The sequence below is a fragment of the Drosophila suzukii genome, chromosome X (assembly GCF_043229965.1).
Source record: "Drosophila suzukii chromosome X, CBGP_Dsuzu_IsoJpt1.0, whole genome shotgun sequence".
Lineage (NCBI taxonomy): Eukaryota > Metazoa > Arthropoda > Insecta > Diptera > Drosophilidae > Drosophila > Drosophila suzukii.
The window spans coordinates 3,932,649-4,168,902 of NC_092084.1; the positions used below are offsets into that span (position 1 = coordinate 3,932,649).

At 40.1% G+C, this 236,254-nt stretch overlaps 8 protein-coding genes and 1 long non-coding RNA gene across 22 annotated transcripts; 6 read left to right on the forward strand and 3 right to left on the reverse strand.

The window, feature by feature from the left end:
* Nucleotides 1-10,356: 10,356 nt before the first annotated feature.
* mgl (low-density lipoprotein receptor-related protein megalin) lies at nt 10,357-166,973 on the forward strand. Of its 5 annotated transcripts, none has more exons than XM_065867704.2 (15): nt 10,357-10,588; nt 40,038-40,623; nt 138,610-138,762; nt 139,232-139,363; nt 148,388-148,663; nt 149,121-149,375; nt 149,629-151,953; nt 152,337-157,994; nt 158,080-158,291; nt 158,356-158,762; nt 158,825-160,329; nt 160,593-160,905; nt 160,970-163,156; nt 163,345-163,592; nt 165,147-166,973. In XM_065867704.2, the coding sequence occupies exons 2-15, from the start codon at nt 40,254-40,256 to the stop codon at nt 165,365-165,367; spliced, it is 14,262 nt and encodes a 4,753-aa protein (XP_065723776.2). In that variant the 5' UTR covers nt 10,357-10,588; nt 40,038-40,253; the 3' UTR covers nt 165,368-166,973. The 5 variants fall into 5 exon arrangements, with proteins under 5 accessions (XP_065723776.2, XP_036676828.2, XP_065723778.2 ...); XM_036820933.3 differs by having other exon boundaries at nt 10,357-10,561; nt 39,512-40,623; XM_065867706.2 differs by having other exon boundaries at nt 10,357-10,561; nt 40,035-40,623.
* Nucleotides 55,051-56,642, reverse strand: LOC118878349 (uncharacterized). 4 transcript variants are annotated; one of them, XR_010654761.2, is made up of 3 exons: nt 56,111-56,631; nt 55,456-55,955; nt 55,051-55,282 (listed from the first exon to the last, which is right to left on the reverse strand). It is a non-coding gene; the product is annotated as an uncharacterized lncRNA (long non-coding RNA). The 4 variants fall into 4 exon arrangements; XR_005014877.3 differs by having other exon boundaries at nt 55,051-55,562; nt 55,640-55,955; nt 56,111-56,630; XR_005014875.3 differs by having other exon boundaries at nt 55,051-55,585; nt 55,640-55,955; nt 56,111-56,628.
* LOC108014919 (uncharacterized) lies at nt 69,016-70,196 on the forward strand. The gene is made up of 2 exons (XM_070997233.1): nt 69,016-69,088; nt 69,569-70,196. The coding sequence occupies exons 1-2, from the start codon at nt 69,016-69,018 to the stop codon at nt 70,099-70,101; spliced, it is 606 nt and encodes a 201-aa protein (XP_070853334.1). The 3' UTR covers nt 70,102-70,196.
* On the reverse strand, nt 166,634-169,685 carry BCL7-like (chromatin remodeling complex subunit BCL7B-like protein). The gene is made up of 2 exons (XM_017081414.4): nt 169,041-169,685; nt 166,634-168,539 (listed from the first exon to the last, which is right to left on the reverse strand). The coding sequence occupies exons 1-2, from the start codon at nt 169,384-169,386 to the stop codon at nt 168,421-168,423; spliced, it is 465 nt and encodes a 154-aa protein (XP_016936903.2). The 5' UTR covers nt 169,387-169,685; the 3' UTR covers nt 166,634-168,420.
* A 571-nt stretch (nt 169,686-170,256) lies between these two features.
* On the forward strand, nt 170,257-208,067 carry Zdhhc8 (zinc finger DHHC-type containing 8). 7 transcript variants are annotated; one of them, XM_036820966.3, is made up of 11 exons: nt 170,257-170,746; nt 171,301-172,088; nt 192,230-192,348; nt 192,413-192,570; nt 192,638-192,810; nt 193,346-193,540; nt 194,501-194,819; nt 198,374-198,621; nt 199,449-199,706; nt 204,107-204,351; nt 204,416-208,067. In XM_036820966.3, exons 2-11 carry the CDS (start codon nt 171,997-171,999, stop codon nt 205,426-205,428), a joined length of 2,820 nt encoding a protein of 939 aa, XP_036676861.2. In that variant the 5' UTR covers nt 170,257-170,746; nt 171,301-171,996; the 3' UTR covers nt 205,429-208,067. The 7 variants fall into 7 exon arrangements, with proteins under 7 accessions (XP_036676861.2, XP_036676863.2, XP_036676862.2 ...); XM_036820968.3 differs by having other exon boundaries at nt 194,501-194,750; XM_036820967.3 differs by having other exon boundaries at nt 192,428-192,570.
* Nucleotides 201,473-203,886, forward strand: LOC108015264 (uncharacterized). The gene has a single exon (XM_017081620.4). It carries the CDS (start codon nt 202,350-202,352, stop codon nt 203,493-203,495), a length of 1,146 nt encoding a protein of 381 aa, XP_016937109.2. The 5' UTR covers nt 201,473-202,349; the 3' UTR covers nt 203,496-203,886.
* LOC139353340 (one cut domain family member 2-like) lies at nt 205,453-205,770 on the forward strand. The gene has a single exon (XM_070997248.1). The coding sequence runs from the start codon at nt 205,453-205,455 to the stop codon at nt 205,768-205,770; it is 318 nt and encodes a 105-aa protein (XP_070853349.1).
* Nucleotides 208,068-209,499: 1,432 nt separating the features above from the next.
* Nucleotides 209,500-218,209, reverse strand: c12.2 (von Willebrand factor A domain-containing protein c12.2). Its single transcript, XM_017081706.4, has 7 exons — nt 217,867-218,209; nt 215,490-215,917; nt 215,114-215,434; nt 214,474-215,045; nt 212,296-214,407; nt 209,814-210,248; nt 209,500-209,746 (listed from the first exon to the last, which is right to left on the reverse strand). Exons 1-7 carry the CDS (start codon nt 218,057-218,059, stop codon nt 209,647-209,649), a joined length of 4,161 nt encoding a protein of 1,386 aa, XP_016937195.2. The 5' UTR covers nt 218,060-218,209; the 3' UTR covers nt 209,500-209,646.
* Nucleotides 218,210-218,300: 91 nt separating this feature from the next.
* Nucleotides 218,301-219,357, forward strand: c12.1 (spliceosome-associated protein CWC15). The gene is made up of 2 exons (XM_017081269.4): nt 218,301-218,534; nt 218,599-219,357. Exons 1-2 carry the CDS (start codon nt 218,404-218,406, stop codon nt 219,239-219,241), a joined length of 774 nt encoding a protein of 257 aa, XP_016936758.2. The 5' UTR covers nt 218,301-218,403; the 3' UTR covers nt 219,242-219,357.
* Nucleotides 219,358-236,254: the final 16,897 nt, after the last annotated feature.

Below are 236,254 nucleotides of genomic sequence, written 5' to 3' on the forward strand. Positions count from 1 at the left end.
TGTTTTATTTTTAAGTCCTTTAAATAATTAACAAGCTATTATTTCAGGTATTTTTTCTTAATAAATTGAAATAAAATTTATATCATTTATTATTATTATTTAAAATGTTTGTCACTTATTTTATTTTTGCTACTTATTTTACTTTTCATTTTAAATAAGAAAACTAATAAAAAAAACCAAACATTTTATTGGCTTATGGATACAAGCAATTTTTTTTTTGCTATTGTTCAGTTGTATAGGTACAAATTTAAATTTAAAAATTAAAACGAGCTCCGGTGGCTTATTTATAAATTTACAGCGATTTTGTTCAAATGGAGAGTTGGTAAAAATGAAGCTTAAATCGCTTAAGCCACAATTTCTGCCCATGTTTTTATATAATTTATTTGAAAACCCCTTCGAAGGAGGGGGTCCGTCAATTGCAGGTGTTTGAAGTGCCCCAGAGTGAAACCCAAGTTCTGCCATATTTTCCAGTACATTTTTTTGTACTTCTTGCATTTTATTTTTGACATTTGTCAATGGGCTGTGTGCATTTTAAATACTCCCAGTGCCGGGCAGCTAAACATAAACATGAAAAACACGCAGCACAAACATGCATAATGAAAGGCAGCTCGGGCCCAAGGACGCGAAGAGGGTTGGGGGGGTGGTTGGGCGAAATGGGGGCCAAGGACGAGGCAAGGTTGCCGCAGCAAACAGCATCCCCCCCCCACCACCACCCCTGCGGCCAACGTGGCGTGTGAGTAATATTCTGCTGCAACAGCTGCATCAATGCCAATGACAATGCCAATGCCATGACCAAGGAGATGGCTCGTGTTTTTAATGGCTTGTCCACTGGCCAGTGGCCACCCCAATCCACCCCAATCCCACCCAGCTGGCCACGCCCACTTGCCCCCTCAATAAGGCTAATTTAATGTGGGCGTTGGCCGACGGGCGGTGGGCGGTGGGCGTGTCTCTTAATTGAAACGCGTGTTAGTTTGCATTCCATTTCCATTTCCGTTTCCGTTTTCACAGAATCCACTCGGCCGGCGCCCGGAAACTAATTATAGAAAATCAAAATGCAATTGGCAATGGCAACTGAACTGCGTTTAGCCCACGGCCGACTGCCGGCGGCCATTTGGTTGGCAAAAGTGGGCAAACATCAGTTTGTCCTCGCTAAGCACCATAATCATGTAGGGCAAAATTAATGGCCTGGAATTACCAAGTGTCCTTTTGAGCGGAGTGAGCACAGTTTCTGACAGATCAAGCGATTAATGGCTTCCAAGAGCTTGGATTCAGCAATTAAGTAACTTAATTCATAATATATGACTGTAACAAAATTGAAGTGAACTTAAAATATTAAGTTTGAATTTTTAAACGTACTCACTTTGAAAATGCTTAGAAGATTTTGATTTTGCTTATTTTATATCTCTCTAAGCTTTAACCAAAAGAAATAACACTTAAATATGACTGTAATAAGACTTTTAATTTTTATATTATCTATCTCCCCTAGCTTTTACCGAAAATAAATAGCAATATTAATAAATACCTTTCGCTCTTCCCCCAGGTTCCATCATCAATCGATTTTAAAGCAAAATACCACTCTATGTAATCACTTTATAAAAATAATACATGAAATTAAATCAATATATTGTATATTCAGGAATTGATAAATTAGTGAATAACTAGCGCAAAAACGAAGAAAAACGGAAAAGCGACTTAAAAATAACTATTTACTTAGGTCCTAGTTGCTCCTCATTTTTGGATGTCGTGTAGATTTGTGAACCAACCACCGCATGGAAGAAGAAACCACCAATGAAGACACTAAGATACAAAACCCACAGACTATTTATCTATAGAACAGAAGAATCCAACTCGATTAAAATGTGGAAATCCTCAGGTGCTTTCGATCTAGATTGTTTTGCATTTTTCATTTTCAATTTAACACTTACCATTTGCAAATTCCATCCCAGACGGATTCAATCAATCAGTGCAATCAAAATCCAAGAGAGTTGACAAATGTACCATGTACCTAAAGTAAAAAGTGAAACCCAACATTAAACTTTAAAGTGGAGAGCTAAATAAAAAATGAAAACAAAATCCCTAGGCTAAGAGTGAACGATTTATCGCCCATCAGCAATAAAACAAAGTGGAAAATCAACTATTTTTGAACTGGGCTTGCTGCTTGCCCAGCCCAGCAGGTCAGCCAGCCTTTAGTTCGAGTAGCCATCCCCGAAATCCGAAATCCGAAATCCGAAGCCCCAATTAAAATAATATACATGCGTAACTGCAAATTGTGAGAAATTGAGGATTTCATCAATTTTATTTCGGGTTTGTGGGGGTAACGGGGTATTTAGAGGACATATTTAGGGGATTTGAAATCACTGAAAGGGCGTCTTAATATTTTCAACATTATGTCATTCTTTTATTTACCAGTTAAATATTTCCCTCGATATATTTATTATTAATAATAATTTAATTTAATATTTTATCAATAAACATTTAATTTGTTAGTAATAAATCGGTATTTAATTAAAATTAATACAGAAGAAATCTACTTTTTAAGGAAAGCTCATAGGAAAAGAGTTTTGAGTTGCTTTAAACACGGAGTTAAATTATAACATTTTAAGACCATCTTTTTTAGTGACTTCAAAAGCCCTAGATAATCTTTGAAATATTGCCCTGCCTAAGTAAAAGTTACCCGAAACCAAGAATGGAAATTGAAATTGAAGAGATCAGCATGCTCTCGAGTCGACGGAGTTTTCTTTTATATAAGTCTCGATGTTGTTATTGCTTATAGAGTATACACATAAACATAGGCTATAACCTCGTCATCATAATAATATTTAGAATGTACATAACAAAATACTGGTACTATTTTATCTTCGTGTTCGAGATTGCGCCTTCTTAGCACTCCAAAAAAATGAATGAAAACTCCCAATATTACAGAAAACAGAAGAGAACATTGAAAAAAACACCTTAAAAGAAAAACCCCCTTCCTCTATTTGGACCTGAGAAAATGTCGCTGGACGACGAAGGAAAAATATAAGGAGACGTGTGTAAAACAAAACTAGACAATTTTTTTATTATTAAACATAGTCAAGGATAATCAACTCGAGACGATGGGAAATTGGGCCGCAGTTGGCGAAAATGATTATGAGAAACCAAGGATGTAAGAGATATATTTATAGAAATGAACTATATGTATACATACGGACAGATTGATTATATGATTATATAGTAACTTATTGTCACAACGCAAGAGCAATCAATGTTTAACTTTATTAAATGTTACAAAGAGTTTTAAATATTAAATATACCTAAAGAAATATATACAGATATACCTATATATTGCAGATTATATTCTATACATATAATTTGTAGGTGAAGCTAAGATGAATAAAATACTAGACGTACTCGTAGTTTGCCATTGTGTTTGCCAAAAAAATCGGAGATGCATATAAAAAGAAGTTGTGTCAGCCAATACAGAAATTTAAGGAAAATTATTTACCAACGAGTTCTGAAGAACCTCATTCAAATTCATCTGTAAATCTATTGTATCCGCGAATTAAATAATCCAGCAATAATTAAAATGTGCAATCCAGAAAAAACTAACAAAGGCCAATAAAAAGCATTTCCCGGGCTGGCACTCTTCATCAATTTTTTTTAATAGTATTCATTTGAAAATCGTTATTTTTGTGTCTTAGCAATAATAATATAAATACAAACAAAATGTGTGTGTCGCTCTGTCTCTGTCTTTATTGTGTTTGAGATAACTCGTATCTTATAATGAATATTATTACTAAAGCAAAAGAATAAAGAAAAGTAAGAAAGCAAAAGCGCAGGAAAGCGCAGAATGGAATCCACATAAGAAATTAAAATTACTAATTAAAACGATTACTTACAGTAGACCTAAGAATACAAAGATTAAATAAAGAAAACGATTTCCTTAAATTTAAATTTAACATGCGATTTAATTTAACATTTTTGTATCATTTTTAAAAAGCTTCACAGATTTAACAGAAGCTTTTAAAGGAGAAGTGTGCTTTTAGGGCGCGTAAAAGCTCTTTGGAAGCTCTATGCGAGTGTTGAACTAAAAAGCTATTTGAGGATTCGAGAATGAGCTTTTAAAGCTCACTTGAACTTAACCTAACTTGTGTTAAACTTTTGTTTTGAATATTAATTTATTGTCGTTAGTTTATGTTTATTGCTGATGCTGCTATTGAAATGAAGAGGGATAGATAGATGTATTATAATTTATTTTATATTATTTTGTAATTATGATTTTGTCTCTCTTTGGTAGAATTGGTAAAATGATCGATATCAATACTATCGAAGGTTTTTAAATTGGGGAAACATCGATGGTATCGTTCAGCAGAATAGTTAATTCTTTCGTACGATTTTTGGTATTTTTGTGCAAAAACAAACAAGCGGTAGTATCGATAGTAGTGGCAACTTCGACAAAACTATCGCCGGAGCCGGCTATCGATGTTTTACCAGCTCTAACTTCTAGCGTTCTGCTGTGCATTGCGACTTTGCCCGCCTCAAAGTACATGCTGTCTCCGCCTTGCAACTTGTGCTTCCCTTAAATGGAAAATATTATTTTAAGTAGTTGTCCCCAAGGAGAAAAAGGCCTCTTTGAGGTCAATTTTCCTATTTTAATATACCTTACAAGTGTCTCGGATTGGTTTGGGACACTTCCTCCGGAGAATTGCCAGAAGTCTTTGGGTCCGGTTCTGTCACTTTGAACCAGTTTAACTTGGCCACGACAGTTTGGGCCAAATATTTTCACTCTGTTTAAGTTTAAAAATTTAAATTTGTGGTGCAGTTGCGCTGTGACTGGCACTTCTCAGACTCCAATTTAACCAGGACCTGTTGATAGGAGAAGAAATCTTTACACAAGAGCTTTATTACTCTATTTCAGTTTGAGCAGGCCACGGAATATTTATTTGGAAATACCTTCGCCCTTAAATGCTTTTAGAGGCTGGATGGAAGAAATATTGTGTAGAAAGATAGCGGGCATTTTTTCCCGGCCTTTGTCCTGGTTCCGCTGGCTGGCTATATAATATTCCATTGGCCTCATTTTGATCTGATATCGGGCCTTGGAGGAGCGATCAGCCAGTTATCGGTTACATTTGCGTGAAGCATTTCTTCGATTCGCGTGCTCCTTCGTTTCTGACTAAAAAAGCAGAGCATTACTTTATACTAATTAATCACTCAATTTAACAATGTAATTAATAAAAAGTCTGCTAGCTGCTATGGGTTTAAGTATGCTTTCCAAATAGCTTCGAAAAAATGGGCTTTTGAGGATCATCACAGGGCTAACGGAAAAAAGCATACTATAACAAACTATAGTAAACTAACCATTTAAAAATAAATATAGCGTTTTTCACTTCAAACGTTTGAAAAATATGGGTTACTTTTGCGTGAAGCATTTCTTCGATTCGCGCGCTCCTTCGTTTCTGACTAAAAAAGCAGGGCATTACTTTATACTAATAAATCACGCAATTTAACAATGTAATTTATCAAAAGTCTGCTAGCAGCTATATGTTTATCAAGGATGCTTTCTGGATAGTTTCGAAAAAATTGGCTTTTGAGGAGCATCACAGGGCTATCGGAAAAAAGCATACTATAACAAACTATAGTAAACTAACCATCTAAAAATAAATATAGCGTTTTTCACTTCAAACGTTTGAAAAATGTGGGTTACTTTTGCGTGAAGCATTTCTTGGATTCGCGCGCTCCTTCTTTTCTGACTAAAAAAGCAGGGCATTACTTTATACTAATAAATCACGCAATTTGACAATGTAATTTATCAAAAGTCTGCTAGCTGCTATTGTCTAGAATGCTTTCCAAATAGTTTCGAAAAAATGGGCTTTTGAGGAGCATCACAGGGCTAACGGAAAAAAGCATACTATAACAAACTATAGTAAACTAACCATCTAAAAATAAATATAGCGTTTTTCACTTCAAACGTTTGAAAAATATGGGTTACTTTTGCGTGAAGCATTTCTTGGATTCGCGCGCTCCTTCTTTTCTGACTAAAAAAGCAGGGCATTACTTTATACTAATAAATCACGCAATTTAACAATGTAATTTATCAAAAGTCTGCTAGATGCTATGGGTTTAGGATGCTTTCCGGATAGCTTCGAAAAAATGGGCTTTTGAGGAGCATCACAGGGCTAACGGAAAAAAGCATACTATTAAACTATAGTAAACTAACCATCTAAAAATAAATATAGCGTTTTTCACTTCAAACGTTTGAAAAATATGGGAAAAAAATGATTTTTAAAATTTATAGCATATTTAAAACATTGTCCATCATATCTCAAATTGGTTCTGTTTCGCAAAAGGATTTCACAATGCTAGCGATGGAAGTCGCGCCAATTTATGTGTGAACTTTTGAGAAACATTTTTCGATATAAATAAATATTGACACTATCGATGCCACTACTGACCTTCATTTTTAATATTTCAACCGTCAAACTCAATAAAAACCAATTCCAAAACTGAGTACAAAAATAAATAAATATTTCTTTATAGTTAGTTTATATTTTTATCTATAATTATATATCTTTTTTTATTTATTAATAGTTTTTTTTCATGTTTTGAAATAGTTTCTAAAAGTTGATGTGGCACCTTGCATGCCCAAAAAATAGATCATCGGTTACAAGTATGTGCTGTGTTAACTTGTCAAAGCTTTCCAATTATTATCATGCACATGGTCCCTCCTAATAATCTACCTTATATCACATCCGTTGTATCCACTAACATTTCCGGAACAATAGTTAAACCAATTTAGAGATGAATAACATGATAAAGCTATGGAAAACCGATTAAAGGGAAGCAAATTTTGTGTATACTAAAGGTTCTTTTAATTTAATTAAGTTTGTAACGAATATTAAATAAGTTATATGAGAATTTTGTCTGATTATATAATACTAATCTTTGCTTTGTTTTTCTTTGTTCTTTGTTTTCAAAATATTTGTTTAAACTTACATGTTGGAAATAACTAAGAACTGTGCATGAAAAACGTATGATACATTTATTTTTGAGTATTATTAAGTGTGCATATAATTTGTGAAAGCCGTGAAATTTTCAGTCATTTATTAAGCAGACAAATCGAGCTAAATTGCGATCAAGTGTCCGACCTTGGCGCGCCGCCACTCGAGAACATGCTGAACGGCCGGTTCAACTTTGGATGGTTAATACATTTATTTTGATTATTTTCGGGCGGGTCACGCTTTCGCCGATGACCCTGGTCTTAAAACGCGCGAGAATCTCTCTGGATAAAATAAATGAGAACTGCACGCTTTGGGTTATGCATGATAATATGTTTGCTTTTCTTGGCCATAATATATATCTTTCGGGAAATGTTTGCAATTCGAAATGGGGATAGGGATTGTGGGGGAGAGGCTCTACCTTTTATTTCATTGAGACACTGGCGATAACGAAATTTCTGTATAACCCGTAACGTTCGGTGATGTCTCTGAACGCGATCTGGCCGGGACTGGAAATGCATTTGAATCGGTATGTATAGGTATGTTTAGGGTATATTTTTTCTACTGGCCACCTGATAGGCGAAACAGCTTTCCACCGTTAAGAGCCACAAATTGTCCGATTTGCTTTCCCAGAATGCGGAACGCCAGAAGGCAGGGAAAAGTTTTTAAGAGCCGAAACAGCTGTTCATTTGGTGACTGACTTGCCGGCAATTACTGCTATTTTTCGCGGAACGAGGCGGGTGCAACAAGGGTTCCTCAAAATAGTTTGGATACACTCAAAAAGTGAATAACAATCCACGACAAAAATGGATTTACTGTAAAGAAACTACTCTTATAGATGATTATATTTGCGATTTATCATTGAGGTAATAATTTAAGCATTGCATACATTTTATAATATAATTAATATGAGTTATATTTGTCTACACATTTTTCCACTAATTTTACCTATATTATCTGAACAGTCAATTTTTTTATTTAGTATTAACTACCACACATCATTTTCATTTAAAATTTAGTAACTAATTTAGAGAATGGAACACCTAGCTACTGTGGCCCCCGACTCCTTTGTTTTTATTAGATTTCTCCTTAATCCCCATTTCGATCAACAGATTACTTTATAAAAGAGGACTACGAACTTCCCAGAGGACACAGTCAACCTGTTGCAGTTGCAACTCGAGCCGCGTTCGCCGCAACGTCATACATGTTGCACGTTTACTCAATATTCATATTCCCGATGTGCCGCAGATTTCGCCTTTAGAAAGAAAAATAAACAGAAGTCCCCTCCTGAGAAGGTATAATTTATCAACAGACAGCCGACATATAAACACACATGTCTATGTATACACCCGAAAAAAATCGTCATCAAAACGCCCCTACTTACACCTAAATGAATTATTAAAAAATATCATATAGAATGGAAAACAACGCACGTCATTAAAATGACATAAACTTTGAAGGACAACAACTACAGGCTTATATCTATATTTTTATTATTTTTTATAAAACTTGTTCACTGTTCGTTTTTTGATGAAGAACCCCGTACCAACGAAGAACCAATCGAGACGCAATACAATCAAAATTGATATCGATTACGATTAATATCGTATCTCGAGCTTAAGCAAAAAATCCGATAAATTTTTGAGGAGATTATGTTGACTTCATTCCTACCATCTCATCGCAATGCACATTGAAAGTTTTTTTTTCAACACTCCACGGTCGTCTTGATGGAACCTACTTATGACCAGGGTTCAAAGGACGAGTACTTTCTGTATCGAAGTAACCACGGTTGGTATCAAAAAAACACTATTTAGATTCGATTCGATTATTAAGATTTTTCATATAAGTATGTAGTATGCTTTTGACCCTTACTTAGGATCAAATCGAATCCAAAAATTTGATCCTAAGTGTAGTTTCATTTTCACCCACACCTATTAAATTGACACTCGACGATTTTTTTTTTTGTGTACATATGTACGGTGTATGTACCCACCGACTCAGCAGCTTAAGTAGCTGCTCTAAATAATAAATTCAATTGTAATCAGAATCGTTTATGTAAATATTCAAATCGTCAATTTGCCCGGGGTGCCCGGGGAATTGTCCACCAATAATCCGCAAGGCGGGGGGTGGTGGGTGCGATGTGAAGATGGCGGGCAGATGCAGATAAGCACCCCATTAAGCCAACAATGAACTCAACAAGTTGTTCTGGAAAACTGTCAATTAGAACCACGCACTGTGGCAGCAACAATTTTCATTTTCCGAATAAAAACACAACATGCAACATGTTGCACTAGGGGTGGTTCACAGGTGTAGATGTAGAGGGGGCGGGAAACCGCTTTTGTTGAAATATTTTTGGGATTCAAGGTAAACCAAAATAAATGTATTAAGAAAAATGTTTCAGTGTAGCGAATTAGTTTAACCCTTATATAGTCAACCAATGTGTACAACAATTACGTTACTCTCAAATAACTGTCAACACTTATTTGCATAGGAACCGAAAAAACACAAGTATTCTCTCTTTCTAATCAGACTAGTTGTAATCTCTTAAAATATGATATACATACATATGCACATGCATAGCTATTCTATTTTTATCTCACAAAGAGGTGAGGTAAGTGAAACACTGAAACAAACCAGAAACAAAAACAACGGTTCTTGCTTAAGCGTATACATATATAGTTGAATAAAAGAGAGACCTATTATAAGCATTGCGTTCCGTTTCGTCTCCTCTTTCCTTTTTCCCGTAATTTTACGTTAGGGAGAGTCATTAATGAATAATATTTTTCTTATATCTGTGTACAAATCGAATATTTTGGGTTTTGTGTGTACAATGTAGACTGTACATATGTACACTGATAAAAAGGCTGGTCAATTGATCAATTTCGTGGCCAAATCATTTGATTTTTATCGAGTGCAGTTTTTATTCATTTTTAAACACGGTGATAACATTTTTTTTACATTTTTACATTGACTTAAATATTTTAAAATTAAATATGTTTAGTAAAGACTTTTATTTTATTTATTAACTTAAATTAATAATAAAGGCTAGTATATAATACTAAAATTAATATTTGAAAAGAAGGGTCGCTAGAGTCTTTTGGTCGATCGAATAATAATGAAGACTTTTTTTGTACACGAGATTCTTTATTTGGTAAGCATATTTTTAATTTTACTACCCCTTTTTTTATCAGTGCATGTTGTAAAACAATAAGATGAATGGAAATTGGTAACGAGAGAGTGTTACCACTGAGCAGCGACCCCCTTGCGAGCGAGTGCGAGAGCGAGCGGCGCTCCTGGTCCGAGTCGCGGTTGCAACGCAACATGTTCGAAGTTCGACGTTCGACGGCCGCACCACGTTCGCAGATCGCTGGCTGCCTCCGGTCAGTCGCTCGCGGAGCGTCGAACGGTCAGCAGCCAGCGCGGCTAATAACATAATAAAACAGGCAACTTAGTTGTTGTTGAGTGACAGTGCGATACTGACTTTGATCCGAACCCGAATCCGAATCCGAAGATCCCACAGATACGTCCAGAGCCGAGCAAAAAAAAAAAACGCTGCAAGCGGAGCTACTATTTAAACAAAAATTCCTGTGAGTGTTTCGAGTTATTTTTTTCAAGTGAGTGCGGTAAATATTTCGAGCTTTACTTATTTTTTTGCTGTGCCTTAGAAAAAACAAATATTTGAAAAATTAAAACCAATCAGTGAAAATCGAAATCGCCAAATATATCGAAATAGAAAATATGGAAAACAATTGGAATCGCTGCAAAAACGCAGGCCAACGCAAAAAACAAAGGGGGCAGACAGAAAGAAAGCGCTTTTATTATTTTTATTTAACGATTTTTCTTGCAATTTTGCCGTGGTTGCTGGTGTATTTGTATTTTGCACACTTTGTTGTTGGGTCAGTTGGCGGCTTTCGCCACTTTACGAGCAACTTCCTTTTTTGGCCAGAGGAAAACCAGTCTGGCCAAGAGACCTCTGGCCGAAAGACACTGCGAATGTAAACAAAACGTATTTGTTTATGACTTGACCAGGATAAAACCCAAAGCCCAGACCCTCAAAACTCAGAACCCATTCCCAGAAACTCAGAGATTCTTAAGTTCCTTTCACCGCCCTTCTTTCCCCCCGGTTAAAAACAAAAAAAAAAAAACAAAAACACCCGGTGAAAGTTTCCCAGTCACAACTTAGAACTCTCTTCATTTTCGGGTTTCTTTACTTTTTTGCTTGATAAATGAGTCGCTGGCATGGCCCCCGGGGCGGTAAATCATCTCTGCTTGTGGCACTGACAATTTCACAAATTTATATATTTGCCACAACACCGAAACACTAACACTCGCAGTCGAAAGTTTTCCACTTGGAGAGCCAAATTTGACTAGCTGGAAAAGTCTGCGCGACTAAAGTGGAAAATTGGCCAGAGTTGTTTTTGCAACGCAAGACAGAAAACCCATTGAGGATATCGGAAGTCCCACGGTGATATTTCAAGTTCGGATATTCGAAAATGCTTCGAAAGCCCATAAGACACAAGATATTGTGAGCAATTACCATTTCCGAAAACAAAGTATTATTCATTCAAATGGAAAGTCCTCTGTTTCATTAACGTTTCTGGTTGTATATAAAAAAAATGTACTTCAATTACTCATACCGCTGAAGCTATCTGTTGGTTCTTTAAAAATTATGAATAATATCGAATATTTTAATACTATACCTTAAAAGAATTAAGAAATATTTCAAATACTTCTGAAAATATTTGGGAGATTTTACAGAAAGAAGGTATAGCTGTTTTATTTTTTAGATAGATGGTATTTGAAACTCGCAAAAAGAGTTAAGAGTTAACAAATATTTTAAAGACTTTTTAAAATATTATGTGATTTCTCAAGATATTTAAACACTGAAGGTATTGTAGATCTAAGCTGGACATATTTCTAGCCATGCAAAACTGTCGTATAAATATACATAGATGGAGTTAGACTATACAAACTGGAAACTGGAGCCACCTCTGGCTCCTATTTTAACTGGTTCCCCCGCCCGAGAATTCTCCATGTCGGCTCTATATTTTTCCTCCGCTTTTCGCTGACTTCGCCACTCATATCGAATGGCAATCTGGAATATGCCAGGCAGATCCAATTGCATGCCACATATGCAGATGTAATGGGAGAGTCGGCCCACTAGGCCCACCCCTTGCCACACGTAAGCCCCTGAAAGCCCCCTAGAGCCCCCCTGAAAATGGGACCCCCTGGCCCCCGCCAACTGTACCGCTGATCTGCTTGCCTCATTGCCGGTTAGAAAGCCAATGGAACGAGTTTCGTTGAGTGTGCAACTAATTTTCTAAATTGTTGTCGCTGCTGATCGTTGAGCGTGGCAAAAAATACACACATTATTTATATGGCCAACGTCGCACAAAGAAAATACCTGTCACCAAAATTGGTCATCAATTTGGTGTCTAGAAAAACGCTTTTATCAATGACGTTTCAATCAGATCTCTTCTTACAAATGTGATAAATGTTATAAAAAACACGTTGTGGTCTTAGTTTAGGGTGATTTCATTTTTGTGGAACGTGTTTTAATCTTATATTAATTATTTGTATAGTATGCATGATTCATAAGCTATTTTGAAAAGTATTTAAAATATTTATGACATTAGTTGTACATTTGCAGGGTCCACATTTTTGTATTATGTATAATCGGCTGTTGAGCCCGTCCAACTTTTTAAGTTTTTGTATAATATTATAGAAGTACACAAATGTTTTTTAGTGTTTCTGATATATTAGAAAGTAATTAAAGACCATGGTTACTTCAGTTTATAAATCTCTGTAAGAAGAGAGCCTGCAGAGAGTGGGTGACATTGTCAAGATTTTAGATCCGATACCGCTCATTCATCATTGCGAAGATCGAACTGCCATTTATGCGATTGATTGATTGAATTTTAATAAAATCTTTGAATTCAGATTTTTTTTTTTGATCGGGTTTTTCTTGGGAGTGCGTCGTCATCATTTAATGGTGTAGTAAGAAGAAGAACCACCAGAACGAACCCATAGAAGAAGAACAAGAAGAAGCAGAAGACTGGGAGAGAGGGCTATGAAGAGAGAAAGAGAAAGAGAGAGAAGTTAATGGATTAGGAAGCGAGCACAAAAGGCAGGCAAGAAGAAGAATCGAATCTCGGCTTGCGACACTCGCCCTCTCCCTCCCACTCCCACCCGAAGAAGGTGGCCAGAAAGAGAGGGGGCGAGAAGAGGGTGAGAGCGAGAGCAAGAGCGGAATTTGATGGCCAAAGGAAAGGTGAAAAGAGGCAACTTGGCTTAGACGATGATGATGACGGTGGCTCTGAGTGTGTGTGTGTGTGTGGACAAACAGGTATTACACACACAGACTCACACCTGTGTGGAATAACTAAGCAGCGACCCGATTTTCAAGAGAGAGAGAGAGAAGAAACAGAGCCAAGAATCCATGCCATGCGCTTGAAAAGTATTACAAATCTATAACAAATCTACCACGATCTTCAAGCCACCAGAGATAATAATAAAGATGAAATTGGTATTGGTATTAACCAAATATTTCCAGTTCTCAAAAGTTGGGATATAAAAAGAAGTTGTTTGGGCCATTGTTTGATAGGAAATTAAGAAAATCTCAAAAAATCTTATTTCTATGACATCCCATTGAACTCTAAACATTTCCTTTTTTTTAAATAATATGTCATGTGACTCTTGTCTTTAAAAAATGTTTAAATGTCATTAAAAAACTCAAATTTTTTTCATTTATGCAAGAAGATATAATTTGAATTAACAAAGTTTGATCAATTTTAGTACATTTGTATGTTGATAAATAACAGCTTGAAACTCTTAAACATTTTAATAAATTATTCGAAAAACAATTAAATACTCTGACAGTATTTAGTTTTAAACTCTTTTTTTTATAAAAAAATATTTTCAAAGTGCTTATAAAAAGTTGCTGGCTCTCCTAATTAGCTATTCCAATTCCGATTGATGGAATTCTATTCTTAAAGAGTCTTAGCCCTGGATACATATACCTAAGCTATATAGGCCGAAAATCGGTATGCAAAAACAAGAACAAGTAGTCATCATATGTAAAACTGTTCTCATTAAGTTCCCGACAGATCATAATGATGTTTCGCCCCTTCTCTGTCTCTCACTCTCGCGCGCTCTGTCGCCTGTGTACTTGTATGAAGAAAAAAAACGATTTTTTTGTGATTTTGCCGGTTGCCACACCTGAAATTCAACTCTCTCTCTCTCGCTTGCGCCAACGCAGCAACAAGAACAAGAACGACCAAAACGAAAGACTTAAACGACATACGTGTCTCGCGCTGACGTCGCCGCTCTTCCTCTCTCTTTCACCCGGCCTCTCTTCCTCTCTTCCTCTCTCTCGCTCACCGATTCCAGTGTGTGTTTTTTTTTTGTTTTTCAGTTGGTTTCCAAAGGCGCGCCGTCGCAGTTCGAAAAACGCGGCTCCCGCCAGCAAAAATACAACCGCAATTAAATTTAAATAACTACAAAAAAAAATCTAATTCTAAAAAACGGAAGAAAACGTTCGTTAAATAAATCGAGATAATTAGAAACAAGAACGAATTTTTTTCAAGTGCTGCCAAAGTTTGTGTTTTTCATTATTTTCTGTTTTTGTGTTTGCCCTTTTGCCTGTTTCGTTTTTGGTTTCTGTTTTGGTTCTGTTTTCCCATATTTTCTCTATTTTACCTGTTGCTTTGGCCTGCAAGAAAAAACAGCAGCAAGAAAGCAACAACAAAAGGATCTATCAAAGAAAAATGAAAGAAAAGTGCTAGTACAAGGATTTTCGCTCTCTCTTGCGCTCTGCGGCTCTCTCGCTCGCTCTCTCTCTCTCTGGATTACGCTCTTCATTTTGCCAGTGACAGGTAAGCAAAAACAATAACAACCAGAAAATCAGAAAAAAAGAAAAACAATTTTCTTGTAATTTTAATTGGAAAACGTGTTACGTTGCTCACACAAAAATGTGAAAAACCAACTAAGAAAATCTTTTGGAAAATGTTAGGCAAACGAAGTCATGTGAACTAGAAGAAGTTGCCGGTCGAGCGGTAAATAAAGCTTTTGCCCCCCAAACACCCCCATCTGTGGAATTTTTCCGTACCATCTGTAACTCGGGCCCTATAGGTATTCAATCAGCGAGTTTTGGTATGCAATATGGTTTTTTCCTCCGCGATATAAAAACTCTATTTTCTTCAAAATAAATACTTGCCAACTCGAATTTCTCATTTATCATAATAAGCCTATACAGCACCTAAAGCGGTGCAGTTTCTTTTAACACATTTCTTGGAAATTATTTTGAAAAACATTTCGGTGTACATAGTTATCTGTCTAATTTTCTAGAATTTAAGAGGAAGCTAAAGAAGTATCTTCCAGTCGTTTTTCTAATTTGTGGCTGCCTGCTTGTTTATTTTTTGTTCTTCCCGCAACTTCAGTCGCATTCCCTTAACGCTCATCAACTCGTTTGTTGTTGGGCTGCATTTTCTGCGCTTTTCAGTTTGGCCCACCCCCTCTGGGTTTTCCGACCCCCCCCCAACGCCCCCAGGAACTTACTGATTTTCCCCTTTCGTTACGTCTCATTGCCTTTTTCTTGTTCGCCGTCCTTTTCCTAGGGCAATGCATTTGGAACTAGATCTTACAAGATTTTTTTTGAGGGGAAACCAGCATCTTTCTATCCCGCCTTTGATATCTTCCCTCTCGTTTGCACAGTGTGTGTGTGTGTGTGTGAAATGTTTTTGTTGTTTGTTGCCGCTGATTAAATTGTTTGAGAACTTTCGTTTATAACTTGATGTGCCACCCCGCTTTCGCCTTCTGCTTGGAAAACTCGCCGCCCACCCGGCGACTTTCGCCCGGAAAATTCCTACCACCGACCACCGCCCACCGCCCACCGTATTTAGTTTCATTTCTGTGTGCAATTAGGCAGCATTTATCTCGTTTAAATTTGCGGCTGTTTTCGAAGCTCAGCGGGTCCCGCTTATCAGAAAAACCCAAACAAAGCACAAAAGGTACGTGGGCGGGGTACAGGGGGAGAAAAAAGGCCAATATAGTCAAGTTTCATGACAATTAATAAGCAACTTCAGCATTTTCAAAAATTATTCAGACTTAAATTACACCTTTAAGCTAAATATTTACTCAGTAATTCAATTTAATATAATAATATAATATCACATATAATTTTTATTAAGCCTTTTCCATTGTATATAAGCATTAAAGTAAATTTCTAGATTCAACAAACTGTAGGTTGCGTGTATTTCGCCCAGTGCAGGCAGTCTAGAGCCTGATGAATGCCTGGCTAAATTAAACTTAGAACTTTTTAAAGTCTCTAGAAACTTCAGATCTGAAAAGGAGATGTATTTGAAGTGAAAAAGATTAAGAAAGATGAGGGAGAACCGAACGAATTTTAATCAAGAAACTCGTAGGCTTTAAGTGAAGATACATATCCCCAATTGTTGAGTATTAATTATCAGATGCATGCAATTAAATTTGCCTAAATTGATAATAACCCTTTTTGCCAAAGCCCTAGAATCCAATTGAATCATTGCTATGCTGACTAAGTCCTCAAAACCTGACAGCTCATCTGCCCCCCTTATAAAGAGATGGGTCTCCATAACAGACCTACTTACTCAATTGTTTCTCGCTCACTTCACATGGCAGCCACGCCCCCTTTTAGGGGCCGGGAGGCACCTCCGTCAACCTCCAACCTTCGAGGGAAGGCTGAGGCTCAGGCTGCTCGATTCTAATGCATTTCCAAACCCTGATGGCAATTGAAATGCTGCTGCTGCTGCTGCTGCTGCAGTGGAAGAAGCAGAAGGAGCTGCAGCATCACCAGAACCAGAAGCATCATCATCGTCTCCTCTTGTTGTTCCGTGTGGCATGTCATCATTAGGATGTCGTCTGTGCTCTATAGTCTCGGCTATTACCCAGTGCGAAGAGGGGTATATTCGGGTGGTCCTTAAAAATAAAATATAATTCACTTTTGCATATATCTTAAATGCATTTATTTTTAAGGGCATAATGTTTATAAATGCAATATTAAGTATACATTAAATAACACCAAGTAAGGGGTACCTTTTGGGCTGCAAAAGTCGCTTCACCACCTAGGTACTTGTAGTACTTGGTCCTACGAGCCGGATACCCTCAATACCCCCGATTCCGACCCCTGACCCCCGTTTTCTGGTGCTGCTCTTCTGTTTCTGCGGCGGCTCTAATGCATTTTTCATGCATACATTTAGCAAACGTTCGCCAATCAGACGATGCCGCTACTTGATGCCTGCCTGTCTCCTTTGGAACCCCCCCCACCAACCTACCAACCTACCAACCGATTTTCCCATGCCCACCTGTCTGTCCGTCCGTCCGGAACTCAACTCGACTGCAGTTTTTTGGTATTTGTCATGTTGACAAATTGCAATGCCAACCAACATATGTGGAACTATTCGAGGTAACGCAAGGATATCGGTGGTGGGGGTGCCGATTGAGGGGCTGCCGCTCTCGAAAGTCCCAAATCCATATGCAAATGCCATTGACAGGTGGGCAGGCGCAGGTAATCTGCATGACAATCTTTTTTTTCTCTTTTTTTGGTCCTGTTTGCATTGGCCTAATGCACCGGGAGAAATCCGGTCGTTAATTGGCCCTGGCTGCAAAGTGTTTGATTGCATTACTTAATTGATTAGATTTAATTAGAAATTGGCATTGATTGACACTGCGAAATTGCCTTGTTTTCAAACGGAGAGAGTTGTTAAACGCTTTTCGAGAGCAGCGATTTTTATTGTAATCTTTTAACTTGTATTTTCTTTTTGTTTTGGAATTATAAAAATGTTGTCTTAATTTTTTTTGCACTTCTCTTACAATTTTAAACAGTATTTCCTCATTTGTTCTCAATATGTGTTATTTTCAATTTAGTTATTTAACTAGTAAAGCTATAATTTTTACATTAATCTTTAGCCTTGTATTCTGGTATTTTGTATTGAAATATTAGTATTTTGACATGATTTATTTTGGTATTTTTCCAAACTCTTTTAGTATTTTTGCGATATGGGTTTTCAGGAGCTGTGATTTCCCTTATATTTTTAATAATTCCTTCAAGATAGGTTTCTTTAAATGTAATGATCTTTTTTTTACCGTGTAGTACGGAACAGAAACAAAATTAAACCTTCATTGGGAATAGAAATTTACCGATTCGAGCCCATTCAAACTCGATTGTGCTGGGGAACTCTACGTTTAGAGCATCGCTCCCCGTGTGCGGGTGTGTCAGATTTGCTCCTGAACAATTGCATTTTAATTGCAGTTACAATTGCAGCACTTTCGCCCCGATATCTGCGCAGATTCGGGCCCAAAATGCTAATCAAGTTTTTGGCCGCTTTCCGCTTCCGCAGTTGATTTCCATCGGTTAATCAACGGGGCACAACGCATCGCATCGCATCGCTGTAATTTCAGTTTACGAGAACGTGCTGATTTTCGTGTATTGCATTTATCGGCCGTATATGTTTCGTGTTTTATTCCATTTATTTATCTTGTGGTTTTCGCCCAGGCCTTGAAACTGGATGAGATCATAGCCCAGGCGTTCGGCCGTATCGAAATCAAACAATAACTCTGTTTGTTTTTTCAAGGAACAGGAGAAATCCCTCTGGCTCTTGGGGGAAAATAAATAAACAACAGAAATTTGAAATCAAATTGCCGAAACGTGAGAGACATTTTCAAACCGACACCGTAGATAATTTTTCAAGAAAGCCCTCGTTTGTTTTTGAGGAAGTACTTAAAAGATTGCCAAGATTGATTGAAAGGTACGAGAGATATTGTTTTTTATTTTGTGACCTCGAAATTGGTGGAAATATCATTTGCCCAGCAATGGTTTTTGCACATTTTGACCCTGAACTGCCAAAAATAAGATAATTAATCGGAATAGAACTACCAAAATATATTAAAAAAATATCATCGTTAATTTTATTACCTGACAATTAAGTTTATCCATACATATAAATATAATCTTTGTAATGTACATTTTAGGATTGCAAATGATCCGAAAATGATATTGAAAAATCAAAAACAAACAAACTTCTACTAAAACATGATATTTATGTACCACTAATTTATTAAATCTTTCAACACTTGGGACGGCGGTGATTTATTTTCTTCCCAAAGCCAGTTCCGTTTGAATAATATAATATAACTACTCCAGGGGCAGCAGATAATTAAGTTTTTATTAATTAGCAACTGCACTCGGGGTGATGATGTTTTAGATACTCACGTGAAGCATCCGTCAGATTGTTTTCCAGGAATACTCCATTCTATACAGATAATTTATTTGCTAATTATTTAAAGCCACAATTTGCAAATAATGTGTGGATACAATCGAACAGCATATACGTCGTATATAGTTATAGATGTTCGAGTAGAAATTCCCCCGAGCCCAGAATTATTCCAGTTTTTCCCCTCTTCGCCACCAATGGGGATTTCGCGGGGTGCCCAGGTTCCGCAAAACAGGTATCGAGGCTTCAAAGTAAAAAACGTATATATATATATCTAAGGTTGAGAGAAAAAATCCACTACAGCAAACTTAATTAGAAACAACACCAACGACTGCGGCGAGGCAAATAAAAATTAGAAATCTTGAAATGTTGCTAAAGTTGTTGAGCATCTGTAGTGGATACGTGGCTTTGGCGGTTGTTGTTATTCTTATTTCTGATTCTCTTGCAAAAAAAAAGGTTTATAAAGAAAAAAGCAGCTTCGAGTCGCCGGCCAAAGTCATGTGAATGGCTTATGCTAATTTTATTTCATTTCTCTGTGGCTTTAATTGTTGGCGGCCAGCGAAGATGGGCCGAATACTTCTAATGGCAATGATAATTTGGGTATAATTATTTTCACCCATCTCCCAAACGTTTTCTCGCTCTCAGAGATCGACAAATATAAAGAAATTTGTAGTCTTTGATGTGTCAAAGTCAAGATCTTCCCCAGAGATCAATAGATTGTATTGTTTTTGTCGAACAAAGTCAATAATGATATCATTATCAGAGGCTTTCAGTTTTCAAAAGATGACTAATGCGATCTGGTAGTTGAGGGATTTCAGTAGCATTTTTCAAGTCAGCTTATTTAATCAATAGACTTAAGATCAATTCTAATACCAATATGCTATCATTTGTTTTTCGATAACTCAATGGCATTGTTATTGGGTTAATGTAATCTGTCAATCAATTATTGGTTATGTTTAACTTGAACTCAATGGAAATCATGGGTCAATATGGGTAAAAACCATATATGGGACAGATATAGAAGGGGATATCATTTATAGTTATAGGTGAACAAATAGTTAATCGATAAGTAAAACACACACATTAATCGAAATCGATAATTATATTTGGGTGCAATAAATTTACCGCTAGTGACATAAATCGAAATAAATATTTAAGCCCACTGCCATCGGAAGTTGACGCAATCGACCTTGTTTAAATCGCGACCCCATAAGCGATGGCGACAGTTGCATTGTCACCTGTTATCGGATCTATCGATGCAACTCTAGAGCCCCCCCCCCAACTGATATTAATTAGAACCCCTGCCTTGTTAGCACATTTTCGATGTCACAAACTTTTCGAGCTGCAAAACCCAACCCTCTATCCCGCTTGTAATTGAATATATTTTTCGGTCGGACGGCACTACTATATGGACGTGTTTTCGGGGGAGAGAGACAGACACAACTGAACTATGGTGGCCTGCCATTTGGATTTGAATTACTGTCCGATGGAATAATGAAAACGAGCAGGGAAGACGAGACGAGACTCGCAAAACCTTTGCGCAAGTTAATGAATGAGCTGACATTTGGGTTCGTTTTGGTTCGCTTTCAGTGCTCAGAGCCATGGCAAAAGTTCAAATATTGGTTTGCATCGGTTTACACACAAATTAAAAGTACCGAAAAGCAGAAAGTAACATTCCAAAACAGACTGGGACAGAAATGTCGTACCGAAAAAGTTGGTTAACTAAAAAGTTTCACCGTTTGCAACGCTTTTGGGTCCCCTGACATAAAAAATAAAACGTAGGGTTCAATAATCGAATATTACTTACCTGGTACTTAGAGATTTTATATTAGGTCAAGTTCTCAGTTGCTTTGAGACACGTTTTCAGTTTTAAATATTGTGAACGTGAGCTTATTAAAATTGAAAGTATTGTATGTGAAATTGCAAACCGGCCATTATACATTTTTATACCCGTTACTCGTAGAGTAAAAGGGTATACTAGATTCGTCGGAAAGTATGTAACAGGCAGAAGGAAGCGTTTCCGACCCCATAAAGTATATATATTCTTGATCAGGATCACTAGCCGAGTCGATCTAGCCATGTCCGTCTGTCCGTCTGTCCGTCTGTCCGTCTGTCCGTCTGTCCGTCTGTCCGTCTGTCCGTCTGTCCGTCTGTCCGTCTGTCCGTATGAACGCTGAGATCTCGGAAACTATGAGAGTTACAATACTGGGATTAGGCACGCAGATTCCTGAGATTCCTGCGCAGCGCAAGTTTGTTTCAGTAGAGTGCCACGCCCACTCTAACGCCCACAAACCGCCCAAAACTGTGGCTCCTACAGTTTTGATGCTAGAATAAAAATTTTAACTGAAATGTAATGTTCTCATCAATACCTATCGATTGACCTAAAAAAAAGTTTGCCACGCCCACTTAAACGCCCACAAACCGCGAAAACCTGTGACGCCCACAATTTTTATGCTAGATAAAAAATTTTAACTGAAATGTATTCGTCTCGTCATTACCTATCGATTGACTCAAAAAAAAGTTTGCCACGCCCACTTTAACGCCCACAAACCGCAAAAACCTGTGACGCCCACAATTTTCATGCTAGATAAAAAATTGTAACTGAAATGTATTGGTCTCGTCGATACCTATCGATTGATCCAAAAAAAAATTTGCCACGCCCACTCTAACGCCCATAACGCTTAAATCTGTATACCGCCGGTAGGTGGCGCATTTTAATCTCGCTTTGCTGCTTGCATATCTCCATTTAGCTGAGTAACGGGTATCTGATAGTCGAGGTACTCGACTATAGCGTTCTTCCTTGTTTTAATATGTACTCTATATATAAGGTTCTAATATACTGTACTTGTAAACCCAATATAGTTTATCGAATTGCTTAATTATACAAAATTGAATGGGCATTTATGTTGGGACCGCCATTTCAAACACAATTATGTGTCATATAAAGAGGTCCTATTTAGCAAATGGGCACTACACTCATTAGCCACATTTGGTGACTGTTTGTGGCACAATACGCCCCCATTCTCTGCTGCTGATGGGTACTCAAAATAGTGCTGGCAAAACTTATAGACATAATCACAACTGTGGCTGATACCAGATACCAGATACCAGAGCGCAGCAACAATGGCAACAAATTTGTGTGTGCGACATCGAGGCGAAGCGAAGAGCCAACTAACCACAATGAACTTTGGCAAACTTGCCGGGGCGAAAGGCCCCGAAAACCCCCCGAAACATCCGAAATGCCCCGAAAACCCCGAAAACGCAACCAAAATGTCAAAAGCCAGAACGGCAAAAGAAGCTGAGATGGTGAGGCGAAATCTGGAGAGCTGGAAAACTGAAAACTGAAAACGAGGCGGTGACCTTGCCCCGAGTGCCAAATAAAAGTCGATCATAAATATTTGCCTAAACAAGAAGGCCGGGACCGGAGAATAAAGCAAACTTAAATTAGCCATCAGCTTCAGTTGGTCGTCGAGCTAAAAAATGTTGTGCCATAAAATGTAAATAACGGTGGCCCAGGACCTCGAGCAGCTGCAGGACCTCCAGATGTTCCCCTCCTCGAAGAAGGCCAACCAAAAAATAAAACGAAAGATATACAAAAACGAAGAAGGAAGTTAAATGAAGATATTTGTTACAGTCACTGCACCTTGAAATTGTTCTGCGGCAACCCCCCAAAATTCAGCCAAACAAACCCAAAGACGACCCCTTACTATATATATATATATATATATTTAATATATATACCTGATCGGGTGTGGCAGACAGTGGAGTCACCTGCGATAAGGTGAGCAGATTTATTGGCCCGACTTGCAATGGCGCAAAAAGCTGCTTTGAATTGAGTGCTGCAAGCAGCTTAACTTTGTTGTACTCCCACTTTTTTGCCAGTTATTTGTAGAGTGCTAGGTAGAGCTTATTTTTGCATATCTGGGGATCAATCAATTTGCAGGTTTTCAGTTCTCTTGAGCACTTTGCTGGGCCCCATTGAAGGTTTCCTCAGACTGAGTGCGATTAGTCTGTAATCTTAAAATGTCCTTGGGGTAGAAAAGGGAATCAATCAAAACTTAGGATAGCTAAGAAGTACGTTTTGTGTTAGAAAAAATCGAACCTGACTTTCCATTTCAACTTCGTTTCTGTTTTTATATACATTTTTTGTGGTACATTCTATTCAATTGAGGTTTTAAATCAATTTTAACCTGAAAAATTTTATTTTTTTTTTCCCCAGTTCACAAAAAGATATAATGGAGAAATTAAGAATAAATAATATTTGCTGTGGGTGATCATTTTAAAATAAATGAGATAGTATCCAATTTTTTATAACTAACATTATAAATACATTTTGTTTATATTGATATACCATTTTTTTAAATTAACATACCATTAAAGATGAAGTTGTTTCTAAAATCTTAATTCGTTTTAGGGCTCTTATGCAGTCGTAACGAATGGATAATCTTTTTCCCTTTGTAAGCGCATCTTGTGTATTATTCGAGCTTATTTTGCACGGTGCTCGGATATTTTTTATGGTCATATCCCGCTGCTTCTGTTTTTGTCTCTATTCTGGATCCGCTCCTGGAAATCCTGGGGGACGAGGAGATGGTCGCCGGAATGGAATGGAAACGAGTGGAGTGGAGTGTGGTGGAGTGCCAGAGACAGATTATCATCAGTGGGCAACTTTATTAGTGTCATTAGATGCAGTCAAAGCGCACGGCATGGAGCAGAAAATGCTGGCCATGCGATGCCAGAAAACTCTACTTTATGTTCTCTTTAGAACGAAACCCCAACCCCCAACCCCCAACCCCCAACCCCCAACCCCCCAACCCACCATCCACCCCCTGTCATTTTCTCTGCCGGTTTTCCTTCGTCTTCTGCTGGTTTTCCCAGCTCGCCGACTACTCCGTTTTGTGCTATTTTGTCTCTGTTGTTGTTGCGAAACGACTAACTGCAAATTAGTAGCTACTTCTAGCAATTTATCTGAGCATTGTGTGGCGAGCATAGGTGGTGTGCGGGGGGCTTCCACGGGGGCCAAAGAGGGTTTAACAACCGTCAGATTGGAGTCTCATTATGAATACGCGTTCGCAGTTTGGACACTGATGGACAGGGGCGGGGTTACGAGGGGGGTTCTGGGGGATGTAGGGGATGTAGGGGATCTAGGGGGCACTCCACCATCATCATCGCAGTCATCATCCTCATTCCGGGTCCCATCTTCCACTGCTGCATCTGCAATTGTATCTGGCCAAAACCGAAACTAGAAACGTTTCAAATGCCAGACCATGTGCAATGCCTCAAAGATGCACTCGGAGAAAGGGACATAATTAAGCTTTATCTGCTTGAGAAGAAAATGACTAGACTACTTAATAATAGGTACTGAATATAATAGTATGATAACAGAATTTCGTATCAAGGCAATCAATTTAGATTCTTTAAAAAAAAATCCTTTGGGAGCACATCATTTTTGTAATTAATAAAAAAACGTCATTGTCTCAGTGCTAATACTTTCTATAATCTTTTTATATTTTAAAAACATAAGTCTGAAAGCTTAATCTTTTATAAATAGCACTTAGTTACAATTAAATTGAAAACTAATCAGGCATAATGTTTTTCAAGAACATTTTAGGATCTTGTAAGCGAATATGGTTTAATGAACTTATTAAATCTTATGGCTAATGATGTTTTTTTTATTTCGAAATAAGTGCTGATTATTAAAAATATATTCAACTTACTTATGATTACTGGAAGTACCTTTGAACAACAAAACCATAACAAACCAGGTATTAGTATGCAAATGATACATAAGATGGTTTCGATAACTTAGATTTTATCTTTGATCCATGGGGGTACCTAGATATTTTTAGCAAAACCTTATGACAAAGGTATGTTTTTCCCCATTTCTCCCCATGTAGTCAACCAAACTCTCGCCATATCTGAATACATCTCCTTCACATCCACATGCATCTTTTCTCCGTGGTGTGCATGTGTTTCATAAATTTTGTATGCTCATTATTTTCGGCTATGCGAGAGATATGGCAAAAAAGGTGCGGGTCCCGTACTCGAACCCTGTACCTAACTACACCCACTGCTCCCCATTCTCAATCTCATCCTCATCTTCATCCTGCTGCCCCGATCTCCTATTATTGTTCAGCTCTCTCTCTCTCTCTGTTATTGTTCTTGTTGTTGTTGTCTGGCATCCAAAAATTTTCAAGTGACTCAAAGTTTGCCATGTGTGGGTATTTGAGTATCTGTGTGTGACTGAGGAGTATCTGTGAGTTTATGTGTGTGTTTGTGTCTGGTGGCAACCTAATTTTTTGGTTTACGTTCAGTTTTAATGGGCTTGGGAGCCCGTCAACGTTGCTCTCCCTTCGTTTTAGTGTTGTTCTTGTTGTTTTCTCGTTGTTTTGTTTTTATTACTATTGTTGTTGTTGTTGTTGTTGCTGCTGGCAGCATCCTCATCAACAACAAACGTAGGTAGCTAAATTATAGCAACAACAAAAAGCAAAGAAACGGAAAAAGATAGAGGAGTTAGCGGCAAACTAAAAGCACTGAGGGAAAATCAGACCAATAGTTGTTATTAAATTGGGGCAATAATAACCTATACAAGTTTTGTATATCTTCATAAGGATCCTACGAAAAATATATTATTTAAAAACATGAGTGATTAAGTTTTATTGAAAATTGTAACATTGGATTTCAAAAGTTTTAATTTTGATTTTGTTTTTAAGCTTTTATCTATTTTTTTATCTATTTTCTTTTTACCAAATTCCTTATTTTTTCTCGATGTGGTATACGAGTATTTCCCCCTTTTTTCAACTCTCCCTACATTTGCTAAAAACAATTGTTTCTTGTTTATGGCCTGAAGGCAAACATTTTAAATTTACCTCTCTTTTTGGTTGCCTGTTTTCGTTTCGGCTTTGCTATGGTTTCCATTTTATTACCGCTTTTTCTTTGTTTCTGCAAATGTTTTTTTTTTAGAAGCAATAAAGGTAACTAAAATAGTGCCTTCTTAAATGTATTTTCTTACTTAAACTTCATAATTGAATACAGTGAAAATAATATTTTTGAAAAACATGTCTCAAGTTTCTCTTTCTTGCAGCTTACTTACGCTATAACTGCAGGATTTCCTTGATTTTCCACTTGTTGGGCATAGTTTTATGATTTTATAAATTGGATTGCTCTTGCCGCTTTCATCTCAAGCTGTTGATGTTGCTCTTGTGCACATATGTTGCTGTTGTAGGTCGTGTTGCTGCCGTCGATGTTGCTGTTGCATTAGTTTTTGCTCTTGCTGTTGCCTGTTGCTGTTGTAAGTGTTGCTTTCGTTGTTACTGCTGCTAATTGCGTTTTTGCTGCTGCTGCTGCTGCTGCTGCTGTTGATGTTGTTTGCACTGATGTTGCTGCTGGAGTTGCTGTTGCTGCTTCTGCTGCTGCTTCTTTCTTCTTGCCACGGGGATCCATATGGAGTTGAAACTTTTTCGTGTTGCCGCCGGACCAAAAGCTGCTCCTTCTGTTGCTGCTGCTCGCATTAATAGTCAGTTAGTATGCACGGTAAACGCTCGCGGTCTCGCAAACTATAGAAAAAAAAATATTAAAAAATATATATATATAGATAGAATAAAGTGGCTGGCAAGCCCAACTTTTTTATGATGCTTCAAATAGTTTTCAAACTTATTTTTTATTCGCGTTCGGAGGGCAAAATCAAATGCAATTAATTAATGAACAACGAAAACAAAGCAAGTGGAAAATCAAACGGAAGATAAACTCTGGCCCGGCGGTCTTTTTTCTGGCTTTAGCCCAAAACTTTTCTCATAAAAATGGTTATGTACATATATGACTGGAATTTTTGAGACGTGAATTATGGAAAATGTTTGAATTTGCTCATGGCCTCTCTCTTTCTCTTTCTCTGTGTATTTCTCCTCTCTTCCTAACTCATTTGGCAGACAGAAACACAGACACTTACAAAACGATTTCCGTTTCCTGTGTTCATTAAACTGTCCGAAAAAAGAAAGCGACGACCGCACGGATACATGAGCGTCAGGCGGCAGATACCCAAAAACTCGGATACTAAGATACTCGGATACTTAGATGCGCTGGCCACAATTACAAATCCCAAAAAGAACCGGGCAAAAAAATATAGAAGTCGAATTAGAAGTCGAAGTAAAGAATAAAGGAGGAACAAAGCTATGGCTACAACAAATGGCTCTTGAAAAAGAATCTTATAATGATAATGTTTCCAATATAGTTACTGCTTAACGAAATTAAAGCAAACTGGTACACAATTTTATTGATTTTAATAACTTTTTAGCTCGGCTACTCAGACATGGTGATAAAAGTTATGAGTAAATCCACATTTCTATATCTAAATCTATCTATCTATGTATCAATATCTATAAAATATTATAGTATTTTTCTTCCGTAACGATTAAAATGCTGGATTATATTACTATTATTATAAAAGTACTTTTAAAACTGCTAATGGTTTGAATATTCAGTTTAAAATGATTTGGTTTGAGTGCTTAAGGGTTTATTATAATGATGTAGGGGTTAAAACATTGCATCCAACTCGGTCCAATTTTACGGTGATTTAAATAACGAAAAAAACCAATTACATGGACTTTTCCCCAAACAATCTCGAAGAGTATCTCCGACTTTGTAAGGCCATTTGAGCGTATCTGCATCTGAAGTGATTTGCTTGACGAGCTTTCATTACACAATTCGCTATTTCAGCCGGCCATCGAACATCTTTTCGCACATGTTTGGTTTTAAGAAAATTACAAAAAGAAATAGTGGCTATTATTTTGTTGTTTGGTTTGGTTTTGGTTTTGGTTTGGTTTCGGTTTTGGTTTGTCTCTGAGTTTTCAGAGCCAGAGTCGCTAATGTATTCAAAAGATAGCGCAGAAAACAAACGTGGTCGCAGATACAGATACTTGTCTCGGCCGCATTGTTGCTGTTTGTCTCGCCTGTTGCTTTGAAGCCAGGCCGATATCCGCTACTGTACCCCCTCAAAACCCCCCTAAAAACCCCCCTCCCACTACTGGGTACTCTGCCCACAACCCGTCCAAAGCCCCACCCCCTCTTTTTGGCCCGGCCTGAAAAAGGGGGGCCACGCACACCGCAATGTGAATGACCCTTTTGTCGTCTTCGCATTCGCCTTCATCGTCTCCTTCGCTGTTGGTTTTTCTCTTTGTGTATTTTTATTTTTTCTTTCTTTTTTTTTTTTGGTTGTGCGGTTATTCCGACAGAGATTTTCTAAGCCGTGTGTTTGGCCAGGGAAAATAAGGGAAATGGAAAATAGTTGAAAATTACGAAGTGCGCCAGCGTATGTAAACCGAAACCTCACATTAGCCCGCGAGGGCAAAAGAAAACTAAAAGCCCGGCTAACTGGGCAACAGGTAGGAAAACATAAAAACAGAGAGAGCGTTTGAGGGTGATCTATTAAAATAATTATCGATGCAGTTGGCCTGCAATCATTTTCTACGGCTTCCCATTTTGCATTTCGCAGAAAATCTTTATGCTTGCATGTGTGAGCCCAGCAAATGGGGGTTAAGAAGGGGTTAAGGGGGGATTAGAAGCCCCCGAGCGTTTTCGCATGAAATATATATATCTGTAATTCAAAGTTCATGGCGGTCATGGGTTTTACGATTGGCAATCATGACATGAGGGTAACATATTTGCTACCGTAGACGTACATTTTGGTATACACCAATATGTTTAGCTTATTAAGATAAAAGCAATGTTTCAGTCTTATTTATAGAAGAATAGCTAAATTAATATAAGCATAGGCAAAGTAATTTATGGTTTTTTGTGTTTTACTCTAAAATTGGAAATATATTGTAATTAATATGAATCTTTAAGAGTTCATAGGGGTCACTAACGTGTGAAAACCATAATATGAGGGTAAAATATTCAATCCCATTAACGTACATTTTGGTATACACCAATAAATTGATCTAATTAAGCTACCCACAAAGATTCAGCTTTATTTATAATGGTTTTTCTGAATAAAATGTTTTCATTCAGTCCACGTGATTCAAAAGTGTGAAAGCGTCTGGTGAAACCCACGTGATTTCCAAGTGGCTGGCAGATGCGCTTTGTTTTCGTTAAGAACCCGCCAAAATGGGTTAAGCTCGGGGGCTAATTATATCAATTCCCATCGGAAGCGAGCCAATCCCAATCCCTCCACCACCCTGCTCCTTACTTCCCAGATTTCCTTCTTTTTCGGGGCTATTGGAAGTCGCAAAATGTACAAAAGACAAAGCAAATAACCGAACGTGACTGGAAATTATAAAATTAACACGAATATTGTTCATGTTTATTTCGGTTCTTGGTCATTTGCCGATGAATTTTATTGGGGACCCGCCTTCATATACACAATTCGATACATAAATGGTAAATGCATTGAGATAAATAAGTGAGTAAATATGCAAAACCGACACTCGCAGGTAGAAACCAAAGACAATAACTTAAACCAAAATATAAAAAATACAAATGCAATCGTAAGCAAACAAAAATGATCTGCGATCATGTGACGATTTAATAAATTGCTTTTATTGCCTTCATTTCGTGTGTGCACTTGGTCAACGAAATGCTCTGCCATCCAGTTGGGGGTAACTTTATATACTGGGTATTTAAAGGAGATTATTTAAATTTAACATTACAGATACGAACTAATTACGGATTTAATTTTTTATAAAAATAAAGTCACACTGGTGACTCACCATGAATAAAGACATTTCCAGCACGTTTTGCGGAAATCTTCCTTTGCAATGTGATACGATTTTTGTGACTTACTCGAGAAATTGATATCAGACCGTATTATTTTTCGCCATAAGTGTAATCAAAGGTATTGGATGACCGAGAGGCGTACAGAGTATTCCGTTATCGGGGGAAATAACTTACGAGTGCCTGAACATTTGCCGAGTCGGACTCTGAACATCTGGATATATATTTCAATCGAAACATGTGGAGGGCAAATTGTTTCCAATGTCTCCTTTTTTTTTTTTGGTATTTTTATGTTTGTGCCGAGGAGCGCCAAGCCGTGATTAATTGTATGTGGATTTCACAGAACGAGGCATATATTTTTGGGGGCGTGGCCGAGCCCCGCGAAAATGTGCGGCCATCAAATCGCATTAGGTGGCCAGAAAATTGCAACAGCAACACAAAAAGCACAACAATCTAATTGCATTTGCACGCATTTTTCAAATCGTTTACATGGCATTCTAATGGATTTGATTTGATTTTCTAGATTCTGGTTTTCCCATTGGGAGGTGGAGTGACCATTGTCCACTTATTGTTTTGCCAACGAAAATTTTGATTGGATTTTGGTGTAAAAATATATGTGTGTTGTGTCTATCAATTCGATATTCGACGCAATACTGAGGCCAACCCATTCAAGTTCAATGTTGCCAAACAAAAACGGGCAAACAATTGGCAAACCAATCGCAGGAAAAAATAATGCCCCCCGACAAGTTTGTTTGTCGAATCGAAATGATTGTGTGACCCCGAGACTCTGGAAACCGTGGATAGAATCTTATTTTTCAATAACTAAAATTTCTTATCATCAAATTTGTGGTATGCTCCGAAGTTCTAGATATTTTCTTTTAAGTCATGCATCCATTTAAATTTATTAGAGATTTGTAAAGTGCGATGCTTTTGCTTAAGTGCCTCTTCAATTATGATTTATCGTCGACAATTCAATAAGGGGTTTCAGAACAAGATATGTTACACTTCTTACTAAAAGCACTCAACTTCATATGTTTCATTCAATAATTGATATCAAAGTATGATAATGCATAATGCATTGGTCCCAAAATTAAAGATAAAATTCCTTTATGAAATGGAAATGAATTTAAAATATTTTGTTAAGAAGTCTCAGAAGTGAGAACAGATATGCCTTATCTAACTGGTGATTTTATGTTCACTTATTAGGAACTGTATATGTTTCCTTATGTGCCTGATTTATGGAGAATTATAATTATAAAGAAAAATAATGATAGCCCAAAATAATATTAAAAAAATTTAATAATTTATACAAAAATATTTGTTAAACAAGTATTTTATGTAAATAATTTTTTTTTAAATATTTAATGAAAGGAAAATATATAAATGTGGGTATTTCTAAGCTTGTTTGCCCCACTATTTGGTTTGCCCAAAAAAAGTTTTCCCCTATCGCCGCATGACAACTATCAGATATAAACTGACATCTTCTTTGCCTCAGCTATTTTTGTTTATAGATTGACTTGACTTTGGATGCCATCCATGGTCAGCTGAGCAATAGATCGTCATCTCTCCTCCTTGATATTGTATATATATATCTATATATAGGGCCCCCTGGAGCCCTTTCCCCCGATTCAATCAGTTGGCTCCCCTTTGCCACCGTTTTTTCTGCAACATTTTTATTATTGAAAATTGTTATTTTGCTGGCAAAGTGGGGCGGTGGTGAAGTTGAAATTGAAATTGGGCGCAGCTGGCTGGAACTGTAACTGCTCCTCCTTTTAGTTAGGGTTTTCCTCTTCATTTTCTTTTTTTCTTTTTTTTTTTTGCTGTTGATTTTTTCCATTTTTTGCAGACTTCACTGTAGCATATTTCCGCCTTGGCTTCTGGCGGCTTCTGTCTATCTTCATTGGAATTTTCCGGGTGTGTCGGCTGTGTCGCACCTCGAGAAAAGCCAGCAGTGGCAAGAACAGCAACAACAACAACAAGGGCTGCGAAAATCAGGAAAATGCACAACAACATTCGACACTTCAGCTGGGCCGGCTGTCAAGTCAAGTCATCTCATCGCATCGCATCGCATCGCATCTCATCTCGCCCCGAAGTCGAGTCTCCAGTCGAGTCGAGTCAAGTCAAGTCCATTTCATTCCATCACTCTCGACTGCAGTGCGCCTATCTATTGGGTTTGGCCACTGCCACTGCCACGGCTACGGCTACGGCTACGACTATGGCTTTCACTTTGAGCGCAGATTTTTCCCATTTTCCGCTCACTAATTTTTCCGGATGCAGTTCGTCGCTGCCTTCCGCTGCCTCTCCCTCGATTTTCCATCAGTGTAGTCTCTGAAGGCCCGCATCATTGCAACTTCCTTTAAAAAAAAAGAAAAAAGCGGAGAGGTCGAAATTGACCTTTGTCTAGGGCTACACTGGCCACAAATGGTAGGGGTTTTAAAGTATTTATTACCTTTTAAGATTCTCAGACTAAGGTCTTCAAAATCTTTGGTCTTTCTATTTTAATAAGACTTATAGAAAGTTGTAGCATTAAATGTATTGTATTGTTGTAATATTAATGTATTTTAATTTTGAATTGGTTCTTAAAATATTCTTTAACATACATCCGTTATAAAAAACTAAAAGTCAATGACTTTTCGAAGTTGATAGAATTTGTACCCTACTTACTTTTTAGGACCTTCCACCTTATATAAGGATTTTTTAGGAGGCAATCTTAATTTTATAAAATATAAAAAGAGCATTTTATATTACTAAAACTTGGCAATAGTTGCTGAGAAATATATAAAAATTATTTATTTTTGTTTTATTACAAATTCTCAATCGTGCTTTTTCTTGCACTGTAATTAAGCACTCCTCTCCCAAAATCTCCCCCCAACAATCTTTTTGTCATTTTGCCATTCCATTTGGACATTAATTATGCTAGTTGGTGCGTAAATTTCCGCTTCAGTTTTTGAAAAGAAGACCAAACGGAAAATGGGAAAACTATGGGAAACCACCCACGCCCCATTCAGAAGTTCATGGTTTTCCTTTTTTTTTTGGATAAATAAATCTTTAAATGACAGTTGAGCTATTATTCCCATTATTATTATTATTGGCACTAATCTGCTTGCTGTTCGGCATGATTTGGCTCCTTTAACCGATTGCCGATTGTGATTAATGGCTTTGGGTTTTGGATTTTGGAGTGTGGTTTGTGGATTTCGAGCGACGGACTATGGACTTCGATGTGGTTCACTGCTTGGACTCTCTCTTTGGCCCTCGAGGGCTTCGGATCTATTATTCGTTGGGTATTTAATTTATGGCGAGACATCACATATGGGGGTTATGGTGTATATAGCGGCGATACCGATACCGATGCCGTGTGAAAACAAAAGCGAAACTCTATAGCTTAAGGCTGGAAAGCCATTTAATGCCAGGCACCAGCGATGTGCCGTCACTCACTCACTCACTCATTCAGTCATTCAAACAGTCAGTCAGTCAGTCAGTCAGTCAGTCAGTCAGTCAGTGGGCAAAAGTTCAAAGGGCATAAGCACCTCAACGGGTTCCCCACACCCCAGCGTTTTCACCAACAAATTGAGTGCACAGAAAAGGGATAATCGTGCCGAAAAGCCCCGAAAGGTTTTCCATCGTCTCACCAACTTATCCCCTTTACCCTCTCCCCACCAGAAAAAAATGGGGAAAAAATAAGAACAGAGGAAATCTTCGATTTCTGTTACGAATTTTTCGCTTTTCGTTCGCCAGGGCTCAAAGGAGAGTTAAATGCGGAGTCTATTCGAAGAATTTTGGTGTTTGTACGGCCAAAAGAAAGTAAAACACCCGGAAACAGACAGCTAAAATACGTAGGATAACATGGAGATTGATTTAAGACCACTAAAGTACCATTTAACAGTTGATATGGTATCATGAGAAAACCAAAATTTAAGAGGAAAACTGAGGAAAAAGGATCAATATGTTAAGATATAGTGTACATCGATTGATAAGAAATCCAAAACTATAATGTAATACCTATATTGGTTACAAATCGAAATTGAGCAAACTTAACATTTATATAAGATTTAGATATAGGATTATATATATCATATCATATATATGCTGTTATAGATATTATTCTAACATACATATATTATTATCACACCCTTTTCTTAAGAACACTTTTCAACAAAAAGTCCTGCATACCCTGCTGTTTATAGAGAAACATATAAATATCAGTTGGATATATAACTGCTTGTGTGTGGCAAGCGAAAAATGGCAATGTCCAAAAGTGGCAAAAGGGATTCCTGGCCGAAACCCCCCCAAACCCCCCTCGTCAGTCCTTTTAGCCAATCTGCCCTTGGGCCCGAAAATTGAAATCGAAGCCGAAAAGCAGCGGCAAAGGGATCGGGGATTCGGAATCGGGGTGCCTGGAAAAAGAGCTCAGCACAAACACCAAGGAAATACAATAAAAATATTTACCATTGTCGTCGCGCAGGTGAGGCTATGTGGTGTAAAAGGGTTAAGGGTGGAAAGGGGGCTAACAGGGGTTAAGCGAAGGTAGCGGTTAAGGCTGGGGGAACCCCCCTCCAGATGGCCAACGAAAAAACATCGTAATAAATAAATGAAAATGACGAGGGCAATTGATTTATGTTGCCGTTGCATAACTTTTATGCAGCACTGTGTAAATGGAGCCAAGGAATTAGATTTATTTTGGGTGCTTTCCCCTTTTTTCATTCAAGCTGAATTACCTTAATGTTATCGGGAAAATTCTGAACGGCAGGCAATTGTTTTTTTCTAAATATGAAGTCTTTTATTTAATATTCTATTTTAACTTCTGTTTTAATGTATAAATTTTCGCTATATGACTTGCCTATTTTTTTTTGTTTTAGTTCCAACTAATTCTTCCGCTCCTATTTTTTGCAACGTTGACCAAAAAACACGGTTGACCAAATGCAAACGCAGCTAGAAAATTGCGGGCCGCTTACACACATATGTATAGCTTTATGCAGATATATATAAACTTCACCCATTAACACAGTTTTCACTCCGATATTTAACCCAAATAACAGAAACCCAGAGAGACACGAGATATAAGACAGAAGACAGAAGGCATAAGACAGAAGACCGAAAACAGAAGACAGAAGAACGGGGAAAAGTCGAAGAATGAAACAGCAAAAGTCGTCACAACATCAAGAAAATCGAATGAGCAGAAGAAAGAAGAACTTCTTTGAGCTTGCAAAAAAGGGGGATAAAAAATATAGCTTAAAAGAAGAAAAAGCCAAGAAGATCCCAAAGGGGGCGAAAAAAGGGGCTGATTCAAGTCAAATGCGGCGCCGCAAAGTCACTTTACCTGTTTTCTTCTGGCCCATACACTGAGCAAAAAATTACAACATAATATTTGATATTATATATTTCTATTATCTACAAACATTAGAACTCGAATAAATAGTTCTTATAACTGGATTGTTCTTTTCAAATGTCTTTAAAATAATATTACTGTCAATAGAATTTTGTATGACAAATATTTATAAAAAATATAATAATTAATAAAATATCTTAAATAATAATATATATTTACCACATTTTCTGTTGACAGTTCCTTTAGACTCAATCATCTCATATCCTAAAAATGTGATTTTAACGTAATTCTGATATCTGGCTCGTTCTTTAACAAAGATCTTAAAATATTAAGACTTCGTTAAAATTATACCTCTATTAATAGTATTCTTGAAGAAAAATGTGAGCTCTAAAAATATGTATTAGAAATATATTACATATCAATAAAAAATCTTAAACAAAAATCTTAAATACCATATTTTCAAACGCCTTTTTCATAACTTGTCCAACTTTCTTGGGAATTTTTCTTCTGTATATCTCAAACATCACCTTCTCTGGCACCTTTTTATCTCCTGTCGGTGCATGCAAAAACGTTGGAAAGCCATTGAATTTTTAGCCCCGATTTGTCAAAAGCAGAACCAACACAAAAAGCCCCCCGCTCTTCATACAAAAGTCCCCTATTTTCCCCCAATCGCAAATCGCAAATCTCGCAATGAAAGCATATCAAAGCCAGAACACACGAAACAATGATGAATCAAGGTGAGAACCGGGAAAAAGTGAAGATGGGAAAATGGGGCGGTGGAAAATTGCTGACTAGTTGCTGCCCAACTGGAGGAAAACTCAAAGCTCGTCGGGCTTGGGGGGTGGTTGCGGTGGCTCTGTGACGCATCAACCTCCATCAACATTTAGTTGACAATGGCAGAAGGTCAAAGAGAAAACGAAAAATTCGGCATGGGAAATTGGTCGGATTTTTTTCCAATTGAATATTTCAATTTATGTGCGGCATACAAAAGAGGGAAAAGCTTTTGCCTTTGAGCGCAATTGAATTAAAGCCAAAGTTTTTAATAAAAATGGGCATTTTTTCGGCATTCTATCCAAGGATTAATTGATTATTTTAAAGGAAAATAATTTTATTTATTTTTTGTTGGTATTTTTTGTGTATTTCTATTTTCATGGGTATTTAAACATGCAATGTCTTGATTATTTTTTGAGTATCTCAAGGATTTTCCCATGACGCCCCCTCTCCATTTTATCTCAACCAATTCCCGGTACGAAATGGTTTTTCTTCTTCGCCCTGACCCGTCTTCAATTTGTCATTTATTTTTCGCTTTATTTCCTCGCCAGCACCCCCTCGTAAATGCTTTTCCATAATGTGAAACAAAATTTAAATATTTCAATTGGGGATTGCCTGTTATACGTATTTTTTACCCCCCAACGATGGTTGCTGGCGACTTTTTCCTACTTTGGAGTATATTTTATGGCATTATTTTTATTTATTATTGGCTTGTCGGCGGCCTTTCCTTTCGATTGTTGTGAATTTTTATTCATATACATTTATTTTGTTTTGTTTTTATCATATTTCATATTCCTGACATAATGCGCACCTGATGCCCGACGAGCCGCGTGTGGCCAATTGGCCAAAAACATTTTGCGGTGCCGTCTTTGGGATATCTTCTAGCCAACCCTCTTGATTTTTCTTTTTCCCTGGTTTTCCATTTTTTTTTTATTTTTCCTGAGAGCTTTTCAGCGCGAACATTAGCGGGATTCTGGTGTTCTGAGCGGGGAGAGTGCAATAAATCCAGATCCAAACTGATTTTCTGGGGGAGGCGAGCTTAGAGATGGTCGCGTGATTGGATCGTTAGGCAGGGGGAATTTAACCCCCCTGCCACCTCTTCCCATTTCAATTTCAAGTTATGACGATGTCCCGGTACTATCCACACCGAAAGAAATAAGACATAGAAAAGCGACTGTTGTTACATTAATTCTACTCTATTGAGTGTCGACTTGGGGTCTATAAGATGAGTATTAAAATTAAATACTTACCAAAGTAATAAATTTAAATTAATTTGTTTAAAAATAAAACCACAAATCCAGGTTCGAGACTTTTTAATATTGAAATGATATTGTACAGTATAGACTTCTTATTATTTAGTCTCAAATACAACCTGTATTGGATCTTAACTTTCTGTTTTTTTGGGTGCACCCATTTCCCCTACTTTTCGCATTTTTTCCCCCGTGTTTGTGGCCATTTTCGAAAATGGCTTTGGCAATTTCTTGGCTGCCGCGTAATGAAAACGGACAGGTGTGCTCGGCCTGGCCAAAAAAGCCCAACCACAAAACCCCCCTATCAATATGCCACCTTCTATCATCACACACCGATCCCTGCGGCTGCTGCTGATTCGCGTAACTTTTCATTTGCGCAGCGAAATGTCGCAGATGACGATGGGCCATGGGCTAAATACTGATGTTGATGTTGATGATAGCCCACCGCCCACGGGGCAATGGCGGATTTTCTCTGGCCGAAAATGTTCTGCATTTTCCATCGACTTGCCCGGCAGAAGGCGACGTGCAAGTGATTTTTCAACATAGCCTAAGGAAATTCGGAAAATCGGAATGTTCATGTTTGGCCTTCTAATTTCTGGGATTTTTTTTTTTTAAATATGAGGTTCTTTGGTCACTTTTGGTCAATAAAATTGGGTATATAATATTGCATTAAAATATAATTTTTAGAAAAGTTGTGATATTATATGGGCTTTTTCATTTATTTTTGGGGATTTTGTTATATTTGCTAGTACTTAGTTAATTACTAAGTATTATAAACCTGAGATACTTCATCTTTTACTTTTTAATACCAATAAATTAAAAAAAAAATGTTTTCTTATAAATGATATTTAAATTTATACAACAAAACTTGTGAACTTCTTGTCAATTTTTAAAATTGAGTTCCAAAGAGTTCAAAATACTACTTATCCTAACTCATAAAATTACAGCAACTCAAAATACTTGAGATACCTAACCAATTTTCCTGTATCTATATATTTTTCCACCTTATTAAAATTCCTTCAAGTGGTTGACAATTTATATAATGTTTTTCCGTCCTTTCCTTTTTTGCACTTTGAGTGCATTTCATCTTTGACCCCAACTTTTGCCCTGTGTCTTTGCATTGGTTTTTCCTCTTTTGTTTTCCATTTTCTATTTGCCATTTTCTCATTTCGTTTTTTTCTGTAATTTTTTCTTTTCTTTGCAATTTTTTTTGCAATTTTGTGCGCCTTAGCTTGGCGTGCGTGAGCTTTTGTGTGTGAAAACAGGTTTCACTGATTTTCAATTTCAATTGTCTAATACTGACTGTGTGTGTGTATTTTCTTGAGCCATTTTTATTTGCGCACATTAGCAATTTCTTTTGTTGACTCGTTGGCATCGTCGGGCCTACTCCTCAATCTGACCTAACCGCATGTGCACCCACTCACCGTTATTGTGTCCACCACACCGCCCCCCCCCAAACCACCCACTGGGTTTTCCTTTCGAAGACGATGTGCGTGATTTTCCACTTGTAGGTGGAGGCATCTCCCAACTCCCCAGCCCATATTATGATCTCCCATTGTATCTGACTGTTGCTCATATTTTAATACTTTACTTTTTATTTATTTCACATCCACGTTTTCCAGCCTGCTTTTTATTTTTTCTTCGCTTTCGCTTCGTCGAGCAATTCATTTGTGCTTTAATTTAATGTAATCTGCTCAATGTTCTATTTTCTTCCTCGTTTCCACGCCGCTTTCTTCTTTCGCTTTCGATGCGGTAATGCCACTTGATTCCAAGTCGGAGTCTTCAAATTGTATTAAAAGTAGCAGAAATATGGAAAAGAGTTGCATAACAGTTGGTTAGGTAAACAAATTAGAACTTGAAAAAAGATCTTTTTTTTCATTAAGTAAAAAAATACTTAGAGATTCCATTTTATAGGTTTTCTATACTGTCTTTCATTAATAATTATTAAAATTATAATTGCTTGAGTAAAGTAAATTAATACTAAAAAAAGACCTTAAAAAAATAGAAATCATTGGTACTACAAATAAAATCTACTACTTACAGATTTTATTTTATAGGATTAACTTTTCTATATTTTGATATTCTGTACCATCTTCCATCAAAGTATTCCCATATTACTTAGTAAATTCTCGTTCGAAAACTTTCCACAAACTAATCGCACTTCACTTAATAATTGGAAAATGCTCTGGATAAACATTTTGCCAACTTTTCTCACCACCACCATTTTTTTCCTTGCAGGATTGCAGTGGAAAACTCCAAGGGATATGCAATTTCCCTATCAAACGAAAGAGCCGGCAGCAGCAACAAACAAGATGCCATCTCCATCTCCCTCACACCATATTAATTTTTATTTTTCAAGTGTCTGAAATACAACAACCGACGAAAAAATATAAGAAGAAAATAAAAAATAAATACGCAAAAGAAAATCGCGGGGAGAAAGGAGAAAAGTTTAAAGACGCCGAAGGCAAAAGTTCACATAAAGCAGCCGAAAAAAGTTTTTCAATTATTGTAAAAAGTGTTAAAAAGATAGGGCCACGCGAGCGAGCGAGCGAGACGGCGAACAGAGTGCAAGCGAGACGGCGAGCAATTATCTTTCATAAGCAAAAAAGTTTAGCAGGCAAAAGAGCAAACGGAATAAGACGAACGACGGCCGACGGGGAAATTAAATTTAATTAATTGCGCTTTCAAGAGCCCCCCGGCCTCGCCCTCAATAATAATTAAAAATATTAAACGCGTTAATTTTCCGCTTATTTCATTAAAGCAGCCCACCAAAAAAACATATATATTTCGCACAAAAGGAATACAGAAAGAAAACGCCAAGTGAGGGAAATCTCAAGAAGAAAGACAGAAGAGCGGTGGGCAGAGAAGAGGTCACCAGAGGGTCACCAAAGAACCCGAATATCCCGAATATCAAAGCCTAGGATAGCCCAGCCCAAGGATAAGGAGCGAAGAAGCCAGGGAAGCGACCAACGAACCAAAAATGAATCCGACGCCCGTGGGCATTGGATTCGGATTTGGTCGCAAGCCGCCCAATAAGGCCAGAATGCGTTCTCGCTGGCGACCACCGGCGACAACCCTGCTGACCCCCGACCCCGCCGAGGGCGACAACCCTGCCGCCGACCCGCTGCAGGTCACCGAGGTCGCCCCGTCAGCAGCAACATCCTCGCCCATCGGCGACCGCCATCCGCAGCAGCAGCACAGCATCCTGCACCACCAGCCACAGCACCACCGCCAGCGCGGCCAGTTGACAACCCTGGCGCTGCTGCTACTGGCCCTCGTGGCCCTCAGCAACCTGGAAACCCTGCTCGCCGTGCGCACCGAGGGACCACGCAACCGCCATGGATCACCAGGTGAGTCCAGTTAACTCCAAGCATATAACATATATAATTGTGAACCCCTGTTTTCAACGCGATCAGTACCCAACGAATACTATTCACTATACAAATCTTAAATCAAAAACCGAAATTAGGAAATAACTCCAGGGTTCATACCAAGAAAGGATTATCCAATGTACAGCAAAGTACCTTAAAATAATTCAAAAATATATTCACGTTCAAATCCAATACTGAATCTTAAATATGCATTTGTAATTTGGATCTATTACCTATGCTTATTATCTATAAATCCTTAATGTCGTCAAGTGGCTTTAATTTAAAATTCCGAACATTTGCCTATCCCATCCTTTTGGGCCGCCCATCTCAAATGTCATTGATCCCCTTGCTTTGACTCGGCACACATTCCTTTCAAATTCCCCGACATGTTTGACTTATAAATTAGGGGGGGACTTTGTGACTTTTTCCACCCCCGCTCGGTGTGGAAATTGCATTTCCTTAATCTGCTGCCTCTGCCTCTGCCTCCATATATTGATTAGCACTTCACACCAGCAAATTAATGCACAAAGCGGACTGTTTGTGTGAGTGTGGCGTGGCGGTAACTGCTCGTGTCACTTGAAAATCTTGCCCGCAGCATGACCAACATTTCATCCCATCCCCAGTCCCCAGTCCAGTCCCTCGAAAATTATGAACGCCGCGAGGGGCGGGGAAGCCCCGGGAAGACAATCGAAAGAAAGCAGAGTCAGCCCGCAAAACCGAACCGTATATAAAAAAAGAGACACTGAGATTCAGAAAAACAAAAAATTATTAAAATTACAAAAATCGTTACAGACCAACAAAAAAAAAACAAAAAACAAAAGGCCAGACAAAAACAAAAAGGTGGAAAAAAAATGGGGGAAAAAAGCGAGTGGAGAGTGAGAGAAAAGCAAATACCTCACCACATTCCCCGCAAATTCTTCGCGGCAAGACGATGGCGCAAAAGTGCGCCAAGTCGGTGGCTTTTGCTCTCTGGCACGACTGGCTTGAAATACAGGGTATTTGATAAGGTGATTCCAGCCTAAAAGTTCCCTGGAATCGAGCTTTTAGTGAAGAATGTAATTCCTGAAGAATTCGCTCTAGCATACTAATTTGCCTAGGTCTTGCTAGCAATGTATATTTTTACTTGGCTTTGGAAATAATTTATTTCGGTGGCTTTTGCTCTCTGCCACGACTGGCTTGAAATACAGGGTATTTGATAAGGTGATTCCAGCCTAAAAGTTCCCTGGAATCGAGCTTTTAGTGAACAATGTAATTCCTGAAGAATTCTCTCTAGCATACTAATTTGCCTAGGTCTTGCTAGCAATGTATATTTTTACTTGGCTTTGGAAATAATTTAATTATCTTTTCATTAAAGTTTATACAACATCGTTTTTATTAATGAATTTGATTGATCTTAAAAGTCTCCTAGAAACGAGCATATAGTGCAGAATATAATTCCTGAAGAATTCGCGCTTATATACGTACTCGCTTGCAATGTATATTTTTACAAAACTTTCTGGATAGAGCTGGTTTAGGGTCGTAAACTTGCCCTTTGAAATAATGTGATAATCCTTTTATAGCTACAACTCTACACAATATCATTTGTATAACTCAATTTTACTGGGTTTCTTAGGTATCGTGTATGATTTCATCTTCATAGTTCCCTGGAAACTTATAGTGCATATATTTGCACAAAACTGGTTTAAGGTCATAAAATTGCTTTTAAGAATAATTTATTAACCTTTTTATACAGGCTTGTGTAATTTGTGTATAACCCTTTTTGCAGTTGCTTTGTTGTATCCTATAAATATTACAATGTTTCTGCAGCTGCCGCTGTAAATATCAAATTTATGGTTATTTTATGGTTTCTTTTTTTAATATTGAAATACTGGGTAAACCCCATTCGTAACCTCATAGACCTGCCACTTGTCTATAGTTGTTGTTGCCAGTGCTGCCAGAAATTATGAATCAGGAAGTCTTAATAAGCGCAATTTCAAGTCGTTAGTCACACAAAGTAGAAAAAATGCTGGAAGCTCTCGAGCCACGTCTTTGGCAGTGCTCTGAATTCTTATTTTTGTTGTATATTTCCTTCATTTTTTTTTTTTTTTTTTGATTTTCAACGCTCTCACACGAACTCACATCGGACTATTAGCGCCTGTATATATAGGTTTATACGTAGGGGACTACGGAATACCATACTTTATATATGGGGGCGGTCATTTTGCAGTCGTTTTTGTTGCTGTTCCTGTGTTGCCGTTGATTTTAATTAAGTGAAACGTTTTAATGTGCGCCACAGATTTTCAGATTTTCTGATTTTCTGCCCTTGATGCTGGCTGTGAAGAGGAGGAGAAAGGGGGTCCGAGACTTTCATGGGCAACTACGAGTACTTACTGTGTGTAGAGAAAGAAGAAATGTGTGTAAACAGTAAATGTCAAGACAAGCGATCAAATTGCTTATTAAAGCAAATGAAAAACGAGCAGGAGCTGTGAGACTAGGGGTGCTGTTGTTCTATAGGGTCAAGAATAAAGTTGATAAATGTCCAAGCTATATCTATTTAAGCCAAACTGAGTGGTGCACCTTTAAACTGCAATCCCATAAGCCCAGGGGAATTAAGCAAATGTCAGACAATTCACAATATAATCCCTTAAAAAGAAACGAAAACATTATTTTTTTTGGCGCTTTTAGCTGGCTGTCAGGCAGTTGTCAGTTTAGGCCTTATCGATTGTTGTGGAAAAATGTGGTAAAATATTAATTTTTCATAGCTATCAAATCAGCTTTAATTATTTTTAATAACTCTAGTGTATAAAAAAGACTCTATAATTTATACATCAGTTTCGATTTACTTATATGTATTCACTATACACACAAAAAAATTGTGAGTCAAAAAGAAATAGTTACTCTACCAACAATAAAACACACACAACTTACCATTTTATGGTAGTTTTTCTGGTAAATAGTAACAAAATCTTAATTTTTAATAATTCTTACCCATTTCTTACAGTTACGTAACCATCCGTATTGGTGAATTTTACCCATGAATTTGTTTGTGTGCATGATTGCCTTTTTCCAGATATTGCAGTTACCCTTTCTCGGCTCTTTCACTTTTCTCAAGTTGTCTCTTTCTCCGATAAAGCTGAGATTCCCCAGCTCGCTCAACATATATCCGATATATATGTATATATACTATATATGTACTTCAAAGATATATCAGCGAGAGGGGCAACAATTGCAATACAAAGTCATTTAATGCAATTTGCTGATTGCGCTTGGCTGATGTTGCTGCTGCTGCTGCTGATGTTGCTCGTGTTGCTCGTGTTGCTCGTGTCGTTCTTGTTGCTGATGTACCTTTTGACATTTGAGCAGTGCTGCTGCTGCTGACAATGCAACTCTCCCACAGTGTGACGCACACTTCCGTGTCCCCCGAGGCTCGAAAAACCCCCTGCAGTCACCATTCAAAGTGCAAAAGCCAAAGGCTGAAGAAATGGCTTTAATGGCATTTAATAAACATGGCACAAACAACATTTTCAGGCAGCAAGGGAGGGGGTGTAGGTCTTTATAGAGGGGGTGCATCATCACAGCAACCGGCAACCGGATTCAAATTCCAGTTTCAATATGCTGCTGCTGTCGATGACGAGCCAGCGAGAGAATGCCGCAGTTCGAAGGAGTCGCTTGCCTCATCACAATCATAACCATCATAATCAGCTCTATGATCATCGCCATCAGCATCATCATCATTATCATTATTATGCATTATCATTATCGCGAATGTGCTAGTTACAGAGTGACACCCATTTCAATGCAATGAATTGCAATGCAGTTGACGACGTTGTCGGTGGACAGCCAACTTGCAATACACTGCAACTTTATGGGTGCTAGGAACTTTTAAAAAAAATGTTCTTGGTCAGAAATGGAGTACCCAATAGATCACTTCAATGTGCTATGGTGCTTTAAATATTTATTTATTTATCAAACCTATGCTGCCACAGCAGGTCAATCAGGTCAATACAAAATAAAATAGTCACCACATTATTTTCTACATTTTTGGGTCAACAATAAATATCTATGGATTTTTATATATATTTTTGTAATATTTATTTACTTATTTTTATAGCTGTTGAAAAAATTAATCAAGTAACAAGTATAAAATAGTATGCCTATATCAACCCACATTTAGAAAGGCCCATTGTAATGTTAAATATTTTTTTTTAACAAAAATCACTCAAGAATCTTTGGCCAAGGGCATTTTCAATTCGGCTACCTCTTGATTTCGCAGCCACAGCTCGTTTTCAGCCGCTTGTTGCTGTTGTCATTTGGCCTTTAATCACAGACGACGGCAGCAACATCAGCTGCATCAAGCAGCAACACCAGCAACAGCAGCAACATCAGCTGCAGCAGCAGCAGCAGCAACAACCGCAGCATCAGCAGTCAAAGCCACTGGCGCCTCTTCTTCTTTCCACTCACTCACCAATACCAATACCCAAGGCACGCACACAAAGGCAGTTGGCCAGTGGGTGGCTGTTGACCGCAAAGTTAATTGCAGTGTGTGTTGCAGTTGCCTTTTGTTGCTGCTGCAACTGCTGCAGTTGCCGCTGCTGCTGCTGCCTGATGTTGCTGCTGTTGCGGTCGCTTGGCCCGTTGCGGGCAAATAACTTTGCTAATACTTTGACCAACCCAAAAGGCTCTCGGCAAACTTTGCCACCAAAGGCAGGCGAACACACAAGCCCACACTGCAAAAAATCAATCACAAATGAATAATCAATCACTAATGACCTTTACAAGAACATTAAAATATAGTATAGAAAAATATAAGTTAATTTTTATCTAAAACTTAAAATTAAAACAGTATCTGGTGACCTTAATAAATATTATCTTAAATTTAGAAACCAAAAATATAATTAAAAAAGAAACAATCTGCGTATGTAATTTCTTTTAACTATAAAAATAACCTTTCTGCCACAGGGTTTTCACATTCCCCACCCTATTTTTTTGACCGCTGCTGTCAGCTTTCGCCCAACCGTTTGGCAAATGTTCAATGCGCAACTGTCGCGGCCATTTAAATTGCATGCCAATGTCAATAAATATGCTCATTGGGGTATTCCGGTCTCCCTCGATCTCGGTCGCCAAGGCGATCTGAAAATCCCAGTCAATTTCTAGGCGAATCTAGCGGCTTTTCGCCTTTCCGCCGAGTTGACAAGCTCAGGTGAAAACCAGTTCAAACTGCAATCCCCGAACGCAGTTGCATTTGCAGTCGCTGCCCCATGCTTGACTGCCTTATTTTTTTAAGCATTTTTCTCCTCTGGCTAGCCGGCCGGCTCTAATTGTTGGAACCAGAGTTGCCAACGTGCTAAAAAAAGAGTTGAGTAAATTAACCCCATTTTAAGAGGTAATAAGATTGGTTCTTCTCTTGTAAAGGATTTTAATTATTAATGTTGTAAATAGTTTTTAACATTTTTCTCCTCTGACTAGCCGGCCGGCTCTAATTGTTGGAACCAGAGTTGTCAACGCGCTAAAAAAAAGAGTTGAGTAAATTAACCCCATTTTGAGAGGTAATAAGATTGGTTCTACTCTTGTAAAGGACTTTAATTATTAATATTGTTAATAGTTTTTAACATTTTTCTCTCTCTCTCGAGCCGACCGGCTCTAATTGTTGGAACCAGAGTTGTCAACGCGCTAAAAAAAAGAGTTGAGTAAACTAACCCAATTTTGAGAGGTAATAAGATTGGTTCTTCTCTTGTAAAGGATTATAATTATTAATGTTATTAATAGTTCTATTCTATTTAAAGACTAAGCAAAATATTTAAAAAAATAAAAAAAAATCTTTAAAAATTTAAAAATATGCATACTTTAATATATGTATCTCTAACATAAATAATATTTGTCTTCTTTAGAAAAAGTTGGTATACTACTAGTCTGCAACAAATAAACTCAAAAACATATATGAGGTAATCTCATATTTAATTTATATAAATTACTATAAAGTTCGCAGCTTAAATCCTTTGATTTGAAAATATATTTGGAATGTCTACACATTTAAGGACAGAAATTTAAATATTAATACAACTTTTTGCGTTATTAAGAGACCTACAATTAGAATAACATATTTTCTAAATTTTTTTTTAATTTTAAAATTTAAATTTAGTTTAAGCAAATGTTTTTTAAAAATTAAAACTGCAGTTTTATCTAAAAATCGGCCAAGCTATCATCTCCGATGTTTCACGTTTTTATCATTTGTTGTTGTTGCATTCTTCTCCTCTTTCGTCTCGCTTCGCAGAGTGAGTAAGTGATAGAAAGAGAGAGAGAGAGGGAGGGATGATCGCCGGTAATAACATCATAGGTCAGCCGGTCGTTTTTTGATTTTTGTTATTCTCGTTTTTATATTTATTTTATTCTGTCTCTTTCCCGCAAAGGTATTTTTCAGCTATAAACAGTTTTTTGTTTCTTTGTTGTTGTTGTTGCTCTTCACTCTCGTTGTCTTCGCAGTTGTTGCTATTGTTGATTTCTTTATTGCTCGCCGTTTTGTTGTTGTTGTTGCCTTCGCTGTGTATTTCTTTCTTCCATTTATTTATTTTCATTTTGCCTCTCTGTCTCGCCGCCTGTGTCGCCCCCTCTCTTTCCCACTGACGTGCAGCATTTGGTGCCAGGCACCGGCGATCACCGTTTCAAAAGCAACAACAACAAAAACAATGGGAACAACAATGACAGCAACAACAATTACAACAACAACAGACAGACAAACAAACAGACGGAAAGACACACAGACAGACACAATCGTTGCTCTCAGTGCATGTGCACTGTCTTCAGAGAGTGCAAGCGAGATGGCAGCTGCAAGAGAGATAGAGAGACTCTAGAGTGGACCAAAAAACAGAGAAACTGCACTGCTTGCATATTGAGAAGTGAAGTTTTAAAGAACTTATACCCCACTGCATAAAGTAAGCAGTAAAAGAAAGGGGTTTCTAAGCCGTTTAAAAACTCATTTAAAATAATCTAGATATTTTGGTATTTACTTTACTAAAATAAAACCAAAACAGTTTTTAAGTATTACTAAAATATTAGAGCTTTAAAAGCATGGGTTCTGTAGTTCATATAGAATAAAGGTATTTGTACAAGCAGTGGCAACACTGCGTATGATTGATTTTTTTTCGAGGTAACTAATTTGTGTTATTGGGCAAACTATTAAAGTTAAGCACTCAGACACAGGTCCACTCTGTTGGATATTCTACATGGAACTATTAGAAGAATGTGCAGATCGTATGTAGATAACCTGGAAAAAGACTCGTAGCTTTTGCGCAATTTTGTTACAAAATCAATTGGACGTGCTTGTTAAAAAATATTAACAATAAACAATTGATGGTTTTTACTATAAGGGATTTCAAATAAACCCAATTAACGGAATGTAACAGTCTAAAGAAAGATAAACAATAAACATTTATTAGAGAACTATCAAGTACCCATCAAGATTTTCAAAGATATCTCGTCAAGACTATCCCTTAATATAAAATATAGCCAGGTATTTGTTCGTTTCCATTTTAACTTCAAGTTTTTAATTGGCATTTCAAGCGTGTTTGGCCAGCAGCTCATTCCCCTCATTGCTTTTCGATTTATTTTCTCAGCATTTTCAACGATTCATTTGAGGCCTTAATTGCAAAGCATTCAAATCCCAACCAATTAAGCCCTAGTCAAAGTGAATAAAACGAAAATTCCGGGAAACCGACGGCGTAAAATGAAAACTCGTTTCGGATTCTCCTTTTCAATTTGGCCAGAGATTAAGTTACCTATTTATTAGTTTATTTGTTTTTACTCTTGGCCGAGTGGGATTTTTCCAAAATGTTGCACAAAGTTCACTTAATTTGTGTGTGGCTCATAAATTCTTTACGAAAAATATTTTTCGGTTTGCTTTGGCCTGGTGTTTTTCCACATTTACGAATGTGCGGCGCATCTAAATGGAAAATTTTGTTTTTAATTTTTTTGCGCAGCAGTTTGTTTATACCATTTTTTTTGTTATTATTCTGTCATTTCGGGGGAACACCTGCAAATGTTTTTGAATTTTGTAGTTTCACCGCATATAATTTAAATAAATACTGCACTCGGATCGATATGGTTTCAATTATGGCAGCAAAGGGGGAAAAAGAAGACAAAACCTCTGTGAGTATTAACGTTTTTGGCAAAAGCAGACATCAACCGCATGTCCATGCAATTTTTAGCACAAACGAGAAGTATTTCCCTGGATTTTCCGAATGTTTAAAAACACCTTTTCCCGTTCGTTGGCTGTAATTCCCTTCTAATTGACAGGCAAATCGGCCTTGACTCCAAGTCGATCCTCATAGGTACATTCGTGTATGCTTCGGGCGAACGAATTAATTTGCCAAGCGCTGTAATAATAAATAAATACTTGGAATCGCATTACAGTAGCCATCTCCGACCACAAAAGCGAAAGCCAGACGTACACAATAGCGAAATGTTTAATAAATAAATAAGTTGAATAATCAAACAGCGGAGAGGGCGAATTCAGAATGAAAGGCTTAAATGTTTCGCTTGAAATTAATTATTTTTGATTATTCTGCAATCTGGTTTGACTTGGGCCTTTGGAAACAATATGGATTGGTTCGCAGTTGATATAGTGCGGTTTTAAAAGAATATTTTGTTCTTGAAATGTGTATGTTACAGCTCAAATGTATTGTAGTAGCGTGAAATAAATTTACATGTTAAATAAGGTGTTCCCCTTAGGAATAAAATGAATTTACGTATACAAAAATGTATTCCCATTAGAAATAAAATATTGTTAGGCCACTTTTTGAAAAATGAATTTGATAAGAGTATTTTGTTCTTGAAATATTTATGTTACAACTCAAATTTATTAAAGCAGAACAAAATGATTTCACATATAAAGGAAGGCATTCCCCTCCTTGTACAGCTCAACCTTTTGTTTTTATTTAATTAATTATGTTTAATAGGTTTTATTATAGTTGCGAATGTGAACTATTTATTATTACACTCGTTAAACTGAATACTTTAAACATGACTGGCGTGCTTAGCTGCGAACTATTTTAATTGAAATTTAAACAAATTTTCGGGAGTTTTTCGGTAAACTTTCTCCAGCAGGGAAAGTGCGGGGAAATGGGGGAAAAGCGAGGGTTTATTTCAGCGAATAGACTCTCTCTATATGCAAACAATATGGCCACGTGCATACCTTTACTACCTCTACAAACACACGCCGCATATTTTATGCATTCTAACTGTGCTTTCTAATGCCTGTCCCCGATGTACGCTGTGTGTGTGCCGGCATGTGTGCGAGTTTATATGTGTAGGTGTGCCGGCTGGCAAAGTTAATTGTTTTTGAATAATTAATTACAGACTGCGCGGCAAGAACAGCAATGCGAATTTATGTAACCAACAATGTGATAGAAAAACGGGGGTTGGCCAAAGGGGATCCAAGGGGCTCTTTGTCCCCCCGACAACAAAAACAACCGGCTAACGATTGTAAGCCGCCATCAATGTCAATAATGAGGTTTTGATTGGAGTTTTGACGGACATTTTTCAATTGGAAAGTTTTCGTCGTAATCGATAAACGTGTTGAAAACTCAAAAATTAAGGGCATATGTCAATGGCGGGCTTTTAATGCAAAATAATGGAAATATTTTTGCGGCGCTTTGGTCAACATTATGTTTTACATCAATTAAAACAGTGATTTAAGCAAAGTTTGTTCTTTAAACCATCGATAAATAACAATTTATCGGGTCTAGCGATAAATATATGCATCAACTTGGCGCGCTAGGATATTTATAATAGTAAATAAATAAATGTACTACCAATGACTTTACTGAAAAGTAAATCTATAGAACTTACAGGGCTTCCAGGCAATTTAATAAAAAGAAATGTAATATTTAAGAGTATAGATTATATTTCCCACTTTATCTCACGAACGTTTAAAACCCCTTCCGATTTAATTGATAGCAACTCGATTAAGCCAGCACTCCGGCCTTTCGTCATTCGATATTCCGCCGTATTCCCAAACATTATTAAGTTTTAAAATATTCCCTTTCATGTACGGCATATATACGTATGTATAAACATTATTTTTTTGTGTTTATTTTCGATGGGCGTTGAGCAAATAGTTTGGCAAGCCTTTGGGGCAGGCAGGGGGATTAAATCGATTTTCAAGCCCCAGGTCTCTGTTGTTTATTATTATTTTTTAATCAACCATTAAATTGGGTCCTGCGCCAAAACGGAACGAATTTAATTTGCCAAAAAATACTAGTTTTTTTTAAATGCATTTTTTCCTTGGGAACCTCCACTTGCCTAATGAACAGAGTTTCCCACTATTAATTGGGTAGAAATGGAAAATTTATTAGCGACAGTCGGCTGTTCAAAACACCTGTAGATTTCCTTTTGTATATTTTTATTAAATATATACATATATTTGTGCTACCTTTATTTTATTTCACCATCAATTATTGTGAAGTTCGCCGGATCAACTACATTTGTTATTTTAAAGTAATGTGCGTATCAACAGTGTAAAAATAGTTAAGTTGAAAGTATAATTAAGTAAACCAAATATTTTTCGATATTCCTGATTCCTGATATGGGTGGAGAATTATATACATCAATAATACTTTCTGAAATATTCATTTTACTGTTGCGAAACGCACTGTATGCCAAACGGCAGCAAAATTAATTGAATGGCACAATTTTCTGGGTGAAAAGCGCAAAAAGCACTCCATACACCCCATAGGCATCAACACCCGTGTTCTTTTTGGTCGAGAGGAAAAACCATTTGGGCCGTGATTTTTTATGATTACTTTTTCGCAACTCCCGCTTGGCGGACAACCTTCCGGATTTTTTATTTGTTATTTTGTGGGCGTGTGTGTGTCTTGTTTTTTTTTTATCGAGTTGCATAAACGAATTTGCATCGCCGATGCGATGAAATAAATGCGAGAATTTATACATTTAACGTTATTTTTGCATCTCCTCCGGATCGGCCACGCCCCCTGCTCCTCTTAATGCTCTTAGCGGTCCCACCGCCCAAAAAAAGAATTAAATCGAATGAAAAATATAAAAAAAAGGTATCGAATAGCTGGACACAATTTAAATTTGCATACGAGTCGAATGGTGGCCACTTGAAAATGGTGGCCTTTGGGAATTTAAATATATTGAACTTGAGTCGAAGTATTATCTTTTGGGGCTCGGCATTCTTAGTGATGAAGAACAAATATAAAAGGAGGTAAAAAATATGTTTTAATGTGAACTAGTATTTTTTAGTATATTTTTTGTTCAAAGAAAATGTTGCATTGCATACTTTTAGGTAACTTAATTTTTTAACCACTTATATATTAAGAAAACCCTATCTCTTTTATATTATGTACCCTTGTTTGCCTCCTAAAGGCTTAAATTTGGCACCCTTCTTTTTTTGGCCTAAACATACTTTTGGTATTTCAAAGAACACCCATAATTCATATTTTTTCGCATACCCAAATGGTCCTAAAAGGTTTTCCAGAAAGTGCGTTTTAAAATGCCAAAAGGGGATTCGCAACTGCGCTATTGAATTAGAGCTGTACCTGCAATCGCTTGATTAGCTCCTGTAAAATACAGGTGGCACCCAGGGGCGTAGCGAAAGGGGGCAGGGGGCAGGGGGCATGGTGCCTGGGTGTTGTGGCATGCCTGCAATATTTGTGTGTCACAGTGACAGGAGGGGACAAGTCAATGACCATAAAAGTCAACACTCACTCGGCACACGCAACGCGAAAGAGACGGCATGCGTTGCCGCGAAAGAGAGGGCACGAGTCGAGTGGCGACATCTAGCGGCGGCATTTTCGCCTTCCGGCCAAACCTGAAAAAACACGAAAAAAATAGAAATAGTAAAAGAGGGAGCAACTTTGCAATGCAAATTTCAAGTAGCTCCAGTCGTTCCCTCTCTTTCTCGGCATGTGACACATTTAAACTGAATGCAGTTTAGTTAGTCGAGGTGTTTACACTGGCAGAAATTCCAGGAAATCCATAAAAAATACCCAAGAGTATAATTAAAAATACAAATTTATAAATTCGAATAAATTCCCTTAAGTAATGAAGATTTGTAAAAAGAAATATTTACAAATTATCGAATAAGTACGCCCAATAAAAGGAAATAAAATATTTGTTCTTTCAATCAGAACCCGTAGTTCTCCGTGTAGCCGACATTCAAATGGCTAAAAAACGTGCAAAGCCAAGAGATGATAATGATGATGGCAGAACCAGTTGCTCCGTTAAAGCCTGGCCATAACCATTAGCCAGCTTCATTCATGGATTCCAAAAGCACACACACACACACGATAGATGGCATCTTTGCTGAAAAATAGCAATATACCACATGCTATAGGCCAAAGCTCTTGACCAACTCCAAAATAACCTTACCCACGAAGGAGGCTGAGAACCCAGCCCCCAAAGTTGCTCAATCACAGATTCGACTGCCGAATGCAAAATGCAGAATGCAAAATGCCAATTGCAAATACCAAAGCCCCCTTGGGAAGTCTTCGAAAATTGCCAGCACTTTTGCATAAATGTTCTGGTGTTGAAATCTATTGGGGTGAATCTATAAAACCCCATTAAAATCACATTCAATGAAGCCCATTTTTCTAGGGTTTATTTGTGCTTTTTTTGCCCCTCTCCTAGACAAATTGCACAACTCTTTTGTACGTTTTTGTCGCTAGGGAAGTTTTTAATTACTTGCCAGACTTTGGATTGAAATCCCAAGCCCCCGCTTTCCGGCGAAGCCACTTCAATGATTGATTACACACTGATGGCCCAGTCAAGGTGACTTCGGGATATCATCTTGCACTTCATCTGCCACTTATTTAGCTCCTGTTCCTCCTCGATTGCAACTTCATCCTCTGGCTGGGATTTCAACTTGCCATCGGTCGGACTTCCTCTCTCTCCAGTATCTCCAGTATCTGCAGTCCCCTAAGTATCTTCAGTGTTTATAAATTTACTTGGCTTCACATTCCACCCGATGCAGGCAGCATCACCTTTGCCTTTGCCTTTACTTTACCTTAGTTTGCCCACTACTTTTACTTTACTTTTTGAGGAAACACGCGAAACCCGCCGTTAATCACCCAACGCCCACAGCCCCCTCCCCCAATGCCACGCCCCCTTTATGGCGGCCCAGTTACCTGTGGGCCATCCAGGAATAAAGAGGGTATTACGATTATGACAAGTAAAACAGCGACTGTGGCAGCCAATTAAATAAAATATTACATTTCACTTGGTTTAAATGGAGCTGGCATTTCCACGAGAAATATTTACACAAGGTGTTTTTTAAATCACCAAGGGAGCAAAAAAGCAGCTCATCTAAATTCCATTCCATTATTTTTAATAAATACTAAATTAAATATTATTGAAATTATATCTAGAAGCGATCTAAGAATAAAGTTTTCTTTATTAAAGCACATATATTTTACTTACATTTATAATTCTGTTTTCTTAAAAATGAACTAATTCATATTTTAATAATCTATTTAGATTTACTCAAGATAATATTTTAAACATTAAAAAAAATATATTTTTTTTTTATTTGCAGGTAAATACACATTGACATGTAGAAATATATTCAGGTAACCTCAAAGGTGCTCCGTTTAATGGAAAATGTAAGCATAGTATATATTATCTCTTAAAAGAAGCATATTTAAATCAAATATTTTACCATATAAATTATAGTGAAATACTTGGAGATTCCAGGGCAATGTAAATTCGAGACCGAACTTGTGTTTTTACCATTTTTTGTCCAACTCTGGCCGGGATTTGGGTTCGTTCTGGTGCCGCCGCACTTGCCATCTGCCGCCCACTCATTAAGATTCCAAGCTGGGTCCGAGTTTTCCACCTTATGCCGCCCACATTTTTTTTTGTAACCCATAGCACTTCCCTTTGACTTTGTTGCTGGAGTTGTTTTTCACAAAAATGTCCACTCAAATGGCGTTTAGCGTGCAATTATGAGCTTCTTTTCTTTCCGCCTTCTGTTTTCTTTTTCATTTTTATTTTTAGCTTAATTTTTTATGCTTAAGTACTGCCCAAATGAAGCAGGCGAAAACTGGTGGCAAGATTAATGAAATGATAATGCAGAGTAGCGAAAAGATCTCTTCGTGTTTTGCATAAATAGATTTGTGTATTTTTCATAGCAATATCACGCTACAGAATTTTCAGGAATTTTTATATTTGCTTCAGCGATGTTTCTAAAAAGCAATTCAGTTTCAAAAATAAATCTTTTTTATTTACAAGCAGCTTTAAAATGTATTTTACCCTAAAATAAAAATTGCACTTTTCAAAAAAACTTTAAGAGGTAATTATCTAGTCGAATATACATATATTCCCCTATTTAGCTTTTCCGCTTTTCCTGAGCTTTTTTTGGCAGCAGCCTCATCTGATTGTGTCTCATTTGCAATTGAGAATGTCCCCCATTCCGTGTTTTATTTTTATTTTTATTTTTTTGCTCCCATCTCAAAAAGAAGACTCCGGCTTTAATTGCTGTCACATTTTTCGTTTTTTATTTAATTTTTTTCACTGTTTCCAGTGCTGTTGTTGTTTGCCTTTGTTTTGATTCTATTCTGTGTGTGTGTGTGTGGGGGGGGGGGGGTGTAGGGGGTCGGAAAATAGGGGGCGGGGCCGGCATTGAGGCGGAACAAAGCTGACTTAATGACTCCGGCCGCCCGCAGATGGCAAAAAACGAAAATGAAAACGCCAGAACAGAAAGTATAAGTAGAAATTTAAATACAAAAATGAAAAAAAGATTCCGCCCAACAAAAGAAGAAACAAATTAAAAAATACTTAAAAAACGTCGGAATTTAAATCAAATTTAAGGCCAGTGCTTACATTTTTAATGGTGATTCCGCTTGGTCCTTAAGTGTTGATAAGGCAGCCCTCTTTGCTCCTTGACATTGACGGAGATATCTGACCTTTTCGGGGCTCTGTGAATGTGACTTTCAGTGACATTAGATGGGGACTGCTTATTAATTTACGTCAATTAGAAGCAACAGAAAATATTTATTCATTTTACCTTTTCATTTTCCCTTTGTCCGCCCGCTGATCTAATCAAAAGCTGGGGGTCCAAATGCCCCCCGACCCCGCCTTAACCCCCTTTCGCCGCCTAATTGATATTCATTGTCTTGTCTAGATTTTTTGTTTTGTTTTTTTTTTGCCTGGGGATCATAAATCTTTAATTTGATTGAGGCCCTCGATGCGATGAGGGTTTTGTTTAAGGCGGATTCAATTTATTTCTCTTACATTCAATTAAAATGTTTTCTATTTTTCCATTTGCCTGGTTAATAAATTATCAAAAGCACACGCTGACAGCTTCATTGGTGGAGATATTCCTACATGGGCAAACAATTTAGTTATACAAAGTAGCAAACAAGTTTTGAATATATTAGAATACAGTTCAAATGACTATTACAACTTTTAAATTATTAACTATAATTTATTTCTAAAATTGGAGAGATCAACTTTATCGTTAAGTTATGGTTTTTACCTGCTGCCAAACTATTTCGGAAACCTCTGCTAAATCGAGAGTAAAATCTGGGTTCCAAAAAAGTTGGAACAAACTTTTCGGCGGGGTAATGTTTCTTCTTTTTTTGGTTGGAAAACTTTTGGGATTTTTGGACAGTTTGTTAAAAACCATGTCGGCCACGTAGATTTCGCATATTGTTGGCAACACGCGCCTATTAATTAGCCAAAAGTCAGTCGAACTAAAACGGGCACAAACACACGCTAACGAACTAGTTGGGGGGTGTTTTTCGAAAATTATATAAGCCGTCTAATTAAGGGCGTGGCACTTGGCTGCATTTAAATGTTGGCAATTTTCGGCTATTTAAACAGCACACAATACAAAATTAAAGGGGGTTCCCAACCCCCTCCCCAACAAAATGAGAATTTTACAAATTTTTTGATTTGTGGCCAGTTTTTGGGTTGTTTTTGCCACAGTTGTTTAGTTGTTGTCCAGTGCCGGTCACCGACTGTAGCCGATTGTATCGCCAGCGTAGCCACCTCACTACTACCCAGACCCGCACTTTCCTACTACAGTGGATATGGCTTGGTCTATAACGACGTAGAAACTCTTAATAATATATATTGAAAAGTAGTTATTATACTTGGTGTTTATGGAAGTAAATGCAATAGATCATATATATTATTGCCCAATGCACGCGTTTTTTTACTACCGACAATTTTTAATGGAATGTACAAATAATAATTCATATCTTTCTGTTTTATTGAAGTAAAAATATACATTTTAACGTAATGAATGGTTTACTTTAAAACGAGCTATTGAAAACTGTTCATTCATATACTTGGTATTTATTAAAGTAAATGCAATAGATCATATATATTATGTCCTAAGTGACGCATTTTCATACTACCGACAATTTTCAATGGAATAAACAAGCAATTATTAATGTATTTCTGTTTTATTGAAGGAAAAATATATTTTTTAACGTAATGAATGGTTTACTTTAAAATATACTATTGGAAACTATTAAGGAGAGTACATATACCTAATATTGTCTACATACTATATTCTTTAAATATTATTTTTTTGTGCTCTGCTTGAACCAAAAAATGCATGCAGTCCATCCAATCTCCACTGTGGCTGTCATCCGTGCCTGTGGTCAAGAGGAAGTGGGTGGGGATGTGGGCTGTTCGACGCCATTGACCACGAAAATTGCTCATGCATGGCCGAAAAAGGCGGTGGGAAAATGGGGGCGGGGCTGTGGCGGTTGTGGATCGAGTGCGTGCGCTTTTCGTGTTAATAATAATTGACATTATCGTTGCTATTTGTTGCCTTCGTTGGCCATTGTCGTTGTTTTGCTCTATTTATGTTCCCCGGAATTTATGTTGTTCTTTTCTGTGTGTGTTTCGGCCTTTGTTTGGGTATTTGTCCACAAACATTCTAATCAAAGTTTATTAATTCACAAATTGCTACACTTAACTAGTGCGATGGCAGAAGTGAGAGCAAGAAGTGAAGGAATTGGTAATAGAGTCACTAAAATGGGGGTTCTTCATCGGGTTTGTTTGGGGAAATTATTTAATTAAATTGAATTGAAACAGTCTGTCATTACAATGCCTTAGGTTTAATATTATGAATTGGCTGTGTTTGTGAAAACGAAACATTGGGTAGTCGTGAGTCATAAAACTCCATAGCCCTGCCTTAAATTCAGCAAGCGAATCGAATTAATATCAATATTTTAATGGATATATGCACATTCTTATCTGAACTTTGCCACCGCTAAAATGGAAATATTTTTATTGTTTCGAAAGCCATTATAATCAATAGGCTGCAACTCGACAGCCCCCTTCGACCGCAAATAATAAGTGGGAATTGTTTTTTTCCAGCGCCAACCAGTGACATTCATTAATTTTTTTCCGCTGTCACTTAATTTTCTTGTTTTTGCAAATTTTTATTTTTTTTTTTGTGTTTGTGTCCATTTCTCTGTGCCATTTCCATGCCGATTTTGTTGATTTGACGACAATTTGCATGCAACAATTTATTGTTGACGGTCAATTGTCAGTCGAAGTTGAATGTCAATCAAAGTTGACAATGTTGCCATGGGCGGTGGGCGGTGGGCGGAGGGCGGAAGGGGGCGTGACCGGGGGCCCAGCCCGTCTGACGTAATCAAATTGTAAAATGGCACAAAATAAGGGAGCTCGAAAGAGCCGAATGATAAAATCGAAACTCAATTATTTGAGATGCGTCGTCACCTTGAATAATTGAATCAACATTTTCGACAAACTCCCCGTCTCTTTCTATCCCCCCAATCGGTGGAAATAGGGGGAGGGGGGGTTTGGGGTGGTTGGACAATTGGACAATTGAATTACGAATGTCGAGTATCGAAGTCGAATGTCAGTGGCGATTGAATCGGGGGCAAAATGGAAATGCAATTAAAATCAAAGATGTCCCAGTGCTAGACTGCAGAAAGAGATGGCTGCAAAAAGAGCGAAAGAGAGGGCCAAGTGGATGACACTCTATTAGCCTGGCTTTCTAATGGAAGTTTGATTGACTAATGATGGCAAGGATGTCGACGGAATTATGGCGAAAAAGGAAATACCTGAATTATTTGAAACTTAAATTAATTTAAATTATCTAGTCAAATAACTTAATTTAAAAAAAGCTACATTAATATGCAAATTTGCAAAACAAAAAAAGACAAATGATCTAAACCAATAGGTTAGCTTAAATACCATTAAAAAACCTCTCTTTCAACTTTAATTGGCCCGCTTGACCAAGTCCATTTATCACGCGGAAATCGCGCTGATTTAGTCATGTGAACTACTTACCCATTCGGAAACGAATTAATTTGCCATAACTAAACTTTTTCGCCGGCCATAAAACAATTTCGGGATTTTGTTCTCTTTTATAGCTTTGCCGATTTGGCCATGTTTATTGTTTTTAAAATAATGTAGTACTTAAATTAATTGCGCGCATTAAGAGTGTGGAAAAGTTTGTTCTTTGTGTGGCTGTACAGCACAAATACAATTAATATGCAAAATATGAAGAAACAGTCTGGAATTTTTGTGGGATAAGGTAAATATTAGCATTTTTGGATAAGATAAGATGGTAAAGCGCTGAATAAAGTTCATTGTTTTGTGATATTGCTATCTCTATCGCTTATACTCGCCCCCTCTCTTTCGTTTTTTTTTTTTTAACCAGAGTGTGGGCTTTGAGTGTGCAAATATTTGAGCGTCGCCTATTTGTCAATTTTCTCATGCTTTTCGTTTACGTATCAATGACCCAAGGCGACCACATGCATATGGCGAAAGAGACGGCTATACGGGGAGCGAAAGAGACGGGAAGTGCCCCATGGAGAGAGACGGGGCGATGGCAGCTGCTCTTCCATTGACTTTACGGTCTGCTATTTGCTTAGTTTCCGAATTGGGAAGTTTTCGGGGGTGGCAAAATTACCAGAGTGCAAAAAAGAGTACGAAAAGCATAAGCTTTTGTCGGCTGTAATTCCATTAAGTCCTTATAAGTTCTTCTGACTGAACACGAGTACTGGACCAAAAATTATTTAAGGTTCTTATGCTGTGCAAACATAATTGATAAATAAATATTATATAAAAGTTGACTTTAATTTACATTTTCAATTTTGCATATTTCATAAGCATTCTTTAAATTTTAAATGGCCTACTATTTCCGCTGTTAAAGCTGGAGAATACAGAGCTGAACAGGAAATGTAATTATTTACATACATGAATAGCTAATTGTTTCATAAACGTTAGGCTCTTTAAATTGTTCGATATGACTGTGGAGCAAATACTTTATTTACCAAGAAAGATACAAAATACTAAAAAATCTGAAAAAAATAACACAAAATAACTATAAAACAGAGATTAGTTAGAGGGATTTAAGAACCTAAATAAAATGGTATTTCACCTATGAAGATTCATTCTGATAAACGCTTTAACCCACCGTGCCGGAATATTTCATGCACAAAATGCCTTTCGGGCCTGGGCTTTTAATTGCAATTTCATGTAGCCCTTGTTTTTGTCTGTACACGCACAAATATTTGGCCCACTCAAAGGCCACCGGAGAGCAGCAAATAATAATTATAAAATTAACAACAATGGCAAATACTGTGAATTATTTTTAATAATAAATGCCAATAATCAACGCAATTAACAAATTCATCGAGCTCAATTGGACAAAGTCAACGACTTGCAAAGGCAGCCACAATGTGGGATAATAACAATAATAGTCTTCTTAAGTTCGCAAACGTATCTGCCGTCCCTTTCCCCTGACGGTCTTCCCGTCTCTCTCTCTCCCCCTTTGGAGGCTTAGAAAACTTTGACTTTGGAGAACGTTCAAAGAGCGTTAAATAAATTATGCGGAAATGATTAAATTATCCCTATTCCTGGCTCGTTTGGTCAGGGCATGGAAATATGTATATCAAATTAAAAAGAGAAGGGATAAAAGAGGGATTAGGCGAGTAAGACAAATCGGAAGTTAGGCTTTCAGAGATGACGGCGTGATAATCGAAAATATCGAAAGTTAAAAAAATTGGTTTTACCATTTTTCAATTTAACAAAAACAGTGATTTGCAGTAAAAAAAAAACTGGTAATATCAAGTATTATAAAAAATTCTTTTTAAATCGACAATAAAATTTATAAATAGCTTTTGATATAAAAATGGTTTGGTTTTAAATGTTTAAAAATTATATTTGACTCAGCAATTTGCAAATAATTTTCATGACCATTTCTTTTAGTAACTTTAATTATGACACCATATTTAAACAGTTCGATTTTCCTTTACAAAAAACTTGAACTAATCCAATTACAAAACGCAAAAGAAGAACTCTTCAGGCTGACCTACGTCGTCTACAGTTTCTGCTCCACTTCGAGTGCAGTTCAAGTGCAATAAATTCACCCCCCCCCCCACCTCGGGTGAAATGTGGAAAGTGGGCGTGGCGGGTGGAAAATGGCGGCAGGATGTTGGCAAAACCCAAGCGAAATGGAGGGAAAACGAAGGCCCAGTGCGGTTTGCAAGGCATTGGAACCAATTAACGAACAATCAACCCCGGCAACCGCAAAATCCAAATTGTTCAGTGTTACATGAAACAAAGGGGTTTGAGTTTGAGCTTGATAGTTCAGTTTCAGTTAATAATACACACATATATATGGTCGTATACATATGGTAAATCAACTGACCAGATTTACACCCGTGTGCACAGCAGCATGTAAAAACCAATTTTAAATGGCGACATTTTCAGGGGACGAGAAGCAAATGTAGTTGCACTTACTCGCATAGTAATCCAGTAAAACAAAAAAAAAAATATTTTAATATTTTTTAATACTATTTGGGAACTTTCTATTATTAGAAAATGCTATAATGTTTATCGAGAACTTCACTTTAAATATTTTATTTAAATATCAAGAAAATTAAATTAAAGTTTAAATAACAATTAAAAAAAAGAAAAGAATCCAATATTAATTAATGAGCAAATCCCGAGTCGCCACAACTTAAATTGCAACAAAACCGATTAAAATCTCAGCAGATAAAAATTGAACATGATTTCTGTATTAATTTTCCCCTCTGCTTACATTTTTTTCCTTCACATAATAATTTGCTGCAATTTTAGTGAAAACATGCAACAAATAAAAACAATAAACATTTTAATTAAACTACAATAATAATCAGCAGAAGGCAAACGAGAGACACTGGGTAAAATTAAAATATAAAAAGAGAAACACAATGCACACGCACGCACATTTAATAAATCATTTTCCATTTAACTGGCAAATCAAATTATATTTAAATATGCTCAAATTGAGCAAACACAGCCGGCGGGTAATTCACCGAACATTCCGCACAGAGATAGTAATATCCACCGAAAGTTGAAATAAACATAAACAAATCCGCAGACAAACAAAGCTAATCAACAGAAGTTTTCTGAGTCCTCTATGAAATCAATCAAATTAGCATGCAAATTGAAATGGCTGCAAGCCAAACGGGAACTAACGAAGTTAATTTCTTTAAACTGCATAGTTGAACATTTTAAAATAAGGTTTAATGCTTTGAAAATGAATAACATTATTTTGGGATATTAAAATAATTACTCGATATGTTACTTAATAATTAATACCTATTGTATTACTTAATATGGAAACATTTTGTGATAATTGAATTTGAAGTCCACACATTTGTAATTCAATATAGTGTGGTTGAATTAGTTGATTAAAATAAATAAGTTGATTTAATTACATGCGGTATAATGCAATAATTCCCACGTTGCAAGTACTTATTAAATGAATTAAAGTAATATTAATGCAGGGCTCTGCCTGTGTGGAAACATTTTTCTGGCCTTTGTTTACCCTTTAAAAATGTTTTCAAATATATTGCAAGTCATATTTAAATGCCTTTTCAGGCCCTTAAATTTGGGCAACTTGGTGTGACCGAAAAAATCAAGTCTGTAGTCAGAGCCGTGAAATTCAGGTCTTTAAATGTGTGGCCAAATAAAAAAAGGCGGCAGACGAAAACGAGCAAACAAACGTTAATACAAAAAAAATTACAAAAATGTGTATGAATGAACCAAAACAATGTGGGAAAGAGAGGGGGCTTGTGGTGGGAGGGAGACAGCGAGTTGGCAGCACTTGGCGGTCATTGTTCCAATTTCTAACCATTTTTCACCATTTTTTTACTTTATTTTATTTTGTATGTGAGAGAGTGTGTGCTGTGTGGATTTTATTTCTTCTGCTACGTTTTCCAAGTGTTGTTGTTAATTTGTTTGGCTGTGGCGCGCATTTTTCACACACTACTAAACAGGGGGAAAATGGAAAATCCCCTCCTGTCCTGTGACTCCGGTTTTGTGCATTAAAGCCTGAAGCTACCAAATACGCCACAATTTAAGCATTTGTATTCGTGCCTGTGGCTCACATGTCAGGTTGACCGCCCTGAACGAAAACAGCAGGAAAAACAGCAACGCAACAGCAACAAGAAAATGCAGATAGTGGAAAAACCGGAAAAACAAAAACTTAAGCATGCCAAAAGGACAACAAGTGGAGGTGGGCGAGTCAGGGAGTATCTTGAAAAAAGGACACGAATATTCAATCTTAGCACATTGAATTTTTCAAACATTTAAGGTGCCAAAATAAATATTAAAAAAATTATAAACAGCTGCTAAACAATTTTTCCATGAGCTAGAAAAATAAGTAAGAACAAGATATATGTTTTACTACTACTATTTCTAAGCGCTTGAGGCCAAATTGTGTGCCCAAAATGTACGGAAAACATGCGTGTGCAAATCTGACAGCTGAAACTCGCTGTTTTCCCGGCGAACACAGCTTTGAACTTAAAACCAAAATAACCGCCGACAGTTTTGAGTGATTTGACTGTTCAACTAGTCGTATGCGTGATATGTGACAGATCTAATTTGCAGCGCTGTTCAATGCAGATATAAATCATAATTAGACGGGGGAAACCGAAGTACTTACTCAAATCGGAACAATGGCCACATGATACTTACTTTTCGCTAATAGGGCTTTTTCCACAGGGCGTATACGTAACTTTTGAACTTTTGTTCGTATTTGTTCAGCAGTTTTCCCTTAATTAAAGAGAGTAAAATATCAGAAAAATATATACCGATAGCCTTGTGGGTTTTCCTCTTTTGATTTAACAAAAAAATATGAAAACCTGACATCAAATACTGTTCAAATCCAAACTAACTTACTTTATTAAAGCAGAAAAAAGGGGGTTTTTCATTTTTCAGTTTGGGAAAAGCGAAAGGGTTTGGGGATTCACAAAGGGAATTCGAACTAGACCATATGCGATGTTGGCTTGCTGCTGCTACTCCATTTTTTATTTCAGTTCCCGTCCAGCGATTAAAAGCACCTATACATCCCAAAAAAAAACACCAACACCCACGCATGCATGGTAAAATAGATAAAAGCAAACACGTACCCGTGCGGATAGAGAGAGACGGGCAGAGTGGGCGGGAAAGAGAGGGGCGACTGACAGCTGCCGTCGGCTTAAATGGCGCTTACAGCAAACGCAAAAATTCGCGCCAACAAAAACAAAAAGCGAGGGATAGGAACAACAAGCAAGGAAGCATCCACAAAATCTGCAAAACATAAAGCATAGGTCGACACAGGTACAGTCGGAATTCCATATATCGAATTAGTTTTGGGTTCCCATTCGGAAAGCCATGGGAAATACGGAAAAATGAAACATGGACATGGGTTAAAATTTTGACTCTCTCTAGAAAGGTAAATTTTAATGCAGAATATTAGAGAATTAAACCACGAATTCGTGGAGGTATCCCACATGAGAATCGGGATCCATTTACCCAAGTTATGGAATTTAGAAGTTCAGTTTTAGGTTGCAATTCCGAAAACCATTGGAAATACGGAAAAATCGAACATGAAAATGGGTTAAAATTTTGACCCTCTCTAGAAAGGTAAATTTTAATGCAGAATATTAGAGAATTAAACCACGAATTCGTGGAGGTATCCCACATGAGAATCGGGATCCATTTACCCAAGTTATGGAATTTAGAAGTTCAGTTTTGGATTCCTTTTCTGAATACCATTGGATATTCGAAAAAATCGAACATGAAAATGGGTTAAAATTTTGAACCTCTCTAAAAAGGTAAATTTTAGTGTATATCATTAGAGAATTAAACCACGAATTCGTAGAGGTATCCCACATGAGAATCGGGACCCATTTACCCAAGTTATGGAATTTAGAAGTTCAGTTTTAGGTTGCAATTCCGAAAACCATTGGAAATACGGAAAAATCAAACATGAAAATGGGTTAAAATTTTGACCCTCTCTAGAAAGGTAAATTTTAATGCAGAATATTAGAGAATTAAACCACGAATTCGTGGAGGTATCCCACATGAGAATCGGGATCCATTTACCCAAGTTATGGAATTTAGAAGTTCAGTTTTGGATTCCTTTTCTGAATACCATTGGATATTCGAAAAAATCGAACATGAAAATGGGTTAAAATTTTGAACCTCTCTAAAAAGGTAAATTTTAGTGTATATCATTAGAGAATTAAACCACGAATTCGTAGAGGTATCCCACATGAGAATCGGGACCCATTTACCCAAGTTATGGAATTTAGAAGTTCAGTTTTAGGTTGCAATTCCGAAAACCATTGGAAATACGAAAAAATCGAACATGAAAACGGGTTAAAATTTTGACCCTCTCTAAAACGGTAAATTTTAATGCAGAATATTAGAGAATTAAACCACGAATTCGTGGAGGTATCCCACATGAGAATCGGGATCCATTTACCCAAGTTATGGAATTTAGAAGTTGAGTTTTGGGTTCCTATTCCGAAAACCATTGGAAATACGGAAAAATCGAACATGAAAATGGGTTAAAATTGTGACCCTCTCTAAAAAGGTAAATTGTAATGCAGAATATTAGAGAATTAAACCACGAATTCGTAGAGGTATCTTACTTGAAAATCGGGATCAAATTACCCAAGTTATGGAATTTAGAAGTTCAGTTTTGGGTTCCTATTCCGAAAACCATTGGAAATACGGAAAAATCAAACATGAAAATGGGTTAAAATTTTGACCCTCTCTAAAGAGGTACATTTTAATGTATATCATTAGAGAATTCAACCACAAATTCATAGAGGTAACAATCTCCAAAATCGGGATCCAATTACCCAAGTTATGGAATTTAGAAGTTCATTTTTGGGTTCCTATTCCGGACACCATTGGAAATACGGAAAATTCGAACATGGAAATGGCTTAAAATTTTGACCCTCTCTAAAAAGGTAAATTTAAATGCAGAATATTAGAGAATTAAACCACGAATTTATAGAGGTATCCCACTTGAAAATCGGGATCCAATTACTCAAGTTATGGAATTTAGAAGTTGAGTTTTGGGTTCCTATTCCGAAAACCATTGGAAATACGGAAAAATCGAACATGAAAGGGGGTTGTAATTTCGACCCTCTTTTAAAAGAAAAATTTTAATGTAGATCATTAGAGAATTCAACCACAAACTCATAGAGGTATCAATCTCAAAAATCCGAATCCATTTACCCAAGTTATGGAATTTAGAAGTTCAGTTTTGGGTTCCTATTCCGGAAACCATTAAAAATACGGAAAAATCGAACATAAAAGGGGGGTAAAATTTTGACACTCTTTTAAAAGGTAAATTGTAATGTACAATAAAAGAGAACTTAACCACAAGCTCGTAGAGGTATCCCACATCTAAGTCGGGATCCAATTACCCAAGTTATTAGGATTATAATTACACTTTTTTTTTTTGGGCAGCGATATTTCAAAATACTTTTTTTTGATTCGTACTAGGATACCTATATTTTCTTTGCTCTTTAAACCGAATGCTTGCTGTAGCTTTGAAAAATGGAATTAACGTTCGCATAATTGAGCGCGAAAATTGTAACTAATAAAAGAGCAAAACAAAAAACGCGGCAAATTCAATTAAAGCCGCAGAGCGAAGAAGAAGCATGCCCAAAATCACTCCACACACACACTCACACACAAATCCAAGTACACACGCACAAAGTGAGTGTGAAAATTAAATTTGCCATGCTATTAGCATTTGTCTACGCAGCGAGTGGGAAAGAGACAGCAGGTTGCCAGGGGAAAGAGACGGGACGAGCCATGACTGATGCGAAGAGAATGGAATGATATATACATATATATACCCATATCCCATATATGGGGCTTTTTTCGGGTGGTTGGGGCACTTTTTGATGGATAGTTGAAGAAGATTCTCTTGTCAGACACGTGTTCGACTGCTTGCTAAGCAGTGTTAATGTGACATCTCGGCAGGGGAGAGGGTATTTGCTTTTTTCGGTGCTCTGCAACACTGGTTCTTCGGGTTTCCATCCGGTAAATTGCTAAATAATTCAGGGGCCCCGAAAGAACGAGTTGCGCTGTTGCGAATTGCCACCTCTTGCCATTCTTACGCTGCGTTTTTATCCGCTCGAGTGACTTTTGTGGCCCACTGTTTGTGCAGTCAAATGTTTTATGAACAATTGAACAGTTTAATTGACTTTAAATTGAGTTGCCTTACAACGAAATTCAAAGTCATGTTCACTACAAAGTCGCTTTAATTGCTAGTTGCTATTCCTAAATTTTAGTGCTCTAAAGTGATAACTTTTGGTTTTACAAATAATTGGCCTTGAGAGATCTTGGGTACTTTTTTGGGAAGAATGTGATTTTTGGGATTAGTAATGTTGTTTAGTATTTTTTTAAAATGATTTAATCTTAGTACAGTTTATTTGGGTACTTTTTAAAACACTCATTAGGATTAGTAAAACTGTTTTGTATTTATTGGTTATTTTTGAAAATATTTTGTAAGTCCCCACATTTTGTCTCTCTGTATCGGAAGTACATTACATATGTTATACTTAAAAAAATCATGTCGTATGCAAGCTTCTACAAATGCGGTGACCCATTTTAGGCACCCTTACTCTGCAAAATCATTCATCTCTGTCGACTCAATTCGAATTTATCAAAGTCTTGGCCAAATAATATGACCAATATTGCATATGGATGTGCATATATATTAAGATGTATGTACTACCGAAAGGAGTCAACGATCGGCGGTCACTGAACTCCATGCTTTTCACACTTGCCCGCTCTTTTTGTTGTCGGTCTTTCGATTTAAAGTGTCAATTTTGGGGTGCTCTTGCTTTTTGATTTGATTTTCGTACGCTAATTCAATTAGATTTATGTGCGCCATTTGACATGCCTCCCTCTCGCTCGCTCGCCGGTCATTCCGTCTCGCTCTCGACCCATGCTTTTTGTTTGAACTCAACTCGTATGTTTATTTATTCCTGGACACGTCGCTAAATGGGTTTTCTTGTTTGTTCAAAATCAGATCATGGCCAATAAATCAACACTCAATTCGATTTCCAGCGTGGGTGCTGTGTGTGCTGTGTGTGGTTGTCAAGCAAATTGATTTGTCCATTTCTTCGAGGGGTTAAGCAAATAGAAAGAGAAACAGACACAGACTCAGAAATAGAAACAGAGGACCCCACCGGCAACAGCAGGTTATGCAAATTTAACAGGAAGGGGCGGCCCGGTTTTCCCGTTCGCCAACTTAATAACCGAATCGCCTTAAAAGAAAAGCCAAAACCAAAACCGAAAAACCAGCCCAAGGAGTCACAGTCAAAGTCAAGAAAAACTTGTTTTCCCCAACCAAACAGCGGATATTGTTGGGTTATTATGGTTTTTTTTTTTGCTTGGCTTTTTAAAGCTAAACCAAGTCAAAAACTCATAATTGATACGCAGAAAGAAAGGGGGAAAATGGGGAAAATGGGGAAAATGCGAGAGATGAACGGATAGAGAGGTGTGTTCACTGCGAACCAGTTGGAAAAGTGATAATGAATTCGGGGGAAACTGTGTCACGGAAAATAGGAAAAATCAACAGGAAAACTGAGAAAATATGCAAGACTTTAATACAAATGTAGTGTATATTATTCATGTTCATTTATGAAATTGTGAATAGTTTTTTTTTCTTACACGCATTAAAAATTACTTAGTTATATTTAATTTTAATAATTCGAATATATATGAAAGCTATGGATCAAATGGCAATTTATTTTTTTGGCCATCAAATCAAGTATACGCCCTATTGCTTTTTATGAAACCAAATGTGAACTCTTCCACCGACCTCTTGCATATTATTATATTTCTGCACTTCTTATTACGATCCTCAGTCAATTGAATCTCGTTTTTGGAACAAAATTCAGCATTTGACACTTTGGCTTATTGAAATGTAATTGAATTTGGAACGATCGGATGTTCGATTTGGATCGCTCGATTGGTCGACCTCATATAGAGTCGATAGAGGTGGTGTGATGCTGATTTAATTAGGCACTCGCATCGAGACTTTTGCTCATTTTCAGCACGTACTCGAGCCAACGACCAACGACCAATGGCCAATGGAAAATGCAACTGGCTCGCATTGAGCCCGGTTATGACCGACCCACCGGGCACAGTGGTTCAAGGTCCATTGGAACCGGTCTCAATTTATTGACTAGATGACTGTCTGGGCTTGTTTACACACTTTTATATATAAAAAATTCCATCATTGCAACAATTTTATCCACCTTTTTGTATGCTTATACAAATTTTTGATAACTTGTCTGTGTAAGACAATATGTTTTTCAAGTTCTTAAAAAATTTTTTTTTGCTTATTCCTGACACATATTTATATGATTATAAGTTTAATGTATTTTAAGCTCCCACAGTGGCAAAGGATAATTTCTTCTATTAGTTTGAAAAGAAAGAAAAATTTTCTTAAGTTTTGAAAAAGAAAAAAATTTATTTTTTTATTTCATGGCACATTTTAATCATTATGAATTATATGCATTTTAGTACCGTTTATATTCATGATTTAATAATAGAAATAACTCGAATTATCTTCTAATTTTGCGAATCTTTTCTAGAAAACAGGGGTAGTATCTTAAAGATTTGAACCCACTTTGCTGGGACCCTGGAGTTTTCTGCAACTTGGCGCTTTCGTCTCCAGTCCGATTGTCAATAAGGCAGCTCTTGGGTCTCCAGTCTTCGGTCTTCGGTCTTTGGTCTCCGAGAGCTTCGAGTCTCTGGTCCCTGGTCCCTGGTCATTCACATTATCGTTGCATGTGCCGAGAGGTAACCCCGCATGGGTGTGTTCGTTCATCTTTATTTCTTGTGCGTGCAAAAATTCAACAATTGCAGAAATTGAAACTTTTGCCTCTTGCCGTTGTTGCCACACACAGAAACATTGAAAGAAAACTTTCAGACATGAAAAACGTAAAAAATGAAATAAAATATAATAAAATGTGCACACGTTTGCCTGTTTCTGTTTCGGTTTTCAGTTTTCAGTTTTTAGTTTTGCTGTTTTCTGTTTTCTGTTTGTGTTTGAGTTGGAGTTTATGCCCTGCAGACAGACGCTTAATATGCCAATGCACTTTTTCCGAGGACTGGAGCAGGGCTTTTCCCCCGGCCAGGCTTCTGTTTCTGTTCTGGCTCACATTTGTGTTTATTTAATCTTTCACCGGCAAAATTGATATGCCCAAGTAATAAACAAACATCGCTGAAAAATAGAAAGGGGAAATAACACAAATTGAAATTTATGTTTCAATATTTGCCTAATGTCTCAAGAAGCGGTTCTCTGTGTGGCAAGTGGCTGTTTGAGCTGCACAACTCAAATCGATTAAATTTTAAAGGGTGCTAAGTGCTTTCTCTTAGCAGATTTATTTTCCTGTCTTTAATAAAGGGAAATATGACTTGAAGTTATTTTATTTTGTGTGCAATGGCGGTTAGCTTGTGTTATTTTTATACCCGTTACTCGTAGAGTAAAAGGGTATACTAGATTCGTCGGAAAGTATGTAACAGGCAGAAGGAAGCGTTTCCGACCCCATAAAGTATATATATTCTTGATCAGGATCACTAGCCGAGTCGATCTAGCCATGTCCGTCTGTCCGTCTGTCCGTCTGTCCGTCTGTCCGTCTGTCCGTCTGTCCGTCTGTCCGTCTGTCTGTCCGTCCGGATGAACGCTGAGATCTCGGAAACTATGGGAGCTAGGCTATTGAGATTTGGCGTGCAGATTCCTGAGCTTCTTACGCAGCGCAAGTTTGTTTCAGCAATGTGCCACGCCCACTCTTACGCCCACAAACCGCCCAAAACTGTGGCTCCTACAGTTTTGATGCTAGAATAAAAATTTTAACATTAGTGTATTCTTCTCATCAATACCTATCGAGTGACCCGAAAAAAAAATTGCCACGCCCACTCTAACGCCCACAAACCGCCCAAACCTGTGACGGCCACAGTTTTCAAGCTAGATACAAAATTTTAACTGAAATGTATTGGTGTCGTCAATACCTATCGATTGATCCAAAAATAAATTGGCCACGCCCACTCTAACGCCCATAACGCTTAAATCTGTCTACCGCCGGTAGGTGGCGTATTTAAATCTCGATTTGCTGCTTGCATATCTCCATTTCCCTTTGGTCCCTTTAGCTGAGTAACGGGTATCTGATAGTCGAGGTACTCGACTATAGCGTTCTTCCTTGTTGAATTTATCTAGATTGGTATTCTGTTTTCACAACATTTTACATTTTGCATTAGTTTAATTAGCTTGGATTTCTCATTTGATTGAATTCGGTAATTTAATTATGGATTTTCTTTCTATTTTTGGATTACTCTAGATTGTTATTCTATTCTATTATTTTGAATTTTTCAATAAAGAAGTATAAAAGATTTATATTTTGCATTTTCCTACAACAATGCACAACAATTTGCTTTCTCTTAAATGCCATTCTCTTTCAGTTTCATCGGCTCGATAATTAATTATGGATTTTCTTTATAGCACTTGACTTTTGGAAAATTGTTTCCCTGCTTTCTGTTGAGCTCTCTTTTTCCATTAATTTCGTGCTTATTCTTGGCTATGCTTCCACACATCAAGCATACGCCATGTGGTGCATTATGCGAAATGTACTTCTTTTCGCTGACTCATTCCGAGCAGCTCTTTCACTGAACTTCTGCTGCCCTGCCGCATTTTTCATTTGGCTTTACTTGGTTGCCCTTTTGTTTACTTGTTTATTTATTCTTTATATTTTTGTGCTGCCCCACTCTGGCCATATTTTCTTTTTTGTTTACTTTTTTATGTAATTTGCGCACAATTTGCAGTTCATTGTTTTAAAGAGAGAGAAAGGCGGAGGGAAATGGGAAAGTAACCGAAGTGTGCCTCATCAGGACGTGGGTTAACCCACTCTATCAGCCATTTTTTGCAGGGAGAGGAGAGCACTTTAACCCATGTTGCCGAGGACCCTTTCCTCCTTTCTCCGCGCCTTTCTCTGGCCACGGTTTAATTCTTCGTCTCTTCATTTGTCTGTTGTTGATTTTTCCAGCCTCAAATGAGTCTGTTTTATATATTTTATAGATATATAGGTACCATATAAGGAGGTTTTGTGCGTGGGAACAAGGACAAGTTGCGGCTTCTGTGGCAATTTCTCTGCTACTTTCTCAAATAATCATTTCAATGCAATTTTTATATAACTTTTCCCTCCACTCTCTCGTCTTGCTAATCCACTGTTGACATGCAATTTGATTCAATTATCATGATTTTGTTTGAGTGTGTGCAGTCTCCTCCCCGAAAGTTTTCTTTTTTCATCTGTCGCCGTTTTTCTTATGCTGGTTTTTTGCTTCTTTCAAGAAGCGTGGGAAATTTAACAAGCTTTTGGTTGATTTTCCCATTTTTTTTTGCTCGTTGTGTGTGTAAACTCATGCAATTATTCAATTTGTGGCCAGCCATTAGGGCACACAAAAACGGCAAAAAAATAGAAAAAAATGTTAGGAAAATCTGTAATTTTCCCCGATGTCCACTAATTAGTTTCGATTACCCAAGAAATATATGTGCCTTTATTCCCCGCTGGATTTTGCTGTACCTAATGGATTAACAACTAAGCGATGCGTGAATACGAAATTAAAATCAAATTTTAATGCCTTTTTGTCGTAATTTTTTGAGCAATTAATCGTTTTGCTCTTAATGATTATGCTCCGCAGCTGTCTCGCTCATTATCTGTGCAGCCATCTCGCTCACGCACTCGCTTGTTTGTTTGTTTCATTAATTAATCATTGCTGACATCACGCATACGCAACGTGTGCTGCATTCGCAACTTTTGTGCGGGGGAAATTGCAAATTGCAAACACAAATATGAAAAAAATAATATAAAATAATCACATTAAATGCAACGGAAAGGAAAATTGAAAAATCCACGCAAACACAAGAAAATTCCGAAATTCTTTCATAATTATTAAAATACAACTATTTTGTATTAAATTTTATGGGAGAAATATTTTTCAAATATTTGTAAGTAATTAAAGTTTAATTTATAAAGGGAGACTTAAACATCTGTTGCGATTGCCCATTTTTGTTTTCCTTCACTTAATAGCTTTGCTTAATTTACGTAGAAAACACCGCATAAGACTGAAGGCCTTACCCATATTACCCTTCTCTTTCTTTCGTAATTTCCCCTCTCTCTCTCTCTGCCCAAAAATTGCTTTGGCGTCGCATAATCGCCGCAGTGTTGCAACAAGAATAACAACGAAAATCCCATTTCCCCAGTAAAAGTAATTTCTATGCAAGGCCAACGACAACAACAATAACACCAACAACCACAGCAAGTTAGAGCGAGACGGAGATGGAGGTGGAGGCGGGGAGAAAGCGAGATGGCGAGAGGCAGAGTGACAAAACGGCACTTTTGGGCGAGCATATTTATGATGTGTGCGAGTGAGTGAGGGAGAGGGCAGGAGCGGAGTGAGCGAGAGGCAAGAAAAACCTTCGCATGTGAATGAAATAATTTAAGGGGCAAAAAACGAAACAAACGACTAAGAATCTAAATAGAAATACGTAAAAAAAAGGATCAGGGGCCATTACAGTCATCAACATGATTTTAAGTAGTTTAGAAAAAAAATAATGTTGGAAGAGTAAAGTCTTTCAAATCAGTAAATTAATAGTGTTTTTTATAAATATAATTTGATTTATAATGGTTGACTAAATATTTTAATCAAAACACTTTATAAAAGCGACTTTAAGAACCATTTGATTTCATTTGAAAATACCACAACTGAGCCCTAAAATAGCTTTCACTACCTTTTGCCCCAGAATCGATTTTAAGACTCAAATAGCATAACTTTAACCTGCCAGGACACTCAAGATCGCTAGCAATGTTCGACAAAATCCCGCTATCACATTTCCTAGCGCTGGCCACGAAAAAAAAATAGAAAGGAAAATATATTCGACCATCAAATGACGCTGCACATTGCAGATTCGTTTTTCCGCAACACACACACAATCACCCACAAACACCCACATAAAATTTAGTATCGCATAAAAATGGCAGAGAAATATACACGGAAAACATGACAGGATGATCACGAAGGAAGTGCGAAAGGAGCGGATGAAAGGAGGACAACAAAGTGAACACTGAATGGACAACGCTCTTGACCACTTCCCGCACATGTGGGGGTTTCAAGGACCCGGCAGCAGACCCCAAAGCAGCTTAACAACTCAAACATCCTTGGGAACCGAACTCCGAACTCCGAACCCCGCCCTATATATATGAACACGACCCACCCACAAACCCAATAACTTTGGGCCAGTCAAAGTCGAGGCGTTTGTCGCCGAAACGAATTTGTGTGTCACTCAGCAAATAAGTCGCACACACACACAGGGTTGCAAAAGGGTAAAAAGTACAGGAGGTGTTGACATTGCCCAACACTAAGCGATGATGTCCAAACACACAGACTCCCGCATTTTCAATCGAAATTGGGGCTTGCACAACAAATGGCGTGGAAAAGTAAAGTGAAATGGAAAAGTAAAGGGCTAAACTTACCTGATTGTTACTTAGACTTTAAAAAATACATGATTTGAAATTTATTTAACTAGCGAATTAAATACGATAATAAGGTTATTTGCACCTGTTATGCTCTTTTCAGCCAAGAATTAAAATAAATATTTGCAAAAATGGTAAACGATATTTTGCTTGTGTGTTTGAAGCTCAATAAATTCAAGTATTGAATAATTAAGTCGATAAATTGGTGCATATCCTGCATACCCTCCGAGTTCATAGGTAAACAGGATAAATCATCCGATAACCCAGCTTTGCCAGCTTTTGGCCTCCTTTTGTGTTGTAGAACCTAAGCATTTGCAATTCTCCAGACATTTATGACCACAGAAAATGGCTTTGGCTTTCTTATATTTCCCCCACTCGCAGAGTCGAAAATTATGCGATTATTTGTTCGAAAGTAAACGAAAAAACCCAATCGATTTGAATAGTCAATGTCCCGGTGGAATTTGCCAGCTGAATATTTGCATCTGATATTAAGCATTTATATAGATTTCTGTGTGAATACGTTTTGTGTGAGCTGAGCGCTGTGTGCTGTGAATTCCTCCGAGATTGTCGTCGTCCTATTTCTATATGTTCTTTCATCTCTTTCTTTCGACTTTCGAGTATCCGAAGGATATGTCCGAAGTCAAAAACATTTAGTTGCAGAGCGCTGCAGACCGCAAATTAAATGGAAATAAAATGCATACCCATTCCCTCCAGGGGGAGGCAAGTAAATAAAAATGTATATAAATAGAGGTGCATTTATTTATATAGAGTGACAGCCAGGCGGAAAACCATTCCCATTCCCTATTTATTTTTTTTATTTTTCTTCTGCCGATGTGTGTGACACACATATACAGACGTACGCCAGTCGAGTGCTCAGAAGTTTTGAGCAATTCTTTTTAAGCGTTTTTCCTTGTTTGTGTATATTTACCTTTGGGATTTATGAGATTAGTTGCAGACGCACACAGATGCACACACAGACACGGTGACTGCAAATGAAAAGCAGTTCGCAATTGCTTTGAATGCGAGCAGCAAAATATTTAATACAGCTCACGGCACACCCACACACACAAACAAACACACACAGAGGCGGAAAGGATATGAAGACATTGCACAAAGGACACGCGCACACACACACACACTGACAGCCAGACGCACCGGCACACAGACAACTTCATTTCAAGTGCAGCGAAGCGCGCCTTTTTAGTCGCAGACAAATGTCCATGTGGGTACAGTGGGCCCTCTTGGTGGCTGAACAACCACAAGGAATAAATTCCAAGGCTAAATGTATAATATCCACCAAATGGTGACCCCGATGTGCACTTCGAAAGCCAATTACTTGGGTCAGAGGAGTCCCATCACAAAGATGCATACCTGTAAAAATTTATAATTGAATTCTCCTAAAGTCTGTATTTAAAATTTATTTTTTAAAGTTGTAATTTTTTCCTCCTTACTTTCAATTTAGGTGACCCCAGCTGAACTTTCAAAGTGCATAACTAAAGTCACGGGTGTTCTATTTTAAAGTGTAATACCTTCAAGAATTTGTAATAAAATTATAAAATTATCTTCATTTAAATTATTACAAATGTTTAAAAAAACCAAAAAGGTGACCCCAAACTGAACCTTCTAAGACAATAACTTATGTATTAAAACTCAGATCTCAACAAGGCATTCTTTTAATAATTGATTATAACATTTCTTTTAACATCTGCATTTATATTAAATGTTTTTAAGCTTTCAAATTTGTTCCAATAATTTTTAGGTAGGTTATTTATTTTAAGGCTTCTCTGTACGTTACCCAAAAGAAAGTAATGGCTGCTCTTGGGCAGACCTCTCTATGACCACATTTTGTGTACATTTCCCTGGCAATGACAGAGCAACAGTGAAACGTAAAAGTTGAACCATAAATTCTGTGACAATACTTGCAGTCGTTTCTCATTTCAATCCTTACTCTTCGATTTCCCATTGCTTTTTCACCATTTCCCACCGGTCATGTGGATTATTGGGCCTCTACAACTGAATATCGAAGATTACACTGGGATTCCCGTTGTTTGGGCTCTTTGTGGGAAAACTAATTAGGTTTCGTGCCAAGATGGGGGGTAAAATCGATTTTGCAAATTCCCTGCAGTCTAAAAATTCTTAGCAAATTACATATTACATATTACATATTATTACTTGCAAATGGAATTACTTGCAGGCGGCTTCCATTATCAATTACCATTTGCTTGAACGCACATAGAATGTAATTACTTTGATATTCCTGCATTAATTAAACCAAATATTCATACAAATTCATATCCTTTTCATTGCAGGTAAAAAAATCGAACTAACTATTTCCAATTAAGAACAGCAGTACATGTGTGTGTACGTGTGTGTGTGTTTATTTGCTTTGATGGGTAAGTTGAAATCATTTGCATATTTTTCCACTTTGAGCAAGACATTCGATATGGTTATCGAACGAATAAACCGAAACTCCTGCTAGTCACTGTAATCGAACACAATTAAGTGCACTTCCTTCTCCCTCTCTCTCTATTGCTGTAGCCCTCTCTTTCGAATTTTAATTAAGGCAAAAAAGACAGAGATTCAGTGAAAGACTATCCTTGCTTACTGCCATTGGTAAAAAAATATTTGCAAGACATGGGAAAAAATTTTCAAAATGCAGAAGTTGCTGAAAAATATTTTTGATTTATGAAAAGCAATATTTCCTACCGAAACTACCATTGCGGTTGATTCATTTTCTCATTTTTTTTCCATTTTTGCTGCACTTTTAAAGTACCGACTACTCCTTGGACCCCTTATTTTTTTCGAGTGCACAAGTTACTTGACTGCAAAATTTGCTTAGCACTAAAAGTGACGCCGTCGACTGAAAGTCAAAGAGGAGTCAACAAAAGCGGTTGACTTACTTTGACATTAGCACTTGGCGTTCTCAAAAGGGACCAAAAAGCAGGCTAGAAAGAGACGGCACTATTGTGCGCGAAAGAGTGGGCACTAGTGATTTCGATGGCTCGTCAAAGTCAATGGTGAAAAAAGAAAAAAAATAGGAAAACGGGCCAAGGCTGTGGGAAAATTCATTTCCCAATGAGGATGGCGGGCGTTCAGCTGTCCAAGATGAAACAAATAAATAAACTACAAATTGAATTGACCGAAAATTGAGCAAACAGAAAAACACAAGAGCTTTGTTGTTAGCAAAAAGAATAGATTACGAGAATGAAAGTGTTTACCCAGCGGAAATTGATCTGCCTCGAATTCGCAAAAAGGGTTTGGGTAATCGATCAAGTTGGGCGTATAAATTGAGCTTGAATAAATTTATTTGTGCTTTGGAAAGAATTCTATGACTGTTAGGAACGTTTTATTAGGACAACAGATTTTTATTCCAATTTATAGAATTAAATTTAAGGAATTGAGTAAGTAATTGGCTGTTGATAATGTGCAAAATATACCAACAGAGTGTTATTTAAATTTATAGAATTAAATTCAATGGGGAAATGAAATCATATTATTATATATCGTTTAACATTTTTCTTGCTCTCCCTTTGCTTAACTGAAATTTGATATTTTTCCTACAGGAAGAAAAGCATTCTCTTCCGGCATGATTTCAGTTTTTCCTTTGTCTCTCTGCCAATTTGCCGTAATTGCTCGAATTCATTGCATATTTATATTTACTTGCGCAAATGTGAGGGAATCACAACTAAAACTTTTACCGAAAACATTTTCCAACTATTTTGCTCAGTTCCTTCGACTTTCGTCCTGCTTTTGTCTGCTCCTGTCAGTTGCTTTGCCTTTGCTATTTGCCATTTGCTATTTGCTATTTGCCATTTATTTGGACTCGAATCAAAGTGCAATTTATACAGACCGGCCACGCCCCCTTTTCGAGGAGCTGCCTCCGAAGATTAAGGCCCGAATGTCCGACTTCCGGTGGCCCCCGTTTCATTTGTTGCATTAACACAATTGCCAATTAATAATGACCAGGACTAAGAGGATACCGAAAAGGATTTGTGTAGTGTGCGGTTGTATATGGAGGGGGCTCTCAAAATTATTGCCTACTTCGGGGCCATTCCACCGGTGTGACAGCCCCCAAAATCCAGAATCCATTTCGGTTATTATTACATTTGCCTTTTGCACCTGTCTGCCAACAGCTGCCTCTGTTGTTCTTGTCCGTCCCGACAAGTAAATTAAAATTCAAAACAATTTTGTCTATGGCAAATTCCATTTTATGACCATCAAAATTTATGCAATAAATATAAACCAAAATTTGTTGCCAGCAATGTGACAGAGATGGAGAGAGATGGCCAAATGCAAACAGAAAGAGAGGGAAGTTTGGTCTGAGGAGTGTGACAGAGTTAACTGCTGAAGTGAACAGCCAAAGTGCACTGATCCAAAAGCAGAGGCCAGGGGAAAAATGTTGAAATTACTTCTAATCCTTGAAAGCACTACACAAATTAATATTGTTTTCATTGAAAAATAACTGAAAAAATTATGCCAACATTTTAATTAAATATTTTAATATTTAATCTGAGCTCCGAAAGCTTCTGTATTACTTATTAAAATGTATACATTATTTTCAACAGCAATACAATTGCATAATCAATAAGGTGTAAAGTTGTAAATTGACTTTTCGATTGTCCCAAGAAAAAAAACATGGCTTGATTAAAATAAGCATTTATCATATTTTACCATAAAATTGCAGTTTGAAAAGATGGAATTAAGTTATTAAGCGGGGCTTCAATTGAAACGAACACTTAATTATATATATTTAATTAATGTGATGAAATTGGGTGAAAGTGCGAATGAGGCAACTTAATGTTAAAAAAATAGAGCCTTACAGAAATGATTGCATGTTTTATGGACAATTGATAACATTTTTTCCTGTGCAAACCGCACAAACAAAGCAGCAACAACATGTGCATAACCTGTGCTCCGTCTCTTTCTGTCAAGCCAACTCCTTCTCTTTCTGCCACCTATAGCACCCTCTCTTTCTGCCGCATTGAGAGGCGTGTGCAAGCAGATAACGTTGGCATTACGTCAGGATAACGTTGAAATTACATTTTTCACACAAGGACTGTCAGCTGTTCTGGCTTTTTCGTTGAGTGGGCGGCACTTGGGTGCATTGCGGGGTTGTACAGCTGACGACTGACCGTTACACATGCAAATTTACTTGCAGAAGCAGCAAAAACACATAACTGTTAAAGTTAAGCCACGTCCGACTGGCATCTCGTCTCGTTTTCACAGTGAGAGCGAAAGGGAACGCCGAACCGCCAGCACGTATGCAACGCGCGGACAGTGTGACCAGACCGGCGAAATGTGTGTGACCAAAGTGTCAAGTGAAGCATTCGGCTTCCTTAAAAACACATTTGGCCTTATTAGAAGCAACATATTTGCAATTTTGGTTTTGGTATGAAGTTTATTCAAAGTAGCGAAGGAACGATCACCATTATTTATTCCAAATGATAACATGTTCTGTTACTTATCTATTTAAAAAGAGATGATTAAAAATTTAAAAATTATATTTTACCATCTTTAAACTCATGTTTTAGTCCGGTTGACCGCAAGAAAAGATGGAAATGTGCCAGAAGCACCTCACAATATGCTGCCACACACACATCCTCTTTGGTCCTGCAACGCCCTTGGCTTTGGCTTTCGCCTCGTTTAGGAGTTTTACCCCTGCTTCCAAATGGAAATGGAGTCTAAAAGCGGGTGTTCTGGACTCCGTCGACCTGTGGCTCTCTGTGTGGCACATAAAGTGCATATTATTTCTATAATAATTTCGCCTTTTTTGCTCCATCTTTCCGTGTGTGAGGTTGTGTGCTTCAGGAGCAGAGATGCTTTCAAGGATTTGCAGTCAGGACTCGTTTGGGTTCTCGTTTCGCTTTCTTTTTTCTTACTTTTTCGCCTGTGCCAACTTTTGTTTTGCCACTGCTCTTCGGCGAAGACTCTTTTGCATGCCAAACCATAAATGTGCGAATTAAAATATAAAATGCAATTTACTTTCCATGTGGCTGTGCACCTGTATGGCTTTCCGTTCCGCCCAGGCTCACGGGGCGTATGTGGAATGCGAATGCCCGAGGCTTTGGCCAGACTTTGGTGAATAGTTCCGTGAAAACATTCTTGGGAAGTTTGTTGCACATTTCCCAAAAGTTTGCCCGAATTGGGTAGTCAAATTTGCATATCTTCTAATTTATCATATGCATTAAATGTGATGAAATATTTACTTTGGCTTAATTATGGGTACAGCTCTTTATGGTTAACAATATATTTTCTATGTTATTTTAAGTCATGTTACAATAGAATCATTTTAATTTTATTTAAACAATGCTACAAAAAAAATGTTTTCCTCTTCATTTATACTATTTAAGCACACAACTTTCTGTGAAATGATAAACTTTTGGTCAACTTTCTCTCATTCACTTTCTTCGTTTTAACTCAATTGAAGGAATAATTTTAATGGATTGATTGATGGCCACTTGAGTGCCTGAAAAGGTCAACAGGATGACTGGCCTGTCCTTGGGCTAACATTCCAAGAAATAATGGAAATCATTCAACTGCAATTTCAATTTCATAAGCTGTAGACTCCACAAAAGACTCATCTATTGAGGAAGAAATCTCTTCAGCCAAATGCAATTAATTCGATTAAAAGCTTACGCAAATACACAAAAAAAAAGGAATTTGATTCGAGTATTTGCCTAGAGACTTGCTGAGCCGAAGTAAAAAATATTCACCATACATCAGCAGAAAAGTGGACGGACTTGCTCGACCTTTTCGCTCATTTGCAGACGCGTCCTGCGGTCAAAGTTCACTGAGGCAAGTGCGTCCCACAAACAACATGGCAACAGCTGCTGCGTCAGCAGCAGAGAAAGAGACAGCCTGAGGCGGAGTGAAAGAGACGGGTGTATCAGCAGTGAGTGGGCGAGAGGGAGACGCAAACCGATTATCTACCACAAATATGGCCGCTTCCGTAAAAATTGGCATGAAAAGGATTTCCGCTTGTCTGAGCAGTGGGGCATTTTCTTTTTCCTCTAGCCGTCTTTTGTATACCTGAGGGGCACTACACTGGGGGAAATCTTTCATAAAAACCGCCTTTATAAAAATTTAGAGCGCATATAGACGTATTATCACTTTTATTAGGTATATTTATATACTGAACTTTATTTTTCATTTTTATATTGATAATATTAAAATTTGTTACAAAATAATTTAGAAAAAGCGGTAAAAAAATTAATATTTAAATTTCTTTAATGTTTTAAGGCACTTTTTAGATAGTTATACTTGATTAAAATTATAAATAAATAAAAATTAAATATATATACATTTTAAAAACTTTTTCAGAACACCTAAAAAAACACACCAAACACCTTTAGCTCAGAAAAATAACAAACAAGTAACTAAGTTTTTAAAAATTAGTTAAATCTCTTTACGTACGAACATATTTTTTCCTGCCGTAAATACATATATATCTTTTAATATAACAATACTGAAACCAATATAATTTTGTTTGTTTTCCCAAGAATCTTGCTTTAAAATGCAAAACAAAATCCCGCAAAGCTCTTATATAGATTTCGTTGAGTGCTCTTGCATTCTGATTTAGTTTTTTTCTTTCCAATTCAACTCGAAGCCAATCGCAATCGCAGCACAAACCAATTTGCTATGAAAATTTCTACTCTCTTCGAGTTCTGTTTATTAGCAAAACTGTCTGCTGCCCTGCTTTTCCCAATTTTCCTTCTTTTTTTGTTAGCCATCTATTCTTACTCCTTCCATGGGTTATCCTTATTTTTTGGATATTTTTTTGGACGGGGGGCGGTAAGAAAACTTCTGGGTTTGCTTTTCTCATTTGTTTGTCCATTGTTTGGCCCCGCTTTAAATTTGACTCTGCCAGCATATAGAATATATATACATATATATGGGGGATCCTTCCCTTGCCTCGATTTCCCCACCTATTCGTCTATTATCGATAACTTTAAATGGCTTTGTGGGAATTTCTTTGGCTAAATAGAAAATTGCTGCGGACGTCCAGCTCTCGCAAATGAAACTTTTGCTCGACTGGCCGGTGGAAAGAGATAGCTGCACGGCGGTTAGAAAGAGAGGGACAATGGACGACGGGCAATGGGCAATGGGCAATGGACATATGGGGCAGGTCTCGAACTCAACTTCAATTTCAACGTCATTTTGTATCAATTACCTTTTAACAAGTTTCCATGGGCAGAAGCCCGCTCCATTCGCATTTCAAGGGGTTTTCCCTGCACGCACATTTCAAATATTTTAGTGCATTTTTACTGGATTTCAGCATTCGTTTCTATGTATTTTTGAAGTTCTTTTTTCGTTTCGTTTTTTTTTTCGTTCGTTTTTGGCTGAAACGGAAACGGCAGCAGCAGCAAAACTTTTATCACGTATTGACGGTTGAGTGCCCCAAACGCTTTGACCCCGCCTGCCCCACGCCGTGACCTATGCCCCCATATCACCGTCTCATCCTCCATTTGGTTGGCACAGTGAAAGCTGACTAAGCAGGACTTGGTTGTATTTTTTGTATGGCTTTCAGGACCTTAGCTGGTATTCCATAACTGTTAAGAATTATTTAAAAATTGAGTTTACAGCTTAAGTTTATTGCATTTAAAAACATTTAATAAAATGTTCAGGCAACACAAGTTAACATTACTGAGTGATGACTGTGGATTAGAGTCCCTTCAGAGCTTAATGTTCCTTTGCCAACTCAGATTTTCTCGTTAGAAATTACAGTAAAATGTAATTAAATGAATAATAATCAATAAATGAAAAATAGTATTTTACCAAGATCAAAATTTAATAATTATTCAATTTAATAATATAAATATTACATAATCTGCAGTTATTAATTGAATGTTTTTAATAACTTATTTCAATTTCTAAATCATAATCCCTATTCAGCATCAGTACTGTTTAAATTGGATTTACCTTTAGCCTGCCTTTTCCCCCTGTTTGTTCTCTTTTTATTCACCTCAACGAGTGCTCACTGTGCATAGGTGCACGGCACTTTTCAAGTGCATAAACGGTTAGATTGCTGTGAAAAGTTTCGGCTGCCCCCGTGACGCCCCCTTCCCAGCGTTTCCTTTAAAAGCGGGGAAAATGGGGGAAAAGTTACTTTTTTTGTTGAAAACGTTTTCAGCTTGAGCGCCAATGCGGCCAGCGTCAACGGCTCCTTAGCCTAAGCTGCCCCGCCCACCGCCCACCGCCCACGACCCCCTTTTTTTCACTAGTCACCTTTAGCCCTTAGACCCCCTCCCCCCCTTTTTCCCCACCCACTTTCGCTCTGTGAAAAGAAGTTTTGCGAAGGCAAGCGTCCATTAAGTGTTGCTGTCCCTGTCGCCCACTCTGTTGCCCTCTCTTTTCAACGTTAGTTTGGCCAAGGAAAGCGTTTAAATGAAATGAATTTCCCAAGTTGTTGTTTGTCTGCTTTTCCAGCTTAGCAGCGCAGCAAAGTATGCTATGGAAAGTTGGAATACCCTCAAAGAAGGGTATTGTGATGTTTTTCCATATGTCTAGCAACGTATATTCCAGATCGACTTTACTAGAAAAAGACTTGGTAATAATTAATATTTTAAAAATAATTATTAATAACATTTAAAATATTCCTTGATAAGGGCATTCCAAGGTTCGTTTTAAGTTTTTTGAAAGTACTACAGAATTTATTAAATAAAGATTGGAAGTTTTTAAAAATATTATAAAACATTTAAGGATAATGGTATCATTTTTTCAAGGGTATTTAAAAGCTTGCTTATAATTTTTTTTACAGTCTCACAAGTTTTACGAAAGGGGTTGGGGATCCCCCTATAGTTCCTCCACGTCTCTGTTTACTGACTTTGTTTATGTATTTTAACTATGCAGCCTGGCAATTATTTCAATTAGTTCATTATGTTGCCTGATTGACTTGCACTTGCCCCAAGTGCACACAACTATGTGTGGTAACGAGGGAGGGGGGAATGTGAAATGCAGGGGGAAACCCCCGGGCTACTAGGGAAAACTTTCTCATGTCCTTTTCCTTCTCCGGTCTCTGATCCACACGGAATCCCCTACGGGACACGCACCAAAGCCCAAAAGTTGTTTGTTAACAAGCACAATGTGTTAATTTAATTACAACAAAAACCCAACACGAAATAGAAAGCAATAAAATGTAGTAGAAATGAGGAAAGAGCTGGAAAAACCTCAGCTTTACCCATAAAACTTGGTTAATTAAAGCTAATGGTGGACTAGAAACACTAAATTGGATTGCAGATGGAAATGAAAACCTTATTTATTGCGAACTGATGGGTTTCCTTGTACTTATTTTAGGTACCAAACAAAACTCTAGCTAAAAAGTATTGCCTAAAAATTTAAACATTTTTTATTTCCCTTTTTTACTGCATTTAATTATTTTGGGCACATTTTAGTTACGCCTGAACAATTCGAATTCCCGCTCTCTGTGATTTCCAGTAATTATCAATTTGTCCATTTGAAAATTTGCCTTAATTGGTGGCAATTAATTTGCACGCTAATTAAAATGTGCCCAGCGCACACACACTCATTTATATACAAAAAAGAAATGCAAATGCAACACATAAAAAAGAGAGAAAATAAAAAGAAAAAAACACACTGGACAGTGAAATTTGAAAATCAAATCAGAAAAGCTGTTGCTATTCCACTGATGATGACGATGGCGGTTCTGATTGCTGGCGGCACTTAACTGCCAGCGACGGCGGCAACATGCAACACGGGGGCGGTGCAGCAGCAACATTAGCGCTGCCCGGCGGCAATTACACAGCCCTGCAGCCTTATGGCCATCGCATCCCTAGCATCCTTGTTGCAGCCCAAAAATAATTCGGGGGGAACCCCAAAACCCAACATCCAGCAGCCTTTTTATGATTATTTTCATTATTATGTGCTGCTCCGCAGCCTCCGCGAAATTGCCACGGCAACCACATGGGTGCACCGCCAGTACCGCCAGCACCACTTGCCCTACGCCCCTTTGCCCCACCCAGAGCCACCCTGAAGCCACCCTTAATCCAACGAAAACCACCCAATCCACCGCCCCAATTGGCAACGCTTGGCTAATTTTCATGTAAGGCTGCCGCCTTTCGGATGATGTTGTTGTTGCCGCCTTGCAAGGACATTGCACAGTGGTCCTGCAAATTGCGAAAACACTTTCCTCTGATCCTGCAAAGTTTTCAATTAAGGCGGAAATTCCGCTCAATTACGGCAGATGATCAAAAATGTGGAGCAAGTGAGAGAATTTAAATTCAGCTTATCCAGAAATCACTGTTTAAATATTAAAAAAAACATCTGCAAGAATAATATAACGTTTAGCTCTACACTGGAACAAAAAAATGGATTAGTTAAAAAAAAATTGCTTATTAAACTCAAAATGATGTATGTTGCATAACTTAATTTGAAAATATTTTATTCAATTTATAAAATATTAAAAAGAAAGTTAGTCATATTTATTTTATATAGTTAAAGTTTAAAATCTAATATTTTCAATATAATATTTTAAAAGCTGAAATTGGTAAAAATTTAATAGGAAATAGTTAATTTAAAACGTTAATAATAGATTTACTACTTAAGCTTTCCATCAGTTAATGCCAAATATATTACTACGTTTTTTTTCTATCAGTGTAAGATAATAAAATAATAGTATATAAATTACTATTTTTACTTGATTTTATATTTTATATTTTATTTTGATATTTTCATTTTGTCCCACTGTTTCTTCACCCTTCCTTTGCTCTTTCTGTGTATCTTCTGCTACTTCTTGTTGTTCTTTCTTTGGCTTCCGCTGTTGCTTGTTGCTGATGTTGCTGTTGCTGCTGTTGCTGTTGCTGCTGTTGATGTTGCTGTTGCTGCTGTTGATGCTGCTGTTGTCCTGGCTCATGTGCAATGCCTTTGTAATCACGCTAATAACTTGACTTTCGAAAGTAATTAGCCACATAGCGCAGTGAGTGAAAGAGAGGGGGAGCTGGGGCAAGAATGAGATGGGGAATTGGCTGTCATGTTGCTGCTGTTGGTGTTGGTGTTGGTGTTGGTGTTGCCGCTGTCTGCCTTCATGTTCTTGTCCCGCCCGATTCACATTTGCTATTTTTGGTAATTTGACTAGCAAAACCAAACAGCCAGGCCCAGCTTGGCTTTGGTTTTGGCATTTGGGGCTTGGTCCTTGGTCCTTGGCTCCCTTGGCTCCCTTGGGTGCCTTGGTCCTTGGATGCCTTGCTCCTGGCTTGGCCCATTTACCAGTGTCCACCAAGCACCACCGCAGACCGCCAAACCAAGTGGGACGAGAACAACACCAACAATTATTCCAAAATGGCCAACACTTGCCAGGAACATGACAAGTAACAAATGCATAAAGCACACACAAATACACACCCACATTCCCAGGAGGCTCTGAGGGGCTTAGACACTTTTGCCCCACTTTTTTTACAGTAGACCCAAAATGTTTGACAATTTCTAAGATTTTTCAGATATTTTTCACACCTGAATGCATAAGCAAATAGGTAGATAAATTAAGGAATTTCATGACAGGAAACTTAAATCCAAGGAATGGAAAATACACATCGATGAGAGCAATTTTAAATTGCTAAGGTATTGCTTTAATTGGTAAACAAAGCCGGAAAAAAATGAATATAATAGCAGGAAAAAAGCCAAGAGCAACATGAGTTGCAAACACAAGTTGCAACAAGAGCAGCCACACCTTTGGCAACCCGAAAGCCAAAATCCGAGAACAATAGAACAATATTGGCAACAATGGCAGCAGCAACCTGCGAATCCCAGCAGCAACATCAGTGCTAACAACAGCAAAAATATGCATATATATTTGCTAGAAGGGAAAACATATATCGAAGTGGTACGATTTAATTGAGTTGCTTAAATCAGAACAAGAGTCATAATTACAGCGATTAATCTAGTGGCTGCAAGTTGGTTGACAAATACTTTTGCCAGATCCAAAGATTAAATCATCCAAATCGCACTTGACTGACAGATAATTAATTTTTCATCGCCCTCTTCCCCGCTCGATTTTCCCTCATTTTCATTGGAGCTTAGCTCGGCTTACAGGAATTTTCGAACGCCTAAATGTCTTTTCCTTCTGGCCAAGAAAGATGATTCGCCAGATTTGTGCTGATATTGATTGCTGTGTGCCTACTAGTTAAATTTCCGTTAATTACTTACACATATATATTATTAAAGTATATATTATGTATACGTGGATTGCATAAAAAACTGATGCTGTTCGTATTCTTATGTTGTTTTACACACAATGAAATTGATAAGAAATGATGACTCTTTTTATGAGATCCAGTATCAATTCTATCTAGATTCGGGGCGTATCATCTTGATAGGTTCGCCATCTTGCTTTTTGCTCTCTTTTTTCTGTTTGGGAGAGTTTCGAATATCGCTGTCTTGCTCTCACCGTGAGTATATTAAGGCGCTCTCTCGATATTTTCTCTCTTTTTTGGTTCTAGAGCTTTTAAGAAGAGAGAAAAATGATACTTAATAAATTTAACATGGATCCATGTGAGTTTTTTGTGTGTATGCTTGAAGCTTGGCTTTCTGTAATCAAATTCTCCCGGAGATTTGATCTGCTTTTAGGGTGTTTAGGACCTGGTGGGCGTATTCCCCTCTTATTACGCCTCCAAATGGCGGAAATCGGACGCTGGACGGCATTATAATGAAGCATTAATATCGGCTGGTGGTGGTGGTGGCAGGGCATTATTGCAGCAACATCGTCGTCATCAACGTCATTATCGGCGTTATCAGCATCATCATTATCGGCTTAATCGCCAGGATTGCCGACAGGAAGACAGGATAGCAAATGGCAGTGGCAACAACAACCATGGGGCACATTATATATGGCACACACCTGTGCCATTTCCCATTTCCCACTTCCCTGATTTTCCCCAGCCTTTCCCAGCCTCTTCCCTCTCTGTCGCTCACTTGTGACCGGGAAATGGCCGCTCCACTTTATTACTGAACACTGACTTCTGTCTCGTCTAGGCCGCAAAACTTAATTGCGCTTTAAATTTGTCTGTCGAGGGATATACATATATCCCTATATATATATCCCTATATATGTACATATACTCGAGAACATATTTATGTCCTATCCCCATGTTTGTTTGTGTTTGCTGGCGTTCGGTTAAAGCACTTTAAAATAAACGAGCAAAAAGCACTTTGAACAACAGCCACTATGAAATCTATGCCGCCAGCTAGAACTTCACAAAAAATACAAGGGCCAGATCGAAACGGAATAATTTAATACCCTGAAAAAGATGGGAAAATTTTGACCGTTTACCACAAACCATTGTCACTTTTTGTTTGTATCTCACCATTTGATTTTGTAGTATATGTTTTGATAAAAAGCTATCATTTGCTTTGGTAAATTGGATATTCCAAAGTAGCTCTTTTTATATATATAATATAATTTTAAATAAATCATAAATAAATGAGTATACATTAACGTATGTTACCCAACAATTTCCAATTTCTCACTCTCTAATCTTACTGATACGTTTATATGCTATATTTAAGGAAGATATTTATGTAATGAAAGCATTTTTCTTAAGAACTTTGGCCTTTAAGCCCCAGAAATATCTTTACAATCGAAGTTGGCGGCTTGCAAAAATAATGTTAAAATTAAATAAACAGCGATACTCGATGTGGGTCAGCAACTTTCAGCGAACTGTCTTGGGGTCTTGGGGTCCTGAGCAAATCTTTGCAAGGAGCCTTTCATCCCGGATTCAGGATCCATTTGTAGGCCGTGTGAGGAGAGCAAACTTCGCCAGGCCGTTGGGAATTCGATGTTGCCTCTGTTGACTGTCAACTCATATATGGTGTATACGGTTTATATGTTTGTGTGGCGCTGCGAGAGTGTTAGTATGCTGCTGGTGTTGCAGGTTGCTGCTGTGATGTTGCTCCTGTGCTGCTGTTGCTGCTGCTGCTGCTGCTGCTGCTGCTGCCACTGACGATGATACTCGCATTTAAATTAACATTATTTGCATGCGGCGCTTACAGCATAAATTTCAGAGCTCCCTCTCTCGCTCGCACAGCCTCGCCCCGTCTCTTTCCGCCTGTGCGGTATACTGTGTGTGTGGCAGTGTGTGTTTTGTGTGTGCATTGTTTGCGTTGCATATCATTCACAAACCGCCACTCAATGGCAAAGTAAATTGCTTAAATATGGCACCCAGCCCAGCGACAAGAACAAAAGCGAAATAAGAAAAACACACCGAATTTCAGCTGTTTCATACTGAAATTTGGCAACCCTGGCACCGAGCACAGAGCACAGAGTCTGTGTTTATTAGCTACTCAATGGGTTAAGCCCCTCTGGGTCCTGTCCCTTTTTAATCCCGAGATAAGGCTGACATAAAGGTAAATTCTAGGGACCATTACCATCAACATCACCATCACCGCAGTGTTGCCAAAATTAATTTTGCCAAAAGATATATATGACAACACACCATTCGATAAGTCCCTCCTAAAGGGATGCTTCGATAATTGAGTTCCGTTGGGCCGAATTAAGTCGCAAAACAATGCCTCTGGTTAATTAGCTGGAGATGTTGACCGGCAGAAAACATTTCTGAATGGAAACCAGGATAATTGGGTAATAAATACCTTGATTAGCATAAATCAGCAAAATTGTGATTTGCTGTGGTATGTATATTTGCGCAAACACCTATCTCTTGGGTGAAAATTATTTTAGAGACATCTGAAATTTGATAATACAAGTATTTTTGTAAACTATTCAGTGCAAAATCAGATCCCATTTAATACAGTAATTTTTCGCATTTTATTCCTTGTGTTGCCAGAAACATTTTTCATTCTTCTGCCCACGATTAATTTTAACAAATATTATCCAGCAGTGAATGCACTCCATTAATGCAATGCAATTATGGAGAGAGAGATTCAGTGCAAAACAAAAAAAAATGATTCAAGAGGTGGCTGGGTAATATAATTATAATAACTTAATCAGGTGGCTCTAGGGCAATAAACATTAAAAACATGCAAACTCCAGGAGGGGAGGGGCAGGTGTGGGGGCGAGAGACAGTTTACTGCATCATAATTTAGCCTGGCAACCCTTTTTTGCGGCCCACCCTTCTGCGCCAATGCAGTTTTATTGCACACACTTTTTGCAGGTCGTTGGCGGAAAATATCATTATTAAATGCACTTGCTTCGCCTATAAATATAATTCTTATCGCATTACGTGGCCCAATATCCGCAGTGTTTTATCTCGCCACCCCTGGCAGCCCTGGCAACCCTGCCACTGCGCCACTCCCCCCGCTTATTTATGGCAATAATAAAGTTGTTGGCAACATTTTATGTGTTTTGCTGGCAAAAAGGAGTCAACAGATTTGCTTGTAATTAAAAATTTGTGTTTGGAACATGACCAGGGCAACTCTGGTTTATGAGTGGTTTAAAAAGCACACACAAACAGTTGTGACAATTATTTAATGGATTTTCCTACGGCACTAAAAGGGCTTTTTTAGGGAGGATGAATTGTAAGAAAAAATATGTGTTCATTTTATTTACTTTGTGGTCAAACGGACATATTTTATTATTAAAAAAAACATTTATTTGACAAAAAATAATTTGTTTTCAATGTCTCTGTATCTTTTTTATATATTTATATATATTGCAGTTGAGTTCAAAGTGAAATTAGTTCTGAACTTTATTTATTTTGTGATGTGTGTGGTGTGGTGTGGTCCTTTGAATTTCACTCAAAACGACTTTTTGCCTCAGAATCTCCCTTTGGCGGAAAAGTGGACAGTGGGATAAGCTAGATGAAGGAAAATGGAGCTGGCTTAAGCTTGTAAGCCGAAAATAAACTGATTTGGTAACACGCACACACACGCAGACTGACTCAGATTGCCCATTGAAATGCAGCCGAGAATATTTTCTTATTGAGAAATATGCAAACGTTGCAAAAGCACAACTCCTTTGAGAGGTGCAGCCAGGGGTTAAAGGCGAGTCAGGGGTTAAGGGTGAGGCTGGGGTTGTGGGGCAACACTTTTACGCATCAGCGCTCCCCATAGAGGGGCGGAGGTCAAAGGTCATACCCTCGCCATCTGCATCGATAAGCCAAAGATTTGCATTTAATTGGCATGGGCAAAGTGGGGTGTGGCGTGTACTTAAAGTCCTTAAGTGGATTTTAATATTCGATAAACAAATAATTAAGTGTGTGCTTCAAAATGGATTAAAAGCTTGAACAAACGTTTAATGAGGAAAACGAGTGTACCAGGTATGGGTAATTATCATCACGGAATAAATTTGTGATTCATTGGCAAATAAATTTATTCAAACAATAGTATGAGTTATTTACGAAATAAAATCACATCAATAGTATAAATAACTTGAACATAATTTATGATGGCAGAAATCACAGATAAACCATTAATATAAATATTAAGAAAAGATTTAATGATCCCATATTTCTGTTTAATATAAGAATATTAAAACTAGTTTTGATTAGCTATGATTGACTATTTTGAGCAATTAGATTGCTAGGTTTTAAGAGATCTTTTTAAAATTGATTTATAAATTATAGGGACTTATGCTATTATTGGTTTAAAAGAGAAATGTAAAGCTCTATATTTTCCATTTAATATTACATTATTTTTTATAAGTATGTGTAAATTATTTGTATATATTTTAAGTAATTCTAACTCTTGCTTTTAGATATTCACAAAATATCGAGACTTTTTAGGCATTTCAATTTTCTCCTCCCTTAAATGTTTGGTATATTTTTTCAGCCTTTTCTTGGCAATTGCGAAGAGCCAACATGTTAGCCATGTTCGCACGCCTGCGGCGGGTCAGAAAAAGGGGCGAGGAGGCGGAAAATGTGGAAAAGGGGGAATGGAAATCCTTTACCCCCCCCTCCCGGATTGCATCTTGGCAAATGCTCTCAAAGGCACGCAGATTGGCTGGGAATAGACCACATATACATATATAGATATAGATATGTAGGGTTCCCTACGCCCCCTTGACTTGGCTAACATGCTTTTGGCTCACCACTTGGCCGCATGTCGCCTCCCAGCCCCCTTGCCACGCCCATGCCAGCCCCCTTTCATCACCCCGACCCCTCCTCTTTGTCGGTCTGCTGCCAATTCTGGAATATTCTTGGCAGCGATTTTAGCCACAATTACAACATCTTAATAGGAACAAAGCTGGCCAAAAGAAAAAAAGTACCAAAAGCAGGGGAAATGACTAGCCTCCAATTTCTCCCTGTGTAAGTGGAGAGTTGAAAGTCCTTTGCCCTCGCGTTTGATTAGTTGCGAATGATTCTAGGAAATTTTTATATTTTTGGAGTGGCGTTATTGGTTTGGTGTTTCTATAAAATGTACTATTCTATATCTATTCTTGATTTTGTAAAACTATAAAAATATATTTCGGAAAGATTCCGTACTAATCAATTCATTTATTTTTTGTTTCTTTTCAGGTAAATGACACACACATCTGCATATAAAGATAAGAACTAATCATCTTGTAAGAGTAAGATTAAATATTTCTTATCGAACATATTATATTACTATCATACATATTTAAGAGTACGTTTAGTGCCTGGTGCTTCTCCATTTCATTATTTCGTCATCTTTTTTCAACAAAACGGTTATCAATTTTTTACGTTTTTTCGTTGGCAGCATCATCAAATATTTACGTTATATGCCCAATATATGCATGGTTATGCGATTGATGCTGCCAGGGAAATTTGAAAGGGGGTACCCTATGAAATGCCTTTGGCTTATTTGGCAGACCAAACTTTTTTCTACCTCTACCGAATTGAAAAAAAATAAAAATATAAATAAAAAAGAACACGAAAAACACCTTCAAGGTCTGTTGCCAGTAAAGCGAAGGAAAAGCGAGCGCGAATTGAGTTTTGAAGAACTTTTGAAAAAGCGCTTTAGCGTGAAAACGGTCGTTCAGGTGAGGGCAACGGGGGCGGGGGGCGTGGCAAAGAGAACTTTCCCCCTTTCCAATTTTAAATGCTCGGGGTGCAAAAAGTTTTCCCCGCGCGCAGCGTGTAATTTCCTTGTAGTCAACTTGAAATGCTCTCAAAATGCATTTGCATGCCGCCCCCTGTGCCATGGTTGCCATGGCGTATGCGTAATATTAGTTTTGGCGTGCGAAAAGATCTCATGGCAAGCGCAAGGAAATGCAAAAAAAAATAGGAAAATAGGGAAAATCAAATAGAAAACTTGTTAAAAAATGAACCGCAGGGAGCAGGGATGCGGAAAATGGGTAAACAAGGCAAAACAAAAGCCTGCCTGGAATAAAATGCTGGCAAAAAATGTAATTAAAACTTATGATTCGTGAAATGGCGGTGATAGATATTTAATTTCATGGAATGGAACTGGAATTTCCACTTTAATTGTGTTGCAGAAAGAAATGAGAAATTTTAAAAGGAAATGGGGATCGGAAGCCTAGGTTGTTAGCTGCTCAAAACAGTTAGTCTGCAAAACTGCAAAAAATAATGGTATTTTTGTGTGAAATCTTTCTACCTATTTTTTGGCCTAACCAAACTTTGTTTTTTGGTAATCATTTTGCGAAATAAAGTCGGAATTGGGAATGTCATACCTCGTTGAGCTCGTAATTAAATTTCCAATCGATTGGCATGGAAACCCGGTAACTTTAATTTTTGACCGATTTTCGCAAAAATAGACGATGTTACCCCTTATGAAAAATGTGAATTTTAGTCAAAAAATAAATTTCCCGGAATGTGATAGGGATCGGAAGCCTAGGTTGTTAGCTGCTCAAAACAGTCGGTCTTTCAGCTGTGCGCTTCGTTTTGACCAAGTTACGATTGAAAAACCTCATGAAAGTAGCGTTATTTTGGTCTGAAACCCTACTACCCCTTTTCCGACCAAAAAAAACAAAGTATTTTGGCAATCATTTTGCGAACTAAAGTCGGAATCGGGAATGCCATACCTCTTTGAGCTCGTTATTAAATTCGCAATCGATTGGCATCCAAACCAGGAAACTTTAATTTTTGACCGATTTTCGCAAAAATAGACGATGTTACCCCTTATAAAAAATGTGAATTTTAGTCAAAAAATAAATTTCCCGGAATGTGATAGGGAGCGGAAGCCTAGGTGGTTAGGTGCTCAAAACAGTCGGTCTTTCAGCTGTGCGCCTTGTTTTAACCAAGTTACGACTGAAAAACTGCAAAATTTAAAAAATATTAACTCTTGACTTATAGAAGTCATTTTTCAGTGCTTTCTTTTATAATAGCTGCTCAATTGCTTGATCCGTTTCACTTTATAGCTCAATTCACTTTTGGGATTTTTCGGAGGTTTTTCTGGGGTTTTCCTGGGTTTTTCCTGGGTTTTCCCAGTTCCCTTTGCCCATGTTAAACCCTTTCGACAGCTGTGGCCAATCCTTGTTATTCAGCAGTTCGAGTTGATAAATTTGTCTGATTTGTGGCCGCCTTTTCCTCCTTTCACCCATTTTCCTCCGTTTTGTTTTCTTTTCTATTACCAACTCCCTGGGCTGCCAACTCATGCTTGCTTCCCCTTTTCCACCGCCAAGCACTTAATTCGTTCGCAATATGCTGCCAAAATCTCAGTTGGCAAGCCACTAACTCATCTCCCCTCCCCTTTTGTTTTTTCCAATTTGATGCTGACGACGTGGAAAAATGTTTGGTAATTATTCGGAATTTGGATAATTACAATGGCGCATGCTAAAAATGTTGCAAATGATGTGGCATGAAAATATCTTAAATTTTTGGCCAACATTTTCATTTCGGTTTTTTCGGGAATGACAAGGACAATGGTGGAGTGGCAGGAGGTGTGTGGCGGAGTGGAGGGATAATCTCTATGCAGCCGCATAATTTTGCGGTTTTTTCTGTTGGCCAACCGAACGTGAAAGCCAAATTTTAGAGATGGGACAAGTCATTTGGAGACCATGAATAATTTTACAATTTAATTTATTTTTATCGACATAGTTATCCCATTGTTGATACCTCTTGAAATATATTGACTACTCAACTCTAAAGGTATGCCTTTGCCATACTGTTTGGGTTAGTAAGCTATCATCTGAATATCTGTAAAATTTTTTGTTTGTTGACTACACCAATAGATTCAACAATATCGGACACACTATCTCACCATTCCTTGTTTGTTATTTTCACGAAAAAGTTCAAAAAATTTGTATATCTTATCCATTTACTTAAGATTTACTCAATTTTCTGGTGCTTAGTTACACCAATGGTTTTAACAATATCGAATCTTCCTTCCTCCTAATTAGTTTCACCAATTGTTTCAACAATATCCGATCAACCATCTCACATTTGTTTGTTGGCTATTTTTAGTATGATTATTGCAACTATAATTATCCGTTCATTAGTTTCACCAATGTTTTCAACAATATCTGATCGATCACCTCACTATTGTTTATAGCAATATTACATTTTTTTGTAATTCATTTTCACCAATGGTTTCAACAACGTAACAAACCTAGTCATGTCTTTTGTAATTGTTTCAGCTAAGGTTCCAATATGCTTTAAGCCCTTTTCCTCCTGATCATATTTAGTGGGAGACTTTCACCAATGGGTTTCACAACTGACTGAATGAGTCACATCATCCTGGTCCTGGTCCTGGTCCTGGTCATCCCCATTTCCATTCCAATTCCCATTCCCATCTCACATTTCAATTGTCCGGCTGGCGATTCATTCGCTTGCGGCCGTGAGTGTGTGTGCGGTTTAAGCCTCATTTCCTTGCACTTCCGTTTCTGGCATATGAGCACTGAGATAGTGGCTTAACCCATGCCAGCCAAGCCCAAACCTTAACCCCGCACATTTAGAATGGCAATGGTAAACTGCTCTTTGGGTTGTTTGGCTCTTTTGGCCTGCTGAAAAATGCAAAACTTTCATTTGCACTCGGTGCTCGTTGGGGAAAGAGACGGCATGAGGTGTCTAAAAAGAGAGGGGTAGGTATAGAGGGGCAGACAGAGAGGGCCTCTGTTCGTAGTTCTGGCCTTTAACTCGGTTAGAGCCCGGTTAGGAGCTTGGTCATCCCGTTTAGCATTGCCCAGCAATTTATTAGAGTTTTGTTTTGTTTTCCTGCCTTTGTACCATACAAGAATGTGTATGTATATATAGTTATATACCCCCCACCCCATTCCCCCTCTAATTCCATCTTCTTTTTTGTTAAACTCTCTCGAATTGCATAAGTAAATAACGCACGTAAATGCATTTTTGCACAACAAAATACAACAGCAGCAGCAAGGGAAAGATTTTCTGGCAGTTTCGGTTGTTTCGGGTGAGTTAGAGGGAAATTCACTAAAAACTGTAAATTAAACAACAGCAAAAATGCAGAGGAAAATACTGGGAAAGCGTTGGGAAAACAAGGTGGCATTGTAGCAGCTGAGAAAATACACTAAAACGTAGGGGATGCCAAGGAAAATATTGAAATTTCTTTGACGACTGGAAAAACCAACAAAAGATATTCATTGGGGTTTTATTAAGAGCATCATTAATAGAATTTTAATATATGAATATAGGAAATTTACTGTAAATTAAGCAACAGAAAAAAGGCAGAGGAAAATACTAAAATAGCTTTGAAAAACAAGGTCACATTATAACAGCTGAAAAAATATACCAAAATTAGGGGATGCCAAGGAAAGTATGGTAATTTCTTTGCAGACTATAAAAACCATAAGAGGAAATTCATTGAAGTTTTATCAAGAGCATCATTGATACAAAATTAAATTAACAAACTAATTAAATGAAACAACAGCAAAAATGGAAAGGAAATACTAGAAATAAGAAAATATATTAAAATGTAGGGGATGCCAAGCAAAATATTCGAATTTTCTTTTAGACAGTACTTTTATTCGTTCCTTACAAACTGAAACAACTTTATCTAGACCATCATTAAAACAATATATAAAAAAAAACCTCAATTGACATAAGTTTATTATAAGTTTTTAATGAGTCTGCCAGCTACTTCTTCGATTGAAAAGTACCTTAAAGTCGCAATTGTTTCGAGTATTCCATTGTTATTTTGGGGATAATTGTTTTTGTGGTCACACAAAGCCGAGCTCCGAGAACCCTTCGCCAGGTGTCCTCCTCGTGCCCAAATCCACCTCTCCAAACTTCCTTTCAAACTCTAAGCCTCTGCGGGGGTTGCAGAACTTGCCGAGGTTGGCTCGAATTTTCCTGGCCAGGCCACAAAACAATTTTACAGAATATATTTAATACACAAGTTTGCTCAGCTCTGTTTGGTTCCTTCTCTATTTTCCTTTTTCTGGTTAGTTTTGCAGTTGGAGAACCAAACATGCAACTTGACTGGGGGAAACTTCTCGTTTGCCGACTTTTTCCTTGGACCTTAAAGTTTTGCATGTGCCATAAAACACCTGCTCCTCACCTGTTTCTATATGGGCTTCTTTCCTTTTCGTTTTCACCTGAACTTTTCTTCTTGTCTCTCCCCATTTTTTGTCTTGTGACATTTACGTTTACATGCCGGCAAAACAATGTGGCGGAAAAGGCGGGGGAAAGTGCATTTCACATGCAAAACTTTGCCATTTTTTGGGCCTCCGTTTCCGTTTCTTTTCTTTTTTGCAGAGGCGTTTGGCATACTTTTAGGCGGAAACTAGACTTAATTGATTTGCAAAGTGGAACGTAAAGCGACTGGCGATCAAAAAGGAAAATGTTACAAACACGAGAGCGAAAGGAAAATCCTATTGAATAGGCAGCATCCCTGGGAAATTTGCGCCGCAATTGGAATTCTTCTTCTGTTTTTTATTTTTCTTTTTTCTGCTGGGCCTGGCTCTTTCCTCATCTTTTTGCTGTTTTGTCTCTGGCGAGCAGACAATGCAGGTATGCAAACTATGGCTGGCAAAATGTTGGCAAAACGGTTCGGTTCAGTGGTTCCCCGGCAACATTTTCCCCCATTTCCACCATTTCCCCACCGCCCCCTGGGCGAATAATCAATATTTCTTCGCATGTGACTCAAATTAACAAGGGACTTTTTTCCCCCAGACGGTTCAATTTAAAGTGGTTCGGTTCAGTGGTTCGCTTCCAGTGGGTATCTTTGTTTCGGTTTTTCTGTTTAGTAATTATTTTATGTTTTTCAAGCTTCAGGGGAATATTTTCGATGCAGCTAAAAAATGGGAGATATTTAAAATGTTGTTTAATTTAATTTAATTGTAATATTCAGTCCACACAGGTTTACAATTTAACACATTTTCAAGTGATTTTAATGCCTTGTAATATATCTTATCAATTTCAATTATGGGTTTTTATTAACTAAGAAACCTTTTTAAAATTTAAAATGTATGATTTTATAGATTTTCTTATAAAACAAATTCGAGGAGTAATGAGAAGTAAGCTATCGAAACATCAAATGTTTCAAACACTTTTCAAGAAATTTTAGTTCTTGAAAATATATATATATATATGATCAATTTCAATTAAAGGTTGTAGTTCCTGCGATTATAGTAACTTTTTAAAAATGTTCATTTTAAGGCTTACAGATTTCTTTATTAAATAAGACACAGTAATTAACAGTTCGAGAAGTAATAACAAATATTTTTCGAGAACAAAAAGAGCTTGAAAAAGTTATTTCTAAATAAGCTTGCAGTTTGCGAACACTCTTTAAGGGACTTACCAGCTCAGATATCCTCTTAAATCCACCGGATTTTCGCATTTTTCTTAGCGATTCAAAGGCAGGCCAATCGAATGTCTAACGAACGACCCACAATTCTCGATCATCACTCAAAACTTGTTGTTGGCTCGCCTTGAAGTGAGCGGTTCAGTGGCTCAGTGTTCCGGTTCAGTTCCAGTCCCCTCCAGAATCCATCAATCGAAGGATTCCCCCATTTTGCAGCATGAAAAGCGAACAGAACAACAAAAAAAAGGGAATCGCCACAGAAACTGAACCAGAGATTCCACCCTCTGCATAATTTTGTGGCATGCAAAATGCAACAGCAACAATTCTAATGCCTCTCCGTTCGTCGGTGGAAGGGCGCCAGGGGGTTGTGGGAAAGTCGAGGGGGGCTGGGAAAGCAATCTGCAAATGCTTTGTTGCCAAAGCATTATTAAACTGGCATTTTCATTTCTGCCCCACACACACACACACACAGACAAGCAAGCATATTTTGGTCCTGCAGGAAGTGGGGGCATTTTCCCCTCGTCAATGGGAAATCCCGCTTTCCACATTTGAATTTGGAGTACTCGGCTCTCAGTCAGATTCACTTTTTACAGGTTTGCACACATCAAACTGCATTTACAGCCCCCCTTCTCGGGAAATGCCACCCACAAAACTTCTAAAATATCTCTCCTCGAAAATACCATTCACGTGCAGTGAGTTCAAAGTGCGGATTTTAAAACGTTGTGACTAGAAACCATAAACCATAACCACAAAAATTGGAAAATAAAACTTTACATAAAAAAATTTATTAAAATTGTATTAAATATTAAAAAATATAAAGACAATTTATTAAAAATTCAAAAAGTACGTAAATAGTTTGCAACATTTTTGAAAAACAAAATATAAATATTTGAAAAAATATAAAAAAATATTTACTTGAATTAAAATAAAAGAAAAACAATTTAAGATACGATTTTCTTAATTATTCTTTTAAAACAATGATCAAAACTAGGCCATAAATAAAACTTAGGTCTAGAAATACTCCAAAAGCACCCCTCAAAAATTCTGAGCTACTTGGGGTATCCGAAATAGGGTATCCAAAAATGTTCAACCCACAAAAAAACAAAACAGAAAGTCACAAAAAATGTTTCAGCGGCGACAACAAACAGGGCGCATCCACATCCACAGCCACAGTCACGTCATTATGGAGTGTGCACGGCTTTATAGGTAGGGCTGCAGATACGGATACAGCAGATATGGCGGCGATATAGCGATGGCTCTTCATCATGCCGAGGAAAAGCGGGGTATACCGGGGAAAAGCGGGAAAAAGCCGGCAGAAAAGCAGCAGAGAAATAATAATAATGCGCTCGAGTGGAAAACGTAGCCGGGCAACAAAGTAGAATTTCCTTTACATTTCTTTGTCGCTGTGCTGCAGATGAGTATGTGGCTATATCCCCGGCTATATCCCCGTATATCTCCCCGTATCCCCTTTTCCATATACAAAATACCTCCCGAAACTCCCCCAGTTTTCCGTGTGATGAGCGCTATTGATAATGTTATATCCCCCTGCATCCGTGGCTGCTCCTTTATAGTTGCCTGCAGCATTCCTGCTCCGTTGTTGTCCTTATTGTTGCCACTTTTTGTTGCCATCCTGCGTCCCTTGCTGCACTGCGACAACATCAGATTCAGGACCAACAACTGCAACATCACATGCAAAATATTGTTTTGTCTTTCGCCCTAAGAGCATAATCAAAACGAGATACTTATCTCGGTAGCGCGCTGTTTTGGGGAAAAATATCAAATTTAATTCAATAAAGAAATGCATTTTACCCATCAAATTAGCAGGAAACTTGAGATTGCAGAAGGTGAAGTCGGGATAAGCAGGAAAATATCAAATTTAATTGGGTGGGAAGCTATAAATTGAAATCAAGTAATGGCCATTACTTAAATATTAAACTTAGGATAAGCAGGGAAATATCAAATTTAATTGAGCAGGTAGCTATCAATTAATATCAGATAGTAGAATAAATTTAACAAGAGCCATTCATTTAATATTAATCTTAGGTAGCATAAGCCTAAAGCTTAACATATTAAATTTAAAGACGAAAGACTTGGATTCAGGTTTAGAAGCTAAACAATATTTTAAGATAAAAATGATAGTATTAACTATTAACGCTAAAAATTTATATACTGTAATACAATGAATTTAAAAGAGCTTTAGATTTCATTTTGAATTTTAAAATACAAAACATCATTTGCATATCTAAGTTGCAAATGCCTTAGAATCAATTTTGAAAATGAAAAGTTCCATTTGCCCTTCTAGTTTCTGCGGAACTCTTTTGGCCATAGTGATTACTTTGGCAACCCTTAAAAAAATACCATAAATCTTGTAATCGTTCTCTACTTTTCCACCCACACAAAAGAGTAAACAAAAAGTTTGCCCATAATCAACGCGTAATATTCAAAACCCATTTTCTTTTTCCTTTACTCTTTTGGATTCCTGACCAGATTTACCATTATCTATGGCTGCTTTCTTTCGCATTTTACCGATTTCTCTTGCCTGATTTTCCATCCATCTGGGGCTTCATTTCCTATACCCTTTATTTTGTGTGAATATTTTTTTCTCCTAGTTTTTCCCAATTTTCTTCTCTGGTCTCCATTATTTTGTATTTTGTATTCCCTTGCGCTCGATTTGTGTGCATCCAAAAAAGTGGGCGGTGCGGAGAAAGGGGGCGTGTGTGCTGGCATAATACGCTTTATCAAACGGAGAAAACTGAGAGCTGGCAACGTCGTCAACTGGCGGAAATGTCTTGGTCCCCAACGGCTAAGAAATATATACCATACTGTATGTATATGCATTGCATTGATGATGGACCGTCACTGGAAACCGGAAACTGAAATTCCCAGTGATTTAAATATATTTACTCGCCGCAGTTATTCCGTTCTTATTTTTGCCATTTTAATTGGCTCACATTCGCGATCTTGTCTCCCATCTTGGCGGATTGAATGGCATCGCTGGAAATGGGATGCCCTGACGCCTCGAATAAGAAAAGGTTTGGGCGCCATGTTGTATCCTCGAAGATTGGCATAAATTTTAATTAAGCCTCGAGGAAACCGTCACCCGCAAAACCAACTTCCGCCAGTTGGTCAAACCGAAGTGGAGTGGCTGCCAAGTGGAAAAGTGGAGCACTGCGGCGGTGGATATAGCATTTCCATCTCAATTTCCCCCGCACTCAAAAGGGGAATTGTGTAAAGAAGCCGATGAGCAAACAATGAATTGCAATTTAAACCGCCGCCTTCGCTGGAGGACAACAATTGTTATCGAAGCGGATTTAATCAGCACCAGAGTTGCCAGGCCTTTGAATTTATTTTCGATAGAACAGCAGTTAATATCGAAAAAGTTGTATTTTCGAAGCACGGTTTCAGTTTTCAGAGATTTGTGTTTTATATAAAAACGCACCTTTCAAACGAAATGTAAATGTTTCATAGGTATTAAAGAGCCAATCTTTGTGACAGATTAAAAAAATAAAACCCATTCAAAAGTGCTTAATTCCGGATTTTACACCAAAGCCGTTCTCTAATGATGCCATTAACAAAAAATATATACACACAACTTATGAATGGCTTTGACAGCCCACAAAAAAAGCTAACAATATCACCAAAAAAAGGAGATAAAATCCCCAGAAATAACGAAAACTGATAGATAAACATCGAACTCAACGAAACTTTTGGTCACAACGTTGAAAGACATCTCCATCAGTCCCTCACCTAAATATTCATTTAAAATGTTGCGTAAGTCGACGGGGGGAAAAGGGGTGGAAACGTTTTTTGGTTCACGTTCGCGAGGTAAAAACGTTTTACGATGAACTCGAATTGATATTTTTTCAGCAAAACGAATTTTTGAATGTGCTTCGCTACTTTCCGCCTGCCCTTAACCCTCGACAGCCCCTCGTATCATCAGCCCTCTCATTGGTAGTAACACACAGTGGTTGATCGAGCAATTTAAACCAAAATGGAATAAATAATAAATATTAATCTAAAATTCTAAGAAGACTTTTTCAACGAGTTTTCTTGCAATAAAAACATTTATTTTTAGTATTTTATGAACGAAAAATATGTCAAATAGTATACAAGGGAAATTCTTGTAAGTTAAAGTAAATTGAGAACAAATTCTTTCCTCATGTAAGATTTCTCTCCTACTTTATTGTATTTTGTTAACAAAACTGGGAGACCATCTTACAAAATTTAAAGAGTTTCTTCTATTTGTCAACAAATATTTATGATATATTATTAGTACAATTTTTTAAATAAAAAGTAATTAATAAAAATAAAAAAATGGTTTCTAAAATTGATTCTAAATCGTAGAGAAAATATAAAATTAAAAATGTGGAAAAACTATTCAATATTTTGGACCCACTGTACGACTTTTCCGGCACGTGATGGCGAAGTTGGATGCCTCAAAAGAGGGGCCAGGGAAAAGGGGCGGCGGTGAAAGGTGGGCGGCGTAGAAAGGGGTTCCGGAGAAAGGCGAAGGGAGGCGACGACGTCGATAGGGACGCACCTGCTCCGCCTGCGGCTTTCTTTGCTCTCGATTGAATTTCCACCGCTTTAGCCCCTCGCTGAAAAGGGGCGTGGCAGTCGCTTTCCGCCCCCACAACCCCGCCCCCGCTTTCATCCTCATCATTTGGCAGCAGCTGCCAGGCATTTTTTAATTTAAGACTGCGAATAACAAAAAAACCAAGATAAAGAGCGAAATATACGGCAGACTTTAAGGATTTAATGCGCTGCATGTGCAACACACTGCGTATGCGTAATATAATTTTAAGCACTCGCCACCCACTCAACACTTTCCACTAAATGCTTTCTCCCCCTCTCTCTCATTGCAGGTAAATATTGGCAGCAAATATTTGAGCTACGTTCTTGTCTCCGGCACAATCGACTGAGGAAACTGTCACGCCCAGATTGAAAATCCCCGCCAGTCCCCCATTTTCCCCAACAATTTCCCCCCGTTTTCCTCCGATTTCCCCCGATTTCCCCCGAACGCAAACCCATTTTCAGCTAGCTACAATCGCCGGGGCTTATTCACTTGTGAGTAAAAGTTGGCCAGAGCCAAAAGCAAACTTACCCCACCCGCTGGCAAAGAAATGAGGGATAATGTTAGATCGAGCATATATACCATATAGAGCGTACTACGGTACAGGGGCGGAGAAAATGGGGTCTCTGTTTTCCGTTCAAACAGCAGAGACATTGGAAAGGATTAGAAAAATGCCATCCGGCAGTGTGCGTGATGTTCTGTGAGCAGAAGGCAGTCTGTTTTTAAAAACAAAGTGACCAAGTCCGGGTGAAAGCTGCTGTGAGCATGTTGAAAATTAATGCTACATGGCTTATAAAAAAAACTACATACTTTTATATAAATAATTCGCAGTAGGCGGAATTTTGTAATTTTTTAAAACATACAATGGGAAAAAATGTTTCTATTAAAAGTTTTTAGATATTTTAATTTTTTTAAGGTTTTACATAGAATATTGCTGGAAATGTTTTCTTTTTTATTTATATATAGAGTTTTGCCATATTATCATTCCTAGACATTTTCGTTTTCATTTATTTCTCTTAGAATTTTTGATTGTTTAATTTTGTAAAAACCTTTTTACATTTACCATACTTTACAATACATAAAAAAGGACTAGTAATGTTTTTTGAATGGAAATATGTACCCAGAACTTTTTCCGGCACCCTCTGACTTAATTCTTCTTAATACTTTATGCCCCTTGAGCCCCCTATTCTTGGGGTTACGAGAGCATAAACTTCTTCGACCTGTCAACATGGCTTTTTTTCACTTTTCTTCAGCTTGTTCTTGTTTCATTGCCTTTTATCCCTGCCTTGTTGTTCCCATCCAATTTTTTTCCATTTTGCATGCAGCAAAATGGAAGGGAGAAAAGGACCTCCTCAAGTTTTCAGCTCCTGACAGTCAAAGGGACTCGTGGTGGGGGAGGATGCCTTTCCGTTGGTGGAAGGCATATGTCAATAGCAAAGGTTCCACCTCATCAAACAGTTGGTGGCTCTGTGGCATTGGTAGTGCTGGAGATGTTCTGCCGGTGACCCATATCCCCCAGTACGCACCAGGCCTGATTGAGAGCATAAAAAGCCCCCCACACAGTAGGGGGGTTAAGTTCCGCCAGCACTGGCTGCAATGGGCTAAACGCAGGGCACTAAGACAACGTGCAAGTGTCAAACTCGATTGCCTAAAAGAGCACGGGGAGAAATTTTAGTTATAACTAGATATTATATCAGATATTTGTATTATTTAGAGAACAAATGCCTTACAGCCATCAAGCACCAAGTTAACCGATGGTTATAAACAAAAGGGTTAAAATAACCCATGTTATTCGTAACTTTTTTATTTTTTCCAATATACTCGTATATTCATTTATAAAGAATTTGTTTCTAATATTTTATGTCTGTGTAGAACCCAAAAATTAAAAAAAAAAATACCCATCTGCAACTCTCACTTTTTTTCAACATCTTTCACCTAGCAGAAAGTTTTCCGTTGTCTTCTTCCGTTTTTTGCTCTTTCTGGGCAAATAAAAGTCCTTCAAATGCCACAATGCGGTGCACCTGAGACAGAGATACAAATGGGGAACCGAGGAGAAATGGAAAAGTGGAGAAAGTGGAAAGAGACAAGCAGCCGCCGTGACACTTGTTACGCGATGGGCTACGTGTTAAACGCATTTCCGCCACTTGAAAGTTTCGCTAGCGCTAAAAAAAAAGACAAAAAAAAAGGGGAGAGAGAGGAAAAAGGATTCCGCATAGATGTGGAGCGAATCCTTCGGGTTTTTGGCCCAAAGTGCATGTGGGATTTGAACTTTGATGCAGTTGCCAGCGATGCACTGATTGCCGACTTTATTGAGTTGTGGTCTGGTCACCAAAAAGCAGAACCATTTACCCCGGGGAGCAGCCGAAAGCGAATTCAGGCTGAGCAAAGCCAACCAAAATGAGTCCCAATGGAGCATGTAACCAGAATACACATTTTACTGGCCAAATAAATTGGTTAACCGAATGCACTCGCCTTCAAATGGGTAATTGAAAGCATTTTATCCAGCTTTATTTGATATTTTAAGTCAGCGATCGGGAGCTTCCTAGTATAGGGAATAGCTCTGCCGGCACACGTACAGCGTACAACAGCAGTCGCCACACACACAAATAACTGACATGATAAGTAATACAAAAGTCTAGGGAATATTATTTTATATTATAAAGTAATAATAAAATCCTTTGAATATAATCTATATCATGTTCTTATCTTTACATCCCCTTCAATCTTATTCCTATATGTCAGATAAATAATATATCATAGTTGAGGTGCAGAAGTGTTTTTAAAAATTGTTCCCATTCCCTATAAAAATCAGTCATTAAGTAAGCTTCACTGTAGCCTCGTTAAGCACTCAACTTATGCCACAAAATTGCCCCAACTCGTTCCGCAACTCATTCTTGGCCATATTACGCATACGCCGCGTGGTCTCCCCGTAAAACATTACAGCACTTTGCCCTCACTCTTTTTGGTTTTCCCTCGTCACATCTCAGCATTACGGGGCACTTTTTAACTGCTGATACCGGGGCGAAAAACCAACTTAATTATATTTAATGAAGAAAAAAAGAAACGTTTAAGCCAATAGGAAAAGCGGCTGTGAGGCTGTCCCTTTAAGCAAACGCGAAGCGGGCCAAAAGAATCAATATTTGCGGCCATAAATACTGGCAACTGGAAAATGGCAACTGGTAACTGGTTGCTGGTTGCAGGTTGCTGGTTTCTGGTAACCAACGACTGCAACTGGCAGTAACTGCAGCTGGGCAACTGCCACTGCGGTTTACTGTGCGCATTTACTGCCGATGAGCCGCCGTGCGGTTCGTTTACGGCTCCAAAAAAAAAGATTTTTTTTTTCACGCCGCCCACGAACTCTGACGATTTTCCTTTGACGGTTATTGAGTAGTGTTAGCCAAGATTTTCTCTCATGCCAGCGGGGGTTTTTAAGCCCTGAAAATGCACAGGTGTCAAGGGGAAATTGGTAAAGCAGGTACACAAATTGCGCAGATTTCTGAAATACATTGACAATTTTTGTCGTTAAGATGTTGTTATTGATTATTCAGAATTTAATGCTTTCAAAACACATTTTAAGAGGCCTAAGGCTCAAGTTAGGCCTCCAATTTTAATTAATAATTTGCTTTTAATTTATAAGTTCTAAATGTTTTTTATTATTTTGAAATCAATTGTGACGGCTAGCTTTTTGGGTGGTACATGCAGGTTTATTTATTATTTAGGTTAATAAAGTTGGATAATTTTACATTGACAAAATGGTTATTATAATATCTGCACACGTTCTCCTCTGGTGCTTGACTAAGACTCAAAAAAAAAGTATCTGGTCACACTACAAAAAGAAGAGATTTGTCCACACTATCAAGATATCAATATATACTGAATTTGGCACTGTTCACACATCACACTTTAAGATTCTAAAGGACTCTTTAAAATTGCTTAGTTCTTCAATAAGCTTCACGAAAATATATTATATTAAGATAACTTTAGTTACCTTAATTTCTCACACTGTTTGTCCTTAACCCTTGCCCTGGCCTTTGTCGCTGTTCATCTTTTTGGCTGGCAATCAATTTAAAGAAATATTTAAATATGAAAATAAAAAAATAATCAAGTCGACGAGCCATGAAAGTGCAGCCACCGTTGGCAATTTCCCGGCCATTTTCTTTATTTTCTGTTTTCTGGCCACGTGGCGTATACGCATTATAGTTGCCATATTTCCGCTGCCTTCTCCCCAGGGGGCGTGGCATGCCTCATAGCTGACGTGACTGAACGTGTGGGTAGGAATGACAAAAAAGGCGGTGTTGCTGTTATTGTTGTTGCAGGTTGCAGGCTGCCGATGTTGCAGGTTGCAGGCTGCTCCTGTTGCTGTTGCTGATGTTGCCGCTGTGTTGCCATTGTGTGCAACTGTTATTGTTGCCACTGCAGCCGCAGTTAACTGATGTTGCTGCTGTTGCAAGCACTTTTTGCCACCTCTTGTTGCCAGTGGGGTTGCCCATCCCCCCAAGTGCCCAAGTTTTATGATAATTTTCATGTTATTATGCGCAACTTTATTATCGTATCGCTGCCCTGTTTATTTAGCCAAGGGAACAGAGAATTTTAGCCAGCTATTTTCGCATTTAATTGCGGTTCCCGCTAAACGGTTCGATCCCCCCATTAAATGTCCTTTTTAATTGGTATTTTATTGAAAGTTGCCGCTGGCAACGATTTTCGTGTGGGCCAGCGAAAGTGATTAAACAATTTCATTAACTTTCGCCACCCAACCTGCCCAAAGTCAAATATTATTAAAATTTATGAGAGGCAGACTTGGCCAAATGCCTTGCCTTTGGGGGAAAGTTTTGCCGGCTCGAATGGCCCTTGAGACGAGCTGCTTGCCTTAATGGTGCAAAAAGTTGCACAACAACGCCAGTTTCCCTATAAAAGGCATTTGTCAGCATCCCCAGAAAGGGAGAGGGAGCATTTCGGGGTCACAGGGGAACAGGGCGAAGGTCGTTGAGGTGAGAAAAGCAGTGGGGTGGGGGGTTCCGAAACAGAAGAGGCAGCTGCCAGGCCAAAGTGCACTTTGAACCTAAAAGCATAAGCCTTGAAGAGTTGAAAAATACAAGAGGAGCGAAAAAAGCACCAACCAATTCCCCAGTTATGCAGGTGTGTGTGTGTGTGTGTGTGAGGGGCGGCAGGCGCCCGGGGGGCGTGGCCAACAAAGGGAAATTGTTAAATTAAGTGCTTGCCTGAGCTGTGGGCGTGTCTAAAAAGTTGCAAGTGCAAGGAGCTGCCCACAAAGGAGGACGACTTAAAAAACTATCACGGCAAATTCGCCACAAGTATCAATGCAAAAAAATACCCTCTCAATGGGATCGTTATAAAAAGAAATAACTGCGAATATAGTAACTTGGCTGCGAAACTTTGGCCAAAGGTGTCATTTTCCTCTAACCATGACTCCAAAATTCACATTTCACTTGCAGTTGCCAATAGGAAAGGCTTACAACTTTTTAAAAATATTTGAGTTGATGAAAACAGTATTTTAAAATATTTTAAAATTTGTTTATAAACAGAAATGTTTTGACTTTATTTGTTTATGTATTTTTGTTATGAAATTTATTTATACTTTTAAAGGGTATCCAAATGAGAATACAAATTTTGTGGCCCAAAAAAAGTAGCAAGTGAAAGTTTTTAGTTTACACACACACACAGTATGCCATAGACTAATCACACACGGCAACAAATAAAGTACTCTAACATTTTTGAACAAGAAATCAACTAAAGAAGTTGTTTATTTAAATGCTTAACATTTTTTCAAGAATTAAATGATGTAATTTCATTTTAAAAAGACTATTCCAGAAACATTTTAATTGTATTTAAGAATTATTTTGCATTAGTATTAACATATATGAAGGGCATGAATTGTTTTTCCCAGTGCACCTGCTGCGACACTGACTTTTTCCATTGCCTACTTTTAAGCAGCGTCGCTGACGCTTTGGTTTTTGTAATCAACGCATGCCAGCTGCAGTGCCCCCGTCTCTTTCTTTTGCCCAGCAGCCGTCTCTTTCGCCTCCGCACTCGTGTGGAAAATTAAATTCACTTGACTATCTGACTGACTGCGGGTGTTTTAGTGTTTTAGTGTTTGGTGTCTCCCAGTGCTTAAGTGCTTCAGGTCCCCTTGGGTTTTGGGTTTTGGGTTCGTTTTGGGTTAAGGTTTCCGCTGCATGGTTTAATTAAAAAAGCAACTCGATTCTTTGGCTTCATTTGCATTTAGTTGATTTCTGTCACGGCTTTTTAATTCATTAATAAATAAAAAAGTCATATTATCAAAGACTCTTAAGTAAACATTATGCAGATAATTTAATTAGCATTTTAAAATCTAAAATTCATTTCATTTACATTTGATTTTATTGTGTGTACTTAATGTTTACTTTTCCCTTAAATTCCTGTCTTTTCCTATAGCAAGTTTAGTGATCGGTTTTCCCGAGTCCTGTCAATTTTAACCCCCTGGCCGCCCAGCCAATCTCCTTTCCCCCTCTTCCTTTTTGCCATTGATTCAATTTTTTGTATTTTTTTTGCCTGTCTGCCACTTAATTTCCGCCAAAGTTGGTAATTTGCTCGTTTCTGCCTGTGAAAGAATGGGGATTAAGGATTTGACGTGGGGGGAAAACACAAAATAGGGAAAAATGGGAGGGAGGTTGTCTATAACAAAGTATTTGCCGTTTATAGAAAGCGATTGGTAAAAGCGGAAAAAGCAAGAAGCGGCGGAAAAAGCCCAGGCTCTTTGGACCAGCGGGGAAAATGGGGAAAATGAGTGGGTAAGGAGGCTGGAAAACCCGTGGCGGTGGGAAATCCGTGTTCCTCCACAGACGCTGACGTCGCCAAATTGAATTGTAATCTTTGTGTGTGTGTTGGCTAAGGTGTGTAAAACGGAAACGGAAGTTTGTTGGAATGCAGTTCCACTTCCACGCCCCCCGGAACGTGGCCCATTATGAGGCCAAAGCCAAAAATGCCAGCGAAGCGCACAAAATCACTTCCGATGAGATTTCAATTTAGCGATTACTTAATTGACACTCAACGTAATGGAACTTTGCCAAAAATACAGAAGGAACAAAAAAGAACAAGGGGCGTGGCAGGTGTTTTCCATCCTCAAGTTGGCTTTTTGCTATTAATTAAATTTCGGGATAATTAAGTTAGGCAAAGCATTGTATACTTTTTTTTTTACTTTAATTTCTTTAAAATTGGCCACCCTGGTTAAACCTAAAAATGAAGTAAGAAAATATATGGATTTATTAGGCTAAATTATATAAAGCTTTCCACTCGAAATCAAGAATCAATGCACAGCGAAATCCACTTAAATGGCACTTTAACAATATCTTTAATTCATTTTTTTAAGCTTAATTGATTATTTATTATTATTATTTGCATAAAAAATACAAAAGTTTTTGAAGAAAGGTAGCGACACCTTTTTCGAATCCTTTCGCTGTTGCCGCTTAATCGACTGGAAATTAAATGTACAAAACGAGCGAGCTTATATGTATATGTGCAGCCGAATAATAAAAACAATAATGTAGCGCAAATTGTGCGCGAATGAATAAAACAAACCGGAAGTAGGGCCATAAAAACTGCGTTTAAACTCGCCAAACTCACGCACACCGCAGACGGAAGGAGTGAAAGAGACGGGTGCATGGACGACAGAGAGAGAGGGCCGATGCGATGCCAGATAGAGATAGAGATAGCTAAATATGCAGCGTCCCAGTTCAGGATGTATAACATTTTATGGGGACAACGGAAAACTCAGCGGTTTCCTTCCGGCACACTTTTTCCACCAACTTTGTTTTTTGGCCATCAGATTCCGTTGCCGCATTTTGACCTCTTTTTTGTTTTTGTTTTTGCTTTGAGATGATGGTGTGACACGATGGCTAAAATAAAAAATCCTATAAACAACCAAAATAGCAGGGGCCCAAGCTATTTTAATTAAGCCCAACCACTGAAATATGTCATGGTTATTTTTATATCTGTATGAAAACTGGTATTGGTATTAATATTAAATTTTTGTATGGAATATCATAGATCTTTCTTTAAGTTGTCCACTTTAATTTTCCCTTTCCCACTATCACTCTAAACCCTTTGTGTTCCTTAGCCCCTACATATAGGACTAATTCAGATGGCTCTTGGCTCGAGGTTTACCTGATGTTTGCCTTTAATTGACATGAACGTCGTTCGTCGCAGCAGAAAGGGGGTGGTGTGTGGGTTGCATAGGCGGTGTAAAAGGGGGGCAGTGCGCATGATAGTTCTGCCAACTACTATGGTGATTGACGAGCACTCGACTTGTTGCTGACAAAGTTGGGGCCATGGCTTAAGGACAATCTGCACTCGAGACTCGCAGCACAAAAGGAAATCCGCACACGGTCAAGTCGGGTTTATGGAATCTGTTGGCAATTTACTGCCTGTTTCCTTTAACACTTGCAAAAAATCATTTAAATTTAGAGCCTGCGAAAAATGCATAGAAATTTATAATTTAACCTCAGGTTAAATTAAAAATTGTGTGTTGTATCTGTTGAAACCTAATAGTCAATGTTGAAATAAAAAAAAGTCAAGGCTTTAGACTGAAATATTTATCCTAAACATAAACAAAAAAAAAAACAACATACAAATGTATATAAATGTAAAATTTAACCTGGAGTTAAATTAAAAATGTAATATTGTTGCAAAGCCAGTTTACTTGGGATATATCATAAAAAGTTATAAAGATATATAAGGCAATGTTATTAAACTTTTAACTTTAAAACATGATATTATTTCTAGGCCAGTCTATTTACAAATCTTGCCATTTATCCTTAGTTCTAGCGATGTTCAAAACTGCAAACAGAAAGAGACAGCCTTATGGGCAAAGAAAGAGACAGCTAGTAAGAGTTGACAACATAGGTTGCGATTGGCTTTAAGTTCCGACCGTTTGAAAAAAGCTAAAATGGTAAACACGTCGACACGACAAATTGATGAAATTGTCAATTTATTCTCACGTCGTTTGTTCATTTTTTTTTAGCTTTTTTCCGACCTATTTTCCGAAGAACAAGGGCGAAAACCAGATAGAGGCAGACAGAGTTAGATATAGAAATAGAGATAGAGATAGAGACTGAGCTGCAGATAGAGGGCAATAACAATAACAGAGCGTTTACCACTCGAACCGAGGAGGACGAGACAATCCTGTCAGCCAATTTAGACGTAATGGCAACAAATGTCGCTGGGGAGTGGAAAGGCCTTTCCACCGCCAACCGGTCAATGGCAAGTTTTTCCACTTGTTTTTCACCACTTTCACCCCATCGCTTTCCATCGTTTTCCATCGCTTTCAAACGGTTCAATTCATTCGCCTTTTGATTTCGCCTGAACGACTCTCACACAGAGAGGGAATGTCGGGGCAGGGACAATAAAGGAAAAAAAAATGTGGAGTGGAGTTTTCCTCCTTGATTTCCCGGCTGCCTTTTGGCCGGCCATTGCAAGAACAGGAGCGGAAATCGCAGGCGACAGGATACAAGGATACGAGGATGTGTCCCCTTGACATGAGAGCCGAGCAGACTGGGAAAACTTTCCCGACTAGCTGGCCATAATTATTTCATCCACATAAGTAGGCAACGGAAAAGCACTCCAAAATATCCTTGAGAAATCATTAAAGGAGGGGATATTGTGCTAGTTTTCCAACTATTTTTACTTATACTTAGATATATTTAAACATTCTGAAAAGAAGAATCTTTTAGCCTTAAAATAAATGTAAAAAAAAAAAGTAAATTCCAAAGTTATTAAGATTTAGTATTAATACTAAAATAATCCCCTAAGCTTTTTAATACAATTATACAATTCCAAAAAGGTTAATTCAAAAGGTATTAAGTTTCAGTTTCAATACTTTAGTAATCCTTTTAGCTTTCAAATAATTATTAAGTTACAAAATATTTATTCAAAAGAACAGCTATAATTTTAATAGCTGCGGTATTTTATTGTTTTAGTATTTGTCTAGTATTTGTTGTAATATTTTGGTAACATTTTCAAATTAATTCAATGCCATATATATTTCCATTTGCTTAAGTTCTTAAATATAAAGGATTTACGTATCGTTTCAAAAGTAAACACCCCTTCTTAGCTGCAAGAAAAAAGTGATGGATAATGCTTAACAAAATTCGCCTTAAAATGAGGAGAATTCCGTAAATTTGGTAGACTTGCGAAGAGTTGAAAAATGTTCAAGCCTTGGGGGAGATATTCCCGTAGGGGCAAGGTGGAATTATCAAGGAACCGTAGAGAGCCAAAAACAATTTTCGAGCCTGTTAAAGCGATTTGTTATTGTTGCTACCACACTGCCACTGGAAGTGCCACGGTGCGTATGAATAATGACAACTGCCAGTCGAAATGGCCAGCAAAGTGGGGCGTCAGCTGATGATAAGGGGGGCGTGGCAGGTTGGGGGTGAAAATGGGAAGATAAGGGGAAGTGGGAGAGAGAGAGACAGATACCTGGACCTAAGCCCAAGGAAAAGTGCTTACAGTTTTGGGCTCGTCTCCTTTTGTGGGAAAATTCGGTTTTCCCATTTGTTGCTGCTGGCATTTTTGACAGTTATAAGCAGTGGACTTAATACTCTTTAAATTAACTTTTTAAATCAAATTATTATTTATTTATTTAAATAAAGCTAACAAGAGCTAACGGTAAGATTTAGATCCATATAATTATATTTTTAAAATATTTAAAATGTATTTTAATTTGGTCATTAATAAGGGTGAGCCCTATTTATTTTGTTTTATTATTTTTTTCCACGAAAAACTATTTATATAATGCTCGTTGAAAATATGTTCAACTTTACCACTTTGTATAACTTAAAAATATTATACATTTTTTCAAACCCGGTAAATAAGTAGGTTTTCAAGGCTATTTTAATTTGGTTAATAATTAGGGTGAGCCCAATTTTTTTTTAAAAATATTTTTAAAACTTTTTTCCAAGGTAATTTCTACAGTCATTGCATGAAATTGTCTTGACTGCTTTCACTTATGTTCCCCGTGTTTTTGGGCTCTTTTGTAAGCCGCTCGAGCGGGGACTCTTTCCTGACATTGGCCGTGTGGCAGACATGTCCTGTCCCGCCCCCGCCCCCGGCCTTCGCCGCCCCTGCCTTCTGTAGCCCCCCTTTGTGCGCCTCCTTTCGTTGATTGCATGTGATGATGGCGTTGATGCTACCATGCAATGTCACGCTCATGTCAACTGTCGGATTGTTATTGCACACAGAGACAGGCGGAGAAAGCGAGAGGCTGGTAGAGAAAGGCGGAGAAAGGGGGCGAAGGAGACAGGGCAATAGCCAGAGAAGGAAGACGGATACAAAAGGACCTTTTGTTCGCCACCGGCACCTTGAAATGTTTTCTTATTCATTTTTAATCCCACCTTTGCACAAATAAAATTCTATTAAAATTCCTTTCGTACACATTTTACAAGCCCACTTCCTTCTGAAGAAAAATCCCTAACTTTAAACGCGCTAAATGCCAGAAATCTGTTTTCCGGAAGGAAAAAAGTGTAAGCAAATAAAAGTTGACCCCCCCAAAAACAAAGTTCGATTTAGACAAACCATTCAACATCTCTCTCCGTCCCCCTCCCGAAAAACATGGTAGAACATTCTGCCCCCTTTTTCCCCGCCCCTGCCATGACCACTCCGGCACAACAACAACAAAAACAAGAATAACAAAAACAAAAGCAGCAAAGTGGAAGCTTTTATAGCTGACAGTTGGCCAGTTTGAAGTCTGTGCAGTAAATTTTGTGCACCAAAAAAAAAAACAAAAACTGAAATGCTGCAATATGAGTTACGGGGAAAATGGTAAACGCTCTTTTTTTTCCAAAATTTATTGGGCAACATTTTTGGGACATTTTATGCTCGTCCGCAGACGTACAGTCAACACCAGTTGAAGGCCCATTTGTCTAAAGGTTCGCCCTAAAAAAAAGGAAAAAAATGGAAAATATACTACTGATTTTAAAAATTCAAAGGGTATTTAAATAGCTTATTAACTAAATGAGAAATAATATTTCTGGTTGCCTTGGCAGCATTTTTATATATTTTTGAGATTGTATTGTTTAAAAGTTTATATTTTTACATACTCCAAATATTTTTATAGACTTTCTTTTTACTTTTTTTGACGTATTAATTCCCTTAATACCTTTGATTGCTACTCTGATGCTCTGGTTAGTTTGTTATTTAATAATTTAATACTTGTGACAGAATGTTGTACTTGTAAACAGAATACTAGACAAAGAAAAATATTTTATGTTGACCTAACTACTTTTTTATGTATTTTCAAGAATTGCAATCCATGCACCACAATTTAATAGTTTATATTATTTATATACGAAATATTTATGAAGCCTTAGTGTTTACTTTTTTGACGTTTTGATACCCTAAATACCTTTAAATGTCTCTTTTGGTTTTATGATTGTGCCATGGATACGTTGGTATTTTTATCAAATGTTGCTTGTGTTTCGTGACTGTATCAATTTTTATTTAGTGTTTTTGTGGCTGCTGGTGGCGTTGTTAGTGTCGCATTTGAAATGTCAAAATTTTTATGACCCGCAGCGACATTGGAGCAACAGCAGCAATAACACCGATAGATTGACATTATTGACAGGCGTCGAGGGTGGAACGAACAGTTTTGCGTTCATCAACGGAGCACACCCATCCCATTTTTGGTCCTGTGACAGTAAATTTTCCAATTGAATTTATGGTTTTTTGGGACTTTTGCCAGTCCTCCACTGCCTGCCTGCCTGCCTTTTTGTGTATTTATGCTTATTTCAATTTTTGGTTCATGCACTCTCGCCCTCTTCTTTTTTTTATTCTACGAATCCTACGTGGTTCATTGAACCTGACTTGATTAGGAAACTTTGGGGCCTTCCATTTTCCGGGGATTTAATATTTTTGATGGCCTGCGTAAAAGCGAGGAAATTGGAACAGGTGAAATAGTAGTGGTAGTAGCCTGGGAAAATATCCTTGCCTTTGCCTAAATAAGCCATTTGTCAGGCTTACGGACTAGCCACTCCCCCCCTCCCCCCAACGCCCTCGTTTCTGTTAATTACACAACTCTCTGACTACCGCCAGGGGGGGTTGGGGGGGTGGCTTAAGGGGAAACCAGAGGCGTGGTCCTAAAGGGAGACCCTCCAAAAATGAAAAACAAAGCGAAATCGCAGCCTTTAACACAGCAAACATTCATTTCAATTGCCCCGAGTGGCCAAACGAATCATTCCCCCTTTCCCCCTTTTTCTCCTTTGACCCCTCTCACTCGGGGGCTCCTGACCCCCCCGTGACCCCTTTGCTATTAAAACTGGCGCGTTGCTGCATAAAAATTACACACAAGAAGAGGGGTAGAAAGTTCCTCGGGGAAACGACACGAAAATATCCCTCCATCTAAAAAAAGAAGTAAAACACAGGAAACGGCTATTAACTTTGTAAAAAATAACTTTAAATTGCCATGTACTTTCTCAAAATACTAATTGCGAAACGAAAACTAAATACCTAGGCTTATGTTTATATAAAAAACCGACTAGAAAAAAATGTAAAAATGCTAAGCTAAGATTTTCTAAAGGTTTTCATTTATATTTCCTAACATAGTCGAGGATTTGGTATTATCTTGGGCTAAAATTGTGAATGTTGATCAGGTTATAGAATTTAAAAGTGTTAGGCTAAGATTTTCTAAGGTTCTCTTTACTACTTTTCTCAACAAAATCGAAGATTTAGTATTATCTTGGCCAAGAATAATAAACAGTAAACAGATTTAATGTGTTGTCCTTCCATAACAAGTGCCTTACAACTGTTGTAGCTCTTTAATACAGTTTTAGCTAACTTTTTATAAAAAAAGGTCACTAAATATGGCCTAAAATACCAGAAAACGGGAAATACCCTACAGATACCCTCGGCCGCAGGCTGTTCAGTGGAAAGGGGTGCAATAAAAAATTGTAAAATATTTCACAACATATTTTTGTTGGTCGCACAGTCGTCTCCACTTGATGGCCATGGTCAGCGTCGGGCGTTTTAAGCAATCCACATGACCATAAATCCAGTAACACCCCCCCCCCCCCCCTACGCTTATGTTTTTTATTTTTTAATTTTCCCTTTTTTGCGGCCAAGGGTTAAAGGGGTGCACCGCTTTTATGACGCATCCAACGAGCAACTTTTGACCACTTGGCCAGACCGCGACATTTTCATTTCCAGGGGGGTGAGGGTGCAAAAATTCTGGGGGGGTGTAGAGGTTTCCCTGGGATGCTGTGCAGTTTTTGCAAGCGCCTAAAAGTATTCCCAACTCTGGTTTCGGCTTTGGCATTGCCTTCACTTGGCATTCCAACAGTTTTCCGACCTATTTTTTGCTTCCTAAGATTTGCCCGTCTTTTTTCGTCATGTTTTTCGTTTCGACATAACTCACAGCACACCCTTGTCCATGTCCTTGAGCTACAGTAGATCCTCTTTAAAGGGCACAAAAAAACCGGCACTTTAGGTTTGCCAAAGAAACCAAAAAACACTGCTCTTTGGGAAAAAATAGAGGCTCAATTTAAGCTGTCGTCTGGAAATTAAAATCAGATTTTATAAGTGCGCTTATAGCAATCAGTTAAAATAAAATTGAATAGTTCTGTGCATTCTATTGTAACATAAATTTAAAATAATTAATGATTCATTTCGGTTTATAAAAAGAAACATGCCTAAATTTTATAATATTAATTTAAGTAATAAAATTACAGTCTTATCTTGATTCAAATAGGGGATTTTAAGTATGTTACAACCCCTTAAAAAGTAAGAAAGTGTAATCCCTAACGATGACTTCCCTGTCGCTTTTTTGAGGTGAACCGAAAAGTTCGCCCAGCTTTGGGCTTTTCCCCGCTTTTCCCCCGCTTTTCCCCCGCTTTTCCCATCGCCCCAAAGGGCATTCCGCTTTGCATGCCAAACACTTTCGCTGCGTACTTTTATTTTGCCCGAAAATGTTTACACAAAATGAGATTTTATGCGGCAAATTATTATTTATTGCCAGGAGAGCAAGGCAGGGACTTTATCTATGCCGATAATTTCGATAAAAATATGTCGTAAATTGAGGTTTTTCCGTTCGCTTTTCCCATGCAGCCTGCGGGGCTATATGTGCAACAATAAAAAGTGTGTGTAAAAAATGCTGGAAAGTATGCAAAGCAGTTGCTTTCGCCTCTTTTTCAGCCTGGACGCCTTGGGGTATGCAACAAAAATATATTCAACTCTAATGAGAAATGCCGGAGGCGAGAGCGAGATGAATGTATGCGATATTGAAAGAGACGGATAGACAGATAGATAGATTGAAGGCGATAGAGCCGCGTTAATTGCAAAGTAAACTGACAAACTGACAAAAGGAGCATTCATCATATCAACAACCCCTGCCCCCTTTTTCCAACATTTTTGACACATTTCACGGCCCATTTAACACGCGACGAAATTTCATTTACAACTGTCAGTGGGTTAAGGGCGGGTTAAAGGGTCGGGGGTGGCTGTAATTGACCAACTCGGCACCGGCTGGCCTCGATTGACATTTATTTGCATTTAATTAATCTGACATTTAAAATTAACTGCTGCATTTTGGCAGGTCGCTCGCTGGCATCTGTCTTGTTTAATTTTGATTTGCAACACATTAACCATCAGCATTGTTGCAGTAATGTGGCCCATCCTTCCCCGACATCCTGGTATCCTGGCATCCTGGCATCCTGGTATCCTGGCATCCCTGATCCCGTTGTGCCGGCAATTTCATTCAATTGTACGTGCCCGGGACAGGACAAGGCCCAATCTAGGCTGTCACTCAAAGGCAGTGCTCCTGGCGGCGCGTTTGGTTAGGGCCAGGACATTGCGGCCAGGCACTGGGAGAAATTCCAGGGATAAAAGGGGGTCCATTTTCATACTCCAAGTAAGGCCTTTCTAACTTTAGTCAGTCATTTCGCGTGGGTACTAATTAATTTTCCCAATGGTGAAACCCTACCTACATTTTTCTTAAGAACTTACATTGAAAAAATATCTCTTCCCCTAGAAATAACCAATATTTATAGGTATGGCCATTAGAAAAATCTCTAAAACATGTGTTGGCTTAGTTTTTGAGATTTGATTTAATACTACCATATTTTCATTGATATAAATACATTAAAGGAACTCCTACCTTTTAATAGAACACTTAGTTTTATATATTTTTCAGAATTATTATTTTTTAAATCAATTATAAGAGAGAGTCAGACCTCTGAGATAACATTTAGTGCACATTTGTGACAGTGCAGTCGGGGCATGTTTAATAAAGTCAAACAGACACACTTCGGGCCACACGTTGCACGTTCACCGCTCTGGCGTCTCTTTCGCACGTGTCGCCCCGTCCCTCTCGCACCGCCTATGGCCGTCTCTCTCGCTTTCTCTGTGTGTGATGGCGAGACAAAGTAAACTTTGGCGCGCAGACACGCGTAATTAAATGCAACAACAGAGCCGAGGTGGCAACGCCACTTCCCTCCCCCTTCACAACCCCCTCTCATTTTCCAGCCTCCAAAACCCCCTCCCCCTACCCCTTTTCCAACCCCCTTTCACCCCCCCCCCCCCACTGCCATGTGTGTGACAATTTGCAACAAATCGTTGCGACATGCTGAATGCAGCCAACCAAGCGGACCACGCCCACAACTGAGGGCGGAAGTTCGGGAGGGGGGTGTTTGGGGGTTTGGTGACCCCCAGCAGTGGGCAGCCACAAACACACACACACACACACACGCACCCCGGCACACACTTACTTAGAAAACAGACAGACACATATGCCTCTAATGCGCTTTTGTCGTGCATTGTTAACATGCTGCGAAAAGAGAGAAAGGGGTGGTGAAATGGGGGTGAAAGGGGCTCACCCATGGGGGGGGGGAGGAACGGGGGAGTTGTCCAGGAGGAGCTGCAAGATTTTCCAGAAGGCAGGGACACATCATCATCATCATCATAGCTGTCAACACGTTGACAAAACTCACAGCAGGGACAGGTAATGTGGAATAGGAATTGCACATCGCCCCCACTTTCACCAACCCCCTTCCCCTTTCCAACCCCCCTTTGGGGCGCCCTGTGCCTTTTCCTGGTCACAGATGTGCTGCCACATTGACAAAGTTGTTGGCAGTTGCCAGGAGATTGAGTTCAGAAAAGACCCTGACAAAATGGGGTGGAGCAGGGGAAAGCAGCTGCTTTGCATGCATTTTCCTTCGCTTCCGTAGGAACCCCTTCCGTTCCGCCGCTGTCTTTGCAGCAAATGTGTTGCTTCCGTCAATTTGCAAACCTTATCTGAGGCTCTCCAAAAGACGGCACCTTCAGCCACAGCACTGAGACAAAACTGGGGGATAAAAAATGATAATAGCACATAAACTAATTTTGTACACTGGCAAAAAACTTGCTTTGCATTCCCTTATAAATTCATATCTAATAATATTAATACAATTTTTTCATCTAAAAAACTGTCTTTAAAAAATCATAGCATACTGTTTTGGGCAGGGATAAGCTTTAAAGTTAATAAAACGTTTTCAGTCAATTATTTCTTCCAGTGTACCTGGCACACTGTCACAAACTCCATATGACAGTCCGATCCTTTTGGCTGTCGCATTCGTGTCGAGGTTTTGTACAATTTCATGTTTAATTTCCATAATTTATTTATGTGTCCTACGCTGTATTGGATTCTCTGTGAGTGTGTGTGGGTGAGTGATGGGTGTGTGTGTGTGGGCGGTGGGTGGTAAGGGGGTAAGGGGGATCCCCTATGTGGGCTTAATGCCTAATCACAACTACCATCATCATCTAACCGAGATGCAGATAGATGCTTAGTCACTCTGACTATCTAAGTACGCACACATATAAATGCAGTCGTTTGGATATCGATGTCTGTGTGTGTGGGTGTGGGTATCTATGTGTCTCTGTGTATCTGTGTCTCTGTGTGCGTGTGTAATTGGCACTCACGTAGCCATTGATTGGCAAGATTTGTTGAAAGCTCCCTGAAAACCCCCCAAAAACCAAATTGAACGCAAAACCAAAGTTGGACAACCATTTATGTGGGCATGTAGGTGTGTGTGTGTTTTTGCGGGTGTATCTGTCTATATGTGAGTGTGTGTGTGTGTGTTCTTTGCCAAATGGCAAATTAGTCGAATGAGTATGCCATTTGGCAAAAGAAAATCAAAGGAGACATTTACTTAGCGTGAGGTTAACCATTTGCATTTGGCTACAACCTTTTATTGGCCTAAAGTGTTTACTTTTTGGGCTTCATTTTTGGTGGTGGGTAATTTATAGCATTATATTATAAAGCCGTACTTCATCTTGCATTCAAAACGGACAACACTACGTATGAGTGATATTTTATATATTTAATAAATGTATTTATTTTCTTAAATATTTGGAAGAGTTGGCATTTTTTTGTTTATGCTTTCTCCTTCTGAATACGTTTTTTTACTAGTATAATATTATAAACTTCTTTTTTTTAACAAAAAAAAACAACACAACACTACGTATGCGTGATGTTTTAAATATTTATTTCAATTTTTTTTCAAAAAATGTTTTTGTTGTTATTTTTTTTTGTTTCTTAGAAGACAAAAGTCCACATAAACTCTAGCAAATAGGACTTTAAGAATTTTAATTTAAATTACCATGTGATATCTTCAAGTTGCCCCTCGCCCAAAACTTTTACAAATATTCCAGTCGTGTTATCTTACTTTTAAGATTTTTTTCCGGTAGTTTTGCTTTTCATTTCATTCTGTTGCTTTCGTTTTTCGTGTTTTTCGCTCGAATTTGCATGCATAAATATTTCAAAAGCGCGCTCCAATCTCGGCCAACAAAACAAAACGTTTGCACTTGGACTCCTTACAACAATTGCCACGCCCCCTGAAAAAAAGAGGGGGTTCAGGTGTTTCCCGCACACCTCTAATATGGCATTTGATGGTTGGCTTTCGTGGAAAATCCGGGGAAAATGGGAAAGCCAGAGCCTCGCTTAAAAATGCCCGACAAATGCGGGTACAAATGAAATGAAAGTTCAAGCTGAATGAAATTTCACAGCACGCACATATAGTACACAACATACCGCAACGTTTTGTTTTGTTTTGTGCGAATTTTCAATTATTTTTTACTATGCTAACTTTGCACAAACAATGGGCCAAAAAGGGGGGCCAAAAGGGGAGCCAAAAGGGGGTGAGGAGACACCGGAAGGCGGAAAAAACATAACATGCACTTACAGTCACGGCACGGACTGTTAATTGGCTTTCGGGTTCCGGTGGAGTGGGCGGGGGGTTTTTGAAATTAGGGGCATTTTCTTATAAATACCTGCAATTCAAAATCAGGCGAATTGTTCGCGCCATCAATCAAATTGCGGGATTCTAATATAATCATTTGCAGGGGAATCACATTTTAACAACCCTAAATATAGGGTTCACTTCATAAGCTCATGGACTCATTGGTTTATAGATTATATAATAACTAAGCGGTTAGATTATATCTGAAATATATTTTTAATATATATGTTTTTAGACAAAAATAAGTTTAACCATAAGAACTTTGCGTGTAAACGCAGGCTTAAGAATGAATTTCTTACATTTATAATCTAAAGTTTAATCATAAAACTATCGAAACTTATTGTTTTTTTCAATTTTATTCATTCCTAGATTTTAATTCAATGTTTCAAAAAGAAAATAGTTATACTTAGTCTCTTAGATCTTGGGTTTTGACAGCGATCTAAGCTTTTACAATATTTTTACATACTTCATCCCCTTTTACGACTTTAACACTAAGCCCTTTCGGGGGCCGGGGGCGTGTCTCATAAATACCGCCCTAAATGCGCTCACATCCGGTCCTCGACAAACTCAAAAGAGGGGCAGGTGGTTGGAGTGGAAAGTGGGGAAATCCCTCCCGGGAAAATCCCCGCTAGCGACCTGAAAAGCCTTTGCTTCAGCCCGATCCGGAGTTGGGTGTCAGAAATGTGTTATTTCCAACACTATTTAATAGCGCAGCAACAACAGCGAAAGCAATTTCCAAGCCCCCCCTCCACTCACTTTTCCCGCAGTTTTCCCTCAGTTTTCCCATCATTCCCATACAAGAAAATTGAATTCAATTTTTCCCCGCGCTCCTGCTTAATGCGTTCGTTTGCTATTAACTTGGCCAACAGCTCCTTGTTTTTGTTTTTGTTGCTCGCGTAGTTTGGCATGTGACATCATATGGGAGCAACAGCAGCAGGAATACGCGACTTTGAGTCACTAGCTAATACCTGTTTTTAACACGCTTTGATTAGACAGCAACTGATTACATTTAAGTTGGGCAAAACAAACCATATAATTCTTGACAATCTAAAATCAAAAAGAAAGTAATCAATCTGCACTAAAAATACAATATTTTATAAATCTTTCGAATGTTTGTAAATGTTTTTTTAAAAAAACCTGGAACATTGGTTTATTAGCATAAAAAAGCATGAAAAAGAAGCTTAATTGATTAAAAAAATAGTTATTGGTTGTTTTTTGGTATATATTATCTTTTAAAAATAACAAATAATGTTGCACACTTAAAATTCCATTTTTAAGTAACATCTAGGCCGTGACTTTCCCATTTAAGTTACTTTATTTGTGTTTTTTTATTGTTAAGTTTTTTTTTATTTATTTATTTAAGTATTGGCATATTTCTTGTTAGAACGAATTAAGCATACCCTTGAGTGGCCACAGGTGTAGGGTGTTAAACAAGAAACTCATTTGCCGTCGCTCACTTCCCCCACTTCACACTAGAAAGAAAGGAGAGGCAAAGAGCACGAACTGAAAGTTTCTGGTGCCCACTCCCCCTGCTTTCTCCCCCTGCTTTCTCCACTCATTTCCCCTGCAACAGCAACAATCGCGACTTTCATTGCATTCTGTGTCAAGGATCTCTTTGCTCCATTTTTTTTCTTGTTTTGTCTCCAGTTTGCCGCCCACTTTTACTCCACTGTCTCCCTCACTTTCCCCGCCGCTCGTCCCCTCTCTTTCTTTCGCCACCCCCCAACTCCCCTGCTTTCTCCCTCCGATTTGCATTTAAAGGAAAAATAGTTTTGTTTTAACAAAAACAACAGCAATCGGTGCATTATCATGAACTGGGCACTGAAATTTAAGAGTATCCCTCGGAACGCACTATCGTTATTGGATGCACTGAGAAAAAAGCTCGACAATATTGAGTGCCATTAAACATTATCAAACAAATTCGGTGTTTAACTTGATATTTTTTAATGTTTTTCTAAGGAATTTCATGATGAACAATCCTTATATGAGTTCAAATAAATTTCTTCACATTATTATAGCACCCAATACTTATTTCCTATAAAAAGCCTGCATATTTTATAATAGAAGTAGGTTTTAATATATTATTTAGTATTCGACTTTTGCAAATTTTTTTTGAGTCCCAACATAAATAGCGCCCTTGCGTAATGTCTTAACCCACTAGGTGCACTGTAATACCTTAACCCACTTGGCATTACTATTGTTGCTGCTATTATGGCCATGCCATAAATATGCATAAAAATGTCGACTCGAGTTTGAGTTTGGTTATTGCATTCTGCATTTTGCAGTAAGCCACAAATGGAACTTAACTTTTATTGCACTGCCCCCCCTTGGACACCCCATTTGACCCCCCTTTGACCCCCCATTTGACACCCCTGGAAAAGCGCCCACACCCCAACTAATGTTTCCATTTAGTTTTGCCCATGTGTTCAGATAGAATCGCTGCCATATTATGATGTTATGCATCGAAATGCAGTCGAACCAAAGGGTTTTTAGGGTGCCAGTAATGGGAATGGGGCATATAGTAAAGTATTTTGTATATTGCCCACTAAGGGTGGTTGTCATTTGACTATGGTTATAGTGGAAAATGGGGGAAAATGGGAAATGCGACTAAGGAGCCGCCTCGAGCATTGCATGACAAACGAAGCGACACATGAAAAGTGGCTGCTAGTCAGTAAACTTGGCGGAAAAGCAGTCAAAATTTGGAGGGAAACGGCTAGCGGTTGGCGGGAAAATGGAAAATGGAAAAGGGGAAAAGGGAAAAAGTTAAACGGGTAAAGGTAAACCGCTCTCGATTTGCATGCAAACAAACTCAGGTAAAAGGCGACGGACGAAGTGCATAAGTTTGCAATTTACTCGAAAGTTTATGAACTGCCTGCGGGGGCACTCGCTTTTCCCGCTTTCCCCGATTTTCCCGCTCCTCTGTTGTGTGTGTGTGTGTGGCATGGCCCCTTGCATATTTATAGATAACGATGTACAAAAATTCCACAAATTTCCAATGCTTATGCTTACTATAAATTTTCTTGGCCCTTTAACCCTTTGTTCATTTGCATTTTGTTTGTGCAGTTTGGTAAATATCAATACTGCTGTGGGCTAAATACAATGGAAACCATTTCGAAAGTAAAAGGAAAATGTATTTTTAACAAAATACAATATTATGAAAACAACCGTTTAGTAAAGCCATTTTTTTTTTTACAATTATTGAGTTACAAAAGGTCTAATTTTTGGTCAAATATCAATGGTTTATATGCCAAACTGATGACAGCTCTTACAATTTAAATCAATTATCGAATGAAAATGCCTAAGCGAAAACGCTCTACTGTCAAAGCATTTCGGCACTTGTGAAAGTCCAGTGCTTCCTCTTTCCGCTTTTCCACATTTAAATATTTCAATTAATATTTTAAGAAGCATTTTCTCCGGCAGTCAAATAATTCAATTCCGTTTTCCTGCCCCGCTGCCCCGTTTTCCTTAGCTCTTCAATTTTATTTTCAATTTTCATTTCGTTTTGTGACATTTTACAAATGGCCGCAAGATGGCGCTGCATCAAGATGGAAAACCAGGAAGAAGAAGAGGAACTAGTGTGTATGTGTGAGTAAGGAAAACCAAAAGCGCAATTTAAGTGGAATTTTGTTATTATTTTCAGCTTTTGTTTTGTTTTTCGGTTTACTATTTTCTATTTTTTTTTTTTTTTTGGATGTCGGTATGGGCCGGGATTAAAAGGAAGGAGATTGCCATTGTCACAGAAAATTTCTTAAATGTTTTGAATATTTTATGATGGCAAAATCTGTAACCGGCAGAGCAGAGCAACAATGGCGATAGCCGAAAACAATGGCCAAAGGACTGTAAATCCTTTTCTACCCTTTTGGTAGTGTTGCTGTTTGTGTTTCCAGCTTCCAGCTTCCAGCCTTCGGTTTTCGGGGCCTCAACAAAATATTCATGGGAATAATATGCTTTTAATTAAGGCATTCTTTTTCGCCCACAGCTCTGAGCCATTTCATTTTATTTCCATTTAATTCGCATTTGTTTATTTGGATCGCCTGCAATTGACATTCGTCCAGGAGCTGCCACAGGGTTTTTACAGCTCAAAAAGTGGGTTTCCCATTTGCATATCAAGAGGGCGGGATTATCGCGCCGAATTAAAGGGAAATTCGGACATATGTTTTTACCAAAAGGGTTCTTTTGCCGGTATTATAAAACAAAACCAGAAGCTTTTCCCAGATTAGTATTTTTTGTGACTAATGCTACCTCTTTAATTTTAAGTTCCAACTAATTTTGTATATTTTTCTTTTTCTTTCCAGGTAAACACAATCGCAATGCCAAGAAATATTTATTTACAATGCCAGGTGAACTGATAACATATTTTATTTCTGATAAACATTTTGTTATAGCTTATGTGGTCTGCAATTTGCATGAACACATATATTAAAATGCGATTTCCTGGGATATTTATCAGAGATTCCCACTACCACAACATCACCCATTCCATCCCGATTAATGCATTTTTTGCAAGGGACCAGCTTTTCTCGAGCTATTTGGCAGGTGGCACAAACCTCGATGACTGATCGGCGGCCATTTCCAGTGGCGGAAGTGAAAAATAATGCATGGTGCGGCAAAGTGGCGCATTTAATATTTCCGCCCCACTAAACCAAGTCAAAACCCTCCCCTCCCCGCATAAAGCCACCGCCCATGCATCAGAAGGGGGTGAAACTTAGGTTAGCCCCGCTAAAAACCTGCCTTTAAAATGGCTTACATTTCGATGGTGCAACATGGCGTATGCTTTATATAAAAGTGTCCCAAAGTATGCAACGAAATATACAAATAATTTGTTGCCTACATAAAATAATAGAAAATATTAAATGAAGGTGTTCATCTGTATACTAGGAATTAACAAAAAGAACACATTTTAAGCTTTCCACTATATTTTTTCAAGTGTAGCTGCCATGACTTCACATGGATGGGGTTAAATTGTGGGCGACTGCATTGCAAATTTGGCCGTGTGCTGGTGACCCTAAATCACTGGCCACGACTGTGCGGCCAGCGACACTTGCTGGCAATTGTTGACCACCCCCCAACCCCCCTTAACCCTTTATTCCTCAACCCCAAACCCCTTTCCTTTAACACTGCTGCAGTCATCGATTATTAACAGAGAAAGGCGATGAGAAAGGGAGGAATTGGCTGAGGACCTCGAATGGGTTAAAAGGGGCAATGGCAGTGTAGTGGAGGGTTAACGCTTCCACATTTGGCTGCGATTGACCAACGACACCCGAGGGTCTTGAATCCCCCCAACCCCTTACCACACTTTTCCGCCCACGCCCATGGATGATTTTTTTTTTTGCCCTTAAAGTTTAAAGTTTTCCCTTTGGGCCATCAATTGCTGGCAATTAAAAGCCGAAATGCATTTTCCAATAATGCTGGCATGCAACGCGATTCGGAACCCTTAACCCTCCGCCCTCCAATCCTTAACCCCTGGCCGCAACGCCCATTGTTTTTGGGGGGAAGGGGCGCGGCCAGAACGCCGACGAAATTGTTTGGCATCGTTTGGCCTAATGCTAATTTCGCGCCGTCTGCCACCATAAACAACATCAGGGCTGGTCACACCAACTGCCCCTTGGCCCCCTGACCCCTTGACCGCATCACCAGCACAACCTCTTAACCCCCTGACGGCCAGCCCACTTTTTGCCCCCTGGTTCGGAGTGCGCGTGATTTCATTTTGAACGCGCTTCAAATTCAAATTAATGCGACACAAATGTTGCACAGTAGGGAAATGGCGGGTGGAAAGCAGGAAAAGCTGAGAGAAAAACAAAGAGGAAAAAGGAAAAACCACTGCCCTTTTCACCTTAAATGTTAGAAAAATCCATTGAGCTTTAATTAAATTCGGGATATACATTAGGGATGCCTTGTTTCTGGAGTTCCTCTAATGGTTAAATAGGTAACAAAGTATTTTTTTTAAATAGTAATTACCCCTGAAATCGAACCAAAAATTTGATTTCCTTTCCTTATGACCCTCCCATTTTCTGCGCCACATAAAGAAAATCCCCCAATTTGCAATTACCTTTGTCCTCCATTACATGACAACAGCGCCTTATTTTCAAGGTCATTAAGCATTATCCACATCAAGATCAGAGCACCGTGCTTACGGCCACTCAAAGTTACTCCAGCGCTTCCTTGAATTCCTCTGCATTTTGTATGCCAGGTTGCATTCAACTGCGAATCGAGTCAATGCCATTGTCCTTTGGGGCAGGACAAAAGGATTTTCACTAACAACAAGGCAGCAGGAGGATGGCAAATGGGGAGGGGCAGGGAAAAGGCGCCGGGAAAGAAAGCCATAATAAAGCCAAAGAACAGCACGAACAAAAAAAGAAAAGCAGAACCGGGCGTGGAAAAATCCTTTTGTGTCAACTTTAAAGCTGAGCCGTGGGAAAAAACAACCAGTGTTGGGGAATGCATAGAAAATGAATATTTATCGAACGTAATGCTACCCCTTAAAAACAGCCAAGTATTTCAGCAGCTAAGGTTTTCTAGGAGTCGGTTGAATCAGCCATACACTTTCACTTAGCATTTTTCCAAAAACAACTTTTACAGTTTTAAATTTTGATTACATTTAACTTAAGTATATTTTTAAAAATATGTTGTACATTTCAATCGTTTCAGTATCCAATACATAGAGAATATCTTTAAAACAAAATAGTTTTCTTAAATATTAAGTATACGCACTGTAATCAGAGTATCTTGCATCACTGAAGGCCCATTTGTAAATCCAATAACATCTCATTTAATAAATCTCATCCCACTTTGTAAATTTGCATTTTAAGCATCTAAAAACAACTCAGGAAAGAGACGACAACCTCAATATCTCTATCCCACTCGGTCGCACATTAAAGTTGTGCCAAAGTTGTGTTTTTTTAACTGTCGCAAAAATCTCGGTGACTGAGTTTTCTTTGATTTTTTCATTTTTGTTTTGAAGCTGTGCTTTTAGCACGTTATTCCCTATCCCCGTCTCTTTCCCCCGTGTCTATCTCGCTCTATTTGTTTGGGGAACGTGCCGAAGAGCAGAAAGAGACAGGTAGAGCGGCGGAGAGCGAGAGGGGGCGAAAAAGAAAGCAGGCTGGCGCGCATTTTGGCAGGCATTAATTTCTCCCGTGTGTCACATAGCGGGAATTCCCCTTCTCCCATTTTATTTCTCTATTTTTTTTATTTTGCTTTTGGAGCTGGCAAATAATTGCGAAAATAGCTAGACAAAAATAGTTTAAGCAAAGTAAACACGAATTTTAGAACACGAAAGGAGGAAACACAAACTAGTTGTTTGGCTAGGAGCTATTACAAATGTAACTATTAATAAAAAACATTCGATAAATATGCCTAAAATAAATAGCTAATACAGCGGTTTTATTATTCGCACACACATAACATTTGAGGAAAGAAATGTATAACATTTTAAATATTTTATAGAATAAATAAGCTTAAAATAAATACACACATAATATTTGAGGAAAGAAATATATAACCTTTAAAATATTTTATAAATTTGAAATATGCTTAAAATAAATAACAAATAAAATTTTATTATTCGCACACAAATAATATTTGAGGAAAGAAATGTTTATCATTTAGAATAGTTTTTAGATTTGGAAAACATTTATTATCATAAAGCTACGTACTCGTTGTGGAATAGCCTTATAAAATAGCCAAGACTGGCTATAAAGTAGCCAAGTTGGCCGCTCTATTGGTTGTTATTGTCTATCACTTTGTACTTCAGTTGTTGTTGTTATTTGTGTTTGTTGCTTGAGCTAGTTTAAATTTTGTTTGTTGTTTTTTCCCTCGTTTTAGTTATTGGTGTTTTTGGTTGCACAACGTGGTTATGGAGTCACTTTTCTCAGACTCTCAGTTTCCCAGCTTGGCTGCAATGTCACGTACAAACCTCTCCCCCGCTTTTCCCGCCCAGATTTTCACCCACTTAGGACCCCTTTTCCCCCATTAAGCCCAGTATTGACAAACAAATTAAGCCAGCATTGATAGAGGTTTTTCACACATTTTATGCGTGATGTTTCTAAAAACAATTAATGAAAATGGCACACTCTCCATGGCTTATGGTTTTCCGGGATCCATAAAATAATATCTTGATATGCTATTTAATTTACATGCTCATTAAAATTAATCTTATAACAATACTCAGTATTACGAACGTCCCTTTACTTAGCATTTTCCCATTTTTCCGATAATCTTAAGGTTCGAAATTTACGAACTGCTTGTTTGTATGCCATTCATTATGCCAGCTTTTCGGATCCCAGGGATTATTATTAATATCTGCACTGGTCGTGTTCCGGATACGGTTCGTGGATCCGGGATTCTGGATCCCGAACGAAAGTCCTTTGAAGTACTTTTCGCCCTTGTTTTGCTCATTGAATGTGCGTAAGGTCATCAAATATAAATTGCGGGTGTCTGCGCCTACTGCGTGTGTGTGTGTCTCTGTTTTTGACCTGCAGCTGACGGCTGCAAATGCGAGGGGCGCTTCGTTAGTTATTATTCAGATAAAATATTTTTTTGTTTCAATATTCTTCATGTGCCTTAAATATTGGAATTATTAAATGTGGAATTGAACATAACGATTTAGTTGTAAAATAAGAAAACCGGAAAAAGGGTATTTGTTTTATCTTTGAAGCTCCTTAAAAAGTTTGCAGTAAAATAAGAGATACTATAAAAATAATTGTCATATTTAGAACTCCTTGCCCTGCCCTCGCTGTCCGTTGGCTGTTTACTTTGCCCGCCGGCTGTGACGTCGTCGTCAACGTCATCGTCCGCATCGGTGGTCCACATGTCATGGGGCGGGGGCAGGGACGCGGGATTCTGGGACGCAGGATCCATGGGATCCATCCATTGGCTTGTTGCCGTGGTCGCATTAACCCTTCACAGCCGTTGCGGGTCGGCGGCGTCGTCGCCCACGTCAGCGCTAAAAATAATAGGCCGCCTGTGTGCATACAAATGAGTCCCAGGAAAGGGACGGGCAGCACTGGAAAAAATTGGAAGCTAATTTAGAATAATTCTTTCTTTTTTCGGCCACCATATCAACCATATCATTTTAAATTATTTAAGTTACTTTAAATTTTAAAAAACAATTTCGAAAACGTTTTTTTCAACTATTTTTAAAAGTTTTTTATATGTTTCTTGCTCTCGGCAATGAAATTAAAGTGATACCTCACCAAAAATACATAATAATATTTGGTAAGCTTTTAAGTTAAATCCCTTTTGCCTTATAAATATCATAGTAATACCTTAAAATAATTTAAAAATTGCCTAATACACTTCTGAAAGTTTAACTTTTTTTGAAAATGCCATTTTTTCTGTGTGACTTTTGGGAGGGATAGGTGGATGGCCTGAAGTTTGGGCTGGTGGTTGGCTTCGAGCATGCAATTATGCCAGCTGCCCCTCCTGCCCCACGCCCCACGCCCCTGTCCCGACCCCCGACCCCCCTTGCCCAACCGTACGCCCTTTTCTTTTATGGCCATGCTCTGGCGCCTGTGTGTCTGAGTTTTTGCCTTTTTATTGCAACTATTTGCATGACAGCGTATAATAATTTACTCGTTAAAAAAAGAATCTCACTTTGGTGGCATAATTAACGGCATCTCTGCTGAAGCCCCTCTTTTCATGTTGTTGTTGTTTCATTTTGGCCAAGTTGCATTTGGTTGTTGGCCTTTTTTTGGGCCCGTTGTCTGTTTGTTCTTGCTCCCCACTGATGCATTTATTTGCTTATTTATATTTGTATTTATTTAATTTCTTTTGCTCCTTGGCCTTTGTTTGCCGTTTGCCGGCCAGGTTATGCTGCATAAATATTTAATTTATTTCCATTTATACGCCTCATACAGAAATAAATTATTATTATGCTGCCTCGTTTACTTGCTCTTTTTTTGCGAAATACTTTCGCATGCATTGAGAGCACATCGGTGCTTGTTTGATATTTATCTTTATTTTTTTCATTGTTATTTTCACCGATTCGTTGTTGCATTTTGAAATTTATCACATTTAATACGGGAAAATTTGTCATGTGATTTAGTGTCACGAATTTATTTATAAGTTAATGCCGGAATATGCATTTTATGGCGCATTTCGCAGCGCAATTAATTATTTATATAAAATTATAAATTAATCACGAACTGCCACGCCCTTTGGCGCCCCTTCGAGGCACGTACGAAATCGCATTACTGGTCACGGGGGGGTTAAGCGGCTGCGGTCATCGATATATGGCTATTTGCTGGGGCAATTTGTGGGATAGTCTCTGGGGGAGGTACGACATTTAAAATAATTCAATGATGGCAGAAACAGCAGAACGAAAACTATCCAAATCCAAAAAAATATAATAAGAATTAATATCGTTGGGCCTAGCACATAACCTAAATAATTTTCGATAAATATCGAAGGCGATCCATTAAATTCCCACCTCTAGGAAAACAGCGCCCAAGGAATTTTAATGCGCTGAATGGGAAATCAAAGGCAAACATTGTAAACTGAGACGTGCCCCGATGCGAATGTCCGCAACAATTTGCCGGACATTATGAGGCGGCTTCATCGCTTTCGCATTACTCTTGCCATTTTCCATTTTCCGGCTGAATGTTGAGGCTCTTCGGAGTTTTCTTTTTCCCGGTCCCTCAGCCAAGGCATATCGGCCTTAAGAACCTTTCTGTTGGCCAGTTGCTTTTAACACAATCTATTAAATTACTTAACAATCAAAATTAAAAATGTTGGTTTGTTTCCTTTACTACTTACTTAATTAGAGAAGTCTTAAAATCTATTTTATTTTAATATATTTGCTAAATTTATCATACCATTTCTTTATGTAGTATTTGTTTCACATTTTCTTTATCTATTATCTATTAAATAATAGTTTTACATCAGTAATTAAATGTATTTTTTTCCTTAAATATAATTACCCCACAATTTTTAGGGCATTCCCATGTTCGTCACTTTTCCACTTGCCATTACTTTATTCTCTTTGGCTTCGTCTGCTTTTTTGGCTCCGCTTCCTTTATGACTGCCAAATGCACTCTCCACATGACCAAACTGCCTTAAGCCCCCCTTTCCCCACCCCTGCCATTATTCAAAAAATCCCAAAAGGGGGGGGACAGAAAAAGGGAGGGGGAGGAATCGTTTGGAGTTTGAAAAGCTGTTGCCAGTTATTGTCTGGCCCTCAAATGTATGCTCTGTGGCTGTGTGCGACTGGAGATATATATACTGGGTAGTATCCATATCCATAGCCCCCCTTCTCCCAGGGGCTCGCTTTTAGCCAGTGGCTCAGCCATCAATAAATAATAAATTGCCTATAAAAACTGATAAATTCATTGATGAATCTTCGAGGGAGTCGGAAAACTCTGCTCCGCAGTTTCCATAACGCGTTTGTCTGACTGCCATATTTGCGGCCACGCCCCTACCGAATTTCCCCTCCTTAAGTGAGTAATGGAAATTCATGGTAATAAATGTATGGATAAAAAGGCGGAGGGCTATGGATTCCAAATGCGGCTTGCACTTTTTGGTGGCATCAGTCTGGGACTCTGCTCCCCTGAAATATATCTCCCGCTTAACCCATCGAAGCCATGGTCATGGACACATGTGCACCCAGAAAAATGTCCTATTTTATAGCAACTGTTTTGTAATTCAACAAAAAATATGTTTTAAAATTCCACAAATATTTTATTTTATGTTACATTCAAAATAGTGAAATTTAAACAATTATTTGTAATTAAGCCAAACTTTAAGAATATATATAAGACATTTTTTTTGAGTATATAAGTTTTTTTTTTTATGGGCACCCAATTTTTCTTTGTGTTCGCTTATCGCTTATCTTATGGTTTAAGAGGGTGTGAAATAATAGTAAGCCATCCACTCATGGCATACTTAGAACAGAAATACACATTCCATTTTGATGTGGCCCAAATCTTTTTTGTTCTGTCAAATTGTAAACATTGATTTATGCTTGTTCTCGGCAAAATTCAGCAGCATTCAGTTTTTGGGAAACGAGAGCAGGAATTGGGCTTCAGTCACTTTGGAGCTTTATTTAGCCAAAAATCAAAAACCCGAAAAAAGGGTTCTAGGAACAATAGAGAGGCTGAAAACTCACAACCATGGGCCAGAAACCCGATTGTTTTTTCACCTGTCAGAGCTTAAGAAGATTACAAATCTGTTGTTTAACTACTCAAGGGCCAATACAAAATTGATGTAAACAAGGCTTTTTCCAATCTTCTAAAAAACACACTTGCCAAATAAGCTATTTGTTTTTCTAATTCTTCTAAAATTCATAGCACTTTACTGGGGTTTAATCCCCCACAAGTGTTGGTTACCAAAGGCTAATTTTAACTTTAGTAAAGTTAGTATATGATATGAATACAGCTGATTTTCAACCTGTATTAAAGTGTACTTCCGGTTGCCTATTTTGCTTATTTGTTTTTTTGGCGCGTGATAAATGCCTGAACCATCCATCTCTTCGGCCAGCCAACAATTCATCTATTTTTGATTTACCCCCCCCCAAAAGTGCTGCAAAGGAAAATCGCAGACAAACATTATTTCCTGGCCGGTCCTTTTGTTTGGCTTTTTTTTTCCAGCCAGCTTTTTGTTAAATGTAATTTTAAGTGACGTCGCCAAAGTTGAGACGTGACAAAATTACAAAATATTTTGTAAGCCCTTAAAACCGTTGATGCTGCTGCCAGGAAAATGGGGAAATGGGAGCAGGACATGGCCATAACATGGCCCATAACAATAAAAACAAATAGAAGCAGCAACAGCAACATAATACTTAATAACGTGCATTTTGATGTTGTCGCGGTTGATGGGAGGACAGGAATTTCCCGGACTTGGAGTTGGATTTGGGTTCGGATGGGGGGATCAGCGAGGGAATCCCCGCCCCGTGTCATTATCCCCATTTCCGGAAAAACTTTTGTGCGGGCACATCAAAGGCAGTCTCTCCTTTTATTTTCTGCCAACTTGGACACCAAAATAGTTTTCCTGGCAGCCAAAAACTATTCCAAGAGGCTTCTTCCACAACAAAGTGGCGAACAAACGAAGTAAGAAAAGTTCCCAAAACAGATGCGGGACAAGTCCTTGGACAGTGGTTGAGAAACTATTCGAATAAATAACATTTAAATATAATTTGAAAATAAAAAATTAGTATTATCTAACAGAGGTATTATTAAAGGCAAATAAGAATATTTAAATATTTGTTAATCCGAACTACTTTATAAAATAATGACCTTATGAAACAGAACATTCAACTGGAAGATAAATCTAAAAAAAAACTAAATATGGTAATTATTATTTGTTAGTAAACAGAAAGTATAATTATAACCAAATAAGAAAATATTTGAAAGGCCTTATAAAAGAGAAAGACTAGCAATTTAATTTTAATAAAAACGAAATTGGAAAATAATATTTTATGTCTTACAATATGTTGTAAAGTATTTAAATAATAATAATAGATATTTTCATTAAATTTTGCTCCACTGTGGGCAGTCCAGAGCAGCGTTGGCATTTCCCCAATTATTATTATTATTACTGTTATTATTTGAGCAACATAATGCATGAATGAAAGGTTTCACACTGCACAATTATATGGGGGGAGTCCCCCGAAATGCGAATGTGAATTATACGCAGTGATAAAACACGACTCCGTTTTCATTCTGTGGCATGGCATGCGTACTTAAAATCGCAATGAATTGCAGGAAAAACAGGGGCGTGGGGGAAAGAGGCGAAAAGGGGCGGTGGGCTTAACTCCGGTTGTCGTCTGTGGTTTGCTCTTATTATGGCTCAGAAGCGGCAAAAATGATTCCGACATGAATTGCCAAACGGAGAATGCACTCACTAATTAGATGCATAATTAGACATGGAGTTTTCGAGGTTATTTCAAAGGTGGTTGGGTCCTGAAAATGGGCGTGTGGACAACTTTAAAGGTTCAAGTGGCTAGTGTGTATGCATTTAATCTGTTTATGACAGAATAATCTAAAAACGTAAGACTTTAATACTTGAGCTTTAATAAAGGTTTTTCAATTATTTAAACATGAAACATTTTTACTAAATTTAGAATTTATTAAAACCTCAAAAAAAATCATGTGGATATATAAATTTTCTTTCAAAATATCTATTTATTAAAATTAAAGACTCTATTATCTTAAACTTACGTAAACGATTTTTAAATATTTAAAAATCAAATCTACAAAACTTTACATCGTAAATCATATATTTTTTCAAACTCAACCATTTTTAAATTTTTTTCTAGACCCTTACAAGAAGTTTGAAATTATTTTAGATTCCCCATTATGTTGAAACCTTTTTCTTTCCCGGGGCTTCTTTTGTTTTTGACAGGTTCTTTGTGCTGATTTCATTCCGCTCTCAAGTCAGTTTCAATTCCTGGTTTTAGTTCGTGCCAATTGTGTTAACTTCGCATCGAATCGGGCTTAATTGAAGTTCGGTTTCAACTTCCATCGAAGATGCGGCATTGCAGGATGCAGGTTGTAGGTTGCAGCTGGAGCAGGTGCAACCAGAGTCGAAAATGCGAAAAATACTGGGAATAAAGGGAGCTCTAGTGGCCGCCTTTCTCCACTTTCTCTCACTTGGCCGCAGAAAGTTGGGCACGTGCAGAGTGCACGTAGCCGGAAACAAATGACATTGTCAGCGCCCTGGCCCCAAAAACTGAACAATCCTGCCCCTCGACCCCAAACGAACCCCCTTTCTCCCCGCCACTGCCCCTGCTCCGCATCCTGCACCATTTTCCCCGTCGAGAAGAAATCCCAGCTAAGCATTTCCGGTCGCGTTCTGACTTGCCTGCTCCTTTTTCCTTGGCCTCTGCTGTTGCAGTTTTTCCTGCAGTTTTCCCCGCAGTTTTCCCTCATATGTGTGTGTTTGTGTTTGTGTGGATCTGTGTGTGTGACAAGGCCATTAGCCGCGGCGGCTTTGGCAGCCACAAAAGTTGAGGCGCATCCTTGCAGCTGCCATTTTATGACAGTCTTTTGTTGTCTGCAGCCGGGCTTCTCTTTTTCCCTTTTGGCCAAGCTCCCTTTGCAACACTCGAAAAAAGCGCATTCTCAGCTTGTTAATTAGCAGGAAAGCATTTCTAATTCGAGTAAATAGGAAAAGGAACAATAGCAATGCGCCGAAAATCACATTTTTAAATCATTTTAGCTGTAGATTTAACAGATCTAGTGTTATTTGCTTTGTTTAAATTTGTATGCTCGTATTAACAAAAACAAAGAACTAATAATGATTTTAAAGAAAAACCTTTTATTTATTTCAAACCCTATTTTCATTATTTCGTTAATAAGCCATTATTATGAATTAGAATACTAAACAAACAAAGAACTAAAAATGATTTAAATAAATACATATTAATTACTTAAAACAGTTTTAAAACTAATAAATAATACTTTGTTTTTTAGAAAATCTAATCCTGTTAATTTTTAAATTGATATCATAAAAAATATATATTTAAAATCGTAACTTTTAATTTTGTTTATTTAATGTTGGTTAAACGATAACTTTTACTTTGGAAATATTTATTAATTATTATTAATATTTCCAAAAATGCTTCCAATATTATTTCCAAGTGCATTTGCCAAATTGACAGCTTGTTTACTGGCACTGCATTGGTTATTAGCAAAGTTACGGACCGACTTGCGTATAAGTCCGATGACAAAGCGGCATTCACATGCCAATTAGTTCGACAAAGGGAGCCGCCTACTGACTCGCTTTTCCCGCTTTTCCATGCATTTTCCAGGTGGCAGCCTGGGCAGCACAGGTGGCAGCGGCATCAATACCGAGTGTCCGACGGACTCGTTCCGCTGCAACAACGGCAAGTGCATCTCGCACCACTGGGTCTGCAATTACCAAAAGGACTGCGACGACGGCGAGGACGAGATGCAGTCGTGCCGTAAGTATTAACCATCCAACCAACCAGAAAGTCCACCGTTCTGTGGAAAGTTTGGGGGAAAACCGTAATTAAAATATGAAATTATAGACAGTAATTAAGTGGGCCGTGCGATTCGCCGCCGAAGAAACCGAGGAAGTATTCAAGAGCTCTGCGGTGGCGATTCGCTGAATGGTTTAATCGAATTCCACTCGAGCCATTATCCACAGGAATTTCCGAAATTAATTAAATTGAACGCGTGCTTGTTGAAGATCGGATTCTGATTATGGCAGAAAGTGCTCAATGAAAATGCAATCATGTTACTATTTTGATTTTTTTAATTGACTCAAGATACGCGTTGAATTTTTGTTGCTTTTGGAGTAACTAGCTTCCAGAAAGTATAAATTGTGATGTTAAAAAATCCCATTCTAAACTTAATTTAATTTCAATTTTAAATCAATTATTTGTAACGTATCCCTAACCAAAATTGCAGCCCCACCGGAATGCGAAACGCCCCAACTGAACTGCGGGCAGTATGTGTTCAACAAGACCTATTGCATCCCCCCGCATTACCGTTGCGATATGATCGAGGATTGCGAGGATAAATCGGATGAGGCCCAGTGCAGTGAGTACCATACATCCACTTTATCAATATATATCTAACCATCAGTTAGCCCCCATGCAATCTCAACGATTCCGAGAATTTTCTTGCTTTGAATGTAAATTTGTTGACTCCACAAATATTGGCTAGCTCATCCTCGTCCTCATCGAAATCCTTTCAAGAGGGTGGTGCCGTAACAATTTGCTAAGCAAAATGTTTGCATTTTATTATGCCAATTTTATTTATGCAAATTTCAACACAGAGATGTTACCGAAGACCGCAGTTCTTGTTTTCCCAACTAAATTACAGAAGCGCACAAGTATACCAGAAATATGTACAGACAAAATACAAATACATACCTGAATATGTATATGTATCTGAGGAGAAATATCTGTGAAATCCCCAAGGTAAAGGCCGCAAATTAGCGAGGAAAACTCAAGACGAACAGAAATGGATCAATTTGATGTGGGGCCATAAATCCTTTCCGTGGGCCAGGGGGCTAAGGGTGGAAGGTTAACCCTTTTGCTAGTGGAATTGATGATGGCCGGCCAAAGTTGTTTCCGTTGAGGGCTTCATGGATAGAATCGCAAATGAAGTTCAGTTTTGTTGAGTCGAGTAGAGGGCCCAAAAGCGATGAAAAGTAAGCAGTCTTTGAAATAAAACTCCACTGGGAACTTATGTGTATTTCAAATAAAGTTGGAGTGCAAAGTTGACCCTCGTTTAAAGAAACATTTAAATGTAAGGTATAAGAGACTTCAGCCACAAACTCATAGATAAATTCCACTTGAAAATCGGGATCCAAATACCCAAGTAATGAAAATTGAAAGTATTTGTTTGGGTTCCATTGGAATAAATAGGTTTAAGTTGTGACCCTAGCTTAAAAAACTTATTTTAAAGTAGAATTTTAGAGAATTCAGCGACAAACTCAAAATCGGAATCCTATTACCTTAAGTTATGGAATTTAGAAGTTCATTTTTGTGTTCCTATTCCGAAAACCATTGGAAGTACGGAAAAATCGAACATGAAAATGGGTTAAAGTGTTAACCCTTTTTAAAAAGGTACATTTTAAAGTAGAATATTAGAGAATTCAACTACAAACTCATAGAGGTATCCCACTTGAAAAGCAGGATCCAATTATCCAAGTTATGGAATTAAGAAGTTCAGTTTTGTTTCTTATTCCGGAAACCATTCGAAATACGGAAAATTCGAACATGAAAATGGGTTAAAATGTTGACCCTCTTTAAAAAGGTACATTTTAGTGTAGATCATTAGAGAATTCAACCACAAATTCATAGAGGCATCAATCTCCAAAATCGGGATCAAATTACCCAAGTTATGGAATTTAGAAGTTGAGTTTTGGGTTCCTATTCCGAAAACCATTGAAAATATGGAAAAATCGAACATGAAAGGGGTGTAAAATTTTGACCCTCTTTTAAAAGATAAGCTTTAGTGTAGACCATTAGAGAATTTAATAACAAACTCATAGAGGTATCAATCTCCAAAATCGGGATCCAATTACCCAAGTTATGGAATTAAGAAGTTGAGTTTTGGGTTCCTATTCCGAAAACCATTGGAAATACGGAAAATTCGAACATGAAAGGGGGGTAAAATTTGGACCCTGTCTTAAAAGGAATATTTTGATGTAGATCGTTAGAGAATTCAACCACAAACTCATAGAGGAATCCCACTATAAAATCGGGATCCAATTACCCAAGTTATGTAATTTGGAAGTTCAGTTTTAGGTTCCTGTTCCAAAAACCATTGGAAATACGGAAAAATCGAACATGAAAATGGGTGAAAATTTGTACCCTCTCTAAAAAGGTACATTTTAATGCAGAATATTAGAGAATTCAAGTACAAACTCATAGAGGTATTCCACTTCAAAATCGGGATCGAATAACTAAAGTTATGAAATTTAGAAATGCGGCTTTGGGCTCCCATTCTGCAGATACGGACAAGTAGAACAATTGAGATTTTAGTAATTATTTTGCAGAGAAGGAATTATAAATTATAGTTAAGGCTAATTTGTTTGGTAAGATGGAAACTGGAGCTCAACATTGTGACCCAATTTATTTATTGCTTTGTCTGACAGACATCTTCCTCTCTAATTGGCTACTAACTTCCTTGACTTTTTCTGGCCAATGATTAATTTTGGCCCCTGGACTTTTGGGTAATATCTATCGCTGAGGACTTTAATAATCCACTGTACTTTTGGCCAACATCCTGCCCCCACTTTCCCAGCACCTCAACTCGAAAGTCTGTTGTCTGCTCGTTGAGCAAAGAATTTAATGCATTTTTAACAGCTCTCGCTCGGTTGGAGTTTGTATAGCCCTCTCTTTCTGCGACTTATCGCCCGCTCTCTTTCGGTGATTTCCCCGCTTTTTCCCTGGCACTTTCCCCCGTACTTTCCTTTTGGCATAAAGTTCAAGTGCATTCAGCCAGCAGACTGTGAGCCGCACATTTTGATTAAAAGTTTGCCGAGTGAGAATCCGAAGAAAAGGAGTCGAGTCCTGCCGCCAAGAGAAAGAGATGAAGATGGAGAATGAGAAAGAGAGGGGGATAGTGGCCAGAGCGGGATGGCAGCATGTCCATGCAAATCGCCGAAAAGTGCCCAAGACTTGTAGAGCATTTATTGCTTGTTATTTAAGATTTATGCACCCGCACACACACTCGCACACTCGCCCACCGTCAGGCAAACAAATATTTAAATATCTTTGAGGCGACCAATTTCCAAGTGTCCCGCTTTTCCGCTTTTCCGACTTTCCCGCCTCCCGCCTTCCGCCTACCGCTTTTCCGGCATCCTTTTGTGCAAGTTTAGCTGGCAGCTTTGACGACTCCAACTCTGGTTCCGTGGAAAACGAGGGGGGTGGTGTGAAAATGTGGAAAACGGCTAGACAAACGCTCCACAACTTTGTCCTGCGTTCGCCGTCTCTTTCGCGCCAACGCAGCCCGTCCCGCTCGCACATCTAAGCCCAGCTAGGAGGCCAATTTGTCCGCTCAAAACGGGCCTGATCAGTTGGCTATCTGACTTCTTAGCCAGCTTAAATAAATATGTAAAAAGTAATAACTGAAGATATAAGTTCTTGTTCGTTTCCAAACCAAAAATGTTGACAAACTGATTTCAATTGAGCTAATCAAAATCAAATATTACGAATATCTGATATTTCTATATGATATCTTAACAATTTCAAAAATAACTCAAGATATAAGATATATAATATTCAAAATATTCGTAAATTTATTGCGTTTGTCTCACACATACATACACATTTTTTTAAAGTTTCTAGGCCTTGTTAAAGTTATCCCTTAACTGTGGTTTTCTTACTTCACAATATAAAATAATATTTTAAGACAAATAAGTCTGCTCAAATGAATATTTTTATAAGGGGTCACAAACAAATTGGGACTTTAGAAAAAAACGTTCAATTGAAGAATAAATAAAAATAGATTGTAATAACTCCTGTTCTGATGATAAATATTGGCTGAAACTATTTTTAGCTACTTTATAAGCAGCTCTGATGGCAAAAAGCAGAAGGGTTGGGTAGATAGTCATTCCATTTTGGGTGCAGAAAGTTTTGCCGGCACAAGATCAAGTTTAAATTTCGTTTTAATTTAATAAGACGTTCGCGTAAAACGAGAGCATGCCCTCTCCTTCCCGCCGTCTGTTGCTGTCTCTTTCTACACACCCTCGCCCTGTTTTGCGTAACTGTTTCTGTCCCTGTCGCACTTTGTTGCACAATAATTTATCGCGCTTAAATGGCGACAAAATGTTCACTCTTATTGCGTTCTTAACAAATTTATTTTGCGTACGTGTCAACGCGTCGTCTTCTTCAGTCAGGGTGACAGTAGTCCCCTTGCTTACCCCCTTTCCCGCCGCCCATGGCCCCCGCCCTTAACCCCCCCCTCCTTTATTTGCAAGAGTGTTTGTGTGTCTGCCTTTGTTTGCTTAATTTATGGGATATAAATATTAGAGCGGGCTTATTTCAACTATTTAATTACTTCAGGTGTTGTGCGAACAGGGAGATGGATGTGGATGCGGATGTGGATGCGAATGTGGATGCGGATGTGGATGTGGATGCGAATGTGGATGTGGATGCGAATGTGGATGTGGGAAGATGGGGGCTATGCCATCTCGAGATAGTCCACACACATCCAAGATAGCAATGTAGTCAGGTAGTCATAGCGATACAAATTACACACATTTCCCCAGATGTGAGCAATTAAAATCAACAGATTGTTTGTCTGCAAATTCGATTTTTAGGCTTTACATTATATAAAAAGAGTTGCTGAGATATTGAACAGTTTTATCTCTTATGTATTATGTTAAAAACACTTTCAAAATAAACAAAACTTTAAGAAATACTTAAAAAATGAATGAGCACATATGTTTCTATCATAATTTTATATACACTATATAATATAATATAAGATCTGAAATTAAATATGGTTTAATCTTAACAGCTCTCAGCATTTTTTTTAGCATTTCTCATAGTGCAATTATGTTTTAGAGCTTGAGGGCATAAGAACACCTCCAAGGCAACTAATATCTGTGAGAACGAACAGCAGACATCTGCTGTGAAAGAAACTTGGAAGTTACCTTCTCCCACTTTTCGCACTTTTCCACACTTTTGCCCACTTTCCACCCGATTATTTTCGCTTCCGTTTCGCCAGCGTTGCGGTCGCAAGTCAACAAGCTGAAACTGAAGCATAAATAGAGGCTGAAGCACTTTTACTTGTTTACGGCTAAAACAGAGGGGGCTTGGGGTATTTACCGGGAATTTACCTGCAAATTTTCCAGGCGGACATTTCGCTTTTAATTGCAGGCAGCATCTAATGAGGCAGATATAGCTGCGTAAAAAGTGCGTAAAACCAAAAAGAGCGAAGAGCTTAAGCCGTCATTACCAGAGGCCCCTTAAAACTGTCCTACCCCCCCAATACCTGTCCGCCGAACCCAAGTGTTATAGTCACCTCCACTTCATTTAACTGTCCATCCAGTGATGACGACAGAAAAATATATATATATAGTAAATAGGTAAAATGATTTTTTATACTCGCCAATTTTTGGTATTACTTTCAGTTATTTGCAAAACGTAAGGGGTTATGCAAGTTCTATTTATTTTACGATATCTTTCTCACTTAGAAATAATTTATTTTAAAAGAATACTATTTTTCATCACCGATAAAAATGTCTTAATAAATAATGCAAATTTAATATCTTTTTTAAATTTGATTTAACTTTTTGGGCTTGCAATTGGTTTTTAAAGAGTACCTACTTTTCTGTCTAAAAAATATAATATTCATAGCCCAGATTATTTCATTCTGAATTTAATTGAAACATTTGTCCATAATACAAATGGCAATGCATTCAAATTCAGTCTTATAGGTTATTTTTTAATTTTAATACAATTTAGATGTTTTTGCTTGTGTTTTCTATGTTTTTAAAGTAAATCAGGTATCTGTTTTGTAAAACATAAAACATTTGTCCCCAAGCTGACCTCTGTAGCTAACCATTTTTGGCGGCTGAAAAGCCAACTTTTCAGCTCTGTTAACTGTCTCATAAACTGTCATTACCCCCCGCCCCTGTTCTTCCTGCAGCCCCCCTTTCTCCGCCCTTTCTCCGCCCTTTCTCTGGAGCTTTTCCTCCCTTTCTACGAGTTTCTCTGAGTGGCGACGATTGCAGCTGACGTTTATTTGACTGCAGCTAAACGTGACGGGCGGTGGGCGGTGGGTTGGGTTTCGGGAGGGGGCGTGGCACTTGTCGCGCGAAATTACACACCCCTTCAGTCTTCCCCACCCCCCCTAAGCCCCCGCTTCTTGGCCTTGCTACACGCATAAAAGTCTTGGCTTGCAATAAAAGTTAATGCTGAGAAAACAGCGAGCGAAAGAACCAGAGAACCCAATTAGAAAGTGTTTGGTTAAAATACAAAAAAAAAAACAGAAAAGAGAAGTGTAAGAGAAAGGCGGTGGGTGTTGTTTATAAAGTGCCAACAACAATGCAGGAACCCCCTTGCTTTTTGGTTAAAGTTTAGGGCCAAAAGTTTTGCAGCCAAGCGGAAGCCAGTGAAAAATGAGTTAAGAGAAAAGTGTGAAAACTAATCTTAAATTTATAATGCACACTCGATATTTTCTTCAATTAAATCATTGCTATCGAAAACATTTTTTGAAATGGTTTTCCTAGCTGCAAGCTTGACCGAAATGCATTGGCCAACGCCCCCCGTTTGTCATTACAATTTGTCTTTAATGCAATGCAAAATTGCGGAGTGAAATGCGGAGGGAAATGGGAGAAAGCGAGACAGCTAACGAATTTGTAACAAATTGTTTGGCGTAAATCTTTTGGCCAGGCCACGCCCACAAATTGCAAGGGGTCGAAGGATTAGCAGCGGAACATTTTAATGTCAGACAGTCGGGGTGGAGTTATTTCCAGGGGAAAAATCGTGGAAAAACGAGGAAAATGGGCAAAAATAGGGGGGGAAATGGAGGGGCTGCCCCGAGTGCGTGACACATTTTTATGATCACCGGAGTCGGAGGTTCACAAAGTTTCGCTTCCGCTGCTCCACTTTGTCAATAGGAAAAGCAGCAGGGAGCCAACAAAGCAGATAGTTACACAACAAAAATTAAGTTACAATATTAAACAAAAGAAATGGGCAACAAGAAAAAAATTTAAAAACTTTATTCTACAACAACATTTCCTCCGTTTGACTATCCTATTTTTGATAAGTCTTATTTATAGTATTAGTTATACACAAGAATATTATTAGTTGTTGAGATTAAAATATGTATAGCCAATGTGTTTCCCATTCCACACCTGTTAAATGTAGTGTATATATATTTATTTTTTTCTGCACTGCTTTTACCTGCACTCACACTTGCACACTCTCACACAGACAGGGACACTTACACAGACGCAGCGCAGGATACGCATTCCATTGTTTTGCTTGGAGAAAGTTTTGCGCTGTCGGGGAATATTTATACAACTTGGCTTGTTTAACTTGCACTAATTAAGTTTGCCCTGCCACACTCGGATGCTCCCGTTGGGGTCCTGGGGCCCCCGTGGCCCCCATTTCCACGCTAATGTTCCGGGAGTTAATCGGGGGTATTGGGAGTGCGTTGGGGAGGGGGGATGAATCCCGGCCAGGGAGACAGGGAGACAGCCATAAAATACTCGTTGCCAAGTTTATGATGTCCAGAGACACTGGGAACCGGCATAGATCAACGGGGCGTCCGCCATGCTGGCCAAGACTAAGCTGGAACCCACATGCACCTACAGTGGAAGCTCCCCAAGACAAACCGTAAACCTAAAACTTTTAATTAAGGCCAGAACCTCCTTGTTTTTATTAATCTATTAAGAAGTTTATTCTTTTTAAAACCTAGGAAAGTATATTATCCAATTTCTACAACATTTATGGATCTTCTAAAGAGCTAACAATAAAATATTACTAAATATAGTATACCTGAGAAAATTGTTCCACCTTAATTTAATACTTTTTCATAAAATAATTATTTTAGAAGTATTTAATTTATCGTTGCTCTCATCTATTTAACACAGATTAAAACAAAGAATTTTATTGGGGCACCCAAGATTTAGTATATATTTTGCTTGTCGCATTACAGGTCCACCCTGTTCAAGACAAACATATGTCCCCATCAAAGCCACACATATATCATCTTCTTAAAGCCCCGATTCGCCTGCAGTTGTTCTAATTTAGTCATTCAAATGCACGACTTTCCCTGCTACCTCTTTCTTGTTAACCGAACCCTTGACAGGTCCACACCCTCTTCATCCGCCCTATACCCTGGACATTTGTTTAGGCAGGGTGGATTAGTCCTTAAATATTGAAGTGAAAAAATATTCAGATTAAATGTTTGGGAAAACTAGTTCTCATATATTATATTGAGTATTTTTACAAGATATTACCATCAATTTTAGGGACTTCCAACTCGTTCAAATTGTGTATTTTCTATAATTTTAAGGGGTATTCTTAGCCCCAACAGTTTCCCTGGCCACATCCCTTTTTTGTGTGGCTTTCGGGGGGAGGGTCCTGCAACCAACTACTCGATAATTTATAGCACTTTTGCCTGCCGACACACACAACTCAAGTGCACAATCCGGGGGAGATGGACGGTCGGACGGACGGACAGTCGAACGGACAGGCGGACGAGTCGAGCGGACAGACAATCACGCCCGACATTGGTACAGCGGCCATGCATTATGTATACGCCATGCGTGTCCAGCCAGGAGCCACCCCAAACCCGGGGCATCAAAATTTAATGTCTCTGGCAGCACGAATAGTTTTGGCCTGCCATTTTTAAGGCCCTCCCATTAAAATACTGGTTGACTATATATACCTGATGAGCCGAGAAACGACCTCTGTCTTGGACAATTGGTTCCGGTATCCAGGGAAACCCCATTGAGCCATTGGCGCCGCCCCCAAATCGTCCATGAATGGGTCAAGAGCTAAACTCTCAATGCGAATGCAATTAATCACAATGGAGGGTCCCGAAATGAGGTCTAATTGAGTGCAGTCATGTACAGATTATTATCCCAGGGCGTGCCGGGCGAAATAGTCAAGCAATAGGGTGGAACCCTTAAAAATATATCAATTAAGTATGTAATAGAGGTATTTCGATTAGGCAACTAACTATTGTTGTTGATCTGGCAGAATTTTGTTGTAGTCTTATTATTAAATCTTAAATTAGCTAAGTTATAAGCCTTTGATGTATTTTCAGAAATCACTACGGAACCAGGGAAATCATTTTTAATTGTCATTTTTAAGTGACCAAAAGTATGCTGTGATTCCTTTTGAGTTATAAATATATATTGGTGCATGCTTTTAGACACCTAAAATCAATTATGCCGCTGTTTATAATTCAAAGGAAACTTTAATATTTTTGAAGATATTTGATATGCATTGATGGATAGATATAAATATAGATATTTTAATAGATTTAGAATAACTATTGAATAAAAAACAACCCTTAAAGATAACCCTTAAAACAAAAACTAATACAAATTACTAATCGACCATGGAACTTCCTTGGATTTTCCAGCTTACCGCAAGTGCCAGCACACGGACGTGTTCTGCAACGCCCCCACCGGAGCCGCCCCCGCGGAGGGCGCCCGCCTCGCCGGTCCCTGTGTGCCGAAGGAGAAGCGCTGCGACGGCTACTTGGACTGTCGCACCGGGCGGGACGAGGACGGCTGCAGCGGCGTGTCCTGTCGCCTGGACCAGTTCCGCTGTGCCAACGGACACAAGTGCATCGACGCCGCTCTGAAGTGCAACCATCGCGACGACTGTGGCGACAACTCCGACGAACAGGGATGCAGTAAGTACACCCAAGGGGACATGACTCTCCCATTAAAATTAGGAAAATGAAATCTGATGGAGCTTGAGAGAGGTTTTTACAATTGCATACAGTTTAGCAGTTATCAGTCAGACTTAAAACATTATTTTGTTATACAGAAGCAAACAATCCGCTAAAAATAATATAAGTTCAAGCTAAGCTATAAAAATAGAACATCTATTTTAAAATCGGATAATTTGATTGACTGAAGAATTCGCGCTGAATCCGCTAAAAATAATATAAATGAAAACTAAGCAATAAAGATAGATAATCTATTTTAAAAGCGAACAATTTGATTGACTGAAGAATTCGCGCAGAAAAAATATATATTGCCTATAAAAATATAACTGTACTAGTTGTGCTATGTCAGCTAGCTATCTCTTTTTTTTCTCTAATGAAACATACACCCTACTGATACATTACACCATGTCCTCTTCAGATTTCCCGCCCTGCCACCACGCCCAGTTCCGGTGCTCGAACGCCCGGTGCATCCCGTACAACTTCCACTGCGACGGATACCACGACTGCGCCGACAAGAGCGACGAGGCCAACTGCACGGCCATCGCATGTCCGGATAACAAGCACCTGTGCCCGCGAGGTGGCGCTAGCGGCACTCCCAAGTGCATCCTGAAGTCGCAGCTGTGCGACGGCAAGCGGGACTGCGAGGATGGGAGCGACGAGGAGACCAACTGCTGTGAGTATCCCCCAGGGATTCCTTCCCTACATACAACCTATATTCAATGGAAACCGAATACTATCGGGAAATTTTAAAATGCTTTGTATCTGGAAACGGAGATCGGTAAAAATCGTTTAAATTTGATATTTAGAATGGGGACGAGGTCCTCTTATGTCTCTAAAAAATGTGATACTAGTGACTAGTGATACGGCTATATTTTGTTGTTACCATTATAACCCCATTCTATTATATGTTCGCCTTCCCATTCCAGCGATTGCCTCCTGTCCCGCCCTGAGCTGCGAGTTCAAGTGCGGACCCTCGCTGACGGGGGGTGTGTGCTACTGCAAGCCGGGTCAATCCCTGGCCCCGGACAACCGCACCTGCGTGGACCTCGACGAGTGCGCCGAGTGGGGTCACTGCGACCAGCTGTGCACAAACACCCTTGGCTCGTACACCTGTCAGTGTGCCCAGGGCTACACTCTGATCAACGACTCCAAGTGCATTGCCCCGGATGCGAACAACCTGCAGCTGATCTTCGCCCACGATCGGGCCATTATGCGAATGCAGCCCCATGGAAGTGAGCTGAAGGTACTGGCCAATGCCACCGCCGCGGCGGGTGTGACCTTCCACTACGCACGAAACACGCTCTACTGGTCGGACATCAAGACGCGGAAGGTGCAATCCCTGCCCCTGGATGACCAGAACAAGGCCGTCTCGCCTTTCGATCAGACGCTTCCGGGCACCTGGGCTCCAGTCGCCCTGGCCGTCGACTGGGTGGGGGATAAGATATATGTGGCCGATCTGGTGGGCCAGAAGATCGATGTTTTCGAGCTGAGTGGCCAATGGCATGCGGTCGTCCTTGGCTCCAACCTGACCTCACCCGCCGACCTGGCCCTGGATCCCACGGCGGGTCTGATGTTCGTCGCCGATGGTGGTCAGGTGCTGCGTGCCCACATGGACGGAACCCATGCCCGGTCCATTGTCTCGGAGGCGGCCTACAAGGCCAGCGGCGTGACGGTGGACATTATCGGGAAGCGGGTCTTCTGGTGCGACTCCCTACTGGACTACATCGAGTCGGTGGACTACGAGGGTGCCCATCGGGTGATGGTGCTCCGGGGCCAGCAGGTGCCGAGTCCCTCGCGGTTGGCCCTGTTCGAGAACCGGATTTACTGGACGGATGCCACCAAACAGGGCATCATGTCGGTGGACAAGTTCGAGGGACCCACCTCCATCCAGGTGACGCACAAGGCCAAGGACATCAGGGAGCCAAAGGGCATCATTGCCGTGCACGCTCTCAGCCAGCCGAGGGTATCGAATCCATGCGGGAACAACAACGGTGGCTGCAACCACATGTGCATCGTGACAGCGGTCAAGGGAGCTCCCACCGGCCTGGGATTCCGGTGTGCCTGCTCCACGGGCTACCAACTGGAGACGGATCTCAAGCTGTGCAAACCGGTCAGCGAGTTCCTCATGTACTCGCAGCAGAGATTCATCAAGGGAAAGGTCCTGGAGCCTGTCATCGAGGGATTCAGTGATGCCATCATGCCGGTCGTCTCACGGCGGGCCCGTTTCGTTGGCCTGGACTTTGATGCCCGCGACGAGTTCATCTACTACTCGGACGTTCTGCAGGATGTGATCTACAGGGTGCATCGCAATGGAACCGGCAGGGAGATCGTCTTGGCCTCCCAGAACGAAGGTGTCGAGGGACTGGCCGTCGATTGGGCCTCCAAGAATCTGTACTATATCGATTCCCGCAAGGGTACCTTGAACGTCCTATCCACGCGGAATGTCACTCATAGGAGAACACTGCTGAAGAACCTTAAACGTCCGCGGGCCATTGTGGTCCACCCCAATCGAGGATTCATCTTCTTTTCCGAATGGGATCGTCCTGCGAATATCACCAGAGCCAATACCGACGGCAGTGGTCTGTTGGTCTTCAAGAACGTGACCCTGGGCTGGCCAAATGGTCTGTCCATTGACTTCAAGGAGGATCGGGTCTACTGGTGCGACGCTCTATTGGATCACGTCCAGCACGCCAACTTGGATGGCACGGACATCAAGACGGTCAACTCCCGCCTGGTGCGACATCCCTTCTCCATTGTCATCCACAACGACTGGATGTACATCACGGACTGGCGCCTGGACGCCATCATCCGGCTGCACAAGCTCACCGGCGAGCAGGAGGAGATGATGGTCAGGGAGCCGCAAACGAACAGGCTCTACGGGGTCAAGGTGTACAGTCATGAGGTGCAGAGGATCGCGGATACGCAACCCTGTCACCGGAACAACGGTGGCTGCCAGAAGATCTGCTTCGCAGTTCCGATTGGAGGAGCAAATGGTACGACCGGCGAGGTCACCACCACATCGCCGCCCTCCTTCGGTCGCCTGCAGTCCCGCTGCTCGTGTCCCTATGGCGAACGCCTGGCCGAGGATCAGATGAGCTGCATCCCCGATCCCAGTGCCGAACCCCCGGTGCAACCGTGCCCGAACTCCTGGGACTTCACCTGCAACAACCAGAGGTGCATTCCCAAGTCGTGGGTCTGCGATGGCGACGATGACTGTCTGGACAACAGCGATGAGGAGCAGAACTGCACAAGTAAGTATTGGGACTAGTGTGGGAGCATAAGGTATCCTAAAATTTCCTTAAAAATTTATGTAAAAAGTCTAAGAAGATGTTGACTCACGTAATTCCGATTTAACATATATATTATTTTCTTATAAACAGTTACGGATACAAAAGAATCAAAAGTTGAATTCTTCAGAATGACGAATATTTTTTGATCAGTGAGCAATATTAATTTGACTGAGTGATAATGACAGTTTCTTTTTTTTATTAAGATACATTTTTTTTAGGAAATTAGTTAAGAAATTAGACTCTCGATAATTGAAAATTTGACTATGCTTAGAGGACATTTACTTATCCAAAGGAGTCTCTGGGAGCACCTTCATTTCAATGACCCACCCCTTTCCCATCCACAGAACCCACCTGCGGATCCAACGAGTTCCAATGCCGATCTGGTAGGTGCATTCCCCAGAACTTCCGCTGCGACCAGGAGAACGACTGTGGCGACAACTCCGATGAGCAGGAGTGCGGCAACGTGACCTGCGGCACCTCCCAGTTTGCCTGTGCCAACGGACGCTGCATCCCGAACATGTGGAAGTGCGACAGCGAGAACGATTGCGGCGATAGCAGTGATGAGGGCGACTTCTGTGCCGAGAAGACCTGCGCCTACTTCCAGTTCACCTGCCCCAGGACGGGTCACTGCATTCCACAGAGTTGGGTTTGCGACGGCGACGACGATTGCTTCGACAAGCAGGACGAGAAGGACTGTCCCCCGATCTCCTGCCTGGCGAATCAGTTCAAGTGCGCCGATCTGCGGCAGTGTGTGGAGGAATCATACAAATGCGATGGCATACCGGACTGCAATGATGGCTCCGACGAGGTGGGCTGCCCCCCAATGGGACCCAATCAGTGCAATCTGGAGAAGCACTTCCGCTGCAAGTCTACCGGGTTCTGCATCCCAATCGCTTGGCACTGCGATGGCTCCAACGACTGCTCGGATCACTCGGATGAGCAGGACTGCGGCCAGATCACCTGTGCCCAGAACTTCTTCAAGTGCAACAACACGAACTGTGTGTTCAAGGCCTACATTTGCGATGGCAAGGACGATTGTGGGGACAACTCGGACGAGGGAGCCGAGCACGCCTGTGTCCCGCCCCCCTTCAAGTGTCCCCACGGCCAGTGGCAATGTCCCGGGGTCTCCGAGAGGTGTGTGAACATCACGTCCGTGTGCGACGACACCCCCGACTGTCCCAATGGCTCCGACGAGGGCGAAGGCTGCGACCTGGCCGAGTGCGAGCATCAGGCGGGTCAGTGCTCCAGCTTCTGCCAGAAGACCCCCAACGGAGCGCTGTGCGTCTGTCCACCCGGGTCGGAAATCGGCGAGGATGGCTACACCTGCATGGACACGAACGAATGCGATCCCCCCGGCCTGTGCTCCCAGCAGTGTACCAACACCAAGGGCTCCTACTTCTGCTCCTGCACGGATGGCTACATCCTGGAGCCGAATAAGCACACCTGCAAGGCGGTCAATCACACAGCCGCCTTCCTCATCATCTCCAACCGCCACTCGATTCTGGTGGCCGATCTCAAGGAGCAGGGACTCGAACGGGTGCCCATCATCGTGGAGAATGTGGTGGCCACCGCCTCGAACATGCACACGGGCACCATCTTTTGGAGCGACATGAAGCTAAAGAAGATCTCACGATTGGATCGCGGCATGGAGCCGCAGGAGATCATCAACACTGGCTTGGATCTCGTCGAGGGCCTGGCTTACGATTGGATAGCCCAGAATCTATATTGGCTTGACAGCAAGCTGAACACCATCGAAGTATCCGCAGAGAACGGCTCGAATCGCCTGGTATTGGTCAGGGAGAACATCACCCAGCCCAGGGGCATGTGCATCGATCCCAGTCCTGGGGCTCGGTGGATCTTCTGGACGGACTGGGGCGAGAACCCCAGGGTGGAGAGGATCGGCATGGATGGTACGATGAGGAAGACCATAATCAACACCAAGATCTATTGGCCCAATGGTCTGACCCTGGACATAGCCACGAAGAGGGTTTACTTTGCCGACTCCAAGCTGGACTTCATCGACTTTTGCTACTACAATGGAACCGGAAGACAGCAGGTCCTGGCTAGCAGTCACTACCTGCTGCATCCGCACTCGCTGTCTCTGTTTGAAGACACGCTCTACTGGACGGATCGGCAGCTGAATCGCGTCCTGTCCGCCAACAAGTTCCGTGGCAAGAACCAAACGGTGGTATCACATCTGATCAGTCAGCCGCTGTCCATCCATGTGCATCATGCCTCCCTGCAGCCGATGACACCGAATCCCTGCGCCGGAGCACGCTGCCAGCACCTGTGCCTGCTGAGTCCTAGTGCCCAGGAAGGCTACTCCTGCAAGTGCAAGCCGGGCTTCAAGCTGCTCAGCGAGGGTCGCTGCATCGAGGAGGAGAATCCCTTCCTGATGGTCGTCAAGGGCACCCAGATAGTGGATCTACCCCTGAATGGAGGCGATGCCCGGGCCGGAGCCTTGGCACCCGTGATTGGAATCGAGAGCAGTACAGGGCTGGACTTTGATCGCAAGGGAGAGACGCTGTACTGGGTGCAGGGCAGGGAGGACGATGACGAGAACTGCACCATCTACACCACACCCTATGGTGGTGGCAACAAAACCCTATTCCTGGGAACCGAAAGCGGCATCGTGGGTGCCCCCTATACCATCGCTTTCGACTGGCTGGGCAGGAATCTGTATATCGGCAACCGAGTGGCCAGCAACATTGAGGCCGTGCGAGTGGATGGCAAGCAGAAGTACCGCACCATAATCCTGGCCAACGATGGTTACCCCAACTCCGTTTCCCGGCCCAAGCAAATCGTGCTCGATCCCACCGACGGGAAGCTCTTCTGGATCGACGAGGGTGTGCTGGAGGTACCGATTAAGATCGGCAGGGTGGACATGAACGGACAGAACCCCATTGTGGTCTTCCAGGACTTTGCCCACCCCGAATCCCTGGCCGTGGACACGGAGAAGAAGATGCTGTACTACAGTGCCAGCAATCCGGCGGTAATCGGTTCCATGGACTACAATGGCGATGATCACACACTGATCGTGATGAAGGACTCGCACCCGATGGCCAAGCCCCGCAGCCTGGGCATCCTGGATCACAGGCTGTACTATCTGGATCCATTGTACGAGCGTATTGTGAGGATTGATCTGCCGCATGGCGATAATCCCAAGACCATCGTGGACAACGAATCTGATCTGCGGTCCATGATGATCTACAAGAAGCGCGCCCTGATGCAACATTCCTGCCAGACGAACAACGGTGGTTGCAAGCACCTCTGCATCCCCGGAGCTGGAGCGACCAGGACCTGTGCCTGCGGCATTGGTTATCGCAAGGAGAACGAGATCAACTGCGTGGCCTACAAGACATTCGCCGTGGTCTCCCAGCTGGACATGATCAGGGGCTACAGTCTGAGCGACAGCTCTGAGGCCATGGTCCCGGTGAGCGGACCTGGCCATCACATTCTCCACGTGGATGTGATGTACCGCGAGCAATGGATCTACTGGGCAGAATACAATCGTGGCTACTGGAACGGCATCTTCAGGTCGCGACCCAATGGCACCGATCTGCAGCATGTGGTCAAGGATGGCATCGGTAGCAATGGCATCCGCGGACTCACCATCGACTGGGTGGCCGGCAATATGTACTTCACCAATGTCTATCCCCACGAGAATTACGTGGAGGTCTGCTGGCTGGATGGCAGCAATAGAAAGGTGTTGGTCAAGACAACCACCGATGCTCCCCGTGAACTGGCCGTGAATCCCATCAAGAGGCTGCTCTACTGGATCGACTACGGCCAGCATCCGAGGATCGGAAAGGCCCTGCTGGACGGCAGCAAGTGGACCCCACTGGTGACGTCGGGTATCTCGTTGCCTCGCGATCTCACCATCGACATGCAGACGCACGACATCTACTGGGTAGACTCGAAGTTGGACACCATCCAGAAGATCTCGTTCAATGGCGTAAACCGCAAGGTGATCCGCCGTGATCTGCCCAATCCCATGGGCATCGCTGTCTACCTGAACGATGTCTACTGGGTGGACAGGAACCTGATGACGGTGTTCAAGGCCTCCAAGCACAGTGCCAATGAGACGGCCACCAGGGTGAGGACCAACCTGGAGAAGCTGCGCGACATTGCCATCTACAACATTAACAACCAGCCTCAGGACGACACCAATCCGTGTGCCCACTTGGGCAATGGCGGCTGTGATCAGTTGTGCTTCAGTTTCCCACCGGAGGGCGGCGCCACTGGTCCTTCGGGCCGGAACTTCCGTTGCGAATGCGCCACCGGAAAGCTGAGCTCCGATGAGCGCAAGTGCGAGGTGGTCAATGAGTACCTGGTATTCGCCACGAGAACAGAGATTCGTGCCGTCAACCTGGATCCCCATTCCACGGAGGTGCCCTTCACACCGCTGACAAATCTCACGAATGTCGTGGGCCTGGACTTTGACTTTGCCGACAACCGAATGCTCTACACCCAGATCCGCCCGTGGGCCAAGATCGCCTACACCAAGGCGAACAAGCCGGGTCACGACGACATCACCGTGGTCCTCAACAAGGGCATCAACCCCGAGGGCATTGCCTACGATTGGACCCAGCAGAAGATCTACTGGACTGACAGTTCGAACAACTCTATTTATGCCATGAATCTCGATGGCAGCGAACTGGTGATGATTGCCCGCGTGGAGAGGCCCAGGGCCATTGTCCTGGATCCCTGCAATGGCACCTTGTTCTTCACGGACTGGGGCAGGTTTGGCACCTCTGGAAAGATATTCCGCACCACCATGGCTGGTTCCTTGAAGAGGGCCATCGTGGATAAGGATCTGTCGCAGCCAAGTGGCTTGGCCATCGACTACGACGAGAGGCGACTTTACTGGACGGATGCGGTGAGGGAGAAGATCGAGAGATCCGATCTGGATGGTCAGAATCGGGAGCTCCTGGTTGCGGCCACCATTTATCCCTTCGCCATTACGGTGTTCCGGAACTACATATACTGGACGGATCTGCAGCTGAGGGGAGTTTACCGGGCGGAGAAGCACACCGGAGCCAATATGGTGGAGATGGTGAAGCGCCTGGAGGATTCCCCGCGAGACATTCGCATCTACAGTGCCGATCGGCAGAAGTGCAATGTGAATCCCTGCCGGATCAACAACGGCGGCTGTGCCCAGAGCTGCCATCCGGCTCCCAATGGCAAGGCGGAGTGCAAGTGCGACGACAACACCAAGGTGGTCAACGAGGGCAGGATGTGTGCGCCCAGGAACAACACGTGCGAGGCCAGCAAGTTCTACTGCAAGAACGGCAGGTGCATCTCGAGGATGTGGTCCTGCGATGGCGATGACGACTGTGGCGACAACTCGGACGAGGATCCCAACTACTGTGCCTACCACTCCTGCTCGCCGAACGAGTTCCGCTGTAACAACGGACGCTGCATCTTCAAGTCCTGGAAGTGCGACCACGAAAACGACTGCAAGGATGGCTCCGACGAGCTGGGCTGCACCTATCCACCGTGCGTGGACGGTGAGTTTACCTGCGGCAATGGCAGGTGTATTCCCCAGGCCCAGGTGTGCAATGGGGTGAACGACTGCAAGGACAATGCCACATCGGATGAGACCCACGAACGGTGCCCCATGAACACCACCTGTCCGGCCAATCATCTCAAGTGCGAGAAGACCAACATCTGTGTGGAGCCCTATTGGTTGTGCGATGGGGATAACGATTGCGGCGACAACTCCGATGAGGATCCCCTGCACTGTGGCCAACGAACCTGTCCCACGAACAGCTTCCGCTGCCCGAACCACCGATGCATTCCGGCCACCTGGTACTGCGACGGGGATGATGACTGTGGTGACGGAGCTGATGAGCCCCCAGATTACTGCAAATCCGAGGGACGAACCTGCTTCGGGGATCTCTTTACCTGCGACAATGGCAACTGCATACCCAGGATCTACATCTGTGATGGAGACAACGATTGTCTGGACAACAGTGATGAGGATAACCGACATCAGTGCAGTGAGTACTGGAGCTCCTAGCTTCACCCCCTCCCCCCCTCCCCCCCTCCTTACATATTATATTTCATTGCTACCTTGCTCCCTAGATGACCGCAAGTGCGATGAGGAAACGGAGTTCACTTGCGTGGAGAACAAATCCTGGCAGCGTGCCCAGTGCATACCCAAGAAATGGATCTGCGATGGAGACCCAGACTGTGTGGATGGAGCCGACGAGAACACCACCCTGCACAACTGTGCCACCCAGCAACCATGCGGCGAGGACATGTTCACCTGCGGCAACGGACGTTGCATCAACAAGGTGGGTTTGAAACAAACAAATAACAAGTAACATATTTGACGGAGATATAATGTTGATTCTTCAGGGATGGATTTGCGACCACGACAACGATTGCGGCGATGGCACCGACGAGGGCAAGTTCTGCAACTCCAAGTACAAGACCTGCTCGGCCCAGGAGTTCACCTGCCAGAACTTCAAGTGCATCCGGAACCAGTCGAGGTGCGATGGCGAGGACGACTGCGGCGATCACTCGGACGAGGTGGGCTGCGCCAAGGAGAACATCACCTGTCCGCAGGGACAGTTCGCCTGCACGAACGGCCAGTGCATCGACTACAGTCTGGTGTGCAACAAGTATCCCGACTGTGCCGACGAGTCAGACGAGCCGGCACATTGCAATGTGGACGAGTGCGCCAAGGTGGAGATCAATCAATGTGGTCACAAGTGTGTGGACACGCTGACCGGCTACTACTGCGACTGCAATGAAGGCTACAAGTGGGTTTCACCTGGAGTAGTTCATAAAATATTTGATTTAATCAATTCTTTCCATTTCACAGACTTCTGGCCGATGGCAAGGCGTGTGCGGATGTGGACGAGTGCCTGGAGCAGCCAGGAGCCTGCTCGCAGCACTGTTCCAACACCCCGGGTGGATTCTACTGCAAGTGTGATGAGACCTACTACGAGAGGCAGAACGACGAACACACCTGCAAGCGAAAAGACAAAATCCCGCCCTGGCTGATCTTCACCAACAAGTACTATGTGCGCAACATGTCGGTCGATGGACATCAGTACAACCTGATGCACCAGGACTTGATGAATGTGGTGGCCCTGGACTTTGATATCCGCGAAGAGTACATGTACTTCTGCGACGTGACGGCCAAGACGATCTTCCGGGCGAAGTACGGGCAGGCGGATGACGAGATGCCGCCAGAGAGGGAGGCTGTCATCAGGCACGATTCCCACGGCCTGGAGGGCATCGCTATCGATTGGGTCGGTCGAAAGCTCTACTGGCTGGACAGGCACTCCAAGAACCTGGATGTCTCCGAGCTGGATGGAACCAAGCGGAAGACTCTGAGAAGTGGCGTGGTCGATCCCCGTGCCATAGTGGTGCATCCTGGAATCGGTTATCTGTACTTCACCTCGTGGCATCTGCAGGCCTACATTGCCAAAATGGGCATGGATGGCTCGAACTTCTCGAGGATTCTGAACTGGAACGACGGCATCGCCTGGCCGAATGCCCTGTCCATTGACTACTTCACAGATCGCATTTACTGGGCCGATGCCCACTTGGACTACATAGCCTATGCCGATTTGGAGGGCAGACATCGTCACACAGTGCTCTCAGGCAGCAAGGTGCCCCATGTATTTGCCCTCAGTCTCTTCGACGACTATATCTACTGGAGTGACTGGAACCTAAAGGCGATTGTCAGGGCCAATAAGTTCCATGGTGCCAACTACACGGTGCTGAGGAACACCACCCATCGTCCCTACGATTTGCACATTAATCATCCGCTGAGACAATTGCCATACACCAATCCCTGTGGCACAAACAATGGCGGCTGCTCCCATCTCTGCCTGATAGCTCCGCCCCCGGAGTCCACCTATCTGAACATCGAGGGCTATATCGAGGAGGGAGCTCCGATCTTCAAGTGTGCCTGTCCCAATCAATTCTATTTGGCCAGGGACATGAAGACCTGCGTTGCCAACTGTACGGCCGGGCAGCACTTGTGCGGCGGACGGGATGAGAAGTGCATACCTTGGTTCTGGAAGTGCGATGGCGAGAAGGACTGCAAGGACGGCTCCGATGAGCCAGCCACCTGTGCCCCTCGACACTGCAGGGCCGGCACGTTCCAGTGCAAGAACACAAACTGCACACCATCTGCGACAATTTGCGATGGAGTCGATGACTGCGGCGATCGCAGCGATGAACAGAATTGCGACCTGCCCTGTCCACTATCCGACTTTAAGTGCAAATCTAGCGGTAGGTGCATCCTGGATAGCTGGCGCTGTGATGGAGATGCCGACTGCAAGGATGGCAGCGACGAGGACCCCGCCGTGTGCTGTAAGTATCTCATAACACCTTAATAAGGCTTATAAATAGAACTAAAGATTCTACGAACCTTTTTTTGCTGTCATAAAATCGTGTCGAGCGCTCAGCATCGTAGAGTCGTATGAATAGTATCGTTGCATGTCTCGCTTCTTTGTGGCGCCTAACGTGTGGCGGAGCGTGATACCCCCCTTAATTCTCTCCGTAGCAACTTATGCTTCGATTTGATTTTATAGTTTCCCAATCTTAATTCCATTTGGTATCTCTTTCATCTTCAGTCAAGCGCACCTGTGACCCCAAGACGGAGTTCGCCTGCAAGAATGGACGCTGCATTCCCCAACTGTGGATGTGCGATTTCGATAACGATTGCGGCGATGATTCCGATGAGCCAGCCTACATGTGCCGCCAGAGGAACTGCACCACCGGCTGGCAGAGGTGTCCTGGCCAATCCAACTACCGCTGCATACCGAAGTGGCTGTTCTGCGATGGCAAGGATGATTGCCGCGACAACAGTGACGAGCTGCCGGAGAACTGTCCCAAGTGCAATCCGGAAACGGACTTTAAGTGCGGCAACAACCGATGCATACCCAAGTGAGTGTGGTGTTGTTATTTTGATCCTTCTGAATACTGATTTTAATCTGAAACCCCCCTTCAGGCAATGGATGTGCGACTTCGCGGACGATTGTGGCGATGCCAGTGACGAGAACGAGGCGGTGTGCAAGGGTCGCTATAGGGAGTGCTCCGAATCGGAGTTCCGCTGCGGCAACGGCAAGTGCATCTCTTCCAGGTGGCAGTGCGACCACGAGGACGACTGCGGTGACAACTCGGACGAGATGCACTGCGAGGGCTATCAGTGCAAGAACGGTACGTTCCAGTGTGCTTCCGGCCACTGCATTGCCTCCTACTTCCGGTGCGACGGAGATCGCGACTGCCGCGACATGTCCGACGAAGTCGGATGTCCGCCGCGCTTCCCCGGCGGTCGCTACTGTCCGGAGTCGCGGTTCCAGTGCAACAACAACCTGTGCGTCTCCCTGTCCGACCTGTGCGACGGCACCGACGACTGCGGCGATGGCAGCGACGAAGACCCGAGCGTCTGTAGTGACTTCAATTGTGATACCCTGCGGCGGTTCCAGTGCTCCAATCACCGATGCGTGGCCCGCTACCAGATCTGCGACGGGGTGGACAACTGCGGTGATGGCAGCGACGAGAACAACATGACCCTCTGTGCCAGCAAACAGAAGCCCTGCGACCTGTACACCCAGTACCAGTGCGCCAACAAGCACTGCATTGAGCGCTCCCAGGTGTGCGACTTCTCCGACGACTGTGGCGATGCCAGCGATGAGCTGGGCTGCCACCACACCAGCAGCTGCTCGGAACAGAACCGCGGCGGGTGCCAGCACCACTGCCACAACCTCACCGATGGCGGCTACATCTGCACCTGCTATCCCGGCTACATCATAGCCGTCGACAACAAGAAGAAGTGCTCCGACGTGGACGAGTGCCTCACGCGGCAGCACACGTGCTCGCATCAGTGCCACAATCTCAACGGCACCTACTCTTGCAGCTGCCGTGAGGGATTCCACCTCACCGATGGTGCCAGCGGCGTCTGTCGGGCCGAAAAGGAGGACGTGATCCTGGTCTTCGCCAATGGCCAGGAGATCAGGGGCCTCGATCTCCAGAAGCGCGAGGAGTTCGATGTAATAGCGGCGGAGAAAAGGATCGAGGCGCTGGACTACGATGCCCAGCAGCAGATCATCTTCTGGGCCGACAGCTACGACAAGACCATCAAGCGATCCTACATGGTCAACGCCATCGATGGTCGGGCCAAGATCGGCTTCGCCCAGGATCTGAACATGAAGGGTGGGTCGAAACCCACGGCCGTGGCCGTCGACTGGCTGGCGTCGAATCTCTACTGGACCGAAATGGACAGAACGGGCTCCAAGCCCCGCGGTCGTGTGATGGTGGCCAAGACCGATGGTCGGTATCGCCGGTCGATAGTGAATGCTGGATTGGAGGTGCCAACCTCGATAGCCGTCAATCCGCAGCTGGGCAGGATCTACTGGTCGGATGCGGGCTCAGCGCCCAAGATCGAGGTCTCCTGGATGGATGGCTCCAAGCGTCGGCCACTGATCACCGAGCTGATCCGCCATCCGGCAGGCCTGACCATCGATTACTCGCAGGATCACATCATCTACTGGGTGGACACCAAGCTGAATGCCATTGAATCGATGCGGGCCGACGGCTCCAGGCGGAAGGCCATCGTGAAGGGTGACCAGCTGCGGCATCCGGTGTCCCTGGACCTCTTCGAGTCGAATATGTTCTGGATGACCCGCGACACCGGGGAGCTGGTGCGCCAGGATAAGTTCGGGCGCGGAGTGCAGGTGGTGCTGCATCGCAACCTCGTCAATCCGTCCGGCCTGAAGGTGTACCACGACAAGCGGTACAACACCTCGCTGCCCAATCCGTGCGACAACTCCACCTGCTCCCACCTGTGCCTCCTGGTGCCCGGCGGCCACCGGTGCGCCTGCCCAGACGCCTCCGGGCCGCCGCCCTCGCACCGCAGCACCGCCGAGGTGATCTGCAACGCCGCCGCTGAGCATCCGCGTCCCGCTCCGCGAATCTGCCCATGCCAGAATGGCGGCCTCTGCAAGGAGGACGCCCAGGGCGAGCTCATCTGCGACTGCCTCGCCGAGTTCCGCGGCGAGCACTGCGAGACGAGCACCACGGGTGCCTTCGGCCACGGTGGCGCCAACGTCACCGCCGTCGTGGTGCCCATCATGGTCATCCTCCTGGTGATGATGGCCGCCGCCGGCGCCTGGTACGTCATCCGGAAGCGACCCTTGTAAGTACCCAGATGTATCCCAGATGGTTTAAATGTGAAAAAAGTCGTGAAACTACTTTGGTTTCCAGGTTTGGTTTATGGACTTGAATTACCTTCTTTCTTAATGTCTGAAAACCGAAATTTTTAATTTTCTTTAGAATTCTTTATACAATATCCTGATCTGAATTTTATTTTCTTCCCCCTTCCAGCGGCAAATTGGCTCGCATGCCGGCGATGACCTCGTCGCAGAGCGTGACCTTCCGCCACGGGTCGAACGTGGAGTTCAGCGAGAGCGGCTTCCCAGGGGCATCCGCGCCGGGAGCCGGCGACGTGGCGCCCATCGAGGGCTACAACCTGCAGACGGTGAACGCGAACAAGGCGCGCGACTTTGCCAATCCGATGTACGATGCGGTGCAGTCGGGCACCACCGCCGATCCGGGCATGGGCAACGGTTCGGGTGAGTCCATATCTTTTAAATTCTTGTGTGTATTTATATTCTTAAGAATGGGGGATCGCCTATTTTTGCAAAAATCGGTGAAAAATTAATGTTTTCGTGTTTGAATGCCAATCGATTGGGAATTTAATTACGATCTCAACGAGGTATGACATTCCCGATTCCGACCTTATTTCGCAAAATTATTGGCAAAAAACCTAGTTTCTTTAGGCCAAAAAATAGGTAGAAGGATTTCAGACCAAAATACCATTATTTTTTGCAGTTTTTCAGTCGTGTCTTGGTCAAAACGAGGCGCACAGCTGAAAGGCCAACTGTTTTGAGCAGCTAACATCCTAGGCTTCCGATCCCCATCACATTCCGGGAAATTTATTTTTTGACTTAATTTCACATTTTTTATAAGAGGTAACATCGTCTATTTTTGCGAAAATCGGTCCAAAATTAAAGTTTTCGTGTTTGAATGCCAATCGATTGGGAATTTAATTACGAGCTCAACGAGGTATGACATTCCATATTCCGACTTTATTTCGCAAAATGATTGTCAAAAAACCTAGTATGTTTTGGTCAAAAAATAGGGAGAAGGATTTCAAACCAAAATACCATTATTGTATGCAGTTTTTTAGTCGTAACTTCGTTGAAACGAGGCGCATAGCTGAAAGACCGACTGTTTTAAGCAGCTAACAACCTAGGCTTCCGATTTCCATCACATTCCGGGAAATTTATTTTTTGACTAAATTTCACATTTTTTCGTAAGGGGTAACATCGTCTATTTTTGCGAAAATCGGTCAAAAATTAAAGTTTCCGGATTTGAATGTCAATCGATTGGGAATTTAATTACGAACTCAACGAGGTATGATATTCCCAATTCCGAATTTATTTCGCAAAATGATTGCCAAAAAACCTAGTTTGTTTGGGTCAAAAAATAGGTAGAAGGATTTCAGACCAAAATACCATTACATTTTGCAGTTTTTTAGTCGTGTCAAAACAAGGCGCACAGCTGAAAGACCGACTGTTTTGAGCAGCTAACAACCTAGGCTTCCGATCCCCATCACATTCCGGGAATTTTTTTTTTTTTACTAAATTTCACATTTTTATAAGGGGTAACACATCGTCTATTTTTGCGAAAACCGGTCAAAAATTAAAGTTTCCTGGTTTGGATGCCAATCGATTGGGAATTTAATTACGAGCTCAACGAGGTATGGCATTCCCGATTCCGACTTTATTTCGCAAAATGGTTGCCAAAAAACCTAGTTTGTTTAGGCCAAAAAATAGGTAGAAAGATTTCAGACAAAAATACCATTATTTTTTGCAGTTTCTCAGTCGTAAAGCATGTAACAGTTTTCGGCCCTTTAGGTATATATATTCTTCATCAGGATCATTAGCCACCAAGTCGGGTAACTATAAGATGTAGATTCTAGAGATTCTTGCGGAGCGCAAGGTCGACGACTATACCGTTCTTCATTGTTTAATTTTATTATCCTATACGCTAAAACCTAATACCAAATAAAATTTTAAATATATGAATGGTCGCTAATCCAGGATTTTTTCCCTTCTCCCCAGGCATCTACGATGTGCCGGGCGAGCCGTCGGCCAAGGGCAAGTCCATGGGCCACCATGCGGGCGGCTCCTTCACGGAGCCCGCCTCGGCGATCATCGCGCCCAGCAGCATCACGCACAAGGCGTCGCCGCAGCTGCAGCTGCGCACCAGGGAGCTGGACCCCTCGGCGGACACCGGCAAGGACACCCAGTTCCTGGTGGAGGAGGACAAGTCCGAGTGCTGATATCAAGCCCGTCAATCGGCTGCCGTTGCGATGGCCAGCTGTCGCCAGCAGCGCCGACAGCATCGTCCGGAGAACAGCTACCCGCTGCAAACATAACACAGACTGGTCATGGAGAGGAAGGAGCAGCAGCAGGAGCAACATCATCTGCAGGGCCAGGGACGCTCTAGTAGTAAACATCACAAATCCTGGCAGGTAGCCACCGCTGGCAAGGTCACCACCAAGGTCTAGCCTTGACCCGAAACGAAGAAACCACACACCACCAACCACAGAGAGCAGCAGGATGATCAGGAGGATTAGGAGGAGCAGGTCCTCGGGGGCAGGGGACGGCAATAAACATATCCAAAAAAAACAGAAACATATGCAACCCCCCACAAGAAAAAAGAAAACCAACTAAAAAACTGTTGCAATTATTATTAAATAATTACTAAAAACAAAAACTATAAGTGTACACAAAACAAAAAACACTAAGAGCCACACACAGAAACTTTTGTAAAGCCAATTTTTGTAGCCTACTGTTTTTTTTTTTGTATTTTTGTGTGAAACTAATGTGTTTTTTTGCTAATCGAGATACTTTTGCGCAAAAGGAGAATTGTAAAAAGCAAGCAAAAACGATAAACGAAACAAAATTAAGGCAAAAAGTATATTTTTTTGAAAGCTAAATGACAATATTAACTATATATGTATGTAAATCGGAAAACAAAATATCTATATGTATACACAAGGCAATTAGGGGACAATTCCCAGCTAGGATTTCTATATATTTTTCTAAAAAAACGTAACAAACAAAAAAAAGCGAGCTAAAAACTATACAACAAATGATATATATACTATATATATGTGTGAAACTAAATGTAACAAGCGAAAGAGAACACTTTTGTGCTAAAAACCAGGATAGAAATCAAGCATTCCCCACACATGCATACATATGTATATCTACTTATGATAATTATAATTTAATTATTTATTCAAACACACACAGACAGGACACAGGAAAGTGCTAATGATCCACAATCCGGAATCCATGATAATAGGGGCTTTTCGAGATTCAAAATATTCGCAATACATTCCAAAAATTAAAAAACGTGCAATCCCCTCCCCCGCCAACACTGTGCAACAAAGAAAAGCGAAGCTTTTCCTTTCTACCTTTATATTTTGGTTCTCGCGCAAGCCAATCTGCTTTTCTATTTTTTTTTTCGTTTTGTGTGTGTAGTTGAAACTTGTCGCGCGTGTTTTTTACACATCAATATATATATATAAATATATAAATATTTTATTTTTTAATTATATCATCGATTTATGAATTGTATTATGATTTATGATTTATCTTTCTCGTCGAAAGTCGAAATGTGTGTGCATTTTTTTCATTTTCGTTCTCTGTGCAAAATCTGTGCTTCCCTTCATTTAAGCGTGTTTTTAGCATAAATTTTAGTGAAAGATGAAAGAAACTAAAGCTGTATACGCCAATCGGGCCATATACAACGCTATATGTGAAGTTAATTGTATATTTAATGTCAAGCTACATAATGGATAACGAAAAACAAAACCAGAACATAATAAGAGTAAAACTACGAATGAAATGAAAAAAACTATTTGTTGAAAGAATAAACCTTTTTTTTATTATTATACATACGGGGGGAAAATTGTAAGATGAAGAAAACTAAAACATTCAATAAAGAAAAATCATAAAAAATGTAAAAACACAAAGCGCACTTCGGTGGACATTTATAAGTGTCAGATCTCTATTGGTAAGTATAGATACAAGGAAGGGTCTTATTGGTTATATTTTTAAATTCGCTTAATCTTTAGTTCATTTCCGCAATTTTTCATTTTTCAAAATGAGCCAGCAAGTGACGCTATCTTGACAAATTTGCATTTTTCAAAATGAGCCAGAAAGTGACGCTATCTTGATTATTGTTGTTGTTGTTGTTTATTTTCCTAACTGTAAATTTTCAAAATGAGCCAGAAAGTGGCGTTATCTTGACTCTGCTCAGTTATATGCTTTTGGAAATGAGCCAGATGGTGACGCTATCTTGACAACTCTTTACAATTTTACACTGAAAAAAAGTATTTCTAAAACTATAAAACACCAAGTAAAAAACCAAGATAAACTTTTTGTTGAAAGAATAAACTCTTTTTTATTATTATACATACGGGGGGAAAATCGTAAAATAAAGAAAATTAAAACATTCAATGAAGGAAAATCATGAAAAATGTATAAACACAAAGTGAAACTTCAGGTGACATTCATCATGTTCTTCGTGGCCAGCCGGCAGTTAGTATCATATTTCTATTGGTAGGTGTACAAATATACTATAAAGAGGTTTACTGGTTAGGTTTTCGATTTCGCATTATCTTTGTGCATCTATATCTAGCGAGGGTTCGTTTTTATTTTAAATTTCATCTGGATTTGATAAATCTTTTCGCAACCTGGAATCTACAACTATTCGCTTTTAAACGTTTCGATTCAAAGTCGGTTGCATTCACTGAATGCGTAGAAAAACGCTTAAAATCGACATGGTAAATCTGGTTGTGGATAAGTACAATACAAATCGTTTTCGAGCCAATTTCGTGAAAAAATGTATTCTTATGTTAGCACACCTATTTAGTCACTACTTTACGTCAAATCGAATAGAAATTGCAAGTAAAAAAGCTTTACATGATTTACAACATTCAGAGTGGCTGCTCCTACTTAACCCTCTCTTACATTATTACATATCCTTTCTAGGATCGTTTGCAATCGATTCGCGCGGTGTTCTAATAAATTAGTTGTTACATTTGAGCTTAACGCTATGGACCTATCGACCTGCAGCTGACCCCGCCACGATGATGATTGAATGAGGCTTCAGGCGGAGGCAACTACCGGTCGTAAACAGTTAGAGTAGGAGAATTGCTTAAGTCTTGGGCTGAGGCAGATACTCTCGTCATCATCTTGGCGATTTCGATTTCGATCGCGACATCGATCTCCGTCGGTGCTGTCGGTGCTAATCTAACTTAACTAGGGCTCTTAGTTAGTTGCTGCTGCTGCTGTTGGCGCTGTGGCTGCGAATGTTTGGCTAGTCGCTTGTCTTCAGGCGCTTCACGGGCCCATCGCTGCCCTGCGAGTTCGAGTCCTCGGAGAAGGGCATACTCGACACGAAGTCGGCGCCCTGGCTGTCGGACACGACGGAGAAACCTGCGAAAAGACTGATGTTAGCATGGCTCTGATGGCTAAGGTCGTGAAAATCAACATGAATTAGACAGAGTAAACAAGATGAAATAAGACTGAACACAAAAACTACGTGTTTTTATGCCTAAAACTAAGGAGCCTAAACTACATTTATAATGTGATGACTAAACGACGGTTTATACATTTCTCTTCCCCCTATTCCTAGAGATATTGGATACTGATTAGCATTAACCATAAACGTTTAAAACAATAACTGGGTTAAATAGTTTAAATAAAATTGTATAAAGAACCGTATCCAATTCGTAGTAAAATGAGTGCACTTTGGTGAACCCAAAAGGTTTGTTACATACTACGAAGGGAGTTCTAGCCTGTAAAGTGCTTGTTTTAAGGCCTAAAACTAAATGGTTTCGACCAAATCTTTGATTGTCAGATCATTTTGCTAACAGTAATGACAATGTCTTAATATCTTTTGGGAAAGGTGCGCCAGCCTATGTAATAAATGCTCACAGGTGTTGGAGTCCTCGGCGGTGAGTCCCTGGTAGCTGGGCGTGATCTGAGGCGGCGTGGGCGTGCCCTTCTGCGAGTTCTCCTTGTCGCTCTTGCTGCCGCTGACGGGCGCCACTCCTGAGCCGGTGGGCGGTCGCCGGGCAGCGGTCGATCCCGGCGAGGCCTCCAGCTTGGACTTCTTCTCGCTGGCGGAGGCGATGGGCACCCATTTGTAGATCTTCATGGTGGTGTCGCTGATGGTCACCCACTTCTTCTCCCAGTGGCGCACCTTGTCCACCGCCTGCATCACGCGCTTGATGTCATCCTTGGCCCGGCTGCGGGTTTCCGCCCGCACGCTGCGCGACATGTCCGTAGTTCGATGGGGCTGGCGCTGGCCTTTCCCGCTTTCCTCGCTTTTCCTTTGCCCAAGTCGGCGTCTCGCGAAAAGCCGCTAAGTGTTTTCCGCGACTTCCGGCTGATTTACACTGGCGCCCTTGTTTCCGGGCCTTTGGGGTGGTGCCTAATACTGCTGTCTGCGGTTTCGGTGGTCTTCCAGCCCTTTGGTCAACAAGTATTGGTGATTATATGCCAAATTCGCAAAAGATTATTATTACAACAAAATAAAATGCAATCGATATTTGGAGGCGTGATGTTAGTGGTGGCGGAAAATCGATGTTTCTTAAGCATTATCATAAAACATCGATACTCGCTTACAATATCGATATATTTATCCTTCGCACATCCATTCACGTTTCAGTCGCCGTTCTTCCACCACTAATTTAAATTTAAATCTTTACAGTCTGTCTCTCCTTTTAACAGAAATGTTAAGAAACAAAAAAAAAAATGATCGAAATACACTTATGTAGATTAGGAGGATTTGTGTATTTTTAGCTAAGAACCACGAAGAACATTTAGCTAAACATGGCTTAGAATAATTGCTATAGTGCGACAGCTCTTCTATTTTTGAAAGTTGTATTGTATTTTTCTTTATTGCATGCTTGAAAACATATTAAAAATTCATGAAATAGTTATGTCGCATTCTAATTTCTTAGAAAATTCAAAATAACTATCGAAATATCGCTTCAATTTTGCTATCATTTCTGTTAACAGATGTTAGTGATGTGGCTCAAACATCGATGACCGGCACGGAATACCGATGTTTTCCGATACCCAAGACCATCGATATCTCCTCCGATGTTTAAACGGAAGCATCGATGTTCCCATCGACGATCTCCCACCTCTAGTCTGCGACCGACCCGACAAAATTATGCGTACGCTCCGCTTTTTTTTTATTTATTTTTTCGTAATCCGAACGCCCTGCCGCCCATTGAAATGAAATGAAAAATCGCACAAGACCGGAAAAGTGCCAAGTTAAATGTTCGCAGTGTGCTGTGCGTGCGAATGGGAGCGATAATTAAAAAATGAAATCGCAGGCGACGCCGAAATAAAAAACAAAAAAACGTTGCAGCAACAACGTGCGTGCGTGTGTGCGAGTGTGTGTGTGTGAGTGTTGGTATATGTGAAGAGCCAGGAGAGCGAGTGAGAGGGCAATAGGAGGCAGAAGAGGAAGAAGCAGTGGAAAAGAGAACGAAGAAAGGTGGGGAAAACGAAAAGGCGAACGAAAAACGCACACGAAAATGAAAACTGTTGTATGAAAAAGCAGGGAAAGTCAACGATCTTTTTCGCCAAATGTACCTTTTTGGCTGGATATCAATATCACAAAATGTGTGCGTAAGCTAATACCGATACTAACACTAATACTAACAGCCAGATCGAGAGGATTTTTGCGAAAAACTGAAAACAAGAATCGCTCTCCTTTCCGAGAGAGAGAGAGAGAAAAAGGAGAGAGAAACGCAAACAAATTGGAATAAATTATAGAATTTAAAACAAAGTAAACAACTCAAATGGCAGGAATTTAAAGACAAAGTAAACAACGCAAGGGAATGGTATAAAATGTTCCGAAATTTTGAATTATTTTATTCAAAGTGATGGGCTATAAAATTAGTAAAAAAAAAAACATAGATTGATCAGGGAACATTTGTTTTAGTACGTTTCGTTTTAATTTTCGTTTTTAATTTCTGAAGTCTTTAAAAAATAGTACAATATTATAATACAATAGCTTTCTATAGTAAGGACATGTTTTAAAATGGGAAAGTACGTTTTTTAGTATATATAGGCCTCTATCTGTTCTAATTCGTTGTGAAAAATCTCATTTTCTAAATTCTAATTGATCGAAATATGGGCGAGATAAATTAAATTAAATTGGTATGATTTCTTTCAGGTAATTTCTTTTATGAAATGCGAGTGTGCCTGCATGTTTTCATCAAATCGAAAATGTGACAGTTAATCTATTTTTTTTGAGTGCAAATCAAGTGATGATTCTTTTAATGTGTGCCTAAGCTGGTTAATTAAATTTTACTTTTGAAAATCCGAAAATAGCAGCCGCTTCAAAAGCCAGAACTTTGAAAAGTCGAAGCTGAATTTTCCCCGATTTTCCCGATTTTCCGTTTCCCGCGAATCTGCAAGCCGCGCTGCCGGCGTCGCTGCCGCTGCCGACGTCGCCGATCCCGTTTCACGCGTCGCCGCTTCGTCTCGCCGTCTCGCTCGTTGCCCCCAACCCGCCACCCCCTCTCTCTCTGCCCCGCCCCCTCCTCCCCGCTAAACACAAAAAAAACACACAGAGAGGGAGAGAGAGAGAAAGCCAAGCCAAGCCAGGCCAAGAAACGTCATCAAGCGGCAACAACAACAAAAACATCAGCGGCGGCAACAACAGCACCAACAACAACAACAACCAAACGCATTTCATTGCCAAGAGGAAAAACGGTCAACGACATTGCAACAACAAGAGGAGAAACAGCATTGCAACATTATTGGCCAAGAGCAACAACAACAAAACAGCAATAAACGAGAGACTGCAACAACATCAACATCAACAACTGTAACAACAACAACAACAAGCGTACCAACAAATAGGAAAATGCCCAAATGCGATGTGAAAACGCGCTACATTCCTGCGACTTTCGCCTGGATGGTACTGCTTTTGACCACATGTCTCTTCTTCTTCTATCCGTAAGTTGACTTTCACCCCAAATCAATTTAAAATAATTGAGAAGCATTTTGAACATGATCATAGACTATCTAAATACACCATCTATAAATTTCTATATCATTTTGCTAGGTCTTATATATTTTAAGTACAGTTGTGCTCAGAAAAATTAGAGTGGAGCCAAGTAAATTGTTTAAAAACAAGATATGTACCTTAAAAATAACGTGTTGCGCTATAATTTGGATTGTATTTCAAAATATCCAGGGACCGTAATTAATCAATAATGGTAATTCTTATTTTATCGCCTACTAAAATTTTATTGTATTTTTTAGTTGTTTTATTTATAAATGTGTCACGTTGTAGTTTTTTTTAATAATAAAACCCACAAATATCAGGATGTCGGAAAGATTTCCAAAAATCCCTAAACGTTTGGTTTGAAAATCAACCAATAAATCCATCGATGTCACAGAATTTATAGTTTTGTGTGTGTTTCGGGGTAAATTTGATCTAAGTTTAGAAGATTTACTGATTTGCTTTTAGGGAAACACCCAGTTCTTGGTTCTAATTCCTGATAATAATTTTTTTCGGTCTTAAATATAACATAGTACTTGGGATTAGAGCTTGAATTCGGTTGAGGATTTTTTATTAATCAACAGACAAGTTTCTAGTTTTGAAACAAATATCCTTATGTTGAATTTCAAAAATCCCCATGGGTTCTTGGTTCTTTGACACCCTTGAAAATGATATTCAGAACCTGAAAATTGCATAGTAGTTGGGAGTGGATCTTGAATTGCATTTAGTATTTTTATTATTCAAGAGACAAGTTTCTAGTTTTCAGAAGAATACCCGTCAGTTTGAATTAATCCCTTTTTATTATTCAAGAGACAAACTGTCACTTTGAATTTCAAAAATCCCCAATCCTCCATTGTTATAGATTCTATAATATAGAACTGCAGAACTAGAGCAATCTGTAAGTGGAACTACTTGCATGTGTAGTTTGTAGTTTGTGTTGAGTTCGCGAGAAGTTCATGAATATTGGATGGGCCTAAGGCAATATTTACTGTAGCCCCAAACGCGCACTTTCGGAGTGGAGTAGTGTAATCCAAGACGACCCTTCGGCCTTCGTCTGCCGCCCACTCGCCCACTCCCCCACTTTGCCACCCACCACCCACATCTTTTGTAGTTTGTAGTTTCGTTGCTGGCACTTTATTTATTTTGCTCGCATTTTCGTGGATTATAACGACGGGCCGTAATGCATTATTATATGTGGGACAGCAGCTCGTTTTTATCCAGTCTGGCCCCCATTTCCCCCTCGATTTTCCTTGTCTTAGTCATCTTTCAGTCGCCATTTTCCCGCCCGCATCCCCCTTTTTGGCACTCAATTTGCAGTTGCTCTGTTCGGTTTTTTCATTCTTTTCCCATTTTTTTCCGCAAATTGTTTTCATGTATTTTGGTCGTAAAAAGAATTTTAGTTTTCAAAATGCCGGGGGAGAAATGTATCGAGAAAATCGTCTGTGCCATGAATAATTACAGACAAATATAATTGGTTCTTTACGATAGCCATAAAATGTAGATTGATAATATTATTTGGATGTTGATTTATAATTTTTTAGATTTTAGATAGTAAAACAGAAATTATTAGTAAATTTCTTAATTCATTTTCTGCTTTATAAGAGCAAAAGCTAAGTTGTTCATTAATTTTAAAGTGAGTTATTTGACAGACAGCCAGCCACATCGTGATATCTCACATGGTATAAACACTTTTGATTTTTTTTGGAGGCGACGAGAAGGCCAAGGGAGCAACAAATTTGCATAGCATGTGCACAATTAGCACATGAAACGAAACCAAAATAGCAATTAAGCAGTCAGTTTCAGACCCCCGAACACCTTCTCTGTGTCTGCCCAAATCCCCCCCTCCCACTCTAAACCGAACAATTTTCCCCAGATTTTCCTCTCGATTTTCCAGTTGCGTCCGTTTAATGACGAATTCTTGTGGTCAATTGCAGCTGCAATTGCCACGCTTGACATTTGCTCGTTTTTCATTAAATCCGAACCATTTTTCGAGCATTGTCAGATGGACTTTTAGGTTCTCATCTATCTTCACCTATTGTAAGTTCGAGTCCTTACCTCATTTTCCAGCACACGGAAAGAAATGCAATCGATTCCCTTGATTGTTCTTAAGATTCTACAATTTTCATATGATATGATATGATTTTTTGAACTAAGCATAAGATATAGTAATAAAATCTCTAGTCAAACAGGTATAATATTTTAATGTTACATGTAGAGCTATGATGTGAAATATATTTAGCTTTTGAACGGAACAGATGATGTAATATCTAGGAAATATTATAAAAAATCTACAATTAATTAGGTTTATTATAAAAATATTACACGAGGTGTAATGCATTGAATCATATTCACTTATAAAACAGACCATACGATATAATATCTAAGAAATATATTTATTTTTTAATATAATTCGTATATTATTTTAGTATTAGAAGTGTTGTGAATTGAGACCTTTTCAGTTCTTAAACAGAACAAAAGATATAATATCCGAGAAAAATTATACGAATCTCCAATATTATTTCAGTACTATGTTTAGTTTTTCTCACTGTGCACTTTTCCTGTGCCTTTGTTCTTGTTGTGTCTTTTTCGGGTTTCCCTTTGTTACAGTTATCTATGCTGGTGCTGACTGGCTCTTTGTTTTAGTCTGGTGAGTAATTCACAGTCACAGGAGAAGGGCCACGCCCCTTGGCGCCCTTTTCCCCACACTTTTCCATTTCCACTTCCATGCCCATTTTCACTTGACTGTTGCGGCGACACTTGAGTTTTGCACTCCCCCCGGTTGCCTAGTTTGGGAATTTGTTTATTTAATTATGCCCTCCCTTTGTGCTTTGTTGTTATCTGGAGTTTTGGGCACGCGGCAGGCGTATTAAATATCGCCTAGGTTCAAAAACCAGCTTAGACCAGCCCCAGCACACTGAGAAAAATGGTGGGGCGGTGCAACAGATGGTGGGAATATGTAATGAAGCGAATCGAATGTGTTCCTTTGTTTCATTTATTTTATTTACATTTTTATGATGCTAGTACTCTTTAAAAAAAGGCTAAATATAATGCAATCTTTTTACAAATATTATAAAATAGCTATAATTATCAAATATTTATATATATCTATTACATTTTTTCTAGTAGCCCTAATCCCCGTCAGTTTGGATGAACTATAGCTTATCATTTCCGCAGTGTACTTGTATAGTTTTCAGCTTTTGTTTGATTAGCCAGCAACGTCATCTGATATGGGGAGTGGTGTAGGAAACTCGGATAAGAAGGTTCGTTCGGGTCGGTTTGGCAAAAGTCCAATTACGGAATATATTTCATTATGGCTAGTTTTTCCCATTTCGCCTGCCCTCGCTTTTTATATACGTATACCCACCATTTTTATGTATTTTATTTTCCCACTCAATGCCACAGGTTGCCTTTGTTACTATCACCGAAAAAAATACAAAACTACGCTTGACAAAACAAACCGAATCGGGGAATAAAAAGAAAATTAAGTAAAACATGGCGGGGCACAAAAATACAAAAAAAAAAAACCGAGAACAAAACTGTTGCTACATAACAACCAAAAAAAAAAAACCGGAAAAAGGAAAGCAACAACGATAAAAACTACGGCAACACAAATGCGTCACAACAACAGAGTGGACAATAGTTTTAGCCACCCACGCAACCCCACTGGCAGCCCAGAACCACCCACCACCCACCTACACGCCCAGCACCACCCAACCACCACCCCTCATTGAAATTCTAGAAGCCGCACCACTCAGAGTGATGATTATTCCTCGCTGTTTCGCTTTTTCTGTTTGCGTTTGCGTTTGTTTTTGTCGTCAAGTTTTCAAGCCCCTATGCTCCCATATCATCCACCCATCGTACCACCCATACCACCTATACCATCCACCCAATCCACCCGTTTCACACATGGAACAATAGGATTTGTTGGATTTTTAACACCAATTATGTTTATATAAATTCATGAGATAAACAAATATGCCTCTTTTGATTGTGATTTCAAAGTGGCATTCCTCCAAGAAATTCGTATTTTATTCTCCAAACTTATTGTCCATCTCAAGGTTCTCGAAATAATATTATAATATCTCTAAGATCTCTGAAGAAAAGATTATTTTATTCTCTAAATTTATCACCCATTTCAAAGTTCCTGAAAAAAATTGTACTACTTTCTTCTGATTTCAAAGTGGCATACCTCTAAACAATTCTTATTTTGTTCTCTAAATTATCGTTCTTTTCAAAGTTTTTGAAAGAGTGTTTTTTTATTTTCTAAATAATCTTAAAAGAAGCGAATAATTTTAAAGCATGTAACTTTGCCTAATAAATCAAACAAGAAACTTACTAACTTCCCTAGCCATAGATTTGCCAAGTGCTAAACGATAAAGAAGAAGCTAGATAATTATAGGAAAATGTCTGAAAAAATCCCGGGAAAGGGGCTGTCTTCGCCAAGTGAAAGTGACTTTATGTACACAATTTTCAAGTAATTAAATTTCCGTTTTGTTGCTCTGACAACTTTCATCAAAAGAAAATTTAGCAGGTGGCGGAAAATGCGAGAAAAGTGGAATAAAGGGGTGGAAAGCGGAAAGTAGAGAGGTTGAAACGGACGCAGAGGAGATAAACTCAGTTTAGTCTTTCACAGAATATGTATTTGAATAAAAAATATATAGCCACAGGACAGAGATAAGTGGAGAATGAGAATGAATGCTGTCCAAAGAACCGCTTTCGGTCAGTAAAGTTAAGCTTAGCAAGGCCTCTGGAAAACCCCACCACTCGACCCAATTAAATGTTGTTTGTAATTTGTGTTAAAAGCATTTCAAGGACTACATTTACTTTTTTTCTTGCCCAAGTTTGCTTACTTGTAGAGCTAGAGCAGAGCTCTCCCGCACACATTTTTTCTACTCGGTCCCAGCGGTCGCCGGGTTTGATTTTCTTCATTCATTTTACTTATTGCTTATTACTGTCACCTACACTGCGCATCAAGAACTTTGTCACACGAAAAACGTAAGATCCATGGATACTAGAGTTCGTAAAACGATTGATAGCACGATCGATACTATCGACAGCTTGCAATCTTAGGAAACATCGATGTTTTGGGCCCGTTATCGATAATAACACCTAGTAAAATAATGAAATTTTACACGTATTTTTTGGTGTTTTTGCGGAACTTAGATCAAGATTTCTATTAGTGTTATTTTTTTAAATTTGTCGTTCATTTTTTGAAGTTCGATAATATTTATCGATAGCAAGCTCCAAATAAATCCCCAAAATGTCTACACTTTTAAGGTAGAAAAAATACTAAAGTACAAATTCACTAGTATAGTATTTTACCAGAAAATGTTTTCGTTTGTTTCCCAGTGTACTTGGGCCATTTTCCTTAGATTCCATCTATTTTTTCACTCAAATCCACTTGAGATATTCATTTGGTATTGCTTCTATTTTCTCCTTGTGGGATTCTCGGCCCCCTTTCTACACCACCTCCTCCAAAAAAAAGAACCGTCGAGCACCCACCACTCATTTCGGATTTTCTGTGTATTTGTCCACTAATTATAATAAACAAAGTCGCCAGCAATTAGACGACACTTGTGATGAGGAAAACTGGTGAAGAGGGAGGTATACGGATAAATTGATAATACGTTGATTTGGATTAAATATAGAAATGAATAATATTGCAAACAAGCAATAATTATTTCACAAAAATACTTTTCAGGGTTCTAATATTTTTTTTTTTTAAATCATACTAAAAAATGCTGTTTCGTATGTAAGCGGAGGGATCAAAATTAAGGAAGGGGAATATTAAAAGGCAGGAAAGTTATGCGACAGCAGGTGGTTCAAAGCATTTTACTGGGAACCCCGGCAAATGCCTCTTTCTTTGGATCGTTTAATTTTATGTTAATCATGTTCCATGAACAAAAACCATTTCGCACGCTAGTGTGTGTGTGTGTTTTTAGACAGGTCGTGACCTGTGTCAGCCACGCCCACACAGACCGGCCCGCCCACTCTTTGCCTTTGATGCTGAACAAACGGCCTTGGCTTCTTTGATTTTCCCTACCCGCTTCCCGCATGTTTGAAGGCCTTTCAGCATTTTCCATGAGCGTTTTCTAATTGAATCGAATTTGTGGCAACCACGCGATATAAATTATACATAAATACCAACTTGATTGCAGCTGTGCAGCACCTGAGCAACACCCACTCGTGTTTTACACAGCTTTACATCTGCACATGGAGAAAACGTAACTCACTTTTTATACCTTATTTTATTAAACTAAAAATATTAAGCTGAAGCACAAAGGTTTAAGACCGACTGCTTTGGGCAGCTTCCAACGTAGGCTAACGATCCCCATCATTTTTAGGGAAATTTATTTTTTGACCAACTTACGCATTTATCATAAGGGGTAACATCGTCTACTTTTGCGAAAATCGGTCAAAAATTAAAGTTTCCGGATTCGATTGCCAATCGATTGGGAATTTAATTACGAGCTCAACGAGGTATGACATTCCCAATTCCCACTTTATTTCGCAAAATGATTGCCAAAAAACCTAGTTTGTGTGGGTCAAAAAATAGGTAAAAGGATTTTTGACCAAAATACCATAATTTTTTGAGGTTTTTCAGTCGTAAGTTGGTCAAATCGAGACGCACAGCTTAAAGACAAACTGTTTTGAGCAGCTAACAACCTAGGCTTCCGATTCCCCATCACATTCCGGGAAATTTATTTTTTGACCAAATTTCACATTTTTCATTTCGTCTATTTTTGCGAAAACCGGTCAAAAATTAACTGTTTTGAGCAGCTAACAACCTAGGCTTCCGACCAGCATCACATTCCGGGAAATTTATTTTTTGACTAAATTTCACATTTTTCATAAGGGGTAACATCGTCTATTTTTGCGAAAATCGGTCAAAAATTAAAGTTTCCGGATTTGATTGTCAATCGATTGGAAATTTAATTACGAGCTCAACGAGGTATGGCATTCTTTATTCCGAACTTAATTCACAAAATTATTGCCAAAATACCTTGGTTTTTCGGGTCGAAAAATGGGTAAAAGGATTTCAGACAAAAATAGCCCTATTTTTATTTGGGTTTTCAATCGAAACTTGGTCAAAACGAGGCGCACAGCTGAAAGACCGACTGTTTTGAGCAGCTAACAACCTGGGCTTCCGATTCCCATAACTTTTCCGGAAATCAATTTTTTTAATAAATTTCACATTTTTTATAAGGGGTAACATCGTCTATTTTTGCGAAAATCGGTCAAAAATTAAAGTTGCCTGGTTTGAATACCAATCGATTGAGAATTTATTTGCGAGCTCAACGAGGTATGGCATTCCATATTCCAACTTTATTTCGCAAAATGATTTCCAAAATTTTCTTGGTTTTTTGGATCGAAAAATGGGTGTAAGGATTTCTGACAAAAATCTTGGTGTATGGTATCTTGGTGAAAACGAGGCGCAGAGCTGAAAGACGGACTGTTTTGAGCAGACGGACTGTTTAACAACCTAGGCTTTCGATTCCTATAACTTTTCCGGAAATCAATTTTTTGACCAATTTTTCAATTTTTATAAAGTTTCCTGGTTTGAATGCCAATCGATTGTGAATTTAATTACGAGCTCAACGAGGAATGACACTCCCTATTCCGACCTTATTTCGCAAAACAATTTCCAAAACATTTTGGAAAACTAATTTTTTTTTAACATTTCATTTATTATGGTGAAGTATTTTTCCCCACTTCTCTCTGTGCAATTTTTCACATTTTGTCTTTTAACCTTCGCAACTGCCCACAACAGCAACAATACGTGCTATAAATACCCCAGTACTACCAGTTCCATAACATATATTCAATAGCCTTGATGTGTTTTCAAACGCACACTCCAATTAATATGTGCAGTTCCATGTTTATAATCACTTTGAGGGATAATGTGTTTACCTTTGACATATAATCGGCCCGATTCTAATGCAATTACCAGCCAGTTGCATTTTATGTGCTTAGACTTAGGGCATAAACGCATTAAAATAGTTTGTAAATCACTTCTATAAGTTAATTTGCGGATGTCCGTTTGAGTATTTAGGAAGTTTTGTAAACATTCTTGCCGGCCGAAAACACGTTTAATTAAGTTAGAACAAATTAAATTAGTTTAGATATGTGAAAGTTGATGCCAAGAAGAACATAATTTGATTTCAGTTTATTAAAATGAATATTTCACTCATAAAATAATTTGAGATTCTTAAATACTTCAGTAATGTGCTCATTTCTCAATCTCTAATGTTTTCCCCAAAAAATTCCACTGGATTAATCATAACGTTCTGCTTAACAGCAACAGAAATTTGATGAAAACTGATGACAAATAAAAGTCACTGCAACTTGAGTTCCTGGAAACGATTGTCCACACATGACTGGATTATTTTCGTTTTTACTACTCTTTCAGTTTTCCCTTGTCTGCCGGACTCGAGTTACTTTTTGTTATGGCTTTGGCTCTGGGTTTTATTCACTATTTTATTTTTATTTTTTGTCTGTCCAACTTGTTAATGAAAATAAATTTCTGACGCCGTCGTCGCTCTGATAAATAATAATAACAATAATAACAATAGCACTTGCAGTTGTGTTGTTGATAATATCCGCCGGCCATTGCCATAAAAAAGCAATGTGCAAAAAAGCAGCCGTGGCAAGAAAAATACTACAGGGAAAAGCAAAACTAAGCACAAACAAATGTCAGAAGCAGGCAAAAAATAAAATAAAGTAAAATAAAATAAATAACGAAAAAACGAGCAAAACGAGCAAAACGGCCAAGAAGAAGCTGCCAAACTAGAAGAAAAAGCAAATTCAGCGAGGTGAGCTGAGCCGGGTGCCATTGCCACGCCTCCTTGAGCCACCAGCCGCCCACCGCCACCCACTTCCTGTTTTCCATTTTTTATGGCCAGTGGCGTGCCTAGATTTATGGCCTAGGGGGCTAAGCAAAATTAAATACTGCATCCTAACAAAACCAGGGATTAAACATTCAAATAGTATTTGAGTACACATAGTAACTTTTGATATTTCAAAACATATACAAATACAAATTAAATGCTACATCCTTACTAAATCAGGAACCAAACAGTATTTTAATATAGTATAGTATCAGTTTTTGGTATTTGAAAACATATAATAGTGTAAAATATAATACTGTATCCTAACAAAATCAGTGTTGATGGCTAAGAAAAATTAAATACTGCATCCTAGCAAAATCAGGGATTAAACATTCAAAAAGTATTTGAGTACAGTATAGTAAGATTTGGTATTTCAAATTAATATATGTATACAATAAAAATTAAATACTACATCCTTACAAAATCAGGAGCTAAACAGTATTTTAATAAAGTATAGTATCAGTTTTTGGTATTTGAAAACATATAATAATGTAAAATAAAATACTGCATCGTAACAAAATCAGTGTTGAAAAATATAAAAAGTTTTATATTATAGTATAGTATAATTGTTTGGTATTTAAAAACATATATTAATATACCATGAATATGAGTATTTATCTAGAATTTCAATGAAAATTCAATAAATAAATGTTCTGTATATACTGCAAAACATGTAGATATCAGAAATCCCCTTTGACTACGCAACTGACTCTTTGTAAGTATGGGTGTCATTTGAATGCTGCTTGAAATTTGCGTTGCTGTTGTTGTTATGCCATTTGGTTATTGCCACCATTGTTGTTGTGCCTGGCTATATTTCACCCTCAACTTAAGTCTGCAAAATGTTTAACTCGGCACCCGCAGAAACCCGTATAAGAAAGTTTAAGAAATAATTGGAAAACCCAGATAAAGTTTTCCAGGGGAAATTAACATTTTCTTAGGGACTTTAAACTTTGCACAATATAATCTGTATATATGTTTTTTATGTAGAGTTGAAGCTATAAAATGATAAAGCAGCATCATAAACTTGGTTACTTTAACTTATTATACAGTTTTATTCTTTGAGGTATACAAATAAGAAATTGATAGTGCTGTTATATCTCGCAGTGTATAGTTAAAGAGCTCAAGAAGAGGTAGTTTTCCGGCGTTTTCTTCTTTAAGGAAATCGATAAAATTCAATTGGCAACGTTGCTTTTAACAATTACTCATTGGCAATAATGCCTGCTGCTCTTAACCCTTTGTCGGCCAATGTCAATGACGCTAACCGTTCTGAGCCCCGTTTCCTCTGTTTTTCTGACTTTTGCCATGATTTATTCCCCATATATGTGTAGGCTTAACCGCATGAACTCTGTTTGTACGTTTCCCATTAAGTTCGATTTATTTTTCTCATGGCCAGACAACGGCGCAAACAGTCATACAAAAAAAGCGTTAATTTTTTATCACTTAACTGTTTATTGAACGGATTAAGTGGCAATCATGTTGACGGTTTTTTTTGTTTTCAGTCGAATAATTTCCTGTTGAATGCCTATTTCCGCTCCGATTCTCGCTCTTTATCTATTTATTCTCCCCTTTTTGCCACTCTTTTTTTAATTATTAATTAAAATTTTTAATTATGCACATTTTCACGCAAAGTTTAAGAAACTTTTGGCAAAGCGAATGGCGAGTACAAAAAGAGCTGGGGATGAAAAGTTCGGGGCTGGGAAAATGTCAACATGGAAATCAGGGGGAAACAAAGTGAAAATGTCGACATCGAAAGGGACAAGTATATTTTTAGTTGGCAAACAAACGCACAAAATTTGTTTGCCACTCACACACACTCACGCACATAACGTATACGTATGCACTCAAACATATTACGCATACGCCCTAGAGGCCATCCATCCAAATTTAATTTCATTCGGCCCCCCATAAATACGCACAAAATGCCCAAAAAAAAGATGGAAGCCAAAAAGAAAACATCCAAAAAATATATAAAAAAGAAAACCAGATTAAGGAAGCCAAAAAAGTTTGCTTTCATGAGCAGAATATTCCATTTTATGCCCGAAAATGTCGTTATGAAAGGGGGGGCACTCTACGGATATCCTCGTATCCTGATTTTATCAATCATTCGATTGGGAATTTACAATTTAACATTTCGCATTCGAACTCTGTCGTTTTAATTAGTGTTGGTATTGGGCGTAAAAGCGTGTAACTGGTTTAGCAAACGATTTCTAACCAGTAATAAAGATTGGCTATACAAAATGTGGCTGATAACTCAGCAAAGATAGCATTGCAAATATCAATGAATTCATTGAAAGTATAATATTTGCACTACTACAGAACTTTAGAATAAGCTCTCCCCCCTAAAACTTTTAACCAAAAGAAGAGAATGCTACAATAAATAAATGTAATATCTATAGATTACTTATAAATAGCGAAATGTGTTTCAGATTAATCAATTAAATTAAACTTTGTTTCTCAATTTGGCAAACTCATTTCATGATTTCCAATTTCATTGCCGTTTCATAAACAGACTTTGTAACAGACGCAGATGAACTTGCTCTGAAAATAAACAAACTTTGTAAGAAGCGCTAGAAACGCACACAAAAAATTGTGTTACGGAAGACCCCTTGTCATGCCAACTGTAGATATTTGCGTTTCCATCTGCCTAAAAAAATTGTTTAGCATTTTTTTTTTCATGACCTTGGCTAAACAACAAAAAATATAACATTTTTCAAACCAATTTTTGCCTAAAACGTCCATATTTTGGTTTGCCCATCGGGAAAATCAATTTTTTTTTGGCTTCCTCGCCTTTTTTGCCCAAGTTACATAAATTTTTGACAGGGCGCATGACAAACTGAAGGACTTGCCATAGACAGCTATTAAAAAAATAATAAAATGGGAGCTGGGAGCCGTCTCCGCCACTTTGCCTGATTATCCCGCTTTGGCCCCAATCTCCTGGTAACTCGAGACCCGCTTGCTCATCCTCCCCTGCGTTTTTACCCATTTTTCTAGACCAAAAAGTTGCCCCAACTTGTTATTACATTTCGTTTGTGCTTTTGTACTGTGTGGTTGGTTGGGTGTGAGTGTGTGTGTCTTGGGTGATTTTCCACCTCCCCACCCCCTATGAGAGTCAATTTTCCCAGCCCCATCCACACCTGTCGCTCCACACTCTCATTTATTTTTCTTCTTGATGATCCCCCAATAATTGCGTATAAAGGCGGCTAAAGAAGCAAAAACCGACTGAAAAAACAAACTGGCACATTTTTATTTTTACCTGTGGATAAATGATGTCCGACTGCTTAGAGTGGGCCAAATAATTCAAAGATATTCATCAAATGCGCCCTATGGGTTAACCAAAAAAGATGGTAATCAATTGCATTTTAAATGATAATTGGGATCACGAGGTATCGACTCAAAATACACAAGACCTATAGGGCAAAAAAAATGCTATTAAAATATTTCGGGATCCTTGAAAAATACAATGAAATTACTTTTTCTATAAGAAATTTCTTTTACTCAAGATATGTTTAAAATATAGCGTTCAAAATTGTTTGACCAATTTTTAAATTTTAAATAAAGTTGGAACACAGTTTATCAAATTTTATAGATACAAAATGTTTAAATTGCATATTCTTTTTACTTTTCTTTAATAGCTTGTTTTAATTTTCGGTCTTGAATAGATAGATTAATGAAAACTCTAGAGCACCTGTAAATATTTTCGTAATATTTATCATACGCAAGATGATATCGGCGTTATTGAGAAGGCCGTGTTATCGCCGCAGGCAAATGGTCAATTTCCCAGAAAAAGGCAATTGATTCATTTATCGCTAATTTTGCAGAAAATGGAAACCAGCAGAAAGAGATACGGATAGGCGGCAGAAAGAGAGAGGGCAATTGGCAGCTGTTGGCAGCGCCAGTGTTTGGTAACTGATAAAAGCCGGGCCGTTTAACCTTCTTCGCACCTCTTTCCTTGCCCTCCGGCCGCCCCTGCCCCGCCCCCTTTGGTGTGGCAAAAACAAAAATTAAATAACCAACCATGATGCCCCCGCCCCTTAACCCACTGCCGCCCGCTTATCGGTTGGCACCTTTTATCGGGTCGCTTAGGAGAACCTCCGTTTGGAGGCCAGGCACAGCTCAGGGTGAGTGGATAGGGTCACAGGTGTCTTCCGCAAAATGTAAAGACCCAGGTCAAGGCCTTGGGCAACAAGAAGTGCCTTAAATGTTTATAGCACCTTTCTTTAAATAGTTACCCCACACAGAGAGAATTTTTCAAGTACATTGTTCTTGAATTGAGAAGACTCGTTCTTAAAATCCGTGTAGTCACATTTTGGTATCAATATGTTCTCAATACGAAATGTTAAGAAGAGAAAAGTTAAATTGAGTTTATTTATCATATTTTTGATAAGTATACACTACTGACTGGTTTATTTGTTGAGATATACAATGTAAATACCGCCAATTCAACTTGATTCGAGGAAAATAAAAATATTTTCAACTTCAAAAATGTCGTTCTATTTTTAAGAACATTTTCAACTCAGATGTTATGTTTAGATCGTATGTAAATAACATACACTACATTTTTGTAAGTTTAAGGATTTGCTTATTTGCGTCTTGAAAAACTCAAAAAAACTTGCAGTTTATTAAAAAAGATATTTATATTTATTTGCATAAATATTTAAATTAAGTCCCCCAAAAAACCAGACTTACTGCTATGGTTTTGACCCTCATTGTAGCTATCCGGATGGGACAGCCGGCCACATGTGTAACAAAAAGAAACTAAACGGGTAAAAAAAGAGCCCCCATAGATAAGTCAGAAGCAAAGTCGAGGCGACGGCTGCCCATGGTCGAAGCAAATTTTTTCTTTTGTGTTTTTGGTATTTTTTGTACTTTTCTTTTATTTTTCCCCACTTTTTTCAGCTGGGTCTTCGTACTCGACTGTGCTGGCTGTGGTGACTAATGCTTACTCGTCGTTTTATTATTTTTTTTTTTGTTTCGGCGATAGTAGGATATTTTTATACTCTGCGAGCGCGAGAAGAACGGAAAGTAGAGTAGAGCTTGGGCGCAGAGGGGTTAATGTGACGACAGCGACGATTCGCCCGTTTTCGTCATCATAGCGTTTAACACTAATCTACAAAGATTCCATTTTGATAATCTCTGAAATCTTCAGACATACCTATTCTGTTTTTATAAATGCACACAGATGGAAATATTCAATTGAATTGAGAACATTCGTTCTTAAAAACCGTGTAAGTAAATTTCGGTATCAATGTTCTCAATATTAAAACGAAATGGTGAGAAGAGAAAAGTTAAATTGAGTTTATTTATCAACTTTTTGATAAGTATACACTACTGACTGGACTAATAGTTTATTTGTTGAGATATACAAGGTAAATAACGCCGATTCAACTTTATTTGAGTCAAATGAAAACATTTTTAAGAACTTTTTCAACTCAGATGAGAACGTATTAAGTTCCTTGGGTTTTTATCAGTATGGAAGACGAATAGATCTCAAAATATAATATTCTTGTATGTAAGTAGTATTTCAAATCAGCTGAAACCTGTTGCACAGTGCCCAAACTGAAATGGGTTTCCATTTGCTTTTGCTTGACGCATAAAAAGCAATACCATTTTTTTGAGTTTTTAATTAATGCAGCTGCCATCGAATGCGAAATTGTCTTGGCCCCTTACTTTCCTATTTTAACCATCGCCCCTCTTTTGGCCTTACAGTGCGTTTCGCTGGCATAAGGCCCCTCTGGAAGGTAATCATTTGCATAATGATAAGGGTCCCCCCGACAGAAGGCTTTAAAAACCAGGTTAAATATAGATATATCCATATTACATAACTTGTATTTCGATGAATCACAGTGTCCTTGAGCTCACCCACATGCACGGATGTCTGTGCCTGTTGGAGGTGTCAATGTGTCAAGTCAATTAATTGTCGATTGAAATCGTTTTTTGCGGTCTGTTCTTAGTTGACCTCTTGTGCGCGCATGTTGCAGTCCCTCCCGGTAATTGACTTTCCATCTTTGTGGCGCCGGTGAAAGTTGAAAGGGGGGAGTGTCCGTAAACTTGTCACATTTCGCCTGAATGTGACATTTTGCCATTTGGCTCATAATATCCTCGTCCCGTCGCCTGTCTTTGTGGCAACCGCTTAACATAGGAATTCAATTTCCTGCAAGTGTCTCCCCGGAACACCCGGAACCCCCTGATTTAGCCATCCCCCACCGGAAATGCTCTTGAAAAATACTCCACATTTTTTTATATATACATATATATATTCAGTTCTTTAAGCGGATGACAGTGGGTGGTGTCCACCGGCCACCCGCTGGGTTTCCTTCACCTTGACAGTGTCACTGGGATGCAATGGGGTTGGGTTGGAAAAAAGGGGAGGGGTGGAGAAGGTCTGGCAGTAAATAAAATATCTCAACTCTGCTGGAATTTAGTCGGGGAATGGAAATTGAAATTGATAGGGCCGACATAAGACTACACACGGAAAAATGTGGTTGGTAAAATTAATTAACCTCAATGTTTGTAAGCCTATAAAAAAGACTTTGCCACTTATAATATAATGAGTATTTACTTTTATAAGATTTAATACTCATAAATATAATGTTGCTTTGACATTTTAAAATAACTTCAGAAAGTTAGTCAAAAATGCATTAATTTAGTCTTATAAAGCCCTTACGTTTTATAGTAAAACTTCTGTAGCACTGGTCAAATTTATTCCATTTAACTATTATCCATTATTTCCGTCGATTAGAACAATTGATTTTATTGGCATTTTGGGTACTTTGATTAAACTTAATGAATTAATTAAAAAAACTTACCATAGTCCCCGAAGGATTTTTCATTTATTTCCTAAACGGAATATTAGTAAGCTTCATAATGTAGATCATATATAACATGCCCTTTTATAGATTACATTTTGTTTATAAAACTTACGATAGTTTCCTTCCCTAAATCCCCTGTCTTGGATTGCTATTATAATGATATTTGAGCCCCCAAGATTTGCTTAGCAAACACAGCGAAGAGCCACCCTAGAAAAGCAACCAGCTCGCTGAAATTATATTTCAATCAATGCAAATCACTGTTTATTTGTTTTCCTTGGCAATTTGTTTCAATTTGATGGCGCAAGGCATTAATTGAAGTCAACCACATCCTGTTTGGGTAGCTTGGGTAGTTCGGGTTGCTTGGGCTGTTCGATGGGAGGCCCTATATAAGGTGCGTGCTTACATATATGTGTTTATTGTCCTTGTTGCGGTCTTGTCACTAATTTGATTTGCTAGTTTGCCCTACTTTCTTCAGCACACCACCCCCACCTCTCGGGGAAATTGAAATGAATTATTTGTCATAAGAAAATCCTTGGGCATGCCTTTCTGTATACTCTACTTTATTTCTTTCTTTCTTTTTGTCATTTCTGGGCCAACTCTTTCTACTTTCTACGTTGGCCACCCTCTTTTCTGCCTGACTTTGCATAAATGTAAACAGATTTCCCTCCCGGGACTTGGCAAACATTTTTGCTAAATTGAAAAGTAAAGCAAACAAGTGTAATATACCTATAGGAATATATATGTATATATAGGTTGTGTGTGTGGATTATATAGCTAGACACCTGACTTACAATCGGGCATCAGATGGGAGATAAGAGATCGCTTTATTTCTTATATAAATGTGTATTCACTATTATATTGACTTTACTTTTAATGGTTCGGGCCTTGGGCTTGTATTTGTCTGTAATATTGATTCTATATATATTTTTCTAAGCTTTAAATCGGCTTCACCCCCAATTAGTTATGAGAATCACGTTGCTAGGTGGATTTGCTATATGCACACATTTAAGATGGAAGGTGAGCTGTCATTTTGATACCCGATGCGAGTCGATTAGATTCAGATTCCTGCACATACTTATACTTATATACCTAACTATATATATTGGCCAATTGATGGATCCATTTTGGTTTCATTTTCATTGCTCCGGCGCCTTAATCGGAATCGAATCGAATTGAATCGTGCATCCGAAGATTTGTTTGGACAGGTGCAATATTTATGCCAAGGTGTAAATAAATAACTATAGGTATTCCATTCTCCTTTGTTCGATTTGAAGACATTAATAAATTCAATCTGTGTGTGTAGAAGGTGGTATTGTGTAAGGAGAACCGTTTGTTAGCACAAGGTGTTTGTTTGAAGTACTAGGGAATTTAAGAATAGAATCGAATTATCTAGCTCTTACCGCCGATTAACAAAAAGTCAAACTGCATAACCGCGGAATAAATTGAGAGAGTGTGGCTTGCAGTTCATAATAATAAACGCCAGTCTAATTAATTACTCTAGCTCAGCTCTCGTTAAAATTCTTGAGGTTTTCTCCACTTCTGCTCCCCCGTCTTATGATAGACCTCCCTTTTCTTCTTTTTATCTACGCCCTACGTCGTACTCCTCCCGATTCCCTATTTTCTTTGTCCCAGGGCGATTAACATAAATCCCTGGCACGTGCTGAGAGTCGCTACGTTCCGGTTTTATTTGCATTCTAAAAATTGTATGCAAATGCCAGTGGATGAGATAGAGCCCTTTGTTTTGCTTCAACTGTAAGCGTTGGAATAAATGCGATAAGAGTGCCGAAATAAATCAAAACCAGAAGAAAGCTTACACAGGTTCAGATGTTCAGATATACAGATATAAAGATACAAAAATACATAGATACATGGATACATAGGTACATAGATACAAAGATAGATAGATAGATAGATGGTGAGGTGTGAACATTTGTGTGCAATCGCCGTGAGCCAAAATTGGAAATCTGGACTCTGCTGCACTGCTTTTCATCTGCTCGGGAAAAGGAAAACCTTCGGCTTTGGGCAATTGTCCGGAGGGCCAGTGAGAAAACCAACTGGCATGGCAGGAAAGTAAAAGAAAAGAAAAGAAAAGAAAATAGAAAATGGAAAATGAAAAACTGACAGTCTGAGGTCATTCTGCCAATTATAATGCAGCGAAGGACTGCCTGCCGAGGATGATGAAGTTGATGGCACCATGGGAAGGGCAAAATGTGGAGATGATGATAATGGGAATAGAATTTTACAGTTGCAGCACAGTGGTCGCAGGAAAAGTGGAAAGTTCGTAAAGAAAAACAGAACGAAAACAGGAGAAACTTATGTCATATATCTTTTAAGGGGTCATTTCAATTTTAATATAGAATAATTCACAGTAATCGTTGAAAAAGTAGAAAGTTTTTAAAACGTTTCAAAGCAATCCTAAAAGAATAGGACCATTCCAATTTTAAGACGAAATAATCCCCCCTTGCAATCCCCACTGATATAATAAAAACCCACCGAAGGACCGACCACTGTAAAGATACAAATGCACTGCGGAAAACGGCAGATGATGAGCTGTAAAATGATGATGGTGGCTGCATTAAGGATGAGTTTATCCATTAGAATTCAACAGCGGTTGCCTTGCTGCTGGGAAAGTCCGGGAAAAGGGAGCCGGAAGACGGGGAGCAGCCGTAATGCAGTGAGAAATGCCGGAAGAAAGTAATACATTCACCTTAAGTAACCCGTAAACCGAAACCAGCAGAAAGTTCCGCACATCATTGCAAATGCATCAGAGGTCGTGGGGGAAAAGCGGGAAAGTTGGGAGGGCGGGGACAGGCGGAAATGGAGATGGAAATGGGCCAAAGGACACGTGTATATCGCCGTTGCACCGTTGCAACATTCTTGTGGTTGCCTTAACCCCTTAGCACCATGGACTAGAACAAGGGCCTTTATAAATAAAATAAGATTGGAAGGTTACAAAAAATATATTGTGAATATTTTTTTAGACCATTTAAGAGTTACTAAATCTTAAAATACATTTTTTTTTGAACGCACACGAAAATCTATCATAAAATTATACTTGGTCCACCCTAATAAGAGCAATTGTAGATTACTATAAGATTATGATATCATGCTTTTTGATATATTAAAATTGACTAAGACAAGACAATTTAAAGATTAAAAGTGAATAAAAAACGTACTATCATATTAAAAATATATGGTAATCATATGTATTCAGAGTTTCCTAATTTCTTATTATTCACTAATTGAACTTTTCGAAATGAAATATTCAAAATTCTTTGAATTTTGTCAGGGTCAAAGGGGTTAAGCCTCGTTTAACATTCCGTTCGGTTTGGGTTCGTTTTGATTCCGATGCCGATCGAGTTCCTTGGGGTGGCACATGGCACATGAAACAGGGAAAGTCGGTGGAGTTGGGAGATGGGATTTTGAGAGGGGGCTGGTTTCGACCAACAAAACAGTTCCGGCTCAGTAGACTCTAAAGTGATTGCGGCGACACAACGGGCGGGCCTCGTTGGATAACCGTAGCCTCGGGCTCCCCGGGCCTCCTGATGTCCCGATGTTTCGGCCTCTTGGCCACCTGGCCACCTCTTGCTTAATGGTCAACAATGTGGTCGAAGGATTTTCGACCGATTTTCGGCCTACCTCATGCAATAGCAACAGCATCAGCAGCCACACGTCTGCCTCCCCCCAAAAAGGCTGATTGCAAAGCCATCAAATTTGTCGTCACAGTTCTTCGGTTTGGTTCGGAATTAATCCAGCTTCTCTGGGTTGTATCGTTATGTAAGGAATTTCAAGGGAGTGGGATGGGGGGTATGGAATTGGGGTTTCTGAACCACTTCCAGCCGGTTGTGTGTGTGCAGCACTTTTAAACCTGTTCGGTAAGCGGTTTTAATTAGGGTTGAAAGCTAGACGAACACTAATCATATGTTAGCCATATAACTTTATGGCAATTAGACAGGGGGACAGCACGAAAAAAGGGTCAATATCTTGCCCATTTAAGTGGCTTTTAAACTAGTCCCGAAATGCATAAAATATTCAACTGGTTCTGAAGCATTTTCAAAAGGTTCAATTATTTATGGCTAGCTTATAAGCCTAAGGGTAATATGGTAACCTAGTTGTAAAATTCTTTAAAGGTTTTATTTTGTATAGATAATACATTTAAATATTGATATACTTTTTAATAAATGTAGTTTTTGTTGGGTTGTTCTATAAACATAAGCTGCCAGTTCTATTTAATAAGTCTCTGCTTAAATAAGCTCCTGTTAAGCTACTATCAACACATTTAAATGTATGTACTTATCAATAAGTTGAGCTGATTCTGACTTGTTTTTGTTTATCAATAAGCTGAGTTCATTCTGGCCTGTTATATAAAATCTGTTCCTTTTATTCCTTTTACAGCTGCCAGTACTACGTGAAGAGCCATCCATGGGTGCTGGCCTACCAGGGCGTGATCACATTCTTCGTGCTGGCCAACTTCACGCTGGCCACCTTCATGGACCCGGGCATCATCCCCAAAGGTATGTAGCGTGCTGAGCAGGGGCCAAAGCCAGTCGTCACGGCCTAAACTTGACTGCATTCTAGCCTCGCCCGACGAAGACTGCGAGGAGGAGCTGCGCGCCCCGCTCTACAAGAATGCCGAGATCAACGGCATCACCGTCAAGATGAAGTGGTGCGTCACCTGTAAGTTCTACCGCCCGCCCCGCTGCTCCCACTGCTCCGTCTGCAACCACTGCATAGAGGTGAGTCCTGAAAGTCCATCTATTATACATCAGTTTAACATCATTACCACCCCTACTTTCGATTCAGACCTTCGATCATCACTGTCCGTGGGTCAACAACTGCATCGGCAGGCGGAACTACAGGTTCTTTTTCTTCTTCCTGGTATCGCTATCCATTCACATGCTGAGCATCTTCTCGCTGTGCCTGGTCTACGTGCTGAAGATAATGCCCAACATCAGGGACACGGCGCCCATTGTCGCGTATCCTTTTGCAAACACACAAATAATTTAAAACATATTTGATATCCAAACTAATTCTAAAAATGTTTATAGAGTGCCAAAGTTTATGGGATAAGATAAGGGTTTTTGAACAGCTCACTGGATTTATTATATAAAATCATGCAAACCTACAAAAAAAAGGGTTCTTCAACCTAACATGTTTAGCTTGGCATGACTTTTTAAAATAGATTTAGTTAGTCAAAAATCAAGCTAGTGTCATAAGACCTTATTTACGATAGATTTCTATCAAATCAAGCTAAAAAAAATATTTTTGTTATTTTTTTTTTGACTTTTCAAACCACATATGAATGTTTTAAAAATTCAAAAAACCATCTATAAGGTATTGTATTTTAAAGTTATTCTATTATTTTTATAAAAATAGCTCTTCTACAATATTTTTTTTAGTATTTATGATAAGAAGTGATATCAAATTGACAGGTTATTGGTAAAATATCTCAGGATCTGCAGGCACATTATGTTTCGCCCATTGGTTTGCCTTAACTCTCTCCGTATACAGCATGATCCTGATGGGCCTGGTGACCATTTTGGCCATCCCCATTTTCGGTCTGACCGGCTTCCACATGGTTCTGGTGTCACGGGGTCGGACGACCAACGAACAGGTGACGGGAAAGTTCAAAGGTGGCTACAATCCGTTCTCGCGCGGCTGCTGGCACAACTGCTGCTACACACAGTTCGGACCCCAGTATCCCAGGTGAGTCCAGGTTCCCTCACGAGGAGGTTCCACTGTCGAGCTCGTGGCAGTACGGAAATTACCATAATAAATATCCAAATTGGACTGCCAATTATTGGCTTCAGATTACCTTTTCCTTGGGGAGGCAATTTGACTGCAAATTGAAATAGTAGTATTGTAGATTGTAAACCCCCGAACTTGATAGCCAATTATCTTTTCGCGCCCCTAGGGAGGATATTAAATATCATAGGCACATAAAAATATATTTCTAAAGTGCAATTTTCTAATAGATTGAGCAGCATATTTGATATCTCCACAAAAATATCATGCAAAGTGACATCATTTAAATGACACATTAAATCACAATATGAGCAAAAATATATAGGAAAATATTTTGCGGCATAGCAAAGATAATTTTTAAGTGCAATTTTCTAATAGAATGAGCAGCACAATTTTTATCTCCACTAAAATATTACACAATATGACCTAATGCAAATGACACATTAAATGCATCAATCACAAAATGACCTCAATGGGATTTTAAAAATATTAATCTTTTTAACAGCTTCTTATGTGCGTTTGCAAAATTTCTGTTATATAGAATCTTACGAACTCAATACAAAATAGAAAATTGTCGAAGATATTATAAGAATTTGATTTCTTTTTTTTTTAAAAGTAGCAACTAGAGGTTTAGGAAATGTTTTTTAAAAGTTCAATCTAATATATATTTTTTTTATTAATTCATTTTATTATACTTTGCTATGTATCCTTAAAAGTCTTGTTTTGTATAGATTGATGCAAATACAGTTCAGTCAAAATATTGTGTTGAGCTCGTTTCCTTGACCGCCTGTTAAATTAGGTGTAGGTTAACAATTAGATTAACACGAGGTCGAGAAAACGGTGCTAAAGGCAAGGCCTAGGTCTGGTTTTTATTACTTTTTCGTGAATTTTACTTATCGAAATTCTATTTTATGTCCATAGCTTACTGAACCCGAAGAAGTACGCCTCGCGGAGGTCGCAGGTGCAGAACCAGGCGATCAGCACCATTTGCAACGACCGGAGCGGCCAGCAGACGGGCGCCGGGGGCGGGGCCGGCGGCAATGGGACCGCCGCAGCGGTGGGCGGCGGAGCGGTGGGCAGCGGGGGAGGCGGGGGCGGTATGCGCGGCACTGCGGTGCAGTACTCACCACGCTCCTTCTACGACGCGACCCGCGAGAAGCGCGGAATTCAGGTAAAGACTTATATGGCCGAGGGCAATGGTTATAATCAACGGTCGGGCAGCACAACGCTTTACAGTAAGGTGGGTAAACAACAAGATTTTGCAATATCACCGAGAAAAGCGAAGCAGTTGCTATGCGAAACTCAGATTCCTATTAAATATATCTATGTATCCTATATCTATTGTATCTAATACCCCTAAATAGTGTGCCACAGGTGGCGAAACAGCAATCTCTTATGTAACTTGAATGTTTCCAAAAAACATGTCGAAATTTAGAACTCTTAATTTAATAATAAAACATAATATGATATTACTAATTTATGCGTTAAATTCCATATAAAAGGTTTGTCAAAATTGAGAACTCTTTTTATTATTTCTTAAAACAATTGTTATAATTATAACAATTATAAGCCTTTTATAGGTTCATTTCCTTTTAGCGATTGCTGAAGCCACCTGTTGTTGTTGTTTGGCTTAGTTAATGTTGTTGTAATCGTAATTTGTAATTTGTGATTTGTGTTTATTTTACTGTAATTGTAACCGTTAACAGTTGTTTGTTTATGTTTGTTTTGATTTTGTTTTCATTTCTCATCTCGCCTCAATGTAAACAATTTCCATTTGATTTTCTTGACCTCTTACGTTTTTGGTTCTGTTTCTACAACAATTTTCCTTTGCTCATTTCGTATAATTTATCATTTGCTGTGATCCCCTAATAACCCCCAAGCCCCGCCCCCAAAAACGCCCCTTCACCCCGCTTAATGCTTTGACTAATTAACTACAAAATCGATATAAATATAAACATATACATATATGGTATATACGTTTATACCATTCGTATATATATTTCTGTAGAGAGCTTTATATTTTTTGGAGAAATCTGTGAAGTATCTTTGTGTTGTTGCCGCTGTTTTTGTTGTTCTTGTTGTATTTATTCGTTCTCCGCGTGGGCGAATAAAAGTTTTTCCGCTTTTCCCAGCTGCTCCACACAACACATCCTTCAATCTCATTTTCCACTTTCCCAAACCGCTTTTCCTCTGCACTGCAAAAACTTTTTTGGCTGCCGCCTCTGCGTCTTCTTCTTCTTCTCATTTTCCATCTGCTGCTGCATTTACTATTATTATTTTCCTGGCTTTTCCTGGCAAAAAAAAGGAAAATGGGGTGGTATGGGGGCTGCTAGTTAGTTAGTTAGTTAGTGCCACGCCCGTTTAATTGAAGGACAAGCAAACCAAATGATGCACACCCACCCATTACCCATTATCCATTTAGAGAAAGCAACGCTCACCCACTCAAAAGTTTTCCAAGTTCCCCCTTTTTTCACCCCCTCCATTGTAATTGCTCTCCACTGTCCTTGACATCTCATGAAAAACGCAGTGAAACCTCTGCCGAACGAACAAGGGGAGTAGGAGAAAATATCTATCTGTCACTGTATAAATCTGTGTACCTATAAATAAGTGTTATTCTATTTTCTATTTTCAATTTAAGTAAATAACAAATAAATGGCACTTCAACTTTTAGTCACAAATGTATCTTAGCCTTTATCATCAAAGTTAAGTCCGTCTGTAAAACTTAAATACATTTAAAAAAGACCAAAAAACGTAAACAATATTGTGAAATTTATATTAATAACATTATTTATGCAACACAAATCTTAAAGACACTTAAATCTTTAAGATAATAATGAGCTTTTAATGGAACCCCAACTTTCCTAATCCTAAAATCTTAGCAAGAACCAATTAAAATCACTTTGCTGGCTGCAGATTAAGTTTCACCAGTGCAATCAACTGAGAAAAGTGAAAGGCTTCAAAATTTTCAATTTAAAATCAGAAACTTCGGACTGACCGGAGTGGTTTCTCCCTAGTTTACCCACTTAGTTTCTCCCTATTTTCCCGACTTATCTCCGCATTAACACCCCAAAAACCCCCAAACCCCACTTTGCATGCATGCGGTTGAATTTGTTGAGTTGGCGTTTTAAGTTGCTGGATATCCCGCTATTATTTGAGCTGCATTTCCCCTAATTTACCTTATTTGCTGACTCGTTTTCACTTTGCTGGGCACCTTAACCGTTTCCGTTTCCGTTACTGCGTATATATATCGTTTGTATATGCCGCCCAGAGCTGTCGTTATATCAGTATATATATAATATATAGAAGTATATAGCATACATACTTATATCGAAAAGAATTGGTCGCATCTCCAAATAAACCAGCAAAAGATAAAAGAAAACAAAACCAAAAACTACACTTACTGCAAGCACCGAGAAAGGTAAAAAATCAAAAAAAATATTTAAAAGAAACAAAAAAATTAAAAACTCAAACTAAATTCTTATTTTGTGGATCGTTTATTAATCACTTGATCGATCGATTGACCTTGACTTGTCCCGGAGGATCATTGATTTTAATTTATTGTCCCATTATGATTTCTTTTCCTGATTTCTTGTCTAAATTTAGTACATCTAGCCCTGTTTTTCCCTCTCTTAATTGTACCTTTGTCTGTCCAGTCTTCCCTTTCTCTCCACCTGTCTGTCACACAAACTAATTGGAATGATTATAATAATTATTGGGATATATTTTATTGCATTTTGATCCTTTTTTTAATATTGGATCACTACAATTGGAAAACAGAAACACTTCAGTTTTAGGATAATTATCTGCCACTGCTTAAAGGTTTTCACTTAAGATTTAAATCAGAATTCCAATATATTTTTGGTATTGTTTAGGGGTTTGCATTGGGAAGTAATCCATTCTTTCCGTTTCTCTTATTGTTTTAGACATTTATATCATTATGCAGTGCTTTTTCGAGTTTTCCTCTCTTTCATCTCTGACTTTTCCACACTTTTTCTTGCCGAATCTCATTTCTGGAGTTAATTACAGTGGGGAAAGTATTTCCACCATAGGACACAGTATGCCTTGAACTACAATTAATTAGCCGGGGCGAGGGGCTAGAAGGAGGAGACACCCCACCCACTCCACTTCACCCCACTGACCACTGACCACTGTCCACTATCCTCCTTCCCCCACCCAAAAAACCTTCAGTTACCTTATTTTGTGTTCATTTCCTCTTCATTTACCTTAATTTCTGTTGTTATGTGTTATTGTCTTCATTTTCACTGGATTTATTACTATTTCAAGTTGAAAAACAATCATATCAGAGGGGTCACAGAATAATCACTCTCTACAGTGATTTGGAATATCTACAGTGATATGAAATCACTGTATACAGTCTACAGTGATTAGCAATCACTTCAATTTGATTTAATAATATGATACCCAAACCGTATACATGGATTTTAAAATTACTTTATGAAGTGTTTAAGGATCATTGGGTACTTCGAATACCTGTTGTCTCTGATATATTATGTGGCAGCTCTGAAAAGTATATTAATTTCCCAAGATCACAGTATTTGACAATTACGTTGACTATGCCTGTTGAGATCTTTATTGAAATGTGTGAAAATGAAACTTTAACCAGTCCAGTTTTTCTCTACTTTTCATTCTTGTTTTATTCATATGTGATTTTTTTTGGAAATGATCGCAACTAAATGTAGGCCTAAGTCTGTGTCGATCTCATCACTATTTTTCGCCTGTGCTTAAGTCCGCCATGGACAATGGTAACTAATGATCCCATCTTCGATATCGCAGCTTTCGCCGGGACGGGAGTGCTCCGACACGGACCTGGAGCCCCCGCCCGCCTCCCAGAGCCAGGACTGCGAGCCCACGCCCCCGCTGCAGCGCCACAACTCCAGCAGCTTCTACCTGCCGCAGGTGAGCGATGCCGGCGGTCTGAACGGCAGCGTTTCCACGGGCGGCGGCGGAGGAGGGGGCGGCGGGGACTCACCGCGCCACATGCGTCTCTACCATCCGCGTCACAGTCCGCACGCGAGGCCCAGGTGAGTTAATTAGCCGTAGCCCTGTAGTTATAGCCCCCAGCTATTCGCTGTTCGGGGAATCGGATGGCACACGCACCATATACTTGCCCCGATTTCCGGGAACTCTTGCTCGTATATTATTCAAACCGAAAGCTAATTGATTGCTCTATAGGAAGGTGCTCTAAATATAAAGTGGGTATAGGTATTATTGGCATTGCTTATAGTAGGCAGGTATTGGAAATAACATTAAGTCGATACAATTTTTTAAAAGACGCATTCAGTTTTATTTTTGTACACTCTATTAAGTAAGCCTTAAGTAAGAATAACAAATTTTTCAGCGAGGAGTTCCCACTTTTATTTTAAGCCTCAAGACCCCTGAAGATATTTCATATATCGCGTGTACGACTAGTTGTTTGGATTAACTTTCTTTCTAAAAAACGTAAAACATAGTTAATTAATAAAAACAATTATTGCAAATAGAGTATTATTCTAGTAAAGATGATTTATTAAATATAGAAATATAGATATTTAAGTTACTATCGAATGAGAAATCTGTGGGCTTAGGTTTGGTGCCTGATAAAGATTTTATTTCTATAGGGATTCCCTATCTAAGTTTAAGTGGGTTAACTGATAAATAAAAACCTTTATTTCTATGGGGAAATCAAGCTTTCTTATTTTTTTATTCTCCAGAGAGTTCAGATATGTTATTTGGGTTGTGACCATTATTTCTCTTTGGTTTCTATTCCGCTTTTAAAATTCCCCCAGCAGTAGTTTTCTTAAGTTGCAACAAGTACGTACACGTGTAGCCAAACTGTTCTGACCACCCATTATTGTATGTACATCCCCAGGGGTCTGGATCCGCAGCGGGGCTATACGAGTGACGCCCTATCGCCGGACCATCCCGTGGGCTATGGCGTCGGCGTCAACGGACCCCAGCAGCAGCAGCAGCAGCAACAACAACAGGCACTGGCGGCGGCAGCGGCGGCGGCGGCGGTGGCAGCACAAAATCAACGCAGCGCGAATACCACGGCCACGCCCACCATGCAGCAGCGGATCAAGCCGCTGGGCGTGGCCACGCCCCTGGTGATGGCGAGTCCAGTGCGAAGGTGAGTGACGCCTCCAGGTCCCAATTTTCCGCCATATGTTTTCATGGTCCCCAAGTTCGAACCACCCACTTGCCCCGCCCCCTCGCTGTTGTTTTTGTTGTTGTAGTTGTCGTTGCTGTTGCTTTTATAGCTTAACCCTTTGCAGCCAGCTGGCTATATCCTTTAGTTGGTTTTTAAATCAAGACATCCCAACAGAGCCAAGAATATTATGTATTCTTTAGATCCTTTTAATTTTTTTACACCAAGTTCCCTGAACCATTCTGGTTTTTTAGTATAACATTTTCTAAATACGTTATGATTGACCTAAACTAAATTGTTTCCTATTAGTATTATTGTCTGTGGTATTCATAAGCTTTATTATAAAATATATTTGTAATTAAAGTCCTTTTCAGCCAGCTGGCTATTTGAGCTTATACCTAGACATCCCAACAGATCCCAGAATATTATGTATTATTTAGGTATTATGTAAACTGTTTTTTAATATTTTCACACTTGTTTCCATCATTGATATTTATTAGAATTGTTATTTGTAGTATTCATAAAGTTTATTATAAAGTATTATTATAAATCGAGTAAAATGTACATTGATGCACATGAAAAGTTGTGGCACCCCAAAAGTTATCAATATCGCTATAGCCTATGTTATTGTAAACCATTTTTCATACAAATCTAAAGAACTGTTGTTAATGAATGGATTCTAAATCCTGAAGGGTTAAGCGTCATGCGGGTGTGAGCGAATTTTCCTGAATGTGTGCTAGTGCTTGTCTAGTGGTGTTGCTTTGAATGAGCCCACACCTTCAGCTTTAGCTTTACCGTTAGTTTGTTTGTTTATTTCCTTTGCTGGTTCGCCGCCTTTCGCGATTTTCCTGTAGGCCTGAGATCCTGAAGGACTAGTACTAAATGTATGAATAAATCTATGTAAATCCCAGAGATTGTAATATCTATAAAAGTGGGAACTTCACCTTATCGCTCTCCCTTTCGCACTTACGACTTGATGAGTAGAAAGAAACGGGATGGATATAGCGGGCGAAAACGAAAGAGACGCCCTGTGGGTCAATAACCCCGCTTCTATGTACACCCCCAGTCTATTTGTTGCACTCACCCCCTCATCCAGTTGGTTGTTTTACCACTCATCTCGGTCTCGGCTCCCCTTTCTCCCATCTTATAAACTAATTAATTATTTTTTCCCACTTTTTCTTTTCCCCCTTTTGTGTGCGGTCTATTAATTTGTAGTCAATACTCAAATTCTGAGAACAGTACTAATTCCTAGGCTTAGCTTAAAGCAAAACCAAAACAAAGAAGTCCGTCGAGAAACAACAGAAAGAACCCAAGAAACAAAAATAATAATACGAATACCCCTTAAGTTTACCAAAAGTGAAGAAAATAAATAAATAATAATACGATATAAGTAATGCAATGCGTAAGTTAAGCCCGAAAAAGGAACACAAGATATCGAAATGCAGAGGGAAACAAGAAAAAACTGAAAACTGATCCAAGAACCGAACCGTTCCGTCTTACACATAAGATATGAACACCCGTCTTCGTTGTCGTCGTTGTATCTTTCTTCCGCTCGTTCTTCGCTCTTTTTTCAACCTTCACCCGAACCACTGATCCATTGATCCACTGGCAACCACTTGAACTTGAACCACTCGCGAACCGAACCACTCTGCAAGAGCACCCTGTAAACCAAACCGAACCGAAAAAACGTTATCCGTAAACCTTCTACTAAGCACTTCTTCTATTTCTTTCTGCCGCGCGAGGTGAGTTTTACTTTCTTTCTTTCGTTTCGTTCCGTTTCGCTTTCATTCTTCCGTTTTCTTACCGTTTTCGTTTCCGTTTCCGTTAATTTTGGTTGCCGTTTTCATTTTGCGTCCGCCTTTAACCCTCTCTCACCCCTCACATTCGCATTTAACCCGCGGTTCAGGATCCCCAGTTCCATATGACCATGTTCCATTCTTCGACATTGTCTCATCTCTGTGGTTTATGATTATAATAGTACTGCCTTTCGATTTAACGATGGATTTCTTCTCTGGTCTGCGATTTATTTTCTTTAAAGTAACTTACCATGATGTTAACCTTCGGTTAAATCGTTCATATATTTTTAACTCGCAAGCCTTATTAACTTTGACTGATGAAAAACCAATATATTCATATATTTATTACCTACAATATTTTATTATCTGGAATTTCGTTACTGTATAGAAAAGGGTATACTATAAGACTATTACGTTAGGGAGGTTACTAAAATGCCGAGTGATCCAAGTGGTCAATGTCAGAATTGTCGAAAAGATGTCACATACACAAGGTATTGTACATCTAGGTCGGAACTCAGAATCAAGGTCTCTAGAACACATTCGAAATCGGAGCAAAATCCAGAAAAATTGTTGTATACCTTACTTCTCTTTCGGCACTCGGCTCTGTCTTCGTTTCTCTACGTTCCAATCGAGAAGTGATAAATATTAGCGGAATCGCTGGAGATCGAATGAGATACTATAAGATATCCAGAGAAATTTAAACAAATCTGAGAAGTTTATAGGTATATTTCAAGTAAATTCAAGGGATATAGGCCAAAGAAAGTCTAGGAGAAGCAAGAGCCATCTATAAATTCCTAGTATTGGTAGAAAATTACAAGGAGAAGCCACCATGAGCAAAACACAGCGACAGGAGAGACAGGAGCGTGAGGACCTTGAGCACCTGAAATCCCTGCATCTGCTGGACAAAACTCTGCCCATTTCGGTGGCCACCGCACCCGAGTTGCGATCCCGCCGGCAGTTCAGTTTCAATGGCCTGCGGTACGAGATGACTGGGTTGCCACCGCCGCCGCCGCCGCCGCTGCAGATGCAGCTGTCGAGGCTCAGGGCGGGTGGAGGAGGAGGTGGCTCCCAGGAGAGAATGCAAACTCATGACTCCAGCCACTCCATTACTGCCAAGTCCCCAATGGAGTCAGCTGGCGGAGATCATCAGGGTGGTGGTGGTGGTGGTGTCCCACGACCGGACCAAAAGGGAGTCCTGCCCAAGAGGGTGTCCATGGGAGACAGAGCCCTGCTGATGAACGGAGGCGTTCGGATGCCTCGGCGAACCGAGGGAGACTCGCCCAAGGAGAAGCCAACAGCTGGCCAATCATCATCCTCGAACTGTGGGATCCAAACAGAGTGGCAGGATAAGAAAGAGGAAAAGCAGGAGCGGGATCCCTTGAGGCGCGAAAAGAAGCACCGTCGCAGGCAGCAGTCAACGGAGTTGGAGAACAGAAAGTCCCCCTCGGATGAGAGCTCCACAGGCCTGACCTCTCAGCAGAGCTGGATGTTGGCCCAATCCCTGCTGAAGGCCTACGGCAGCGGACTAGTTCACCCGGCCGCCGGCGAGGGAGCCTCCTCCAAGATGGACTACATCACGCTCACGGGATTGGTGCTCGGCTGTGTGGCCTCGCATGCCCTCTTCTTCCTGTGCTGGTACTTCAGCTGGCTGAAAAGCCAGGCGGTGGGTCTGCGGAAACGCTTCCTGGGCAATGCCAATCTGTGGGAGTTCTTCGACCTGGAGGACACCACCCGGTACTCGGTGCAGACCAAACTGGTGCTGGCACCGCTGATCCTCGTCTGCGGACTGCTCTACTGTGTGGTCAACATGCTGCATCTGGTGGTGCAGGTGGTGCGGTCAGATGTGCCGCGCGCAGTGGTTGTGTTTGTCCAGCGGGTGGCGAACAGTGGTCTGCTGGGCACCATCACCATGGGACTGGCCGGCGGAGGAGGAGGAGCGGTGCGCGGGGGACGCCAGAAGCAGGCGATCCGATAATCCCGGTCCATTTTCCGCCAAGGATTGCTCGAGGAACAATCCCATTCGATTCCACATTCCCTCATTGTAGTTGAACCTGGCCAATCATAATGCCTTGGTGGTCTGTTTATTAATAAATGAAAAATGACTACAAACTTGGTTGTGACTTATAAATTATTAACCCCGGGTTAAATTTTGTTTAATATTCCTAATTGATTACATATTATAGGGTACAATTAATCTGTTTAACTACTTGTATTTATTACTAAACTCATTGGTCCAAATATTCTTGTTGCAAGGACATATTGACTTAACTGCAAGTTAGTTAACCGGTACAGTCTGCAAGCATTTGTGTGTCCTCTGTTACTAAACGATCTTGACATCCAGCTGTGGTTTAACCCCTGTTCTAAGGCCATAATCTCTCACTCACATCAGATCGGCTCAGAACACCCACTTTATCTCTGTCTCTCGCTCATCGATCGCTATGTATTTTTCTAACCGTCAGTTAACCGAGCTGTTAACTCTGCAGCAGCTTTTGTGCTCGCTCTCAGCATGCTTTTAACAACTAGTTGCGATTGTTTTGGATTAATTGGACCGATTATTAATTCCCGATTTGTGTGTACCTCCAACAGATCCAACCCGGGCACGCCCACCCAGCCGAGACGCCCCGATTTCATCGGACTGAACGCACAGGCGGTGGCGCAGCAGCAGCAGCAGCAACAACAGGCAGCGGCGGCGGCAGCAGCAGCGGCCTACTACGAGTACACCAGCGGTCTGCCGCCGCAGCATCCGCAGGCGCCCAGCATCCAGCAGCAGCAGCAGCAACTGCTCCTCCAGCAGCAGCGCGTCCTCATGCAGCACCAGCAACAGCAGCAGGGTAAGTGATCCCTCGATGGATTGCCTGTTCCCTATGCTAATCCCAATCCATTTTCCATACACAGCCCTGCAGCAGCAGCAGCAACAGGCAGCGGTGCATGCCGCCCACCCGCAGCACGCCGCTCTGGCGCAGGCGGCCTACGGCGGCAGTCCGCAGCGGCGCTTTCTCTCCGAGGGCGAACTGGTGCGCCAGGGCGCCGGCGGAGGCGTGGCCGGCGGCGAGCTGTCCTACGCGCGCTCCAACAACACGGTGGATAACATTCGAGAGCTGGCCGGCAGTCCGCAGCGAGGCGTTTACATGTGGAAGGACACGTCGCCGGGCTTCACCAGCTCCGTTGGACAACAACAGCAGCTGGGACAGCAGGTGGTCAGCAGTGGTATTGGCAGCAGTGCGGGCACGCTGTCCAGCAGTGGAGCCGCCGCCGCCGGTGTGATGCCGCATGCCCAGTACATGCAGGCGGGCGGTGGAGCCCATCCGCTGATAATGACGCACTCGCGACTCCAGGACTATGCCATCCAGCAGCAACAGCAGCAACAACAGGCGGCGGCGGCAGCGGCAGCAGCCTCATATCATCGCTCCAATCCGACTAGTCCCACCACCATGCCACAGGTGTCCGGAGCCGGCCAGAGCTACATAGTGCGCTATGGAGGCGGCGGAGCGGCTGGAGCCGGCGGCAGCAGTGGCAGCTTGGCCAGCGTGACGGCCACCAATCCAGCCAGCGGAGGGGGAGGCTATCAGCCGGCACTGCGCGGCGGAGTGGCCGTGTTTCCACCCAACCCGCTGGGCAATCCTCAGACGCAGCCCTCGCCACAGATCAAGCGAAAGCAGACGCCCACGCGACCTATGAGCTTTGTGCGTGCGCTGGAAATGACCGACTCCATGGAGATGCAGTCACTGGAGCAGCAGCAGAACGGTGGAATTCCCGGCAGCGGATCGGTGGGAAACAATCAACAGGCTGGAGGAGGCGGCGGCGGAGGTGGAGGTGGTGGTGGACACCTGATGCAGAGCAACGCCTCCAATTCGGGCACTCCGGATAGGGCCAGCATCTATGACATGAACTACGAGATCTCCGTATAACCCGTGGTGGTGCCCGTGCTTCTGATGCCGCCACCCGCCAGCCAAGCTCCGGGCGCAGCAGTGGCTGCTCCAGCTGCTGCAGCTGCTACAGTTGCCATGGCCAGCGCTCCAATGCAGCCACAGGGGCAGTTTTACAATGCCCAACTGGAGCCGGCTGCCTATGCATGCGTTCCTGTCCTGCCCTTGAAACCGATAAGCAATGGAATAGGAACCAATAGCCATCAGCACCACCATCATCATCACCAGCAGCAGCAGCAGCATCACCAACATCCGCACCAGAACATCCAAAACCAAAACCACAACCAGAACCAGAACAAACGAAAATTTTCAACCTTCTTTTAGAGGGGGAGACTAGCATGTTTTTTTAATTTTTTTTTTTTATAACGAATGATTTGAAAGAGCGCTATATAGAGAGGTGTATCTAAACCCAGAGCTATTTACACCAGATGTGTGTGTATATAAGTTGCACTGCTGTTGTAGCTATCTCTAAACTTTAAGTAATTTTATTATGTAATTTTTATGCTTGTTTTTATGATTATTTTTTAAAGCACTTTGGAAGACCATTTACATGATCGGATTTCAAAAGAAATTATTTATACTTTTAATGCTTTTTATACATACATATGATCGAAACCGAGAAAATAGAGTGGAGATGAAGAGAATATGAGATAAATTGAATTACGGGCAAGAGGAAAAATACAGTGCGTTTCATGAGGGAGAAACACCAAAGCATGTGCAATGACACGCACTGTGTTCGTCCTGCCGATCTGCTAAATCTATTATACATATAGTACACACATATATGGAAACCTTTTGCAATCAACTTGAAAATCGCCAAAATTTGTACGTCTTTGTCTGTATGTGTGCCTGTCTGTCTGTGCATGTGTGTGTTTAACATTAGTCTTTATAAATTTATATCTATTTATGCCATATAATGTATATAGGATGTGCTACGTCAGGGCCCAGGTGCAGAGAACTTTGTCATTTGTGTACATAGGTGAAGAAGTTGGAGGGAGACGGAGGAGGAGGAACCGATTTGTGCTTAGAATACAGAGAAAGATTATATAATGTGGTGGCGAATTTAGAGGGTCCAGGGACCCCAGATCTGGACGGATGTTGTATTTCTTTGCTACGGGTTGTGCGAAGCAACTCCTAATCCATGAAAATCTGTAAATAGAACCCCGTTTTGTAAGAACTACCTCCCTCCTCTCCATTATTCCTCAGTCCAGTGAAGCGAAAGGTCAAGTCGCGACAGTGCAGGGACAGTGCGTTTCGGGGCCGTATAATTGCTATACGTATTTATTCAGCAACCTAAGGTTTCATTCGAAGTCATGCTATAAGTTAAACGCACCTTATTTCTCGCTCAGGATATTGATTAGAGGCAAATGTCATTTTCACTTTCACTTTCACAAACAACCCCCTTACAGCCCCGAAACGCACTGTCCCCCGGTTCGTTACACACTCCCAGTAGAGTTTTATATTTTTTTCTTCCCATCATTTACTTAGAATTCGTAAGAGAGAGCCCTAATCTGGAACCGCGATTTTCGGTCCGTGTAACTTGAATGTCGTCCAATTTAAATCAGTTTTGATTTTCCTGTACATAGGTGTAATAACGAATAACGCATGAGAATTCATCGGTTCGAGACTACCAACTACGTACGACGCCTGCTTGCCTCTATAGGCACCCCAACTTTGTTGTTATGTTTTTAAGTGAACTTAGCTTTTATACCGATCCCCAAATGTGTGTGTGTTCTTAGATCAATTCAAAGGCATGTTTCAGTTCGATTTTTTGGCTCGTTTGGTTTATTCGAAAGGCAAATGGCAAATTTCTAGCGATAATATCTGTAAGAAAGTTAGCTGTACACACGACACTCACGCGATCGATCGAGAAGGAGAGAGAATTATACATGTGTAAGGCGATCCATCCCGAATCAGACCCCCTCTTCCCAGCCCCATAGATCATGAGAATTTGCAAGGATCAAAACTTGTATAGACTATGCAATGAGGTGGGCGACCTAGGTTTCTGGGGCGGCGATTTTCGCCTCTAAATTCGATTTCTTCCACAAGCATTATTTGGTTTTTTGTCCATATATTTACTAGGATTTCCAATTATCGAATATTAACTTCCAGTTACAGAGATTTTGGTGAACATATTGCTGCCCCGGCCACGTATTTCGCACGCCTTATATTACGGATCAAGAGTATATATTATACACACGTATATTTAAGCGTTTTTTGCTAACACATTAATTCATGAATTTGCAACAATATTTAATATAAATACCGAAATGCATATACAAACAACAAAAAAAGAACAAAAAACAAAAGAAAAATCGAGAAAAACAAAAGTGTAATGTAAAATGTAACGAGAAAGTAAAAAACAAACGGAAGAAATTGTTTTAGATTTTTATACCAAATTTAATTAATGTAAAACCACGAATTGTTTATTTTTTGTATACCCCGTAACCCCCGCCAGAATGAGAGAAATCCCTGCCAGAGAAATCCTCGAGTTCTAAATTGTTTTTTTTTGTATTGAATACTTATGTAATTTGTAAATTATATGACAAGTAATCAAATAGCAAGCATAAACAGCAAGGCAATTAATAAACAATACAAATAAAAATGCAAAATGAAGTCGATGTTTTCATGTTTATTTATCCTTTGAATTGAGCAAAGTGAAACAAAGTGGTTTGGCGAGAATTGTTCAAAAATTAAAATTTTCAGGCTTGATTGCCAATCGATTGTCAAATTTCCTAATTTCGGCCACCAGGCGAACATAAACGTTTAGTAGGTGTAAAACGATCAGCTGATTAGCCTAATCCAAGTTTACTCAGAGATGCTCTCGTGATTTCTTCCTTTTGGCACGGCCTAAGCAAATTCATAGGACTTAACTGTTATTTCGTGACAAGCTCGTGACAAGCTGGTGACACGGTCATGGTTGCTCATCTCTGGTCTGCGTTTGGCTCGCAACTAACGGTTCTTTCCCATGGAGATCAGATCCTATTGGTCAGTGGGAGGAGGGGAAATATGTAAAGGGCCGCCATCTTGAAAATGAACAGCTGTTTAAGTACACTTTTGGCTACCAGCTGCCACTTGCTAAGTTTTCTGTTTGCCTGGTGTCTGAGACCAAGAAACTAAATTTCAGACCTCATTGAAATGTCAATAATAGAAATCAGAAGTCCAAAATACCTTATTTGCTCGTCAAGAAAATGGTCGAATTGCTTGGTTTCTTAATTTCAGACACCAGGCGAACATAAACGTTTAGTAGGTGTAAAACGATCAGCTGATTAGCTTAATTCAAGCTTAGTTAGAGATGCCCCAGTGATTTCTTCCTTTTGGCACGGCCTAAGCAAATTCATAGGACTTAACTGTTACTTCATGCATATCGTGACAAGCTTGTGACAAAATCGTTACAAGCTCGTGATAAGCTGGTGACACGGCCATGGTCGCTCATCTCTGGTCTGCGTTTGTCTCACAACTTACGGTCCTTTCCAATGGAGATCAATTCCTATTGGTCAGTTGGGGGAGGGGAAATTGTAAAAGGGCGCCATCTTGAAAATCAACAGTTACTTAAGTTACTTGCTAAAAGTACCAGCTGCCACTTGCTAAGTTTTCTGTTTGCCTGGTGTCTGAGAACCAAAAATCCAGTTTTTGGACTGAAAAAATGTTACGAAGCCTTTAAATTTGTTAAAGTAAACTAGCGATTTTTCAATTTCAAACACCAGGTGAACAGGAAAATTCGTAGGTGGCCAACGATTAGTTTTTAAGGCCTTACTAGAGGTGTGCTACTTCAAAAAATGTAGGGCCTTTTGTTGCCGACCAAGGGATTGGCCCATCTCTAGTCCGCTTCTACTAAACTAACGGTTTCCTTCCAGTAAGAACATGTTAACGCCCAGTAGTCACTTGCTAAGGATTATGTTGGCCTGGTGTCAAAGATCAAGAACTTAGCCGTAAAACTCGCAAGTGAATTTTGTCAGGAAAATTCCACCATTTTATTTGAGTGGTTTGATTTTAAGCGATTTGTGCGTTTTTTCCATTGTAACTTGTTAAAAAAAATTGAAAGACATTAGCTTACAAAAGCAGTTTTTCAGCTTCCGCTGTACAATTTATTGTTTTTTACTTCAAATCGATTTATAGACTCAATTCAGGCTTAACTAAAATTGGAATTATCAACACTGTGTTCAACATAAACTTAAACTAGGGGATCTCAAAATTGCACTAAAGAAGGGAGGACGTGAAGATCTGCTTCAGGATGTGAGGTAGCTTGGTGAGGTCCAGGCAGACGTAGCTCTGTCCCGCCGGCATTTCCGCATTGATTCTGGAAGAAAGGAAAAGAGACAGTTGGAACTGTTTTTTAAAAAGTTTTAGGAGTAGATAATACTTACTCATCGGCCTCCTCGGCCAGACTGCCAATGAAGATGGCATAGCCCTTGACCTTCGGTTCGCCCCGCTTGAGGGCCACAGCCAGATCCTTGGGGGCGATGCCGTAGCGCTGCAGATTGGCGTCGCTGAGGACCACCACAATGGCATTATCGTAGTCCTGCTCCGCTCCCAGCGCGGAGCAGGCCTCCCGCGCCGCCTTCACCGTGGAGTCGCCGGACCAGCAGAACTGCGAGTGCGCGTGCATCATCCGGATGGCCTCGAAGCGCTCCTTGTCGTTCTTCGGCGGACTGCCGGCGGCCACAAACGGAATCTCCCAGCCCTCGCCGCTGTGGCCTACGATGTCGTAGACGATCTTCTTCTCGAAACCCTCGAAGGCCTCCATCACCATGACTACGGCCTCTAACTGACGGTCCAGCCGTCCATCGTAGCCATTGAACCTAAGGGATGAGAATATAATTTCATTTACATCGTTTTGACCAAGTAACTACTGAAAACCCGCAAAAAATAATGGTATTTTTGTCTGAAATTCTTCTACCTATTTTTTGACCCAAACAAACTAGGTTTTTTGGCAATTATTTTGCGAAATAAAGTCGGAATATGGAATGCCATACCTCGTTGAGCTCGTAATAAAATTCTCAATCGATTGGCATTCAAACACGAAAACTTTAATTTTTGACCGATTTTCGCAAAAATAGACGATGTTACCCCTTGTCAAAAATGTGAATTTTGGTCAAAAAATATATTTCACGGAATGTGATGCGGATCGGAAGCCTAGGTTGTTAGCTGCTCAAAACAGTGGGTCTTTCAGCTGTGCGCCTTCTTTTGATCAAGTTAAGATTGAAAAACCTCATAAAAATAGGGCTATTCTGGTCTGAAACTCTACTACCCCTTTTCCGACCCAAAAAACCAAGGTATTTTGGCAATCATTTTGTGAAATAAGGTCGGAATAGGGAATGCCATACCTCGTTGAGCTCGAAATTCAATTCTTAATCGATTGGCATTCAAACCTGGAAACATTAATTTTTGACCGATTTTCGCAAAAATAGTCGATGTTACCCCTTATGAAAAATGTGAAATTGGGTCAAAAAATAAATTTCCCAGAATGTTATGGGGATGGAAAGCATAGGTTGTTAGCTGCTCAAAACAGTCGGTCTTTCAGCTGTGCGCCCCGTTTTGACCAAGTTACGATTGAAAAACCTCATAAATATAGCGCTATTTTGGTCTGAAACCCTACTACCCCCTTTCCGTAGAAAAAACCAAGGTATTTTGGCAATCATTTTGCAAAATAAAGTCGGAATTGGAAATGTCATACCTTATTGAGCTCGTAATTAAATTCCCAATCGATTGGCATTTAAACCCAGAAACTTTAATTTTTGACCGATTTACGCAAAAATAGACGGTGTCACCCCTTATAAAAAATGTGAATTTTGGTCAAAAAATAAATTTCCCGGAATGTGATGGGGATCGGAAGCCTAGGTTGTTACCTGCTCAAAACAGACGGTCTTTCAGCTGTGCGCCTCGTTCTGACCAAGTTACGACTGAAAAACTGCAAAAAATAATGGTATTTTGGTTTGAAATCCTTCTCCCTATTTTTTGACCAAAACATACTAGGTTTTTTGGCAATTATTTTGCGAAATAAAGTCGGAATATGGAATGCCATACCTCGTTGAGCTCGTAATAAAATTCTCAATCGATTGGCATTCAAACCAGGAAACCTTAATTTTTGACTGATTTTCGCAAAAATAGACGATGTTACCCCTTACAAAAAATGTGAAATTGGGTCAAAAAATAAATTTCCCGGAATGTGATGAGGTTCGGAAGCCTAGGTTGTAAGCTGCTCAAAACAGTCAGTCTTTCAGCTGTGCGCCTCGTTTTGACCAAGTTACGATTGAAAAACCTCATAAAAATAGGGCTATTTTGGCCTGAAACCCTACTTCCCCTTTTCCGACCCAAAAAACCAAGGTATTTTGGCAATCATTTTGCGAATTACAGTCGGAATTGGGAATGCCATACCTCGTTGAGCTCGTAATTCAATTCCCAATCGATTGGCATTCAAATCCAGAAACTTTAATTTTTGACCGATTTTCGCAAAAATAGACGATGTTACCCCTTAAAAAAATGTGAATTTTGGCCAAAAAATAAATTTCCCTGAATGTGATGAGGATCGGAAGCCTAGGTTGTAAGCTGCTCAAAACAGTCAGTCTTTCAGCTGTGCGCCTCGTTCTGACCAAGTTACGATTGAAAAACCGCAAAAAATTATGGTATTTTTGTCTAAAATCCTTATACCTATTTTTTGACACAAAAAAACTATGTTTTTTGGCAATCATTTTGCGAAATAAAGTGGGAATTGGGAATGTCATACCTCGTTGAGCTCGTAATTAAATTCTCAATCGATTGGCATTCAAACAAGGAAACTTTAACTTTTGACCGATTTTCGCAAAAATAGATGATGCAAATATCCATACACCTCCCTACCAAACTCACCTGTACATCGAACCTGATACATCCACTACGAGCTTGAGACGGTTGGGTTTCTCCTGGACGTGATCCGCCCAGGGATTAGCCTCCGCTCGTCGCCTGTAAATGTTCTTCTCGCCGGTGATGCCCTCGACGAGTCGGGTGTCGTCCAGATCGCCGTGGGTCTGGTACTTCTGCCACTGGCGCTCCTTGCTCTTTGTCTGCATGGCATCCATGATGGCCTTCAGCTGCTGCACCTGCTTGCGATTGGGCTCGCTGAACTGGGCATACAGCTTGTGGTCGTGGGCGGACATCTTGATCTCCTTGAGCTTCTCCTCAAACGCCTTGCGGTTCATTTCGCGGGCCGCCCGTTTGATCTCCTCGGGCACATCGGCCTTCTCCTCGTCGCTCAGTTGATGGACCTTGTGGCCCTTGTCCAGGCGGAAGGGTCCGCCCTTGCCGCCCAGTCCGGCAGTGTCGCGGCCACCGCTGCCCCCCGCCCACGTGTTGCCGCCCACATGCGGCTCGTTCTTGGGATCCAGCTTGCCGAATTTGGGCCCAGAGACGCCCAGTCCGCTGTGCCGGTTCACGGACGCCTGAAGCTTCTTCTGGCGCCTGATGGCCTGGATCTCCTCCTCGGCGTACGACTCGATGCCATGCTTGGCCAGCACCTGGGTGACCTGCTGCAGAGCCTCGGGCTGATAGCGATCGAAGTCCAGCACATTGCCCACCACCTCGGACATGTTCTCCTCCGGGTAGCGCTCCAAGTGCTTGACAATGCTCACCACCTCGCGGGTGGAGTACGGATAGTTGAGCATTCCCTCGTCGGCGAGCGTTCGAAGTTCGCCGAAGGCGTTTACCAGGGTGCGTAGGGTTTTGATGGGCACCTTGGGTCCGTATTGCTGCAGCAGGAAGATCTCGGAGTCCGGGTCGGGATTGCTGATGGCGTGGCAGCTGAAGACATCGCCCAGGGCGGCAAAGAAATCGTTGCCCAGGAAGGGAAAGCCCGGCCGATTGGCCAGGACGATTAGCCGGAAATCGGGATGGGTTTCAATGCAGTTGGGCACCCTTCCACCGGCGCCCGGCGGCACAATCCTCCGGCCATCGGCCAGCACCATCTCGCCGCTCTCCACCAAGGTGCGCAGGATGCAGGTCACATTCACCGGCGCCTTGTCCGCCTCGTCCACCACCAGAACGTGGCCGGATCGAACCGCCTGGACGAGGGCACTGTCCTCATACGACACCTGGCCATCCTTAAGCGTCGCCTGGAGCGTCAGGCTGTGCACCGTGGTGTCCCGATGCAGCTGGATGTACTCTCTGGGACGCTGCATCAGCTCCAGCAGGCGGTCGACCAGCTTGTTCTTGCCCACTCCCTGGTTGCCCACCAGCAAGAGGTGCTCGCCGATGAGGTAATCCTGCAGCAGGCGCTCCAGCAGCTGGACATGCTGCGGCATCTCGTAGAACAGCGTGCTGGGCACCTTGGAAAGCTGCGCCTGGCTGGGATTGCCCAGTGGCCAGCGGGTGGAGCCGATTCTGAGGGTGTTTTCCTCCACAGCTATCTGATCCTTTGTGCTTCTGGGTTTAGTCTCGCGTGGTCTGATGTCCACCTGTTGGATGGCCTGTTCCAGGGCACTCCTCGAAAGGGTCGGCATGAATCTGGCCAGGAATGTGTTCTGCAGCATTTCGTGGACATCACTCAGCTCACTCTGCGGATAGGCAGCCAAACGGCGGGCCAGTTTCAGTAACTGCCGGGTGGACAAGGTGCCCGCCAGTCCTTGTAACAAGGGATCCTGGGAGGACCTCAGCAGTTGGGCCAGTTTCAGCAGTGACTCCATGCCCGAGGGCAATTCGCCACCGCAGAGCTGAGCCAGCAGTTCCTGTTCCTCGCTCTGGCGCAGCGGACGCAGCTCCTGGTATAAAAATAGGCTGAGAAGTTCCGGAGTCAGCCAGCTAGGCTGTCCACCACCGGGACGCGGTGGCTCTGCCAAAGCCACCACGCGGAACGACTGATGCATGGGCAGGAAGCCGAGTCCGGCGAGTTGATCCTCGGTGAAGCCCTGCTGGAGCAGGGCCTGGTAGCGATTCGCTCCCAGAAGAGTGGTGCCATCGCACAGCTGAAGTTCCCGATCGTGAATGAGACTGGAAAATATAAATAGTTATGCATATATAATATTTAATGTGTAAATCGTTTTTTCCCGGACTCACCGTTGCAAAACGCTGGCCGTGCTTTTGTGGAGGCGATGCAATCCATTCAAGACCGCCACGGATCCCGACTTGGCTGCCCGGACCAGCGGCGAGTCCCTCCAAACGGTGTCTCCCTGCGGACTCGTGATGCGCTGCTGGACGATGTCCCTGCTGGTCATGTCCTCGTACAGCATCATGGGCTCCGAGGTCTGCCGGAGCAGGCGGAGCAGTTCCTGGGTCAGGGTTAGCTTGCCCACGCCCTTCTCGCCCATGAGGCACACATCCCCCACGGCGTAGGCCTGGAGCAGGCTGGCGAGGGCCTGTCGCTGATGGGGCAGGTCCACGAAGCTGCTGGCAACCGGAGGAGTCTGTCCGCCAGGCAGACTCAGCTGCAGGTCATCCAAGTTCAGAAGAACTTGCCCTTGATCTCCAGGCTTACTCTCGATTTTTTTGATGCTACGGCTGGGTATCAACTGAATGTCCAGTTTCTGAAGCAGCTCCTCCACGCGCTTCTTTTGATCGGGCTTTAGCATGGTTTGATATGGATATATGCGACTAATGACATCGTGCAGACTCAGCGAGGGATTAGCCTCCTGGAGGAAGAAATCAAAGGAAATGTGTGAGAACCTCATCCAGGATGGTACGACGTGTATGTGGCTACCAGCATTTTCACACCCAATTGCAAGTTGTGAAGGGGAAAGTCCGGCAGTTGGAGCGCCGGATCCGCCTGCTGCAGGGTCAGGGCGAAGGTTAGCAGCTGTTTCAACTGCTCGCCGGGCACAGAGGGCGCCTCCTGCTGCAGTTCCTCGTACAGCTCGCCGTAGGAGTAGGTGGTCACATTGCGGGACTGGAAGCGGGAGCGCAGTGGCGGGTCCAGCGGCGTGCCCTTGTACTTGTGTGTGGGCAGACCCAGGGCCACCACACGGAATTGCTCGGAGACGCGCAGCAGTCCCCATTCGTCCAGCTGTTCCCGCGAGTGTTTCTGGAATAAACAAAGGGTGGTTAGCTTGGGATTAGGTCCACACAGGCTGACCCACCTCCAAGAGCTTGTCGTAGCGCTCTGGGGCCATCAGGAACTTGCCGCTCTCCAGGTGCATCTCCCGGTTCTCCAGCAGATTGTTCAGTATGGGCAGCACATTCCGCTCCGCGTGCTCCACTCCGTCCAGCACCAGGACACGACCATTGAGGGCCGCACGCACGGCTCCCTGGTCGTGGTAGATGGCCGCCTTGTCGTGGATCTCGCGTCGCTGCTTCAGGTCGCTCTCGGTGGTGTCCCTGCTCAGGGCCACGTACTCCACCTCGCGCTGTGTGAGCTCTAGGAACTGCATGGCCAGCTGGCGGCGCAGGGGCCCTGGCTGTCCCAGCAGGAACATGTCCTGCCGCAGTGCATCCTTTTGCAGCATCCAGCGCAGGTGGTGCAGGGCCGACTGCGACAGCTGGAGGGTGCCATCCGTAGCGTATTTCACTGGTATTTGGTTGGAGAACAAGGGAGATTTTTAGCTTTTGGTATATAAGTAATTTAAAATATTAACCAAATGATATAATAATCTCTCCACAAGTACATAGTCATGAAACTTTAGCAGAATTTACGGATAGACATAATATATACATACATATTTGCGTCATTGGGTCCTATATAAAATATAAACTATTCTCTATAGGATAATCATAAAAAGTAAAATCTAAAAAAAATGTGCAACCCATATTAATATTTTACAAAAAGTCATTTAGGCTTAAACGAAAAATTATTTCATAACGTGACTAACGAGATAACTTACAGGGGTATGTTCTGTGGCATTAGGAAATTTATAAATACATTTAACATTTTACAAAATCTACATAGAGGAATAATACATCTTTGCTTCATTAGACCCTACATAAAATATACTGTCTTATCAATGTAATAAGAAAGAAACATTTAAACTCTTAAAGACAGTTTTATTTTGAACATAAAATCTAATAGAATTTCCTTGATGATTCTTAAAATCACATAAACAAATGTATAAGAGCCTGTACGCAAATTTTGCAAGTCCAACTGCCAAATGTTGGCTATTTCATAAAAACATGATCAAACTCTTTATATATAGTTCGAAAAACAAATTTGGAGTGGGTTTAGGATCTGTTTGGAGCAAATATCACCGGTTAGGTGAAAAGACAGCTATAAAGTGTTTACTGATAATATGATCTAGGCTTTTCTTCTATCGAGAGTTAACCATCGGAGTTATCCCTTTTTGGCATTCGACTTGTTTTTTCCCTTTTTCCTATTGGGTGGCTGCTTTGGATTCGCCTTGCACTCGATGATCCCTGTTTGGGCGATGCGCAACTCCATCCGCTCGGTGGCGAAGCCTCTGCGCTTGCCCAGTTCGGAGAGTCCGACGATGAAGTCCCTGATCTTGGCGTCCTTCACCAGGAGAATCGTGGGCAGCTGCTGCATGAGCAGCCGGCGGGTGAGAAACGGTGCGTTGGCCGAGTCCATCTTGCAGAACCTGGCCTCCATGTGCTTGGGTGCCAGGATCTCCAGGTGCCGGTCCACGATCCTGCACTGCTTGTTGTCGACGCCATAGAAGTGGCACACAAAGTCCCGCGACTTCTTCGTCATCTTGAAGAACTCCTTTTCATCGACCAGCTCCGTGTATTGCCCATGGCTGTTCTTGATCCACTCCCGCTGCTTCTTTTCGGTTACTTCCTTCATTTCTGTGGGGTTGTCCTTCAATAGCCAGTCGATGCAGCTGGTTCTCTAGAAGATCAGTGTCTTATTCGCTCTCGGTGTTGTCCTTGTTTTTCGTACTTGTTGTTTTAATTTTACAGATTCTATGTTTACTTTACTTTGAGACGCTGGAATCAAGTCTGACTTGTCGAAATCTTATATTTTAAGACTTTTATGTCCATAGGTATTAGGTAACTTGGATCTTCAAATTTAATTTCCCTTTTTAAAATACTTTTTTATATGGTTTCTATATGTTAAATCAAAAGGACCTATCAGATAAGTATCTTAACGATTATTAAACTGTTACATAGGAATATATATTTATAAATCATTGCGAGATAACATTGTATTTCTGTTTTCATGATATTGATATTCCTATATTCTTTCTGATAAGATATTTAAGTGATATTGTACCATATGATTGGAAGATAACTTTATCTTTATGAATACAGCCATATGTTATGACTTTGATATTTTCTAAAAACTGTTAAGATGATAAGATATAGTAATCCGATAAATGTTTTTTTGCGATCAGGAAATAAATTATGGATTATTTGTCTTACTACCTCAAGGATGATCAATGACATGATACAATGGGGAAATGGCCTGAATCTGCAGGGCGCACGGAGATAGAGATACCTAGTTGACCTTTGTACTGGCCGGAGATCTTGGTCTACCGGAGTCACCATTCCCGTCCCCATGCTCACCGTATTGCTGCGGCACCAGCTGCGGATCCTTGGGCCTGCGCAGCCGCACGCTCACATCGCCGATGGTCAGGCTGTCGTCCTCCGGATCCTTTCCAGACGCCGTGCTCGCCCAGCTTCGCCGCCACATCCCGCCGTTCCGGAGGCTGTGACGCAACAGGTGGCCGTGGTGGGTTTGCAGGAGGTTGGCCAGCATGGCCGTAGCTGAGGGGGGTTCGGTGGGGCCTTAGTGGGACAACTTAAATCGGGCTGGAGCACCGAAAAATAGGTTGTTTTTACCGGATTTATTTGGCTAAAACGGCGGCGGTCCGCGCGTGTTTACCAGAACAGTGCTGCCCATGGGCAGAACAGCTGATGGGACAGTGCTGCCCTTTCACGGTTTGAGTCTCCGCTTAGCCGAAGAATAAAAGAACACCCTTGTTGTGGGTATTTTTAGGCCATCCAACTACGGTCACATTGGCAGAAACGAATAACGCAATTGGAAGCCTTTTTAACATTTAGTGATTTTTACCTATTTAACTGCAAATTAGCTAGTTTAAAATGACCACAGCAGCGCGACCGACCTTTGACCCCGCCCGCGGAGGCTCCGGTCGCGGCGAGAAGGACCTGAGTGCGCTGAGCAAGCAGTACTCCAGTCGCGATTTGCCAGGCCACACCAAGCTGAAATACAGGTAGTATTCGCTAAAGGCGATTATTGGGTAATCGAGGGACTAACTCGCATATGTTTCGCTTCAGGGAGACGGGCCAGGGCACCAGCGAGGAGATCCGCAACCGGGACTTCCGCAAGGAGCTGGAGGAGCGCGAGCGCGAGGCCCGTTCCGGACCAGGAGCCACTTCCTCTTCCGGGAAGGCTCTGCCCTCCATTGTGCGCAAGGCCATCGAGGCGAACAATGCGGGAGGAGGCGCCGTCGCTGCAAAGCGGGCCAAACCCGATGTCCTGCAGCAGCAGCAGCAGTTGCAGCAACAGCAGGCCGCCAATCTGGACGCCGATGAGCCGCTGGACAACGACAGCTCCGACTCGGACAGCGATTCGGATGACGACGATGCCGCCCTGCTGGCCGAGCTGCAGAAGATCAAGCAGGAGCGCCTCCAGGAGACGGCCCGCCGCGAGTCGGAGAAGAAGCAGGAGGACGAGCGCATTCGCATGGAGAACATCCTCTCGGGCAATCCGCTGATCAACTACGAACCCGGCACCGCCGCCTCAGCCGCCGGACGTGCCTCCGGCCTGGGCGGCGACCTTAAGATTAAGCGCCGCTGGGACGACGACGTCGTGTTCAAGAACTGCGCCCGCTCTGCTCCCGAAAAGAAGACCCACTTCGTCAACGACGCCCTGCGCTCCGATTTCCACAAGAAGTTCATGGACAAGTACATCAAGTAGGCGTCTTAGGATTCGCTTTAAGATTTAAGCGCTTTTTTGTAATAGTTTAAGTAAACCAATTGTCAACTTTTTTTGGCCTTCCGCCTGACCATTAAAATTCGCATTTTGTAAGCATAGTTTGTATCGGGTTTAGTACGGAAAGTGGTCCAGATCATGGGCAAAGCATATCTTAAATCATATCTATGGATGTAGAAATATTGTTCTTAATCTATTCTTATGGCCCACATTGATTTTAAATGCATTTTTTAAGATAACAGGATTCATTTCGTGCATATTTGAAAAGAGATTTGGTCATTGTAATGCTCCATAAAAGAGATTTATTTTGGTACGTATTTAAATCGAAAAAATCTCTATAAAACATTCAAAATTAAACAAATTTTTTGAGCTCTGTTGCCTTTTGGCTTTGGTATAGGACAATACTTCTCTGTGGACAGCATACATTTTAATTGCCTTTTTCAAAAAGTTCCCATATTAAGAGTCATTCTACAAATTCCACCAATTTCATTTAGTTTTTGAATGTTTCTACTTTATTTCACAACATTGTAAATCTCCTTAAGGACTTGTGTTCAGTACGATCGAACGTCATTACCTTTCGGCCTAGTAATATACAAATGGCTTAGATAAAGGTTTACAGGGCTACCTTTTCTTTTATTATCTTGCCAGTCTTCTTAAATTGCTGAGGTCGACTTTATTTGGGGAATAGGTACGCTTCCCTCGGGCTGTGACCCAATGACTGGGGGCTGACCGCGAGTGCGAGTCCGAGTGCGAAGGGCAGGAACCCTAACCAAAGTGTGAAACCGCAAAAAACATCGGTAGCCCGTCGAGGGACAACAGCAGCAGCCACCAGAGGCGGCGGACCAGGATGTCAGGGGGGGTGAGGGTCGGAAGGGGCACGGGGGCAGCAGCGGTTACGTGAGCGCACGAAGAAAAGCCCAAGAAGCTCAAGACCAAGCCCAGGAAGCCCAATGCCCAATGCCCAATCATCGTGGCGATCATCGCAAGGGCAATTGTCGCTGCTGATGAGGCACGAAGCAAAATCAATTTGCCCCAAGGAGCCGGGCCAAGCAAGCGCAAAATAACTTGGTCAATTACGCCGACCCAAGCAGCCCTGCAACACGGTTAGAAAAATCTGATGAACCAAAAATATGCAATATTGAAGAGATATGTCAAATTTGAAGAGAAGAATTCCATTTTTTATAATCGGAAAAAATCCATAGTGAATAAATAATTCCATTTAAGAACAACTAATAAATAATGAACAATAAAATTATGAGTTATTCATAGACATCTTAAGTTTAGTACCACGACTATGTATTATAAAATAGGAATGCTTCTTAAAATTATAAAATATGTATTTAATATCGAATGAAATTTAAAAGTGGACGTAAGGAAATGTAATATTCTATCATTTCTGATCAAAGCTCTTTTATATACGATTTTCGCTCAGTGCAGCTGCGGCAACAGCGAATGCAAATCATCTGGAGGATCTGGATTTCCACGCCTCTTTAATGCCCCGCACGCGGCCTGCGCCATCTGAGGATCTGAACTCCGACTTTGTCAATGAGCCCACGTTCCGACTCCGAATCGGACCTCTATATATGTGTATGAACCCATCTTGCCGCTGGCAGGGATCAGCAACTGGTCGCGACCCCGCTCCCAAAAGTTGACGAACGCTCAATTTTACGCTAATTCGATCAGAATCAAAATCAAACAAAATTATCCTGTCCACAGTCGGCAAAAGCGATGATGATCTTCTTACATTGGCCAACATGGTTGGGATATGTGATTATAGACTTGTTTTAAAATTATCTACAATAAGTACGAAAAGTAGTTAAAATTGAATGTATAACATAAGTATTATTACAATTATATTATAATAGCTGTCTGTGACTCTAAGCAAATATGCGATAAAAAACAATAGACATATTCAAAATCAAGAAATCTATTTCTGGCCTTAAGATAATAAGTTTTAAAGGATTTTATGATACTTTTTGAATTACAATAAGGGTATAGTTGTATGTCCAATACATTAGTTTTCCAAATTTTTTCAAAATCCTTTTAGATCTAAATAGAAATATCTCAAGATATTAATAGGCTGTGTTCTCCAGTGCTTGGATTGTGATTGACAATAATGATTGGGAGTATCGCATCGCTGTGATGACGCTGCTAATGCTAATGATAATCATGATGATTGTTGTTATTACGCTGCCTGTGCTTCTGATTCTGTCCTACGTCCGATGTCCGAAGTCTGGAGCTCTGCAGTTTGCCGTCCTCCTACGGTGGCAGTGAAAATGCCGAAACCCCGACCCCCACTGAGCATAATTTATTTCCTGTTTGGCATTATGCATCCCCATTATTTGTGCATTCATCAAGAGACGGGTCCGGGTTCGAGTTCGGAGCCAATCTGCATTCAAGTTGTTGCTGCTGCACAGGGAGAAAATCCCCAAAATTTGTTTTATAATATAATTGCAGAAGTATAAAGAAAATATTTAGATGGCCTATTAAAAGAAACTATTGTGGCGCATAATAAAAAAAATTTCGCCTTGGTTTTGTAAAAATAAAAGTAAATTCTAAAAAAAATTAAAAACATAAAAAGCCAAGTCCCAAAATAACTTAGAATAAGTAGATATATAACTCTGCATGTTAATATATCTATAAAAAAAAATCTATAATAATCATAATCATGGTATTTGCGTAGTCGAGGTCCTTAGTTCTTAGTGTTATTAGATTTGTGGATCATACTGACATTATACAAATATAAACAAAATATATAAAGAAACACAAGGCTTTAGAAATTGATTTTCGATGGGACTGAAACTAACGAGCTTTTCGCTCAGTGTGATCTGATGTTGCTGCTGCACTTTTCGGTAGTCGCCGCGCGCTAAATTGTGGCCACCGAACGAGGGCCAAGTCAAGACTGGAACTGGAACTGGAACCTGGTCCTCTGGCAACTGGCCACTGGGCAATGGCCACTGGCAGTGCCACTTCCACTTCCACATCCACATCCACTTCCATTGCCACTGCCACTGCCACTGCCACGGCCTATCAATTGTCAGCAATTTCGCAACTGCATAAACTTGAAAAGAGCGCAAAAAACGCGAATAACTACAGACAAACCAGCGACCAACTGCATAAATATGGCGACTGGCCGACGGAAATGGCCGTCGCGGTTGCAAGTGACAAATAGCCGGGGTTAAGCGGGGGCATCAGCGGGTTAAGGGGCATCAGGGGTTAAGGGGCAAGGGGCTAAAGGGTTGAGGGTTAAGGAGGACGGGGGAACTGAACCAGTTGACCACCAAATAAAGACCGCGAACATATGTTTTTCTGGCCGGCGAGAATATGGCCAACACCAAAAGGAGGCTGGGCCTTCGATTTGACCCCGAAAAATTATTGGGAGTGGTGTGGGATCGGAAGAAATGTTAACCATCTATTATAATATATATATATATTAATATATAATATAATATAATCGTTTTTTACAAGTACTGATAAGGACCACTTGGGGAGCCCCAACATACCTTAAAAAAATGGTGGTGATAAGAAATATTTTAAGGATCATTCAAATAGATTTCGCTATGCATTGATTCCTAGTTTTGAGTGGAGTGGATAGCTTTATATACATAGAAGATTTACCTAAACTAAATCCAAATAGGTAATCAGAACTTTATGATTATTTTAACTATGGTTAGATGGGGTATACCAAACTTTATAGATTAAAGAGGTATATTAATTAATACCTTTACGAAATGAAATTCTAGTGGATATATAAATATCCCACTTAGGCTTTTTCAGTCCTACCAAATATTTAGTTTTCATTTAAGACAGGAAACAACCAAACTCCCATCCTCGCACAATTATTTGTATCAGTTTTCACTTCAGACAGGAGCAACATGAATTGCACTTGCAACAGCAACATCGGCACACAGTAGCAACACGACCCGAGGTGGCGACACTTTATTTAGCTTTAAACTTTTATGGAATGCAGATTTCACTCAGCTGTTGCTCCTGGTGTCGATGGGATGTCCTGGGACCAGGATGGGACGACCTGAGAGCTGCTAGCTGGCCAGGATTCTCGGGGATGCAACTGCAAACTGCAACTGATGCTGCATAATTTAGTTGGCCAATTTACACTGCAACCGTTGGCCACTGAGTGCAACCGGAAATGCAGGCAGCCAATACAGCCACCCAAAAGGCCAAAGCATTTTTGTGGCCTTTTCCGGAGGAAAGTCGAGTGTGTTTGGGTGTGTTTTTATTTTCATCCATTTTCATTTTTTTCACATTTGGGGTCGACCGCCTGCACTTGACATATTTACTCGCAATGGCCGTTTGTAAATCGCCCCTGCCCGAAAAGGATTCTGGGTTCAGGGGTCAAAAGAGGCAATCAGTTGGCGTTTATTTAGCAGGGCTAATGTAGAGGGTGAATGCTTAATGCATTTAGAAGGTATAAATTCGGGGTTTTAAAATTAAGAGTTTGATTAGAAGCGAACGTACTTAGGCAAGTCAATTTAAATCAAGTATTAGTATTTTATACAAAGCTATCTTATACTATCTTAAGCTTATCTAGGATATATGCTCCTACATGATAGGTTAGTATATATCTTTTATTTTTCCTTCTAGAAAAAAGGTAATTTCATTAACCTTCCTGCCTTGTTTCAGTAAATAATCGACCTAGCCCATCTTTTCCCCTTTTTCTTATGTCACAGCCATGCGAATCTTGTGTGGTGACCTCTCAATCAGGAAATGCAACAATAACAGGGTCTGAGATCTGAGAACTGATGGGGGTTTTCGCCCGTTGATAAAACTCCAGAGCCAACTAATTCCAAGTGGTGGCTAACACGATTAAAAACAAATTTCACCTACGCACAATCTCCCATGAAGTTCGCCGTCTGCCATTCCATTAACTCTCTAGGATTGTAAGTGCACTGAGAAAAATATATAGGTAAGTAAAAGGTGGGATCTTAAATTTAGAAAATCAAATCAAATCAAAATGCAATTTTTTGAAAATTCAAATTTGCTGTTCTGGAAAACTTTGAAATTCCCAACAACTAAGTAATCGCGTCGTTCGAATTCCATAGGGCGTTATATTCCATTTTACCCCAAAGGCTACTTATTATTCCCAACTAGTTCTAGCCAAAAATTTACGAACTAGGTCACCACTAATTCGTCCTTATTGTGTTTCTTTTCTTTATGAGGAAAGGAAACCGCCATAAAACTCATAAAATCACTTATTTCGGAGTTGACCAACTGACCCCAACTTCCGGTCACCCTTTTTTTGTCGAGTGTACTCCACTTACGCACACATGGCGGCATTTGGCGGACGTGGGGCAGACGCATATTTCCGCAGAGAGAGAGGCGCTGGACCGAGACCAAAACCGAAACCAAAACCAAATCCAAATCCCAGCCCAGAATGTAAGGACAGGACATCGATGGGCCATTGACTGGCCGCTAATGCTAATGCTTGAGCAACTCCAGCAACAGGTGGGCCGGGATGGGGATTAGGATGATGTGGGAGGAGGATCTGGTGGTCCACCGGAAATGCGGATGCACCAGAGCGCCGCCAGGAGCGAAGGTGAGCAAAAACTAAAAGCTCATTTGCAGCTACTTCCGCTGCTAAATGAAAATGCATTTCCTGCTTGGAAAAGCGTTTAAGGTCAATAATGCTGGGTGGCTGGCTGACTGGCTAACTGGCTAACTGGCTGGCTGAATGGGTGGTGCAGTCACCCACTTTCCCATTTCCCCACTTACCCATTTTCCCACCAGGTGGTGCAGCCAGACTCTTGTGTTGTCTGTGACAGCAAATTTTTATGCAAAATGTTGCGACATCTGTAAATGATTTGCTGCCATTAGAAGATGGAGCGTATGGAGATTCAGGAGCCTAGCCCCAGGCCATCGCATCCACATCCACAACTCCCTCTTTTGGTCAGCTAACTACTTCCTTTGCCTGGCCAACACTTCCGGCCAACGGCAAAAGTCACCGAATGCTGTGGGCACCGGCATCCTCCAGGCTCCTGTCCAGTTTCGTCCTGGCCAACAGGAGATGGAGATGTGTTCCGCAATTGGAGCTGCAGCTGGAGGCGGAGCGGGAGGAGCTGGAGATGCCGATTCAGATGCAGATTCAGATTCAGATACAGATTCGGACTCAGAGGCAGAGAAACCCGTGTGCCAGCCGCAAAATGCGTTCCAGTCGCATCTTCCGGACTGAAAGGGGGTCCAAGAAAAAATGGCAAAGGCCTACGGAGCCAGATTCTCGACAATGACTACGGAATACGCTTTTTAAGTAATTGCAAGCACTCTAAAATTATATATCTAAAGAGCCTCGGAAAAGCAGAGATCTTAGTTCCTAAATTAACAGATCTAGCCTTAAATACACCTTGGGGTTAAAAATAGGTAGTAGGCTTTTAGACAAAAATACCCATATTTTGTGCAGTTTTTCAATCATAACTAGGTCAAAACGAGGCGCACAGCTGAAAGACTAACTGTTTCGAGCAGCTAACAACCTAGGCTTCCGATCCCCATCACGTTCCGGGAAATTTATTTTTTGACAAAATTTCACATTTTTTGTAAGGGGTCTATTTCTATTTCTATTTTTGCGAAAATCGGTCAGAAATTAAAGTTTTCGGGTTTGAATGCCAATTGATTGGGAATTTAATTACGAGCTCATCGAGGTATGACATTCCATATTCCGACTATATTTCGCAATATGATTGCCAAAAAACCTAGTTTGCTTGGGTCAAAAAATAGGAAGAAGGATTTCAGACAAAAATACCACTATTTTTTGCAGTTTTTTAGTCGTATCTTGGTCAAAACGAGGCGCATAGCTAAAAGACTAACTGTTTCGAGCAGCTAACAACCTAGGCTTCCGATCTCAACCACATTCCGCGAAATTTATTTTTTGACCCAATTTCACATTTTTGACAAGGGGTAACATCGTCTATTTTTGCGAAAATCGGTCAAAATTTAAAGTTTTCGGGTCTGAATGCCAATAGATTGGGAATTTAATTACGAGCTCATCGAGGTATGACATTCCATATTCCGACTACATTTCGCAATATGATTGCCAAAAAACCTAGTTTGTGTGGGTCAAAAAATAGGAAGAAGGATTTTAGTCAAAAATACCATTATTTTTTGCAGTTTTTCAGTCGTATCTTGGTCAAAGCGAGGCGCACAGCTAAAAGACTAACTGTTTTGAGCAGCTAACAACCTAGGCTTCCGATCTCAACCACATTCCGGGAAATTTATTTTTTGACCCAATTTCACATTTTTTATAAGGGGCAACATCGTCTATTTTTGCGAAAATCGGTCAAAAATTAAAGTTTCCGCGTTTGAATGCCAATCGATTGGGAATTTAATTACGAGCTCAACGAGGTATGACATTCCCCATTCCGACTTTATTTTGCAAAACGATTGCCAAAAAACCTAGTTTGTTTGGGTCAAAAAATAGATTGAAGGATTTCAGACCAAAATACCATTATTTTGTGCAGCTTTTTAGTCGTATCTTGGTCAAAACAAGGCGCACAGCTAAAAGACTAACTGTTTTGAGCAGCTAACAACCTAGGCTTTTGATCCCCATCACCTTCCGGGAAATTTATTTTTTGACCAAAATTCACATTTTTGACAAGGGGTAACATCGTCTATTTTTGCGAAAATCGGTCAGAAATTAAAGTTTTCGGGTTTGAATGCCAATCGATTGGGAATTTAATTACGAGCTCAGCGAGGTATGGTTTTGAGCAGCTAACAGCCTATGTTTTTATTATAACATTTTTTTATTTTATAACATTTTAAAAGTAGTCGACCTAGACTAATAATTTCTAAAATATATGATGATAATATTCTAATTTCTAAAATATTAGGGCGAATATTTTTTGGTTGTACAAACAATTAAGTGTAATTATAATAAACTTATTAAAATTTATAAAATTGTCCATTCAATTTACTTCATTTAGATACCATAAACATGAAGGCTACATTCAATAGAGTGTTTTTGTTGGGGTCTCTTTTCTGTGGATTTTTCACAGCCCAGGGGTCTCACTAGAAACTGCAGCCCCTTTTCCAAGGGGCTTTTCCTTCGGCCGGCACCGGCAGCCATTTAGAGTGAGAAATTGACCATTAAAACAGACAGCTACACATGTTGACAAAATGCGAACGCGACTCGGAAGGGTGCAGGAGTTTTTTCGGGGAGGGGTCGGGGGGCAGTCAGCCCCCCAAGGACCTCGGATCCCATCCTTAACTCCCGGACTGGAATTCGTATGCGGATTCCTGGACCGTCGAGGCGACCCAAGTGAATCGTTGTCGTTGCCAAGTGCTGCAATTCTCATTGCGATAATCAAATTGTAGGTTTCGTTGTCTGCCCACCCAAATGCAGTCCAGGGGCGGGGGGAGAAAAGGGGGTAAAAAGGGGTCCACTGGAAGGGGGATGGGAACTGGGACTGCAAGTGCATGTACCTCTGCCGGTGCATCCGGTGCGTTTTTGCATTTCCAAATGGGGGCCACACTTGTCCCCAGAAATTGGCAAAGGAGCCCCAGAAAAGGACAACAAAAGTCAGAACGGGCTCACACTGGGAGAAAAAAATGTATCAAAATCTTTGGGATAACTTAATGGAATTATAGTGCAACTTAATTTTGCAGAAAATATATTCCAAGTATTATTTTATTGCTTGGCTTGTATACAAATAATGAAAATGAAAGAAATTATCTTTAAGATGACAGCTAGAAATACAACTTTATAGAGAGCTTGGGATGACTTAAAAATAGCATAGTGTAAGTTAAGTAATTAAGTAATATATTATTATAAATTAATATTATAACTTTGAAAGTTAATTTGGTAAACCCTGATTTGATATCAGCAAAATTAAACTGGAAGTTATCTTAAAATCCCCAATACGAAGCAAGAAATAACTGTACGACCTTTGGTTTAGAGTTGGGTTTACTATATTATGTAACCTTATACCATATACTGTGGTTAACTCTTTAGTAATACAAGTAGGTAACGAATTGTTTTCAGTGCACGACTGGAGGAGCCTGTCAGAGGACAGAGGACCCTTTGCATCTATTATGTGAGCCAATAAATAGAGGTAGTTAAGAACCTTGCGGTTTTGGGGCTCACTTTTCAATTTGAAAAATGCCCTTCGGCCAATCTCAACCCCAACTGGCCACTTGCCACCTTTTCGACCTTTTCAACCCACCTGCTCTTCTGTGGTATTAATAGAACAACTACGGACTGCATTCGGAGAATTCGCACGCTTCCACGAATGTTCGAGTGTAAAAACCAGGCATTCAAAAGTGCCGCGAAATTTGCGAGCGCTTCTCATGATACTTAGGGTATTCAATTGCGTTGCAATCGTTTGAAAAGTGTAAAAGTGTAAGCAGTTCCAACAACAATTTCCATACAAAATAGTTTTCAAGGCCTACAACACCCCAGCCTATGTATACAAATCTGTTGTACTTGTGTAGAAATAGGGGGTTAATAATGGGTAGGAATTTTATCTAAAATACTAAAAATATACTGAAAAGTTGGGTTTTAATGACAGAAAATATCATAGCCTTCTTTTCACAAAAATTTAAAAGTTGGCGTTATTTTGTACGTCAATTTCCTGCAACGATATTTTAAAATAGAGGGCGTTCACAATTCTCGTCTGGCAAACTTACAAAGTTTACACTTTTGCAACGCAATTGAATACCCTAAATGTATTAAGGTATTGCAGCAGATATGATATAATACGATTCGGCCTCCTAAATATTCCATAGCATTTTATCACTCATGCGAAATGTTGTCTTTGTCTGTATCTAAATAACCACTTTCGTTTTAAGAATGCTAATTCATTTCCAACTTTTCTTTCCCTCCCATAGAACTGTCTAAAATTCCCGATTAGCGGGTATTTTGTAGTCGCAATACCCTAGAATTAAATGCTCTTGGCAGCCGCTGTTTGTAGTTGCTTTTTCCCACACCTCGGAGTTGAAAAATCCCCCGCTCAAAATTATCCAGATGAGTCAACGCGGCACGCGCAAATGGCTGTGACAGATTCCAGCCGGGGAGATATAGAACTATATGGCATACGGCATAGGGCATATGCTATCTGGTATCTGGTACTCGACTCTCCCTAACTAACCTACCTCATGGAGTTCTCTTTCGACTTTGAGCGGTATGTTTGCCCCGGAAGGGGAAAATCGCACTGCTCTTGGCCCGAAACGAACACAAAACCGGTTTTTGGCTTTGATTTATGGATTTTGATGAATGGGAATGGGAATGGGCTAAAGCCGAGGTGAGAGGCCGTCAAATTGGCAATCTCTATTTGGCTCCTTCGCGGCTAACCCGGCCATGCAATACCAACTGGCCAACTGGCCTGCGGTTGCACCAAATATCCTGCGTTAATTGTTAATTTGCATTGTTGCTGCACTGACAGAAATTACGATAGAAATGTGAATAATGTCTTCAATTTAATTAATAACCTGAATTACAATTTATACATTTTGTAAAACAAACTGTTTCTAATTATACAACATAATTTTCTAACTGATTTTAATTTTAGCTTAATATTTATTTTATTTATTTATTCAATTTTGGTAATATTTAATATAGTATCATTTGGCTTTATGTTTCTCAGTGCTTTTCTGCTTTGACCAACTTTGTTGCCGACTTTGGCTTTGGACTTACCACCCGATATCGCATCGGGTCTTGCATACAAATGGGAATTCGGGAACCGTGAATGGGAGCCAAGTTCATGGATGGGTCTCGATCTCCGAGGGCTACGTGCACGGGCTCAGATCGGCGGATCGTGCATGTGTACCATGGGTACTATGGGTATAGCCATAGGGCTGAGGTGCGACCACTTGGCTGGGGAGTCGATTGCGTTGGCACCGCTCGTCACTGCTTTTCAATTGGCGGGTGATTCACTGCCCCATCGGACTCGAATTCAGGGGGAACTAGGTGCCTATTGTCAATATAAACGGACTTGCGAAAACCGGGGTAGAAAAACTATCAAATATTCTACCTTTCGGATGAAACTTTTTGGTATATATTTATAAAAAATTAGGGAAAACGTTTATAATGGTTTTAAAATGTGGTCTCTTTTCTTAGGAAACAAATTACAGTCACTAACATATTAATGGTATCATAATAATCATACTTTATTACGCATTTATCTATTATCTTGTATTTATTTAATTTTAAAATATTTATTCAATGATTGTTTCATTCCATGATTTAACAAATAAATACCACAATAATGTGAATCATATCGCTATTAGTTTAAACCATATATATTAATTTCATATCGTAGCTCTCTAAAAAATTCCATTGTCTAATATGAAACTGCAAATCACATACTAATTATGTTTATGATTATGACCCTGAGCTTAGTATAAACTTTTCTGTTTACCCAACGATCCGCATTAGTTTCTATGCAATTTGGTTTTATTTGGTATTTATTAAATTAATGGTAGGGTATTTTTTGTACGACCATCACTTATTCGTCAATATGGCTCGATTGCGCCATATAAACAAATGAGCCGGGCGCAAAAATAAAGTGTTTACGCCCGGGTTTTACCCAAACGTGCAGCAGATTCTGACTGATATATTTTAGGAACTTGAGCTTAACAGAAGTTCTTTTTAGTGGTAAATTGGTCTTAAGGGAGAGACGTTGAGATCTAAGAATAAGGATTACTTTGTCCAAGCTCCAACAACTAAACTGCATTATACGGAATTTTATATATATATAAAGCAGTCCATTCGAAACTAGCAAAATGGGATAACATTCTTTCTAACATTTAGCATAGAACCCTTGAAAAATGCCTATGATAGCCCCTTTAGATAAACGTTTTCCCCCTTTTCCGGCACCTGCACCCACACAAACACAATTTTTATCCACTTTCACCGCTTCACACGGAAAAGTCATTTTCATTTTTCAATTAGCCAACAAATAAATTTGTTTACCCCATTTTCCCCGTTGCCATTGCAGTGCCTTTTAGCCAACTTTTGGCTCCATGCTGCCTATTATTTTATTTGCATTGCGTATATTTAATAAGCGGTTTCGAAATCCCAGCAACAACATCAAAGCAAATGCGGTTGGGCCTCAAATACCGATGGCAACAACAATAGTATGGGCAGGAAAATCGAGATGTGTTAAATGGAGTGAAATGGGGAATACCCATTAGTTGGTAAAAATAGACAGGTTTGTATTTTATAAGGGGTTTCTTAGCAAACTGAATGTCAATCCAGAGAATAATCTTTTTTTTACATTATTTGGAAACCCTTAAAGAACAATAAAGAACGTCTCTTTTAATAGGAATTTTAGAACGTTGCTAATATTTTCGTTATATTTTTTCTTGCAGATTTGTAGACATAGACCATTAACGATTTATATATAAATATTAAACTTCAACAAAATTGGTTTCACATACACTTTAAATCAATATCTCTAGCTGGGAATATAAATACCCCCTGGGTGTTGGAACAACAGAAACAGTGACGAAACAACGGGAACAACAAATTGGTGCTAAAATAATCAAAAGGCTAATAAAGTAGCTATAATGATGTGGCAGCAACAGCAGCAGCTGGCAATCGCTAATCACTCGACGCGGCTTTTTTGGGGGAATCGGTGGCAGTGGCAGTGGCAGCGCCAGAAAACCGCTAATCAAGTTCACAGGTATCCCCAGCCCCCTTGTGACCCATGACCCATGACCCCGGCTCCCTGACCCCAGGCCCACCATCATCGACGCATCATCGAAAGTTGCTGGCGGGTGACAGCAGCAACAGCAGCAACAGCAGCAACAGCAGCAACAGCAGCAACAGCAGCAACAGCAGCAACATCGCAGCACGGCAGCAACATCAGCGGCAGGAGCAACAAAAACAACAGCCCACTACACACAGCCCACAACCCACAGGCACACCCACAACAGCACCACCTTGTGACCTTCAGAGAATGAGTGCAACGCGTGCACTGACAGAAATTAAGTGTATTAAGTAACACAGGGAAACAGGCCAGTTCAAATAAAATATATCTATGGTAACCCAACCTAAAGTCAAGGAAGTTTTATGGGCCGTTTTTCCCTCCATATGTTAAATTTAAAAGTAGGCTTTATATTTGGAATTCATTATGGCATTATTTCCAATTTGCATAATATCGTATACAATAATTGCTACCTTGATTCAATAATATTTACATTAAGTGGTGATATTTGAAAGTTTTCAATTGAATACTTTCTTCTACTTCTTGTGTTTAATGTAAATATTTCAAAAAGACTCATTAGAACGCAGTATTTCCCACAGTGCAGCACCATAAAAACCCCAGAGATGACCCCCGAACCGATGCGTGGCGTGTCACGAACTGGTATCGTCCTAATTATAGACTCCTATTCAAGAGACACGCACAATCACGGGTATCGATACGTTCGTGAATAATCCGTGAATCAAGGGGTATTCGCCAGCATGACTGGAGTTGATTCACCCATCCAAAGTTCGTAGTCATCTTGGCCATCAAACAAGCGATCGTTGGACTCATCATCTCCGCTATCCGAAACTCTTATTCACTTTGCGTCATCGATACATTTGATATATGCTAAATAATATTGGACCACTGAATTTTAAGAGTTTTGAAAGTGGTCAAAAATGCAGACATGTTGGGGATTTAACCTTGGAAGTTTGTATGAATTTGTTGTAAATTCTTGTCTAATTATTTAGAGTTATGTACCCACTGGAACTTTATTTTTACCATGACACCCTTCAATATTCCTGCCAAATTATACTTCTGCATGGGGTAAATTACCCGGCGAAACTTAGTTGTATGCCCCCCATTAGATTCAATTTAGTTTTAATTGAGCCAGCAGGAATTCCGTTGCGTATTTCATCTCTAGTGGAACGCTTCCTCAGGTGAACCCATCTCATTTGACTGTGACCCCATCCTGTCCCCGTTTTTTGCCCAGCCGGCTGTCCGTCTGTCCGTCTGTCCGCCTGTCGCTGCGTTTGATGCGTGTCTGACACATGCCAACACATTAGTCGCCAACCGCCCGGCCACGCCCCCCGTACCGCTGCAGCCACCGCCTCCAAAAAGAGTCCTTCATGGGCTGCTTTTTTGTCGGCCAGCTAACAGCAACTAATTTCATTTGGTCGAAAAAGTCGAAAAAGCCAAATTAGGCAAAGCATCGAATTTACATACGAAATCGAAGCTGCAGATCGGCAAGGGGCTGCACTGAGAGAAACGATCCACTTTAAAATTATTATAGTCCAATCAGTTGACTATTCTAAATTACATTTTTAAAATTTAGTGGGGGATGGTGGCTTAAATGTTTATGATGCAGAGTAGATGATCCACTGAGAGAAATCATCTACCTCAAAATGATAATCATCTGAAAGGATCTTCTAGCTTAAATTTTTACCATTAAATGGGGGATGGTGGGGCGAAAGCGACCATAAATGTATTTTTGAGTTGAAAATGTTCTTAAAAATAGAACGAGATTTTTAAGTTGAAAATGTTTTTATTTTGCTCGAATCAAGTTGAATTTATTTGTGTACATTGTATATATCAACAAATAAACTATTGGTTCAATCCATAGTGTCTACTTATCAAAAAGTTGTTAAATAAACTCATTTTATTTTTCTTTTCTCACCATTTCGTTCTAATATTGAGATCATTTATACCAAAGTGTACTTACACGGTTTTTAAGAACGAATGTTCTTAATTCAAGAACAATGTTCTTGGATATTTCTCTCTGTGTAGAGAGAAACTGTCAACTGAAAGAACTTTCTAGCTTACAATTTTAACACAAAATAGTGGGACGAAAGCGACCGCAGAATTTGTTTTTATCTTAAAGATTTATTATGAAGAGTAGATGATCCAATTATGATTTTCTCCCAGTGTACACATGGGATTTGGCCAAGAACCAGGTGTGTTCCACAATTTGGCGCTGTGATTTGCCAGTGGCCGTGCAAAAAATCAACTTTTGGCCAAATGCAGCAGCGTGTGGCGTGCGTGCCGCCAGCCCTGACAACATAATGATACCCCTGCCCCGCCCCTTTGACACCCCAACGATCTATGGGTATATCAATAGATGGGTTAGAGACCCCGGCCACCGGTCCACATTCCACGTTACTCATACGCGGCGTGTGCCGGCTACGTCAGAGTGACGTCGCTAGGGAAAGCCCGGCCCCATCTGGGCCAAATCCCAACCGTAAGTCTGCTAATACATAATACTAACTGGGCTAAAACACAAATGTTATGGAGTTGTATGATAGCCCGGGGTCACTGATTCAAGCACCATTCATACAAAAAATATAGTATCAAATATATGAATCATTTTAGGTCGCAGTAACGCTGACGAAAAAAAAGAAAAGGGGCTAAAAGAGAAACGCTGAATGAATGTCAGAAGAGACTCAAATGAAAAGAGAGTTGGTAATGGTTGAGAAACAGTTTTATAAGGTTGTGATTTTCGGATTCCGAAATATTAGTTAGTTAGTTTGTACCACTATTATTAATATTATTAAGGATAATAACCATAAAAGAATTCACAATTTTGATATAAGGCTTGGTTTGTAAATATAAATTACACAAGAACGATTCCAATGTGTAGTAATTCAAAGATATTACATAAAACAATGGTTTATATAACATTCAAAATTGAAATTTTCATTTTTCAAAAATATTTTCATTTCAATTTTCTTTCAATACGTTTTAAAATTTTTCAATACAACTTTCAAAAATCTTGAAGTTAAAAGATTGAAATTCTTTAAAAACCCTCTCTTTTAACTACTTCTCTTTTTGTCAGCACAAACTTACTCTTCACTTTTCCCGTTTCTCTTCTCTTGATTTGATGCTGCACTCTCTTTTCTCTTTTTTGTGGGTGGTTACATTGCTGTCTTTGCTTACAGTTTTTGTTTTTGCTTTTCACTTGTGTTTTCCTCTTTGTTTTTTGAGTTCACTTGGAATTTTTTTCTTTTTTTTGTGTTTTGTGGGTGGCGCTTAACAGTTCGCTTTCGTGTTGTATTTGTTGCAATATGTTCCGCTTCGTTTGATTTTGTTGTTGCGGATTTCATTTTGGTTTATTTGTGAAAAACACGCACCCCAAACAACAACGACGAGCAACAAAAGAAAAACAACTTAATTTTAACTCGGCTGCCAGTGCAGTGAAATTCGCAATGAAAGTAGCACAGTTGCCGTTACGTTTACATTTACATACACATTTACGGTTACTAAAGCGTTACTTAAAGCGCGTTAGAGCGAGATGGCAACCGTAGTTGTTTTGTTAAATTTTTCCATTATTTGAGCTTATGTCGACATGGGAAAGGAGAGAGGGGGAGAGGAAGAGGGAAAGAGAGCAGCTTTTTAGTTGCTTTTTTTGGCATTACAAAGCTAATGAATAAAGGCACAACAAGGATGGAAAAGTGAGAGAAAGAGAGAGAGCGGCAGAGTGAGGGCAAAAGGCGCCGCCTTTCTCTGCGATTCTCAACTTAGGTAGCTGTGCTCCCATTGATTTCTGTAATCTTAATGCGTAATGTTCATAATGATGATTCACAATTAATTTGATTTGCTAATTTAAAGGTTAAATGCGTTGAAATTGGCGAAATCAGGTTGATGATTTCATAGCCAATGATAAAGCATAATTTCCATGAAATGCTACATGGTCCATTCATAACTTGTGTGGGTTTTTCATAGGTACGTTTCAACAAAACCTAACTCGAGAACTTAACTTTAAACCTCGTTAATTTAATCATTCATTGCATATCCTTTAGTTAGGTCGTTGTAATCGTTATGTAAGTGGGTCAACATCCCTCTTCTATCTTCAGCTCACTTGGCTCCTCTGTAACCTAGCTCGATTCATAAGCCGATCCATTCATGAGCAGGCTTCACTTTCCGCCCTCGAAACGCTGGACAGGACCACCCATGATTCCTATCCACCATCCACACATCCACACGGTAGCCTGTAAGATGGGCTTTACATCTGCTGGTTGTTTTGTATTTTGAGCTCGAACTCTGGAGTTAATTAGCTCATGGATCGGGTCAGTCATCAGCTTCCTCCTCGCAG

Excerpts from the sequence above, each read along its gene's own strand:
- LOC108015264 (XM_017081620.4), top strand. The coding sequence starts at position 202,350 with ATGAGCAAAACACAGCGACAGGAGAGACAGGAGCGTGAGGACCTTGAG.
- LOC108014919 (XM_070997233.1), top strand. The coding sequence starts at position 69,016 with ATGCAACTGGCTCGCATTGAGCCCGGTTATGACCGACCCACCGGGCAC. Across the intron at positions 69,089-69,568 it reads TTCAAGGTCCATTGGAACCG|TTTTCTGCAACTTGGCGCTT; the intron begins GTCTCAATTTAT and ends GGGACCCTGGAG.
- BCL7-like (XM_017081414.4), bottom strand. The coding sequence starts at position 169,386 with ATGTCGCGCAGCGTGCGGGCGGAAACCCGCAGCCGGGCCAAGGATGAC. Across the intron at positions 168,540-169,040 it reads CGCCGAGGACTCCAACACCT|GTTTCTCCGTCGTGTCCGAC; the intron begins GTGAGCATTTAT and ends GTCTTTTCGCAG.
- Zdhhc8 (XM_036820966.3), top strand. The coding sequence starts at position 171,997 with ATGCCCAAATGCGATGTGAAAACGCGCTACATTCCTGCGACTTTCGCC. Across the intron at positions 193,541-194,500 it reads TTCGGACCCCAGTATCCCAG|CTTACTGAACCCGAAGAAGT; the intron begins GTGAGTCCAGGT and ends TTATGTCCATAG. Across the intron at positions 199,707-204,106 it reads ATGGCGAGTCCAGTGCGAAG|ATCCAACCCGGGCACGCCCA; the intron begins GTGAGTGACGCC and ends TACCTCCAACAG.
- mgl (XM_065867704.2), top strand. The coding sequence starts at position 40,254 with ATGAATCCGACGCCCGTGGGCATTGGATTCGGATTTGGTCGCAAGCCG. Across the intron at positions 139,364-148,387 it reads ATCGGATGAGGCCCAGTGCA|CTTACCGCAAGTGCCAGCAC; the intron begins GTGAGTACCATA and ends TGGATTTTCCAG. Across the intron at positions 158,292-158,355 it reads ACGGACGTTGCATCAACAAG|GGATGGATTTGCGACCACGA; the intron begins GTGGGTTTGAAA and ends TTGATTCTTCAG.
- c12.1 (XM_017081269.4), top strand. The coding sequence starts at position 218,404 with ATGACCACAGCAGCGCGACCGACCTTTGACCCCGCCCGCGGAGGCTCC. Across the intron at positions 218,535-218,598 it reads CACACCAAGCTGAAATACAG|GGAGACGGGCCAGGGCACCA; the intron begins GTAGTATTCGCT and ends GTTTCGCTTCAG.
- LOC139353340 (XM_070997248.1), top strand. The coding sequence starts at position 205,453 with ATGCCGCCACCCGCCAGCCAAGCTCCGGGCGCAGCAGTGGCTGCTCCA.
- c12.2 (XM_017081706.4), bottom strand. The coding sequence starts at position 218,059 with ATGCTGGCCAACCTCCTGCAAACCCACCACGGCCACCTGTTGCGTCAC. Across the intron at positions 215,918-217,866 it reads GCTGGTGCCGCAGCAATACG|TGAAATACGCTACGGATGGC; the intron begins GTGAGCATGGGG and ends ACCAAATACCAG. Across the intron at positions 210,249-212,295 it reads GTATCAGGTTCGATGTACAG|GTTCAATGGCTACGATGGAC; the intron begins GTGAGTTTGGTA and ends CTCATCCCTTAG.